Raw genomic sequence first — 288,358 nt, 5'->3', positions numbered from 1 at the left:
AGATAAATAAAGCATTTTGACATTGGAAGGAACACTAATGTTTCGGTTTCAATCCGTGATTGCAACACGTTAACGAACAGTGGTGATTAATGGATGGATATTTGCATGGGTGTTTGTATTCATGTATGTGGGTGCATCTTCTTCATAAAGGCAATTTGATGGATTAATACATTTTGTGCCACAGTCAGAAAAGCAATTACTTGCTTCACACTTTCTTCTGGTTAAAATACGATGACAATATTGAAAGTAAATTTATTATGACATAACTTTGTTTTTGGCATGAAAATGGTTTTATACTCAAAAGCGTCATTTTCTTTATATCCATTAAGAAAAAGTTTAACATTGTTTACTTACCAGTAGAGTTAGTCTGAAAATATATCCGCTTTTTGAAATTTCATTTAAAAATTGCAGAATTTGAAAATGATTTAAGTAGATTTTCTATAGTTCAGGGCCTTTGTTCATAAGGATAACAGCAGACACACTGCGTATTTATACAAAAAGAAACTTTTTTATCGCTTTGGGATTCTTAATTGTGATTCAAATAGAACATACAATGACGTCCCAAATCACAAATATTGCTCTTTATTAATGATAGTGACCTCCTTCCCCACCTACCTACCTTATAATCTGCTAAAATATCTGAAATCGCCAGACAAATTGAAGATTCTAATTCTGCACTTTGTGTTGCCATCTTCAAAAATACACTCTAAAAAAAGTTTACCCAATAGATGAGTAGCGGTTCCGCGCAAGCGCAATTATTTTCCCTTCTATAGCCACGTCATAAAAGTTAGTCGGAATACTTATACCGTGGTCACATTTGTTCTACGGCGGCCGTACGGCGAGTCGAAAACAGCCGTTTTAACATGTTTGTATCAGCTAGATATAGGTGGTTTGATTAAAAAAGAATAAAACGTCTGCTTTCGACTCGCCGTACGGCCGCCGTAGAGCAAATGTGACCTAGGTATAAAACTTGCTGTCATATTAAGACTATACAATGATGCATTCTGGGTAAATACAAAATTATTCTTGAACGGGAGCAGATGCTGGCAAAGATGGCAGTGCCAAATTGCTTTTAATAGTGTAGCGGAAATGTTTTTCCTGAGATATTATCTCTTCAAAGTGGCACTCTATAGGCTACTATTTCTGTTAAAAAGAGGTTATTTTCAATAAAGTAAGAGTGAATTCGGAGTGTGCCACTTCCTCTTCTTTTTATCCACAACTACGTTTTGAGCATCACCCGCTGGAGTAACATGATTCTACGATTACCTGATAACGGGAAAGGACCTGAAGTGTCGAAACGGACTTGAAATTTACAAATCCCGGTAAACAACGACGGCGGGAGACATCCGGGTCATTCATGCAGACTTGATAGAATGTGAGATTCTTGAAGATAAAATCTAATATGATATATTTCTCCTATAGACTCTCAGGTGTGAAAAACATCAGAAAAAAAGCGTGACATAATTGTGTCATCATGCTTAAAGGCAAAGTTCACAGGAGAAATCGGAAGCAGGAACCCGTTTCATAAGACGTTTAGTCGATTGCAAAATGCAGACGATTGTTGACTTGATACCGCGTGCATTTTTTGTTTGTTTTATAACATGTTTTATTGTCTTCTCTCAAATAAAATAAAAGTCTCATAAGCAAATTATACAATAACTGAAACAAGTATTATCACAGAATTATGCATTTGTACAAACGATCATTCAAAAAAGAAAGTATAAATGATAAAGATAATAAAAAACAATATCAGTATTCTGAACAAATTGCGCATAAAACTGCAAAATGAAATGGCAATCGATAGTTTGCGATCGGTCGGTGGTGTTACGGAAACGTCACCAGAGTCCTCTATTATTTTATATGGAGGTTCGGTAACTCCCGCGTGAAAGCATTGCAGCCGCAGTGTCGGGCAAACATTGGAAAAGGGAGATATATACCTTGTTTTAACTTTTAATTCTCTAAGATTACTATATTATGTTTTGTAGTTTTATATTATATGAATTCCCTAGTTACTTCGATAAATTGTATTTGTTATTTTCAATCTATTTGATGAATTTATATATATGTATTTTCAATTTTTTTAACCTGTTGTATCAGGACCATGATGTAAAACAGCTGTGCTGATCATGTTTTTATCCTGTATAAATAAATTCAAATAAATAAATGAATTCTAACACATACATGTACATTGATATTAGATTTGAGTTTACAAGACATAAAGCAAACAAGATTAGAACAAAACCAAAGAAAAAAGTCTAACAACATTTAGTTTCATGAAATGTTATTCTTGCCATGAAATATTCGGTCTACTCATAACATAGTCTGAAAAAATTAGATTTTTGAAGTAGAAATTTCACTTGTTTAACATGGTTTCATGATTGTGCCAACGCTCCTCAAGTACAATGTAAAAAAATATTGGGTAAAAATTTAACCAGCACGAGCCAATTTGGATCAGTATATTACCCAGTGCGGGAAGCATATTGTCCAGTAAGGTTTAAAAGAATAAGCAGCAATTACTTTAGAATGGGCAAAATTTCCATCACACTGGATAAATAAAAATGCCCCAAAAGAAATGCCCAATGTTGGTTGGACACATTATTACCCTCATGAAGCAGTTTTACCCAACATTCTTTAGAGTGTATCAAATCACAAACGAGAATGACAGCCGGCGATATTGGATAGCGAACACCCACGACATAGGGTGACATTAATGTGAAATACAGCGGGTTATCAATATCGAAAAGACCAGAATAAAAGTGATTTAGAAAGATATTGAAGAAGGCTGTCACGTCAGTTAAGTTAGAATGGTGGTATATGGATGATTATAATTATCACCCCGCCCGTGACCTAGTTCAGATATGATGAACGGGTGGTGAAATGTATCTTATTTAAGTAAGGGACAGATAATTAGAGAGGGGGAGTGAGAGAGATAGACAAGTAGAGGAAGAGAGAGGGGGGGGGCGAGATTGACAGACAAACATAATTTATTACCAGCTTTATTAAAGAAAAATAGAGAAAGAGGGACATTATATGATGTTAATAATAATCCGCTTTTATATAGCGCTTAATACATCGGAACGACGTGTCTAAGCGCTTTACAGATATATTATTACCCCGGTCATCGGATTCAATCAGTCATTCCTGCACACAATGTATGCACATCCTCCACTCCCTTGGGAGTATTCCAGTCAGTCGCCTGTGAGGCGCACACAGTACTGGACGAGCTACAATGACTTTCACATCCTACCGGGTACCCATTTAGCATCCGGGTCGAGAGTGGCAAAGTGTGGATTAGCGCTTTGCCAAAGGATGCTAGACCGCGGTGGGATTCGAACACACGACCCGCTGTTTACAAGGCGAGAGTCAGAACCACTACACCACGGCTCCTCCACGTTGTTGTCTGTTCCTTGCTATTGTCCATATAAATGTAGGCCTATACGGTCGTGCTTAAGGAGCTTGGGAGCGATTCCGCAATAAGTTATGTGAAAAAAATTAAATAAAAAAAAAAAGGAGGATAGGGAAATTTAAAGGGGAATGAAACCTTTGGAAGAAATAGGCATGTGTAGAAACAGAAAAATCAAAGAATAAGATCAAAGAAAGTTTGAGAAAAATCGGACAAATAATGAGAAAGTTACACTTTTGTAGTGTTATTTGAGATGAAATCAATTAAAATGACAGAAAATCAGCCTTATCAAGCAAATAAGTCAGCGGCTCAAATTATGCCTTGTCTATAATAGATTCTGGATCTAATCGTAACAGAAACCTGATTCGTTTCGAATCACGTGGTTTTGCATGGAAAAGTATTAATGGTGACGTCACTTAGTTATCTCGCTATACATAGGAGCTGTACATCGTATTTTTAGCGTCCGTATTATATGGCAAGCCGTTTAAACATTTATTCACATTTTCTGATATCAAGAATTAGATTTCTTGATATCAAGAATTTATTTCTTGATATCAAGAATTCATGTCTTGATATCAGGAATCCATTTCTGATTTCGAGCGGAAATGTATTGCAAGAAATCGTTCTGAGTTTCTGGCAATACATTTTCGTTCGAAACCACAATGAATTCTTTCAATACATTAATGCTCGGTACCAGAGAGGGATTTCGTGCATTACATTTGCGTTAAAAATCAAAATGATTTCTTGCAATACATTAACGCTCGAAATCAGAAATGAATCAAGAATTCAATTCTTGATATAAAGAAATCTAATTCTTGATATCAGAAAATGTGAATAAATGTTAAAACGGCTTGCCATACGTCCGGCTGTATACTCGTTAAAACGCGCTTAAGCACATAGAGTCTTGTAACCGATCGTTTTAGGAAATCGGAAAGTTCTTACGTTACTCCAAACGTTTAGGCAGCAATCAATTTGGAAGCACGCCCCTCATCCCATGACCGTGTTGGTGCAAATGAGAGGGTGCAGCCTATATAATAAGGAGCAGCGAAAATGGGTCATTACAGTTTAGAGGCCATACAACACTCATTTTGTTTAACTCTCTGTTAAGTATTGACAAAATTTATTGTATAATTATTGTGATCCCGAAGGAAACATAGGAAATATTTGGTTTACCAATTTAGGGTGAAAAACCAAAATCAATCCCTGTCTATATTTTTCACAGTTTGGACTGTGAGTGTCATTGTTATATACACTGCAAAAACTCTGGTGTTGATTCAACACCAGCCCGGAATCTATAATATAATGTCCACAGAGAGGTGTTTGGTATTGGTCTAACACCATATATGTGTTAATTAGTATAAAAAAGCATTGGTTTGATTCCAAACTGGTGTTATTTTAATACTTTTCTGGTGTAGACATATAAAGATTCTGGGCTGGTGTTAAATCAACACCAGAGTTTTTGAAGTGTACAAGTGAACTTATACCTCTCGCTCCAGACTACAAAGCTGTCATTATTTCAATGACATACCTTTGGTCAGTTGAGATCATGCCACTGGTGTGGCTATGACATTGAAGTCAGATGGTACAGATGGGGCAGGGGCTTGGAGAGCTCTTGCCCTCGATAATTTTTCACGACTCAGAAAAACTAGAAAAGGGAAGAAAATGAAAAAAGTGGATGAAATATGACATTATTTTCAAAATGTTATTTTAAAATCTATCTGAAAATTATATTTTTGTAATGAAAATATCAAAATATTTGCTCGCAATATTTCATAAATTTTACGCGATACGCCATATCTAACCGCCTTAAAATTTTTGGCTCATTACGGTACTCATTGAAGTTAGAGGCCTACGTGAACACGACTCTTTGTTTCCATAGGAAAATAGATATTTTAAATTTTCGAGAAAATTTTCCCAGCTAATTCATTTAATTGGTGAATATCGAGGTCTTAAATAAATTTTGAAATACTACTTCCAATGATTTATACACTAGCGGATCCAGAGGGGGGGGGCACACAGCTCGTGCCCTAGTTCCCCACTCCTCCCCCCTTTGAGAGTCATAATCATCAATTTTCATGTAAACATGCCATTTTCCCCCAAGTGCCCCCACCCCCTTTTGGAAACGGGAAAATATGACATCTCTTTTGGAAAATCTTGGATCCGCCCCTGTTTTTACACGTAGGCGCTCAAAATATTGAGTTTGCGCAGTAGAAGAAAGAAAAAAAAACAACAACGCTATACTCATTCCTCTACATTCTTGTTATTATTGTAAACACTGTTATCAGCTGTCAAAGAAAATACCCAACTACTTCGCATCCTTGCTTGATAGTTTGTATTCGATGACTGCCCTCAGCAATCTCTGGCTTGATCAAGAAGTTTTCTTTGTGATGTTCTGCAGCTCATGAACTGTGAGCACTGCAATAACACGAGAGACATCAATAAGACGGATTCTCGCCTCGAGAGAGTCTTAATTGCCCCATGTTGAGATCTAGATGTGTTGCATTTTTGTAAAGAAAATTGTAATGCGTGTTTTATCTCTTATTTGTACACATAGCTGAGCAAGTATATTTACAGTAATGTTTGAACGAGGCGATTGTGACTTAGAATAGATACGTAAGCGCCGGGGAAATAGAAAGTCGGAAAAGGGAGAAATAAGGAGAAAGGAAAAATAAAAACCCACGAAGGACATTTCTCACGTTTGTGCAATCCACATTTGACATAAACAAAATTAATGTTGACAATGGCTCAACAGTCGCCAACCACTAAAACGTTTGGAACGATATATCGAATAATCAACCATAAAAACATCCTTTAAAAAATCAACGAATCAATAAATCTTTATTTACATCGTAAGCTGTATGTATGAAAATAAAAATGCGTCTTAATTTCGTTTTTTTCTCTGTTATCTGTAGTCACAAATCCACTATACATGATTTCGTAGCTGTACCTTTAAAAGAAAAACATCCATCGTAACCCGTAGATAGAAATTTTTTTGTACGAATTACATGCCCTTTTTATTTTATACTCGGTTGAAATATGAAGATTTCTTGAGCATGAGTATCATCCCGTATAGTCGTCAAGTATAGTCCGGAACATTATTATGTTATTCCCTTAATTAATTCACTTTTTGTAATAATCATGATAATGCAAACAAGAAAAAATAATAATGATAACAATAATAATAATAATAGCAATAGCAACAAATATAATTATACTATATGAAGTTGGAAACAGGATAAAAAAATGTGTAACTTCTGAAGGTTTCCATGGCGCAAAAGAATCGTGTAGCAGGTTTCACGGTTCACCATGTATATTTCTTGGTCCTGAATAGGACCCCCCCCCCATTTCAAAGGGGGATCCCTAAAGTAAATTATTTATTTTGATTACCCCCCCCCCCCCCGACATAAATAAAGAAATACCCCCTCTAGGAAATCCTGGATCAACGGCTGAACGATGGACCGATGAAGGGGTAATATCAAACCGCTCTTTAACACTTGTTGAATTAAATGACAGGAGTTTATTTTATATTTTCTTAAAATGCTAAGCGAATCAAAATAAAAAATAGCATGCTTGATTATGCATAAATCAAAAAGATACTTCTGATAAAACCGTGCAAATCTATGCCCGTCTCGACGTTCTGCGTTCAATTTGACTTGATCATTTGTATATTATTTTCACCATAATATTCTATACCGCGAGGACCATCAACATGCTGAAAGACTTGAGAGTTGTTATGTAATCACCAGAGTAACAAGTGTTTTCTTACTAATTATATCACTAGTATTTATTTTCCTGTATTTTCTTGATGGTTTTCTCACTTATTATTACAGCCCTTATCAGCTGAAGTTGAATTTTAGGCGCAGTTTATACCATTGTCTTTATGCGTCAACAAAAAAAATAATAGGTATACCCGGTTTATTGTCTTGCTTTCGCCTATTTCAAAATAATTTTTTATTCAAAACTTTACATAATGTAAATATACTTTATATTTTAACTGCTTGAGGCATGGTTAGGTAGTTCACCAATGTTTTTCGGGTGGCCTTTAGTACAAAATGCATATTCTTTCTTGCACATCTAAAACTGCTTTAAAAAAAACCCCATAAGACCATGCAGTGTAGCGAATTTATAGCGATGACTCCATATTTCAACAATGAATTAATATGAAAAAATGTAGCAAAATAACGAGAAGAAGAACATAAACCTGAATAACCAAACAGAATGATCAAACAATCACAAAAGAGTGGATGGTTTCTTCAGTACCCTTTTTAAATCTATCAAGAATGTCAAAACTCAAATAACTGATTAACAATTAATTTTTGGCATGTCACACGCTATACATTACGAACGGGACCTTATTCTCACGTTTGCGTGTAAACAACACGAAATGAATTTGTTTTCATTAATGTTTTATTGAACATAAGAACCCCAAAAGATTAAACTCTAATTCTAATGAGAAAACGGCAACTTATCTTTCCTATGCAACAGAAAAACTATACCAGGGAAGAAAATGTATTTTTGTCATCCATTACCTAACGAGATGCAGTGCTTTTCAAGCAGACTGAAAAGAATACTAAGAAACCGAAAGGAAAAGAAAGAAATTCAAAAATCCAGACCTATATATTACCCGAGCTTCAGCTTAATTCGTTATTTCCCACAAGAATTTAGAGGAAGCACTAAAGCATAGAATGTCCAATCTTTTTTCTCTCAGTATGATCAAGAACATAAAATGACTAAACGGTTGATGTTTCTATATGGCTCATGGCAATTTTTCATTGTATGTTAAAACCATTTTCGTACGTCTAGTTTAATTTAGTTTTGTTACCATGGTGACGTTTCGTTCCATTTCCATTATTGTGGCCTATTTTCCGTCTCTCATCTGAAGACGTGTCGTGGATCAGTAGATCCAAAAGAGACCTAAATCATCGGGCCTATTGTAAGTCTGGGGTCCAAACTGCATCACTAGACTGATGTTCTTTAGCAAATCAATGTTTTTAATGATTTTGCCACTCTCCATCCTGGTAGGAAATGTATGGACATGATTAGTGTTATTAATTCTGGCAGCTCGCATCTCAGTTTATGATGACCAAGCGCCTTGAGCAGTAGAATATGAAGAAATAAGAAGTGCTGTAAATTATTGTCATTTGTAATCTGTTATGCAATAACAAGCCAATATAATGTATGTAAAGTGGTTTCTGTGTTTCATTTTGACTTTGCAGTTACAAATACAAATGGCGAAAAAAATCGCATTTTTAGGAAAAATATATATGATTATAAATTATTCAATGATTGGATAATAACCATATATGTAGTGATCACATAGCAATATATTGGAACCACAAATCAATTCAAATGGGGACAACGTCATAAAAGTGATCTTTACTTATCTATTCCATATACAGATATCAGTCAAAAATAAGGAAATTAGGGGGATTTTTTTTCTCGATCCACCGTTGAATACTCAGGGTCGAGCAGGTGAAATAGCAATCCTAGTAGCATGAAATCTTGCCAAAGTCTTTTAATTTTTAAACGAGCTTTCCGAAATTTTCTTTTTTACTCCTTATATCCGCCCCCACCTCTTGAGTTTCGTTTTTTTTTTTGGTAGCTGTTATGTATTGTATACAGGGATCGACCTTTGAAAGGTCTTGTGCCGAGGCCTAATGTCAATCCCACAACTTTCTGTTCTTGTATTTATAATGCTGTACCTTTTTGTATTCAATGTATTTCAGTAGTTCGAATGTATTTCTGAATGTTTTTATTTTATTTTTCAGATTGTGAAAAATAACTAAACTTGAAACTTCAACTTAGGAAATGAAGGTTTATTTGCTGTATGGCCAGGTAACAGAGATTACTAGTACCTTTCAGATGTCAATTTTATTACATCACCAGGGGCTCAGTAGAGGAAAAGGTTGTATAATCAATGCAACTCGAGAAATTAAACGCAACTTGGTTTGGGCGCCAATCATGTACGCTTATTTAAGACTTGTCTTTGATTCTTTTAAATGCGTTTAGGCAGTTATTCAAAAAAAACACCAGAAAAATTATTACTTGAAAAAAAAACTAATTTAGCCTAAAATTTTGTGGAGGAAGGGGAGAGGGGGTCAATGTTAATGACTTCTCCTACAACTTGACAATGCAAGCCAAATAAACTCTTTAACGCATTAAATTCTTCAGATTACTTTTATGGGACAGCTATTGCGTCCTAATCATCAACATGATGAATGTTTGAATAAGAAAATGTATAAAAAAAACCCTTACGAAAATTGCCCCCATTCCACCAACTCAGAAACATATCTGTATAACGCACTTATTCAGTTCATCGTTTTCACTCTTCTGTTGTAATTTTATTATCTTCTCACACAGAATTCTCTCGTCATTCAAATGCTCGAGTGGGAAGGGGTTGCTAAAAGAGTTGCAATCAAACGCAGCTCTAAAACCATTTGCAATTTGATTTTCAGCCAATCACAGTTGGGCACTCGATGCTTGCGCTTGATTTTGATGGTTGCGTTTAATTAAGCGCAATTCTTTATGCATGGTGGAGAACACGAGATCGAAGTGAATGAAAACGATAGCTAACCATTCATTTAATTCATATTTTTAACAGTTTCATCTGAATATTGTCAATTTTGATATTTGAGAACCTATATGATAATTTTCTTCTCCGCGAACGTCGTCGTTTTTGTTTCGAGGCACAATTAGATTCCATATCACATTTATCATGCAGGCAGTTGGGTCCCCATTAGTTCTTCCGGCATATGACAAGAGATACAGACATGCATTTGTCAGACTGGGATGGCTATAGGGTAAACATACTATCCCTTCCATATGTGACATTACCTCTTCATCCAAATATCTATTTATCTATCTATCGATCCATCGATTTTTTTGTCTCTTATTTTTTTTTATTTCTTTTTCTCTCTTATTATGGCATATGTTTTGTTAATATTTCATTTTGTAATTGCTGAAACGCATTAGTATTAATTTCTAGTATTTTTGAACTTTTGATGTATAATTTGTATAATTATATTGCAAGGGATTTATTGTATAATTTATAATTATGTTTCCAATAGTTTGTACAAATTGTTTATAGAATGTGATTGCGTATTTTGATTTGAGAGAATATAATAAAACATCCTTAAAAAAAATCTATCGATCGATCGATCGATCGATCTATCTATCTATCTATTCATCTATTATCAATATCGTTCTTTCTATCCCTCTATTCATCCATCTATCCATCCATCTTTATATCTATCTATCTATCTATCTATCTATCTGTAAAGCTTGATGTTTGGCTTAACAAGCAAAGCCATTTATTTTTCATTTCATTTCCACTCTCTACCTACAACTCCCCCTCTCATTTCTTTCATCGATCCCATCCTATCTTTTGCAGTATCTATCTCATTTCATTTCCCTTACTTACAACTTCTTTTACGTCCCTCGCCAACAGTTTATTTTCTCCTTTTTACTCTCAGTCTTTCCCGCGGCCATTGCAAGACAAACACACTTTTCGCCCACTCTGGAAGTTCATCCAAATAATGCACTGCAAACACACGTATGAAAATCATAAACCACAATCGCAAAAACACTTCTTCCAAGATACATACATACACATGCATGCACTCAAACTTCGACATGGATATCTATATGGTTTGATAAACAGGGGCAAACGATTGATTTCACGGGCAATTTGAAATCATTTCCATTCCCTCCCGGTATGATGAGAGAAACGTTGACGGCTTTCATAAGCGGTATTGGACCGCATCAATCGAATCGTATTCCCCCTTCTGGTGGAGTTCCAGTCCGAGTTTCGGGCGGTCCACGCATGTGCTCGTGTTTCTCAGTGTTCCGCTTATGATTTCGTTTGATGTTCGAGCATGGGCTGGTAAGCCAAGAATGCGGGGCCGTAAGGGTTGAGACAGAGTGGAGGATGTAGATTATAGAATTAAGGTCGTAATATAGACATAATCGGATCAGATTCAATATGCTAACAGGATTGTCTTTGTCTTAAGGGAAGTCGGGATCTACTTTTTAAAATAGCATTAGCCTAGGGGGGGGGGGAGAGAGAGAGAGAGAGATAGAGAGGGGGGTGGGGACAGATAAATATAGATAGACATTGGCGTATAGAGAGGAAGGGGAAAGGTTATATGGGGTCAGAGAGAGTTTGCAAGGAATTAAATTATCTTAATCATCTATGTAGACGTATTACTGGAGTTGAATTTCAGAAAATAGCAAACATGATAAATAAAAATATTTAGAATTGTGAAAAGAGCGTATCTATGTACGCTATATAAACAAAGTAACTGACGCACATACGCACTAAAGTTCTTGATGCTTTATTAACCTCAGAATCGGCAGTAGATATGAACTAAGCGCATGGGTGAGACACTTTGTAATTGAATCGAAGAATAGTTATTTACGAAGAAGAGGGGGGGGGGGGGGGGTGGTTTGATTTTGATTATGATATCGATCTGTATATGCGGAAACCAATTACAAAGCCAGCCCAGCACTTTTTTGTGAGGAACATTCTAACAAACAAAACAACAATTATAACCTGTTGTTAAATATCCAACCGATAACAGTACTTTTCGCATTTTTAAAGAATAAAAATGTTATCTCTTGTTTCAGGAATCACACCCTAAATACCCACCCATCCTCCCACCACCAATATTATTTCCTTATTTTTGGTCAAAGTCATCCGAGAGATCGGTAGAGACCGGTTCTCTATACAGCGTTTGCCCCCCCCCCCCCCCCCACTTCTCGGCCCGAAGCTGTTATCCCAGAATGAACCCCTTCCGTCAATAAGTCATTGACTGAAATTAATTTTGATATGTTAACAAGCGGCCAACTATCATTAGACCATGAGTAATGATTGATGGGGGATTCGAATCCCATTAGTCTTGAATAGGTGAGACCAAAGAAGGCCAAAATGACGTATGAACTTTTGGAAGGATACTGAAAGTAAAATGATTACGAGGAGCTTAATGCCCTTCATTCCAAGTATTCATATGTTGTGGCATTCGGCTCTGAAGCTGTCAAGATAACTTTTTCGTAACGCATGTCTAAATTTGCAACTGATATGATTTATCGAGGATTTGAGCCATGGAAAGCGTTTGAAAACATCTCACCGTCAGAGCTGTCAGCTTATTTAAAGGCAAGATCCCACTTCAATGTCAGAGAGCTTCAGCCATCCTCCTTAAAGGCCACCGCACACCTTACGACTGTTCGCGATCCGAATTTGGAACAAATCGCATTTTGCTCACTTTCTGAAAATGTGAATGGAACATATCATTTAATTTGAGGATACAATTAATTAAAAGAATACTGATATAACCATTATGAAAGATTGCAAGCCTTTATTTTGGAGTAAAGGCCAAATTAGTTTCAAATCGTAGCCAATCGTACGACTGCTATGACGTCATTACGAGTAGATATTATATTCGCTTTTAGTCTAAGAAAGATGATAGCATAGTCACAGATTTGAAGATAGGTATTCGTACGATGATTAAGAACATTACAGAGTGAGATATTCTAAGTCTCAATATTAGTATCAAATTCTACTACATTTTATTCTGAAATCGGGTCGCAGACCAATCGTAAGGTGTGCGGTCCTCCTTTACGCTTCAAATAGCTCCAGGATTATTACCCAGGATGCAACATTTTGATCGTGTAGTCTTATATTCCAGACCAAATGTAATGAAAGAAGATTTGGTCAGTTTTACTCTCATTCATGCCACATTATGTGTTCGTAAACCAAACAAAATGATAACTCTATGGTTTTCACGTATTTTCATTAATTCAAATTGATGAATATTTATCGGACATCACGATTTGTTCCAAAATACATAGTTATATATGTCAAGCAGTTTATACAGAGCATTATAGAGTCAAAATTGATTCCCCGCAGTATTGAATTTTATAAAAGAAAGTCATCATTCATCATCATCATAAGGGTAATTACAGTGTATGTATCCAATCAACATTGGGCATTTCTCTGGGGCATTTTTACTTATCCAGTGTGATGACAATTTTGCTCATTGTAAAGTAATTGCTGCTTATTTTCCAACCTTATTGGACAATATATGCTTGCCGCATTGGGTAAATACTGCCCCAAATTGGTTGGACACAATATAAGTACCCTCGTGATGGTTAAAATTTTGCCCAATATTTTTACAATATACTATTTTTACGCATGCTCTGCCAGGGGCCCGTTGCAGAAAGAGTTGCAATCGATCGCAACTATAAAAATCATGCGCAACTTGATTTTCAACCAATCAACAGCGCGCATTTGGGACTTGCGTTTGATTTTTTGACTTGCGTTTAAACGCAACTCTTTCTGCAACAGGCCCCAGAGCATGCATGGCCTAATAAAACAGGGTTAGTGGGTTATACAATCCCTTGAATTCAGAATTCTAGATTTACATAACAATCTGTCATACACAAAACGTATTCCAGTCGAGGAGAGAAATGTTCAAACCTACCTCATGAATTAAAGACCCATCATTCCAGATTCAAGCTGAGTGTTAAAGATGGAACTTTTCAATCATACAAAAATTAAGCCGAACCGCCCAAGAATTATGTCGAGCCCACATTTTTTTTCAATATTCGAGAACGATACTTAAAGGGGTGGTCCAGGCTGAACATATTTATAGCTCAATGCACAGAGTAGAGCTCACTGAGCAAAACGCTGAAAATTTCATCAAAATCGGATAAGAAATGATAAAGTTATTGAAGTTTAAAGTTTAGCAATATTTTGTGAAAACAGTCGTCATGAATATTCATTAGGCGAGCTGATGATGTCACATCTCCACTTTCGGTTTTCTTATGTTATTTCATAAAATCACATTTTTTTCATTATTTCATACTTGTGTGAATAAAATGTCTCCCTTACAATGAAATAAGTTGCAGCAATCAATATCTAATGCATTAAATCAGTTGTCAATCCAATTTTTCTAGTTCTTGGAGGAAAAAAATTGAATAAACCTTATTTCATATAATAAAATACAAAAGAAAAAGTGGAGACGTGACATCATCAGCCCACCTAATGAATATTCATGACGACTGTTTTTACAAAATATTACTAAAGCTTAAAATTCAATAACTTTGCTATTTGTTGTCCGATTTTGACGAAATTTTCGGCATTTTGCTCAGTGAATTCTATTCTATTTATTAAGTTATAAATATTTCAGCCTGGACCACTCCTTTAAAGATTTCAAACAGACCTAAGCCAATCACATAAATTAAAGAAATCTATTTTTATTTCATTTTTCAAAATTTCCAATTTCATCGGATCCCTTCAAATGAACCAAACAGTCTCGCGGTATTAACATTTTGAGTGGCTTATTTCACAGTTATTGTATTGTATACAGGATAGTTTTCCCATTTCATCAATTACAAAAAAAAAATGAATACAGTACCAGTCACCATTCTTTTGAATCACTATTGCCTGCTTCGGCCGGATTTTGGCTGAGGCAGGTAGTGGTAAGTCTGGGAATTGTGACTGGTAGTGTATGTTATCTTTGAACAATTTTGTACTTGTGATAATTCTGATTTTAAATGTAATTGAACTCAATCATTACAGAACCCAATATTGTTATTTTTATGTTAACAGGACCAGCTGAAAAACAGTTTATCTGAGCCTGCTATCCTGTATAAAGATATTTTATTAAATAATGAATAATTACGTATTCCTACACCCCCCCCCCTCCTAGAAATATATCTCTGTGAGATCATATATGTATAAGCATGTACCGATCAATTCAATACCTTTATTTCCCCCATCTTGAACAAACAAAATTTACAGTCCCATTAACATCTACAGGGAAAACTGAACAGAAATTGACCAGTTGCTGCACATAAAGATAAGAGCTCCAGGAAAATAAATAGACATTGATTTTGTCTTTAATTACAAATTGTTCGTGTAATTTGACGAGGGTAGGCAATTGCGTTCACTTGAGCGAATTGAATCGCAACACACGTTTCGGACACAGTTGGTTTCCGATTCTAAACGCCCTTGTAAACTGTTTTCATAACCAGCAAAGCATGATTTTTCTTATTAAAAGTTTCTCTCCCCATATTGGAAAAACAAATAACCCCCTTTTTTCATTGATTACTTCAATTATTGCCAAGCGCCCGATCATTGTCGAGTGTTATTGTACTATTAAATGCACGTGAATAAACACTGGCAAATGTCAAAGCTGTCTTAACATCAAAATTATGAAAACGTTTAATATTAAGCTCAGATTTCTTGCCAACCATTGCGGAAACAAAAGCAATTCTAACATGCGATCCTTTAAATTTCCAGTTTAAGTCGGCCTTTAAAGTCAACCTTGACCACTTGGCCTGTACAGTGATACATTAATAATGCTCCACAACCTTCTTCAATGTTATGATATTTAGAGAGAAAGTAAATAAACATATTATTAAATGAAAACTTCAATTTCGTCCTAGAAATGACTGCCATAAAATTATAAGATATTATTATAAAATGCACATCATTGTTCGTAAAGTGAGCAAGCCATCTAAAGGAGGAAAAAACCTCGAAGTGAATAAGGAGGCATAAAATGACTGCGTTCAAGATCTTCCTTATTACCCTCGGTGTGAAAGCTTTTTCATTTTGAAGACAGGGTGACAAATACATACATGAATTTAAATACTATAAATAACATATGGCACAAATAAAGTTTATACCAATATTGGAAATTATTGAATATATCTAATGTATAAAATCACAGGTTTTATTGATCATTGAAATCATTCATCATCAGTTCTTTAAAGATCAAACTCGAATCTTGAAAATTTGATTTCAAATTCATTTTCAACCATTTTTATACCCAAAGGTCAATATTCGGTCAAAATGTCACCCCGCTTAAGCTGTTGCAACTTATCGCAAATTATTCATACAGAAAAAAACATGAGAAACCTACACCCCAGAGCACGGTGTGGGATATTGGGGAGTTTCCATTTGCAATTTCCATCCGATTTAACTCGGATCACGTGACTTGGACCGCAGGAACGAGATCAAATTTTAAAAAGTGCCCTCAAGAGCTCTTTCGGCTTTCCCCATTTCCACGTAAATTCATCATCATACTCATGAGAAATCCTGGGTAACCTTCTATTTCCAGGGGTGTTGTCATGAAGGAAAGAACGAAATAAATGGATGGTTTCTTATTCCAGTAATATCATACATTCAATTCCCATCACCCTGTGCACATTCGCCCCGCAGCGTTCGAAAGCGTTCCGATCAAAATGTCGAAACCAGTCTTCTCTTGAAACATCAAATTTTTTTAACATTTAACCAACAATATCAAGGGTAAAATTACAGACATGTTTCAGTATTTCGCTTTGATATTCTGACACTGATAGGCCAAGTTGATATAAGATAAAAAATAAAAGTAATGTCGATAAATGCCTTGCTCAAAGCCTTGCGGGAAATCGAAATTTTGATTTCCATGATGGAGTCGGCCTCGCCACCTCGGCACCCTACCATTATAGATATCGATTGATTATAACTCTTGCGATATCTGTTTGATTCAACTACATTTTTGTTTTGTTTGACTTATTTTGATTCTCTCTAAAAGTGTTCTGCTTACCCTAGTTCTGTTTTTGAATCATTTCCCTTTTTTAATCAATTTTACCCCGTGTGGACAGGGCATACGTGCCAATGTACCATCGTAATTTGCTATTTGATATAAGACTATTGTGTATAGGAATCCAGTCATCGATATATTATTCTCGCCTTTGTATCGTCTGCATTCGTTGCACAGCGTCCCACGTTGCCTGCTGAATGTTTGCCATCAGATTCACACCACAGAATAGGAGCATCTCCTCGGAGAGTAACACAGTAGGTCGTTGGTTTGATGTTTGCTGTAAACCAGTTCTTCATGCATTTGGGGGCTGCTACAAACATTTCACGCAAGGTGACGGGGGAAAAAAAAGCAGGCTCGATATTTATTGGAAGTGCAAATGAGAAGTAAAACAAATAAGTACAACAAATAAGAACCATTTAGGCCGTGAGATCGATCTTCAACTGACAAGGGATGCTGGAATGTATGTTATGGGGGGAAATGATGAACGGGGATGGATAGGAGGTCGGGGAATCGAACTTGGAAGGTAGTTGACCGATCAAATGAATTCATGATCTGATGGCGGCAGCTCAGATGTCAAAATGTTGTCGTCCTGTTAAAGATAATCATAAGTGAGGATGCGTTTCTATATCTGTATTGGATGGGTGCGTCGTGGTCTAGTGGTTCTGACTCTCGCTTTTGAAACAGAGGGTCGTGGGTTCAAATCCTAGCCATTGCATGTTTTCCTTCAGCACGAAACTTATCCACACCGTGCTGCTCTCGACCCAGGTGAGGTGAATGGTAACCCGGCAGGGGTAATTCCTTGCATGCACTGAGCGTCGTTGATGGTAGCTCGAGCTAAAACCGGGGAAATAATAGCAGCGCTTTGCATCCTATTATTATTATTATATTAGAAATTAGACTGTCTGGATTCATTAAGCGGTGGTTGAAAACCAACCTTGACAATCAATAATGTTCTCCAAAGGATGTGTTTCTTCATGTGCAGCCAACAACCGAATTGAGGGGCTGATTTTGTTGTCATCGCGGAAATGAATGTTGCAATCGTGGCCTTAGACAAAATCTCTAATATATACCAAGGTTACTTTGCGTCACAAATTTAAGGGAGGTCATAATTCTAATGAAATGGTCCTTGAATCTATGTATCTGATCGCGTTAATTGTTGTACATTACAAATGCAGCATAGATGAATTAAACTATAATTGATGTAATGTAATTTGCATAGAGTTAATTAAAAATGATACAAATAGGCCTAATTTGATTGTAGATTAACAATTATCATTATTTCTAGAAACAAAATCACTCCAACATTGACCAACATTTCTCTCTCTCTCTACATACACCTTGAATCAACTGACAATGATTCATCACAGAATTATGCGAAATGTCAATTAATTTCTCGTCCTCACATCCCTCATTATTTTGGGCGGGAAAAATCGCCCGATCGCCAGTTCGATATCCTACCCAATGGCGGACCGTGACCCGAAGGAGACAAATGATTGGAGGGGCACTGTATTCTTCGTGAACAATGCTGTGCCCCTCCGTTGCTTTGTCTCCTCTGGGTCACGGTCCGCCGAAGCTCTGGGCCCCATTGCATAAAAGTACCATTATGGTAACTTTGCCATCGAATGGTAACTACCATGGTAACATTGATCAACAGCCAATCAGAATCAAGGATTCCATACAAGATACCATTGGATGGCAAAGTTACCATAAAAGTAACTTTTATGCAACGGGTCCCGGGTTTCAAACTTGGGCCCCGTAACATAAAACTTAACGTTGATCGTCGGACCGATTCTGCAATTGATCATACCCAACAATCGATGCTATTAACCAATCGCAGAAACCAGCCTTGCGATCAATTGCTAAAATTTACGCATACGGGCCAGCACCACCATGTCGAATTCCTATCATCCTGAGAGATGATTAAATGTCCGATTCCGATCGCCTCTTCCGGTTCATTTACCCGCCCATGTATCGATCTGCTGAGGGATGTTTCATTATAATGATCACTCTATCGTTTTTATTCCCGCCAAAATATATAGCGCGCAATCAGACTCCTCAATGTGGAGTCGCCCTGAGGAGCCTCAATTCGTCCAACCTTTATACGTGGAATCTCACCAGTCGCTACACGGGTAATAAAAGGAGGACGATATCTTTTATAGCGACCGTTAGAGGGAGGATGGCAAGTCTGTAGAGTAATTCTGGTCCGACCGAAACATGGCTGCATATCATTGACCAAGAATCGAATTATCAGAGCGAGGAAGGATTGCAATCGAGCGTGGTACCTGTAGGTCTCACCGAGTTTATGTTATTAAAATCTACCTTTAATGGTTCGTCGAACCTGCAAATTATCGATGATGGACGAGGTTGTTCTCATGTTTTTAGTGACAGGCCTCATCGAAGCAGACATGATGAGATAAGAGTGATGAAAGGGCTATTTTACGTATTGAAAAATTTTCTTTAAAATGGTTCTTATGAAAAGTTTTTTTTATGTTTCTGTAATAATTATTAATAATGACAATGACACACATTTTGAACACTTATAACAGCCCTTGATTCATTATTTTCGAAGGGCCACATAATGCAGAATTATCAAAAAGGACGGGAGCGACTTGGTGGGATTTGAACCCCTAAACTTTTGGTTCAAATTTCCAGACAATTTTCTACTTCTGCATAACATCTCTGCTTATTATTTTGCTGAACAAAGTATGAAATTTTGAAATAAGGCCGTCTCCTAGATATTTTCAGGAGGAAACTCTTTCTTAATAAGAAAATATTGATGTACATCCGACGTCTTTCTCGCCACAAAAAAACGTCACTAATCTAGATTTATACATATTTTCATCTTACATCAATGGTTCATATTCAGTGCAAGCGGTCAGCGTTAGGTCCTATCTGAGGGATGCGGTAACTATTAAAATGGATCGATTAGGCTTCAAAGCCGGGTAACCAAAGCATTGGCGAATTGCTCCTTTTGAAAGTTTTCAAAGTGAAGTGTTTATCGACCAGTTAGACTGGCCAAAAACACCACAGACGGACACCAATACAATATACTCAAACAAGCAAAGGAAAAAACAGGAAATGAATGACATGACCACCCGATCGTTCAAAAATGAAGAATAATTCAATATGAACAAATCAGTCGGTCTTTAGCCTCATGAAATATGGAATATCGTCTCCATAGAAACGGTCTAGAAAACGTGTCATAAAGGTATTCGGCCATGGATCCATGGATATATGTCATAAATCATTCATTTATTTTAGTAAGCCAGTCACGGAGATATTATGCTAATGCAATTAGATACATCAATCCGAATGGACATGATGGAAGTTTAGTATTCATAGATTTTATTCGGGTATCGATATGATGAGAAAACGGGTTCATTAATGGTCATAACATTTATCCATCATTTATCCATCATGTGCGTCTATCGTGAATCAATGCAAGCGAGGGTTGTGCCCGTTCAACGTAACGATGTGATATTTTGGGGGAGGGGGAATTCAGTTCGAAATTATACCCTCATTTTTTAAGGTTAAACCCTTGATATATTCCTATCGTCAGTATATCATTCCTTTTTCATATGCAGATAAACATTTATTTTGTTCTTGAATCTGACTCCTCATTTGGCAATGAGTGAAATCACTGCTTCAAGCATTCTTCAATAAAGACTTGACTGGCACAGTGGATTGGTTTCGAGACAATGCATTGCTAATAATATTGCGGAATAAATTAATGCCCCATTAAAGAAACTTGTACCAAAAGATGCAATATCGACTTTTAAAAATGGAACTGATATCTCTTGTTTTTGATTGGGCATGGACCTGTCTTTCAAAGTTTTAACCTTAATTCTAACACCCCATTATTTCACTTTCCAATTATATAGGTTTTTTGCCAAATTAAATTTTCGTTTTTCTCTGAACTCTTCGAGATGTTGTCACATATCTATGATCAACGTAAGAACTCACTGAATTTAAACGATACATGTTTTTTAGTCTGTCGTCGGCATGGTAAGTCTGCTCGCTGCCAGAAAGCAATTGTTATCGTCGTGATGTCCGAGACATGTTAGCAAGTGCCTTTTTTGCAGTAAAACTGACTAATGTTAGGTAGTTCCTTGGCTCTGAGTTCATCCCTTAGGGGCATGATTTCCATTATCAGCGGGAACATCGCTCATGTCACTAGTAGTGTGGGTGTATCTACGAGAGAGAATGATTTGATATAACGAACAGGTTGAAGTGGCAAGGCTTTGATATTCTAGGGTGTTAGACATGAAAGGTGCACAGCAAAAACTGTGGTGTTAACCGGTGTACATAGGAGGGCCACACCAGTTATTTTACACCGGTGTTAAATTGGTGGTGTTAGTTTTACACCTTTGTTGTTACATTTACACTCTTTGGTGTTATGTTTACCATCTCTAGGGTGTGATGTTAACACCTTAGGGTGTGGTCCTCTATTACCACCAATTAGTGTTAACACCGCAGTTTTTACAGTGCATTACAACACACTCATGTACCGTGGAGTGGTCGGAAACTGTGGTGTGATGTTTGGTATAATGGACATGAAAAACTTATCGGTTAAAGCTTTTGAGGCAATCTGTGGTTAGTTTGTTGCTTAACATCATGTGGTGTGAATGCGTAATAATTCCATCGGGTATATCATAAGGGGAACTTTTTAAATGTTGCATTGTGGGTACACTGTTAAAATACCCAATACTCGCCAATAAAACTAATGACCACGATGGCCAAAGCGCTGAGTAACGGTCCAGTGATCAAGGAGCAACGAGGTGACCACGGCATTCGCTTTGGTGTGGTGGTCAGTATCACATTCGTCGTCGGGGGATTAAGGAGAGGTCAGATTCCAATATATCGGTCGAAAAAGAACATCTATTTCACTGGAGACCAGTAGCACGCCTCCTTTGTTTGGTGACATCGTCACGTCCACCATACTCAAGAGATATTCGCTCGCCTTTTTTTCTTTCTTTTTTTGTAGAAGTATATAAGGTAATAATCAAAAAAGAAAAGGCTGTTCCTAGAGTTGTTCATGGCATTCCTAACGAAACTTTGTTAGGTCAAGATGTTTATACGAATTGCTGAAGGTTGGCTCAGTCGGTAGAGCGCATGCCTTTCGAACAAAAGATCGTGGGTTCGAGTCCAAACCGGGCGGATGACTGAAGCCAGTGCAGTCTCTTCCCTGTTCCATAGATGCAGGCTATGTTACAGCGGAAAGCACCCCGTCCTTTGGATAGGACGTTAAATGGAGGCCCCGTGTAGAGGAGTCATCACCTTTGCATGTTAAGAACCCACTGCACTATCGGGGGGAATACCGGTGTAGTGGTCTACCTGCACTCCCCGGGCCAATCAGTTATATCGGGAGAAAAGCGCAACGGGTCATAGTGATTCGATTCGCTTTTCGCCACTCAGACTAATTTTAATTTCATATGTTACATTAATCTATGAATTTTGTATCTACCGCAAATTTTTGCTATTTTGCAACTTAATTTTATGTACCAATATTACATTTATTCCTTGAGGAATACAGAAATAAAAAATGACCAAATATAAAAGTATTATCGGTGTTTTAGAGTTAATTTGGTAGTACGTCTGCCTGGCCTTGGGAAGCAAGGGTGCTGGTGGTGTTGCATGTATTATTATCCATAGGCAGCACCCCCTGGAATCCTGTTAGGTGCACTGTAAAAACTGCAGTGTTAAAACTGACACCAATTGGTGTTAATAGAGGACCACACCCTGAGGTGTTAAAATTAAACCCTAGAGATTAAACATAACACCAAAAAGTGTATAAGTAACAACAAAAGGTGTTGTAATAACATATAGGTGTAAAACTAACACCACCAATGTAACACCGGTGTAAAATAACTGGTGTGGTCCTCTATGTACACCGGTTAATACCACAGTTTTTGCTGTGTGTGTAAGGAATGTATGGAAAATGACCAACATCTGGCGCTGAAATCCCTGTTTTTATTGCTTTGTCAAATTTCACTTGTAAACTTTCGAATTTCTTGGGACCAAAACGGCCTTCAATTTGGAGTGAAACCTTTTTTTTTCAAATTTACTTTAGCGCCCTCACCAAAGAAGAAATCGTTCCCAGGGCCGTGTATGTCTGCGGTAGACCGCTTGACGCAGACGAAATGTTTGCAAACTCTTTTGATCGATAACTGTTTTAACAACCGATCACCTTTGATCACCAGAGAGATACTCTTTCTCGATCACGTCAACATCATCACGTGATCGCACATGCTTTGCATCACGTATTTAGTGCCAACAAGGCTAATTGGAATAGACAAGGGAAAAGAAGGCGTATGAAATCGATTATAGAGCCTAGATTTAGAATTTGCTCCACAAAAGTGTGGTAAACTCCCAAACACTTCTATTTTTTTTATGTTATCTTCAGCACCTTTTCATAGGTCTTTCAGCTTGTTAGAAACAATTCAACACTTTGAAAAAATGTTGAACGAAGACGACAGAAACAAGAAAATATGACATAATTTTTGACGAATCAGGAGCGTGTATTGAAATTTTATCTGTTTTTGTTTTGTGTCATTTTTTTGTTTTTCCTAACAAGCTCTAAAATGTTAAATTTTTGAGAAAGAAAAAGATTGTTAAATCTATTCAGGTGTCGAATTTACAAACAAAACGCATGATATTTTGCTGAGTGTATAAAGCCGTGCAGATAGCACAGACATTATTCTGCCTCTCAACCGTCTATGTTAGTTATATTAAAAGTAAGGTACGCGATTAGCATTTTAAATCAAATTTCATTATAACAAAACAATACAGGAGTGATAGAAACGAATATTTGATTAATGTACCTTAAACTCTCCCTCTATAATGAAACTGGAATATATTCCACGAGAGTTTATCCAAGATAGCGCTCATCCAAGGTTTTAATTTCGTAACGCAAGAAGTGACAGGGAAAAACAAATGGTTCGGATCGTAAATCAGGTGTTAATTGTAAACTGGTCCTAAATCATTTGGACGTTTTGTAAGCATGGCAAGTTGACTGGGCTTTCGGCGGGAGTGTTATTGGCCGGAGTGGATACTTGCAGAAAATATAGTTAATGCAATAGCTTTTCGTTATTAACGTTTCCCATTGCAGGAAAAGTGTCCTTATTGATAACGCATGGATATATTACAACCCTATAAATACGAGAAACTAAACCTCCCATGAAAAAAAAGAATATTTGTTATAATAAAAAAGCAACGAACCTAAGAAATAGTATTACCTTCATAAATACAAATGAAAGGTAAGCAAGACGTAAACATGAAATCTGTTATAAAGATGAACCAGTACATTCACTTTCTTCAAGTTGACGAAAATAAAGATTTTTTTCATTAAATCTAAATTGTAAATGATGCATAACACAGAGCAATCTGAGGAAGCAGCTCTTATCAACTTCCCCTTATGATTTCAATCTGTGATGGGTAATATGAGGGGTGGCATTTAAAATGCATTTCAATAATACATTTAATATGAATGTTACTTCATAGAACGAAATTTGATCAATAACGTAAATATTTTCTAAATTTGTCTTTCTTTGCAATATCGACCACGCTGGTGATTATGTAAGTTTAATTCTTTTCTTCAAATTCACACTCATAAATCTAAATCTTTTAACTTCTGACCTTTTCAGCTAGAGCAAAAACCTTCACTGTAAAAACTGTGGTGTTAAAACTGACACCGATTGGTGTTAATAGAGGACCACACCCTGAGGTGTTAAAATAACACCCTAGAGATTGAACATAACACCAAAGAGTGTAAATGTAACAACCATAGGTTTTGTAATAACACCTATAGGTGTAAAACTAACACCACAAATTTAACACCGGTGTAAAATAACTGGTGTGGTCCTCTATGTACACTGGTTAACACCAAAGTTTTTGCTGTGTATGATTTATATAGCGTCTTTTCCATTTTGATTAGATGCTCAAGGCGGTTAGAAGAGATAAAAACATAAAATAATAGAGAACTACGAGAAGTACAAAAAAGGGTAAATTAAAAATGAGGAAAAATGACTGTCTTCAAACCATGCTGGTGATAATGTAAGTTTACATTTTTTCTTCATATTCATATTCATAAATCTAAATCTTTTAACTTCAGACCTTCCTGCAAGAGCAAAAACATAACAGTTATCATCATTAAGATTGCTACGAGTATACCTTGATACATACCAGGCTCCCGTTTCATAAACAAATGTAATAATAACAAACGCGCCATGCAGTCTTTGACAAGTTTGCTATCGGCCAATCAAATTGAATCATTTCAGTAGCTTTTAACTGTTACTGCGAAATTGTTTTTATGACAAGTTTTATGAAACAGGCCCCTGAATGTTGTGTAATAAGAGTAAGTGCGGTGTTCATTATTGCCACTGTACACAAACCAAACTATAACGACACCCTATAATAAATACCTCTCCGTCATAAAATGAGGCTGACTTCTCTAAGCTCTTTTACTACCGTGTTTACATCGGGGTCGCTCTAGTTGATGGGAAACCATTTTTAGAAAATCAAATGCTTTGAACAGTCACAACAACGAAACCGACTCCAAACCAACAATTGTATGCATGTCGTGGTCTAGTGGTTAAGACCCTCGTCTTTGAATCTGAGGGACATGGGTTTGATTCCAAGCCATGGCGTGTTTTCCTACAGCAAGGAATTTACCCACATTGTGCTGCACTCGACCCAGGTGAGGGAAATGGCTGGCAGTAATTATTCTTAGAAACGCAGCGCGCGTAACAGGGTAATTATGCTGCATTACTGACAGCGCGTGGAGACTTCTGATAAAGTAAGTGTTCTGATATTTTCGTCCATCCAAAATAATGAAAAATTAATAAGCTTGATTGTTATACGCATGCTAACTATTCGTCCGGGAAGTCATTTAGAACTTGAAACCAAGTTGGAAAACTTGGGGAATTTCTTGAATGAGTTCGGAAATGATCTGGGGGCGACGCTTCTTATAGCTTCGAAAAGGGTCTTACAAAGTGCAACGAGAAAAGGGTTTCAAATTGATGAAAGAGGCCTTCTTTTTCAAGAAACCTTGAAATGTTGATGATGTTATACACCTAATATCATGATATTTTTAAGAGTGGTGTTTCTCTCATTCAACTTAAAGCCGGATTCAACCTCATTTTAAATGGCAAAGTACTAAATATCGCAGATGTTGCCGTGATGAAACCAATTTTAATGCTTCTTAAAAAGTGCAAGGATACCGCATGATACTCCCTGTAGTTTTTTCAGAGTTCCGTTCTAAGTATGGATAATGCACGGGTGATTAAAATATTTATCACAATATATTTCCATTCGTCGTTGTATTTCTTGTATTCCGATGCCTGTTATACAACGTTGCCATGGAAACGACAATAGGACAAGCAGTAAAGCCGTCTGGCAAAAAGCTTCTGGAAAGTACAGCTATACACAAAAGAACAATCACTGGGGTGCTGGTGACTTTTCAACTAATGAAATACAAAAAAAATGAAGAAACTATTCGAAATAAGATAAAAAGCAAGAAAAGAAAGTGGCAAATTTAATAACGGAAGAGGGGATGGGGTTGCGAGTGAGATTTTATTTTTTTAAGTACAGGAAAACAAAATGCTTGATTGTTCTCCCGAAGTAAAACGGATGCTTTCTACAGCGTCCCTGACTTACTTTTTATACTCCATTTGCAATATTCATGGAATGAAAGCCCATTGCAAATTCCGATACCTGAATATTCTATAAAACTTCTGAAAATTGACATTTAATCATACATCAGTGAATCATTGTACGTGTACGATAAAAAGCAAACAGGAAAATGTCCAAGTACCTTAATTGGGTTTCCCCTTCAAACTAGTCATTCAAACTAGTCATTCATCAATGATTTTAGCGTGCGGTTTAATCATTGCTTGCTTAAATGTCAAAACACTTCTTTTACATCTCAATGGTTTAATTTTTTTCATCTCTTTCATCTTTTATTTAAAAAAAGAATCACACCAATATGATTTTAAAATTAAAAAAAATAACATGAATAGTGTAAACATAAAATACTTCTAGAGTGGCATTATCGATATTTTTCAGGAACACGGGTATTTTTCGCACATTATGTAGGGGAAGGCGGGGTAAGTTGAGCATAGGGGCAAGTTGAGCCACCAGCCCCAGGCCAATAATGAATGAGTCAGACATTGTGGTGGTGTCATGTATTGATGACCCATAGCATAACCCCTAACCCCACCACATTGTTTTCAACTTTGAAACAAAAAGTAGTTTTTTAGAGGGAAAAATATGAATTTCAGCCAAAAAAGTAAAAAAGAGTGTGAAATAGATAAGTGCATTATAAACACACACGTCTTTAAATATAATAAAGACATAACAACATTATTAGTCCAGGTATGGATCTTCATTCTTGTCATAGTCTTTTATATAATGGATGCATAATAAATGTGTGGATACAAAATTATCGCACTAAGTTCGGACTGGGGTAAGTTGAGCCAAACAGCATGGGGCAAGTTGAGCCATGGTAATTCATATGGTAATGTATCTTAAAAACAAACAAACCATAAAAATCAATTGAAATGCAGGCTGAAAGGAGCAAATTTACATGACTGCTCTTTTCCTTTTACAGGATGTTAGTATTTATAGAGAATTAGCAAGTGAAAAGACTTTAAACAAAAAATTGACATGCTGGTTCTCCCCCATACATTTTGTACATAGTTTTTGTGGCTCAACTTACCCCAGAAGGTGGCTCAAACTTACCCCATATATGGGGCAAGTTGAGCCATTTGACATCGTTTTTTTCAATGGTCACGATGACTTTCAGTGTGGGGATAGAAAGTTATATATAGGTGGAAAATATTTCAGAAGAATTAAATTTCAAGGCAAGGTACTTATTTCGACAAGATTATTAATCATATCAATTCTAACATGCAAAAAGCAAAAACTGTCACAACTTACCCCGCCTTCCCCTACATAGTTTTTGTGGCTCAACTTACCCCAGAAGGTGGCTCAAACTTACCCCATATATGGGGCAAGTTGAGCCATTTGACATCGTTTTTTTCAAAGGTCACGATGACTTTCAGTGTGGGGATAGAAAGTTATATGTAGGTGGAAAATATTTCAGAAGAATTAAATTTCAAGGCAAGGTACTTATTTCGACAAGATTATTAATCATATCAATTCTAACATGCAAAAAGCAAAAACTGTCACAACTTACCCCGCCTTCCCCTATTGCTCCGTTGAATGACGAGGATTTCATGGTCCCCTTTGTCCAAGATAACCAATATAAATTATGTTAATTTATCAGGAACTGTAAAAAAGTGAAAATGGTCGGAAGTTTAGCCCATACGTCACAATTACCTGAAATAAATGTTTAAATTATATTTTTCTATCCGTAGAAATTAAATCAATTAAACACCACAAATATTTGTGAAATTCCTTTTTTATGACTTATGGTAAGGCCCTATTTGGAAAATATAATTCCAGACACGATAGAACACACGTATAGCTTTCAAAACAAGATAACATTTTTTTTTTGAATAACCGGAAGAGATTCCCCTACAGTTTTCAATTATTGTGTCAGTTCCTCATAATGCGACATGTCCGTTTTTGTATAATAGTCAAAACTTGCTTTACAAAACAAAAGAATAACTACTCCCAAACACGCACTAATTTGTTTGTAATTGAACAGCTGAAGCCAAGATGAAAGCTAGCCGGGAAGGAAATTTTCACCGACTCCACACTGTTAAAAAAAACCCTGATTTTACAGAAAAATAAAAGAAGATTTTGCAGAAAGCAATACCAGAATCATTCTTTAAATTCGTGAAACAGGAATTTTTCTGCAATTTAACAGAACAGGTCTGTTAGAAAAAGGGGAAAAGAGTGTTTTATTTAAGGAAATTTGGAAGATTACACACACCAAATACCAATTTCCTGTAAGATTACGCAATCTGGTAAGATTACAGGTGTTCTCGAGACTCTGCTGCAGGAACTTCTTTTAGTTTAAGGATAAATTTTCTAACAGTGCATGGCATAGAGAATAGAAGCTCTCACATGTCTTACATCATTTTATGATGAAATTATTGTGTCATCTGTTTTGAAAAGGTCAATCCTTTCATAATCCCTTTGTTGAGGTCTGCATTATTTACCTAGGCTTTATTTTATTATGCCGTTGGTAAGGTATAGGAGGAATAACGGTGGAGATAAAAGAGAAATAAAACTTAAAAGGACAAGTCCACCCCAACAAAAAGTTGATTTGAATAAAAAGAGAAAAATCCAACAAGCTCAATACTGAAAATTTCATTAAAATCGGATGTAGAATAAGAAAGTTATGACATTTTATAAAGTTTCGCTTAATTCCACAAAACAATTATATGCACATCCTGTTCGGTATGCAAATGAGGAGACTGATGACATCATCCACTCACTATTCTTTTATATTTTATTATATGAAATATGAAGTATTCTAATTTTCTCTTCATTGTCAAGTGAAACAGGGGCCGAGGAACGGTTTTCAAAATGGGGTTCTGAACCAAAAGTTGGGGGCTGACCATGCAAAAAAAATCACAATCATATGATCATTTTTTTTTCGTTTTTGTACACGGTTTTGGAAAAAATGCCCCCCCCCCCGCTTCCGCGGCCCCTGTAAAACAATGATTAATTCCCTCCCTGAACTTGTGGAAGTAACATTTTTTAATATTTTATTGTTCAGTCACGATGGTCCTTTGTGTCAAATCTGTAAAAAATGAAACATTTTATAATTCAAACAATAAAAATAAAAGAATTGGTGAGTGAGGGACATCATCGACTTTCTCATCTGCATGTCACTGAGTGTTACATATCACCGTTTTGTGAAAGATAAGCGAAACTTTAGAATGTCATAACTTCAGTTTTTCGGGGTGGACTTGACCTCTAAGACAGATTCAAAGAAACAATAAAAAGGAGGAGGGAGAAAGAGAATTCCCATTCCGATAGAAAGAGCTGATAGAAACAGTGGCGTTCATGAGCAACAAGAAAAATAACATGTGGGTAAAATGGCGTACAAGGATTTTTTGAAGTTTCGAGCGCATCCGAAGCGAGCTTTGATCTTTTTCAAATAAAACTCAGATTCTGTAATAGATTTTGACATAGTATTAAAAAAAAGTAATGTCGTATTTTACCCCCTCCCCCTCCCTTCATTTTCTCTGTTTCCCCCTTCTTATTCAAGTGACTATACACCAGAGGATAGAGCACAAACAAACACACTCATATCAGTAGAAAAAAAGGGGAGGGGGATCGCAGTATATTCATTTGTATCACACTCTAAAAACAAATCAGTAAAAAAATGACTAGTCAATAGGGTCAGCTGGGTGCAACTGCTATCCTAGTCATATTTGACTATTTTCTAGTCGTGTTTTACTAGGAAAGAGTTATTTCTAACTAGAATTTATGTCAGAAATGTGACAAGCATGTCAGTTGCACCCAGAAGACTACTTGTCTAGTCAATTTGACTGATTTGTTTTTAGAGTGTAGCATGTCAAATACTGTTATTACCTACATGTATGTATGCACCCCGATAGAGACTAAAATCAATTTGCACTTTCGTTTATTTCCTCTTTTGTCTTATTTTCTCCAGCATCACCAGTAAACACAGATATCGATCAAGGGTAACTCTATATTTCTCACAAATCCCCAATTTCTTGATTTTGCTTGACCACCGAAAACATCAAAATTCAGGCCTGTGGTATTCAATATGGTAACCTTTTATGTCCTTTTATCTCATCTTATATCGAAGTGAGGCCGAATTGCAGTAGAAAGCAAACTCCTGATATTTCTATGATTTTCGAGATTATGCTGAAAAGTATAGAAGAAAGGGAGAGATAGCTCCCTTTTGAGAGGAGGTGAAAAAGCACAGATTTTTTTTAATGAAGAAAAGAGTCAAAGTAAAAGCCCTAAAGATACCCCTTCCCTTTCCTTTGAAGTGGCTAGGGTAATCTTTTCGATCGATTTATTTGACCTTTTGTGACTTAGGCATGTTAGGAGAGTGTTTTAAGAGAGGTTGGGCATGTCGAATAGCACTTATGTGTGCAATGTTGTAAAATAACAGACATGCAATTCGAGATAAAAAGTTAAGTCTCTAAAATAAAGACTATATCCTGAATAATGAATTGCAAAGTTTTAAGATTTAAGGCAAATCACTAGTGATATATCATCTCAGTCAGTCTGGATATGAATTAGACTAGACATGCCATCGTCGGAATCTGTTATTGTATCATGGTGATCTGATTAAAGCTATATAGAGCTACATATATATCTGGGTCTGATATTACAGGTAATAGGATTTAGAAAATTGTGTCGCGCGGATTTTCGACGAATCCATCGAATCGTCATCTGCATATCATTGCTCCCCGGAAAAGGGTAATATTTTGCAGAAGTTGGTCAAATGAAATTGTATTTCATGAATGATGATACCTGGAATTATGAACCTTTACGCATGAAGTATATTACTTTAATACCAGATCACGATTAGATTCGAAAAAAAATGAACATACACACCCACACACGATTGGTGTACAAGAGGAACAGAACTAGTGCTTTCAAGGTCGCATTGGTATCAATCTGTGTATAGATGAAGCATTTGGAGTGTACGATGGTGAGGGAGTGTGTGTGCGTGGGTACGTGTGTGTGTGTGTGTGTGTGTGTGAGGGGGTGTTTGGGTGAGAGAGCGAGAGAGAGAGGGGGTTAAAATGATCTTTATGGGGGCATAAAGAACTATAATTGGTTCTGAGAGAACTAATTTCTGATTAGCGGAAAAGCGAGGAGCCCTAAATAAAACCCAAATATTTCATTGAAGGCCATCATGGTGATACTGAATTTGGATGTTTGAACTAGCACTTCCGTTCTTCATCGACAATGGCAACCTCGCACCCCCGCCCCCTCCGAAGTTTAGACACTCGTATCGGAAACAGTCAGTTATATTCCAGATCAATTCGTTTGAATAGATATCAAATTCAATTGATTAGTCTGTAATATACGTAAAGCCGTTTCCTCCATTGGATTTAGCATAAGAAATTGACATACATTTTGGTTTTGATTCGGCTAAACGACGTAATATCCGCGGCTCGACTTTGCAAATTTGAACCTAAGACCTGAAGGTGAAGCAAATTCCATATCTAGGCCAAATAATTGTATTAGGAAGAATGATAGATGATTGTAGTGCCACTTGTCTGATTTGGTAGAGGAAAATTAATTCACCATATCAATATCGTACAGTGATTATTGTATTCATCTAATCTGTGGCTGAAAGTAAAAAGGGCATTTGGTTTTTTAAATTTAATTTCGATCATTTCATTTCGTTTATTTCTATTTCCAACAATTACAAAATTCTGTCGTACATTTTGACATTTAGGGAATCAATAAACAAATCGGAAACAATTATTACATACGACATAGGCAAATTATTATGCAGTATGTAGGTAATGCAAAGAGGAAGCAGCTTATTATGAAGAAAAAAAAGGTCTTAACTTATAGCTCCTTCTGGAGTAAAACAGTGTATATTTTGAGACATATTTACTCCAAAAAGAGATAAATCCACTCTCCCCAAAATGTAAATGCCACTCAAAAACGACTGGTCCCTCGACTCACTCTAAGAATCAGTTGCTCTAATACCCATTTTCTTTTCATTCATTTTGCACAATTAACACGTTAGTTAATTAGACCCAATTGTATATGGACTAAATGGCTACTGTACCAACTGGCTATTAGATGGAATGACATTAGACTGAATGAAAGTAGACCATGTAGTGAGTAGACGAACTGATGGTAGACCAAATGGTAGTAGACGAGTTGGCAATTGGACTAATTGGCATTCGACGAATTGGAAATAAACCGGCTCGGCTCTTTGGCATTTATCGTGAAACGGTAATTTATGTCAGGAAAATAGTGATAAGCAAAAAAATAAATAAATAAAAAGTCCTCATTTTTGTATGCACGGCATTTCCCCTAACAAAATATTTCTTATGGCTCTCAATAGGATGGAGGGGGGGGGGGCGCATGTGCCCCGACCTGAATCCACCACTGTGTATCAGCATTTTATTTGTCAAAAAACATCGGCGCAACGTTTTCAATTGGATACATGCGTTCCCTCCTCGATTTCCTTTTGTTCTTGTTATTTGACATTTGTGTCTAAAAATTCCTTACTCATTTCTTTCATCAAAAACTGCATTCTCCGTTCTTATAATTATATTCTCGGCAACCCCATCATCCTCTAAACCAATCTGCTATATTTCTTATAGTTTTATTATGATCAATTTATCACATTCCACAAATATTTTATCATGTCATCGTAGGTTTTCTCTCTTTTTCTTTTTAAAATGTGTACAATTGAACCATTTTGTGGAAGTCTATAGCTCTTCCCAAACGTTGTATTTTGTCGTCTTTAGGAGGCGGATTAGAGACAGGTAAAGTTCGGATAATCTCTCTATGTTTAAATTAAAGGCTATAAGGATTAATCTTCAATATAATTCCGTGCGTCTGTTCTCCATACTAAATAAAATGCGTGAGGGAAAAAGCTAACTACAAAATTATGAATCTAAATATTCGCATGGCTAAAAAATAGTCATGTACATCTGCCATGTCTGCGGGTATCTATGACTGGATTTAGATTTAGATTTAATAGCATCTTTTAAATTGATATTTAAACTATGAAGTAAGTAAAATAATATAAGTACTGGTTGAAAGAGAGAGAGAGACATTTTCCGAACATCTATCAAACACACATAAGGCAGGAGTGACTAAAGTAAAAAAAAAAAAAAAAGATGTGTGTAGAAAATAAGTAAATGAAAGAAACAATATCAATCTTAACTTAAATAGTACAGTTTAAACACTGTATTTTAAAACAGGGACATTGAAATAAGCTTTCCTCGAACAAAGAAGCACATACATTCAACATGAATAAAAAAGGGGGGGTACTTCTAAGAACTTTTACACTCATCCTGAAATGAAAAATGGAATCTAATTTTGATAATGTTAAAAACGGCCGCTATCAATCAACAAATAATTAAATCATAATAATCAATAATTCAATAAATTCGAGGTGAAAATCATTATCTTTCATGGGTAAAAACCAGACCAATAACAATATATTCCATTAGACTTTCCTCTATATATCGAATGATCTAATAGAGCGTCATGAAGTCGATGAAACTGAGGTGTCGAGTTGACAGGTTCAAAAATGAAAGGTGTCCGGGAAATGCGAGACAAAAAACGTGATATCTACGCGGCAATCAGAATTAGTTGTCTATTAAAGTCTAAGTGGGCAGGCATCAAGGAAAAGATAAAATAATGGCGTGGGTGAACATTCGATCCAGATACACGAAGCCATCAAACAATATGACTTTTAATTTCTTTGCGCATATACATCGACGTTTCAAAGCGGTTACCAAAAGTGTCAAGCTGTCTCGATTTAGGTTTTTTTTTGCAATGCATGATCAGTGCTTTGTATCTATCATTGATATTTTGATATTGCGAGAAAAAATTTTTTGGATATTGTCTGACTCTGGTTAGTAACCGGTTTTTATCTTTTTGTTGTTCGTCTTCCTCCTCCTTCTCTTTTCCTACTACTTATCTATCTTTTCCTTTTCTTTTTATTTTGTATGATCGTTAAAATGAAATTACAATTGTTATCATTAATAATATCATCATTGTCATGATTATCTTTATCATCTCTGTTGTTATTTTATATTATTACTATTATTCATCATAATCATCATAATTATGAATACATGAATATATATTTATAGAATCATCATTCCTTATTGAAATTTGCCTATGAATAAAGTAGAAATGGGTATACCGGTTCCATATTGGTTTTGATTTCGCGATTAGGCGACCCCGGTAGGCGACAGGTTAGTAGAAAAAATGGCAAAATTTTGAACATCCATCGAAAAAATATTTTTGAAAACGAATTTTAAAACACCACAATGCATCTACTCCGCCCTTTCCAAACGGGATGAGGGGTAAGTGGGGGTACGAAAGGGACTTGTCTTTGTATGTTCTTTCACGATCCTTTATGCTACTGGCCTTCACTCTGTTTACCCTAAAAGTCGAAAACCTAAGATGACATTTTAAAGACTAACACGAGACAAACATTCGCGTTTCATGAGGGATTTTAGAATTGATCGTATTGCCTATCACATTTCCTTCCCTTTGCCAATCTTGATTTCTTTAGATATCTATATCGGCTTTCTCTTGCTTTTTTTTAAACTCTGGTCATAGCTCCCATATAGGCAGATGAATACAATTCACCTCTTTTCAACTGACCCAACTGAACAAGTCTTTCATTTTAAGGGAAACAAATTTGTAGAATTTTTTGATTAATTGTTTCATAAATGCGGATCACCTCTCAAATCTAAATAATTGATTTTTTAAAATAGATTTTGTTTTTCAAACAAGTTCAGTTGTTCAACGACTTCGTCTTCTCTCTCGCCCCCTTTCTCTCTCTCTGCATTTGACTTATTTCTGTCTCACTATACCCCCCTCACGTAACATGAAATGTTGGTATATACATTCAGTTTGTAGAAATCGAGTCCTCACTTAAAAATTAAATACCAAAAATCATCTCAAAAGCAAACAAATCAAACATACCACATACCAGTATGCCATTAAAAAAATGTTTCAGTTGTTTTTTTATATCACTTTTTTGAAGTCACAATAAAGGAAAGAAATTTACAAAGTAAATACAAAGATATAACAGAGATTAAGATAGGCCCAGGTCATGACGCATTACTGTCGATGCAGGGCAGTTATTGAATACAGCGCTACGGTTACCACAGGCATGACAGGGGGCGCGGAACGGTTTTAAAATTAGGGAGGGGGGCCGGAGCTGACCATGCAAAAAATCATAATCATATGGTCATTTTTACGTTTTTGTACACGTTTTTTTTCAAAAAAATGGGGGCTGAAGCACCCCCTCCCGCTGCCCCTGTACCAATAGTTATTTTCAACTAATTTGCCTCGGAATCACATCTTTTCATACCTTTTCAATGAAAATCATCAAAGCGATATTTTCAGGAAGAGTGAACACAGGAGAAAGAACGACCACATGAAAAAGAATTGTAATGGGAAAATAGATAAATTTTATGATGCATTAAAAGAGTTCATTACAGGTTTTTCACACGATTCGCTCCACTGAGACGTCGAGTAGAGGTGGATTACATCTTCCTCATTTTTTGTTTCATATTTCGTCTGTCTCTGGAATCCTTGGAGACGTCATCAGCCGAAAACCCGATAAAGATAAATGCAAGGAGGGGGGGGGGGGATGACAAAGAAAAGTGCACTAGAATTATCCTTAGAGCTTCGCAAATAGTATGGAGTGATGCTCTCTAGGGGGAGGAAAACACATAGAAGAGACAACAAGCAGGAGAAAGGAATGAAAAATGATCCCCACACGGTGAGCTCTAAAGACGAAGATACCAGTATTATGTAGGAGGTCGAGAAGAAAGAATTGTGGTCTAAAGGGGCTTATATTAATGTACTCTGCGTTTCACACAAAATGTCCATGTTTCAAGAAAAGGTTATAGGGTCAGGCGAGAAACAATTGAAGAAAGATTATTTCTCTCTTCATATTACAATGAAGGTTGATTTATTTAGAAGTATGATTATAATTACATGTTTAAATGTCTTTTACATTTTATGTTACTCTTTGTAGGCATCAACCAATGTGGAGAACCCTTGACGGAATTTTCAGTTCTTTTAGGTCATCCCAGGCACTGGCTGGTGCTAAATTTTGCATTTCTCTTGTAATGTTTCCATTTTATCTGGCATGTTTGTTATAATGTTACCTGGAAATGAAATTAAATTAATTAATAAATAGAAATATAAATGAATAGATAAATTAAATGAATAATTAATGGATGAATGAATGAATAAACGAATAAATGAATAGATACATAAAAAAATACATAAATAAATAAATAAATTCCCTTCATTTCTATTTTCTTACATTCCAATTCCCCTTTACTTGCTCCGATATACTCTCCTTTACTAATATATGGCTTCGACATTAATCAAGACATACACACTAACATTTGACATACAAACAAAAATCAATGGGAACACACCTCAATACAAACAAAGTTACAAAATCAATGAACCGCACATTACCTTTTACTTTCAGCCCCCGTCCTTGTGGGAGAAATATGAAATCGAAAATGCATTACATATTCCCCAAATTTCTTACCTTTGTTCACGAGGATGATGGTGACGAAAACTGTGAGCTGATTTGGTTTACTTAATTTAAAGCAACTTTTTTAATAGACCACATTCTTTAAAGCCACCTTATGCACCTTTCCCGCCTACATCAAACTTACTACCACTAAACCTCTACAAATACTGCAATTGGCACCACCACCATCATTACCATCATTATTCCCGTTTTAATCATTCTGTCTCTCTCTCTGTCTTTCTCTCTCCCTCTCAATTTTTAAGTTTCTTTCAGATGGGTATTCACTTTAAGACGCTCACATTTTAGCGACAAATTTTCACTGCATTTCGTATCAAGGAATTCCGATTTTCATCAGGAGAGTTATCGATCTCCATTAGATCGAGAAATTGCCGAATCGAAAGCAATTTTACTCGTCTCTTGCCATACCATACGGTTAAACGAATTTCAGAACTTTTCCTCTGCCATTCGCCCATGAATACTCACTTGAAACTTTTTTTCTCGTTAGATCTATTTGTTTTTATACGTCTTTATTTCATGTCTAGGCTGTAGCGTTGGAACTTTATTATTCAATTGTCTATCGTATTAAACCCTCTTCTTTTATTCTTCTCTATTTACCTTTGGCTCCAACAATTTTCCTGATTTGCTGTTTACTTATTCATCTTTTCATTCTCGTCCCTTATGAGGTTCAAACACACGACCCTCTGAGAAGACGGGAGACACACTGTAAAAACTGTGGTTTTAGAACTGACACCAATTGGTGTTAAAAGAGGACCACAACCTGAGGTGTTAAAATAACACGCTAGAGATTGAACATAACACCAAACAGTGTAAATGTTTGTTTGTTTTATTTCCGTAATCAGATAAAAAAATATACAATATACAGGAGAGATACATACAATAATATCGGAGGATCACCCAATTCAGCTGTTGCAATAACATCTATAGGTGTAAAACTAACACCACCAATTTAACACCGGTGTAAAATATCTGGTGTGGTCCTCTATGTACACCGGTTAATACCACAGTTTTTGCTGTGCATGATGGGTACAGAACGTGACGCGCCCACCATGCTCGCCTTGCATGGTACTGTAAGATGCATGGTACTGTAAGGGGAAGGGACATCACCCCAAATGATATGAAAGATATGTGGAGCGTTGTGGTCCAGTGGATTAGTCTCCGGATTTTGAAACAGAGGGTCGTGGGTTCGAATCCCAACCATGGCGTGATTTCCTCCAGCAAGAAATTGATCCACAATGTGCTGCACTCAACCCAGGTGAGGTAAATGGGTACCTGGCAGGAATTTATTCCTTGAAACGCAGCGCGCGTAACAGCTGCACTGCTAAAGCCATGCATGGTAATTATGCTGCATATACTGTAGAGCACTTAGAGACCTCTGACAAAGTAAATATTAAGCGCTATACAGTGCGTCCACAAAAAACGAAACCGAAATTTTTATCGTTGATTTATTATAACTGAATCACAAAAACAATAGACAAATGACCTACCATTTTAAAGCTTAGAAATTCTTCTTTTATCTGAAATTACTTAGATTATTTCTCATTCATGCACGAGTGAGCAAAAACTTGAAAAGGGGATACCAAAAAGTCACTTGGCGGGTCGTATCTGGGTTTCAAAAAGAAAACCACATTTGTAAAAAGTTCAATATCTGCTTTTTAATTTGATGCCTCAATTACAGAAAATGGTCAAGAAATAAAAAAAAATATGGTTATTTGAAATAAAGCTTGAAATTCAATAATTTCATAAAATGAAGAGGTTTTACAGGCTAGCGTCCAAACTCACTCGACACTCCGTTTTGTTGACGATCAGTCATGCATTAAGTCTTTTGTTACCGTGGGATAGCTTTTGTGGGAAACTGATGAAAACACGTTTATTTGATGAAATTATGGAAATACAGGCATTGTTTCGAAGGATCATAACTTCTCTACTTCTTGACCATTTTCTGTGTTCTGTGATTAAGGTATCAAACAAAATAGCAGATATTGAACTTTTTAGTCATGTGATTTTCTTTTTAAATTCAGATACCCCCCGCCAAATGAGTTTTTGGCATCCTGTCTTCGAATTATTTTGCTCACTCATGCATGAATGAGAAATAATCTAAGTAATATCAGAAGAAAGAGGAGATTCTCAGCTTTACAATGGTAGGTCATTTGACTATTGTATTTATGATAAATCATCGCTGAATCTCGGTTTCGTTTTTTCTGGGACGCAATGTATATCAAAGCAAGTATAATCATTAAAGAAAAACAGAAGCAGGAAGGAATAAAATGGGGATGGGAAGGAATTATGAAATAGTGATGGATTGAGAATTTACTTATGGAACACAAAGCTATACCCTAATTTTCATAGATCCAACCCCTTTTTTGGTATTCTGACATGTTATTAAAATACTATGGCTCTGCCCTCCCACAGGGCCTTACTTTTTTTATTTCCTTCTGACATATTTACATGGAAAATTTTACCAAAGGATTGTCCATTTCACAAAAATATGAGATATGTTTACAGGACAAGCATCTAAAACGGGGCATGATTACCTGTAAGCGACATCAAAAAGGGGGATGCAACTACACGCTTTATTTTATGTCATGGTGATAATATTCATAACAAGTTATTGTCGTTTTGCATTCTGGTTTGATTTGATCTACAATGCAGTTGAGGTAAATGCCCTTGGCATAGTTTACACTTGGGCTTTAAAAGCAATAATCTCAGCCATTTCTTGATTTTACGCAGTGGCGTAACAACAAACCTATCCATTGACTCGAGGTAACAAAAAAAAGCAACAGAAAAATACGAACCCCCCCCCCAAAAAAAAGGTCGTTATCACTTTCGTTAAGGCTCTAATTTTGTTTGCAGATTTAAAGTTCTGCCAAGTCATCCATTCTTCTTCCTCCTCAGACGCGAAAGTGATTGTAAGTCTTTAAAAGGTTAACAACCTCTTTACAAAAAATATGAAAAGACTTCCAATACATAAATTGCTGTTGAAATCATGGAGGGGTTCGAATATCAAAAGTGAGGTTTCGTCAATTTATATCCAAGATCATGACGAAAGTTGGTCTGATTTTCCTAAATATATACCATATTCTATTCAACTGACAGATTGGCAAAGTATCACAGATTAATTGCCAAAGGAATGCCCTAAAATATCATATCTACGCTTTAATTGCCGTGGTGTATTGGTTATAGACTGTTAACATAATATCCTCTCAGTACTGTGCAACGGTACCCACTGAAACTGGGGCAGGTTGATGCGGAATCCATCTATCGCATCTATCGAAATCCTTCAGAAAGAAATATTTTGACATTTTGAATCAATTTATTTGATTAAGCCTAGTATAAGCGCATATCGAGTTCATGAAAAATGATTCCTAGACCTTTTGTTGCGATACTAGCGACATGGAGACTGGGAGATGCACCATAATAGAGATGGAAGGGGCGGTTTGTCTCCAGAAATTAGATTTGAAGAGAGAAATGTTGATGGTAGATACTCTCTGTATCAGGGTTACGTGTATTGGTAATATTTAAGCAACACCCTTGATTGAATCCTATTTTCTTCCTTTTTTGTTAAAAAATGAAATAATTCGGATTAAAATGGAATCCAGGGAGGGTTTCATGGAAGGACAGGGCGGAAATCTTTCCCAAAAGGTAGGTGGGACAAGGGTCAGGAAAATTTGACAAGCAAAACAAAAGTAAGGTCATCTCGTCCCAAATTTCATGTATTATTTCCATTTTGAGTGATATATTCTTAATAATAATAATAATAATAATGGGTATTTAGAGGCGCTAAAAACAAAAAGTACCATAGCGCGTACAAAAGTATGAAACATTTAATATTTGCAATGATTACAATACAATATTCAAGATAAAAAGGAAAAATATTAATTATTGAGGAAAAAGGTATGTCTTAAGGGATGATTTGAAGCCAAGAACACTGGAAACATTTCTTATTGAAAGAGGGATAGCATTCCAAGTCTTGGCAGCTGCTACGGCAAACCGTTTTTCGGCAGAGGAGAGTTTTGACCATCATCACAGACCAAAAATAGTAGGGGGACATTTTATATTGTTTCCCCCTACTATTTTGAGTAGGGACACGTCCCCCTGTCCCCCCTGGGATTTCCGCCCATGTGGAAGGATTATATGTTTTATCCGACCGTTACCGTACTTCTAAGCCAATCAAAATTATAAGGAAAGTTATCGGATCTGGCAACTTTTCAGATAGCAAAAGTTAATGAAGTGCTTTCCAGATTTTTTTGACTGGTCCTTACCAACAGTCAACCTTGATTTATGTAAAATGCACGCAATTTAAAGTCTAGGTTGACCGCGTGACGACCAAAACGACCTGGCCGAAAATATTTTTGATCAGGCCTCGTTCGTCTCCTTCGCTTGTCAGATCGTCATTGAGAACGGTATAGGGTAGGAGTGGTAATGGTGTAACACATATTATACTTACTCTTATTTCATTACATACTGACTACATTTGAAAGGAATTAAAGATAACACACAGTTCTACGAGCTTTTACCCAAATTTTACTCTGTGCAGCATACTAATTTCACATCTAATGTAGATAAAAATAACTTCCGCCTTGACTAAAAAAAAAATCTGCCGGTAAGGAACAACTTACTCGTTGCCTTATTATTACATAATTATTCCACGTAGGCCACATATGTACTGAAAATTGTGCTATACAAGAAATCACGAGGTAAAACAAATGGGTGATTTCAAGTCCGGTGTTTGCATTGGTATTGGTGTTGGATATTGGATTGCTTCCCCTAGCTCCAAAATCTATTCCCAGTTTGTTAAACTGATCAAGATCACATTATTGACATCTCAAAAAGTAGTGAGTGACTTTTCAGGACCATCTTTTTTTCATGTTTAGTTTGATACTCGTGTACAAATTGACCTAACACTAAGAGGTCAACACTGTACTTGACACCACCCAGTATTGTTTTTTTTTCACCGACCAGACGCATGGTAATGTTCTACATTTCACTGATCTGCCACATTATTTTCTTTGATCTGACATTTAGAATTTAATTTGCATTCGGCCTCGTCATATTACATAACACTAAATTACTCGTTGTTTGTTTTCAAGGAGCTTGTTAATTGGTTTTCAAAGAGAGATCTAAAAATCTGGTCAATCCTCTACGATAAATCTTAATTAATTCTAAAACGCAATTCGTTCGAATTTGCACAGAAAAGGCAATTTCCGTTATCTAAAAGAAAAGAAAAGAAAAAATAGTTTTAAACTAATAGTAAATGCGGAATGGGGGAGGAAGTGTAAACAATCTCTTTGTTGACATCTATCATTCGCTGCTCCAGGCCAAAATTGGATGCGATGGGGAATAAATGTGTATACAATTACGTCAAGTTGAAACCCTACGCCTCAGCGAACATACCATCTGTCCTCTAGCGCATTACCCACCATGCATCACGCTTTGCGATTAGGGAGCGAGAAAAGAAATCAAGAAAGCTTAGGATATTGTTGCCGATCGGAGGTTAAGTAGCTAATTGATGGAGGGGTAGCGCATGTGGTAGTAGTTGTTCCCCCCTGATATAAGCGGGTAAAACGAGGAAGGGAATTATCCAGGTCGATTGATCGTGGCGATGATATATCAAACAATTCATTTACTCACCCAACCAAGTGGGTATTTCCAAGAACGTGAGAGGTTCGTGTATTTGTTTGCGCATCCGTTGTTGATCCAAGACTATTCCATCAGACTCAAAGCACAGATGGAAGCGAAAGCATAACATGTTTCAAATTCAGAAAGACTCAATATCGTATAGGATATTATAAGGATGCTTATGCGGGTGCAAATTAGCATCTTTATCGGTGCAAAGTTGCAAATGTAAAGATGCTCGTAAATCACAAAGTTTCATCTATAGAAATGTTTTAAGACCAAGCATGCGCAAAGTTACATAATATTATTAGGTGTTCTATAAGGTGCTATATAAGAAACCCACACCACACAGGTGCAAAGTTGCACCTACACAACTGCTGTAAGACCACACTGGTGCAAAGTTGCACCTTAAAAGCTGCTGTACATGTATAACCTCACACATGACACAGGTGCAAATGTACACATTTCAAAGGTGCGCTTACTGTGACATTGAATATCACCTATACTATATGCCTGAGCTGAACTGTTTTTCCTGGATTGTTTTATCACCCCTAAACGACTAATTTGTCAAATGCGTAGGATTATCCTCGTAAGAACACCTCTTTGGTGGAGATCGTAATGATACTCCAATTAGAGAGGCGTCTCTGACACGTTTCTATCAATTCTTAATTTAGGAAAACATAATACGAAACTTTGACCAAGGACTTAACCTGAGGACGCAATCTTAGTTTTCACCTATTAACGATGTTTTGCACAGTCACGAAAGACGACACATTTCCAGTACACGTAATGAAACCTAATGTAAGATAGTTGTCATCACATGGGTTTTTGATACTTAGGATCAACAGACAAGACGTTACAAACGAAGTGATTTAACAGGTGTCATTGAACCACAGTTAAAAAAAAATCAAGAAAGTCACTGTTATCTAGTCCATTATCCATAAAATTAATGTACACAATGACAGTAGGATATATATTTTATTAGAAAAAAAACCTATCGGAGATATCATTACACGGCTGTTTATCACTAATATAAACTGTAATGGGGGACAATGTGAATATGTTAAAAATAACGACAAAACGATTCAACAATTTCATGACGGAAATTCAAGCGGTTGTATTTTAGACTAATTAGCTTTACATAAAATTGACTGAAGACAACGACAATGTGAATTCAATATAAAAGCGAAAAATAAAACAATTGCCATGTTTGATAAGAACAAAAATATGGGTGGGGGTGGTGGTCATGCTCAAGCAGTCAAGGTTTAAGAGACCTTTCGAGCAGTTGCATTTAGATTAAAATTCAATCTGCCTTTCGGGTTTTTTTTTTTTTGCAATTACATAAAAGCTTTGAAAATCGATTAGAATGTACCTGTATCATTTTTAAGTTAAAAGGTAAATATGCGCCCCCTGGTGACACATTTGTTTCCTTTTTTTCACCCAGGCCCAGTAAAGGGTTTTCCAAGTCATTGACTTTTCAATATTATTCAAGCATTTGTCAGGAGCAAGGAATTACGTCGAGTGAATATAATACTTATGGCGACACGTGTAATTTAATATAGAAAACATGTAACCGAAAGGGAGAATGCAGCTGCATCGAAACGTAATCATTGTAATTACCAAACTTTATAGCGTTAAAGCTTAAAGCGGTTTCATTGTTTGTATACATAACCAAAAGCCCGAAAGTCCGAAACAGATGAATGTTTTTGCTCCGACCCAAATGATTTGATAGTACAGTTTGAAATGAATCAATAAAAAAGATTAAAGTATCCTAAAAAGATATTGGGTCAGTATGGCGGTAAAAAGGCCCGGATAGATGGAAGGTCAGTGTTCGGTACTCGGTCAAGTCCTACCAAAATCATTCTCCTTTGCATTTCTATGTTCAGGGAAATACCTTGTATGTGTGTTAGAATAGCCTTTGTGAAGTGCTTCGAAAACACTATGAGCACTGTTAGAAAAAATAAAAGAAGTTCCTGCAGCAGAGTCTCGAGAACACCTGTAATCTTACCGAATTGCGTAATAATCATTCTGTAAATTCATAAAACAAGAATTTTTCTGCAATTTAACAGAACAGGTCTGTTTAAAAAGGGGAAAAGGGTGTTTTATTCAAGGAAATTTGTAAGATTTCATACATCTAATACCAATTTCCTGTAAGATTACGCAATTCGGTAAGATTACAGGTGTTCTCGAGACTCTGCTGCAGGAACTTCTTTTATTTTTTCTAACAGTGAGCATTGACTATCCCGATGTTTTCTTTTTAGGGAGGTCATGATGTCGTTGTTCTTGTAAGTTTTAATGTTTTCATTACTATTGTTATTTTTATCAGTGCATTTTTCTTATCTTCTTATCATCATTATCATCATCACCATCATCACCACCACCACCACAATTGTCATTAAAGTGACGAATTTGGTGATCTGAGATTTTTTTTCACGAGGTACTGAAACATACTCCAAAAAGTACATGTATATTATACGTAGTCTAGATCTCTTCAATTTCTGAACGAACAACCTTTGATATGGCAATAGGATATGTTCCCAGCATTATTTTTTTTTAATAAAAAAAAGGGTATATAACGCTTCTGAGATCATTCCATTGAACAAGCCTATGGAATTCCTGCCATGCCAAAACATCCTACGACATCGTCATTGTAAGAGTTGGATAACACTTTATCGATATATATTGTCGACTGTCGCTTAGGGTATATTTCTAGAAAATCCCGCCTCGCGAAGTAACAATGTAATCTCATTTACAAATTAAGCTGTCAACAGACGACGGCGAATCAGCAAGAAGTTAACATGCCTTAAAGACACCCCTAACAAGACAGTTTAGAAGGTGAAAGCAACTTACATAGTTTATCATTTCAAACGTAACACCGAATATTGGCGTGTTTATATCCTGTTTATATATACGGGACTATAAGTTGGATGTTTCTGACGGTGAAGAAATAAAAAAGAAAACATTTTGAATGTCGATGATATACAAAAGAGTAATAGTCATATCCATTCTTTATTTCGAAATAGACCTATGAATACATATTAACCATTTTAATTCTGTAAACATAATCTCTCATTAATTTTTGTTCGTTTTTGTTGATCTATTTGTGTACATTTATTTTGCTTCGCTAGCTTATTTGATTATCGGTGCAGCAGGAGAATATGCATATTTGTATGATAAAAAACGAACTATTATGACTAACAATGCTAGGCGAGGGAAAGAAAATATATTAAGAAATGGAAAGCAAGGAAATATTAAATCATTGCAACCCACCTCGCCACCTGTCAAGGATTTCTGTTTTTATTGTTCATGACCCATTACGCAGCTAACGGCCAAATTTATTATTTTTTAAAAATAACAAATCTGAACTGACTTACTCGATTAAACATGAAAGATGCAATTGACTTTGGGCGCGGGAATGAACAAAGATGCAAAAAATGAAATGATCGAGAGAGAAGGAATGAATATTCCAAGGTAAATGTTTCCTAGGTACCAGCTTGGCGTTTACCAGCAAAACGCTGTCCTGCCGAGTTCCTGAGGGAATTACCATAAACAGAAACATAATATAAATTTCATTGATCGTTCATGTTTCATACATTTATTTTAAGGAGTCAGTCTGTATATTTAGACCATCAGGACTCTGATTTTAACCATAATGGCCCAAAGCATGTTAGATAGCAATAGGCGGCGGAAGCGGGGAGGGGGGCGTGCCCCCTCCTAATTTTGAGGTGGGGGATGATCCCCCCTAATTTTTTTGTTGATGACCTTTTTTTTCTTATTTTGCTTGTCAATTTTGTTTCATTCGTCCCCTAAAAGTTTTGGTTGATAACCTTTTTTTGCTTTTTTGCTTGTCAAAAAACCTTTGTGGTCCCCCCTAAAATTGTTGCTTCCGCCGCCAATGTAGATAGCTACAGTCACACACCAGACTAACAAAAGTTATTAACCTTATTAGGGAGCTTTGGCTCGGCAACTTACGGAGGATTCTAGAACAGAGTTAGTGTATTGAAAATTCCCGTTGAAATGATAAAGAACAACTATGAAGTCTTTGTCGAAAATTGGCGAACCGAAAGAGCAGTCGTTCTTATTTTCAGAGCTGATGAACATTGCAAAATATGTCGTTTAACCAGTATATAAGACGAAACTGCGGTTTTGATTCGTCAATTCTCGACAAAGACTTCTACGTTGTTCTTTGTCACGACACAGGAAAAATTTTCTTTGTTTGTTCATAAACTCTCAGTATGTTCATGAAAGAAAACTCCAATTACCAACGATAGACGATCGGTCGGTTTTAGAGTAGGTATGACTAGGGTACAAAGCTGCATGAAAGGTGAATTCTGTGACGTTAGGAACAGGACGCATACTCGTGAACATATCTTCTTTGTTACATTCATAATGGAGCAGTTAACGAGATCATTATCGCAGCACTGGAATTATGATCAAGTAATGCATATTGCGAGATTGTCATACCTGAGCAAATAAATAACTCTTTAATGGTGAGAGAAGAGGGAATGACCAATGAAACGATAGAGTGATATGAGTATCGTATGTGACGAGAAAAAAAATATTCATGAGAAAATGCGAAGGATGAAAGTTTGTGGTTCTGTCTTGCATGATTGATGATGCTAAAAACATTCACAAAGATAATACTTCTGATTTATTAAGGTTTTATTCAAATCCGGGTGTGTTTGTGGTTACCTGCATGCATAAGTCGTATACGCCATTTGAATAAGTATTTTACTATATATTTACACATTTGTTTATACTTAGCGATTCAAATAATGAACATAGTGCTTGACTCTAGTATTCTTTATTTTCGTTCTCTGTTTTATTCCCTCCCTTCCCAAGACAAAATCTATTTTTAGTGAATTATGTTCACCTTTCTTAGTTCATACACCGATTTGTCTTTATTTCTAGTGTCAAATGCTGAAATATTGTTGATTGACTCCGAAAAAATCCAGAAAGTGGCTAAAACAGACTCACATTTCAACCAATTCATATTCAATCAATTTGGGGAAAAGTATGTCTTTCTATCCCACCCCCTTTCTCTATCTCTCTCTTTATAAATATATATAGCATTCCTCCCTCTAATCACCCCTCCCTATTTCTTTGACCACCCCCCCCCCCTTCCCCACTCACTCGTTCCTTTTCACTTTTGATTAATCTATGACGTTATTCTGTTCACAAACTGAATATAGCTATATCTTTTTTTCAGCTGACATTAAGATTGTTCGTTTCCGTAAATTATTCTTAAACCGCATGTCGTTGACGTAAGGCACCTGCAAACTACATCGGCCTTTAATAATGTCAAATTGTGTTGATAGTTCCAACAACATGCTACAAGACAACAACAAACATATGTAACAATTGTCGAATCAAAGTCAGACCTTCCCCTTCTATGTTTTTTCGACATCTGCTTCGTTGATATATATGTATATGTTTATTTGGGGGGAAAGTATTTACGAATAGAATTAGTGCATATTTTTTGTATGAAAAGTCTGTTACCATAAGTTATCTTAAGACTTGGGAAATAAACTTACACAATCGACTGTGATTCTATTTGAAAATCATCATCAATGTAATACTGAGCGCAACCGCCATACAGATACAGGTTTTGGAATTATCTCTTGAGCCCCCACTTCCTGTCACAAAAAGGTAATGCTGCATTTTTGTAAATCCATAAGATTTATGATAATAATCTGATAGATCTAGCTTAATTTAGAATCACTTACAAAACAAAAAGAAACAGTAAACTTATTCGACAGAAACTAATTATTTCAATTTTCTCTCGGTAGAGCGGGCTGTTGGCCAATATGTGAAAACATCTGTTTTCACTCCCTTTGAATATGTTTTTTTTTTCATCTTAAGGAAAAGTAATTATTCTACTTATATATTATATAAACTTATAAAATAGCCAAAGCCCGTTCCCTGGCGTCAGGTAGGATTTAAATGATGATGTTTTATCCCTTAAAAAAAACAGACAGAGAAAAAATTAAAATGTGGTTACATTTGATCCCCTATATATATATATATATATATATTATAATATATATATATATATAGAGATTTATGGGGGGGGGGTTGCTTGTCAGAAATATTTGGAAGAAAATATGGGCTCCTAATTGTCCTAAAGCTGGATCGCCACTTTTTTTACAGTTTGAACACATTATCTCCTTGATATCCTGTGTGTGTAATTCTTTTTATTCTGTAAAGACTACTTCCATCCTTTTTTTTCCTTTTTAGAGGGGGGGGGGGGAGATGACGTGGTTGTTTAAGGGCTTTCTTTTCATGAGTAGAACAATAATTGGGACGCCCTCCGGCAGTTGCTGTCCGTGGATTTTCTTAATTCGATTGGAATGTTTATTGCGTACTTGCAGCGACGTAAAAACACCTACATTATTGTCATTTAGTAAAATGTATATTTTGAGAACTGATCTATAAGCGCCGCGTAGGGATAGCCTCAAGAACATTATTAGGTACGTTGTTCAAATTCGTTGGCAAACTAGAAATAATCGAACAAGATCATGATGCCCAACTGCTCAAAGTGACCTAATCAAATCAAACTAAGCTTGGAATTGAACTTAATTTCTATCTCAAAAATAACCTTTTCAGATCAATATCTTTTTTAATTTGATTGAATCTATCGTAACTCCTTGTCTGACAGTGTCGGGGAGGTAAGACGTAAAACTGAATGACGACAATACAAAAAAAACTTGTTCATTTTCAGTTTAAATTACCTACATTATCCTCAGTGGCGCAATGAGCAAATAATTTTGAGGGGGTCTAGACATTACATAATATAATGGGGACTGATCGAACTTTTGACATTTTACTTAAAACTTTAATTTTGTGGTATACTTTTACAGCAGATTCAGAAGTTAATATTACATTTCACAATGCTCCCTTTCATTCTATTTCTTTTTCTCCTTTTTGTTGCGTGGTCGGTGGGTCCATGGCCCCCACTCCCATCTGTACACCAGTTACTATCATGATAATTATCGCTTACAATGCAATAGGTCTACTAAACCACGCCACATTTTCCGACACACCTGCTTCGGAATGCTTTCGAAGTTGAGAGCATGCGCACTCTCATTTTGAATGACCATGTTACGATCATCGCCTCCATTTCAACAAGCTCACAAAACTATCGAACCAAACGTTTTGCTCCTGATTAAATAGGCCTACCAAACAAAATCGTAAGATATAATCCTCCCCCCTTATTTCTGTTTGGCATATAACTTTCTTCGAAAACTGATGACGTATAATCGATTCGATATTTTCAATCGATATTGTAAAAAAAATCGAAAATAATCCATGCATGATATGGGCAAATATGAATAAAGAGTAATGACCGAAAAGATTTTTTTTTTCAAAAGACATGTTTACACAGAGATTATAAACGAAATCACAGTAAAACATCTCCCTGTTATTACCCGGGAGATGAGAAAAGCATCCCGATAGACAGTCAGTGGTCTAAACATGTCGGAGTTCAGATCGATTTTATCGTGTCTATATACTGTTGTTACTCCCTGCGCCAACAAAAAACACGCTTTCCCCTCGAACATGTCGAATATCTTTCTTTCGTTGCCCCTTTTTCTTGCGAGGATTCGGATGTCAATGGCTACATTTTATTTCCGAGACAGAACAACTTCAATCAGTCTATTGATCCGTACGTCTCCGCTCTTGAATGTTCGATCTTTATTCTCTTGATTAAAAAAGAAAGTCGTATTTCCGACATGTCCGGCGATGTAGCTTTATCCCCCTTTATCTCTGTCTCCTAACCTGCTCTTTTTCTTGCCCCCCTCTCCCTTTCCGAACTTTTTCTTGCCTACCACTCCCTCTCCCTTCCCTAGTGCTGTTTACAATTGAAAACAAAATACAACTGGAAGCGTTGCGGTAGAATGTTGAAGGCAATTTTGTTATCAGCCAATTAGATGTAAGTAATTCAGTAGCTTGTAACGGTTTTAATCGGAAGCTCAGACAAATTACTCCGTGAACACTTCCTTGATGTACCCTCAATGCATTCATATCTACTGAAGATAGTGGAAATGATCCTAGTTGCAGAAGGATTAGCAATCAAAGGTAACTCTAAAAACCATACACAATTTGAATATCAACCAATCAGAAATAAGCGTTTGGGAAATTTTTGAGACATATAATAATGCCGTTGATTTTAAGGGACTTCGGGGCGATGGCGTTGGGTTCACGCATTAAGTTCATGGCGTCATATGCATGGATAGTGCGATACATGACTTGAAAAATATTGCAGTGCCAAAAAGTGAGGATTTGTATCTCTTAAGTTTTGTATTTCAAATAGCTCTATTTAGATTGAGGATAAATGTAATCATCAACCGTGGTTGATTATCAGATGGGAGTCTGGACACCATGAATGATTCGACAGAGCATGATCCAATATTTCGGTGTAAACTTTCGAGCCATTCTTGAATGCATGCATAACTGATTAGCTTTGGCGTAAACACACATACTGTTCACCGGACGTAATCTTTTCATAAGTATTACCTTCTCAGCCCCATCTTATTTTTATTTTGACCTATCTTTTCATGACCCGATCTTTCTTAGAAGCAAAGTAGAACAAAGACATCACTAATCATTATCAGTGAATAAATATCAGAAACCTGAAGTTTGATGGGTTCCAGTAAGTTGACTTGATGAAAATCGAACCTTGAATCTACTGCCTGGGTGTATACGCTAGCAAACCACTGTTGATAGAGTATACCCACTATCGTAAAGTTTCTCCAGAGGCGCACAGCCGCAAATGTCGCGTGCCAAACCCAAATCCCGTGAGCTGGCTCGCGGTTAGTGGAGAAGGTTTACGCAAGTGTGGGCGATTGCTTTCTGTTCAAGAACACCCACATTATGGAAAACAAACACTCTTATTGGTGCGATAATGCCCAAAACCCATATACCCGTTAAGCGTTTATTAATACTTGTCCCGGGTGTTAAAAGTCGTTATTTCACCGCAAAACCAATATGCAGATTAATTCCCACATACACAAAGCTGCGTTTGGATACGATCACCGTACCCTGATCATGGCGTCGAGAGCACTTTTGATATTCTTCTACTGTAAATCTCGGACCATTCAACAACCTCAATAACAACAACAGCAACAAACATTTCAAGACCTGAGTGATACTAAGTGCGATTGTGTAAAATAATTATAATAATAGATTGTAATAACATAAAAATGGGTAATAACGTAACTACACGACTATCATTTTGACAAGGTTGCCCAAGACTGCGGCTATCATCTACAACATCAACCACTTTTACTTTACCAACTACTTCTTTTTAATCGTAGACCTCCTGCTACTACTCAGGGATGTAGTTGAAATTTATCCTCTCTGGGCTTCTAAAAGATCTACAATATTTCAAGGAAGAATAAACAAGTTGAAGGGGAAGGTGGAAGAATAATATCAAGACTTAGTCTTATTCTAACTGAAGTAAAAAAAATGGCGTCATTATAGGTGATCTTGTCCACCAACTGCACCCCCCCCCCCTCCCGAAGTAGAAGAGAAGCAGCAGAAGCAGCAGAAGTAGAAGAAGAAGAAGACGAAGGGAGGAGGAGAAGGAGAAGAAGAAAAAATAAGACGAAGGAGAAGAAAGAGAAGAAGAAGAACAAAACGAAGAAGAAGAAGGAGGAGAAGCGGAGGAGAAGAAGAATTAGAAGAAGAATGTGATTATAGGAGGGAGGAGAAGAAAGAGAACAAGAACCATATCTTAACAGGTGAGCGCCCTTATACTACTTGCACCTTCGTGATCTTTTAATATAATTCTATTTTCTAGGTCATGTGCCCTCACGCCACCACATCTCCCCTTCTCAAGACCAAATGGCACGTAAAATCACACATTTCTCGTTTACCACCAAATCTAAGCACCAATCCACGACTTCTGTCCAATTTCTAATTCGGTAATCTCCGCCGATTAAATTGTATTTGTCTGGGTTGTTCCTGAAATGTTTTACCCCATTTAAAGCAGCAATTATCCCGACATAGACCAGGTTTAAATTAATCCCCTTCGGTTGTGCTGCCACCACGAACGCAAATACCAGATGTCATTGCCGAAATAGGTGGCTAGTCCTTGAGCAAATATCATTCAATCGAGCTTTCATTTTAAATTCATCTCACATGTCTAAACAACCCCATTTCCACGATTGGTAATTTTGGTCGTGTCTAGAAGATGTAATACAAAGTTCAAACGTTGTCGAACAATAATTTTGTTACGTCCGCAATGACGTTTATAATTTTGATGATCTTTGAAATTATAATTGTTATTTGATATATTAATCCGCCGTACGTGACTACACGCTGTGATAAATTGTTTTGGAACACGCAAAGCTATGGGACGAAGAAACATAACAACCATTTTGAAGGATCGAAAACCCTATGAATAGCTGAAGCTGCTGAATTATTGTTATCAAATTTATTCGTTTCATGTATATTTTGTTGTGAAATTTATTAAATCCCTCAAATGAGATAACAAACTCATAGGAAATTTATTTCGGATAGTAGATCATGATTATTTTTAACATGAATTTATTAATGCTAGTTTATAATTATGTATGTAATACGGAATTTGTGCTACATCCAGAAATAACAAGGGCTTTGTATTATATTCATGCCCTCAATAGAAAAAATGTACTTGCAGTACTACTTGCACACAAATAAGAAAGAAATATGAATTCCATTTTTTTAAATGAAAACAAAACAATCTGGCGTTCGAATAGTTCCGTTCAACCTTATAAGACGTAAAAGAATGTTCAACATTTCATATTTACACATTAATGAAAAAAAGCGATTGACTGCTTTCGCGGCAGAAAATTTAGGTCTTTGTTTCTGACAAAGGTGATTGATATTCACATTTTAACTTTTTTAAAATATGAGTTACATTTTAATTTCAACTTGCAAAATCAAGTCTCGCCTGGTAGAAAAAAGTAAAACGATTATTATTTATCACCCTTTTTCCGAATTTGAAATGGCTCTACCGACCGGGTGAAATTCATGCAAATGGCCATAGAACAAGATCATTAACATTAAGGTGGCGTAGTGACCTTCGAGACACATGGCAAACCCCCAAAAAAGTTTTTAATTGAAATATTTTACCATAATTAAAGAATTGAATGGATCAAAATATTACCCTAAACACAATTACTTTCTTCTACTTGACAGCAAAGATCCTCTATAATTATGATAAAACTTTTTCAGAATATGCCTGAATGGTAATAATCGCCACATCCGCAACCCCAACCATCTTTGGGGGCTAGCCACCCATGGTCCATGGTCTATAAATTATGTTCCCATTCGCATGACATGTAAGTAATTCTCCCGTGACAAATGGACAACAATCGCCCATGTTCTTCCTAAAAAGTCTAAAAGATCTGCCTAATCTAGGAAATTATTTAGAGGGTTATAATGTCGTCAGGTGTATGTTTATTACTCAAGCCGCCTGTGTTCGAATAATAAAAACGTAGTCATTGTCATGGTATAAATCCAACTTGTCTTGGGTTTATCTTGCGTTGCTTTTAGTATAATTACTCCTTGAGCTAATGCCCAAATGGCCGTGTCGGAAACGAACTTTATTGGCTTTGCGACGAATATAGTTAACAGAGGGAGGATGAATTATACGGATTGAAAGAGATAGCAAAGTCCCCGAATGGAAAATAAAACACATCTTACGTCTTTGTCTTAATCATGCTAATTCAATCGTCCGAATCTTACTTTCCTGTTTATATTTGTTTTGAAACAGCCCAACTTATCTATCTTTCTAAGGAAAAGCTTGAACACATAATCCTATCATTTTTCTCTTTCCTTGTATTTTTTCTTTCTTTCCTCTTTTGTCTTCTTCCTTCCTTCCTTCCCTCCTTCCCTCCCTCCCTCTCTCCTTCCTTCCTTCCTTTCTTCCTTCCTTCTTCTTTCATCCCTTCTTTCTTTCCTTCACTCCTTCCTTCCTTTCTTTCTGACTTTTTTTCTTTCCATCATATTTTTCCCCTTCACTCCCTCTCTGGGCCAATTTCTGTTCCCGCTTAATTGTCTCTATATCCTTCTTCCATTTGTGAATTTTGAGGGGGAGGGGAAGGGGGGAGGGGAGGGGAAGGGGGAGGGGGGAGGGGGAGGGGGGTGGGATCGGGACACTCAACATGCTCAATCATCTCAGCCCTTAAACTCGCAGCTCTGCACATCCTACACTGTTCTTGACAAATCTTCTGAGTACCACACAAGGCCTTTTCCTCTCACAAGCTACTCAAAAACCAATTACACCCATAACTATCTCAGTGAGTTAGTCGTAATGCATCCGAAAGACCCGTCGTCAATTTGGTCAGGGCCATCGTGTCTTCCGTAAAGGTCTTCGATGTCGGACCTGAGAGTAATTCGATTCCCCCTATGAAAAGCCGGGATGACAGCCGTGCCCTCCGGCGGAAATTCGCGAAAAGTTTGCTTTCACTGCGGCAATTCCCGCCTTCAAATGCCTTGTTTTCTCGCCATATTTGTCTAGGTTGCCTTTAATGTTCCTTACCGATGTCTCCTTGGCAAAAAACTTTGATCTTGTCATTATTTTTGAGAAGTTCAGTCCGAGTTTTTTTTTTGACTGGATAGATTTAATGCGATGGTCATTTCATGTCCAAACAAACAAGCAAGATTATCTTGACAAAACGACAAGCCAGTCTGAGCCAAAACATTCCGTGTTTCAATCACTTATGATTTAAAGATGTCTTATTTTACTTTCATCTTGTTTTTACGTTACCTTCTTATCCATTTATTACTTTATTTATCTCTTTATCTATTTTTTCATATTACCAATTCATAAATTTCATACTACTACTATTATGTATTCACTTTTTTAAATGTATCTATTTTTAATCACGTGGTTATTTTTTTCTTGATTCATTCCTCCATTACGTCTTATTTGTTTCTCTTTGTTTTTAATCTCTTTGTTGTTAATCATGTGTTTTTGCCTGGTGTGTCCTTCATTAAGTTTGATTCCCTTGTTTGCATATTTTCAAAATTCCGATGCATTTTCTTTTTTAAAAAAATATGTATCTTTAAAGCTAAATTGATTATTTTTACAATTGAAATCAGTCTGGAAACTTTACTGGTCAACGAATAGCCTTCATTTATAAAGCTTTTAGAAACCTTTCTGGTGTTTATTGGCGATTGGAGTGACTGATATGACCACTACCCCCCCCCCCCGCTTCCCCTTCCACGATCTGTCTGAGGCCTTTCTCTCCGCTTCTTTGTTTCCCTATTTTCCAACCAGGGTGACAAGGGAGTCCACCCCCCCCCCCCCATTTGCCTCTATATCAACATGTATTTCAATATCATGGCCTTTATTTCGCAGGGGATGAAGAATTGTCAAAAATTTACGATTCAGTTCCCACGATCTTTTCCCAACGAAATCTGGCCTCCCCTGTTTCCTAATTCCCATCATACCCACCCACTCATATCCCCCCACAGCCATCACCACCAACCCTGCCCCCTGCCTTTCATAATACATTATTCTAGCTTCATACTGACAATCCAATAGAGACATCTAAAACAAAACAAGAAAGATAAGAAAAGGTTTTGGCAAGGTGAAGGGGGAAACCTAAAAACAGGAAATTGTTCTGTCCGACAGGTTGACTGCTAGATAGAGTGGCCTGTTGTTTTAAGGAACATTACGTATTCCTGTCCCATCAAACTTAAACCGTCCACTTGTGGATGTCATCAGAGGGCACGTAAGATGCATATCAAAGTGCTGCATATTCAACATGTTCAAGGGCCGTAACCGGGTCCCCATCCGTCAGCATTAAATCTACCATCGATAACACTTTACAATCATTATGGTATGAGATATCAAATGTTAATAGGTCAGTCAATATTAAATGTTGGTAAAATTTTACTCAGTTTTTGAAATATAATTCAATGTGCTGATTTGCACTTCTGAATAAGGCCTAAGTCGTTTGAAGTAGGATGTTGCATCGATGTACCATGGACAGGATGTTCACAGGCACTTCTTTCATGTGCAAAGAAAAGGCGGTATGCTTTTAGCGTACACGCGGTATTGTTTAGAAGTATTTACCGTTTGAAATGTCAAGTTTGTCATCAAAACGTTCGTGCAATTTCTTGCGAGCATTTCATTATAACCAAACTGCTCTGGATGGCAACAAAGAGTGGTCGTGTTATCTCGAGAAAACGTTCCAAACATATTACATTACCTCAAAGCGAACATTGGCGTGGCCTGAATATTCATGTAATTTGCAAAACTGGCGAGAGCGTGCTTAAAAAATGCATTTGCTTGTAGTATTGCATTGGACACCATTCCTTCCTTTGCCTTTAAAGGTACGGTGTAGATAGCTATATTATAATAGTAATGCATTTTAATGAACGACGGTGGAACTGCCCCCAAAATTAATATGTGGAAAGAAAATAAAACTTTATTCATGGTGTCGCTCAGAAATCTGTTATAAATGCTCGAGCCCGCGCACAGTCAATTCCAATATACATTATGCGGCTGAGATGTCTTTTTATAAACCAATTTCTCGGAAGACAATACCTCGCTGCTTAGGATATTCCTGGATGATTATCATATAGGGATGCTTGAATCTAGATGAGCCCGTAAGCTCTGCCCGCGAGAGCATGATTAAATCAACGATTCCGCCAGGTTTAGATCAACGCACTCGATTGGAGTAGTCGGCAAACAAGATATGCACTTTGCGCACAGTCCCAGTCGTGATTGAATTTGTTGGCAATAACTACAACTGTAAAGTGCGTTCGCCGCCCTCAGTTTTTCATCTGTGACTTCCACGATTGAATCTTTGTCCAAGTCACACGAAACAATCCAAAAAAGATAAACATAAATTTTTAAAAAATGAGGCCCCCAAAATGACTGTAAATGTTTAAACTAAAGTATAATCAGAATAATTGAATTCCGGTTGCAACTAATCAGGAGGATAAAATAAATTCAAAAGAAGGACAATAAGGAGGAGGAGAAGAAGAAGAAGAAGAGGAATTAGTAGCAGCAGTAGTAGTAGTAGTAGTAGTAGTAGTAGTAGTAGTAGTAGTAGTAGTAGTAGTAGAAATACACTGTAAAAACTGAAGTGCTAATTTAGCACTTACAGTGCTTGTATATAGTGACTGAACTACGAGTGCTGATTTTCTAGTTCAAATTTAAACTAAATTGAAGTGTAGTAGTAGTAGTAGTAGTAGCAGCAGCAGTAGTAGCAGTAGTAGTAGCAGTAGCAGTAGCATGAGTAGTAGTAGTAGTAGTAGTAGTAGTAGTAGTAGCAGTAGTAGTAGTAGTAGTAGTAGTAGTAGTAGTAGTAGTATTAGTAGTAGTAGTAGAAAAAAGAGGAGGATATTAAATAAGGAGAAGGGGAGGAAGAAGAAGTGGAGGAAAAAGGATGAGGAAAAGAAGAAGAACATAAACCAACCCCAGTGTCTTATATCACATTTGACATTCTTGAAAAATGAAATAAGATGACAAGAGCATTGTCTCTCCTTTAAGATGCCGAACGCGATGTGCAACCTCCCACATGTCGCAAGTAAAAAGCGGTCATGTACGGATATTGCTGTTTGATTTCATTTCGAGTTGGGAGCTCATGTTGTAAAATGATAAAAAGTATGTGGCGATATGAGTAGGGGACCCATAATAAAAACCCGCAGGCCCGGAATAGCGCCCACTTTGGCGGTTTCCGCTAATATTTTCGTAATAATGGGCATGGGTGAAGGGGCATTTCCTTCCCGCTATCCATGAAAGGACATTCTAGTAGCAAACTCTAAAACAATAGAATGAAACGGACAAGGAATTACTGCATGAAGTGAAGCTGGATGACAGAAAATGGCTAAAAAGTGTGGGGGATGATGAGGTGATTGTCGATATCGGAAAGTGAAGCCACTATCCTAGATTAAAGTGAAGCCACTAGCCTAGATTTTTAGGGGTGTGAAGTTCCAGGTGCGCGAGATCACAAATTAATGTAGCTGAAATCGAAAAAGCTTCTTTATACATTTGTATGGCCAAGGTTAACCAAATGCTGAAAATAAGCTTATAATTACATACCAAAATATTTGAAATCTAGTATAAAGGTGAACTCGCAATATAAGTAGAGACAGGTTGTCGCTTTTTATTGTTTTGAATCATAAAATGTACGAAACCGTTTCGGACTCACACGTTAAAGTTTGAGAAAGTTAAACTAAAGATGATAGTGTTTCAAACTTGGTGATACAAAGTCTGTTTCAGGAAGAAACAGGCTTCAATGCATCACCTGTAGCGTACACATTGGGGCCTAAGGGAACTTAACCCCCCCGGAAAAAAAAACCATACCGAGAAAGAACAAAGAGAAAAAAAAAAGAAAAAGGTTAAAAGGATGTTATTTTTTCATATTATTTCAAAATCTATATAAAAAAATTGGACTTTTGTAATAATTTTTTGCCCACTCGCTCCCACTTTTTTTTGTCCTGATACGCCAAATGTGGCCCCTTCAGAACTTTTGGCTCATAACGCCACTGTACATCACTATACATTATTATTGCAATATACGATATTTCAAATGGTTCATGGCAGAACTTGTCGGATGATTTGTCTGACAAAGTATGCTTTATCTGACAGTTAACATAGAAACGTGCATCAAAGCCAATCATTACAAAAGGAAAAATGTCATTTCTGACCATGTGTCGAAAGACCAATGTTGGTGAAACCTTCCCCCGCTCGTGTATGTCTCTTCGGATATTTATGCAAAATATCACCTTATTAACAATTCCCGTGTCTTGTCACAGTTTCTTTTAATTTTTTTTATTTACCCCTTTGATCACCGAATGAAAAAAGCGCCGTTCCTCGTATTTTCGGGATATCGTTTTTAAAGTAATCAGAATTTTGTGATATGACATGTTTTGAAATATGTTGAAGCTTGATATAGAAGTGCATAAATTTGAAAAAAAAAAATGTATTCCGGAAGAGAAAATGTACTTAGATCGATTCCTTACTAGCTTATTGCAGATAAAGTTGCAATCAAATCTACATGATCTATTGCACCTCGATATCAAACCAAGTAGAAACATACATTTTTATCTTGCGTTTTTTTATCATCTTGATTTCGTTTTACCGATATCCATTGGCACACAGTATTCTTTTTAAATTGATCATGGGGGAAAACATGAAATATTGATTCGAAATTGATGTCTCATTTGAACATTGCTCTCCAAGTTTTATGGCTATGGTTTCCATGTTCACAGTGATTGAAATTGTTTCTATTTAAGGACTCTTGTTTTGGCGTCATCCTGAAAATGCCCTAAGGCATCCATCAGACAGAATCTGAAAGCAATAAAATAGTAAGAGCGAAAAGGAAATATTTATGTGTCCTTGCAAGATATATATTTCCCCTCACATGCAGGTAAAACATTTTCCGTGCATTTATATTTTCCTCTTTTGGTATTTACTTTAGATGCGCTGAGAGTTTTCTCAGTTAATTAAATATGATCAAATGCTAGATCATATGTTTGGAAAGTAGTACAAAATGGAAAGAATTGTAACTGCAAAGAAACCCCTGAAATATTGGACTTGTGGGAGGGAGCGAACAAGGTCACCCGAAAACGTTTATGAATTAAATTTTCAGAAATCTTACTCTATTAGATTGTCGTTTATTCTAGAACTTGGGAAGTGCGAATCTCTGGACATTATGACGCCATGATGAGTGATCAATCTATTCCTGAAATGAAATAGAGCATCCAACTCTTGAACTGAATTTTATTTACATGAATGTTTGAGAGTTCTCGACAGTGCACTGAGTTTGAACGAAAGTGACGTCGTTTTATTTCCGAGTGTTGATGAAAGGGGGAATGACACGTGGACCATTTTTTATCGAGGAAAAAACAGAAACACAATAGATGCGGCAAAACACCCACAGTTTTGTCGTCACTTTGAAAGTATTGGGATATTCACACCATTGTTTGTAAAGTAAACACGTAATATCTAATAACTGAAACCTCACCCCCAATCCGAGAACACTCCAAATCAAACCAATATTTGCTGGTAGAGAGACCAAGAAGTTATTGCTAAAAATAATATTTACATCTTGTTACAGATAGTTCGCATTCTAATAAACGAAATACGTTTGGAAAGTCCTTTCCATATTCTCGCAAGTTTTGTTTACAAACTTATCAACTGACATGAACAAGAACAAGCATAACCTCCAATCAATCGAGCATTGTATGGAAAACCTTAATTCTTCTTCTTCTTGACTATACTCGAGGTCTGAGGAATGATAAGGAAGAAAATATTAAAGCGGCAATAGGTCAACAGCAATATTAATGTATTGCAGCAACCTGTCCGGTTTTGATAGTTTTGCTAGGGGTTGACATAACCGTACTTGACGTAACAAATTTAGCATTTGGGAGAGTCAGAGATAATTTTGACATTTTTTTTCCATGTTGAAAGAAAAAAAAATCCGAAAACGCCGTTGACAATGGATATCTTTTGACACCCCCCCCCCCTCCATGAGGTTTTCTAGGTACGCCACTTGTCTGAACAACTGTTGAACTCTACTACCACGGCCACAACCCCCAACCCACTCTAGGCTTGCCTGAAAGAGGACATGAGAAAGATTCGATAGTTCAGCAGTACTCAAATTAAACTTGACCTTTTCGTCACACAGGCCTTAAGTACTGTGATCCACTTTAGCTAAGAGAAAAAGCCCGTCCCAGCCACACCCAGCAAAAAACTGACTCTAAACCCGATGTAATTAGACGGGGTGTTTAGAATAACGTAATAAGCTTTCATTGATACGGAATTTGTAATGTTGGTGTGCATGCGACGTTGTATGACAGAAATAATTTATCATTTACAAATGAGTCCCATGTCGACTGTACCCAACAGTGACTCACTCGGAATGAACTTTTGATCACGGCCCGATGTTGACAGTGGACGGTTACCGCTTCCGTAATTAGTTCTTCTTCGTGTGACTAGAGAAGATCACGTAATTCCGTGGCAAAGTGGCCCTTCTTTACCACTCTTATATCCAGGACCCAACGTACAAGTTACCGAAGTAATTTTTACTGAGACACAAAATGTAATTTACTTTAGTAAAGATAGTGATCATCACTTACAAAAACCTTAACAAACCAACAAAAAAGAATAATATTCATAGTAAAAATTTCAATAAATTGGTGAAAGGAGGGGGGGGGGGAGACAAGATAGAGAAAGAAGATAGAGAGAGGGGGAGGGGCAAGAAAGAGAGGGTAGAAAGAAAGTTAGATGAAATTACTTGGGGTGTGGTATGGATACTATTCATGATAAAACTGTATATCAATCCATAGTGTTCGTGATAATCTTGATTTAATTTTGCAATAGGTGAAAAGGACAGATTTCCTGCGGCACACATTTCGTTCGATAGTTTGTATGAATTAATGTACCTGACTTGAAAGAGACAATTTCTTTATGGGATGAATAGATTTATTAGTTGGACAGATCTAAAGTTTTCTATATTTGAGTAGATGCTATTTCTTTTGTTTATTCAAAAAGTTCAAAAATGGGCTTCGCGAGCATGGCTGCGCGATGTCACCTTTACGGTGTGTCATTACGTTGGGGGCGGGCGGCGTTGGGGTCGCGATGAGATCGTGCCAGCGATTAACAGGTCACGTGACCGAAAGCCTTATCTTACATGAGCGTATTAGAAAGGGATTAAGTTGGATTTAAAACCCACTTACCTTACCAATAACCCCAGACATGTCAAACGACAACCTGTTAAAAGAATCACGGGTGAATTGCAATCATCTCTTTCGCAATTATCCCTTTTTCACCCATCAGACTCGAAGCCCTCTGATACACTCAGAATTGATTTTATTGTAATTACCAGTAACATGCGCTCTACTTGACGGGGAGATTCTGTCTCTGTTTAAGTTGTCTGATGCAGAGCTGGCGGCGGGGTTCATATATTGATCCCGTGTTGTTTGTTTAGAAGTGCTCATGAAGAAATAAACGTCATGTAGGCCCTAACATCAAGTATAATAATGGAGGGAAAAGGCCGAGAGTGACACCACGGCGAGTGAAAGTTGGAAGGAAATGTAGAGATGGAGATGAAGATGGAGAGCACAGACAAAGAAAGGGAGGGCATGGAGAGACAGGTAGAGTGAGAAAGAAAGAGAGAGAATAGAAGTCAGAGAATTAGAAAATTTATCCTTAAAATAAGTTCCTGCAGCAGAGTCTCGAGAGAACACCTGTAATCTTACCAGATTGCGTAATCTTACAGGAAATTGGTATTTGGTGTATGGAACCTTACACATTTCCTTAAATAAAACACCCTCCCCTTTTTAAACGTCCTGTCTGTTAAATTACAGAAAAAAAAATCCTGTTTTATAAATTTACAGAATGATTCTGTTATTGCTTTCTGCAAAATCTTCCCTTTTTCTAAAAAATCAGGGGTTTTTAACAGTGTGTGGGAGAAAGAGAAAGAGGGAGAGGGAGGGATAATAAAGAAAACAGTAGACAATTATACACGAGGTGAGGAGAAAAGGAAGTTGCATAAAAAGCAGACAGTGACGGTGTGGGGGGGGGGGGGGTTGAAGAGACTCACCTATAATAAGATCTACTGGAAAATAGCCAGCTTTTGAACACCATTGCAAGTTTATCTGAATAATGCAATAGAAATTACATTCGGAGAGAGAGAGATAGTCAGAGCGATCAAAAGATAAAGAGCTAAATAAGCAATAATAAAAAAAAAGGTTAATGGCAGGGAGTATAACAAACAGAAGAAATTTAAATGGAAAATAAATCTGATGTAAAATACTATAATTTTCATGATCTGAATATATATGAACATTAGCTGTTAATCAAGATCTGGAAATTGGATATATTAGCTGTAGATCAATTGTGATGAAGAGCCTTTGTAATTCGAAACGTGTATCCTTTTTTGCAAACTTGCCTCTGAGTGAGAAAAGCGGAGTAATACATTACATTTCTATCAGTCTCACGTAGAGCTCGTGGTTAGGACTCTCGTTTCTTTGGTAAATAGAGGGTATTGGGTTCAAATTCTATTCAAGTCGGGGATTTTTTTCAACAAGGGTTCAACCCAGACGAGGTTAATCGGGACCTGGCAGGATTTTTGTTCGATTGACTTGCAAAGCGTTGAACCTGTTTCAGCCGCTCTGCCAGTAAAGCCAGTGATATTATATGCTACATTGTTGTCATGATTTTAAGGACTTTTAGCGAATTTTGATGGAGTTGGTATGAAGCACTATTGAGACAAGACACGTTTTATTATAACGTTTACATTTATTGAACGTGTTGAAGTATTTTTCGCAAGTCAAAGTCATTAGGAAATCCTGCCTTTTAAAGTGTAACGAATGGAACGAAAATAAAGAATAGATTATTTGAAATACAAAGTCTGTAATTTCATTCTAAATTCTTCGTAATAGTGAACAGTGCGCATTGACTTTAAAGAACTTCTTATATTTCCCAATTTTACAAATCCCATATCAGATACAGGATATTGGAAGTAAAAGATTGGACGAAACAGATGTGATGAAAACAGGAAATGACTTCACTGGTCGTCGTACTTAGAATATTAGTCCTTATGGTCAGCAAGTCCTTGGCAGTAGCGTCCAGTTATAGCATCTGTCTATTCCACTCCTAATCTAACCAATTTCATCTTGACCGTTAAGGGTCATAGAGCTAACTTGGTTTGGCGAGTATATACTTGGCAACCTTAAAAACCAGCTATTATGATCCCTGCGCAACTAGGGTGCACGGATCAAAAGAAACTTTTTTCGCAAGTGTGACCTGTGAGGTCCCATAACAGGAATTTATTTAAAAAAACAAGACTTGTTTATCTTTGATTTTGTTAAAAGAAGTGTCGTGTTTGTTTTTATCAAAAGTCTCTGTTACTCATCACTGGTTTAACTAATTATGACATTGCTATTTAAAAAATGAGTTTGATAATGACTAAAGTAACTATAATGATCGTATGTAAAACATGAGTGGGAAAAGAGCTTCGCCTGCCGTATTCCCACTCAAGTTGCATAAATAACAGGTTTAAAAAGATTCTAGGTTTAAGAAAATGACAAAATAAAGGATTGTTTGAGACTGGTGATTAAGCAATACATGAAGCTGTAGTTGTATGATTTCCCTTGCGATATTGTGCTTCCATTATTCAATACACGAAAGCCAATTTTGAGTTCTGGAACAATCCGTCTAAATCGAGTCATTGTGCAATTAGACCTATTTGACGGGATTTCCCTATATACAATATTCGATACAGGCACCCACGTGTGTTTAACTGAGGTGGTTCTTTTTGGTACAATCATGCATTTCCAGCATATCCATCTAATATTAGTGCATGTTTTGTCTGCAATATTTTTCATAACTATGTCGATAGTTCGTGTTCTTTCCAATCATTTGAATTGTAGTACACCGCGGCTTAAATGCGGTATAAGCTTTAATATCCCGTTGTCTTTCGTCATACATCACGCCTGCTGCAGGCCGACCCCAAGTAATGAACTAGGGTTAAGTGATGAAGATGCTGTATAACATCGCGTCTAACTGAAGGTCAACTTACTGGGTTTTGTACACGCTGGTTCATGAAAAAAGATGAGGAAAATGGACATCTGAGCCCTGTCTTACAAAGAGTTATGATTGATCCGATCAATTGTAACTCTATGGAAATCCATCAGTGTCATAATTTTTTCTTCAAGAAATCTGAACAATGTCCTTTGTAAACAAAGGAAAATACACCAAATTGTCAAGAAATCAATGACTTTATGGATATACATTCATATCCAAACACGCACTTCATTTGTTGACTTTGCTGGCTTTGCATAGTTGCGATTGATCGAGTCAATTATACTCTTTGTAAGATGGGGCCCTGATGCAGTAGTACCATATACATATATCATCACAGTGCATGAATTGCGGAATTTATATTTTGTAATCTTTATTACATCCTCAAATTTATCATTCTTTTTTGTTGATTTGCAAAGAAGGGCGCTCTTATCATGCTTCTACTGTAGTCGTTTCTTATTTTGTAAAGTGTAAGCGATCTCGATAATAATTATGTAGGACTTACACATTAAGAAAATAATCTTTATCTGGTCTTAATGATTGTTTTTCATTAGATTTCATTACAATAATATTACGTACCCACCCGGTTTGAACGAAAGCTCTTGCCTTAGATAGCAATTATTTTTTGCAATAATTATTCTACTATCAACTAGATTTGTATGGCCCGTCATTTCTTATTGTAATTCAACTGTTTTTCATTCCTTAAGTTAAAAATAAGTTAAGTACTATTAGAATATTCGCTGATAAATGCACAATGTGGATGGACTCTGATAATCAAGGTATACTAAATGAGGTTTGAATGAAGGAAACGTGGATGATGTTTTATCAAAATAGGATTTTGTAATCTTATGATTTGGTCTTTTAATTTTTTTATTTCTCTCTCCCTTTCATGTTCTTGGGAGGAAAAAGGGTTGGGGTGTAAAGGCCTAGTCTAACAATGGTGCATGAGGTCTGGGTATTTGATTATTATTTATCTGGGTATTATTATTTGAGGATGGTCGAAGCTCGTTAAGTAGCCATGCAAGACCTGGGGCTATTTCCTTTGAAGAGAAGATGATCGGACTTAGAAGCACCTTGAAAAGGATTATCAGTGTTTATTAGGTCAAAAAGCATAATTTGAAACAGCGGAAATTGAATTTCTCCCAGAAAGCCTTTTCTGGTGATGGACCCTGTAAATTAGCAAGTTTACAGAATAAGAGAGAAAGGGGAGAAGTAGATAGAGAGGAGGAGAAAGATAGAGAGGGTGAGGGGCATAGAGGAGAGAAAGAGCATGAGAAAGAGGAAGAGAGAAAGGGAAAAGAGGGGATGAGAGGGGTGCTGGGGAAAGAGAGAAAAGACAAAGCAAGAATGACAAGCTACAAGATGAGAAATAAAATAGAAACCGATGTGACGATGAAACAGGAAAGCATGAAATAAAACAGTGTAAATAAATAGGGGGGGGTAGATGGAGAGATAGAAGGGGTGGGGTTGGACTCGAGAAAGAAATGGAGCTAGTTAGGAAGGGACAATTGTTAATTGTCAGTTCGACGTGGTCAGTTTCTTACGATTCTTTAAGGAAACGGCGCGCCGACCATCCCATCATGCAATATTGAAGTGGTAGGGGGAGCGATCCTCGAATCACGCTAAAAACAAGAAATGTTAACCTAACATTTGAAAGGTTGGAGGAGTAACAACATTTTCTAAATGTTGCATTTACCAATTTAAATGGTTCAACCTAACACTTAAAATGTTGGATTCAGCTTTATACAAGGTTGGATGTAACATTTGGAAAAGGTTGTCACCTCTCCAACCTTTCAAATGTTGAATTACCATTCCAATTTTTAGAGTTATGGTTTTTTTTAGTATGAATTGGAGCATTACTTGGTAAGGTATTACGGACACATCAGTAATACCAAACAATATCGCATGACATGCTACTTCTGAACTAGCGTGGGGATCCATTTTGCTAAAAACTGTTTTTAAATGCCATTAAATTGTGTTTTTGTTCGTGGTTCTTATAACGAATGGCTAATTTCTTGTGGATGTTCCTATTTAAGGAGACACGGGGATGGGACTTGTATAAGTATAATTTTTCACATTTCAAATGGATCTTGAAACATATTCAGTCTACACTCAGAAAACAGTCTCCCAAAACACTTAATATTGACTTTCTACTAAAATGAAAAGTTTGTTGTCGAACAGACAGAACAGTATCTCAATTTCGATAAGATTCTCCTTCTTTTTGTAAAGAAAATACAAAATGCCCAGCCGATAAGGTCATATTGTTCGAATAGAGTATTTTGGGGTGTACCTTTCCTTCTTTCCTTGTCTCCTATACTCCTCTCTTTATCCATCAACCTCTCTCCCACACATTAATACACGTCTTACTTCCTTTAATGGACAATATTCACGTCAATATAAATTCGTTTCTTGTGTCTCGATAAGATTTTCGAACTGATAAATTAGTTTTTAAATTGCAGGTAATTCATTACTGTGTTCATATCTTAAGAAGATGACAATATTAACAACCGACTTTGATTTTAAAAATTTCGAACTCATTCTTTTCTCCATATCGCATTCTCTCTTCAATCCTTTTGCATTTTTGCATAAATTCTGTCAGTCTTTTTAACCTTTCCTTTCTGTTATGCTTGTGCCCCTCCCCTTTTCCTTCACTCTAAAAAATGAAGTGCTAATTTAGCTCTTAAAGAGCGTGTATAGTGACTGCACTTCGGAGTGCCGATTTGTCTAGTTCAAATTTGAACTAGATAAATCAGTTTAATTCAATATATGTTAAAAGAAAATAATTTTCCATATTTGTATCGATTTTGATATATTAAAAGCAATGCCATTGAAATGAACTGTATCATCCGTATGTAAGCGATTCAGCAAGTTTGTGAAATACTACATTTATATTTTTTCATTGCTTTTATTCTTTATAAATGTACGTGTACGTATCAACTAAATAGCTTTTTGACCATTTAAAACACCATCATCATCCATCATCATCACTCGCCATTCATTCGTTATGCATCCAGTTTCTTCGAAAAAACACCTTTTGAAATGATTGAAGATACCGGGATTTCATTGTGATCCAAACAAGGTCCCGGGGTACTCGTGTTGCCTTGGACTCGGATCGGGTTTCAGTGTTTTCGGTTTTGCCAGGTCCTTGCCTTTATTCGTTTCATCACCCTATTTTGCCGTCCCGCCCATTATGCCCTGATCGCAGACCGGTCGTTTCCTCCTGGGATTCATTCAACAGGATTAAAGGTATGAAGGAGGTAGGATAGATTTGTATTTATTATACCACTACTTTCTAGCGAAAGGTTAAAAATGTAAAAAGCAACAAACAACTCAATACAACCAGACATTGTTCGTGTAATATAACCTATGCGAAAGCTTGATCATAGGTATTTATTTTAGAAAATACACAGGAAACAACTTCAAAGAGAATCACAATGCGACTACTAACTAAAGCAAAATAAAATACCTGAAAAGGGGAGAAATTAGAGAACATTGGTGGCCGAATCGTTTTGAGCTAAAATACAGGTCCAATATTCTTATAAGAAGAGAGAAGGCGAGTTTTTGACATTGTCATCTTCAGTAGATATGAACATAGGGACAAATTATTTTTAATTTGAAAAGTGATTAGTCAGTTCGTAATCAGCTTACGATTCCCCATGCGAGTCTTTAGCACGATGATTGTCTTTATGCAACAAATGCAGTGAAGGATAGTGGAGTGCTTGGGTATTTTTGGAGAAAGATGGAGGGAGGGGATGGGAGTAGGAGAGAGAGGGGTAGTGGGTGAAATAAAATAAAGTACCAAGAAAAAATAAGAACATTGAATTGATCAGAACTACCAAGAAATATAAGGAAAGTCGGAATGAAATATGAGAAAGAGAGAGAGAGATAGTGGAGAGAGTGAGTGGAAAAAACGGGGTAGAGGGAGGGAGAGATCAGGGTGAGAAAGTAAAATTTAAAAAAAAGAAAGAAAAAGGGTGAGGAGGAGAGAGAGGGGAGGACACTTCGTTGTACTTTGAAGAAAGAGAGAAAGAATGAATGAATGAAAGAAAAGAAAGAAAGAGAGAAAGAAAGAAAGAAAAGAAAGAAAGAATAAGCGAAAGTGAGAGAGAGAGAGAGAAAGGGAAAGACTAAGATTGATCGAGTAAAGTCTATCAATGGACTGCGGTCACCGGGTGTGAATGATAAAAAAACATTGGCTTAACGAGACGGTGAAACATGATCAGGATTGATACTATACAGGAAGAATCAGATTCAACAATGCCCAGAGGACTTCCGCCTTTGATATGGGAGGCATCCACTTTACATAAACATGTAAAGGATCCCGCCTAATTTCTTACGAGATTATAGAGTGTAACACAAAGAGAGGGTGTGATATAGGGATGACCAAACATCAAGAAATAGAATAGAGTGGGAAAAATAGAAGAAGAAGAATAAGAAGAAGAGAAAGCAAAAGGAAAAAGGTGATAAAGAAAAATAAAACGTTGTGTCCGAAAAAAAAGTAAATAAGAAGATAAAGAAAAGGGGTGTACAAGCACGAAATAATCAAGAACAAACAAGAAAGTAGAAGGAAAAGGCAAATATCATGAAGAAACAGAAGATGATGAAGAAGTACAAGGAGATAAAGACAATAAAGAAAAAAAGAGAATTAAATTACACAGAGCGAGAAAATAGTGTAAACAAAAATATTAAGCTGAATCTTGAGGACGAAATGGGTATGAAAATAGAAATAAAACCATGCAATATACAAGCGGTAACGACTGCAAGAGGCTTTGTTTTAGGTGAAATGACGTGAATTAAACTAGGGTAGACTGATCAGTGTAATATGTATGTAATGTATCCATTACTGAGAGAAATCAACAAATGCTGACGTGCCTTATGCACACAAAACGCCATCGTTAATGCAAGACATTTCTTTCGAATGGGGTCAAAGAACGTATAACGACAAAGAATGCGAGTTGTTCAACAAAATCTGATCTGCAATCCAGAAAAATGAAAAATGGTTCGATTTAGAAATATTCTATTATTTTTAAACTCTGAGGTACTGTAGTCTTTAAGAAGTATGATAAGGCTTGTCATACACTACGCGTTTATTAGAACTCGTTTAACATAAAAAGCAAATGACCACTTCATCACGTAAGCCCTTTGGTGCTGCACGTGAAGGGTCAGATCTGATCCTGGCTACCAAGGCAAGGCAAATCCCCAAAGCATTAACCAATGACGTATCTGGTGTCACTTGGCGTTGTTGAGTACCATGCTACGTCAGATGTCCGAGTGGGTCATCGTCATATTTAGATCCTTTACGAGATGCAGGGGTGGATTAGTGGACAAAATGGTGATTGCAAAGATCAAAGACCTTATAATATAAAGATCAATGACACTAGTGGAGGATGCACAGTACGGTGTAGAAAGCAACAACGACGGTATAGTCGGTGAAGTGAGAGGAGGCAATCTTCCACGGTTCAGCCATTTAATTAAATGTAATTAAATGTTATGTATTTTTGGAAAACTTATATTGGAACCCCCCCCCCCCAAAAAAAAAAAAAAAAATCATGAAATATCCCCGCCGATTTCGGACGGAGTCCCCCCACGAACCAGAAAATAGTCCTGTTTATAATCAATACGCAGGCGTTCATGTTTGTTTTATATCTGGCACCTTGCATTATACGTAACGAAGCGAGCGTAGATTTCATTGAGGCTGATCATGTTAAGTTCGACGTGTCAATGAAACGTAGCCTTTTTTGCCCACGAATATAGCCACGTGAACCGCAAAATAAATGAATTCTCTTCACACTTATTTTCCTATAATTCTTCCATAAAACCAACGTTGGGCAGCTCGCGTCGACTGGCCCAGGAAGATGACCATGCACGTGACCTCAGGCACGTGACAGAGGCAGATTTACCAGTTCGGGGCAAGATTTGGGTTCCCTCTATGTAAAAACGGTTATAATCACCTTTGGAAATTTCTAAATATTTAAATTATTTGATTCCATCGTAATAAATGACGATACGGTATGGATATATAAAAAAAAATCGAGTAAATGAATACAAGTCGTGTTAGCTAGAAATGAATGGTACTATGGAATATTCAACAACCACCATTTATTTAACATAATAAACTTCTTTCAAGTGGGCATAAAAATGATGGTACACTGGGATTAACGTGGGCATATTAATTTTTCTTTGAATACATAACGCCATCAATGGAAGCGCTGTAATTGATGGACGATGGCAAAGAGTACCAATTGAAACCAGACGAGGAATGCTCGTTAGTTTATTAAAAGTTTATATTTATTTGCACTTTACCCGTAAACTTGTACTGTATACACTCTAAATTACAGGGATTTAAAATAAGTCCACATGGACTGTAGTTAGGGACCGATCGAATTCCGGATTTAGTTTGAATCCTTAAGATTCATTTTTAAATCTCGAAAGATTTAAATTTAAATCATTTGAGATTTAAATTTAAGTCTTTAGGATTAAAACTAAATCCATAAATCGATTGGTCCCTAACTACAGTCCATCTGGACTTATTTTAAATCCCTGTAAACTTGTAGTGTGTACCAGTGTTGTGGTTCTCGAGGCCGGCCTCGGCATCAAGGCCAGCCTCGAGGCCGTAAAATCGTACTCGGCCTCGTCCTTGAGGACGGAGGTCAATCTTCGTCTTCGAAGACGGAGGTCAATCCTCGGCCTCGGACGCAATTGTCGGGTCAAGGGTGTACAGACGATTGTTGTCAGTTTCTACAGTCTGACAGTATAAGATGAAATTAATAGAGAGATGGGGGTCGACTGTCGAGTACGCACATCCGCCCTCCTTTATTTCTTTCTTTTGTCTTTCTATTTTGTTCTTGATGTCAAAGCCAATTCATGTAGCACAGCTGCACTGCATGCATGCTGCACTGACAATGACGTGACGGAGACTCGACTTTGCAATGCCGGTGCACAACAATCTCTTGGTATTCTTATTTTAAAAATTACCTTCAGCATTTTTTCGTAACGAGTGTCTTCAAAATAAATTCAATCAAAATTTAGTTTTTTTTGCAGGATTTTCTGCATTTTTGAAATAATATACAAAACAAATTAACAATGCTTGAGACATATTCATGATATAGCATAAAGTACATAACCAAGTGACAATCTTGTATGTAGTGACTGAAGACATGAATACATTAAAAAATGTATATATACATGTAAATAATGAGTAAAATGCACAGGCAAACTATATAAGCAAATATATGCTTGAAGCATAGCAACCAATTTTATTTTGTTCTCATGTATATTTGATTTATTGATTGTGAAAATAAAAATAAAACTATCCCCTTGCAGTTGTTGATAAATTGTACTATAATTTGGCAACACTACACAATCAACAACAAATAATAACGCACACAGCACGCAATTTAATTTATGCCCGTTTTCTTTGCCTTGGCTAGGGCAATCCGGCTTTGGCCTTGTCCTTGGGTAATCCGGCCTTGGTCTTGGCCTCGGACATACCTACACATTCTTTGACCCAAATCATTTCATAAAAGTTTTATGTATCTATGTTCTAAAGTACTTTTTTACCTTCTTTTTTATTGAACTGTTTTAAATTAAATTATAATATTCATGAATACCCTACTAGAAATGCTGCAAACTTCCACTTTCCTAAAATAAGAACTTGCCTTTATCATAAATCTATTTTCATTCGTGGCCCACTACTGTGGAATTCTTTGCCGGTTAATTTGACAACATCTTGTTCTTTTAATATTTTCAAACGTAACTTCAGAAACTTTATATTTGATAATTAAACCTGTTTGTAAATATTTTTTATATATATAATCTAAATCTTATCATTTGTGTATCTATGCCTTTGAATTGTCTCCTATTTGTCTTTTTTACTTTTGATATTGTCAATAATTATTATTCTTTTCAAAGTAAGTTGGGTCGGCCTTTTTATAAGGATATTCTTTTCCTTTTTGATTGCTTCCCTCTCAATGCTTTTTTATGTCTCTGATGTTATGTAAACTTTGTTCCTATGTATTTCACCACATTTGTGCTCACTTTTATGCAGAGAGCAAAATAAACTTGAATTGAATTGAATTGAATAAGTAGTAGGGAAAGGCGGGGTAAGTTGTGACAGTTTTTGCTTTTTGCATGTTAGAATTGATATGATTAATAATCTTGTCGAAATAAGTACCTTGCCTTGAAATTTAATTCTTCTGAAATATTTTCCACCTATATATAACTTTCTATCCCCACACTGAAAGTCATTGTGACCTTTGAAAAAACCGATGTCAAATGGCTCAACTTGCCCCATATATGGGGTAAGTTTGAGCCACCTTCTGGGGTAAGTTGAGCCACAAAAACTATGTACAAAATGTATGGGGGAGAACCAGCATGTCAATTTTTTGTTTAAAGTCTTTTCACTTGCTGATTCTCTATAAATACTAACATCCTGTAAAAGGAAAAGAGCAGTCATGTAAATTTGCTCCTTTCAGCCTGCATTTCAATCGATTTTTATGGTTTGTTTGTTTTTTAAGATACATTACCATGGGAATTACCATGGCTCAACTTACCCCAGTCCGAACTTAGTGCGATAATTTTGTATCCACACATTTACTATGCATCCATCAAATAAAAGACTATGACAAGAATGAAGATCCATAGCTGGACTAATAATGTTGTTATCATGTCTTTATTATATTTAAAGACGTGTGTGTTTACAAAGCACTTATCTATTTCACACTCTTTTTTACTTTTTTGGCTAAAATTCATATTTTTCCCTCTAAAAAACTACTTTTTGTTTCAAAGTTGAAACAGTGCGGTGGGGTTAGGGATTATGCTATGGGTCATCAATACATGACACCACCACATTGTCAAACTCATTCATTATTGGCCTGGGGCTGGTGGCTCAACTTGCCCCTATGCTCAACTTACCCCGCCTTCCCCTATTATAAGACCAAAAGTTAGGAACAAACTTCATTAGGTTTAACCGGTAGTTAACAGGTAAAAAAAGGTATTTTCGTCCTTCACCTCTCTCTCTATTTCAACTTGTGTCAGGAACACTTTCTTTCATTGTTCAATTTCCTACTATCACGTTTCGTTTACATGGACGCCTTGAGCTGTATGACATCTATTTCGAATAAGTAAATACTTTTGCAAATCTGATCCAAGTATGAATCGAAATCGCGATTGTCTTTCATTTGGGCTAAGTGAATTGGAGGGTGATCCGATAAAGTTTCCTTAAACTCTGCAACGCGATATGATGGATTTAGGTACGTAATAATATTGCAATTTCTGTCAATATACCCCCATCCACAGAAGGAGGGCATAATCAATAGAAGTATCATTTCACGTGGAGTCTTCGAATTAACCTGTATTGCTACGGTATACTCGGTCATTCGATATGGAGATGGTGAAAAATCAAACTTATCTTTGCTACTTGATCCACGACGGGCCCTACTAGACAGTTATCGCCTGTGACACCGTTCAGATATCAGGGGGGGGGGGTCGTTTTGTATTTTTACATAAAATGGGAAGACCATCAGTTTGTAGTAGTTTATCACCCTTAAGCGAGATGATACAATTTGACTCCAACGGCATGACCGGAACAGACAACAAAAGTTATCAAGATTAGGAAGACCTTCTTTGACTGAACCCGTCCCAGGTTAGGGCATGTTTGATTGATTTGCCTGGTTGGGCCGTGATAGGGTAACGAATTTCAATCGAGTTACAGCAAATCTCTCATATCTGGGGGCAACAGTCGGTCACCGTTGAACGACTTTATCGCAAGGTGAAGGTTATGTGACGCACGTATCATGTTAAAATAGACGAATACAGCCATTTTTCTTTAAATTTTTCAAAGACTGAGGCAAGGCGGGAGGAGGCTGGGATCGATATCCATGGACCTCACGGTAACATCATTCATCAACCGATTGAATTCTACTAAAGTATCGGTTCTGTGTGTCGTCGTTTACTCGGGCTGTACCTTAAATCGTTTGATCATCTGATCATGAACCTACGGAAGAGATGGACGATTAACGGGTGCATTTCTTTGATCCAATGATAGTCACCGTCGCCTGGTTATGCGCAACAATAAATTACCCTGACTACTAAGGCGTATCTGAGCACCCAAAGACGGAACAGTTTCCCGGTCTTGATTTTCGTTGGCTGATACCCTGTTTCAGCATGTTCCTTTCAGTCAACATGCTTCATATTTGGAGCAGCAAATTTTGAGAAGCAGACGATTTTTGTGATATAAAATAGGATATTATTCGATCCGCTCGCTACAGCTCACACATAAAGACCTCAATATCATTGAGAGATACACGATCTATACATGTTATGAACCACGTATTTCTGGAATATTATGGAGAAACTTGGGAAAACTAAATTTTAAATGGTAAACAATCACAATATTGCTACTATATTAAAATATGCAGACATTTCCCCAAATAAAGCACATGGAACTAAGATTACGAAAGGTAAACAAGAACTGCACATCGAATTTCCATGATGTAAGTGATTTGATATCAACTGCGCATACAGTCTGTGAAATATATCTAAGCAGTTCCACTTGTATTAATGAACTGTTTCAGGTACTTCTCGCAGTAACGATCATATAACCAAAGTAGACAAGTATGAATAGAATGTTATTCAGATGACAATAACAATCACCGTCCTGTTAGTGAATTCATTATCTAACCGATGATCTCTTCATAGTTCCTTGGTCTGATGTATGTTTCTCAAAGCAACAGTCACACAGACGCAGCCGACCACTTACAGATAATAGATGTGATGCTGTAAATTCGAAAGGCATGTAATATGTCAATGTAGAGCCAATTCCGTTTGTGTTACTGCAGCTTATATGTTCTGTCACATTGGCTACCGATTAATGCTGAAGTCACATTCCGCCTACGATGTCCTAACGGTGAGTCGAAAACAGCCATTTGACGGATTTCTTTACGAAACCACATACAGGAAGCTGGTACAAAAAATTATAAGATAATGACTGTTCTCGACTTGCAGTACGGAAATCGTATGGAAATGTTACAGCTCAATTATAGAAATTAGCACGTCTTCGTACCAAAAATTAAGAAAAATACAAAAAGTAAATAATCCATATTAAGAGCAAATTGCCTGCACTTTGAATAAAAGAAAACCGTTCGACATTTTGGTGTGCGTTGCGCTGTAACCTCTTGAATTGGTAACTAAATCTGATGTTGCTTATGATTTGAATTTTCATGGAAAACAAGTGCAAGATATAAAAGACGAAAGATATACTTCAGGCGTTGGGTTCCTGCACTTGCTGCCTCCAACGTACAGCGACAGAATTATCGGTTATTGATTTTGGCTACTCCAATACGTAAGGGTTAGCCGATTTTGTGTTTAAATATCCCTGATATATTCAGGGAAATGTATCCATCTATAGTTTCTTATCTATCAGTCCCAGCTCTTCATCAAATCCCATTCTGCAAAAATAGATTATTCCTTTGTTATCAAGGACTCGAGGATATCCTCGTAGAAATAAAAAGTGAACTATAAAGTATTTTGGAGTTGACGAGTGAAGAAAAATCGTAAAGCTCGACAGGTCAGGAGATGTCACTTTCTGAACAGACAATAAGTAGTCGTCAGGGAACTGCTTCCGAGCTTAAGAATGGCTCGAGACGAAGAATTTGTTTTCAAAGCGCAGCTGTCCTGGATTCAGTAAACACCTTGCATACCTCAGGGATGTTGTAAATGGGACAAATTGAAAGGACCTTTGAGTAACGTTCTCCCGATTGACCCGCGAAAAAAGGGAGTTTCTAACTTTTCGAGAGAAATCGTTGGGATTAAATTGCTCTGCAATATGGCTTTGAAGTTGTCCGTATCGATCAATAATGCACGTTCTCCGTTTAAGGGCTGGTAGCGCAATGCCACTGTTTGCCGTCTGTTGGGCACAGGTTCTCACCTGCGGAGTATACTCTTCGATTGACTATGGCAGGTTTAGTCGTTTGATGAATGTTTTTAAAACTTGAAAGAGTGAACAAATAAAATTTGTTTAAGAAGATGCGATAGGAGAGAAAAAACAGGCGGAGCGTATAAGTCAGATATACAGCGAGCAATGAGTCAATAATTCATGAGAAAAATGGATCTGTCCGAGAGCTTGTAACTCCTTGGCACTTTTCCAGCATGCTTCTTTCTTTCACATACTGAATGACTGATTACTCGTTGGAAATGAGCAGGTTCATTTAGAATGTTTGAGGTTCAATGCTAAAAATTGTCTTCTATAGCATTTGAGAGTCTATTTTTTAATTTTCTTTAAGGTTTGCATAATTTGATTTGTATTTTTAAATACATACACCAGTGTCAGATTCGTGTTTGCATATTCTTTCTTAAAGTTAAAATTTCATCGAGCCTCTGCAAATACCTATTCTTTTATCAATCGTCTTTCTTTTTATTTTCAATAAAGACCTCTGAAATATCGACTGTATACTATAACAAACCAGTACTATTCTCATGTCAGAAATGGTTGCAGTGTCAGTGTTGCCATTGGCCAACGTGGTGTTTCTGAATAAATCTAGTCTCTGACGGCTGCATTAATTTAGTATACCCTCTAACCGCACACCATTTATTGGATTAGTTTATAGGGGGCTGTTATAAATAGAAATTAATAATTCATCCACTACAAGCCACAATCTTCTTCAAGACCATCTCTGCCTCCCATTTCCTCAATAGAGCCACGGCATAACAAATTCCTTAATGTTTTATAGAGAAAAGTGTGATAACGGCATTGAAAGCAAGGTAAGGGTGTTATTTGGACAGTCTGGCGCCACAAACGGAAGTTTGGTAAGAACCGTTCATCTACTAAAGATCGCGATTCTCTATGAAGATAAATCTTAAGATCTGTTTCCTCAATCGCACACTGCCGTGGCGAATCAAGTGGAAACGGGATGTGGGCGATGGACAGAGTAGTCGTCCGACACCTTGTACTATTATGTTGCATAATTGATCTCGGTCTCTATACCCATTGTAATAACCACCCATTTGCTTTAAATGTCAGTTCGTAACCACAGTCCCAAGATAGTATTCTTGGTCCATTGGATCCTCCATATTTTCTTCAATGGCTGCTTCCCAGGTTTATAAACTCTTATGAAAAAAGACACCATTGGCAAAATTCCAAATTAAAGCAGATTCTACATTGAACACGCTGTACAAGTATATGTAATTGATACCATCTGTCTTGTTTTTTTTTATATTCGGGCCTTGGATATTATGAATAATATTCATGTACAAAATAAGCAAGATGGGTGTTTAGAAGCAATCATTTGTTACCAGAATGACTGGACTTTGGACTGGTCATGCTGATGTTGAAATAAACGTAAGGGTACACTGGTAAAAAAAATCCCAATCCCGGTACACCCAGCGTAGGCCTGCTTATGAAGGTAATCCATTTTTTCTGGCTGGGGTGGGGCTGGTGTACTAACGCATAAAGATGGAACAATGATTTACCTTCGAAAGATGTATTTATGTCCTTATTTACATTTGAAGACATGACATTATTGCTTATGCCTAACTAATCAGTAGCATTTCGGCGAGAAGACAACTAACGAGTGAATCACGCACCCTGCAGCCTTTGTAGACCATCCATCTCTCCCTGTTATTTCCTGCTCGTTATTCATCTTTCTCCCACCCCCTATTTCGTCTCTTCTATGTTATTATTCTTCATTTCTTTTATTCTCCTTATCTTTCTCCTGCACTGCAAATCCATTATCAGTCACCCTAAATAACAATCACTCATAATTTATGCAGTCTCAAATCCTTTTAAGATTTCCAAAAAAGTGGGAGGAAAACGATCGATAACACATCATTTTTGTAGGGCTGTAAGTTTGGAATTACTGGGTAAAAGCAAGTTTTATCAAACACCACTTCGCCGGTGGTTAATGGGTGATCTGATTTCTAATCGTGTTGATCACTTGAGGTAGACGTAGTTAGAAAATGCCCCAAGAATAGTTAAGTCAGCAAAACGTTCTCAGAAAGGTGTAAACATCCACTTCTCATTCTCTTTCGTTTTTTCTCTCCTTTTCTCTCACAAACATACTCTCTCTAAATGACACACACTCACACCTACACCCACAAACTCACCCAAAACATACAGACCCTTATGATTTCTCTCTCCCCACACACTCAGACACACTCCCCACACATGAACTAAACACTCAGACGCACGCACATCGACAATGTCTCCTTTTTCTTCCTCTCTCTTAGTATTACGGCATTCCTTTCATTCTCAGTTACAAAATATCAACAGCACAAGTCGACACATCAAAACTTCCATGTACACCCATGTCAAACATCCCCACCTGAACATCCATTATCCTCCAGCCCTCTCTCTCTCTCACACACACACACACACACACACAATCCCTCTCTCTTCCATCATTCTGCCTCTCCTTTTTAAGATCAAAGTTCTGAACTTCCTTTCTTTACACTCTAATTTGAGACATTCATATTTGAGACATCTACTTCCGTATTTTTCGTGGTGGAGAAAAACATCCATTACCTTGTTCAAAATCGCAATTATGTGCTTAAACAATGATTTCATCCCGATACAGGATATCACCCTTCTGCAGAATATATTGATAATTATACATCACGTGTGCTTTCGTGAAATGAAAAATCATCTGAAAATAAGTAATATAAAAAAAATGTTTTCCTGTTTGTGCTGAAAAGACCAAATTACTCCTGATAATAGATAGGCATTTATGAACATTCTGTGGACTGAGAACACCGATTCTTGACCAAGCCATTGAAGGACAAATGAAAGCAATACACTATTATCCCCTGGATTTATAGGAAATTCATCCAATAGCTCGAAGAGAATAGGCCTAATGATTTCATTGCTAAGGGTTATGTAATTTGATCGTACGCTTGAAACAAAAAATAATTTGTTCTCTCTGAAAATGGTGGTATCACTTAAATAATGGACGCGATGCCACCTATTCTTCGCAACGTCTCTCAAAAATCATCAAAGCAGAATGCCAGTGGCCTATTCCTCCGAACAAACAAATCTGACAACGAATTCGTTTCATGAAAGGAATTGTCGGATGATTTCTCTGTTGAAGTTTGCTATGTCTGACAGAAACCGTAGAATCTGACAGACACATGACTTTCAGCCAGTCAAAATCAAGGAAAGCTGTCATTATTATCAGACAACCTTTCAAACGACAAATGTTGATGAAACGTTCTCTGCGTACGCACTTTGCCGCATACGTTCGGATATTCTGAAGGTTCTTTATTCCGAAGGGTCGTATTTCCGAAGGTTCGTAATTCCGAAGGTTCGTTAGTCCGAAATCGAAATGAGGTTCGTCATTCCGAAAGTTCGTTAGTCCGAAAACGAAGTGAGGTTCGTAATTCCGAAGGTTCGTTAGTCCGAAAACGAAATGATTAACGAACCTTATTTCGTTTTTGGATTAACGAACCTTCGGAATAACGCCACAAATGTTCATTAACGAACCCTTTTACGTTTTCGGATTAACGAACATCGAGGTATAGGCATTTACGTGTTTCGGAATTACGAACCTTCGGAATAAAAAAAACCTTTGGAATTACAAAGTGTAACCCACTTTGCAGCCATGCACTGCTCACCAATACCGCACACACGCCTAGTTATTTTAGCCGCAGGCTTCTATTGACAGAACAAGAGGAAACACCAATACCCTTTCTGTGGAATAATGTCATGAAAAACCTCAAGGCCGACTGCCATAGCATTTCCACGTTTACAAAGGGGCTATTCCCCTCCTGTGATTATTTTGTTCATTGGTTTTAGGCCCCTGTGGTAGTAGGGAAGGTTTGGTCAACTTTTCCAAGTCTCTATCGATTATCCAGTGAAAGTGCTAAATGCGATCATATCGCGAAAAATTAGTGCACGGTCCGTCCGGGATTAACATTTGGTTATAAACTGCACCCGTTAGTTGACGCCCATGATTTGACCGCAATAGAAAGTAATACGGAACTGTGCCTTGAGTACTGAGAATCAACGTTTTTTGTTTCAAATATTGTCCAACGTGAAACCATAATTACATTTTTACCAACACGAGGTGGTTGTATTGGACCTTCTTAAAACATAAAAGGTGTTTGGTTTCTATAGTTGGGAGAAAACTTCAACAATTAGCCCGCCTTGGGAATTGATTAAAGTGTTTATCTCTGAAAGAATAGTAAAACGGAATATCATCTGAAACATGATTATCGTTGTTTAATGGTTTAAGGGAATTCTGAAGAATAGTTAAAAGGGATTTTCAAAAGGTAAAAGGGGAAATTTCTTACACAAACAATCGGTGGTTAAGTTACATGTTAAATATTAGGAGATTGCAGCATTGCAGTGTTGATATGTTTCTACTCCATATCTTCATTTTAATGATTGTTACCTAGCGAAATTAAATCCTCTGAAATAATTTATTAAAACCTTATGACTTTATGAGGGGTATTAATATTTCAAAGAGCCCTTTTTTCATAGTTTATAACTTTTGATATGGTTCTCGGTCATTTTTTTCTATTAATCAGTCAAACTAATATTCTGTAATCCGAGGGGATTATAGTGACTTTGACTGTGAGCCAAATCTATATTGATTTGTTTTTAAGATTCGCCTTTTTTAAAGGAAATACCGTTTTGCCCTACAAACGGAATTGCTTTGACTATACAACTACAAAACTACATCTGTTTAAAGGTCAAGGACACCTGAACCGTATGTTAAGTTCAATAGATACATTTTTTTTAAATATAGTTTTCAGGAGACGCTTAAAGACATAGAAAAAGGTAAGGTGCACGGATGGTATTTTAAATTCCTATCACATCAAATATGCCATATTGTAAATTTAAAAAAAAAAATGTTTTTTAGGAGAGGAGATGATTCCTTCATTTGCAGTTCAACCCGAAACTTCGATGACAGAAATAAGCTTCAGAATACCCCAACACTCCCTCTCTTTGTCCTGTCATAGTTCCAAGGATTGGTTTCTTTAGCTTCCAAGCTTACAAAATAATTTGCATTCATAATGTCTTTATGCGGGATATCAGAAGTTGGAATATACATGTAGCGGTACATCTGAAAGGATTCTGGCCTACAAAATGGTAATATATGGAAAGGACCCATAGGAAATCACGAAAAGAAGGATACATTTAATGCATGGGACAATCAAGTAATTAAACCCCTAAGCTATGGAAATATAGAGGAGTGGCATATTCTCATTTCGATCATTTCGATCAAATACAAAGTCTGATAAGTACAAATATATTATGGAGATTACTCCAGCGAAACAATATCGGATGACAAAATGACATTCATCTACGAATATATACGGTTGTAATATTGAGAGTGTGCCGATGATCCAGCTAAAGTTTTCCTTTAAAAAAAGCACAAAAAAATGCTAATTTAGTAAAAGGGTTACTTCCTAAAGAGTATATTTCATGCTTTCCAACGAATTTTAATTGTTTTGATGTAGTATAATTCACTGTCTTCTTGCGTACGTTTCCTGCATTTATCAAACCTGTTCATTATGTTGGCGACACTTCCCACTCATTTGGAAAATCTTAACAAATTATCAAGTAAAATTTAGAGCTTTGTACTTGACCATTTTGACAATTCACGTCTCACATTTAAAAATGTTGCAAATTTGCTTCAGACGATTATAGCTCCAGCTTCGCATACATAATCTTGTGGGATAATCTTCCTTTATACCATGTGCAAGTATTGTAAGAATTTAAGGAGCTCTAATTACCTGGGAAAATGACAAAAGTTTAATGGCATTGTCGAGTAAGCACAATCTGCATCTTAGAATTTAATAATTATTGATCAACCTTTCCACTTTTATTTTCTTTGTCTCACAGTCTATGGTTCCAGTTTGGTTTCAACGAGACGCTATTCTCCAAATCGGGGATGATGATATTCCAAAGCGCGGCACACTTCATGGTCTACTTTAACTGCAGCGCCAACCCAATTGCACTCTGTTTCCTAAGCCGGACCTACCGTCAATACTTCATGAAGTACCTATGCTGCAGAAACGGTCGTGATTTTCGTCGCCCGATCAGATTCCACAAGAAGTCGACCTTCCCACTCAATCCAAGCACGACAAAGAACACAGCTCTGGACGAATCGTTGCGAACGTCTTCGGCCGAGACGAAAACGTGCACGGTTTGATGCCGAAGGGATGCCGATGGCTACATACGTACATCTTCGGCATGTTTCGACGCGCCCACCACCGAGAATTAAGAACACTGAACGACCAGTGGTTTCTACAGTGCAGTCGCCAACAGGACAAAGGAGTTCACACAGTACTGCCAAAGCGAAAGTAGCAAGGTTACAGAGAAAATGTGTAAGATTCGATGAAGTAAGTATTCATGCGCACGATGTTTCACGAAGGAAGCCGAGAGAAAGTGATCCATTTGGGAAAAGGCCGAATACCCCACACACCCAAAAATTTCGACACGGTCGGCAACGTATTCGATTCGCCTCCAAAAACTGATGGAAGATTGAACGATGAGTTTGGTATCAGAAAACAACAGATTATATTTATTTTCAAAACTAATTTAAAATTGTACATATTGATTGTATAGTAGAACACACTTATCATGATAGATATTTATCTTTATTTCTTGAAATACATGTAGGTGAGAAAGGTGTATCATTTATGTAGTAGGAAATTACATCCCGAGGTATTTTATCTTTGAATGTTTGCACTCTCTCCACATTTACATATACTTTACGTCACATAACTTTTGTATTAATGTCTTCGATATCCACTCCTGTGTATAATCTCTTTGATGGTTTTCAATCGAATACAATTGATCTAGTTATTAATTATTTCAATCTTTGAAACTTATGAGAAACTGAAAGTGAAATGGTCTGAGAGAATAATGGCTTTGATTTGTGCGCTAGCTTTACTTTGGCTTATTATATTTATTTACTGATTTCGATCACATTCCCAATAACTTTTATAACACCAATCTTGCTGAAAAAAGATCACTATTGTGTCATAAGATGTGAGTAGCATCAAAGAAGCTTGTTTACAAATCAGGAAGTTATGTGCGACTAGAAGTCACTTGTTTGTTCCTGGTTATCAACCAACCAATATGGTCAGTGCTTGGAGAAGAATAAAAAATAATTGAGTTGATGCATGATACAGCAACAGTATAATTTTTGTTAATAATTTAATCGATACAACCTACCATCTTGCGGAAAACATTCACAGATATTTCTCCCTCCGTTCCCAATTATCATTGCAAGTGTTCTTGTCATGTACATGGATTGATTGAAAAGGGGTTGGATTTCAAGACACGTCCTCACAACGCGCGATGGCAAAAGTACCCAGCACGTCCAAGCGAAAAGCCATTATTTCCCTCGGGAAGATCCATGCCGTATGTCCACTCAAATTACTCTGCCGCCCGACATATTATCCTGAAATTAAGTACCATGTAGCAATGGGATGGAAAATTAAACCAATAATGGGGAGATAAAGTAGAAAATACAGGCCTTTCTTGGTAATGCGCAACAGATGGGGGCAGGCATAGATGGTGAAACTCATAGTGGTCCTTGAAGCTTTCTTAAGGTAGGTAGACATCGTCTTTATTTTCCCGCTAAGTGATAAACCCACTTCAACAGCTAATTTGCCTCTGCGAGGATAGAGGAATCAGACTCCCAAATAAACCTCGGTCTATTGAACAAACTTGGATGACTAAGTGGCAAGGGTAAGGAGAAATTGGAGGTAATGAACTCCCTGCACGCTTCCTTCTTAAAGGTAATACAGTAGCAAGGTTAAAAGAAATTGACACCAACAATTAGGCCTAATCTTGGAAAAGAAAGCTACTGTTATAGTGACCTTGCAAACGCCTTTTTTGTTTATTTCAGCGCAGATACCATTTTCTTGGGATAGGATCTTATTTCAAATAGCTCAAAAATTCTTCCTGCCTCCTGAACATTTCAGTTCGCTGTGTACGCCCCTGACTTAAAAATATAAAAATTTTATTTCGCTTCCTCTGACAATTTTCACATTGGAGAGATTCTCCTCGCAAATAATCATCCTCCGGCGAGTTTTTCTTTCATTTGAAATCAAGTGTTATATATCCCAGCTCTCCAGTAGACCTGACAATGCTTGCTTCGAATCTGAGTATCTGCGCAAAATCTCTTTGAGTTGTGAGGAGAGCAACGGGATCTATAACACCCCGGGCGTGTCTCCCTATCAAAACCATCAAGCTGACGGGTTGTCTGCGCAGACAAGAAAAAATGACGAGGGCACAAAAGAAGGACGGAATATATAAGGGAAACTTCAACTGTCATTGTATTATAAAATTGATGAAATATGTGTAATACATTAGCCTAAGATTTTCAAAAATCTCTATTTGTCTGTGAGGTCGTGCTCTTAATCAGGAATGTCATGCACACAACAGTAACAACTGTATACAAACTGGACGTGTTATTAAATTTGGATGTTTTTTATGTTCCCTTGTAATTTTCATTTAAAAAACCCTTGCCCCAAAATGTAAAGTACACCCTTTTATTATCAAACGCTGGTCTGACTGGCTTCCTATGGGGGCTGGTGCCCTTATTTGCTAGAGCTCCTATGAGTACTGAGCCGACCGGGCTTGCTCCTTGTCGGTGAACGGAACAGCAAGTACAGGGGCACCAGGTCCCGCCAGCACGTAGCTGGGAATTTCAGTGGCGATGATTGAAGACTGTACTTGTAATGATTTAAGATTTTTGGTCGACTTTATTTTCATCTTTATTTTGTAGTTGTTTATATGTTCAAAATATTTATATTCAAAGGAACTCTTGAGCGCCTCTGGATGGTGTGTGCGCTCAGTAAGATATCAATATTTTTATTATTAAAACAAAAATTACAAGTATACCATGTTTACTTTTACATCAAAATTAAACGTTCTTATTGTTGTTGCCGGTGTGAGATCTACATTATTCTTCTACTACTACCGCAAAAATCACGACTGATACTTCTATACTACTACTACCGCTACCTCTACCACTACCACTACTACTACTACTACTACTACTACTACTACTACTACTACTACTACTACTACTACTACTACTACTACTACTGCTGCTGCTACTACTACTACTATTACTGCTGCTGCTGCTGCTGATACTTCTACCACCACTGTCATCTACTACTACATGTACAACTATCTCTTACAACTACCTCCACCGCTTCTAACACTACCTGACTACAGCTGCTGCTACTATAACTACTAGTAGTCTACTATCACCATCACCATACTATCTCTCTCCTCTCTCTCTCTCTGTAGCCCTACCACAATATTTATCTATCATTGATAGTACTTCTACAGGTGCTATACCACTTCCACTATTATGACTGCAACTATGACGATAAAAACTACTATTTGCTGCTGCTGCTACTACTACAAGTACTAGTACTACTACTACTACTACTACTACTACTATTACTACTACACCACTACTACTACTTGTGTTGCTGCTACTGCCATTACCACGACAATTACTACTGATACGACGACGACACCGACGACGACTACTACTTCTACTACCTCTGTGTCCACTACCACTGCTACTTTTATTTCTACGTCTACTTGTATTACTGTTACAAATAACCTACTACTATACTACATTTAAAACAACAACAACTACTACGACGACGACCACCAACACTTCTACTACTACTACTACCTACCTACCTTCTTTTACTACAACTACTACTACTACCACTCCTACTACTACTACTACTGCTGCTGCTGCTGTTTGTGATGATGGTGGTGGTGCTACTGCTATTACTACTACCACCACCACTACCATTACTTTTACTATTATGATGACCGTTGCTTCTTTCACGGTTCCTGATGATACTATTATAATTATTTCTTCTGCTACTACTTTTACCATATACACTCCTCTTCCTAGTACTGAAACATCTTACTTTACTTTGAATATCGCAAACATTACCACCGCAGTCGTCTTTTATACTACAACGAAAACAACAACTACTACTACCACCACCACCACTACTACTACTACTACTACTACTACTACTACTACTACTACTACTACTACTACTACTACTACTACTACTACAACTACTGCTACTACTAATACTACTGTTATTATTACTATAATTATTATTACTACTACTACTACTACTACTACTACTACTACTACTACTACTACTACTGTTATTATTACTATAATTACTATTACTACTACTATTACAACAACTACTACAACTTCTACTACTACCACTACCAGCACCACCACTACTACTACTACTACTATTTCTATTACTACTTCTACTGCTCCTGCTGTTACCGATTCCGCTACCATTATTCAGCATTAGACAGCACCCACTTCTACATGTTTTATTTTATTACTCTTGTTATTATTATTTCCAATCCATGATAATAATTGTTAATTACAGCGTATTACCATTACTAATTTTGAATTACCTGAGGAAATAATCATGTTCGCATTTGCAATAACGAGAGAAAAAACACTGCCTCCGCGTTGCTGTTGTTGCTGCTAATAACTACTGTTTCTCTGACGACTACAACTGCGACTACTAATGAATATACTACCCCACCATTCTCACAACCTCTTATCACTTTACTAATACAATAACATAAAAATTACTATTACTATTTTTTCTATTGCTTCTCTATTACTATATCTAGTACTCTTTCAACTATTACTACGACTACCACTACAACTATTTCTACTATTTCTATTACTTCTACTACTATTACTATTACTACTACTACTACTACTACTACTACTACTACTTCTTCTTCTACTACTACTACTACTACTACTACTACTACTGCTACTGCTACTGCTACTACTACTACTACTACGACTACTTTATACTACTACATATATTTATTTTGCTACTGCTGCTACGACTATACTTCCACAACTACTATTTTCATCACCACTACCTTCACTATATGTGACAACACCAATATTTACTTCATTAATTTTACTAATAATATACACCTACGTCTAACTTGACAAGTGCTGCTGTTACTAGCTTTCCAAATGATACTATAATTACTATTATCATTACTACTACGACGGCCACCTGATTAACTATTATTGCTACTACTAACCATACACCTCCTACTACTACATGTACTTTTATTAATAATGCTTCTATATACTCTTTCATATTTCTCTATTACAATGTCTAATTCTGCTGATACTTTTGCTCTAAATCTTATTGTCCTTATATACTTTTAATCTCCTATATTTTCATTACTTATGGCATCCTATGTTACTGCTTGTGGCTCGTCTTCATGGAATAAACACTTGTGACAACCTACCACCTGTGGCAATCACTGGGGAACGCAAAACTCATGATGTCCAACAATATATCTACCAGGACTAATCTAGTATGCTACTACCAGGGGCGGATCCATGATTTTCCAAAAGCGGGGGCACATTTTTCCGAGGAAAAATTTGACAAGCAAAAGAAAGAAAATGAAGGCCCTCACTTTCAAAACGGAAGGGGGGCACACTTCTGTTTTAAAGGCATTTTACACTACAAATCTAAATTTTGCCTATCAAGGGGGGGGGCACGGGTCGGCTTTGCCCCCCCCCCCGGATCCGCCAGTGACTACTTCTACTACTACCAGGACCATTACTGACACCACTACCACTGCCATCGGTTATTATTGTGTTCATCACCCCCCCCCCCCTCCCCGATATTTGATATCTCTGAAACAACCAATAATAAACAAATGAAATGTAATAGAAACAAATAAATTAACACTTCCACGTTTAAAAATAAAACTTTCAACATATAAACTTATCATTTCATCTTCCTTTCCTGCGTGGTTTAGTCGTTAGCAGTGTATAAAAAATACAGATGATAATTGCTATTTATGTCTCATTGTACAGCTCGTTTAAACCAAAGCTCATTGTTACCAGTATAATCTGTGAAAAATGTAACACCTAAAATATGTACAGACGGGGTGGGGTGATTTGTTGTATTTCTTATCGAGTAAATTATAGATATATAACGTGTATGATTTTGAAATGAAACATTCAATGTAATTTAGGTGTTGTAGATATATATGTACTGTTGCCATGGTAAAGTATTCGAATGCTTTGAATGCCTTTATTTTTATAAGTCTTTCAGAGTCATAAATTACAATTGTATTATCTGATATTGTAATTGTTTTAGCTTTGAGCTCATTAAATAACTTAATTATTCATACCACTTGTAAATTATATATGTGATTTTTGTAGAGGTTTTTATTTAAAGATGGAAATCAAAATTGAATGAGCTGGATTTAGTGCTTTACATAAAGCATTAGTAAATAGACTACTGTCTGTGGCAGTTTGAAATATTACAAGTATTGAGACGTTAAAATCACAAACCTGTCTCTTAAAGCATGGTGGGCCTTTGGTATGAATACTTTTGTTGTGATCATTATAACCATTGGGTTTCGGGGGTAAGTTTAGATCGTATAGAGTCATAAATTATATATACATATGTGTAATCGTATTCATTGTTGCTGAATTACAGATTGAAATATTCATCATTGATTTTTTTTTAGTTGATTTTATTTCTAAGAATTCCATCTCATGTTTCCATTTCCGAGGCATGAAATTCCAAATTTTGGCAATTTCAAAGAGAATTATTATTAAATCAGACATTTGCCTTTGATTCTTAAAAATCTGAAGCTTCAATAAATTTCCCGCCTATCTTTACATCTTTACATCGTTACAACATGTTGCCAGTAGTGTCTGATATTTTTCAAATAGTCATTTAAAGAAAATAAAGAATAAAAAGATCGTAATGAACCTCATTAACAGAATTTAAAAAAATCAATTTCTCACCATTTTTATACCATCACCACCATATACAATTGATTAAAGGACAAATTCTTATTTGACCATTACGCCATGTACATTTTAAATTATAGGGATGAAAAAAAATGTGATTAAGTAAGGTCGGCGATGAGTTCTACAATGGATTGAGAATTTATTCATGAGAAATTTAATTCAAAGGATTACAAAAAAGAGTCTCCACGATTCGAATCTAAATCCATAGTTCGAATGGTCCAAAATCACAGGCGAGCAGGATTTTTTTTCTTGAATGCCAGGAATTATTATTGTATCAGGGGGAGTTTTATGGCAGTTTCTAGTTTAATCACTTGTTGTCATATTAGCGGGTTTTCGCAGCATAACGCAGACTGACTTTAAGAACACAGTAAATGTATAGAAAATGCCCGTCATATGACAATGGACAGCTTGGAGGTCTTTGTCGAAAATTGGTGAAACGGAACAGCAGTTCATCCGAAGTTTCAGAGCTGACGAAAAATTGCAAATACATTATTTTGTTTGGCCAGAGTCCAGGATGGAACTGCTGTTTTTAATTCAAAACTTTTCGACAAAGACTTCTCGGTTTCTCATTGTCATGAAGGACATATGACAACATCTTTTCTATGCTCTTGAAAACATTCTGCGTTGGGTGTGAGAACTCCCTCTTTGCAATGTTTTTATCATTAATAATTTCATCAAATCCATTGCTTTTATTCCTTCTATGTTAACCATGATGAGCAGATTTAGCATACCGTATACGAATACGTTTTTGACCCATATCTACATTCGAACAAAAAAACCCTGGTGTACTCTAATTTCATAATTTTCCTTTTTCTTAAAACGACCTGTACCTAAGCTGCACACAGAGGTAAGAAGCACACTAACGTCCCGTACAAAATGTTCGATATTTTAGCATCAATCAAAAAGAAATCTTATTTTGTATTGTGCACTTAAATTTTGTGAAGGTTATAAAAATAACCTTTTAATGAATTTCTATGTGTAAGAATTTGTTGAACTTGTATGTTTAAGCCATGCCATTATGGTATATTTAAATGTTGAATTGTGAATGAAGTTGTGAAGAATAAATGTGTCGATCACTTGAACAAATCTACGGAATCGAGTATAAGAGTACGTTTTTTTTCTTCGATTAATTGAATTACGTGAACTAATTAAAAAAAAACACAATATGAATATAAAACAGGCACCTCTGTAAAGAAATAAGGAAGTTACTTTATCCCAAAATGTAAGAAGACCCCCTCCACCCCCTCTACCACCACTGCCATCATTTTGTCATTTAAATCGAGCATCTGTAAATATCTATTTATTTCACGGAATGTATCATGACACTACAATACTGATCTAATGTGGGTAAAGATAATCATTCGTCATACACATTTACAAAAAACATCTTTTATGGTTTTTTTTAATTAAGAAAACCCTGCAGAAAACAAGAAAAACTTCCACAATGATAAACAAAGCCATAAAGATATGCTTCACTCTAGAACCTAAGTGGAAAGGATTATTTTGTACAGGAAATTGGATTCAATTAAATACATGAATTAAAGTCGCATTTAACGAGATTTTTAAAGGTGCCAACGTATCCGGGATTTCTAAATAAATATGAAAAGACGTTTCCTTCCCCCTTTTTCTTCGTCATGGGGTATCCCTAAGTCATTTTTTTCTCATATCTAATATTGTGTTTTCGTTATAAAGGGAAATGAAATTATCTGCGTAGTGTCTCACATGGCTTCTTTAAATGGGATTATGTTGTAAAAGAAAATTTATATTTAAATAAATAAACATTCTGGCTTTTATCCCCCTTTTCTTGGATTAAAGAAAAAGAACACTAAAAATAAATCGATGATACTTCCTTTCCTTCCGACTTTGATTCGATCTGAATGGATTTTGTATGATCATTTATTCAGTAAAAACAATTAATGACATAATATTCTGCACCAGACACGATATTGCACAGAAACAATGCTATGCTGAAAGAGGCAAGTAATGTTCCATATGCTATGACTAATCAAGTAACCAGTCTTAAACAAAAATGGAAACATTTTCTTCTCCTACTTATCTTGGATTTGGAAAACTCAATATTTTTTAACATGTTTTTATGAAGGATTTTATTCAAATGAATTACATAAACTCCATATAAATACGAAACAAAATTACAAATCTTCATTTCATATCAACAAGGATATGCAAAAAAAAACCTATATGTTTACCAAAAACTGAAGCAAAATGGGACGGAATGAAATTCTTTAAAATTATATTTTATATCTGAAAAAAAATTACTTAACTGAGCCGCCAACCCTCTATGTATTTTAATAATAATTACTATTAAATGAATAAATAATTTGCAAGAAAACAGAAGTCAACCTATATGTATTATCATTGCATCCCATTTTAAATCAAGCTTCAACATAACTTTACATAATTATACACACATACACACACCCACCTTAACACCCATGCACATACCATGCATACGTAAACAAATATATACGAATCTGCATATGAACGGTTAAAATTTTGGCGCAATAGGACACAGAAAGAAAAGAACCTGCAAATCATATTGATACAAGTGAAGGGGAAATTGAAAGGAACTAGTAAAAAGAAAAAAAAAAGAAAATCATCAACATTCACACCAGGATTCACACTCACACCATACTAGACACATCCCCCCTGTTCACAATCAAATCTTTTTTCACTTTCAGTTCATCCCATTTCTGTAAATGTAAACTTAACTTGCCTGACTTCGTTGCCAGGCGATTAGTAACACACCATCTCTGCACACGCACACACTCACCCGCGCGCACCCTCACAAAACGATGCATACTATACTTACACCATAGAGTTATATTTAACTCTATGACTTACACCAAAACACACTCACCCGCGCGCACCCTCAGAAAACAATGCATTAATACACCAAAACACACGCACACACTCACCCGTGCGCACCCTCAGAAAACGATGCATGCATACACGAAAACACTCGCACACACCATTACAATTTTCAAAGTGACATCTTCATACGAGGAGTACGTTTTGAAAAAGCACTAATCTGAGGGCAGAGACAGGTATAGGGCTAATACACACAAACTCAAGTTCATGAGCTTAAAGCTGCTTAGTATTATCTCGGGAAGCAAAAGTACATGGTTAAAATAAAGGTGTAGGTTTTTTGAGAAAATTTTACACAGGTACCTTTTATGTTGAAAAATAGCTTGTTTTCCCCTTGGGATTCGGTTCTCCGTATTTCAGACATATTTTCGCGTGTTATATCAATGGCGCGGTGCACGCAGACGGCAAAGGGAGGCCCTTTCAGAAGGGCCGACTTCAGGACACAAAAGAACCATTATTACCTTCGTAGAAACAAAGAGTACATCCCTAAAATGAATATTAATATACTAATGAACATTCATGTGAAAAGTTTGGAAAAACTTGCCCATAGGTACCTAGGCAATATTCATAAACCATGTTCCCTGACAAAATCTTCCTCTCGTACTCTCTTTTCAACACGTGCTGCTATTCAGTATAGCGCTTTCTGATTGGCTAATAATTTTCGGACGAAAGGCCAGCGCGCTATCATTAATAAATATTCATCAAGACTGATGCCGCTGGATCGCGCAGTGTGATTGACCGCGGAGCTAGACGTACATATGCGTCTGGCTGGGGCGGCCACGCTCGGCCGGCGCCGGGCGCAGGCTAGCGCGCGGTGGTGACCGGTGCTGCATATCGGATTATCCATGTAAACAATTGAGGATCTAGCTGTGTTTGTAAGCAAATGAGGTCAGCGCGTGATAGGTGAAGTCACTGTAAGTAACGGGATTTTATTGGCTGTATGTTTATGAAGATATGACGTCATACCTCATTAAGTGTTTGTCCGCTGATGCATGTAAACTTTTTGTAATGCTCTCCCGCGCGCAACCTCAGAAAATAATGCATGCATACACGAAAACACACGCGCACACCCTCACAAAACGATGCACATTTACACGAAAACACACGCATACATGTCACCCGTGCGCCCTGTTACAACCGATAATGTCGCACCAACGCATAATGTCGCAATCTGCGACATTATGCCAAGAGCGTCCGACGCATAATGTCGCAGTCAACGCATAATGTCGTAGTTTTTCTAACGCATAATGTCACATGTCGCAACGCATAATGTCGCAGCAAATCGTTAACGCATAATGTCACATGTCGCAACGCATAATGTCACAGCGGTATTTTCTTCAGGACTCGAGCTACAGATAAGATATAAAACATGCTTTTACTTAGTATTTTGAGACACGAAAACGAGAATGAAATTATTTTGAAATCAGGATTACTCTTTGTATGGATATTTGTCGCTTTATTACCATTTCGTCTACTGCCTTTTCCCCACTATCGCATGGTCTGATATCATTTCGTCTACCATTAGTTAGTCAACTATCAACATAGTCCAATAACCAATACCCATAGCCAGTTGGTCTAATAGCCGTTGTGTTTATTATCATTTAGTCTAATTGTATTTTTTTCAGTTGGTCCAATATCCATTTTGTCCAATGTCATTACGTCTATTACCTTTTTGTCTAAAAGCCAATTGGTCTAATAACCACTTGGTGTACTCTCATTTTCGTCCATGTTCCATTTGGTCTAACTTCAGATGGTTCGCTATCACTTTGTCTAAATCCATTTCGGCTAATACTCATTTGGTATCGTTGCCACGGGTCCAATCACCAATAGGTCCAATCATTGGTTCTAGGACAATTACCCCACGGACAATCACCCTTCCGGACAACTAATCCCTGACAATTTACCCACCCGAGGACAATTACCCCCTGGACAATTAACTCCTGAGGACAATTACCCCCCGAGGACAATTACCCCCTGAGGACAATTACACCCCGGACAATTACCCCCCTAGACAATAACTCCCGGACAACTACCCCCTGTAAAACTACCCCCGAGGACGATTACCCCCTGAGGACAATTACCCCCCCGGACAACTACCCCCTAGGGCAATTTCCCCCCGGACAATTACCCCCTGGACAATTACCCCCTGAACAACTACCCCCCGATGACAATTACTCCCGGACAACTACCCCCCGAGGACAATTACCCCCGGATAATTACCCCAGAGGACAATTACCAACGGGAACAATTACCCTGCCCCGGGGACAATAACCCCCTAGACAAAGGGAGTGCACAGAGTTAGGGCCTAAATAGTAAAATTACAAGGCGTTCTTGTGTATATTATCTTTGCATATTTTTTGCTTACTGTATTAAAACTTAAGCCACATCTTAATCTGGAATGTGCACCAATTGTTTCATAATTCTTAGCTTCTTGTTAGATGAATTGTTTTAAAATAACAGGTTTATAGGTTCTTCTTGTCAATAGTAGTGTTGATGGTTTGCGTTACCGACTTTCAATATTTCTACCTGTGAAGGTGTCTTTTTAATGTTTTATCTATTTTCCTGAAATTAAAGCCCAAATGAATCAAGAAAAAATCAGATCAACTGGAATCAGAGATATTAGGCATTTGTGATTATTATGTCTAATCGTGTCTTTTCATGAATGTTCAATTGTTCTATGAAAACTTAGTATGTGGGCCAGTTTACACAGTTTTCCGATGTGCATATGCGTAGCTATATAGCGCAAGCCCCCACCCCCATTTTTCATGATGCCGAAGGCATTGCTAAACAAAAAAAAAGAAAAAAGGCGGAAAAGGAAGAAAAATGAAAAAGAAGAAAATGAGAGAGAGGGAGAGAGAAAAAGGGAGAAAGAGCGATATAAGAGAGAAAGTTATTAACATAAGATAAAGTAGAAAATATATTGAAAACCTGTGCCACCGACCCAGACCATTATAATGGTTCACGCCCGGGGGGGGGGGCACTAAGTATATAATAATGTGCAGCGGAGGGGACCCCCATTTTTACACTCAAATTTCCGTTACAAGGCATAGCATCTTTGTCTCATTGAGAAAAAGAACAAATAAAGCCGCTCCAAGGCAAAACATTTTCTTCTTATCGAGAAAAAAGAAGAAAGAAATCCGCTCCAAAGCTTGTCATATATTTCGTTACGCCGTTCCGGTCACATTGATCCGCTACAATGAGCTGCAATTTTGGTGAAATGCGGCCGCAGAGCGCTGTCCGACCATCACCTCTGCGCGAGCGCACCCGGCGGACGTGCCGCCGGGCGAGCTACATCATGCACGCATGTCCGTTCCACAGGGATGCATCAGCACTCACGCTAGCGATCCGTTCCAAGGACCCCGTTTTTTGTCTCGCCCGCGGCACACCCCTACCACTTTTTTGGTCGAGTGCCCCCTTCCCCCTGGGGTCACGCTTGATTCGATGCCAGAGAGAAGGTGGGGGGGGGGGGATTTTCCGGGGGTAATTGTTTGGCGGTAACTGTCTGGGGAATCATTGTCCTCGGGGGCATTTGCTGGGGGGGGGGTAATTGTCTGTGAAATAATTGTCCAGTGGATGATTGTACGGGGGTAATTGTCCTCGGGGGTAATTGTCCGGGAGGGGGGTAATTTACCTCGGAGGCTAAATGTCAAGAATTGGTTGTCCGGAAGGTGATTTTCTGGGGGGAGGTAATTGTCCTAGAACCGGTGATAGGACCTAATGGTGATTGGACCCATTGTAACGATACCAAATGATTGTTAGCCGAAATGGGTTTAGACAAAGTGATAGCGAACCAACTGAAGTTAGACCAAATGGAACATGGACGAAAATGAGAGTACACCAAGTGGTTATTAGACCAATTGGCTTTTAGACAAAAAGGTAATAGACGTAATGATATTGGACAAAATGGATATTGGACCAACTGAAAAAAATACAATTAGACTAAATATTAATAAACACAGCGGCTATTAGACCAACTGGCTATTAGACGAGATGGTAATTAGACGAAATGGTTATTGGACTATGTTGATAGTTGACTAACTAATGGTAGACGAAATGATATCAGACCATGCGATAGTGGGGAAAAGGCAGTAGACGAAATGGTAATAAAGCGACAAATATCCATACAAAGAGTAATCCTGATTTCAAAATAATTTCATTCTCGTTTTCGTGTCTCAAAATACTAAGTAAAAGCATGTTTTATATCTTATCTGTAGCTCGAGTCCTGAAGAAAATACCGCTGTGACATTATGCGTTGCGACATGTGACATTATGCGTTAACGATTTGCTGCGACATTATGCGTTGCGACATGTGACATTATGCGTTAGAAAAACTACGACATTATGCGTTGACTGCGACATTATGCGTCGGACGCTCTTGGCATAATGTCGCAGATTGCGACATTATGCGTTGCTGCGACATTATGCGTTGGTGCGACATTATCGGTTGTAACACGCCCCCTCACAAAACAATGCACGCATGCACGAAAACACACGCATATATTGCCTTTTAGACCGTGTTTCCTTTAATATACGCCCCTTTTCATTGAAAAAATAATATATGGCAATGTTTTCGCGAGATATCTTCCAGGTAACGATAAATAAGATTAGACAAAATCCTACTTAGACACCCTTTGCATGCCGGGTTCGGGGAAAGGTCAGGATGAGGATTGGGAGATGATTGGAATATTATAGTGTAGTAAGCAAAGCAAATAAAAAGATTGAAAGAAAGTATAATGCTGCAATGTAGGGAAGTAGTATCGGGAGTTATTGCAGAAACAAAATAATTCATTGCTGATAATAATGACCCGTTTTCTTTTGTTTTGTCTCTGCTGTTCTAAATTTGAATTTTTTTTTGCATAATTATGAGGAAATAAAATTGTTTTGCTGTGTAATTTCAAAGACGATCATTAATGCAATTGCATAGCACAAGTGATTGTCTTTGGGCATTTGGGAACAAGGGAAAGCATCATTTTAATAAAATATGTGACCTCGATATAGCATCTTGCTATTATGTTAGCTATAATTACCAAATGTTTTTTTTTATATGTGATGTACTATTCCTTGTAATTGTACGTGATATTTGTTAATCAATAAAATAAATAAATTTGAAAAAAATAATTATTGTCGGAATTAAAATAAATAAACATTAAGCGGTACTTATAGGAGAGTAATATAACCAGTAACATTATACACTCACTTTGGCAAAAATAATTGGCGTTTGAAACGACGAGCATCTCCCGATTACGCGGAGTTATTATGCCTGTACAATAAGATTTAGGCTGGCACTAATGTGTCACGCGTGAATTACGAATAACAAAATAATGTAGAAAACATTGCGTTCAACTCCAGCCACAACTTTCAAACGATTGTTTTGCTTGCGGCGGCTTCGCTAGCGAATGTACTTGGTGTAAGTATACGTAATTAAAATACGTCATGTCGACAAACGGGCCAGCAATCGGGAATTGTATAAGGGGAATATCGAGGTAAATATTATGGCCCTCGCGTGTCATATTCGTCCTGCCTAGCTAATCTCACACTCTGCATTCGAGACACTCCTTTATTATTCAAGACTCCCACCGGTTGGGCTTGAAATATTGATGGGAAGAAATGGAGGAGTTTCACAAGTAATTGGTATCCATACCCAGCTAATAAGACCCAACAGACCAATGCTCCTCGCCTTTGACAGGTCACTGCCAATGAATACAATCCGCCATATTCAGAAGTTAAAGAGTGATCTGGTAGCAAGCAGGCGCGGATCCAGAGCCTGGCTTTTACGGGTTGCGATTTTGTTTGAAAAGTTTGACAAGCAAAAAAAAAAAAAAACAATCGCTTCATTTTACGGGACGTGCAATTGTGGTTGCATGGGTCCACCATGTCCATGGCGCAATGAAGGCCAATAGGTACTTGAAAAATGATCAGCACATACAGGGTATAATGCAGATCAAGACCGAAGGGGCAACTTAACCATTATACAGATGCGCAACCATGAAAAAATGAGGAAAAATTGTATTGTCTGGTAATTACGCGTTTTGGATGGCAACGATTACACGAGGAATGCGATTTTTTTAATGAAACGAGGAAAAGAAAAGAACAAAAAAATATTTATCCGAATAACGGTGTTTTTTTTGCTTCTCCTCACCCTCCTCTCTAAATTCTTACATTTAATTTCGTAGGAGGAACAATGACCAGGGATTTTTTTTAGGGGGCATACGAGTATTTTCTTAGGAAGAGGGTGCAAAGATAGCAAATGGGTTAACACGGCAAGGGGTGTGATTTTACTCGTAAACTTCCCAAGTCTTAATACGAATCGCAAAAAAAATGAATTCAATGCAGAAGAGGCGGAAATCTCTCCCAAAAGGTAGGGGGGACAAGGGGCTGGAAAATTTGACAAGCAAAAAAAAAAGAAAAAAAATATCATCCAAAAAGTAAGGTCATCTCGTCCTAAAATACATGTTTTATTTCGATTTTGAATGATGTATTTCTTACCATCATAAAGACTACAAATAGTAGGGGGGACATTTTATATTGTGCCCCCCTACTATTTTGAGTAGGGGGACACGTTCCCCTGTCCCCCTGGGATTTCCGCCCATGGGATGCAGTCATATGCAGGTACATGTTTTGTTGAATATCATACTTGATGGAACCAATGTAACCTCGATAAGGATGATGGGTTAAAGTATACTTCCAGAAGAAGAGAGAGTGGAATGGACAGAGGGAGATGATTTGCGGTTTTTATCATGGAATACTATCTTCCAATCGCCTGCGAGTTATCGACACGATTTTAGACGAGGGTTTCGGATGCCAAACGGGTGTAAAACCAATACTTCCCGCCTTTTTTCCCTAACCCGTCTCGCCAACGATGTAATTATGGGTAATGAAACACGATCACGTGTTGTCTTATCCTCAAGCGTCCCTAAAGGGCCTGATCACGTGACTAAATAATGATGTAAGACGCCCACGCCAATGATAACATGCTTTTCTGAAGTTATCCATGAAAGCAATGTGTTTTTTTCAGAGGTATGAGTCTAAAAAATCCAAGCTGTTTTCTTGCTAAAGATATGTACTTTTAATATTCAGATTGCATTTACATTCCAAAATCTGCCTCGTGTCTACTTATCCAAAACTAATTTCAAAATTCCTAGACACTCTTCTTTGATTGTAATTCACACCGCAAGCTATCATCTGACAAGTTGATGATGAAAAAAATATCAGAATTCTTTCAAAAATACTCTTTACTTGCTAAGAGCACGTTTCCCCCTTTACTCTTGCTGCACACTTACAATTTTGGGCAACATACTGTCCACTGTGTAGGGTAATGTATGTTGGTGAAAAATATATATATTCTGGGAAATTATGTTCCGATTGAGCAAATGTATTACCCAATTATTAATCTTTGATACCCAACTTGGTAAGATTTTAACCAATAGTTATGTGGACAGTATGATGTCCGGTGATGGTTATAATTGGGCCTTTTTGCCTGGCCTTTTTGCCTGACCTTTTTAACAGTGTATACTTGAAGAAGAGAGATTATGAATGAAAGAGAAAGTGCATGAACGACGGGTGTCACAGCGGAGTAGTATACACTAATTCAAATAAACATGTTTAACCTTAAAATCAGATTTTGAAAACCTATCTGGGCGTTGTGGCGTGCGCCTGTAATCCAAGCTGTGGGGAAGTTACAAATTGATGCAAAGGTTCGAGGTTCGAGCCCCGGTCACGTCTTTCGGATGGTGACGTTAAAGGTCGGTCCCAGACGTGAATAATCATATCTGATTGATAAACGTCTGACAAATCTCAAATACACACACTATCAAATGTCCCGTCAGATATGTTAGTCAATTTTTTTTTTCTTCATTCTACTTTTTCCTACGACACGCAAAATAACGTCCCCAAAACTACATTTATGGAGAGCCATTTTATTTGCGCCACAATTATCCTCTTATCTGTCGCTCAGCAAATTTTAAGGAATTGGCATAGGTAATCTGAGCCACGTCATGTGAATACCTTTTGAGAGCAAGAAAAGAGATTCCTGATAACTGACAAATTCATAACAGAGAGCAAAAGAAGATGAAAGAATTCTTAGTTAACATGTTAAAGGTAGCGTGATGCGCGTTTATACAGTACGGGTGTGCGGATGTGTGTGAGTGCTCAAGCAAACGTGATAAGCAAGAAAAGCAGAACAAAATGAGCCTAAATGTACTTTAGCGAATGTCGTACAAGCTACATGATATCGTAAACAGGAACAGAGGGGCACGTGAACCGAAAGCTACCATAACATCATCTCAAGCAAGCCCCCGAGGTAGAGGAGTGCAGGACTTCCGATCTAAAAAGGAAAATCGACGAGTCTCGCCATTCGTCTCTTAAAGTTCGCATCTAACTTAAGACAACAGTATACTTCAAATGTTATAAATATAACATGGGCTAGGAAAAGAAAGCAATGAGACAGATAAGACTGAAAGCGATAAAATGCAAAAATGCTATCGATCAAGAGCACAATTACTCCTTGTTATGGAACACGTAATGTCATGTTTTATCGACAACTGATCAGGTGAATTGTTATGTGACTATTGTCACAGGGGTCACGGATTGTGCATGCAGGCGCAGCACTACTAATCCAGCTTGAAAGTTCAGTGTCACATATTGTGTTCACAGTGTTCTCAAATTTATATATGAGTGTAACAATGTGAAGATGATATAACACTATGGTCACCAGTCCTCTACAGAGTGTGTACATAGTCATCATTTAGGTAATCTGAACATTTTCACAATCTCAGTATGATTTCACACTGCATTTGATACTGTGGATGCACTTTGGACCCACTGTGAGACACGACGTAGGAGGGTGCGTTCTTTCCAGTGGGAGATAGCTGGGTGTGGCAGTTTTCCTAATTAAAATCGAAAATTCTTAAATCCACTCGTCCCTTTCCACATTTCCTCGGATCATAATAACTTCAAACCTTAATGAAATGTTTAAAGTGACAAAGGTTACTTAAGAGCAACATGTCTGAACTAGAGTCTAGGTTTCAATGGCAGATTCTATCGGAAGTGTTCATGTCAAATCTTGTTTTAAAAAGAAACTTCAAGAGTAGGTTCCATGTGAAAAATAAATCGGACTACTAGAAGAGTTCACATATCTAGCATAATCCTCCTGTTCTTTAAGTAGATATAGGATATTGGAATGCTAAAAGAAGAAGTCGAACACGGGGTATCACTGGAGATAGAAATCAGACTGGTCCTGTCAGTGGTGACTTGCTTATTTCCCTTTCTGATGAAGATCATCACTGCAGCATGGCACGTAAAGCACGTCAAAAAGTAGAAATGTTTACGGAAAAAATGAAAAGCATAATGATGAATTGACCTTTTATATAAAAATTGGACATTTCGGAGGTCTCTTATTTTACAATCTCCTTGGTCATAAACAGTTTATATAATAGATTATATTACCTTTCAAAACAAACTGTTTCAGAGTTGATTTATACACTACCGAAAATTCCTAATATATTATGCTGAAAGTTAAATAGATTTACAAATTTGATAAAAACCTTTTGGGTAAAGTCAATCAATTATGTGCGTATGGCCATCATCAAATCCGATTGGGACATGCATTTGATCCATGATGTGTATTGCCTATCATAAACTCGCACTTGACAACTGAATGCATCATTCATTATTTCACTCCAATGAGTCGACTGGTGGATCTGCAATTACCCACCGAAAAGAAATATCTGCCGTGAATGAGAACTATCTCCTTCTGTTTCCACTTACCTCATCTCTTGTAAATTATTATCCAATTACTTCTGGAATATCACTGCATCCAGATTGCCATTAGTCAACTTATCTATGGAACTTAAAAGCAATAAAATGAGTTCGCGACAAGTTTCCAACTCTAGATTGATCAATAATAAGACGTTCCTTCTACTAAATAAAACGTCAGAGACTTCAACATAAATTGATTGGCACCTATTCTGGAGTCTCCTACAATTTTCTTTTGATCTTGCAGACGTCTTTCAGACATATCTGCAACAATGTTCTTTTTTATCTTAAAGGAATAAAGGAGCTCATGTTGCAACAGTATAGTAGGATATCGCAGACAAGGTCTAGTAAACCTTTATTCAACTTTGCCATAATAATCAACACTTTGATTGTGGGCATCAACGGAAATACAAGACAAGAAGACAAGACAAGACAAATGGAAAGTCGCGGAGACGTCTCCGTTATTAGGGATTGTTCGCTCCACGGCGCACGACGGATTCAAGAACATAGAATACATAATATCAGATGCCCATCACGACTAAAAACAACCGAGAATTCTTTGTCGAAAATTGGTGAATCAAAACAGAAGTTTCAACAAACGACACATTTGCACTTTTTCGTCATCTCTGAAATTTAGGATGAAACTGCTGCTCCGGTTTACTACTTTACTACTTGTCGACAAATACCTCCCAGCTGCTCTTTGTCGTTTGACAGGCATTTCGATACATTTACTGTGTTCTCGAATTCGTCCCCACTGTTGTTGTGAAAGGTTCCTCTGAGATAAGCCCACGCCCTTTCCATACACGTGATTTTGAAAGACGACTTACCGACTTCTTCGTTGAGTACGTCATACGCGATAGATCCAAGGCTATCTTGGGTCAGTCGATCCAACAGTAATTTGATGTCACTTTTGAATCCTCAGAGTCACGAATACAGAATCTGGTTACCTCCTTCTCATAAAAATTCATAAACATCCTAGGAAGATTATCACGGTGGTCTTGAATATCATGAATTTGTAAATGTATACTAGTTAATTCGTTGTAGTTGTAAGTAATTGATAATCGGCATGGTCGAGTATGAAGAATAGATTTTGAAGATCCTTCTTGGAACAGGCGTTAGTGCACAAGACCATGAAAGACAAGCGTAATCTCGGCTCTTCCAACAGCTGTTGTTGGAACAATGAATAGGAAATAAGCTTAAGTATTTACATTTATTGTGTTTTAAACTCTTCTGTTCGTCGTAAATCATGAAAGACATTCCATTAAGAAGTTACTAACGACTATGTTTTTCCAGTCATCCGTAGAGAGTATCCGTTGTTGTATCCGGCAAAAAGATACACAGCTTACCAAGCTATTCAAACTTGTCATTTTAAGGGGGGGGGGGGCGCTTTCTTTTGTTTTTTGTATAGTTCGGTCATCAAAGGATGACACTGGATGACCCTCAACTAGTCGTTCTACCTTTAAAAGTGTAGAGGATCTTCATTATTATTCTGGAATGCAACATTCTCAATATTTATAACATCACCAATTCCATTAGAGATAATAATCAATACAGGGTCTGCACCAGTGTATTTTGAAAAGAGAGGGTTCATTTTTTGTCATGACCAAGATCAAAGGTCATTTGAGGTCAATAAACTTTGGGCGTGTTGGGGTATTTGTTTAATTGGCATCCAAACTTAGAAAGTTTATGGATCTACACATGTAGTCCATGAAACATTAACATAAGGGTAATCAAGTATGAATGATTGTTTTTCACACGTCTAAGGTCACATGATCATGCTCTAAGGTCATGTTGGGTGAATGGACATAGTATTTCATTATCATATGAGTGGTTTCTTTTGTGAGTAATTATTCAATAGCTGTTTTCAAAGTCAGCACTGCTGATATTGAATTGCGTAATGCAGGCGAGACAGCCAGAGGCGTTCCACTCGTTTAATTATTGGATGACATGAATGTATAAAAGTAGCAAGACCTAGAACCTTTGTTTGGATAATCTTCCTCTAAATTCTAATTTCTTCCTTTCACTCCCTTTGCAATAAGCCAGTTCGTAGTTCCTTTCTGCGCATGATCAAAAGATTCTACGCATGATCAGAAGAAGGTCATTTGTACAAAAGTGACATGGTGGTTTAAAATCTAATGAGATAGGCACCAACTTTGATGTCTTGATTATTCATATATTCTTTTGAATTGTCGTTTCCATTTACATCCACAAAAACAACAATGCTTCCACGAACGACTGGTATTTCACAGTTTGTCAAGTACATTGTGCAACATGCTAAGATATGCATTCAAAGTAGGAATGCAACAAATACCTTCATTAAGTGTTCATTGGTGTGCTATTCTAGTCACCTGGTCTATTCAATTTCTTCATCCTGCTATGTAAGGCAAGCTTACGTAATATCGTGCTTTGAAATCTGCCTATCATGATGAAAGAAATGAAAGGTCATTTGACCAAAATTGCCCATGAAGTAACTACGAACTGGTCTATACTTCAAAATTCACTGGTGAGGGGGGGGGAGGGGTCGACCCTTCCTTGGCACCGCCATGCATCTACCCGTTTATCATGTCACAATTATCATTGCATGTATATATTATTAAAGGACCAAGAATAGCCAATTTGCAAGTTGATGTCGAAACCCATCGACCGGTGATCAATTTATAATATCCAATTCAAAATCAATCCTCACCGCGATCCCACCTTTTTGCTTTATTGACTGCAACATATAAAAGTTATATCTGATTACTTATGAATGCGTAATACAGATGGGTGAATGGATAAATGGCCACTTGAATGGAATACTGAAACGAAACGTGATAGATGGAAATCGAGGCACTAAGAAAAAAATAAGGGCAGGATTGAGATGTTGAAGAAAGGTGGTGAAGAAATGAAGAGAGAGAAGAGGAAGGGAGGGATGGGTGGAGAGGGAGAAGGAACTTTTCAGTTAGAGAGAGGGAGAGAGAGAGAGATTAATGGAGAGAACTATATAAATGGAGAAAGGGGGTATACAGGAGAAAGACAGATACAATAAACATGTATCACAGACAGAGGGTATAAGCCAGTTCGTAGTTCCTTTCTGCGCATGATCAAAAGATTCTACGCATGATCAGAAGAAGGTCATTTGCACTAAAGTGACATGGTGCTTTAAAATCTAATGAGATAAGCATCAACTTTGATGTCTTGATTATTCATATATTCTTTTGAATTGTCGCTTTATTTACATCCACAAAAAACAACAATGCTTCCACGAACGACTAGTATTTCACAGTTTGTCAAGTACATTGTGCAACATGCTAAGATATGCATTCAAAGTAGGAATGCAACAAATACCTTCATTAAGCTTTCATTGGTGTGCTATTCTGGTCACCTGGTCTGTTCAATTCCTTCATCCTGCTATGTAAGGCAAGCTTACGTAATATCTTGCTTTGAAATCTGCATATCATGATGAAAGAAATGAAAGGTCATTTGACCAAAATTGCCCATGAAGTAATTACGAACTGGTCTATTAAAGATCGAGCTGAAGTGGATAGATAATGGACGAAAATCCAGAGATAATGCAGGAGCAACGAGTAAATCGTATAAAGAAGATGAGTGGCGATATCTTCATTGCACTCGTTTTATAGCCATTCTTAGGGACAGAGTTTACCTGCCGACATGCAAGGCCGTAATTAAACTCTATGCTCCAAATAGGCCGAGACCCAGTTTTCTCCTCCCCCTGGTCGTAAATGCGACACCCGATCGGGCGTTACGACTTCGAATCCGTGGTCACGTCAGCTCGCTCGAGATCGCGTGTCGGGGGACGTCGTCGTCCCGTCGATCATTTTGATCGATGACGGGAACGTGACGTGGGAATCGAGGCATGAACAATAATTTTTCACCAGTTATGAAAAAATGAAAGATTTAGTCATGATCATGAACATGTGACGTTGTTTGATGCAGCTGTTTTACGAACATTGGATTGCGTGCATCGTTTTATTTTGCGTCTCTTCATTTTGTGAGTACTTGCGATATTAATGAAAGACAAATTGAAGTAATTTAAACTCGTCTGATGTCTCACCATAGTAAAGTCTTAAACTTTCCAGAAACTTTACATTGATCCATTACAAGTAAGTAATTTGGAGCGAAGAAGAAATAATAAGTAAAAAGACAAGAACGTGCACGCAGCTTTCTTCATTACAAGAACATAATACGCCTTGATAAAGACTCCCACCATCCATTCAGACCCGATTTCCGATGATATTCATACCTTAATGAATATTAGTGATATCGCCTAGAACTGCTAGTGATACATTTGAGTGATGTTTGCAATGAAACATGAGGCAGACAGCCTAATATAATGGGCTCTTAAAACCATGAACGGGATATAGTGGTCGACAGATTCTAAAGAGGTTGCTAATTGAACGACAAAATGGTTTTAAAACAATGAAATGATATGAAGACAGATGGAAAAGAAAGAGAGGACGGGAGAAAGAAAGAAAGAGATGATGAGAGCTGCGCAGGCATACCGCATCAATGGCGTCGCTGGTAGAGGGTGAATTTCACTCCCTTGTTGTTGACTCTGCTATGTTGTTATTCTATGTTGTCATTGGTTAAAATCTATACTCTTTAAAATAATACATTGCTCTTTGTACAGCTGTATGGATAAAGGCACGTTGACACTGTCATTCGCTCATGTGTAAGCTGTATCACCACTATTCAATAATTAGCATGTTTAGGCCTACTTAACATTCCACCTTTTTGTTTCTATTTTTAATATTTATTCTTTATATGATTTGGACTTTTTTGTTATCCTGCCAATCTCCTGTAAATAAAACGATTATTGATGATTTATAATGAAAACGGTAATATAAAAAAGTATTGATTTATACACGTATATCCACTATAGCGTAAGCATACATACACTCAGATGCGAAGAATAGCAAATAGTTGACTTTTATCTGTCAGCCAAATGAATGACATGTGCTTATTGAACATTTTGCTCTTATATAGTAGAACGAAAAAGAAGTGAAAAATAGTTTTGAATATGTAATATATCAAGATATTCGAACAACAATGAGTAAATTGCATATGCCAGCGCACTAAAGCTAGGGTAGGGATCTCCTATTAGCATGATTATAGGTAGGCACTCTTTTTAATAACCTTTTCAGCGAATGTTTGTTTGCAAAATAAAGTAGGGTGTTATTTTCTAGACAGCTGCGAGGCACTCGTACTTCTTGTTTCGAAAAAAAGAGGGAGCTTTAATTTGCTTTTGCTAATTGCCTGATGGAAGTCTGCTAAATTTGCTGAAAGTTTCGACTAACTTGGGTTTGGAAAAGTCATGTGACCTAACAAGAGGATGCTAAATCGATGTTACGCGAAAAAGGCTATGACCTTTTGCTTGTTTTCTTAGTTATTTATGCATGGTTAGGAATGCGATGCCAGTGGGGAAAGCCGAGGGATGTGGTGAATTAAGAAGAAGGGGGATGGGGATGAGGAGAGAGGGAGGGGGAAGGAAGATAGTGAAATTAGGGATGACAGACAGAATGAGTTGCTTGAAAGTAGTACGTTTATTATTTCACAGATTTATGTTTTCGGTATTTTGGCTTGTTGTTGACAATGCTTGAATTTCGTTTTCTTTTAAAAAATCTATCGATTTCCTTCCCCTCTAGTCACCTCTTCATCGCTCTAGCACAATCTTAAAAATAATTGTTTCTCAGAAAGAGGCCAACGTCGAACAAAATACTCATCATCTCTACCTAATGACGTTAATGTTCAATCCAATTTAGGTATGGCTTAATTCATTACAGGGTAAACATATTTCACAATAAAATCATAATCATAGATTTAGCATTCCCAATGATTATTTAACCAAGGTAGTAAGAATTCCCAATCAGAGACTGAGTAATTATAAACAATGGCCTTAATGAATATTGACAATGCTCCCACTCAAGTAGGGTCATTTACACTACGGGACTTCGGGCTCGTTTTTTGTCGTGTTTTAAAAAATATTGAGCTAGCAGGCATAGAGTATCTATTGATTTGATCACATTTATGACAGACTGGAGCCCGGTTATTTTCCCCACAACAAATTTAGAAATTATTGTTGTGACTTGACAAATAGCGGTACAATGAGCACTAGAAAAAAAATTTCTTTTATTTTTTTAATAGGTGGCTGTTTTACAATAGGTTCATAGTATGTACAAATCAACAAATGATAGGGTATAACTACGGATCTGTTACAAGAATAAAACAAAATGCATATAAATACAAAAAAGTAAACCTTAATCATTTACAATTCTATAGCGTCCACTTAGAATTTAATGTATATTTTTGCACAAAATGTAATCGTGCTTTCTGATTAAGCCAAATCACCACTCATCATATCGTAGAATAATGAAGTTCGTATTTTTTTCTAACTTAGGTTAAACATTTTCACTACAAGTAATATTCACACCTATATTATATCTTCACAGAAAAATTATATATATTAAATGAAAATATATTACAAACCGATGAGACCAGTAAAAATATTACAAAATGATACATATCAGAAAAAAAGATGTCTCTCAGCCGGTAATCGGGAACCAAATTCCAGTACGAAAATGCATAGACCTTCCAATGACATTTTAAATTTGAATCTTTGAAGGAAAATAATAAATTTTGATATCCGACATGCAGAGGGAAATTCATGAATAAGTTGCATTAGCAAATTTGTCTCCCTTTCTTTTCATCCTTCATCTTCTTCTATTTCTCCCTCTTTATATTTCTTCCTTCCTTCCCTTCTTTCTTTCTTTCTTTCTTTCTTTCTCTCTCTCTTTCTTTCTTTCTTCTTCATTTTCTTCTTCTTTTTCTTCTCCCTTTTCCTCTTTCTTCTTCTTCGGACAGATTTCCCCCTCGTTTATTTTTCATTATGATCATTATTGTTATTACTGTTTTTTTACTATTTTACTTATTTTTATTTATTTTACTCTTTTCCATTTCATTCCATTTTACATAATTATCATACATTTATTTTCAGTAATTGTTTTACAATTTTTTTCATTCCCAATAAATCTATTTCTTTACATTCTGAAAACGTAAGGTGTAGGTGTACATCGAGTTTCCAAACAGATCCAGAATCTCAAAGACAGTTAAGATGCTCCCACCAAGCCATAGGCCAAGAGAACCACCGATGTCACCTGAAATGATAAAACAGGACCAGCGAAATACATTCCTTTCTAACTGTATCTGAAATGTACATTTCGAAATAAGAGAAATTAGTATAAAGTTTATTGCAATGGTCTTTCTGAAATTCATGTAAAAAGTATTTTTCTCATAAATTTGATTTGATAATGCAATGTCTTCGTCCAATATACATTTAGTCTGCGGGAAAATAGCCACATTCTAATGACTCCATTGAAATATATAACAACGATGTTAATGATGATTACGTCGCCTTGCAATTGCTATTCTATCAGATATCATTGGCGCTCTACAATAATCAAAGAAGCGTAATTATCTCTGCTTATGCGCGGAGATTATTTTTCTATTCATTTATTTTTTACTGAAATTTTCTTTCGTTACTTGGCAGGGGGAGGATGACCCGACCCTCTCGAATTTGCTGCTGTACATTGGAAATTCGAGGGGATTCGAGAGGGATAACCATCCTTACCTCGGATCTGTGCTTATAAGCGAAAGGCAGTTATCAATGAAGACATTGGAATAACACGTGATAGGTATGTTATAAAGAATTTTTTTCAGAATGGCCAAGATAATTTTAAAAAAGTTAAAGCTAATTGTAGACAAAGCACATCTCAAAGCGACTTCTGCGAACGATCTGCGAAGCTTCTAAACTTTCTAGAGCATATATTTCGGCGACGCTTGGCGCACTTTTACCAGCATAAAATGCGAATTTTGGACTTGACATTACATCAGTGATTCGTACTGTTTTGTGAAAAATTTGCATAACTTTAAAATGTCAAAACTTTCATATTCTACATGCTATTTCAATGAAATTTTCAGCGTTTTGCTTTTTGATTTTTCTATTTTGATTATAACATTTTTGGCGTAGACTTGACCTTTATCAAAGCCTACAGATAGGCGCGATAGCTCATTCGGCATGGGTTTCGGATTCCGGTGACCCGGGTTTGATTCGCACTTGGAGCGCTAGTGCCCTTTGGTAACGCATTCATCCTCATTATCTGGTCCCTCATTGAAGGCCTAAAGCCGTCTGTACTCTGGTTGCTTGCTTACAAGCATTCATGTTTTTTTTTTATAGCAATCAGGTTAAAAAACAACAACAACACCAAGGCTATTCAAAATAATCATATCAATTGGCAAGAGATCTCTCAGCTGAGGGCATCAGTGAAAAAAATCCGTCTTAATCCTACCTGCTAGAACATAAAAAACGGAAAAGCTACTGATCTTATTATCAATAAGTTGAATTATAAATAGTTTACGGGCTATAATTAGCTGAACAGTCACTCATTGAATGTAGATTGTGGATTTATGCAATATCTTGTAATATTTGAGCATTAGCTCTCTAAATTTTGATTACTTTTTCATATACACATATATAGGCGTATCCCACAACAAGCCTCAGCTTTTAGGGTATACGCCTTCTTTTTTAAACCCAACATGTACATATTTATATTTTTCATAACGAATTGATTTGTGTATGAATTAATGTTTACGAAAAATGTAATGAAATGGAAGAAAATAAATGTTTATTTGAATAAGAAATTATAAACTTACAGAGAAAGCTGAAGTAGTTGTAATCGATATTCTGAGTGATTTGTTTGATGCTGATTTCCTTGAAGTAAATAGAGACATAACAAATGTTCTCCCTGAAAAATAAATATAAAATGTGAAAGAATTGGATAAGAACGATTTGCATATACAGTGCTTTCCAGAAGAAGAAACAAATAAAACCCGTAATTAAGAAAAATCATTGATGATTTATCATGAGTTATTCACATTAACTATAAGTGATTGTTATATCTGTAAATCGTAGATCTCTCTTTTCATTCAATGCAAGGATGCTTCATGCATGAATGAGTAATAATTTGAAGAAAGGGCACCAAGAGACATTTGGCAGATGGTATCTGAATTTCGAAGAAAAAAAATCACACTTCCTGAAAGTTCGTCTCAATCAATAAAGAATGACTCGGAATGATTAACCTTCATAACCAAAGTATAGGTTATACTTTGGTATTTCATATAACTTGAGCATCGTTATCGAAAACACATTTTCGATGTAACCCTTGGCCTGGAAATAATGACTGGTCTGTATTCACGATTTGAATCATTCATGCATTCCCCCCCCCCTTTTTTGGGGGGGGTGTTGTTTTGGAAGTATTTAATGTGGATATATGTGCCAACAGTAGGGACTTGATAATTAGGATGGCATCTTCGAAAAATAATCATATATGAAATGATCAGCCAGAAGGTATTAAGGTATTGTCCTTCTGTAGTCCTTCATGCGGGACCGCACCTCACCCCTTGTTTTTTTTTAATGACATTATTCAGATAAAAATGGACCGGTTCTGCATGGAAGCAGAATGTGGATATATGCAATGATCTGGCTACAGTGAGTACTCAGAGACATGTCGTTGTTATACTTGAGTAAGTCACGACGTTCTATGGTTCATTAAGGTACGACACCCGTCTTCTTTCGTAAACTCTCCATGACCTTGGGAAGCGGGGTGCACCCCCCAAAGATTCACTTGGGGGTGCTAAGTGTGTTACCCAACATAGGCAGCATAACCTGGATATGTGGTAGGTACAACAACGTCAACAAGTAGAAATTTAACTACAATCACCTTAAAGGACAAGTCCACCCCAACAAACACCTGATTTGAATAAAAAGAGAAAAATTCAACAAGCATAATACTGAAAATCTCATCAAATTCGGATGTAAAATAAGAAAGTTATGGCATTTTGAAGTTTCGTTTATTTTCAACAAAATAGTTATATGAACGAGCCAGTTGCATCCAAATGAGAGAGTTGATGGCATCACTCACTCACTTTTTCTTTTGTATTTTATTATATGAAATATGATATATTTCTATTTTCTTAGTAAATTAAGAGGCTTTTATAGGAGGAGATTATAATTTGTTTAACAAATTTTCGGCATTACTCCTATTTGTTTAAGATCAGTATGCTCGATCTGTAATGAAAATCATAAGATCAGTATGCTCGATCTGTATGAAAATCATAAATTATAAGTCAGAAAAAATTGGAACCAGTGGGATTCGAACCTGCCATCTACTGCTTTCCGGGCAGCGACTCAACCACCAGGCTATTCTGGTTCACGGTTAAGCCACGATGAACTGGAATTCAAATACCCTCGATCCTCTTCTTTCTGACTCATTACTATTCAAATGCCGTCCGCCGTGGACAATAGATAGTAAATTAAGAGGCTTTTATAGGAGGAGATTATAATTTGTTTAACAAATTTTCGGCATTACTCCTATTTGTTTAAGATCAGTATGCTCGATCTGTAATGAAAATCATAAGATCAGTATGCTCGATCTGTATGAAAATCATAAATCATAAGTCAGAAAAAATTGGAACCAGTGGGATTCGAACCTGCCATCTACTGCTTTCCGGGCAGCGACTCAACCACCAGGCTATTCTGGTTCACGGTTAAGCCACGATGAACTGGAATTCAAATACCCTCGATCCTCTTCTTTCTGACTCATTACTATTCAAATGCCGTCCGCCGTGGACAATAGATAGTAAATTAAGAGGCTTTTATAGGAGGAGATTATAATTTGTTTAACAAATTTTCGGCATTACTCCTATTTGTTTAAGATCAGTATGCTCGATCTGTAATGAAAATCATAAGATCAGTATGCTCGATCTGTATGAAAATCATAAATCATAAGTCAGAAAAAATTGGAACCAGTGGGATTCGAACCTGCCATCTACTGCTTTCCGGGCAGCGACTCAACCACCAGGCTATTCTGGTTCACGGTTAAGCCACGATGAACTGGAATTCAAATACCCTCGATCCTCTTCTTTCTGACTCATTACTATTCAAATGCCGTCCGCCGTGGACAATAGATAGTAAATTAAGAGGCTTTTATAGGAGGAGATTATAATTTGTTTAACAAATTTTCGGCATTACTCCTATTTGTTTAAGATCAGTATGCTCGATCTGTAATGAAAATCATAAGATCAGTATGCTCGATCTGTATGAAAATCATAAATTATAAGTCAGAAAAAATTGGAACCAGTGGGATTCGAACCTGCCATCTACTGCTTTCCGGGCAGCGACTCAACCACCAGGCTATTCTGGTTCACGGTTAAGCCACGATGAACTGGAATTCAAATACCCTCGATCCTCTTCTTTCTGACTCATTACTATTCAAATGCCGTCCGCCGTGGACAATAGATAGTAAATTAAGAGGCTTTTATAGGAGGAGATTATAATTTGTTTAACAAATTTTCGGCATTACTCCTATTTGTTTAAGATCAGTATGCTCGATCTGTAATGAAAATCATAAGATCAGTATGCTCGATCTGTATGAAAATCATAAATCATAAGTCAGAAAAAATTGGAACCAGTGGGATTCGAACCTGCCATCTACTGCTTTCCGGGCAGCGACTCAACCACCAGGCTATTCTGGTTCACGGTTAAGCCACGATGAACTGGAATTCAAATACCCTCGATCCTCTTCTTTCTGACTCATTACTATTCAAATGCCGTCCGCCGTGGACAATAGATAGTAAATTAAGAGGCTTTTATAGGAGGAGATTATAATTTGTTTAACAAATTTTCGGCATTACTCCTATTTGTTTAAGATCAGTATGCTCGATCTGTAATGAAAATCATAAGATCAGTATGCTCGATCTGTATGAAAATCATAAATCATAAGTCAGAAAAAATTGGAACCAGTGGGATTCGAACCTGCCATCTACTGCTTTCCGGGCAGCGACTCAACCACCAGGCTATTCTGGTTCACGGTTAAGCCACGATGAACTGGAATTCAAATACCCTCGATCCTCTTCTTTCTGACTCATTACTATTCAAATGCCGTCCGCCGTGGACAATAGATAGTAAATTAAGAGGCTTTTATAGGAGGAGATTATAATTTGTTTAACAAATTTTCGGCATTACTCCTATTTGTTTAAGATCAGTATGCTCGATCTGTAATGAAAATCATAAGATCAGTATGCTCGATCTGTATGAAAATCATAAATTATAAGTCAGAAAAAATTTGGAACCAGTGGGATTCGAACCTGCCATCTACTGCTTTCCGGGCAGCGACTCAACCACCAGGCTATTCTGGTTCACGGTTAAGCCACAATGAACTGGAATTCAAATACCCTCGATCCTCTTCTTTCTGACTCATTACTATTCAAATGCCGTCCGCCGTGGACAATAGATAGTAAATTAAGAGGCTTTTATAGGAGGAGATTATAATTTGTTTAACAAATTTTCGGCATTACTCCTATTTGTTTAAGATCAGTATGCTCGATCTGTAATGAAAATCATAAGATCAGTATGCTCGATCTGTATGAAAATCATAAATTATAAGTCAGAAAAAATTGGAACCAGTGGGATTCGAACCTGCCATCTACTGCTTTCCGGGCAGCGACTCAACCACCAGGCTATTCTGGTTCACGGTTAAGCCACGATGAACTGGAATTCAAATACCCTCGATCCTCTTCTTTCTGACTCATTACTATTCAAATGCCGTCCGCCGTGGACAATAGATAGTAAATTAAGAGGCTTTTATAGGAGGAGATTATAATTTGTTTAACAAATTTTCGGCATTACTCCTATTTGTTTAAGATCAGTATGCTCGATCTGTAATGAAAATCATAAGATCAGTATGCTCGATCTGTATGAAAATCATAAATCATAAGTCAGAAAAAATTGGAACCAGCGGGATTCGAACCTGCCATCTACTGCTTTCGGGCAGCGACTCAACCACCAGGCTATTCTGGTTCACGGTTAAGCCACGATGAACTGGAATTCAAATACCCTCGATCCTCTTCTTTCTGACTCATTACTATTCAAATGCCGTCCGCCGTGGACAATAGATAGTAAATTAAGAGGCTTTTATAGGAGGAGATTATAATTTGTTTAACAAATTTTCGGCATTACTCCTATTTGTTTAAGATCAGTATGCTCGATCTGTAATGAAAATCATAAGATCAGTATGCTCGATCTGTATGAAAATCATAAATTATAAGTCAGAAAAAATTGGAACCAGTGGGATTCGAACCTGCCATCTACTGCTTTCCGGGCAGCGACTCAACCACCAGGCTATTCTGGTTCACGGTTAAGCCACGATGAACTGGAATTCAAATACCCTCGATCCTCTTCTTTCTGACTCATTACTATTCAAATGCCGTCCGCCGTGGACAATAGATAGTAAATTAAGAGGCTTTTATAGGAGGAGATTATAATTTGTTTAACAAATTTTCGGCATTACTCCTATTTGTTTAAGATCAGTATGCTCGATCTGTAATGAAAATCATAAGATCAGTATGCTCGATCTGTATGAAAATCATAAATCATAAGTCAGAAAAAATTGGAACCAGTGGGATTCGAACCTGCCATCTACTGCTTTCCGGGCAGCGACTCAACCACCAGGCTATTCTGGTTCACGGTTAAGCCACGATGAACTGGAATTCAAATACCCTCGATCCTCTTCTTTCTGACTCATTACTATTCAAATGCCGTCCGCCGTGGACAATAGATAGTAAATTAAGAGGCTTTTATAGGAGGAGATTATAATTTGTTTAACAAATTTTCGGCATTACTCCTATTTGTTTAAGATCAGTATGCTCGATCTGTAATGAAAATCATAAGATCAGTATGCTCGATCTGTATGAAAATCATAAATTATAAGTCAGAAAAAATTGGAACCAGTGGGATTCGAACCTGCCATCTACTGCTTTCCGGGCAGCGACTCAACCACCAGGCTATTCTGGTTCACGGTTAAGCCACGATGAACTGGAATTCAAATACCCTCGATCCTCTTCTTTCTGACTCATTACTATTCAAATGCCGTCCGCCGTGGACAATAGATAGTAAATTAAGAGGCTTTTATAGGAGGAGATTATAATTTGTTTAACAAATTTTCGGCATTACTCCTATTTGTTTAAGATCAGTATGCTCGATCTGTAATGAAAATCATAAGATCAGTATGCTCGATCTGTATGAAAATCATAAATCATAAGTCAGAAAAAATTGGAACCAGTGGGATTCGAACCTGCCATCTACTGCTTTCCGGGCAGCGACTCAACCACCAGGCTATTCTGGTTCACGGTTAAGCCACGATGAACTGGAATTCAAATACCCTCGATCCTCTTCTTTCTGACTCATTACTATTCAAATGCCGTCCGCCGTGGACAATAGATAGTAAATTAAGAGGCTTTTATAGGAGGAGATTATAATTTGTTTAACAAATTTTCGGCATTACTCCTATTTGTTTAAGATCAGTATGCTCGATCTGTAATGAAAATCATAAGATCAGTATGCTCGATCTGTATGAAAATCATAAATCATAAGTCAGAAAAATTGGAACCAGTGGGATTCGAACCTGCCATCTACTGCTTTCCGGGCAGCGACTCAACCACCAGGCTATTCTGGTTCACGGTTAAGCCACGATGAACTGGAATTCAAATACCCTCGATCCTCTTCTTTCTGACTCATTACTATTCAAATGCCGTCCGCCGTGGACAATAGATAGTAAATTAAGAGGCTTTTATAGGAGGAGATTATAATTTGTTTAACAAATTTTCGGCATTACTCCTATTTGTTTAAGATCAGTATGCTCGATCTGTAATGAAAATCATAAGATCAGTATGCTCGATCTGTATGAAAATCATAAATCATAAGTCAGAAAAAATTGGAACCAGTGGGATTCGAACCTGCCATCTACTGCTTTCCGGGCAGCGACTCAACCACCAGGCTATTCTGGTTCACGGTTAAGCCACGATGAACTGGAATTCAAATACCCTCGATCCTCTTCTTTCTGACTTATTACTATTCAAATGCCGTCCGCCGTGGACAATAGATAGTAAATTAAGAGGCTTTTATAGGAGGAGATTATAATTTGTTTAACAAATTTTCGGCATTACTCCTATTTGTTTAAGATCAGTATGCTCGATCTGTAATGAAAATCATAAGATCAGTATGCTCGATCTGTATGAAAATCATAAATCATAAGTCAGAAAAAATTGGAACCAGTGGGATTCGAACCTGCCATCTACTGCTTTCCGGGCAGCGACTCAACCACCAGGCTATTCTGGTTCACGGTTAAGCCACGATGAACTGGAATTCAAATACCCTCGATCCTCTTCTTTCTGACTCATTACTATTCAAATGCCGTCCGCCGTGGACAATAGATAGTAAATTAAGAGGCTTTTATAGGAGGAGATTATAATTTGTTTAACAAATTTTCGGCATTACTCCTATTTGTTTAAGATCAGTATGCTCGATCTGTAATGAAAATCATAAGATCAGTATGCTCGATCTGTATGAAAATCATAAATTATAAGTCAGAAAAAATTGGAACCAGTGGGATTCGAACCTGCCATCTACTGCTTTCCGGCAGCGACTCAACCACCAGGCTATTCTGGTTCACGGTTAAGCCACGATGAACTGGAATTCAAATACCCTCGATCCTCTTCTTTCTGACTCATTACTATTCAAATGCCGTCCGCCGTGGACAATAGATAGTAAATTAAGAGGCTTTTATAGGAGGAGATTATAATTTGTTTAACAAATTTTCGGCATTACTCCTATTTGTTTAAGATCAGTATGCTCGATCTGTAATGAAAATCATAAGATCAGTATGCTCGATCTGTATGAAAATCATAAATCATAAGTCAGAAAAAATTGGAACCAGTGGGATTCGAACCTGCCATCTACTGCTTTCCGGGCAGCGACTCAACCACCAGGCTATTCTGGTTCACGGTTAAGCCACGATGAACTGGAATTCAAATACCCTCGATCCTCTTCTTTCTGACTCATTACTATTCAAATGCCGTCCGCCGTGGACAATAGATAGTAAATTAAGAGGCTTTTATAGGAGGAGATTATAATTTGTTTAACAAATTTTCGGCATTACTCCTATTTGTTTAAGATCAGTATGCTCGATCTGTAATGAAAATCATAAGATCAGTATGCTCGATCTGTATGAAAATCATAAATTATAAGTCAGAAAAAATTGGAACCAGTGGGATTCGAACCTGCCATCTACTGCTTTCGGGCAGCGACTCAACCACCAGGCTATTCTGGTTCACGGTTAAGCCACGATGAACTGGAATTCAAATACCCTCGATCCTCTTCTTTCTGACTCATTACTATTCAAATGCCGTCCGCCGTGGACAATAGATAGTAAATTAAGAGGCTTTTATAGGAGGAGATTATAATTTGTTTAACAAATTTTCGGCATTACTCCTATTTGTTTAAGATCAGTATGCTCGATCTGTAATGAAAATCATAAGATCAGTATGCTCGATCTGTATGAAAATCATAAATCATAAGTCAGAAAAAATTGGAACCAGTGGGATTCGAACCTGCCATCTACTGCTTTCCGGGCAGCGACTCAACCACCAGGCTATTCTGGTTCACGGTTAAGCCACGATGAACTGGAATTCAAATACCCTCGATCCTCTTCTTTCTGACTCATTACTATTCAAATGCCGTCCGCCGTGGACAATAGATAGTAAATTAAGAGGCTTTTATAGGAGGAGATTATAATTTGTTTAACAAATTTTCGGCATTACTCCTATTTGTTTAAGATCAGTATGCTCGATCTGTAATGAAAATCATAAGATCAGTATGCTCGATCTGTCAATAGTAATGAGTCAGAAATAGTAAATGAGTCAGAAATGAGTCAGTAATGAGTCAGTAATGAGTCAGAAAGAAGAGGATCGAGGGTATTTGAATTCCAGTTCATCGTGGCTTAACCGTGAACCAGAATAGCCTGGTGGTTGAGTCGCTGCCCGGAAAGCAGTAGATGGCAGGTTCGAATCCCACTGGTTCCAATTTTTTCTGACTTATAATTTATGATTTTCATACAGATCGAGCATACTGATCTTATGATTTTCATTACAGATCGAGCATACTGATCTTAAACAAATAGGAGTAATGCCGAAAATTTGTTAAACAAATTATAATCTCCTCCTATAAAAGCCTCTTAATTTACTATCTATTGTCCACGGCGGACGGCATTTGAATAGTAATGAGTCAGAAAGAAGAGGATCGAGGGTATTTGAATTCCAGTTCATCGTGGCTTAACCGTGAACCAGAATAGCCTGGTGGTTGAGTCGCTGCCCGGAAAGCAGTAGATGGCAGGTTCGAATCCCACTGGTTCCAATTTTTTCTGACTTATAATTTATGATTTTCATACAGATCGAGCATACTGATCTTATGATTTTCATTACAGATCGAGCATACTGATCTTAAACAAATAGGAGTAATGCCGAAAATTTGTTAAACAAATTATAATCTCCTCCTATAAAAGCCTCTTAATTTACTATCTATTGTCCACGGCGGACGGCATTTGAATAGTAATGAGTCAGAAAGAAGAGGATCGAGGGTATTTGAATTCCAGTTCATCGTGGCTTAACCGTGAACCAGAATAGCCTGGTGGTTGAGTCGCTGCCGGAAAGCAGTAGATGGCAGGTTCGAATCCCACTGGTTCCAATTTTTTCTGACTTATAATTTATGATTTTCATACAGATCGAGCATACTGATCTTATGATTTTCATTACAGATCGAGCATACTGATCTTAAACAAATAGGAGTAATGCCGAAAATTTGTTAAACAAATTATAATCTCCTCCTATAAAAGCCTCTTAATTTACTATCTATTGTCCACGGCGGACGGCATTTGAATAGTAATGAGTCAGAAAGAAGAGGATCGAGGGTATTTGAATTCCAGTTCATCGTGGCTTAACCGTGAACCAGAATAGCCTGGTGGTTGAGTCGCTGCCCGGAAAGCAGTAGATGGCAGGTTCGAATCCCACTGGTTCCAATTTTTTCTGACTTATAATTTATGATTTTCATACAGATCGAGCATACTGATCTTATGATTTTCATTACAGATCGAGCATACTGATCTTAAACAAATAGGAGTAATGCCGAAAATTTGTTAAACAAATTATAATCTCCTCCTATAAAAGCCTCTTAATTTACTATCTATTGTCCACGGCGGACGGCATTTGAATAGTAATGAGTCAGAAAGAAGAGGATCGAGGGTATTTGAATTCCAGTTCATCGTGGCTTAACCGTGAACCAGAATAGCCTGGTGGTTGAGTCGCTGCCCGGAAAGCAGTAGATGGCAGGTTCGAATCCCACTGGTTCCAATTTTTCTGACTTATGATTTATGATTTTCATACAGATCGAGCATACTGATCTTATGATTTTCATTACAGATCGAGCATACTGATCTTAAACAAATAGGAGTAATGCCGAAAATTTGTTAAACAAATTCTATTTTCTTGTCACTGTCGTGTCAAATGGAGTTTCATTCCTCCCTGAACATGTGGAATTCATTATTTTAACATGTTGTGCTTCAGGCAAGGAGGTCCTAATCGTCAAACTCGTAAAAATTGAAATATTGTAAAATTCAAACGATAAAAAACAAAAGAAATAGTGAGTGAGTGACATCATCGACTCTCTCATTTGGATGTAACCGGCTCGTTCATGTAACTATTTTGTTGAAAATAAGCGAAACTTTGAAATGTCATAACTTTCTTATTTTACATCCGATTTTGATGAAATTTTCAGCATTGTGTTTGTCTGATTTTTCTCTATTCATTCAAATGAAAAATTTTCTGAGGTGGACTTGACCTTTAAATTTTGTCGTGTAAAACCCGTTTTTTTTTATAAACAATGATGATATTCAATTTGAAGTATTTTTTTGTCCAGGGCCCTGAAAATCTGTATCAGGTTACAACGTGAATCCCATCTACTCACTTCATATAGTCTCCAAGCTTCAATTCAGGCTGATGGATTGGTAATATTCGGCCCACGTTGTGGTTGGGTATTTGGTGGTTGAGATGGATGGTTGATAGGTTAGGACACGGCAAGCCACGGGACAATCACACGTCTCGTTCTCAACAAAGTCAGCTAAAAAATGAAGTGATTAAATTAGAGTAAATATTAGGATGCTTTATACTGATGCAATGTTTTATTAAAAGCAAGACGAAAATGAGCAAGGCAGTAATTCTTCTGAGGATTGTTTTTTTCACATTTATTTATTTATTTGTATATTTATTTGTGTATACATATATTTACATATTACATAATTCTTGATTCATTTATTCGTACATTCACTTATTTATTCATTCACTTATTCATATATTATTTACTTACTTATTCATTTATTCATTCATTTCTGTAACAAATTATTCATATAGTTGTTCATTTTTAAATATATTTTTTGTCTGTTCATATATTTCGTATCAAATTTATTTACAATCTTATCTATTCATTTATTGGGGTGGGGATTATCAACCCCAACACTGAACTGCCCCAACGTCAACTCATCAATCTACTTGAATGTTTGTATCATAAGGAGCCTTTGACTTTTATCATGTTACAAATATTCTTATAATGATATAATAATAATATTCCGCATTTATATAGCGATATAGCGCTTAATACATCGGAACGACGCGTCGCGACGTCTCTAAGCGCTTTACAGACATACCCCGGTCATCGGATCCTTGCATGCCCGCATACAATGTATGCACCTTCTCCACTCCCTGGGGAGCATTCCAACAAGAGTTCCAAGACTCAATTGCTAGGCATATTACATATAGGCTTTCACATCCTACCGGGTACCCATTTAACACCTGGGTGGAGAGTGGCAAAGTGTGGATTAACGCCTTGCCAAAGGACGCTAGGCTATGGTGGGATTCGAACACACGACCCTCTGATTACAAGGCGAGAGTCAGAACCGCTATAGCACGACGCTTCCACAATATGGGAATGGGAGGGGTATGGAATTATGCTGCAGTTAATGTAAAGTAATGTGAAAAGGATTAAGTAAAATTTACTTACCGAACGATCCAGACGTACACGTGAAGGTTTCCCAAAGAGTGCATTCTTGCGCATCACTTACATCTACAACATAAAAGACGGGGGAATAAAATACCCCCAAAATATGATTAAATTGAATAGAACGAAAAAAAATTTCAAACAGCTATATCGGCTAGATGTGAGATTTTGCTATGATATTTCTATTCGATCGTTTCACCTGAACATACAATGTTTATAAATCTCTCTAGACATGAAGGAAAATAGGTTCAACTTTGCATCTTTAAAGGTGCAGACTGGATACCACACTAGGCGCACCTATAGGGTGCAACATTGTACCCTTGGGGAAGGTGCAACTTTGCACCCCCTTGGTAGGTGCAAATTAGGCAAAGAGATCCACATGTACCCCCACAAAAATAACAATAGATTATCGAGATTACGGTTTGTTCACTTTAGATTCTTCTATAGATTTTTAAGTGTTGCTTAAGCCCTGGTCACAAGCCGCGCCGTACCTTTTTTTGGGGGGGGGGGTCGTACGTTCTTAGGGGGAGGCTACGGTCGCTACGTTTTTCTGAAAACGTAGGGAGAAGTGGCGAACACGGAGAGCAAGTGCGTGAACGCACGTCACTCGTACGACTACCCAGGATGTAAGTTCGTGGCGCGTGCCCGTCACGCCTGGCAGTGGGCGATTGCGTGCAACGTACGTCGCGCACGTGTCAAGTGAGCTGTAGCTGTTCACAACGTACGATCTCCTTGCGTTTGGCACATTATGGTACGGGGGCCCATAGAGATGTATATTATTGACACTAGAGGGCGGACTTCATCAAATTGCTGTGATTCCATGTTCGGGGCTGCCGCCATCTTAAAGAGGGCAAGAGCGCGGATTTATAACACACGGCTCTATGGGAGAATATCACATATTTCACTTTTTTACATTATATTTTCAATTTAATGCTGTATGCAACGTTAAAATCACAAGGCAAAACATTTTTATGTTAAAATATATGATAACCATGCATATTTTATAAAGGAGATGGACTGAACATCCAGAAAACGGGGGAAAAATAGGTTGCTGTACGTGCATTACCTATATGATGTAGATCAGGGCTTGGTCTGAAGTTTCCCCTCCTTTTAGTTAATTTTGAGGAAATCAAAGTAGAAATCATATGGTGAATCACTGATAATCCCATTAAATATAATATTGGAGACTATGCGACGTTATAGCTATATTTAACACCACGGGTGTTAAATCTAGCAGCCCAATCAATAAAGGACCTCACCATCTGGTGTTGGAGTTACACTGCCACTGGTGTTAAGATTACCAACATTAAGGATGTTAAAATATATCAACACCAGTCTTGGTGTTCGATTTGAACACGAGTCGGAGAATGTTATGAAGTTGACAACATTTGGTGTTCATTTGACACCCTCGAACACCTGCAGAAACGAACATTTAAACGAAAGTTTAAATCACCCATTGGTGTAAAAAAATACCAACACCACTTACACCAGCTTTGGTGTTGTTTCACGGTTCGGATTCACACCATTTGGTGTCCGATTTCAAGTTCTTCAACACCTGCAGCCTGACGGTGTAACTTAACACTAGGGTATTTTTTTTTAAATACCCCAACAACAGACAGTGTTGAGTTACTCCAGTGAAGTGTAACTTCAACAATAATTTTTGTTAAAATATTTCTATCCAACACCTGTCACGGTGTTGTTTCAACACTTCTGAGTATTTGGTGTTTATTTTACACTCTAAGTGTTGTTTCAATACAGTATATTGCTTGAACACTGAGTGTCAAATGAGCACCAAATCAAGAGAACATATGAACACTCTAAAGTGTTAAGTTGACCTTATCTGACACCCTTGTCACGGTATATGCTATATGATGGCTAATATATTGAATCAGTCGACCTCGTCGTTTTTCCCCCGTTTTCTGGATGTTCAGTCCATCTCCTTTATAAAATATGCATGGTTATCATATATTTTAACATAAAAATGTTTTGCCTTGTGATTTTAACGTTGCATACAGCATTAAATTGAAAATATAATGTAAAAAAGTGAAATATGTGATATTCTCCCATAGAGCCGTGTGTTATAAATCCGCGCTCTTGCCCTCTTTAAGATGGCGGCTGCGCAATACATGGAATCACAGCCGCATTACGCGAGCGTCAACGCGAGCGATTACTCTAGTGTCAATATACATCTCTATGCGGGGGCCGTACTCACACGTGCTGCTCACGTACACCGTCCTTACTTACTCGCAAGTTGTAACTGCGTGCACCTGCGATGAATGTGAGTTTTTTTTTGCCCGATGTGGTGGGGTGTATTTGATCTTCCGAAGTTCTTCAAGATGCCGCCTCTCCTATCCCCGAGACTCCTGAGACTTATAATGCTGCAAGAGCAGCTTCAAGTGGCAGGACATGGGGAAATCGTGGCATTACTTGCCTTAATATGGGAAAAAGAGGGGTAAAATGGACGTATGGTCGAGATGGTGCTGGGTTCTCCCATGGATAGAGAGGAGAAGGCTTTCGGCGCAATGCAACAAGTTATTTCAGGAATTGGAAACCAAACGTTGCAATTATAGATTTGTGTTTTGAGGCTGTTAGTACCCCATACATACGATCCACCATTTCCTTCTTGCTTGTGCCAATTTGCAGAATTAAAGGTAGAGTAAGAAATCACTGACTCTGATTATGTGCATCGCACAAGAATTCTGTAACCACTTGAAAATTTGTCCAGACGAAGCGGACGCCCGGGAACGGTGGCTACCTGATATAATTTGAGTTCCATATGTACCCCTACTAAAATAAACTATATGGAGAAGGGTTTTTTTTGCAATAAATCGCATTTTACAATGTGAAATTTCCAAAAAAGAGATATTTTATTTGTTCGGAATAATAAAAGCATAATTTTGCTTTGCGGCAAGCCCTGTGGTCGGATTAAAGTCAAATTGGCGTGAAGTCCCAGCCGATGATGACATCATTACGACTTGGATTTGAATTTGCTATTATTCTTACAGGGAGCCTCGATCTCGACTGAATTTCGATTTTAGTAGTCCTACCACCAAACTCTGAACGCTAAGATTTTTATTGGTTGTAATGTTAATATCAAACGTTATTATTATTTCTTTGAAATTCGGAAATCGCATTATGTGTACCGGGCTGTTAAACTCACTAAATACTCCGCAGCCTGAGCATCCACAAGCATTGACAGAAAAATTGCCCATGCACTCGAGATAACACTCGGCGTATCCGTAGCGATCAAAATACTTCAGTTGTTTGTCGTGGCACAATCCGTACGGGGGTTCCTGGTTCAAAGCCTATTAAAACATAATATACATACATGTATATATGAGTACAAAAAATAACGCATCAAGATAACAAAAAAAAATCGCATTATTCAATATGCCTAGCCTTATGTACATGTTACGACTGGAAACTTAATACTGTTTTAACCTTATTTAAGTAGTATTATATCACTACATGTATCTTACTCACTTTCTTTAGTACTATTCGATCAAAATGCGACATTGTCAATTGGAACGGACAATATATTGGCAATGACCATTCAAGTACCCACTGCCAATGGGGGCAGAAAGAGTTACATTTTGAAATATGTAAGTGCAACACAATAAATCATAATTCTAACTCCAAGCCCCCAGCTGCGTAGTATATATATCGAGCAACATGAATCTAATTTTGGCAATATAAGCTGGATCTCCATTTTAAGGGAGGTAATGTACATTTGTTATGCTATGTACATGTCACATTTATTACTAAAAATAGTTTTAATCATGCATGTACAGCAGAAGCTGCCTAGGGTGTAGAATGGTTGCACTACATTTAATGTCACAGGGCAGCATTGTGAATTATAACACGGTGTTACCTCTATCACTTCAACCCCAATATGGCTATGGGTGCCGGGTGCTATCCCAAAGCCTTGGTCTTCTATGAGTGGTTGTGAACCGTATTCATATATAACAATCTGGAACCCTGATGACGGTCGGAAAGAAGGACTCCAAAAGTATTCCGCTGCCTCGACATTTAACCGAAGCTGCAAGCCACTGAGAGCACCTGAAATAAGAAGGGGGCACTATTGTTACATATATATATATATATATATATATATATATATATATATATATATATATATATATATTGTAAAGAAATGGATGAAGAGAACAATGGTAGGCGTAGCTTAAATCAAGGTTCCCCAGAGCTATCTACCCTTTGGAAAAATTGGTGATGCCGAAAAAATGTCTCCGCCGGGAATCGAACCCGGGCCCCCAGCTTTGAACGCCGGTGCCTTAACCACTAGACCACAGAGACGGGTTAATGGCTAAGGCAACCCTGATTCAATTGACCGTCAGAAAGACAGATTTTCGACACCATATCAATTATAATTTCCTTTGTCGGGTGAAGGTGAGTTTCGAACAATGACAAGCCGCCATGCCTCAGCTGGATCAAAGCTATTGCTTTGATACAGTACACGTATGGGAGAAGAAATACAAATGTGTAAAGCTTTACATGTACAACAGCTTTTTGGCAACTTTTTTATTTAAATATTGTAAAGAAATGGATGAAGAGAACAATGGTAGGCGTAGCTTAAATCAAGGTTCCCCAGAGCTATCTACCCTTTGGAAAAATGGTGATGCCGAAAAAATGTCTCTGCCGGGAATCGAACCCGGGCCCCCAGCTTTGAACGCCGGTGCCTTAACCACTAGACCACAGAGACGGGTTAATGGCTAAGGCAACCCTGATTCAATTGACCGTCAGAAAGACAGATTTTCGACCCATTGTTCTAAACCCGACAAAGGAAATTATAATTGGTATAGTGTCGAAAATCTGTCTATCTGACGGTCAATCGATCGGATTGGGTTCGCCCTAACCATTAACCCGTCTCTGTGGTCTAGTGGTTAAGGCACCGGCGTTCAAAGCTGGGGGCTCGGGTTCGATTCCCGGCAGAGACACTTTTCGGCATCACCAATTTTGCCAAAAGGGTAGATAGCTCTGGGGAACCTTGATTTAAGCTACGCCTACCACTGTTCTGTTCATCCATTTCTTTACAATATATATATAGTATATATATATATACATGTTTATTATATTATATATATATATGTATATATATATATATAAACATGTATATAAGTATATGTGTGTGTACCAGGGCGTTTGATAAGTAAAGGTGGATTTCCACTCTCCGCGTCGTTGAAGACAGTGCAAAGGCCGAAGTCGGTAATCTTTGTCGAGAAGTAAGTGTCACGATCAAGAGCTCTTGTCTTCCCGAAGATAGCACTAGACAAGCAATGACCAAAACAAAAATGTAGAATTAAGTTTTGTAATATGTACAAAAATTACATAAGTCTAATGTGTATGGAATAAGAAGGCATTGTGGGGCAAATATTAACTCTCTAAGAACAAACAACTTTGACAATTAAATCGCAAAGTGTTGTTGATGTCAATCTGTCTGCAGATCGAATGGGAACAAGACAAAGGAGGGTGTTGTCGAAAATTAAACAAATGGAACGCCTCTGGCAGTCTCGCCTGCATTACGCGGTTCGATATAGCAGCAATGGTAATTTGGATAACAGCTATTGAATAATTATTATTCACAAAAGAAAACATTCATATAAAGAAAATAAAGTACTATGTCCATTGACCCAAAATGACATTTTACCTTGATCAAGGGACATGAAAACAAAGCATGCATGATCTTTATTAATACTTGGTTACCTTTATGTTCAAGTTTCATGAACTAGGTCCTATACTTTCTAAGTTATGATGTCCTTTGAAAAACTTAACCTTGGGTTAATATTTGACGTGGACGCCGCCGTCTGAGTAGCGGCGCCTGTAGTCTAGCTCTGCTATGTTGGTGTGACAACAAATATATATATATATATGTAATTTACGGGGCCAATTGCTCTGCCTAGGACATAAACTCATGGTTTCGGGAGGGGGAGGGGTGGCCAATGAAAGGTCTAATACTCTCCAATAAATAATAAAATCCTCCCAATAATTATTCTATACTTACAATTCAACTGTTTGCTCAAGCTGATGTCCGTAAGTGGTGAAAATATCGGTCATTGTGTGATTGCTTAATAGGGGGAAAAATGGACTCGAAGTATCCATAGTCTTGATAGAATGATAATCGAATGTGTATGTTTGCAGGAAATCTCCCAGTTCGGTACCCTCTACCATGGAACGTCTATGTGAATTATTATGAAAGAAATTGGAGACTGATCAAAAGTATGAAAAGGAGAATAAAATTTCAATGTGGTGAAAAACAACTACGTCTATATTGATGTTACTAATCACAGGAATGAGGGAAGTTTTTGCAAATCACTCAGTAGACACTTTCTGGAACATTGAGAATCGATTTTCAAGCGCCCATTATAGATAAGCAGCCTTTGTCGAAAATCGGTTAATCAAAATGTTGTCCGGGCCCCGTAACACAAAGCTTATAGCAATGATCGTAGAACATTTTCTATGATTTATTCCATTAAGTATAATGTACAATCAGTCGTAAAAGTCAAGTGTATATATGATCAATTGCTAACCTTTGTGTTACGGGACTCAGGACTGTAGACAAAAAACATACATGTATATGCATTATTTCCTCTGGTTCGAATATCTGATACGATATACTGACATGGTTAACCTATCTCTCATCTGTTCATTGTGATTCGACGCGCATTTTCAGTAGATTTCAACGTCCCAGAAAGCGTTTGCAAAGTTTTTGCGACACTCTCTAGTATCAGAAGACGAAGATGTTGAAAGGAAGACGGGGCAAAAAAGATGATGGAAAAGGGATAGAAGCAGAGGGAGAAGAAGAAGAAAAAGAAGACTAGATCTGCAATCGTATCCGAACAATGTGCATGCATTGATGCCTGTGATTTCTCACGTTTTGCAATCAATAAGCAATAAGTAATAACAATCCCTGAAAATATGAGATGCAAATGAATAGAAACAAGAAAGTTATGGCCATTGTATTTCAAATTGTTAATTTTGGCCCTTTTCGCTACCTATCTGCCTATCTGCCAAGTTGGAAAGAATTGGCTTTAATAATAAGTAAGGTTTATAAAATGTATATCTATAATGGCTTGAAAGGGCATATCTTCAAGTACTTAAATACATACATAACGCAATGACGACTAATCAAAGATAATCATTTTTCAAATATTTGAGGGAGCTATCTCGAGAACGGAACAAATATTGATGCATAAAAAATAAATTAGCATGTTTAATATAATGCAATGAACAATTCCAATAAATACGAGATCGAAAGGAATAAGCACAAGAAAGTTATGGCCATTAACGATTTTCTGACTTTACATTTCAATAAATATGAAGTTTTAAAGGGAGACTATTTTGGATTTGAATTCAGGCAGGTTATGGTCGCAAGTGATAAAGAAACTCTTTGCCTATATATAGCAATATTATTTTGTAAGAAGTCTGTAGCATGCAGGATAACGGAAATATGAAAGAATAAAGAATGGTATGCAAATGACTTGAAATTGACAAAATGGCGTCTGCCCGGTCATGCATGAGTTATTTTAGAAAATGAAACAAAAGATGCACAAGAATGGGTAATGGACAACATGTCTACCAAATTTGGGAGAATTTAGATAAGGAACGGAGCCTGGGCAGGGCTTGTTACAACCGATAATGTCGCAGCAACGCATAATGTCGCAGATTGCGACATTCCCGACCTTTCGTTTGAGGACGCGTACGCTTACTTAGAACGGTAGTTCATTTTGGGAGAGACTTTTGGGCCCGTCGTCATGGTCGTAAAACTCCGTCCTGTAGTGCAAATTGTGTGACATGAGATTTTTTTTTCGTTTCGCATCTGGAACGGAAACATTCAATTTGCGTTTCGTGTGCAAAATTCTGGTTGCTACTATGGTAACAGCGATATATCTGATTTAGGACGACTTTCCAAATCCAAATTTGGTTCCTCCCAGAGCTCGAGAGGCCGCCCGGGGGACCCACTTCCATTGAATGGTGGATACCAGGCGCGACCACACGTAAAAGGGAAAGATTGGGTATACGTATAGGCCTATGTAGCGTTATGAGGGTGTAAGAAACAATGAATAAAATACTGAAAAGGGATATATTTCCACTACTAGTAGGGTGTCACAACCCAAATACTTGTTTAGGGTGGTTTTTGAAACCCCGTGGTCGCGCCTGGTATCCACTCATCAATGGAAGTGTACCCCCGGCAAACCCCCCATTTCTGCGGAAAAGTAAAACATACTGCCCATTACATTGTGTGCTAGAAGCATATCGTTTATGTAGAAGGTGCTGGCAAAAGAAAAAAACTCCGCAAATTAGACGGTTTATGGCCTGTTGCATGCTGTGTACATGTCAACGCATGGGAAATGATTCGGCTTGGGAGGTGATCTGACCCATGGAATCATTTGCCAGTGATCCACAAATAATGCACATTAAATGCAATATCGATTCGATAGACTGTGATGATCTATATCTAAGCCTTAAGTCGGTAAGTTTTTCCTTACTCAATATGTACTCGATTTGTTTGAAAAACCACTTTCTTATCCATGTCATAATCTACATTTCGCATGTCTCAAGCCAGCTGGAGTCATAGCCATGATACAGGTACAATCCCGCCGCGAGCATAGGCAGGCAAATGGCATGGCATGGCATGCTGGTATCGTATGAAAGAGCTTTGCACACGAAAAGCAAGATCTATAGGGCCTGTAACACAAAACTTGGCAATGATTGTAAAACAGATTTCTACGTTTGATTGTATTGACTGTAATGTATAATCAATCTAGAAATTCGAGTCTATGATTAATCGTTAACTTTTGAGTTACCCGACTCTAATCTCGCGTTGTAGAGATTTGCGAAAGGTGCCTAATGCCAAAAGCGTACGACGTATAATGTAGCAGGGCTCACATGAATCACGTGTTGAACGATCGGGATTTTGTGGAAGAAGAAGCAGAATACGACGGAATAGAAATACGGAACAACAAGGCATTTTCGCGTGGAGGCGTCAATGCAAAGACGAAGAAGGAGGAGGCGGACGGGTAAGAGGAGGAGGAGAGAGATGAAGGAAATGATGATGAAGAAAGAGAGAAAGAACGGAAAAAGACAAGAAACAGAAAAAGGAACAAGATAACTTTTATTTAAGATATTAATGAAAGTCTGTAATTTTTGTTTTGATGAAACCTACCTTAACTGATTGTAGTTGCAAATTGCCACTGTTGGGAAGGGAAGGCTCTCTGTATAGTTTTGATATACATCCACACTTGTAGGATTTCTTGACAGGTGTTTTGCTCTATCGCTGATTTGTACGAGCAGAAGGGCGAAAAGCTGCCATGATCAAGAAAAGCCAAAATAACCTGAAAAGACAGATATCCATGATGAGACTTGGTTAATCATAGTCAAAAGAAGAGGGTAAACCGAATTCAGAAAAAATAGCTGAATATCTAAATTAAGATCTATTCAACTGGAATTTCGTGAACGAGTTCGGGAAAGGACACTTTCACGGACTCTCTTTAAAACTACACATATTATTACTATTTAATAGGCCTACTTAAAGCGGCCGATCGGCCAATACTACTACTACTACTACTACTACTGCTACTACTACTACTACTACTACTACTACTACTTCTACTACTACGATTACCACTTCTACCACTACTACCACTACTGCTACTACTACTACTATACCGCTTCTACCACTACTACCAAAACTACTACTGCTATACCACTTCTACCACCACCACCACTACTACTACTACTACTACTACTACTACTACTACTACTACTACTACTACTACTACTACTACTACTACTACTACTATACTACTACTACTACTATACTACTATTACTAATAATAATAATAATACACTGGACAATACTTGTGTAATGACACAAGAAGAAGACTACTACTACTTTTTGTTAATATAAGGCCTACTAATACCACTAAAACTTGTCAGAACTAGGACCCATCCGCAGGCTGATCAATGTAATGCGAAAACATTGGGATCTTGATAATGTTAATGGTGATGTTATAGTCATATTTGCTTAGGTAATACCAGGCACTCTCTATCGAAAACACAAGCTACAAACGCCCACAAAATGTGCATAGGCTCTCTTGAACACCGGGAGTCCGGGATACACATGCACCCTCATATACACCCCACATGCCAGCACATGAATAAACCAATATGGTTCAGTGATGTTGAATAAAACGGCCACTAGATCTTACCGTCTAAGTTTCATTTCGGCGGGATTGAAGACGTATTTTAATCCCCCGATCCCAATCGCTTCGGGAACTGACTTGTAGAGACGGCCAACCATGAAACCCGGTCCCTGTATTTCACGCTCACAGGGATGTCTACATGAAAATCCTCTATTCCAGGCTTAGTTAAGCCACTAATCGTTTTAAGTCCAGGTCCATCTAAGAAGGTCCTGGGCCACCTGCAAAAGGTGATACCTGGACTTGCTGTAACGGCATGATATAGACCTACTGCAGGCCGACGCATCTAACTCGATCGGTTTTGAAATGTATTAAAAAGGTTTTCTTCTTGATCCGCTGATGGTTATGATAGCAATATTTTCAAGAAGAATCTAAATAATTCTGGTTAGATCGAACCAGTATTGAGGATACTAAACCAAGTCGCGACTGCATGTAATATTGTAATTATTGAAAACACCGATCTCAAGGCATGTCAGCGCTAGCCTTCCAACCTTAAAAGAGTACATTGTTCGGATGAATAACGCGTTCTTTACAAGAGTACCATTAAAATGAGATCTGAAAGCTATTACAAAATGGACTAAATTACTTAAAAGATATATTTGTCATCCTCTAATTGGTATTGCGCACATTTATATATTTTTTCATTTGAACGAAAAGACGATGATTCTAATTCATGTTCTGTCTTGGCGGGGCTAGTATTGCATAACATTATATTATGGGAAGCACTTAAATTGTTTACTCTTTAATTTGAAGCAACATTTAAAAAGGTAAACGTCCATTGTATCATTTACTCGCGGTGTTTACATTGAATACGGTTTCAACTTGCAATTAGGGGTGGCAATATGAATTAGCAACTGTATGCGAATGATGGAGATCAGATCTGATAGAATAGGTTTTTTAAAAGGGCTAATGGAAATTCAGACAAGAATCCAAATTATAATGGTTTAACATGGAAGCATAAAAGTGTCATCGGGAGGAGGTAATGATACTCTCTCGTCATGTCAATATCTTGTAGAAAAAATGAACAGATGAGCATTTCATCAACATTTTGTTGTCAGATATGTCAACTTTCTTTGAATTTCATTGCCTGACAAGCACTGTTACTGATAAAACAGGGCTTGTAGACGAAAAAAAAAACGCTCGGCAAGACCTTTCATGAAATGTTCCCCCGGGGGGGGGGGCACTTCCATTCACGAGTGGATACCATGCGCGACCATGGGGTCTCGAAAAGCACCCTAAATACGTAATTTCCATGTTCTGAAAATGCACCCCTTAACAAGTATTGGCGTGTGAAACCCTACCCTTAACAAGTATTGGAAACAAAACGATACTCTTGGCAAATATTCCCTGAAATGAACCCCTAAACAAGTAGAGGAATGATTTATTGTTACGGGTCCTTCGGTCGTCCGCTGTACCTTATTTGGTTTAGTACGACCCCACTTCTACACCTCGCGCAAATCGGACTCTAAACACGAAGTGTTGGGGCAAAAAGGACATCCTTTATAAAACATTTTCATTTTGTTTTATCATCCCCGCAAATTCGACCCTAAACACGTAATTTTCCGAGCGAAATAGATACCCTTTTTTCATTATTTTTGTGTTTTTGACACCCTTATCACGTTACGTACGTAACGTGCCCTATCGTGAAAAAGACATCCTTTTTACGTTTTTTTTGTCGCGCATGGTATCCACTCGTCAATGTAAGTGGCCCCCCGGGATGTTCCCCTAACGTCTCAGTCATAGATCTTGTTCATGTCAACATCCTGTAAATGATATTTTTGCATTACAAGATCTGACAAGATCTGCGTCATGTCAACATTCGCAAGACGAGATGATAGGCTGATCGGACCTCGTCATCCTGTAGAAGGGTGATCAGTACATAGAATCTTAGATTTTATCGTGTCTATTTCCTTTTGTAGAGATGACCAGATGACGAGAATTTGGATCTCATTGCCATGATCATCTTGACTTTTTTAAAGAAATTATAGGATGACAAAAATCGTGGTAAATCTCTCCGACACGATATAGACATGACGAAATGCGAAATCTTGCCATCTGGTTGTCTTCAACACAATGCAGACATGACGAGATCTAAGATCAATCATGTCATATAATCATTGTCCCACGTAATGTAGACATAACGAGATCCAAGATCATGTCACCTGACCATCTGTTCTGCAACATATAGATTACATCCCTTAGAAGATCCGTGATCTTGTCATTTCATTTTTTTTTCTAAGGGATGTAGTTGGGATGATAATCTGAACATCTAGATTCTAGATGGCCCTTACAAGCTTCCATGGTCATGTCTACATAAGAGATGATGAACGGACTATAGTTGTTTCATAAAGCTGTCCATAAGTTTAGAGCGACTTTAAGAACGACTGGTGATCCTTTCTTGTGGTATATTCACCATGAAATGCTCATTGGTGATTAATTAGCGCGTAAGAAAGTTGCACCAGTCGATCTTAAAGTCGCTCTTAACTTTCGAAGAGCTTTATGAAACGGCCTCTTGGCATTCATGTCTCCAGTACAGAAATGATGATCAGATGACAAGAACTGAAAATTCGTCATGTCTGCAGAAGGTAATGATGATCAGATCACTAGATCTGTTTACGGTAAAGATGATGAGCAGATAATTGGAACTGGGATCTAGTCATGTCTACAGACGAGTTAACGATCAGATGACAAGATCTCAGATCTGGTCATTTCTACATAAAAGAAGGTGATCATATGACTAGATCTCTGATCTTGTCATGTTTTCAAAAGAGACGATGATCAATAGTAATTGAACGTGATTGGCTTATTTTTGTCACTTATTGCGCATTTTGATGTGAAACTTAATTTCGCCTGCCTTTTCTTGCTATTAACTAGCAACAATAAAGCTGGTTTATTGGGTTTTGAGTTCTCACTAAAACCGGTAAGAGTTCATACTAATAGGTTACGTTTTCAGATTTAAATATAAGATACATTATCATCCCAAATAAGATACATCAAAGTGCACAGAAATCAAAATACAAGACACAGAAATTGGACACAAACACAAAAAATGGAAAGTACATTGAATTCTGAGCAAATATAAGTCTTTAGTTCAAACCAGTACCCGAGTAACCCGAATCCCAAATCAATATTTGTTGTCATACGTCACAACAAATGGGGATAATTTAAACGGCCAGGGGAAATCTAGGTGAAATAGTTCAAAAACACCGTGCAATGTGAATCCTCGTGGATGCTTTACAATGGGGTTCCTGTTTGCTGGTTTATTACAAAGAAGCAATATCCAAACTCAAATTTGCAAGGGACACTGCGCCTTTCCACCCAATTTGACCGTCTGTGTACGGAGCGTGAGGCAATGGGAAGTGCGTTTCCGACTCTGTTAGGAGGCGGCTATTGCAGCTTTCTAACTACCCGGGTTAACGTTTCGTAAGTTACGGTGTCCCAAAGCGAATTTTAGGGCCAAAACGCCTATTGTGTCGGTAAACATAGGCACTGGAAACAATTTTCTATTCAATTTATGTTTAAGCTAATATTGCGTGATTTTTTTCGACAGAAAAAAACAATAGGATATCATAAAAAAGTAACATAAGTTCAAACAGTGTAGCTATAATAGTGGGGTATAAAGTTCAGAACGATAAAATTCTGACTCATCGGTATTAAGGGTTTGTCTAAATTTGGAAAAGGGCCGAACCCTTAATACTAGACATAAGAGGTCTATTTTGAGAATACTAATTCTAATAAGAACAATACTACAAATGTAAATAATGATGACGATAATGATGAATATAATTATTAACAATGATCCCCATCACCTTTAATAGACAAAGACATTATTATTGCAAAAGATAAAGTTACTGATATAACTCAAATATGCACATAAGTCACAAATATATCGAAACATTACTATGCACGTGAAGAAGCATATACATGGACAATACCTCTTCAGAAGTAGGCCTCGAGTAATTATGATAAAGATCTACGGACAATTATAATACGTTCTTTCAAGCAAGTGCATGATGTAGTCGTGATTTAAAAACCATATCAAGAGCAATTATTGTCACAGTCAAAATGATTTGAACTCCAGGTTGCAGGTGTTTTAAGATTTGTAAACATGCTTCAGTTACTATAACAGTTTGATGAATTTTGCTTGTTTTGTCGCTGCCATGACCGATTTATAGGTTTTCGTATGAAATCTAGTAAGGAGGGTTGGGGGGGGGGGGGGGGTGTTGATAGTTACTGTAGATAGTATGACCTGAATTCATAAAAGATGTTTAAACCCAGGGGAGGGGGGGGGGGGTAAACTTCTTTTGTGAATACGGGCCTATGAGTGGATGAAGTTGATGATGGACAAAATAAGATGCTTTTGTCTGGGGAGTCAGAAAGAGTTTGTGTGGGAGGAAGATTGGTCGGTAGAGGGGAGAGAGTGGATGTCAGTAACTAAGAGAAAGATTTGGGGAGGAGCACAGATTTTGTTTTGTGACTGAATAGGAGACAAAAGGGACGAAAGTCTCTGTGTAAGAGAGAGAGAGAGAGAAAAAAAACGCATGTGTGGGAGTGGGAGATACTATGTGGCGGAGTATGTGTAACTAACAGAAAAAGTTGATGAGAAATAAATTTTGTGTGTGAGAGAATATGAGAGTGTGGAGAAGGTATTTGGGGAGTGTGTTTGCGTGGAGGATTACTAAGGGGAGAGAGTGTGTGGGGTGGGAAAATAGAGAGGGAGAGAGAGTGTGTGTGTAGGGAAAGAGTTGACGGTGAGAGAGAGGGAGAGCGGAACGGAGGGGCTGGGGAGAGTGGTGATATAGAGCGAATGGGCATATTAAGTACATGTAGTTATAATATGGGCATTGTAAAAAACAAAAAAAAAACTTGTCCCCATGAAATCATCCGCCCTGCTAACCAATCACACATAATCCATATAGATTTACCGACCGTAATTTATTTCATAATAACCTAGTCCTGAATCATTCTTTCGAATTTCACAAACATCTGCAGGAGGTGAAACAAATACATCTACTGATTTTAATAACCTATCTATTTTTTCCCTGAAAAGTACTAAAATATAAAGAATTAATACAGTGCAAACTAAAAAAATCATAAAAACCTGTAAAAAATATTTTTCAAAATATTAAATCGATTTTTAGTGCATAGATGGCATATTATACAGATATTGACTAATGGGGTGTGTAATATAAACATTCTTTGGACCGCCGGATTTGTATTTTCCCGAAGCGCGCAGCGCTGAGGGAAAATATGATCACGAGGGAAAATATTAATCCTTTTTTACACATCCCATCAGTCAATATCTGTTATATTAAATAGCCTCTAATGCCTTAGGCCTAACGATGCATGCGTGCAGCATGTTTATGATATTCAAAGTGATTGATTGAACTGGTATAGATCTAACATTAGATATTGATCTATATATATCTAAGTAACGTTAGTCTAACGCAGTGAATGACCCTTTTCTATTCAAATCAACTTTGTTTAGGCCTAGCCCTAGATCTAAATCTAAGTTCGAGCCCAGTCCAGGTCCAAGGCAGGCTGATAATGCATGGTAACATGTAATCCACAAGAGGGCGCCATACACGTAAAATATATTCATGGACCGGTTAGTCAATATATTCATCGAAGGTGGACCGGCTGGGAAAATACATGGATTTCGATCATATCACGTGACGCGCAATTGATCAATCGCGCTTGGCTGTCTTGGCTATCTAATATAGTCTCCTATATCAGATAACACCACCAACAACCCACTTTTTCCATGTCTGTTTCTTTGCGCCAAATGAAGGTAATGGTCACATAGAAATCAGAAATGTAAAAAACACCCGTTGCATTCGTTACTGATGCTATTGGAATTATTTGTCAGAATTGCAATATCATACTGTTTTACACAACGGAAATATTGTTGACGCGTGATTACCTGCAAGATCTCAATTTTGTTTCGCGAGGTTTGTGTGAAGTGAAACCATAATATGAGTAAAACATTGAAAAAGTCGCAAAAAAGTAGCAGGTCTCGCTCATTCATAAAAGATACAGAATTAAATTATACTTTATAAAATTATACATTTGTAATATCCTGAAGATTTTTCCACATTTTAACATTGGTACAGCTCCATTTCAGCAAATGACGATATAATTGTCGAAAAATATTTCCTCTTGAGTGAGCACCACTTACTTATAAAAAGTTAGTGAAAAATTATTTGCGCAGAACTTTGAAATAGTTATGCGAATAAATGTAGACCTTAATCACGAAGAACACGTGGAATTTAGCGAGTAAAATTTATTTGAAGATATCTTTTACCTTTTTAAACTTGTTTCCTTGCCCAAAACACTTCGAAAAGTGCATTGCGCCCCACCCTACTCCCCAACACACCGAGGCCATCGTGACGATATTTGCTTTACACTGAGCTGTGATTTACATGAAATGGCTTGGGCCTGATTTTAATTTTGTTAATCATTGTCAAGTTAGGGAAAAGTGTGGAGATACAAGTATCAAATGAAAAATGAAATGTAAACCTAATTTAAATGATAAAAACTTAGTGAAAAATTGCTGGAAATGTCTGATATAAACTTTTGTTCAGATACAGTTATGTCCTAATATCCAGCTGGCACAAAAAAGGTAAAGGATGTGTTTACTAAGCGTTGAAATTTCAATTTGGGTGGCAAACTTGTTACAGAATGCTTGAATGTATCCGTTTTATTTCAACTGACTAAAAGTGCAAGGGAAATGTATGAGAAATGTTTCGAAGGGTAAGTTTGATTTCGCCCTTTCCCCTTGACACAGTGTGAAAACGAGCATTTCTGCGCAAACAGATTTCTGTGAGCTTTACAAAAATGGACAGTACTCACTCAAATGTAACATTCTGTCAAAACTTTTACTTCCATTGGATAGATGAGACCCAAACCCAATATTATATGTGAAAAAATTACCCACATGTATATATTTTCATTCCAGGGCTTTTTCAAAGTGTAAACTTTTTTTTGATACGCACTGTATAGCGGATAATGAGTGAGTTTTGTCAATTTTCTGTGAATGGCGACCATTTTGGATGTCATCTTGGATTATGGAAAACCCTCAAGGAGGATATGAGGACTGTTAATATGTTGTTCTAGACATTTTCCCGGATCTATCCTGAAGGTGGGAAGAAAAGGAAAACATCCCAATTGGAAGATAGCAATAACTACATAAAAACAACAAGAACGACCCCATTTACTTTAATAAGGTGGTGTTTCCGGCATTAATACGCCATTACAAATAAATCTAACAGGTAAGGGAATGCCAGTTGTATTCATACAAACGTCAACCACCTAAGGAACTGAGCATAAATTTGTTGCTGTTGTCAAATTAAAAGAAATCCTATCTTTTGAGCAGTTCGACTTCCTTTTTTCACATTTTTTTGTTAAATCATATTTTTCTTTCATGAGGACATCTTGGAAAAGACTGTCAACCAAGCTGCAAACTTTCAAACTGTCTATAACCGGTCTGCAAACGCTGGTTTTGTACTCCCTTCTTGAGAACATCTTACAAAATGGTCTAGAATTCATTCGTACAGCATTGATAGCAGTTCTTAATGGTATTTGTGACTGACCTAAAACAGCAAAAATCATACTAAATTAAAGAACCGGGAAAAAGAAGAAAGAGATCATTTTGTGAGAGATAAAGAGGCATGGGTGCACAAACCGAGCTAAACAAAGAACACAAGCAGAGAAAAAGGTGTTTTAGATGTGTGTGTGTGTGTGTGTGTGTGAGAGAGAGAGAGAGAGAGAGAGAGAGAGGGAGGGAAATGGAGAAGAAGAGGGGGTGACAAACAGACAGAGTGAGCCATAACACAAACATGATAAAAGAACATAACTGGAGTCAAAATTCAATTTTAAAGTGAAACACTGTTTAATTATTTTCCATCGTAAAGGCCAGCAACTTGTGGCTTCCTCGAAAATCAGTAGCAGTTCACGTGGCATTGAAACATCAATGATTGAAACAAACACATCTCTGTATATTCTGAAACAATGTCTGTATAAAATACAAAAATAAATAATAAAATCCATATCTTTGGATCTTACAGTTTTAACAAAAAAAAGCACTTGCTTTAAGAACAATAAGTTTCATCCTTCTCATCATCTTGGACAACAAATACTATCATGATGATTGAGACACATGAAGTTCCTTCTTTGGAAAACATTCAGCAAATACTTATGTACACTTAACATAATTATATGACGGTAAAGCTGCCGTTGGCTTAATGTAATACAAATAAAAGTAGGCACGTCTTGGCAAAGAAATGAACACACACATCTTTTGACCTTTGCATTTGGCACTTTCAGATAATTACTGCCCCTAAAATTCAATAGGTTGATTCTTCAACAATAATGCCATCAATCAATTGCAACAAACCTTATGTTTTCCTTATGTTTTCATCAATCAATTGCAACAAACTGTTATGTTTTCTTGGAGAGCATGACCATAACATAAAGATAAGATTGATAGTAAGATTAGATCCATATTTTTGATGTTAGAACAGATACATTGAAATCAATAACATGTTTATTGTATGTGACTTCAGCTACAGTCATACCAACAAAATCAACTAATATCCTACAGATCACATGTCACTGGTAAAGACATTATTTTTTTTCAATTTGGGGCCCGTTTCATAAAGGATTTACAACTGTTGTAACTGTACCATTATGGCAACTACCATGGTAAACTCGATTGTGATTGGCTGCTGAGCCCTGATACCATGGTAGTTGCCATAATTGCAACAGTTGCAAGTCCTTTATGAAACAGGCCCCTAAAGTATTCATTCTGCACTGAAAGACATGAAATGACACCATTCTAGCCATACAGAGATATATGCAACACTCACTCGAACAGCAGTGGGCAGCATTTACAACATGATACTCAAGTCATAATGGGAATCAATTAATGCATGTCTATCATCAATAATTATATTTGCCGATTGCCATCATCACTTATGGAAATAATTTCTTTTTAGCAAAAAATGCTGCAGCAGAAAAAAAGCTCATATTCAAAATTAAGAATAATCCTTCCTATACCATGACATTAACAATTACTTATGGACTTGTGTATAACATAGCTTATCATTTCATAATTATTAAACAAATTTCAAATAGGATGTTGATTTTTTTCTACTGTTTCTCTTCATATTCTAAACTATCCAGTTTCTCTTCCAAAATGTATAATGCTTGTGTAGTATTATTCTTCTTTGAAAACGATTATTGTGACATTAATTACCAGAAAGAATGCTCCATATTGGAGAGAAATCAATTATGTCACACTTTCTATTACCATTATCATGAAAATTTACGAGATTTTTGTAATGTTTACAAGCTAAAGATACACAAAACAACTTACTTGTTGATAGTCAGGATTTAAAGGAAAAGAATGAAAGAGATGTTTCTTTTTCAGATAATGTTTTCATGTTGGCAATGTTGTTCACTAACAAGGAAAAACTTCAGATATACCCATATGAATTTTCAAGCCTCAACTAAGGTACATGTAGCTTTATGAACATTCAAGTAAAGCATGAAATAAGTAGGGAAAATATGATGCATCATTATTGCATTATGATTTTAGGTCATTATCTTGACACAGACAAATACTGCATTTAATATGAATCTTGAAGAGTTGTACAGGCTACCAGTGGGTTATCCACTTGTTTTTCAATAGTCAGTTCACATCTGAAAAGATAAATGAAGACAGAAAAGTTGTGAAAACATATTTCATCATCAAACCATCTAATCATTATAATTTAAATGAAGCCATATAGATAATGCATTCAGAAAAAAATATACTGGCTAACAGAAAATTATGTCAAAAACCCTGACTAGTGAGGAGACCTTCATAACAGAAAGAAGTTTTTCTTTTAGTCACCCTCAGGCACTAGTCTGTGGTAATTTATTCCTCTTGTACAGTGCGTCCCAGAATAAACGAAACCGAGATTTAGCGATCATTTATCATAACTTAATCATAAATAGAATACCCCAGTAGACAAATGACCTACCAACTTAAAACTTAGAATCTCCTCTTTCATCTGATATTACTTAGGTTATTTCTTATTCACACATGAGTGAGCAAAAACAATTTGAAGAAAGGATACCAAAAACTCATTTGGCGGGAGTATCTGGGTTTCAAAAAGAAAACCACGTTTCTGAAAAGTTCAATATCTGCTCTTTGATTTGGTACTGCAATTCCAGAAAATGGTCAAGAAATAAAAAGTTCTGGTCATTTGAAATAAGGCTTGTATTTCCATAATTTCATGAGATAAACATGTTTTCACCGGTTTCCCACAGAAGCTTTCGCATGGTGAACAAAATGCATGGCTGATCGTCAACAAAACGGTGTGTCAAGTGAGTTTGAAAGCCAGCCTGGAGAACCTCTTCATTTTATGAAATTATTGAAATTCAAGTCTTATTCAAATGACCAGAACTTTGTTATTTCTTGACCATTTTCTGTAATTTAGGTATCAAATTAAAGAGGAGATATTGAACTTTTCAAAAATGTGGTTTTCTTTTTGAAACCCAGATACCCCCCGCCAAATGAGTTTTTGATATCCTTTCTTCAAATTGTATTTGGTCACTCATGCGTGAATGAAAAATAATCTAAGTAATACTAGTATCAGATGAAAGAGGAGATTCTAAGCTATAAATTGGTAGGTCATTTGTCTATTTTCCTTATGATTAAGCTATGATAAATGATCGCTAAATCTCGGTTTCAGTTTTTTCTGGGACGCACTGTATATATTCTTGTTGTCTCTTGCCTGGAAATAAAATTAATAAATAAATAAGACGATAAGACAAAAAGAGGCCCAAAACGTATATATATATTTATTACATGTTATATAATATATATTTATTCCATATATATATTTTTCTCTATCTCCACTATCTCTCTTCCTTCAAGTTGCCCATTTTCAATGTTTTTTTAAGAAAATTCTAATATCAGTCTTCTACTAATGGATATACATGCCTTCAGTTTAGATACTGGTACAATATTATACCATTCCCCACAAATACAACTTCAACTGAAATACCTATCACAGATTAGGATATAAAAGAAAAAAATCCAAATACTTTATATTTCAAATGCACAAATTTCAATTGGAGCTATGCACCTACATATCCATTTTGTTTAATATGAGTTGACACCCTCAACCAAATCTAAAAATACATGCATTCACCGAAATATCCCTAAATGTTTAACACTTTCCATTAATACATCTTCTTTCAATAGATTTACTTGTCAAAGGGTTAGCTCAGTGCAACTACCATTTCAGCCCTGTAATTTTCTAGTCATGATTCGTTTCTAACTAGAATGTAGTACGATGTATACATGGGCAAATCACTCACACAAAATGACTATCACTCTAGTCAGATAGATTAGGAAATTACACAAGGAATTGAATTCAATTAAATGGATTAACAATCTATGGAGATGTGTTAATGGGTTCAAATCAAAGGGAGCACAGTGATAAAGTTCAACTATTATGCTTTTCACACTGCATTTCCTTAACCCCACACTATCCTTAACCCTGGACTATCCTTAAACCAATACTATCATTTTTTCGATTCACACCGTCTTTCTTAACACCAGACTATCTGCTTAACCTTGGTTAATGCCTTAATCCCGTACTATCCGTCAGCTCATGAATATTGATGATTTTACCACACAGAGTGTGATTAACGTGCAATTCGACTTCTGTGATTGGCTAATGCTTAGCCCCACTTTCCTTAGCCCTGTTTCATTTTTACACTGCATCTCATAGCACCGCAATTGTGGTGCTAGCACCATAATAAGCCGGCTAACCCTGCTTTTTTGCAGGGCCAGATAGTACCATACTATTTACCGTGCTAGCCCACTCTGCTAAAACGTAGTGTGAAAATGAAGTGTGCTAAGCTTGACGCCAGGAAATTGGTGGGGCTAAGACCCTCCTTAGCCCCACCAATTTCCCGTTTTTAAGGACAAAAAGTTCAGTGTGAAAAGCATATTTCAGTAGGCATTCCAATTGCAATTTCCCCCAGGCAACATTACCCACTCCGAGAAAGCAATCGCTGAACCTGCATAGGGTACCCCAAAGAATCAAATGATGCATTCATACAAACACTCTCTATTAGATTAGATAATTCTCAAAAGATTACAAATTGATAATTGAAAATAATATAATGACGTTTATCACTTCATCTATGTTTTTATGATTTACAAAACTATACCCTACAGAGAATGCCAATTTTAATGTAGAAAAATAATTCCACAGTTTTTTTTATGAATAGCTTCAGGCACATAATACACTAGAGGTTTCCCCAAAAATCTGCAGAAATATAACTTTAGTTTCAATGGAAATATAATGAATTACTAATGATTATTTTCTGCCGTTTGATGTGTAATGAATAGTTTGTACATGTAATAAATATAGAAACTGGAAGGAAAGAATACCTTTCTTTTACCTGGAGAAGGCTACAAATGTTTGAGGAAATAAAGTAGTTTATAACAGCCATTGGATTATGCAAGAAATCACTATCTGGTTTATGATTCCGAGGTCATTCTTAAAGGGGAATGAAAGCTTTGGAACAAATAGACTTGTTTCGAAACAGAAAATTCAAAGAATAAGAACAAAGAAAATTTGAAAAAAATTGGACAAATAATGAGAAAGTTATTTAAAGAGCACTTGAATATTGCAATCACTAATGCCATGGAGATCCTCCTATTGGCAATGCGACAAGGATGTGTGGTGTCACATGTGAACAACTTTCCCTTTGATGGAGTCTAAAATACCCCCAAAATGTCTCTTTTTGCTCTTTCTTATGGTGATACAATCACTTTATCCATGATGTATTCTTTAAACATCTGTATTACAGAAAGAACACATGATCTACTGATAGATGTGATAAAAGAGGCAGTTTAAGTGAAATATATGCTAAAGTAATGGGGAGAGTTGTTCACAAGTGTCATCACACATCTTTGTCGCATTGCCAATATGATGATCTCCATAGCATTAGTGATCGCAAAATTCAAATGCTCATAACTTTCTCATTATTTGTCTGATTTTTCTCAAAATTTCCTTGATCTGTTATTTGATTTTTCAGTTTTCACACAAGCTATCTTGTTCCAAAGGTATCATTCTCCTTTAATTAGATACAGTATATCTCTAAAAGGGTGGACCCCCCTGCCTCAAAAGAAAAGATAATTAAAATAAAGGTCAAGCTTTACACAGAATAGAAATAGACTAGGATTGTACTTTATGTTCATACAGGGAATCCCAATTCAAGCTCATTCTGGTGGATTCAAAAGAACAAATATTTGTTCTGTATAGGTATGCAAATCCCATAGGAGTAATGCCGGAAAATTTGTTTACTAATTATAATTTCTCCTATTAAAGCATCTTCATTTACTTTATTATCTATTTTCCACTGCATTTGCATAATGAGTCAGAAAGAAGAGGATCGAGGGTATTTGAATTCCAGTTCATCGTGACTTGGCCGTGAACAAGAATAGCATGGTGATTAAGTCGCTGCCCGGCAAGCAGTAGATGACAGGTTCGAATCCCACTGGTTCCAATTTTTTTCTGACTTGTAATTTTCATTACAGATCGAGCATGCGATCATAAACACATCGGAGTAATGCCGGAAAATTTGTCTACAAATCATATCCCATCCCTTTCGTAGTTTGCAGTTTTATAGTTTTATATATAACAGCATTATATAATTTCTTTAATTTTTTTTCATTGCAAGTGTTTTGGGCTTTGTGAGGAAAACGCTGCATAAGTCAGCAAGGCTGTCTGCTACCTTTCAAGGTAGTCACTTACAGGGGAAAAATTACACAGGGGCTGGGGCAATTTAGCACCCCCCCCCCCTCCCCGATGCTCAAAAGACCCATGTAAACTAAGAAAGGAGCCCTTGAAATCCCTATTAATTGCAATACTAAAGCTTATCTAATGTAAGCCAGTAACACAGTAACTTGTGCAAAGTAGCCCCCGAAAACCAAAAATATTTTTTTTGCCTGGTCACTGGTCATTATATGAACCTTTTGGACTAGCCAGCACATAGTGAAATTTAGATTCTCCTCCTTATAGACACAAGCAAAATCCATACTCATGCTGTCTAAATGGAAAGGTTCTTTTACATGTACAGTACAAACAAGCTCTGAGAACACACCTCAATCTGGTCGACCGTGAAGCTCATCTGACATTACACCCCTCTTATGAAAGACAAAAACCACCATGGAAGTTCAACATTTAAGGCCGTGGAGCCAGGGGCGACAAGGACGTGCTCACCATCACGGAAACCCCATCTCTTCCTTTGTCCACGGAGTCAGAGGAACACTTCCCTGAATGCCCTGGCCACGCTGCCAAGGCGACCCCATGATATCAATCAGCCTAAGTAATACCCTCATTAGGAGCTTAGCACACAGAATGTTAGCCTCTTTATCCCATTATGGGGAATTCGCTCTCTTATCTCGTGTGCAAGGAGATGATCCATTTCTGCGGGAAATCGTGGATCGGATGAAATGATTATCATCACGTGGCTGGAGGAAGCCAACACGTAAGTATAATTCTTGGTGTATGCATGTACAGTTGAGGCCAAAATTTTATACACCCATGAAATTAATTTGTTCGCTTTAATTAAACATCGTAAAATTAAAATATCTTCAAAACATGAATAATTCCATGATAAATTTAGTATCAAATGAAAGAGCTTATTAATTATATTTCGGGGACATGATTGGATTCCAGAAAAATTATCTCTCGTGAATATTCTTTAAAGATATAATATATTACGTGCCAAAATGTATTATATTGTCTGTTATTACATTTCAAACATTGTTACATAGAAATGTCAAATATATGATCTATGTCATTTCTATCGTGATATGTCAACAAAAAAAGAGTTATCTGAACTGAATGTTTGTGTTGAGAAGTAACTAGCAAAAATATGAAATGTTTTTGTCAAGTTTTTATTTTTTTTACTTTTCTGAAATATGAAGAATTTTGGGAAAAAAAATAATGCCTAAATATTTTTCAGCTCCTGATGACAAAGCAATGTGATGAAGTGGCATGACATACTCGTTTATTTGATATCAAATTTGTCGTGATAGCATAAACATTTTATACGATACAGTAAATTTTATGATGTTTCGCAAGTGTCATTTTTTCTTTAATTTTCTTGGGTGTACGTAAACTTCTGGCCTCAACTGTATGTGCATTCAATTTAGATAGAGGGTCTTTGGCCTTGTCATCACCTGATATTGGAACATGAATAAACTTCCAATCAAGAACAATCACACTAAAAAATCACCAATTAACAACAAATTTACGTTGCTAATTCAATTCAGAGAGACATACATGTACATCCATCAATCCGAACATTTGCAGACAAATTAATACATGAAGCCAAATTTGAGGGAAAGCGGCTGAAATGCAGATACCCAATCTCATTTTGAAAATATGATTTTGAGAAAAGAAACCACACAAAATATGGTAATTTCAAAAAGAATAATTCATCATGTTATCAGGGTATTTAAGAATATGAATGAATTTGAGAAGGAATTTTAACTTTTCTGTAAATGACATGGAGGTACAAGTATCCCCCTACCAGTAGGCCCCTATATCTTGCAGCAGAATAAGGTGCAAGTAGATCTACATGTACTCCAAAAATAGAGAAGAGACAAAATTTTTTAAGTGATGCAACTTGCTTGGAAGGAATGACGACTATTCTGTGCCATTTATTTCATTGCAACCCAGGATACAGGGTGCTACATTTATAAGCACTTGCCCAATTTCCCAGGGCAAGTAAAGTTCAGGCAGGGCAAGTAAAGTCCAGCAAGTGTTTTGAAGTAAAGACCAATTCTCACAGTAGAATGAACAAAATTAGGGTCGATACATCGTATCGACCCTAAATTTGGTCATGGCAGGCAGGATAAAGTCACTTTGGAAAAAGAAATGCAATAACAAGATACATCAGTTCATGTCAAAACAGAAAAAAGGTCAATGGTTTATAAAACCATAATACTTTCTTTTGAAGAGGTAAAACTTTTTTTTCAAGGATTTTTATGTACAGTCCTTGTATGACAAGGATTCTCTGTAGAGCAATGTTTACATTACAGCGCAAATGGGGGAAATAAAAAGGACACCATAAAATAAGAGTTAATGAGAAGGGCATCAAAGTCATGACATTGATTACCTTGGATCAATTTAAGCCATGAAGATATTTACAAACCCAAACAGACCACACCCTGAACGTTTTTGCTGATAACAGATGAAATGACATTTCGATTTTATCTGAACACAATGGAACCCTTGACATGTAATCTTAAACAAATTTGATATTCCAGGGTATATGGATTAAGCTGATATATAGGCTAGACACCATCAGAGGAATATTTAAAATGAGGTTAGTTTCCTAAGGGTAATTGGCACACTCGGAAATATTATTCATGAAAAGACAGATTTTGATAAATTAGTTCTGTATTTCGTTGAAGGCATGAATTCACTGCAGTTTCATATATATATCTCAGAAGTTAAAGATGACTTTATTTGATGTTTATCTTTATAATGTCTTTCTCACTACCCTCATCTCATTCTTCACCTCAAATAAAGTATTAAAAAAAATTGTCCTATTTCTTAATTTCTTCAATTTCCTTTGCCCTTTGTTTGCCCTGTTTTCATGTTGTGAGTGTGTCTAGTGGATTCATTTTACTAACAAAAATAAGAACATGACACACAAACTCATTTCTCTCTAATAAACTTCCTTCGCTTTTCTGTCATATTCATTATTTACCCCCCCCCCCTCTGTTTCCCCATATTTTGCATTACTTCTTCAATCTTCAAACAAGTTAATCAGTATTATTCTTCAGCTTGTTGTTGCCACTGCATTGTACCATATGTTGTCAAGTCAGTTAGTTTCTATTCTCATATTGTTAGAATCATTTATATAAAAAAGAGAAATGAGTGTACACATAGATCACTGTACCCCTACCTCTCCACCTTCCCCACTCTCTACCCATATACCATATTCTGTAATTTGACCAACAATATTTCACGCATGCAAGTGATGCTTTACATTTGCTTATGACATTTTACCCTTTCCAACTATGGTGAAATTCCCTTTCCTCCACTGTGTTGTCAATTACATGATTAACATATGGAAAAAGAAAAACCCTATACTGGGCAGAGTCTCAAGAAATGATAGATCTTAACCCATTGGTGACTGAATAATGTTGCTATCACACACATTTTCCATTGACTTCAGCCTACATATATGTGGGCCCAGTCTTGAATGGGTTAAAATGCTACAGACTGGGTTATTGATCCCGAAAAAAAAGGAGGGGTATTAACACACCTTCATTCTTCCATTCCCGAGGGTGTAACCTTGGACACGCCTGGTAGCACATCACCCTTGCTGACATCACCTGATGCAACCCCTGTAGCTCCGGTAACCTCTGTGACTGTATTCTCTCTAGCAGAGAGTATGAGTCCAACCTCCTTGAAGGCTGCGTTGACTAGCAGTTCTTCCGAGTTTGCCAGGCCATCGGCCAAGCCTTCTTGGATCAGTGAGTAGTAGATAGGAAGTGTTTGGGTGGTGCTCTCGTAGAGGCTGATCATTGGTATCGGGCCATCCTCCTGCAAAAGACAATGAAGAATGAAGGTGAGGACTTCTAAGAAGAAATAAATACCTGAGTGGATTCTTAGAAATGGTTAGCAAAATGCCACGTCTCAGCCTCGGGGCCGTTTCATAAAGTTGTTCGGAAGTTAAGAGCCATTTTAAGAACGACTTGTGAACCTTTCTTACCCGCTAAATCAAACGCTATTGGTGTACACCTTTTACCACAATAAAGAATCACCGGTCGTTCATAAAGTCGCTCTTAACTTACAAACAGCTTTATGAAATACCCATCTGTTCTCACTATGGGGGTCTGCATTGATAAGAATCTTCCACTATTAAAAATCTGGCACTCATTGCAATATCAGATGTGCTGAATTAGCACTCGTGTCCACACTGATAAAAACAGTGACATGTAAATGAGAGTTTGAAGATTTAAAGCCATAGGGAGTTTTTCATGAAACATATACTTATAAATGTATCTACTGTTATTAGCTACCAAAATACATGCATCTGATTGTATCAGAGCATATTAGTAAGTAAAAAAATAACTTTACATCTGTTTCATGTAACACTCCCACGAAAACCATCTACTTTTCAAACCATGTAGTCACATGACAAGGTGTCAAGATGAAATGTCAATCTCTAAAAAGGTCCCTAGTGATAACACGGACTCTTAAATGATAAGAGACAATGCTCATGTATAAAAAAAAAACACTGAGCAAGTTCACATGGGATAGTCTAACCATTTAGCTAAAGAGGAATATACATTGTACACTATGTGAAAACCCCTGGCAGAGTTGACTCCATTGGGGTCTCTTCCCACACATTGGAGTTAACAGAAACGGCAAACATGAACAATGCAAAATGATATTCTTTCGGTCAGGTTTGGTAATACCTAAGAGATGCTACACAGGATGTCTGAGATGAAAAGGCAAATGAGACACAGCTGGAGATGAACACATAAAAAGGGGAAAAGAGAAAAGATGCGTTCAGGGACAAGGAGGAAAAAACTAAACAATAAAATTTGAAGAAATATAATAGACCATAGGAGAGAAGTTGGGGGAAAAGAATGAGGTAATCAAACAGAAAAAACTGAAGATTAGAAAGAAAACAGGAAAGAGGAAGAAAGATAAAGATGACAAAGTAGTTGACAATATTGTCAAAAATTAAAGAAACAAGAATAAGATAATAAGCTGAAGATGACAAAATAATTGTCAAAAATGAAGAAAAAAGATGATGAAGATGACAATGTAGTTGATGATTGTGTCAAAACTGTCAATGTTGATGAATCAGAATAAAATTTAAGAAAGGAGGAGGGGAGAGGGAACATATTAATGGAAAATAGCAGATAATTGAGAAACACATGGGCAAGATGATATATAAAAAGGAAGAAATGAAGAAAGAAAGAGTGAGGCTGAAGAGAAGAAAGGAAAGCAATGAAGGAATGACTGGTTGGGATACAAGTTTAAAAAGATAAAGAGAAGGACTGCAGGACAAAAATGTGGGCATGACGAATGAAGGAAGGAATGATAAAGGAGTAAGAAAAAGAAACAGAGAGGGTGGAAAAGAACAAAGACAAGTCCAAATATCCCTTTGAAAACAAAGTCAGACAGAAATCTAAAAAAACTACAAGGTTCAAGAAAGAACAAGAACACGGTTCTGATAAAATGACTGGCTTAGAGCTTTGCATTTTAAGAGGCTTCAGTTTCAATAAATCAAATTCTCAATGGATCTCTGAAACATGCCTGCATAGGGGGAATTATTTCTAAATGACAAACCATGAGTGGCTCCTGTCGATACTTTACCCAGTCAATAGGCCCTACAGAAATCAATGAATGTGCAGAGACAATCATGTGGGAAAAGAAACTGGAGATGTGTTTCTCATATCTCAATTAAAGTCACTCTGAAAAATGGAACGGACAATAAGGAATGAATTAACAGATGCAGGGAATGCACAAGAACTTCACGAAAGGGACATATTTTTTATGGTTTGTTTGTGCTAAAAAATGTAATCAAGTGGAAAATTAATACTGCAGTTAAAGCCCTAAGGATATATTTTGACTTAGATTTATCTGAGAGCCCCTCCCGAGTTCTCAATGCTGAAAGAGTCCTCTAGGCTAATTGACTAATGAAAGCTCTAAGCAATACTTACATTCTTTTTTTTTTTGGGGGGGGGTAAAAATATAGTTACTGTTCAACTTAGTATACTCTTCATATTGCAGAAATTGATATTTAATAATAAATATTCGCTTTTTTTTTGGGGGGGGGGAGTTTAGATATACCATGTCAGACAGTGGTGACAAAACATTATGATCTGACAATGGTTTCAAACTTCAGAGGTTCACACCTTTGTTCGATCGAAACGTCCAGTACCACAGTTGCGATTTTAAACAGACTCCAACATCTATTTCTTTTTCACCCCTTTTAATCAACTCCCATTCGCGATTATAAAAGCACAAACCACAACTTATCCACCATCCACCTTTCTTGCTACAGTTTTAAACATCAACGTCTGGTGAGAAGTTGATGGCATCGACCATCAGCGACAGATGATATCATATTAGTAAGGAGATCTTTGATGAGCAAGTTGGCTAATGACAGTGGAGCTCCCTGTTGATTTTCAATGTCCCTGTGAAAATAAGCAATCAATTCATTGTATTTCAGGGAGGAAATGCTTTGCTTCCAATCTCCTTTTCTATCCATCTCCCTTACTCCCAAAGAAAATCAACTCTCAAACATTTTCTCTCTCACTAGATCGACTTCCGCTTCTTTTTTCTAATGTTGTCTAAATCTCTAAAAAGTCACCAACCAATTAATTGCATCTCAAACCCACAATAAATTTCTTCAACGTGCTCCTGGTCCCCTCTATTTCCTTTGTACTCGCAACATCTTAAAATACATGAAAATATCCAGGCTGTTCTGCAATTGCCCAACATTTGTCCATTCCCAAAGGAATGTTTTTTTAATGCTTTTTTTAACAAGGGGGAGGGGACATCCATATAACCCAGGGTTGGCCATTTTTTTTATTTTTTTTTTAAAATAAAAAAAATCGGATTTTTTTTTTTATAAATCAGATTTTTTTGATTTTCTAAAAGTTCCTTCGAAAAAAGGGTAATTATCCCCCCCCCCCTTACTCTTACAATGACATCAATATTGATGTTATACATTTCACCCCTAATATTGTTCTTAACCACATATTTTGTAATTAAAATCCAGTAAAAATGGACAATTAAAAATAAATTTGAGGAATCATGTATCTGAACTTAATTCTATCATACATAGGCCTATGAAGGAATATTCCATAGGGAATTCCCAGTGAGTAGAGAAAATTCCCCTCTGGGATTTTTCATTCAAATATTTAAAAATCCAAGAGAAAAAATCCCTTATCAAAACTGCCAACAAACCCTTTGCCAATTACTAGTATTCATGTATATTGTAAGAGAAATAATTCAAATCAATGATTTTTTTTCAATTAGTCACAGCTTTACAATAGTCAAAGAGAGACTACAACTGTATATGTTTAGGATCTTTTTAGTTTGATAAAAAGCTCTTCTCTTGCTACAGATATAGATGCAAAACTCTCAGTTTTGGAGAACAATATAAGAGATAGCTTAGTCAAAGGGTGACTATACTACATTATGTTACTGTGATTTTTTACATTAATCTACAATTTTTATTCCCATATTCTCTAAAAAAAAATCTGTTTGATCCATGAAGTATGAAAAAAAATCTACTTACTTTTAACTTAAAGGATAAAAACTGCAAAACTGCTTAAATTACATGTACAACATATGTATTACAAAAAGAAGTAACAGCTTACAACTGCCAATGATTGTAACTGAAGTACCTGCATCTTAACATTTAAATGCAGTGTTAAATGTTTATTCTGAGTTTTGCAAATTGTTGTTATAGAGCTCTTTCCATTATTACATGCAGATACAAAACTTCCATTATTTGTAGCACTGAACATAAAATGGGCTGCAGTGACTTAAAAGGTTTATAAGAGAAAGCTTTTCTCAACAGTCAAATTATGACTGTACTACATTATGTTAATGTGATTTTTATAATTATGTTATTTAAAACATCAAATGTATGATAAATGTAACAATACGAAATAAGAGGCATGTTAAATATGTTGATTACATGCAGGTATCATTTTTTATTTTACATGACAGAAGTAGTTATGTGTAGGCGAAGGATCAAAACTGGAAAACTGCCAACAAACCTTTTCTCATTGAATTTTAAATATTATATAATTCAATATTATATATTTTTTTTACAAACTGCTCTCTGAAAAGTCTTTGAATTATGTGAAAACTTTATGTTAAGAAAGAAATTGACTAATAATAACTGACAAAGAATGTAAAATTTTAGAAGAAAAACTCGACATAATCACAAAAAATGAGTACCAATTGACAACATACATCTGTAGTTTTTAAGGAATTACCTGATTTTATTAATTTGATTTTAATTTGTTTTAAGTAGATATGAAGACTTTGTTGATCTTTTTTTGATATAGAATTAATTCTCAGTTTTTCAGTTGACTTGAAGAATTAAAACTGCATTGAACAAATACTTTGTCCATGATTTGTACATTTTCAATGGAAGTTGATTTAAATCAATGATTTTTTATAAAAATCATGGTGATTTAAATCATGATTTAAATCACGATTTAAATCAACGTGATTTACATCCGCCAACCCTGATATAACCGCTTTAAAGAAAAAAAAAATATTTTGAATTATAACAAAAAAAATCCAATAAATGACTGGAATATGTTTGGGCAAATAATTTCATCACACTCACCATTAAAAAGCGGAGACCTATACATATCTTATCAAAACCTGCGGACATTTGCTACTGAAGGAATGATAGCTAAAGCTCAGAATGGCACTTTCTCCACACAAACACCACATTCAATGTATTAACTATTCCCATTTTTGTGCTACATGTATGAAAAAAAGCAAAAGAAGTTAAATTGAATTTCTAGAATTTAATTTTAAAAAAATTAATAGAAAATGTGAGGCAAGAAAGGAGTTATTGTTCAAATCAAATTGATCATCGTTATCATATTTTTAATGACTAACACTAAAATATTTTTTTTCTTTTCTAGTTTATTAGACAAAATGAAATAATGATGATTGAGTTGAGAATGGAAATGATTTTTTCAGGTAAAAAAAGGATTTCCTGCTTCGAAATGCAAAATCAGCTAAGAAATGTACTCTTAATTTTCACCGAACAGTTGTGAAATCTGAACAACATGACAAATGACTGGATTATGGAGGATTGTCAGGAAGGCTTAGTTGCTCAGTAATAATTGGAAAAGAGGGGAATGTACAGATTTTCAAGAAAACTAAAGTGGTTTTAAATCTAACCAATGGAGGCGATCAGAAGGTATTCACAGAAAGTGTAATGGCCAGCATAAAACTTGCGAGTGCATATTCCCTGGTGAGAACTGCTACTTCAAAGCTATGGGGCCCATTTCATGTTATGACAAACCCATTTTGAAAAAAAAAATTGTTCTTCAAATCTTTACTGAAACAAGTTTGATTTAGATTATCAGCTGATGCATGAATGTATTTTATTTTGCCCCATTCATGTTTATGACTAATGGTTTGTTTTTTATGAAATTTAGTAAATAGTACATTAGATGTTCTCTCTGAATTTCATGAAACTTTTCCCTTTACAGTACTAGCATGAATACTCGTGAATCTAGTTTCACCAATTTTTAAAATACAAATTGACTGCCAAACGCAATTATCATGAAGTATATGCCCCAAGCTAAATGACTTTTTTCATTTCCGAATGTAACTCTTCAAAAGCCCATGATGGAGTAAGAATCTTCAGACTTCAGCAAGGATACCTAAAAGTAATTTGGCGGGGGTATCTGAATTTCAAAAAGAATATCACATACCTATAAAAGAAGTTCAATATCTGCTCTTTTATTCAATGCCTCAGTCACAGAAATGGTCAAGAAATAACAAAATTCTCTTCTTTCAAAACAATGCATGGACTTCAAAAATTCCATGAAACAAAATTTCCACTGGTTGTAAAACATGGCTGCCATATGAAATTTTCTTCCCTTAAATGTAGATTTCGCTCTGTATATTATGAATATAGAAGGGTATTGCAGGGTAGAAAATATCTTTTATTCTATAGGGACTATTTTCACATTGGGGAAATTGCTCGATTTGGGGGATATCTCATTAATTTCAAATCCTACATTTTAAAGACCAATGAGCAATTATGCATTTAATCAACAAACCATTCTGTGTTATTTTAAATATATTGAAAATTTCCAAACATTCTTGGTTTTTGATTGTGGAAGATCTTGAGGAAACTCCAAAAACAATGGCTGCCCCAGAAAGGATACATGTACAAAGTTTCAGGAGAAAATTGTCTGTAATAAGGGTGTTTCCCTCAAGTATTTCTTAGGCTGAAATCTAATCAAAACCACGGCTTCCCTAGATAAATTTCTGAATTTGAAATGCAGGTTGTGATCAAACAAGTGACAAAACAGGCAAGCAGCACCATCTTAACTGAAATACTCTGAACAACAAATTGACAAAAACAAGGGTGGAGTGGCAGGGAGAAGTGTGAATTGCGATTCTCGTAGCAGAAATACCAAAACGTTGCTCAACAAGTCTGTCAACAACAAACTCTTCCTTATGTCAACCTATAGGTTTATATCACACTCGAGATATAAAAGTGATACATTCCAATGTGAGCAAAAGGGAAAATGAAGAGGTCCATGTGAGACTGTTTTGCCACAAGACCAAATAACAATGAGGCATAATTATTGGATAATGTTGTTTTACTCCGAGTCCAAGTTTTACTTAGTTCGGAAAAATTGAGTCAAAGAATCAAAGATCCTTATGCAAATAGCTTAAAATCAAAGGCCTGTGGAATATAGATGACCCATTAAACATTTCTGCTAGGGGGGCGCTATATCCTGAGATTTTTCATGTATAATCAAGTTTGATTTGCCCTTTTGCAATCTAGGCCAACTTTTTGAGACATCCATCTCTCATCAAATCAGCAAATTGCCTGGATGACACCTTCATGAATGCCGCTCCGGTTGATCTGTCACTCCCTCCGAGGGGATTATTCAAAGGAAAGTGGTATGCTGGATCTTCAATGTATAGATTAACAAAGTTGCACTTGACCAATCAGTATAGGTAATCCATGCAGACAATGTTAGAAAACTATACAGCAAGTTTTGAAATATCAATACTATTAAATGTGATTACTACTTATCGGAATGGTAGAACTGAAAATATCTTATCACAAATCAACATGTATACCGTTAGCCACAGATGTAAATAACTTTGTTTAATTGCGTACTTGTACCCCAATACACTGAGGAGCTTTGTTCTACAGATTCATAATAACAAAATGTGAATTCTGAAGATTTCACAATCAATATTATTTTTAAAAAGGGATCTCATCTGAGGTTACAATTTAACAATGTCCATTTTTCTTAGAAGTATGACAGATGACACCATATTCCTGAACTAAATGTATTTTTCGAAGGAATCTCACACAACTTATTTAAGAATACAGCTAAAGATACAGCTTTAATAAACCAGTGTCTGTACTTTCAGGGAGTACTGAAACTTTAGAAGAACAATACTACCCTTCCCTATTTGAATGACACAACATACTCACTTTTCCACATAAGGCTAGTCAAGAGATATTGATGAATCAAATGCCTATCCACTACATGTGGAAATAATAATTGAAGTCAATATTGATACCAAAATATAAAGTCATTTTGTTTTCATTCTTTAACCTGTCGCCAACTGGACCCAGATGATACTTGTACACAGCCTATGGGAATTACATAATTTAATATTCTGTAGATTATCTGATGTGCAATACTCACCTTTTCACAGAATAATAAATGATAGCAAATTAAACCATCAATTTCTGAATGCTTACATTTCCAACCAAAAGACTTGATACAAATTTCCATCCAATTTCCTAAGGCAGCAAATGCAATCATTGCTAAACAGCAATGTAAAGTAGATAAATACATTCATATCTACATCTGATGAATGCATCTCTGATATTCATCTCTATCTCACGTGAATGTGTTCATACCAGTACCACAATAGAAAATGCAATCATTGTTTTTGCATTTAAACTATATAATGGTGGTTAAAATTTAGTGTACCCCACAAGAAAATTGACATATTTAAAGTGTTCATATTTGGCAACATTTAAGATATTAAGTTGTGAAGTCAGGGAAATAAGTCTGCATCAAAAAGTGCAATTTGTGGAGGGATCACTAAATTTTGAGCACAACTGAATTTGGCACTGAGTTCATATCTACTGATGATGAATGCATTTGTAATATGTAGCTGCTTCAACATTATACACTCTTAAAACAAGCTCCAATTAATATACAATTGAAAATGCAATCATTGCTCTTGCAGTCATGTAATGATTATTACTGTGTTCATATCTACTGATGATGAATGTCCATGTACATGTATGATGTGCTATCGAATCTGTAGCTGCTTCATGTTCAGTTATAGATACAGATACATTATATGCTCTCAAACACTCAAAGTAATCTCCAATAAATATGTTCTTACCACAATCGAGAATGCAACCATTGTCCTTGCAGTCAGACTATAATTAGCATTGAGTTCATATCTACTGATGTTATAGATAATACATTATACACTCTCAAAATGATATCTTATGAACATGTTCATACCACAATAAAAATGCAATCCTGTTCTTGCAGTCATGTATTATGATATGAACTGAATTCATATCTACTGATGATGAATGCATTTGTGCTATCAAATCTGTAGCTACTTCATGTTTAGTGTACAAATAAATACTTTCTCAAAAACTCTCAAAGGAATCTCCAATCATTATATTCATACCACAATTGAAAAGGCAACCATTGTTCTTGCAGTCAGACTATAAATAGCACTGAGTTCATATCTACTGATGTTATAAATACAGATACATTCTACACTCTCAAAATGATATCCAATAAACATGTTAATACCACAATCGAAAATGCAAGCATTGTTCTTGCAGGCATTTAATGATTTAATAGTACCGAGTTCATATCTAATGTGCTACCAAATATGTCGCTGCTTCATGTTTTGTTACAGATACAGCATACACTCTCAAACTCTAATAGTAATCTCAATTAAATATGTTCATACCATTCGAAAATGCAATCAATGTTCTTGCAGTCATGTAATGATTTGCAATGAGTTCATATCTACTGATGATGAATGTATTTGTGCTATCAAATCTGTAGCAGGTTCATGTGTTGTATCTATACAATATACACTCTCAAAATTATCTACAATAATCATGTTCACACCACAATCGAGAATGTAAACATTGTTCTTGCAGTCATTTAATGATTTGCACTGAGTTCATATCTACTGATGATGAATGCATAGTTTGTGCTATTAAATCTGTAGCTAATTCACGTTTTGTTACAGATATAATGCCTCATACACTGTCAAATAATCAAGAGTTATCTCCAATAATCATGTTCATAACACAATAAAAAATACAATCATTGTTCTTGCAGTCATGTAATAATTAGCAATGATTTCATATTTACTTATGATAAATGTATGATGTGGTATCAAATCAGTGGCTGCTTCGTGCTTAGTTATACATGTAGATACTGACATATCATACACTCTCAAACTCTCAACGTAATCTCCCATAAATATGTTCATTGCACAATCGAAAATGCAATCATCGTCTCGCAGTCACGTAAAAATTAGCACTGAGTTCATATCTACTGAAGATGAATGCATTTGTGCCATCTAAATTGAAGCTACTTTGTGTGTCGTTACAATATACTCTCAAGTCCTCCTCAGTAAGTTACTTGAAGTGATGCAGTCACCTCTAATTAGCAATCATTTCTCCAGTACGCACGGTCAAGGATACTACTGTGTTCACATCTACTGAAGATGAATGTATCAAGTATGATTCTGATTCATGTTTTGTTACAATACTCTCATACATATTGATGAATTAATATTATACAGCCACCTGTAATATTTGCCCAATATGCATAGCCACGGATACTACTGTATTTGTATCTACAGATGAGTGCATTTTATCTTTTCAGCATTCAAACACAGAAATAGCTACTAAACATTTTGTTAAAATATACTCTCATCCTATTAAGTAGTTGACTTGAAACAAGACAATCACCTATCTCTTCATTACAAATGCTATCATTTCTTATAAAGTATGCAAGGTCAAAAATAGTATTACCGAGTTCATATCTACTGATGATGAATATATTTGCACATTCAAACAAGTATCCAGATATAGCTGGTGTTTTCTTAAGGTATTCTCTCGTCCATCTAAAGTATCTTACAATAACAGTTACCCCCGTCTTTATAACAGATGAAATCATTTCCTCAGTACGCAAGGTCAAACCTTTTACTGTGTTCAAAGCTACTGATGAATACATTCATGCCAAAAAAAAAAATCTGTAGCTACTTCACGTTTGATGTCCTCGGTAGCTGGCTTTAAATGATATAATCGTATCAATTACATTCATTTCATCATGAATCTGTATGTAGACTTTTTTGACAGCCCTTGAAGGACAAACTACCTGATGTATTCATACCAGTGGTCTGAACAGTATAACATCAAGATCCAGATCAAGAATATCAATTTTTTTGTTAAAGCTCACGAAAGAGGAAAATGCTGCAGACAATAACCTCATGGGGGTGGTCTACCCCCTGACATAATCTCTTTGCCACAGTCATATCGGCAAAACCACCTCTAGACTGACCAAAGATATCAAATCATTACCAATAAATAAATGTACCATCGGTCAACATGTAGTTGATTTTGCTGGCGTGACTGTATCTTTACAGTAAATCTTACCTCTATGGCTGCTACAAGGACTCCATTGGACATCATATCAACAACCCTCTTCATGGCACCTGCTGGCCACTAGGTACCTGACTGAATTTGCTTAATATCCAGTGTACCTTTACAGTTAAATCTTACCTCTACAGCTACTACAAGGACTCGGTTGGACACCATATCAATAACCCTCTTGATCGCAGCTGCTGGCCACTGGGTACCCGACTTAACTCATTGAGTGCTTCGTGCACGCTACGTATCCTACTATAACATGCCACACTCATGCTCGCACGCCTACTATTGATTGCTTTGTGCTTGCATTGTTTCCTACCCTTGCCTGCTTCGTGCATGACTGCGCACATTCGGAATTACAATCATTGTTACGCCGTTTTGCATTATATTGCGCATCGCATGCACACCGTAATTAGCACTTTTGTGTGCAGTGTGAACTCTGCTTTTTGACAGATCAACTTACGCGTAATTAGCACTTTTGTGTGCAGTGTGAACTCTGCTTTTTGACAGATCAACTTACGCGGTTTACATTCGACTTTTTCGAGTATTTCTACATTTTTTACAAGATATGGCTCCGCCTCTGAAGGGGAAGAGACCTAGGTTTTTTGATCCATACAAAACACTCCACTAAATGGAACTACTTGATACAACTTATATTTTAGGGGTAAATATAATAACCAATCTATATAATGAGGACACCATTATAAGGGGTATGAAATTTCCTACAACTTTACTACACGATATTTTGTGGATAAACTAATCGTTAGAGAGTTATAAGCAATTGTAATCATGACTATTGAAAGGAGTGAATGCGACTCGCGATCCCAAAATCAATGTGGCACAGGGGGGTTTTGTGGCTGGCACAGGGGATTAGCATCAGATTAGCACTGTGGCATTGGGTTAGTAGTGTGCGTGGCATGTTAAGAGTTAACATATTTGCTTGATATCCAGTGTACCTTTACAGTTAAATCTTACCTCTTTAGCTGCTACAAGGACTCGGTTGGACACCATATCAACAACCTTCTTGATTGCAGCTGCTGGCCACTAGATACCTGACTGAACATATTTGCTTGATATCCAGTGTATCTTTACAGTTACAGTTAAATCTTACCTCTACAGCTGCTACAAGGATTCGGTTGGACACCATGTCAACCACCCTCTTGATGGCAGCTGCGGGCCAATGGGTACCTGACTGTAGAGGTGTTTTTGGTGGAAGCTTGGCGGGCACTTGGATACCAGTCAGACGACAACGGCGGCACTGCAGCGGTAGGTCAAGGAACTGTGCTGGGAGCTGCCGAATGCTGGAATGATACAGAGAGATTTGTAAGAAGTATGGGATCCAAGAAGATGGTGAAGAGAGTTTAATGGAAGGATGGGTAATGGTGAAACAACACCAACAAAATGTGCACTTGGATACAGTTTATTACATATCAATGACAATGACGTCACTGCAATAGGTCAGAAATTGGTGTGCACAAGATCCCAGGTGAAGATAGTTATTAAAGAGTTAGATAATTTATGTAAGACAAAACAACACATTTTGCAGTTTTTCTTCCATAGAATTCCAAGACACTAATTGATTGCAATATTACTACCAATCTCAAATGCAAGTCAAGCCAGGAAAGTTGAGAATGAAATCGACACTGATAATAAGTACAATTTTTTTTCAAATTGTACTTAAAATCATTAAAATTAAGAAAGGAAGCTCAAGAAAAGTTTTGTGATTTCATATCATAGAACCACTCCATTCGTTTCATGTTTGTTGCTGTGACTTTTAATATCAATATTGAAATATTCAGAAAATTGGGGGCAGTCAAAATGAAAATATTAGGTCTGCATTTGCATTTTAAGCCAAAGGGATAACATTGTGGGGTAGTGAGCTAATCCCCTTCTCCTGGCGGTAATCAGACTATATTATTGGCATTAGTCTGGGTAAGCTTAGATAATCACTAATGATATCAACCAAATAATGAGCACTGTCATTTGCATATGTAATATACATTGCCATTAAACCACTGATCCTTCGATCAGAAATAAATCTAGAAAACATTTTCTGATGGGCAAACATACTTTATACTTTGTATATTTGAATATTTTTTGTAAACTCCTAGACTATTACAAGATCACAAAATAATACTCTGGAAATAGCTTTGATGAAGTCTTGAGAATAATACATTATTTGGTTTCTAAAAAAGCAATACATAAAATCACATTACGAAGTTTCATACATGTTTGGGAAAAGAGAATGAAGAACCATGTATAAAATATATTATAAATAATCATTTCATCTTTATCAAAACAGAAATATGTAAGAATCAAAATACAAACTGAGATCACTGAACATGGGTATAGAACGGTAATAATTTGGTGATCACAAACACAAATTATCACACCAAAATACATGTAAGGGCAGGATAACAACAAATGAACAATGCTTTAGGGAGTCTAAAAATAATCATATAATCACTTCGCAATCAGGAAAACATGAAGGGGCTGGGAGAGGAAGGACCGATGGTGAAGAAGGTTAAACAAAACTTAAAGATTGAATACAATCACCCTTTCCTATGGCACATCATCGATGCCACAATTTGGGTCGCTCTAAAAAAATGGCACAGTTTATTGTCTTAACACCTTTTTTGCAATCTAGCACTCCAGATTTCCCTTTACTTATTTTTTCTAATGGATAGATTGCCATTGCACCCCATATGTATTTGCTTGGTGGCCAGCGATGCTTAAAGTTTGAAAATGTATCTGAAAAATTATTAAAAATCTGTAGCAGTAACATCCATAAACAAAATCATTGAAATTGCATTTTCAGTAAATCTTGCAATGTTTCTATTACATAATATTTAAACAATAAAATGGAAGGATGGCAAATGCACCACAAATGTGTTTGGTGACCTATGATGCTGTGCATGTACCTTGAAATGCAACTGCATTTCAAACACCCTTTATAATATTTACATCCATTCCACAATAATTCACCATCTGAATTAAAGTTTCCATATCTTTCAGCATTTCTATAGATATTGTTCAAGCAATGACAGGGTCAAATGGCCATTAATATACATACAGCATGTGCTTGGAGGCAATTTATGCCTTGGCTTGAAAAGTAGACAAGTTGATAAGATTAACTTCCGTAATAAAATCATTTGTAATCCCCATACAATTTATGTTTGGATCTTGGAGTTGTTAGGAACAAGAAACAAAGGAAATAAAGAAAATAAGTATAAAGAAAGTGATGAAAAAAGTAAAAAAGAGAACAAAGACACCGTGAAATAAAGCATGCAAATCAGGAGAGATAATTACTGAAGGAAAGTTAAGAAGTGGGGGAGATCACAATAAAGAATAATGAGATAAAAAAAAAAGAGAACAATCACTTTTACTTGATATATCTTGGGTCATCTTTCATGATATAAACCACTCAATTCACTAGACGATTCTTGGTAAACATACCTACAGGGTAGGCAAAGGATGCCTGGGATTTGAGTATCTAAGCTTCAGAGGGTGGAAATTATTCATTTGATGAGAAATAATGCATCTTTGGATAAATACTGGGCATGGGGTCAATTAGGATGATGCTTGATCTTCGTGTCCTTCTAGTCTACAGGCAAAGACCTTTCATTGGTTTTCACAGTCTGCATAGTGCATAATGCAGAGCCTGAAGTAGTTAGACTAGATTCACTATGTACTGCGGCATCTAGTCTTCACTCCAGACACATAATAGTTTATACATGTAGTGTCAAATTTGAGTCTGCGCTTGCAGACTAATGCACTGAGCAACATATCGTCAGTGATTTCATGAACTGGCTCAAACCTCGGCTGGTCTCTAAAACATAATTTACAGATAATCATATTCAAAGTTTGAACGTTTTTCAGACCCTCATAACTTCACCCTTTGAAAGAAACCAGAATAATTATTTATACCAATTCAAAGCATACATTCTATTCTTTTCGTAATATGCACAATTTGTCCGCAATTCGTATTCATTTTTCTCAATATTTGAAAAGATGCGCATGTATAGCTGCCAATTTTTCCACAAAACAGGGGGTTTGGGCCAGATCGTAAAATCACACGTACCATGCGCACTGATTTTTAGCATCACAAATCACAGTTTGAGCCAGTTCTTTAAATCATTCATGCCATGCAATATGCAAAAAAATAAATTAAAAAAATTTGACCAAAAATTAGGTTTGAGCTGGTTCGTAAATTCACTGATGATTTATAGGGTTCATGGAAAAGAAGAGGGGCTGACTGATGAGGAAAACTGCGGTTCGAAAGAAAGGCATTCCCAAGCGGGTATTTGAATATCCTTGAATTTTACTTTTACAAGGAAGGAAAGTGGAGGAAAATATGGCACAGGGTTATATGAGATACCCAAATAAGCTCTCTTCAGTGAAGTATGTAAATATGGGATGGTCTTCATAATATTGCCACTTCAAACAGAATTGAGAGCAAGGAAAACCTAATGTGGTCTTAAAGAGTAGAAGTTAAATATATGATTTTTAATAAGGAAAAATGGACAGCTTTATGCCAGATGGTATAGATTTAGACAAGACACAGGAGAGAGAGAGAGGTGATTGCAAGAATTGTGTAGGAAAACAGGTCTGTATAGTTACAAACAGAAAAAAAAACTAGAAATGGAGAAAAGATAAACAAAAAAGAGACAGAAAAAAAGACAAAAAAGGTGGCAATAAAAATGAAGAAAAAGAAGTAGTACAATGTGTGTTTAATCAACCGGCACACCACAAAAGTAAGTGAAAAGGTGAATCAAATCTTCCTCTGCCCCTAAGGAATGCTTTATTTGTCACTCAGCACAAAGTTAAAGAAATGAAATAGAGCTAAAACTACATGTAGGAGTCTTAAAAACAAAGCCATAACAGAGACAAATGGAAACAAGTTGGATGATTGAGCAAAAGCTCCTTATCGGACAAACAAAGCTAATTGTTTACATCAATGGCGGAGGACTACAGATACCTCTACAAACAAACACTCTCCTCATACCATGCATCTTCATTTGGTTCTGACACCACAAAACGCTTGGGGATCGGACGCAGATGTATCCAGGCTTGGGATACCGATGGATGGTGCACCAACGTTTGTCAGAGGGTAATAAGGGTCATTTATCACGCTGGAAAGATGGATGAGGGGGGTTGGGCAGACCCCATTAAAAACCGGCAACTCTCCAAATAAGCAATTTCTAATAACCCAATCCAAACCTGTCGTCTCTCTGGTTTATACCATGACGGGAATGTGAAGCCTTCTTGAAATACTCTTTGATTCCCTGTAATCTGGTAATAGTGTCTGCTGAGAGCCAGAGAGCAGTGTCCTGACAAAGTGGTTCATTCACTCTTGACCATCAATCCTAGACTTGAAATTGTAAGCTAATTCATAAAGCTTGTTTAGATTACAGCTAAAAAACAGCATTTAACTACTGACTTGAATGAAAATAAATTGCAATTAGCAATCGAGCACACTATGTAGAGGTAATTAATGAAGCTTATCATTAATAATAATGAACTTCATAAACTACCTATGCATATTAAAAATTGTAAGCCAATTCATAAAGCTTGTTCTGACTGCAGCTAAAAAACAGCATTTAACAGCATTGATTTGAATGAAAAAATTGCAATTAGCAATCGAGCCCACAATGTAGAGGTAATTAGTGAAGCTAATCATTAATAAAATAATGAGCTTCATAAACTACCTCTATCAATATGCAGATAAAAAATAGATGAAATTTTAATTTTTAACCAAAAAATGATCTCAAGTGTTCTAATTTGAGACTAGCATTATTTCATCCCTATTTTATACAACCTGTTAAAAAATGGCACAGTACATATTTTTTTCAGCTAGACATAGATATAAACATATTTTTTGAGAAAAAAAATGATTGGCCAAGATGGAATTTGTCAAAAAAGCTAAACAGAAATCTACATAGATCTCAAGCTTTCATCATTTCAGAATCTGACGCAAACTTATTATCAACCAATCAAAACCTACCATTATGGACTTGCAAATCCTGCAACAAGTCCAGGATGGTTCTAGAAGTCATCAGTGAATGATTGAGAATAAATTTGCAAATTGTAAGATTTGTTTCTTGAAATGGCCTTGCATGTGCCATGGAACGGGGGGGGGGGGGGGGGGGGGGACGGGGTTCCAAAACCATGTACAAGAGACTTGCTAAGGTGAGCACATAATACGCCCGCCTGAAACGCGGAAAATGAAGTTATTGGTCAAGCAAGAAAAGTGGAATGGTGGCGACTTCACCTTTGACCTTCTGACCTCAAAATCAATAAAATTGCTGAGATTTATTCAATTATATCACACACCAAATTATATGAGCCTAGGTTCCATTAAACTATAAAAGTTATCACGTTTACAAGGACTTCAGAAAGGTAAGATGAAAACATGTAAGAGTGAGCTTGACCTTTGACCTTTTGACATCAAAATCAATAGGATTCTTGGGATCCATTCTAATATCATACAGACCAAATTATATGAGCCTAGGTTAAATCAAACTGAAGTTATTACGTTTACAAGGACTTAAGAAGGATAAGATGAAAATATGTCACTGTGACCTTGACCTTTGACCTAAAAATAGGCTTCCTGGGATTGGCAAAAGCATTTACAAATGGTATAACATGATTACAAAGTTCTGTTTTATTTGCAAAAAAAGAAAGTGAATGACCACATGTCTCCTGTATAAAATTGACACACTGAGAAAAATGTGCTTTGAACGTTTGTGAACATATTTTTTTTTTTCCATTTTGAAGCAGTTCGCAAATACCTTATATCACAAACGAACATTTGTAAGAGTTTGCAACACTTGTCAGAGAAATTGATAATGTGATATCTCGCTTACATTTTGCTGCTCCTTTGAAATACCCCTTTGGTTTATCAACCTACTGTCCCCTTTTTCACAGATAGCTGCCCTGCCCCATCCAAGCACCATCAAAATAAGATACAGGAAACAAATTCTGACACTCAAGACTGACAGATTCATCCTGTTCCTAAAAGGTTTTCAAAATATATTTATTGAACTCATCCTATTGTCTCTTTAAAGTACTTTCAAATAGAGGTTAACCATCAATCTAGGCAATAGATCGGAAGCAGAGTCATCATTTATGATTTCTCTCAAAGTCTCCTGAATATATTGTTACATAAATATTTGAACAAAGACTCTGATAAGACACTAAATGGAACAAAGCTCACCAATTTATAGATACTGCATTTTAAAGTTAAATAAAAATGCACAAACCCAATTCCGTAGCCCAAATCATAAAGAATCATAGATCTATACAACATGCAAGGACCAGTTAAAACTCATTCATTGGTTACTAAATGAGTTTTTTTTTTACTGTAAGTTTTTTAAGGTAGCAAAAAGAGATCCAAAAAAGTACACATTTTACATGCAACATGTTCAGAGCATAAATTGACCAATTTATAATGCTCCAATTCAGCCTGACGACTAACTTTTGTACAAGTGGATTGATTGAAATTACAAATAAGCTTTGAAGAAAGAGAGTTGTTGTTGTTGAATATGATATGATGATATGATGACCAATTTATAATGCTCCAATTCAGCCTGACGACTAACTTTTGTACAAGTGGATTGATTGAAATTACAAATAAGCTTTGAAGAAAGAGAGTTGTTGTTGTTGAATATGATGGCGCTCTTGAATCTCTCCAGATTATACGTGCCAGTCGCTTCGCACGTAGGACGTCGTTGGCAAAGGAGAGAGAGAAAGGGAGAGCAAGAAAGAGAAAAGAGAAAGGGGTGTATAACATTACAAATCTCTAGAAGTAAAAAGATACAAGAGAAACAAAAATTCTTGAAAAATGTTCAGAAGTATTACAAAAGAACAAAGCGGAGAATAAACACGTAGTCATCGTCTGTCCCCTAAATCCTGGAGATTGTCGTAACAAGTTTGGCCATTTTGATATCACAGCATAGACATAAATTCTCAAAGCCTTTTCGAAAATAAATTGTGAAAATTTATGTTCCGGATAGCTTCGCAATAACATCAATTTTGTAATTGAGCCTGTACAAATGTTTATAAGTGCAGGCAGTGTAAGTGGGACAGCACAAGCAATTGGGCAAACATATCTCAAGATACTGGAAATTTATGGAAATGAGCAGACTGAAACGAAGCCATGTTATAATTACTTAAGAGTGCATAAATCTAACCAAACCAGTCTGTATCTTTTAGTGAGTGCGTCAGAGGGATGGGTTTAAAGCCAAACTCAATCAACTATTGCTATGGGCAATATTTCTTAGGGTAACGAATAAAATCAAGGGTATTTGTTACCGCAGGGAATAATTTTGCTTTACAAATTTGAATAGCATTTTCGATCATAAGAGAAAAGCTCTCAACTAAGAAATGTACAGTGTTATGTAAAGAATATGCTATACATGTACGAAAGACTTAATGCATAGCTCACTCTTTAAAAAATGTGGAGCAAATTGCGATGCGATACCAGGAAAATTATTCCCTGTACTGTACTACAATGTACATGTATCATAAATAGTTTATTAAATCAATTGCTGTGAAAAAAAATGAAAAAAGATTACGCTAAAAATCAGCAACACAGAAAGACGCAAAACTTTCACGATTGGTTTGAAGAAGACCAATTTTTTTTGTTTTTCCGTCGATGCCCGCAATAAAAATGTTGATATATTATCTGAGCACCCTAATAAAATATAAAATATTAAAGTCAATATTAGAAAGGTTACAGAGGAGTGACAACTTTTTGTAAATGCTGCATTTACCACTTTAAATGGTCTGTTCAAACGCTTAAAATCATGGAGCTTTACATGTATGCAAGGATTGATATAACACTTGGAAAAGGCTGTCCCTCCTCCAACCTTTCAAATGTTGATCTACATGTAATATTTCATTTTTAGAATGACAATGCCATGCATATTTTGCATGTTAACTTTAATTTACTCATTTTCTATCAGCATTGTTTTGACACTTTTTAAATGGCAGTTTGATGGTCATTTCATTATTCTGTTCAGATCAAGATTTCAGCCAACACCATCAATTGAATTTATGTTTAAAGCAAATCAATCCGGACTCTAACCCCAAGTAATAATTTTAGTCCTTATTAAGAGCTCTGTAGCTTTCTTAAGAACAGTATTCATCTTCATGTAACTTTAATAATAAAAGAAATATTGACCGAACAAAAACTGAAGAGAACTGCGGCAGTCACGGAATCCATTAGTCAACGCATGATCATTATATGATCATCACAGGATCTCATTAAACATAAATTGATAAGGTTATTCCTGGATAACAAAATTGCAGTCATCAGTCAAATTATGACTATGGAAAAGTCTAATCAAAATTTTTGATATGAAGTGGCATGTAAGTACCTTTTGAAGTTCATTGCCCTTTGAAGGATAATGTACTGCAAGCTCGAATAGTTGATTCAGGCATTTACATAGAGATTCAAGCTCTCTGCAGTTTTGGGGTACATAATTCATGTAAATAAAATCACTTATGATCTTTTATTATTTTTGCTATTATTACTATTGCCATCATCACATTCTAAATTAATATTAACATTACTATTATCATCATCATTTACTAATTACATATCTATGAAAGTACAGGGAAAACATAAAAAAAAATCCATCTTGACCCTTGTCAAGTCATGCAAACTCATACAATTTCAAAATCTAATTCTTAATAAAAAGAATCTCTGATCTTGTGAACCTGTTTAAATATGTGTGAATAAATAATTAAATAAATGAATACACAAACTAATAAATACATAAACAAATGAATACATGAATGAATGAATGAATGAATGAATAAATAAATAAATGAATGAATGAATGAATAAATGAATGAATGAATAAATAAATAAATAAACAAATAAATAAATAAATAAATAAGTAAAATTGACTTCCATATTCCGATGTATCTCCTGGGTGAGGGAGATATGGCATAGGCAGACTAATGCTTTGCAAAGTTCTTAATGTGAGACTGAGCTTTTGCATTTAAATCCTAACTCCACATGAATAATGCAGCTCTAACTAAAAAGCAATGAATGCTACGTTTGATGGTGGTGTAAGTTACAAATGAGCCTTTATGAAACTAAAGGAGGCAGTGTAAAAAAAAATCTCGACATTCTTGCGTGGGACAGCCGCCTACGGCCAAAGTGCATTTCATTACATACATCAATAAGAAGAAAGGAAATACAGATAACCTTTTGGGGGATGGATTGCTCCGGACTTCCTGGCACAATCATCTAATGATAAGAAAATCTTTCAATATCAGATTTAAATCTGAGTATTCAAGGTCAGCAGTAAAATATAAAAAAGGGATATAACCAGCGAGCTGGCAGTTTCCAGGTACAAAAGTGCAGAGCAAAAATAATTATAATCATACAGATGAATAGAGGAAATTGCATATATCTCAAAATCAGAAGGGTAATGGTGATTCAATAACAAGGACTACATTTCATTTTTATACAGGAATAAATCTCAGAAAAAGATGATCTTCTGCCTTTAATCATTTAGATATTCATCTCCTATTAAAATTAATTTGTGGTTGGGGGGGAGCCTCCAATCTTTTTCCTTCTTTTCTGTTGTTATAACAATAGATATTGTATGAAACAAATATACAAAATATCTGATATAAACAGTATATTTCATATTTCATGAAAACCTATGTTGTCTGAATGATGCAACTTATAATCAGGAATTTATGGTAAAAAATAGATACATTAAATCTATATCAAGAACAATATATCTGTATTAAATAAATAAAAAGGTTCCCAACAAACTAAAAACAGGATTTTAATTGTCTATTATTTATAAAAAAAACACCTACAAACACCACAAAATTTGGAAAAACGGTATTTGAGGGATCTGGATGAAAGGAACCACTTAAATAATCCATGATTATGATTTCATTACAAATCAATTCAAGCTAGAACTGAGAGTATTGGAGATGGGTTGGAGAGAATTTTTTTTCACCTTTTTTTATTTCCTCTATTTATCTCTTATCCTTCATTTTCTTCCTCTCCTTATCCTCACCATCATCATTTCGATAGATCTAGGAGTCCCCAAAATGTAGGAGTACGCTCATAAAAGGACCTTATCCTGACAATGCAAAGAAATCGAGAGGTGAAATAGTATGTAAAAGTCAGAAGTATCTGGGAGAAAATACACCTATACCTCCTTCATGCACACCTGGGAGTGTTATAATGCAATATTAAACTAAAATAAAATGGACTGTGGAAAAGATCATCAATTAACAATGGAAAGGTAGATGTAAAGCATGCAAACACTGCCAGTGGAAGTCATCTCCAACAGCATTCAAGAGGTTTTAATTCGTTAAAGTTTTCTCGGACAAAGAGACTGCCATTAGGGAAAGTCCCTGGCAAGAGTCGGGCCAAACTCTCCAGGGAGCAGTCTGGCTTTCAACTAATCAAAGACAAATCTTTTGAAAATCAAGAGCTCTGAAAAGATAAGGAAATGATCCTTACAATGCCTCCAGAGTGATCACACATACGTGTATATGCATCAAAACTCACACCCACACAAACAATATCAATTTCTACTTCTCCATTTCTATTCTCTATTACATGGTTCTCTCTCTCTCCTTTAGTCCTTTTGTCCAATATTCATCACTTGTATTCATCATACTCTGATATTCTTTACTTCTTTATTTTCCTTTATCTAGTTGCTCTGTCTTCTCCATGATTGCATCCACCCCCCCCCATTTGCATCTAAAAAGTCATGTAACTTCACAGCAAAAACTGTGGTGTTAACCGGTCTACACAGAGGACCACACCAGTTATTTTACACCGGTGTTAAATTGGTGGTGAAGTTTTACACCTAGAGGTGTTATTACAACACCTTTTGTTGTTACATTTACACTCTTTAGTGTTATGTTTAATCTCTAGGGTGTAATTTAACACCTCAGGGTGTGGTCCTCTATTAACACCAATTGGTGTCAGTTTTAACACCGCAGTTTTTACAGTGTTGTTATAACTTTTGTTATTTTCCCTAACTTTCATGGTGACATACAACACAAATAGTGAACATTCTATTCAACTTGACAATGCGTCATTGCATAAATATCTTTCTTTGTCAAATCTTGTACCATCGCAGTCATGCCTACTTGCTAATTGTACTCTGGCACAGTGAGTCAACTAGATACACTGTATACATGGATGTGCATCTATCTTTAGGCCTTAAAACAATTATGTTGCCCTCACAAGCCCAAAATCCGACATTTAGTTCTGTTAGCCAATTTTTTTCATTCCTTCGCTGCACAAAGATAATCACACATGACATGATGATTTATTAATGCAGTCAACATGCAAATTTAAGTGCTTTTTTAAACCACTGAATACAAATTTGGGCAATGTGTTTGCCCAAATCTGACATTTTCTCTAAAAAATACATTTGCACAAATATTTTGGGTGTGCAAGAAATATGACAAGAACAATGATAATAATATATTAATAGTGATACTGATTTCCACATTTTTCAGTCAGTCGGATAAGGCAGGGTGCTACATAAGCACTTGCCCGATTGCCCAGGGCAAGTTAAAGTTAGAGTTGGGCAAGTGTTTTGAAGTTAAGACCAAAACTACTTGCCTGAATTTGGCAAGCACAATTCTCACAGTAGAATGACCAAAATTAGGGTCAATTTGATATGATATTGACCCTAATTTTGGTCATGGCAGGTAGATCAGTTCATGTCATAAGATAGAAAAAGGTCAATGGTTTTAAAAACTGCAAAACTTTCTTTGAAGAGGTAAAACTTTTTTTCAAGGATTTTTCGGGCAAGTGAAATATATTTTGGCAAGTATATTCCAACTATTTGAAAATGTATTTGCCCAACTGGGCAAGTGCTTCTAAAAAGTTATGTAGCACCCTGGATGAGGACAATATCAAAATTTTATTAGGCCTTAATATATTTTGTGGATTCTTGTCTTGCATAATGCCTTGCGCAATATTGACATTGCATGCTGTTACACATATATGCATGTGCCCTGTGCCACATGAGCATTGCCTTTGGTACACTCAAAGAGTAACTTTATAAATTCTTATGTGCTAACAACATTATTTTGACTTCAGTTAGAGAGCATTTCTACTGGAGTAGTGAGAGCATGACTATTACTTAATACCTTTCAATCAAACAGATAATGTTCATAACCGATGACAAAGGGTACAGAGAATAACAAATGAAATCTTCAAGCATGGTTTACTTGAAAAGTCATGAAGGGAACCAGCAGCTGTCCATGCCACTTTTCGAAACAAACCTCTATCTTTTACAGTTTTACTGAATTTACAGAACATCCTTTATTATCACATATTAGTTAACTGCATAAATATTTATCAATGGAGGAGTGTATTAATACTAGGATTAAATACTGGCAGTTAGCTCTGCAATGCTACCTACATAGTAGACGTGGGCTCCGTAACACAAAAGTTTGCAATCAATCGCTAAATACCAATGACCAATCAATATCAACGTGGTATGCGCTCTGTTTGTAATACTGACCGGGAACCAATAACAGCGGTTCTTTCATATTTGCAATTCATCGCAAACCTTTGTGTTACGGAGCCCAGAAAGGGTTGGCCAAATATCAAATGCTAGGTAATTTTTATAGACTGCCGGCTCTATCAGTCATTAACAATTTAATGAAATTTTGAAGGGGAAAAAAAAGAAAAATCACGATTTTGTTTCCAACTGAACAGAACCTGCAATGCTAGGAGGATATTGCTGCTGCAATGCAACGTACAGTAAGAATGATAGCAATGACCACACAGAAATGGTAAATCTTTGAAAGAATTGAGCATCATTGTACATTCCTGACAGAATAGCCTAAAAAGGATGTACATGTATACCCATGGGAGCAGTATAGGGACCCAGGGACGACTTGATGGCATGGAACAAAACAACATATATCATGAGAAAATGCGGACGTGTGGCCTTCCGAAGAGAGAAAAAAATCAGCCTTGTCCTTTCAAAAGATTCGTTGCTGAAAAAGGGTGTTGGCTTATGAAGTATGACAAGAACGGATGCCAAACCGTCCACTCATTATGTTGCAATGCAACGTAAGATTGATAGCAATGACCACACGGAAATGGTAAATCTTTGAACATTCCTGAAAAAAATAGCCTAAAGGATGAATGCCCACGGGGACACTATGGACCCAGGGACAACTTGATGGCATTGTTATAAAACTACAAATATCATGAGAAAAGGCGAACATGTGGCTTTCGGAAGAGAAAAAAAATCAGCCTTGTCCTTTCAAAAAAAGGGTGTTGGCTTACGAAGTGTGACAAGAACAGAGGCCAAACCGTCCACTCATAATTGATTGATGCAAGTATGAAGCAGAAAATCTCAAAGAAGAATCCCTCCCGCCGGCATAACATGAATGATTTCAAAAGCGAAAGAGAAAAAATCTTTACCATCAGATTTGTTCACTTCTGTACTAGAAATAAACCCTTCTTGTCAAGGAAGGAAGTTGGTTGGATAGGGATGGCCTTACCGACTCCCTGCATTTATCTGCTTAATTTCTTTTTATTTGTTTGACCTTGCTGTCATTAGGTTTAACCTTTGCAAAAAAGACGCATGTGTCAGAGGATATATTTGCGTGGAGCGTTGTGGCCCAGTGGATTAGCCTTTGGACTTTGAAACAGAGGGTCGTGGGTTCAAATCCCAGCCATGGCGTAATTTCCTTCAGCAAGAAACTGATCCACAATGTGCTGCACTCAACCTAGGTGAGGTAAATGGGTACCGGTAAGAAGTAATTCCTTAAAAAGCTGTGTGCGCTATGGACACCTAGCTTAGCCGGGTAATATAGGAGCGCCTTGAGCACCTAACAAGGTATATACGTGCGCAATATAAATACCCTATATTATCATCATTATTATATATATTACTAAATCAAACCATAAATTTGAAATGCAAACAAAAAGGAGAAAGGACCTACCATACTTCAAAGAATGTTAGTTCTTCGAAACAATTTCTTTAAAAAAAGTTTTAAAAAATGTTCTTATTTTAAAAAAAAACGATCAAATAAAAAATAGAAGAAAGAGAGGCCATGTCATTCCATTTCTATTTACATGGTAATTTCTTGTGTGGGCTGAGTAATCTGCTGTTATAAGGTCGTGTATAAGCTTTATATGGTTTAAAGAGGATTATTCACTTTTCTGCAGAAATTGGGGTAAGTCCATATCCTAATAAATACCAGATCAGATGGCAGAAGATAAATGATCCAAGTGACCTGCATTTCCAACTTTCCTACATTATTATACTATGATGTTCAATAGTTGCATAATTCTATTTCTGAAGTTGTCCTTTTCACCTACACCGAAGGGAATATACCAAAGATTAGTTTTAAAAGTTCAAAAGCTGAGATTAATTAACTCTTGGATGCTGCTTGAATGTCACTGAATAAAAACTTGTATTTTTAATGAAAATAACAAATAATCTGATATACCATAATTTTATAATTTCATCATCAGATAGCAAGTTGGCATTTACAAATCAGTTGGAAAACAATCATTTCGATGACAGGATATCTAGCAAATGAAAAAAAAAAATATTAGTTCTAATTTCAATCTTGTCAGTCATCAGAATAACTCCCTAGAATTTGGAGTCGATGAAGAACAGAAAAAAATAGTGTAATATGTCCTTAATACAGAGAGGTTGATAAAGCCCAGTGGATTAGTTTCAGGCTTTGAACCACAAAGTCAGGGGTTCAAATCCCACTGCATCATTTGCATTCTTTGGCATGGTGTTTGTCTCCATGTATATTTGCTACTCTTCACCCATTGCACTATACCTGGTAGAAAGGAACTCCTTGAATAGTAGAGCATACAATCAGGAGAGTGTTTCGTAAAGCTGTTTTCTAAGTTGAGAGTGACTTTAAGAATGACTGGTGAACTTTTCTTACGCGCTAAACAATTGCAAACAAACATTTTGATCACCTGTCGTTCTTAAAGTCCCTCTTAACTGACAAACAGCTTTATGATACACCCATGCTAAAGCTGGGTATGCATTTATTGCATTTTATCATCATCATTGTGGTATTACTCATGAAAAATATTGACTTATAACAAATAGGTCCCCTTTCATGTAGAATTCTATTCAGAAAGATAAATATACAAAGACATCAAACATGAAGAATTTGGAGAACTTGTGAAAAGTTGAGACCAAATAGCTAAAAAACAACAACACAAAGCTGCTACAAAAGATTATCTGCAATGAACCAACGTATTAATTTTGCTCCAAAAATCAAAATAAAATTGTCTTTAATATCATAAAAGACAAATGCTAGTCCTACCAGTACTGTCTATCAATATACAGGCATACAATTCCCTACATAAAGCATTTTGGAGAAACTTTTTTGTGTATTTTCATTGGTCTTGCAGTCGGCTTGCTTCAAGATTGCGTAAACATCAAACTCAAGCTCAATTTTTCATCATTATTTGCATCTCATTCTGAATTTCTTCCTCAATAAATATATTCCAATAAATTACTTTATCATTATCAAAAGTAGGAACTGTTCTTTCACACTATGAGAAACTACAATTTGTTTCTGGTGAACTAAGTGTGGATTTTGAGTACAGGGTAGTCACATCAATGAAACCGGTTACACTTTGTAATTCCGAAGGTTCCTTACTCCCAAGGTTCGTAATTCCGAACCACGTAAATTGCCTATACCTTGATGTTCGTTAATCCGAAAACGTAAAAGGGTTCCTTAATCCGAATATTTGTGGCGTTGTTCCGAAGGTTAGTCCGAAAACGAAATAAGATTCGTTAATCATTTCGTTTTCAGACTAACGAACCTTCGGAATTATGAACCTCATTTTGTTTTCGGATTAACGAACCTTTGGAATTATGAACCTCATTTTGTTTTCGGACTAACGAACCTTTGGAATTACGAACCTTCAGAAATACATGTGCGAACCTTCAGAATAACGAAGCTTCGGGATATCCGAACCTTCGGAATTACGAATGTATGCGAATGAAACCAAACACATTGTACTAACCAAGACAACACAGAATGAAATAAAAACACATGAATCTATAATAAATGTTGCCTTACCTGTTTAAGGATAGCCACTCCACCGTGCCATAGTCAACGAACCTAACATGACACATGATAATGTCTTTCCTGACTACTTCAATGATTTCTGCCCTGTACCATCTCTCGTCTACACTGTACTGGGCACAGCATGGCATATCTGTAGGAGACAAAACATTTTGTAAATTATCACTTTTGACCCTGGAAAGGATAGGTTTCCTACATTTCGGAAAGCATGCACATACACAGAAAACTTGTCACTTGTCCTTACAGTTAAAAGATTAGCCCCAAAATGAGTCAAAGTGACACATTTTGAGCCATATTGCTTTGATTTACAATTTGACTCACTTATCTTTTCTGATTTTTTTTGCATACATGTGAAGCAGAGCTGCCAACCACACTTGACCAAAAATCCTATTATTTCCCCAAAAAAATCCTATTTTTAGTAAAAAAAACTCATATTAATACCCGTTGTGTACATCTCAATATTTTGTTGTGCTTACTGTAATTTTTACATCCGACAGGCAAGGTTCCACATTAACTTTTTTGGTGGTAGCCCATTCGGGCCACCAAAACCTTCGAATAATTTTTTTTGGTGGCCCAATATCAAAGTTTGGTGGCCCCAAAAATATTAAGAAAAACATTAATTAAAAATGGATATAACGAACTTCTGAAATATTAATTCTACAGTCACTACCACTAAGTCACTTTGAACATCTTGTATGTAAATCTTGTTTGCTGTTATTTTACTTTGCTAGTTGATTTGTGGTAAAATATAAATTTTTCTATCATTGTAAATATGGAATGATTGAAAGAGTATAAAATTATTGTTCCCAGGGTGAAGTCTGTATCACTTCCAAAAAGTCAAATGACCATTTTCATGTACAGTCAAATAATTTATCATGCCAGAGAGTTGTACGGTAATCAAATGTAACTCCACATAATCGAAGTGTCATTTAAATGCAAACAGAGTGTACTTTCTATGATAATATTTGGGGTTAACTGGCCAAGATTTAAATTGTTTCTCATAAAGACCTGCATCTTTAAACATCATTTCTCTTTGATATACAAAATAGCAGATCTTAATAATAATGTGAAGTTAAACGATTTAAGGTTATTCAATAGCAAATCTGTAAAAAGGATTTTTTTTACAAAATGCTCAACATCATCCCAAATCCTTGCCCTCTTTCTGGTCTGTTCTTTCATAAAGTAATCAATCTTAGATGTACACATAAAATTTTCTGGTCTGTTCTTTCATAAAGTAATCAATCTTACATGTAGATGTACACATACATGTATGTCTGTCTTGCGTTTAATATATACCATGAAATGAAAAAGGTCATCGCTTTGATTAATGATATCGAAAGGATAAGATGGATTACTTTCAGTTGTTAAACACTATCAATTTACAAGAAATGTAAGCCTACGGGAAGGAAAAATCTACACCATAATCTTATAATGTATCTTAACATATTTTTTTTCCCGAGTAGTTTACTGATGGGAGAAAAAAGAGAGAAAAGAACAGGTGATTATTCTCTCCTGCTAATTTTCATCCCTTGATACCTCCCCATTCATCATTTTAATATCACAAATTGATAGGAGCTTCGGACAGGATAAAACTAAAAGAGAATGAACATATGACTTGAGTGCCAAGTATTGATGCAGTACCCGGAGAAACATGAAAAATACACTAGCTGCATTTTGAATGCATTATACACAAGATAGTATAATCTGTCTTAGACTAGTGTTGAAATGTTTAAATTTCTAAGAAAATGATTTATTTCTCTTTCCAACACTCTGTAATTTGCTTTCAATGGGGCATAAGATAGCTAACTTTTTCTGAATAGGAAGCATCTATGGATGTTTTGATATGGTATTCAGGGGGCTGAGCTGAAAGTGTGTGTGTGGGGGGGGGGCTGACCATGCAAAAAAATCATAGTTTTGGTTAACATGATGATAATTATGATCATCAACTATCACTATCAATCTATGAACAAACATTGGACAAATGGAAAAGAGAAAATAAAATACAGATAGAAAACAGACAATGAAAAAAATAGGCTTGAAAAAAAAAAGGTTAGATGAATAATAGATGAGATTGAAGTATGGGAAACTGAAAGAATGAAAGAAAGAGCACATTAGAAGTTAAGAATAAATTAAGAAGTAAATATTAAGAAAGATGAGAAAGAAATTCAAGAGATGAAAAGAGGCAAAAATTAGCATTATTACCAAAGAAAGACATACCAGAAAAAAGGAAATAGTGAAAAAGGGTGAAAAAGTAATAAAAAGAGAGAAAAATAAAGTTCATAGGAGGAAATCTAAAGCAGAGTCTAGCATATTGAAAGATACCAACAAATTACCCCCACCCACTATATTATAGATATATCTTCCAGCTGGTTAAAATACATTTACTTGTCAATTTGTGGTCAACTCTATCTACAGGTACAAAGCATGCGCACGACACATGATTGTGAAAGCTGGATCAATGTGTCTTAGAGACTGGGAACACCTTGCATCTAATAGTCCCATTGTTCCCATTACACTGTCCAGTCACATGCTCACTCCCAGAGAGCATTTCAAGAAACAAATGTAGGTGACTTTCACCAATAACTAATATAAACTACTGAATCCTATCACCTGATTGGCTCAGAACAGATAAAACTGGCTTATTTGCTTCATGAAGCACTCCCCACCTCTCTCCAACTGAGAAAAAGCTGGTCACAGGCTCAGCATTTGGATGCATGCACCGACCATACAATCGCTACCATTTTTACCATTTTGGAGGGGGACCATATCAGCTCTACCTGGGTGCGTTTCGAAAAGAGTTCAGTGTGACTTTAAGCCTTAAGGGAATTCTTAAGTGCTAACATGCACATGATGTTCAATGCACCACCTCAAAGATTGCTATGCAATTGCAACATGTTCCCGGGGCATCACCAATGTGGTGATGTTGCACAACTGCGGAAAATAATTGTGACCCTTAGTTCAACTTCAATATTTGTGAAGCAACCCCCCCCCCTCTTGGTTATGTAGCCTACAGATGTACATGTATACTGAACAGGTTAAATACAGCAGTGATGCTGATCCTAAGCCATGCCATAAAACTCACTGCTTAAAACCTCTGGAGACATGGAATAGGATCATAGGAAGTTCATGAACTGCTTTAGATGGTTTAATACTAGTAAATCTTTTTTGAGATGCACATGTACGTCACTGGCGGATCCAGGGGTGGGAGCAAAGCGGCCCCATGCCCCCCTTTTGAGAGTCACAATTAAAATTTGTAATGTTAAAATAGCCTTAATCCAGAAGTCTACCCCCACCCGTTTCTGAAAGTGAAGACCTTTTTTTTGCTTGTCAAATTTTTCCTTTGGAAAATCCTGGATCTGCCCCTGCTGTACATGTAAGTGTAAGGCAAAACAGACTATTTACCCTGATGGCTACTGAACTCACTCAGATTTTAGTAAAGAAACTGACTTTTCTTCCCTTGGCAATGGGATTAATAGCCATAAACAACATACACAAAAGAAAATGAAGTTTATCGTACAAATAAAGAAACAGCAAGGCTGCATTCTTCTAGAATTGCACATGCTTTATCAAACCGATGTGTTGGCTCAGTTGATTTACAAGAGTCCGTCTCACAACCGAGAGATCAGGAGTTCAAGCCCCGGCCGCGTCATACCAGAAGACGGTAAAAGATGGGACGGGACAGGAGTTGCTTCTCCCGTGTTTGGCATTGAATGATTTAAATGGGCAATGCCGTTCTGGTGCTCCATAGGTGCTGCATAGTAGCTAATGGACCCACGATCAATTGGGAAAAATGGATTTTCATTTACAACAGTTATGCTCAGCCCGAGACATTGATTGATGTGTACAGGTCAAGTCAAATTAAAGTAATTATGCAAAAATGTGCATTGCTCAAAATTGAGGAGAAAATAATGCCTGAAGCAATCACCTACCATAGTTAGAGGCATTCAGCCTTTTGTGAGCCATCATCTGTTTAAACTGAAGCTACATTAAGTCACAATGGAACAGAACTAATAGAATTAATTGTGTTTTCCCCTTTTATGTTCAATGTTTATATCTGGTATTCAGTATTTATTACATCTTGCATTTTACAATATCATATATATATTCATTTTCCAGATTTTGTTAAGGTGGCAGCGCTAATAAGGCTTTCCCTTCCTACATGTAGTTGCCTCCTCATTCATTTATAAATCATGTACACTCTTTTCTTTTTATTCAACTGTTTTCCAGATTTTATCATTGTGATATCTGAAATTTTCTCATGTAATTCATGTAAACTTTGTATGTTCCTTGTATTTGTTTTTTATGATGAATGGAATAAATGCTATCAATATCATATTAAACACTCTTCTTACTGCGATAGGTGGATAGATTCGCATGTACCTGTATGGTAGTACCAACTGCTTCCATAACCCTTATTAAACTGGGGGGGGGGTCAATTTGACCCCCCTCGACAAATTTCATCACTACGCCGTCGCCCAAAGTTTTTTGATCGCGCCGCTCACTGACTTTTTACTTTCAAGCCTTGCGCATCTTTTGAGACCAAAATTGCGACGCCCGGGGACGCAGTTCTGAAATTACTCAACATTTTGTAAGTGCATATCAGACCCGAAATTGCTCAAAAACGTGATTCTGTGTACAAAGTCAATGCAATTTGTGTTTTTCAACCAAAAATCATAGATGTATGATTATTTTTACTTTTGATGGTTTAAAAGGATTTATTTTATGCTATTTATGATCGCAGAAGGGTCCCTGACAAAGTTCATTGGAAAATAAACAATAAAAAACAAAGGTTTGAAAAAAAAAGAAAAACATAAGAATTTAAAAAACAATAAAATACATAAGAAAGTAATTATATTTTTGCAATTTTTTGGTAGATATTTGTTAGAAATGTAATAATTGATACTCCAACCAAAAATTAGCATTCTACTTTCTATAGAAAATTGAGTTAAAGGCAAAAACATACACAAAAAAAACAAAATTTAGGGCAAATTTCATATGCTTATTTGCATAGTTAATTAATTAAAAATATAAAGAATTAATTTTTAAAAAATTTTACCATACAGTCCTGTAGTTTACATACAGCTCCACACGCGTGCAAATTTTCACAACGATAGCGGGATCAGCGGCCGAGATCTGAGGGGGGTCAAATTGCCCCCCCCCCCGTATATACATGTACAGTCTGAAATAGCCCAGATAAGATAGGGTTAAAGGACAAGTCCATCCCAACAAAAAGTTTATTTGAATAAAAAGAGAAAAATGTAACAAGAACAACACTGAAAATTTCATCAAAATCAGATGTAAAATAAGAAAGTTATGACATTTTAAAGTTTTGCTTAATTTCACAAAACAGTTATATGCACATCCCAGTGGGTACGCAAATGAGGAGACATCATCCACTCACTATTTCTTTCGTATTTTATTATAAGAAATATGGAATATTCTATTTTTCTCCTCATTGTCAAGTGAAACGACGATTAATTCCTCCCTGAACATGCATTTTTTAATACTACATGTATATGATTCAGTCAAGTTGGTCCTTATTGTAAAATCTATACAAACTGAATTATTGTATAATTCAAACAATAAAAAAAAACAAAAGAAATAGTGAGGGACATCATCGACTGTCTCATTTGAGTTGTGCATATCACTGTTTTGTGAAAAATAAGCAAAACTTTAAAATGTCTTAACTTTATTTTACATCTGATTTTGTTGAAATTTTCAGCGTTATGCTAGTTTGATTTTTTCTCTATTTATTCAAATAAACATTTTTTTCTGGGGTGGACTTGACCTTTAAAGGGAAACTATTACTACTTTCAGAAGCATCTTGTTGAAGCAACATTCAATTTGTATGAAATAGCTTGGTACTATAAAAAGAAAATAGGTAGAATGCATCCCCATACATGTATATTTCACAAAGATGTTCTTCCCTCTAGGTCATACAGTATCTAGTGGATGTCTAAATATGGATACATATATATATATACATATATATATATATATATACATATATGACTTTACATGTGCATTCTAGATAAGGATTTCATTGGTGCAATACAACAGAATATATTTGCCAGTCTCCCCAAGCGCCTTTTAAGATATAATCTATGCCCGAAGCATTTGCTTTCTGCCGATAAAACAGATTTAAGCCAGAAAATAGGGTTGAATGCTTGCATGCATGTGGCACGTGATGGCAACATGCATGCAAAATGAACAAGAGATTGTGATTGATAGTTCCTTCCTCAAGAAGGAAGTGGAGAAACAAAGAAGAAAGTTTGCTTCAACTATCTGTTGACTACTTTCAAAGTATCATGTTTTCACTAAATAGCTTTTATTGAATAATTAAAGATTTTGCAGCTTTATTAGGGGTGCATCTTCTGATGTCAATACGAATAAATGCCTTGAATTTTACTACGGTAAGAACAACTAAATGCCCTCAGTTTTGTGTGATATCATGAGTCTGATACAACAACACTCCAAAGGATATTTTCAGTATAGCTCATCCATTTTGCTCCTGTCTTTTATCATGCTTTTTCTGTGTTGTTTAATGACAACATTATATATAATATGCATACACATTACAGATGAAGGTACATGCAGTGCACACAGACAAATAGAAAAACTCTTACATTTGACACAATAAGTTTCTATTTAAAATTAAATCATGTCACATATTCAAACAATTTATGAAAACAATATTTACCTGGTTGCGGATTGAGAAGAAAGGGCAGGTGAGGGGCCATACTGGCGAGTTCAGCGACAAGTTCCTCTGACTCTAAGGCATGCTGGGCAGCTTGTGCTATGATTGGATCGGGATCATCTTCATTGGTTTGAGTGTATTGGATATAAAGCTGGATAGGACAAGATGTAAAAAAGAAAGACAAAGGTAAAAAAAAAATGAAAACAATTATAATCTCTATAGAAGGGATGGCTATTCAGGATGTATAGATTCTGTTAGATTAATAATGATTATTATGTGTCTTTAGGGTCAGGGGAAAAAATTAATAATTTTTTTTCCGGGGTTACTTTTGAGCTCCCCAGCCCAATTTTGCTACATTACAATGTTTACATTGGGTCCTTAGGGAATTTAGGAGTTCTTTTTTTTATTTTTACAAGGCTCTTTGTGACACTATGGAAGCGAATTCGCCCCAAGGCCCTTCAATTTTGCCTGTTTTGGATATGCATATTTGCACACTTTCAAATTACTGCCAAATAGTCAAACATTAATACTTTTTTTCTTCTTATTCTATATGTTCCTTTTGATGATTTCTTTTGTAAAATCATGGCATTTTTTTTTAAATAAAGAAGACCACCACTTTTGGTGAAAGGAGCAACCTTGAATAAATATAGATATATGAATGAATAAAAAAAAATATTAATGAACTTACTAAGTCTGGCTCATCCAGATGGCTAACGGTGACCCAGAAGTATACCCCGACATCAGGGAGCATTGTGGGACGGAATGCCTGACCCGGTGCAGCCATCATCGCCCCGCCCTCTTCCATCTCAACGGCTTCGGTCACGCCCTTGAGGACGTTGACGACGGAACGGGGGATTTCAGGATTGTAGTGAGCCCCATCTTCGCCATCCTGTTATTAATTAATGAGAGTTGAGAAAGAGAGAAAGGAATTGATCCACACTCTGGTCAAAGAGAAAAAACAACTACAAATTGATATTTTCCTTGTTTCTGATACAAATTAATTGCTACTGCCACTGTATTGTAACTTTTAGAATGTAAATGGATGTTGAATTCAACTTTGAACTTTGAATGGGGGCAATGTCCCACAATGTCTACACACTGAAACATGCTGCTTCTAAATCTTTTCTTGCATCATTCTGAACGAGACTTTATATATTCCTACTGATGTTATATAAAACAAACAACTATAAAACATTTCTTTATTTCAAGCAGGATTAGCGGATAACAAGAAATGTTTGGTTTTGCAAAAGACGTTTACAAGATTGGCTATCACAAACTCTCACAAAATGTCTGAGCTGGACAAAGAATATAGGTGAAGTTTGATTGCATAGTTTTATTCTTCAAGAAACAATGTGGTTTTACATCATTACACTTTTGACGGAAGTCCAGCTGCAAAATGAGACCTTCCCCATCCCCTGTCTAGAGTTTCCATCGCCTCGGCTAATGGATGGACCTCACATGATGAGATCATGAAGAGAGGGTTGGGGCAGCGTTAATCCCTTCAGGAGGTTTCTTATGATGGACTGGGGGCCGGTAGTTGAACAACAGCCACCACAAGAGAGTTAATTGCACAATGGCATTTTCAGATGATAGATTCATCAAGGAAAATACATTTAAAAACGTTCATCCACGAGATTGATTTTCTTTGAAACAAACACATTCTGGGGGAGGGGTCCCTCGTAGCAATATTTCAGGGCCATTTTAATCAGAAAATTCTAGCAAGAGAGACAAACATGTTTGTACATCCAGGTTGGTTAATAATACTAAGATGAAAAAAAGTATTCATCGAAAATAAGGAGTGCTTAAGAGCTAGAAACAATCAATGTTATTGTCGGAACTTTATAAAGTTAGTGTCTCAAAAAAAAAATCTTACTTCACTCATAGCTCGGCTAAACGCCGGTGTAGACGTCCCGTCAGTGATGGTGCTCGCATCATCCAAAGTCCCATCATCCAGATCTTCGCAGTCTGCAAGCAGCTCTGCAAAACCCTTATTCAGCATCAATCTCACGACACTCTCGCCAGTGGGTAGGGTCAACTCGACGGTTAATGGCTCATCTTTCACGCAAATTGCCTGCAAGTAAGAAAACAGGATTCAGATATAATTCTCAACATCATAGGTCCATGAAAGAAATGAATTATGACAGCCTAACCACAGGGTAAAGTATCAAATGATTAAAAAACAATTATCCATCATGGTGGTGGATTAGAAATTTGACTTCGATTTTTTTCCTGAAAATAACACATCAATAATGCATCATCCTCCCCTTGTGCATCTTCTCCTTCCTGAAAATGCCTATGGGTGCATTGACTACATGTGCATTCTCTTGAGGATACATTCTTGATAGACACAATAACTAATAATAACCACAAAGAGTTATGATTGATCCAATCAATCGTAACTCTACGGAAATCCATCAGTGTCACAATTTTTTTTCTACATAAAATTTTCAAAATATCCTTTGTAAACAAAGTCTACAGGTAACACACCGAATTGTCAAGAAAACAATGAATTTATTTAATTTACGTCATATCTAGAATACATTTTGAACATTCATTCATTTTGGATGTTGACGTTGCCGGCCGTCCATAGTTGTGATTGATCAGGTCAATCGCAACTCTTTGTAAGACGGGCCTCAGGACTAGCCCAGGGGATTAGCCCACAGTGATGGTTAAACGGGGAATGAAACCTTTGGAACAAATAGGCTTGTGTAGAAACAGAAAAATCAAAGAATAAGAATAAAGAAAGTTTGAGAAAAATCGGACAAATAATGAGAAAGTTATGAGCATTTGAATATTGCAATCACTAATGCTATGGAGATCCTCCCATTGGCAATGCGACAAGGATGTGTGATGTCACTGATGAACAACTTTCCCTTTGGTGGACTATAAAATACCCTCAAAATGTCTCTTTTTGCTTTTTCTGATGATACAAACTCTTTATCCATGATGTATTCTTAAAAAATATGTAATACATGCCCTCATGTAGAAAGAACACATGATCTATGGATAGATGTGATAAAAGAGGCAATTCAAGTGAAAAATATACTAAAGTAATGGGGAGAGTTGTTCACAAGTGACATCACACATCTTTGTCGCATTGCCAATTTGCTATATCCATAGCATTAGTGATCGCAATATTCAAATGCTCCTAACTTTCTCATTATTTGTCCGATTTTTCTCTAACTTTTGTTGATCTGTTTCTTTGATTTTTCTGTTTTCACACAAGCTATCTTGTTCCAATGGTTTCATTCTCCTTTACTAATTCTTATTGTTGATTTTTTTTACCTGATTGCTAAGAAAGCATGAATGCTTGTCAGCAAGCAACCAGAGGACCGACGGCTTAAAGTCCCCTCCGAAGGACCTGGTACTGAGAATTAATGCCTTACCAAAGGGCACTAGCGCACCAAGTGGGAATCGAACCCGGGTCACCGGAACACGAATCCCCGCTCTACCGACTGAGCTTTCGCGCCTCCCTCTGAGCTATCGCACCTCCCTTTTTTCTTAATCTTGATTTAATTCTTAATCAAGTGCTGGTCATTGGCAAAGCTCAAGTACAGTATTAACCCCATTAAAGACTGAGCCCTCATCTGTGTAGGCTGGAATCTATGAAAAACACAGACTTTACATCTAAAAAAATCATCCAGTCTCTAACGCATTTAATGGCACATCCCTGCTGGGTTGTCAGTTCTATAAGACATCTATCAAATAATAGGGAAAAGTACATCTTTCAATGAAACAACATATATTTCACAGTACTGGAAAGTCATATGCTTAATACAGCTGTATATGTGTCAATTGGAGTTACAAGTGTTCCCAAGATCAAAAAGAAAACTCAGTAAATCAAATTTTGACTTGAAAATAAAAGAAAGCCCTCTAAACAAATATTTTTTTCTTGGAATTCTATACATGAGTATCAACTGACAAGAACAGGTAAATTTACCACAAAGTCTAATGGGGAAAATAGTCTGGTTTTGGTAGATCTTTTTTTCCAAAGCAAAATGCTATACACTGTATAATCTAGGCATTCCGATTAAAGCAAGCATGTAGTCTGATACTTTCTATCTAATATATCCTAAGGGTATGATGCAATTTCATTCATAATATCCTTCTAAGTAATCCATATTCTAATTCCAATTCTGTCTGGTGTGGTTAGATTCTGAAAATGCTAATTGAAAATCAAACCATCTTAATTCCACTCTAAGAAATAATAATAATAATGTGAACATTTGCAATGCACTGGTATCCCTCAAAAAGATGTTCATGCCGCACTAAAGAAAAGAAAAGAAAAAGAAAGAAAGAAGAGAGTGGAAACCTACTAAAAAGGGGGAGAATGATAAGAACTAGCGTCCAGTTAATCTTTTCTGAGAAAAATGTCTGTAAAAAAAATCCTGCCTAATTCCCTCTTATTTGGTTTCCTTGTGGTCTAATGTTACTAAAAACGAAGAAAGAAACCACAAATCTGAATCTAATTTCTGCTTTTTAAAATCAATTTAGATCTAATTTCTGTTTTCTTGCAATTACAATCACAGTGACATTTAATTCTATTTTCCTTCACTCCCGAGTATTTTGGTAAAAACAAGGAGAGAAAAACAAATCACACATACTATAAGGGACAAGTCCACCCCAGAAAAAGTTAATTTGAAGAGAAAGAGAAAAAGCAAAGAAGCATAACACTAAAAATTTCATTAAAAATTGTATCTAAAAAAGAAAGTTCTGGCATTTTAAAATTTTGCTTATTTTTCACAAAACAGTTATATGCACAACTCAATGATGTGCAAATGATGAAGTTGATGATGCGCCTCACTCATTATTTTTGTTTTTGTTTGTATTGCTTCAATTGTACAATATTTCAATTTTACAGAGTTTACAATAAGGACCCTCTTGTTTGAACAAAAAAAAACAATATGAAACATGATAATTCCACATTTTCAGTGAGGAATAAATCTTTGTTTCACATGACACAAAGTCTTTTATTTCAATATACAAATAGCGAATAGGCATGAGTGCGATGGTGAGAGATTTCGCATGAGGTGAAAGAAAGATGCTCTATTCAAAGAGGCGTTAGCAGAGTTGAATAGAGCGTTTCTTTCTTTCACCGAATGCGAAATCTCGCACCATTGCACAAATAAGAATATTTGCTATTTGTGTTGTACAACGCCTCGGAATCTACAATAATATGGAAAAAACAAGAGTTTTTTTTCTCCAGTAATCTATGAAAAGGAAGCAGAAATATTGAAAGCGAATAGCAAAATCACACAAGCGCACATGATCTTGGACAGCATTGCGCATTTAGCCAGCGGGCTGTACGTGCATTGTCACCTTATTCAATGAAATCGCATTGTGACGTCACCTCCTAAAGCCGTGCAACGGTATGAATGTGTCACATTCAGCCTCCCATTTGATCGCGTACAACAAGCTAAGTAGGCTTTGTACAATTTTAGTTAACTAGCAGTGATGATTGATTGTACACTGGAATGGAAACTCAAAGTAGTATTAATATAAAAGAGTGCAATTTTTCTAAGAATATCCCTTGATAGTCATCAGCATTGCCATCATGTTCACACACCTGCCAACCTTTTATTAAAAAAAGGATTCTTAGAAGGAAAACAAGTATTTTTTGACAAAATTGAGTATTTTTTAAAATTTGTTTCAACGTAAAAATCACTAGCCTGTTGTAGTGAGATCGGTGAAAAACATGGAAAATTACTCTACTTGAAAACTTGATAATTCCCCATTTTTTTAAACATGTGCTCGAAGGCAAGAATTTACTTGTTTTTTTCGTGCAACAAGTTATTGGCCCGACAGTGATTTTTACTGGTCTGGGACCGTCGGACTGTATACATAATCCATGATCATAAATTTAAAAAAAAGTAGTGTATTTGCATATTCATATCAAGAGAGGAACAATACTCTAAAAAGGGAATGGTTGGCATTTCTGTGTTCATGAATGTATCAAAAGGTCTATATATATGAATTATAAAAATACATACATGTGTTCTTGTGATACTGAACATGACTGTTGAATGTTTAAACCTCTCACTATTAAAATCCTTTCATGATTTCACTCCTTACAAAAATATTGTACGTAACTATCATGGTATCATATGTATCATCACATTTGCTCAGCCCTCCAAAAGCACCAAAAAGCTTGATTTTAAAATTGTTCATTCTAAAACACCTTTCTTTGTCTCTTGTGATAGTTTGTAAAAACATTGACAACATATTCAGAGATCCATTTTGTGTTTAACAAACACGTTAAAACAATTACAACAATGCTATTGTAATATATTTATGATATTATCACGCATCTTACACAAATCTATAAACATATACATAAAAAACAAAATAATTGTTTTCAATGTTGATTGGGCAATTTTCTCATACTGTACATGCAAGATTGCTGCAAGGAAAATATGAAATAAAGAATGTACAGATGTTTATGCCAGTGAGTTCTAATTAGCCTTATTTAGTTCTTAGAAAAGTATACCTTCAGCTTCATATATACAAATTTACTATTGATGACAGTATAATTAGATATTACGAAGAGTTAGTCACATAAATATTATCCGTAATTACCTGTCATTTGTCACTATTGTAACACTGCTTTATAAAGAAGTAATGAGATAATGTTGTTTGTAAGAGAAAAATTACAAGTAAACCCCGTCTTTGTAATTAGAAGACTAACAAGGACCACAAAACAAAACTAAAAGGTAATGGTAAAATAACAAGGAGAAACAATGAAATAATGAAGAAGAAAACAAAACAAATACAAACGGCAAAATGAAAGAAAGAAGAGGAAGAGGGAAAAGAGGAAAGCAACTATATGGGAAGGGGGGTACTTCTTCTCTTTGACCTTTATCTGTCTGCATGTGTGTAATGTTTATTTTCACTAAATATTTAAAGGTGTGGATACATATCACTACTTGAAGAATTTGTATTCTTTCTTGATGCCAACAGCACTGATATGAGATAAGTTCTCACTAGACACTCATTTCCATTTTAGTTGATGAACAAACTCACTTTCTGCCGTGCCAGTCCAGATTCAGCGGACTGCTAGGTGTCCATGTCTTGATTCATAATGCAAAGAAAATTATCAGAAAACGATGACAAAATGATTTCCAAGATAGTTCCAGAAGACGCGAACTGGACATAGTCCAGTCCTGAACACTAATTTCCAAAAATGCAGTAAAAATAAAGAAATAAAAGCGCAAAATGGCGTTGAGTGATGGTAAGTACATGCTTATGAAAGTGATGGTGCACATTCACAAGAGCGAGATCTACTGTAATTTTGTTCGGAGAATTACAAAAATAACATACAAGTTTCTACTTACCCTTATATGAGCCAAACAAGTCTTCTCTACTAACGACTCCAAGAGAAATGAAATAGCATCGGCTGACCAACTTTTACTTGGTGACTTCTGCAGAAATACACATAAAAACGATATTAGAATAGAAAGATACTCGGACCATATTACGCAAGAGTGCCACAAATTTTGTAGATTACCCCTGGGTGTAATATCCATTTATCTACATACCACCATGACAATAACTACTACTTTTGCATCAATTACATACATGCATACATGTATTAAGAGATGTTATATGCAGGGGGGTTCAACTTATAAACAAGTGGAATACCTCTGGCCGTCTCACCTGCATCACGCGGTTCAATATAGCAGCAGTGCTGACTTTGAATACAATTCTAACTCGCACAAGATGTTCAGTGATACATAGTTACTCTTATGTCCACTTTTTATGAACTAGACCAATAAACTTACAGAGATATGATGGTTATTCAACAAAAAACCCCAACATGGCCAAAGTTCATTGACCTTACATGACCTTTGACCTTAATCATGTGACCTGAAACTTGAACAGGATGTTCAGTGATACTTGATTACTCTTATGTACAAGTTTCATGAATCAGATCCATAAACTTTCAAAGTTATGATGGTAATTCAACAGATACACCCAATTCGGCCAAAGTTCATTGACCTTTGACCTTGGTCATGTCACCTGAAACGTGCACAGGATGTTCAGTGATACTTGATTACTCTAATGTCCAAGTTTAATTAACTAGACCAATAAACTTTCAAAGTTATGATGGTAATTCAACAGATACCCCCGATTCGGCCAAAGTTCATTGACCCTAAATGACCTTTGACCTTAATCATGAGACCTGAAACTTGCACAAAATTTTCAATGATGCTTGATTACTATTATGTCCAAGTTTCATGAATCAGATCCATAAACTTTCAAAGTTATGATGGGAATTCGACAGATATCCCCAATTCGGCCAAAGTTCATTGACCCTAAATGACCTTTGACCTTAGTCATGTGACGTGAAACTCATGCAGGATGTTCAGTGATACTTGATTAACCTTATGTCCAAGTTTCATGAACTAGGTCCATATATTTTCTAAGTTATGATGACATTTCAAAAACTTAACCTCAGGTTACGATTTCGATGTTGAATCCTCCAACATGGTCTAAGTTCATTGACCCTAAATGACCTTTGACCTTGGTCATGTGACATGAAACTCTAATAGGATGTTCAGTAATACTTGATTAACCTTATGGCCAAGTTTTATTAACTAGGTCCATATACTTTCTAAGTTATGACGTCATTTCAAAAACTTAACCTCAGGTTAAGATTTGATGTTGACGCCGCCGCCGTCGGAAAAGCGGCGCCTATAGTCTCACTTTGCTTCGCAGGTGAGACAAAAATGTCAGCCGGTCAAATGGTTAAATGACATTATCAATTGCAAAAAACTACATTTTATACCTTATCAAAAATTGTTAACAAGTTGAATGTCTCTGGCCGTCTCACCTGCATCACGCGATTCAACATAGCAGCAGTGCTGACTTTGAAAACTACTATAACTCGCACAAGATGTTCAGTGATACTTGGTTACTCTTATTTCCATGTTTTATGAACTAGACCAATACACTTACAGAGATAGGATGGTAATTCAACAAATACCCCCAATGTGGCCAAAATTCATTGACCTCACATGACCTTTGACCTTGATCATGTGACCTGAAACTTGCACAGGATATTCAGTGATACTTGATTACTCTTATGTCCAAGTTTCAAAAGTCAGATCAATAAACTTGCACAGTTATGATGGTAATTCAACAGATACCCCCATTATGGCCAAAGTTCATTGACCTTTGACCTTGGTCATGTGACCTAAAATGCGCACAGGATGTTCAGTGATACTTGATTAACCTTATGTCCAAGTTTAATGAACTAGGTCCATATATTTTCTAAGTTATGATGACATTTCAAAAACTTAACCTCAGGTTAAGATTTTGATGTTGATTCCCCCAACATGGTCTAAGTTCATTGACCCTAAATGACCTTTGACCTTGGTCATGTGACATGAAACTCTAATAGGATGTTCAGTAATACTTGATTAACCTTATGGCCAAGTTTCATGAACTAGGTCCATATACTTTCTAAGTTATGATGTCATTTCAAAAACTTAACCTTAGGTTAAGATTTGATGTTGACGCCGCCGGAAAAGCGGCGCCTCTAGTCTCACTCTGCTATGCATGTGAGACAAAAACGGAAAACAATACTTGTCTATAATACAGCCATATTGCCCTGTTACTTGCCAAATTACAGCACATCATTACATCATTGTCTCTCTTACCTTCATGACCATTTTCAACATCATCATCAATGTCCCCATCATCATTATTATCAACATCTTCATCATCATCCTCATCATCATCATCATTATCATCATCATCAACATCTACTTCTCTACTTTATTTATTTATTTATCTATGTATGTATGTACATGTATGTACTTATTTATTTATTTATCTATTTATTTTTTCATTAAAAATTTGTGCATTTATTTATTCATTTATCTATTTATTCATTTTTTTTATTTATCTATTTTCCTACTTATGATGGGGGTGGGGATTGGTAGGCTAAATGACAGAAGCAGAAAATACATTCTATTACAGTATGCATGTACCTGCTCCCAATTATACATTCATATCTACTTCAGATCTTGACAATAGTATAGAGAAATAAAAGGTTTCCTTATAAGAACCCAGACGAGAAACAGCACAGACCCCCCCCCCCCCCCGATGAAAACAAATTTGACAATGTTGACAAACTCTTAGGAAAAATAAGGAAAAAGATAACGAAATAAGTTAATGTTTTTCCAACATACAACAGCAATGAATGTCAAGAAAACAGGGACATACATCAACCTCATTGTAGTTTAAACCTTATTGGCAGCAGACTAATCTAATTGAGTACAGGTGTTCTTTATTGTGTTCACCATTATAAGAAGCTCATGTGGCTTGTTCTTTTATGATTTCTTAAGGGGGTTTGTCACTGAGCGGCAAATGCTAGCTTGCGAATGTAGCAAATTTCAGATTTCGCCGGGGTTAGTAAAAGGTGGCAAATGGTTCATAAAGGGTTGCCAGAAAGTTTGTTAACTATGATTTTCGGTGTTGCAAACAATTTTTCTTGCTGCGCATTAATTTTGAACATGTTCAAAACTTCTTTGCAAATCTATTTCTAGCAAACTGTTGTACTGCTTGCAAAGCACTTGTTAGTATTTGCAAATGCTTTCGCTGAAGGTTTTGTTTTATTCACAAATATGCTAGTGACCACATGGCATACATGATAGAAAATGTGCGTCTATCATTTGCAAACATATTTTTCATTTTGAAGCTGCAGTTTGCAAATGATTTGTAAACATTTGTAAGAATTTTCAACACTCCTCAGAGAAGTTAGCGAATCTCAAAGAGGTAGTAAGGCCGACAGCATGCAATAGGTATAAAAACTAATAGATCAGGTAGGGGAGATTAGAAGAGTAAACAGAGTTCAATTGCTGGTTTGTCAGAAGAAAATGATAGAATGACATGCAGTAGTCTGTATAAAAAAAGAGTAGAGAAATTACAAACTCTGTGACTTCAAGTGTATATGTGTTCAATATACAAATTTGTTTTAAAAATTGGACAAGATAAAATGCAAAACATTAAAGTCTGCACCTTCACAAAGCTGCCCTCATGATGAGATACTACTTATCTTACTCTAGTTTCTTTCACTCATTTTCATAAGTATTCAATTCCCGTTTTCTTTCACGCATTTTCATAAGTATTCAATTCCCAATTTCTTTTTCTTTCATTCATTTCTATTATAATTCCTCACATTCCTATTTGTGTAAAGATTGAATACATAGTCTCAAATGTCTGAATAAAAAGAATCGACAACAAATCTTTGAATAAACAAAACATACTGCTCATGCAGTATCAAGAGGAATATATCACCCTCTTGATTACAAAAACCAGAGTGGTGTTTCATTAAAATTGTCAGCACATACTAAATTGTCCGATTGGTGCTGAAAATTTCAGGGAAATCATTGGATTTGATTGGCTGTGAGGCACTTGCCTCTGACTGTTACTATGGTGACTGTCGGAGAAAGCCAACTTGTCAGTGCTGACAACTTTCATGAAACGGTCCCCAAGGTCCCTTGATACAAAGGTTAGCGATTAATCGTATGCTTGATTTTCATGTTTGATTGCACACTGTAGTCAATGCAATCAATCGTAGAAAAATGTTCTACAATGATTGCTAAACTTTAGGTTCCGGGCACCGGGTGATGACTGTGCACGAAATGTCGTCTACTGGTTCTAACAATATCAATATTATCAATCTGTGGAGCATTTACCACAAGAAAAACAAACAAGAACGTTTCCCAAATTTACATGAACCTGAAATTGTACTTCTTCAATCAAAATTGGCAATGTGTCGACCAAAATGAAGTTTAACCTCCCCCTCCTCTCCGTCTAATCTAATTGACGGCTGGGTGGCGAATGTTTACCGGGTTAATCGCTCATGTGGGGCAATTAAAGATAGCCGTGGGGTGGTTTAGCTAAGGTGTCCCACATGTTTACATAGAAGAGTACCAATGACTTTGTGGTGCCCTTGAGGCCTGCCGTCATCACTCTAGTTGACTGGCTGGGGGGAGGGGGACATCTAGAATAATTACGCAGCAGCGAAATTGAGGTGGGAAAATACGGGAAAAAGGTTAGATTAAAATGTTCCGCGATGAGATGGTGACATTTAATAGGAGTCTGGTGGAAAAACTGAGTCTTTCAATCAGGATTCATATTCTGGAAGATTAACTATTCCTTGGTGCATGTAATTGTGCGTCTTTTGCTAACATATTCATTTACAGAGATTTAATAACAAGTAGGCAGCAAAAATTTAGTTTCCAAATCTCATCATCATCAAATCTTATCCTCAAGGAAGTTTCTACACTTCTGTCTTTGATGTATTTTTAAAAATAATGGATTTGTTTGTTTTGCTTCATTTCTCAAAGAAGACAGTTATTAGCTACATGTAGACTTGGATCCAACTACCCTTCCCCCAAACAAACAAAAACGAAAAATGCAATATTAAATAATTCATGTTTATCAAATGTAATGAAATCTTCTTATCTCCTACAAGATTGAAACAAACAAACAAAACAAATACACACAAATTTTAAAAGAATCATGTTTTAAATCTTGGAATCCTACCTACATTGTTGGACGTACTAGCTACAATGCAGGCAATTTGATCTTTTATGTATGTGCCGGTTTTTTTCCTTCATTTTTTTTTTTGATGGGGAACAATTCCACACATACAAGTAGCAGCTTTGCTTCCCCCCCCACTCTATTCATAATCTACAAAGAATTCTACACATAACCGGAAAGAAAAAATATGTCTGAAATCCAAAATCCCTGGGCAGCAAGTCTTCATAAATTCCATGCAATTGTCGTTGGCAGAATGTAGCCTCATTCATACAAAGGCAAGTTCGGTTGAAGTCAGGTCGAAAAATGGGTCTGAGGCTGAGCCTCTGAGGATGCTTGGTTTAAGGAAATGTTTGACTTGTGCCCATCGGAACAAGGTCATGGTAACTTCCTCTGGTCGGGGGAACTTACCACAACCTCTTTAGTCCTACCAAGATACTCCTGAATATTTCCAGGAGTGTCTTGCTACACGATTATCCAGTTGGAGGAAAAAACTTCCTGCATGGACAAGCTCTCGGAGCATCCATGGCCTTACGTCCAAGGTGAAATTTCTGGGGTAAAATGCAATGTTGACATTTTGAGAGTACACATGGGCGTGCATAACAGTTCTAACCTAGTCAATCTCAAAAAAAGAAACTAGCACTAAGAATCTAATCGACAAGAATGGAAAAGAAAAATGCCAGTGGTAAAAAAAAGTGCAAGGCGCTACTGAACTTCCGGAATTTACACAAACCCCTCCGCAGGGAACCTGTGAAGGCTGTGAAATATTGGCTGGAGTTTCTTCCCACGACCCTCGTGATATACAGTATTCATTGGAATTTTAATTGCTGTGCTTTACTCGAACTACGACTGATCATGGTTTACGAATGCAAGTCAGCATAAAATGAGATAGCTCAGGTTTCATCATGAATGTTCCATGGATTAATCACGGCCAGGGCCCTGTAACACAAAGCTTAGCAATGATCATAGAACATTTTTCTACGATTGATTGCATTGACTACAGTGTACAATTAATCATCAAAATCAAGAGTACGATCAATCGCTAACCTTGTGTTATGGGATCCTGGTGGTAGAAGCCACGAGCAACTGGCTCCAATTCAGGAGACTTTGAGCAGAAGGTGAAAGGTTCAAATCGTACTGACTTTGACATAAAATCAGAATGAACGGGATCTAATTCACTGAGAGGGTAAAATCATTCTAGAAATGAATTAGGACTACAAGCCATTAAACAAATTGCAAAAAATCTCTCAAAACATAGAATCTTTCCATTTTTCAAAATAAAATCCATCTACATGTACATGTGATACAGATTTAGTGACTGCCTGTCAAATATGGTATCATTCCAAATTTGAGTATTAAAAGAGAGTGTAATAAATGTACACATAGATTTGAATAAGGCAAGAGTACAACACTACTGTACATGTACATTGGTAATCTACAAATTGAATATTCTCGGCATGCTCATGTTACATCCCAACTATCATCGACTTTCCAGGAATTTCAGAAACACAGAGCCAAACTGCTTTCAAGTCATACTATACAGGTGTATGATTTACTGATTGCCATTTGTCCAAATTGAATTTAATTCCCAAAAGATGCATCTATCATAATTCCAGATGGAGTAATTTTATCAGAAATGTGGTGTCCAGGGCCCAGGTCCTGAAACACAATGGTTTGCGATCACTCACAGCAATTTCCATAATTATTATTATTTTGTTTGCCATCACCTGTGGCTAGGAGGCGAAAGGTGAACTGAATCACCATGACCATGATCATGACCTGAAGGTCACTCCCCAGTCCTCCCTATAACTTATCGGGGGGGGGGGGGGAGTGCAGGTGGACTGCTACACCGGGTTTTTTAAAGGACAAGTCCACCCCAACAAAAAGTTGATTTGAATAAAAAAAGAAAAATCCAACAAGCATAACACTGAAAATTTCATCAAAATAAGATGCAAAATAAGAAAGATATGACATTTTAAAGTTTCGCTTAATTTCACATAACAGTTATATGCACATCCTGGCTGGTATGCAAATGAGGAGACTATGAGGTCATCCACTCACTATTTCTTTTGTATTTTATAATGTGAAATATGAAATATTCTATTTTCTCCTCATTGTCAAGTGATACGATTAATTCCTCCCTGAACATGTGAAATTAGCATTGTTTAATACTATATGGTTCTGTCAAGTTGGTCCTTATGGTCAAATCTATAAAAAATTAAATATTGTATAATTCAAACAATAAAATACAAAAGAAATAGTAAGTGATGGACATCATCGACTGACTCACAAAGTTGTGCATAGACTGTTTTGTGAAAAATAAGCGAAACTTTAAAATGTCATAACTTTCTTATTTTACATCCGATTTTGATGAAATTTTCAGCACTATGCTAGTTTGATTTTTCTCTATTTATTCAAGTCAGCATTTTTCCGGGTTGGACTTGACCTTTAATGTACAAAGGCGGTGACTCCCCTCAACACTGTGCCTCCATTTAAAGTCTTATCAAAGGAAGAAAGTGTTTTACACCGTTACATAGCCTGCAACTACATGTATGGAACAGGGTATGGAACAGGGGAGGGACGTTACCACACAACGCAGGCTTCAGTCATCTGCCCATGGAGGGCTCGAACCCATGACCTTTGGTTCGACAGGCAGACGCTTTACGGACTGCGCCGACTTCGCTCTCTTGACGAGTTAAAACTATTAATTACGGCACTACCACTGTAACAGAACTCACCATCCAATCAGAATCAAAGTTTCCATGACACATGTTTACAAAAATGACAAATTTAGAATATTTGTATTTAAGTCTTCATGATTCAACAGGCCTGTGGCCATTGTCTGCATTTCACTGCTCAACACACCCACAATCAAATATTGAGCATTATCAATGTTTGAAGATCATAATTGGTCGCAAATCAATGTGTTACTTGTTTCTGGGTCACGTTTATTAAACTTCATGTAATAACAAATTTGTAATTACAGTTAAAAGCTACTGAAATCATTTGATTTGATTGGCTGATAGACAGTAAATTTGTTAGAGAAATTCTTCAATATAAGAAGTAGTGAAACGGCATACATGTACATGTCAAAGCTAAAATAACTCAAGGGATGGGGAATTGAGTGGTCTAGTGTTCAATTTGATGGATACATGATGACATTGCAAGTGATTCACAACCTTGCCAATAAGAAATTGAAATTGTTGCTCTCTCTGCTTGTTCTTAATATCAACATGTTGAGCAAGGTTATTGATCCTTGCTTGTCAAAAGAGCTGTGTATGACAGCTTCGCTCGTCAGAACGCAGTCATGTGCAGAATATTTTTACGATCAATCACACTGCTGCTTTATTTTTAGTGTGTATGAATTAGCCGTTCTTGGAATGGAACAATGTACAAGTTGGTTGTCAAATTTCAAAGAAAGAATGAAATGTGCGGGGGTGGGGGCCATTCTTCTAATAAAAAAATGACCAAGGACAAATTTTGGTGTGTATGAATTAGCCGTACTTGGAATGGAACAATGTACAAGTTGGTTGTCAAATTTCAAAGAAAGAAGGAAATGTGCGGGGGTGGGGGCCATTCTTCTAATAAAAAAATGACCAAGGACAAACGTTGACATGCGACAAAGCCATCCAAGAACAGAGTTCTCTACGGAAAGGATGTCCAACAGTTTTCTTGATTGCACTCACATCGGTCATGAATAAGAACATTCCCCGGTGGTCCTACGGCGATCCAAAAGCGTTGGAGGGATTAAACAAAAAGAAATAAAGACAAAAAATGGCCGACCATCAGAAATTGACAATCGTCAATTTGATGATGGCATGATGGGCCTCGGGCATGCATCGGAATGGCTGTATCGACTCACGGGATAGCAAAACAATTCCTAGGAAGTGGGACGGAGGTGATGGATTACAACAATAACAACAACGGAATTTAAAATGGCAGGTTTGGTGTAGTCTACAAGTGCAGACCCTGATCAGCAATGGTCATTACTGGAGTGTCTGAATAGAGAGACTAATTACACTATGGAAACAATGTGTACTAACTGACCAAGGATCTGGAGGTATAATTTTTTTGCCATTTGACAGAGCCAAAGCTTTTCATCAGGAATACATAAACTAATGATCTCAGGTATATAACTTGTTTCTGCGCTGACCGGTAATGCACAATCTGATTTTCGTTTCAATCCCCAAGTTAAGAAAGGAAAAAAAAGTTACCTTATTATTATTATCATTGGGTACATGGAAATACATGGAAACAGCAATCACAAAAATAAAAAGCATTACTTGGGGGAAAAAAAAGTAAATCAAGATGAAAACTGATCCATCTATTTTGAGGTTGCAGACAACCTTTCATACAAATACAAAATTATGCTACCATTTCTTTCTTTTTTTCAGGGGGAGGGAAGGGTGGCTCTGGGGACCACATCAGGTTGTTGCATTTGTTTTCACATTATTTTTTGAGAATGACCTCATTTCACCAACTATATAAAAGCAACTGATATCGTTATTGCACTTTGGAAAATTGCACATAGTATTAAACACTTTCACTACATTTATCTGTTTTGTTATTTCAGAGTACCAAGGCAGTCATTTTCTCTTTCATATCCGGGCAAAGTTCCAGTACACCTTTCAAGATAAAGGAAGTATTTTTTTGTTTCTACACTTTTTATTTTTATTTTTTTAGATCATGTTTTCTCATTCTATTTTATAACTGGAATATTGTGCAATTTGCTAACAAAGCTTTAAGATGTCCATGGACATGTATGATATAAATTCCATGAATTGTAACAAATTCTGGTGAATTCTTACATTTATTTTTAACATCAGCATTATAAATAGCCTAAACCTCATTCAAAGCATAACATTGCATCTTGACCAAAAATAAAATATATATTTAGCACCACGAAACAAAAATTCCAAGGCTTTTTTCAGAGAAGGTAAAATCAGTCTTCCAATAAATCAGATGAACAATACTCTTGAGTTGACCACATGACGTATGGTGGGAAATGTAATTTTCAAACTCAATAATTAAATTATTAATAAAAAAAATTCAGCCCCGGAGGCCCACATCAATCATTTCTCTAAAACGACTTTCAACAATTGACGCTAAATGGGCAAATCGGATATACAGTGTATTATTGAACCTTACATGTTTGTGGTCGAAACATATTCCTGAGGGCATGATATTTTGCTTCCTATACTTCCTGTGACACAGAGTGCGTAGAAAGAATATGTACAGTACCTAGCTTTAGATTGTAGTATAAATTCGATTGCGAAGAACTGCCAATTTTTTTGGAGGAGGAAAAAAGGATGATTTTAATAGAAAAAAGAAAGAAAAAAAGGATATCATTTTGCTTTATTATTTCTTTCATCCTTCTTTTATTCTGTTTTTCTTTTTACCTTTTTCCCCTTCATTTTTTTGCTTTCATCTTTTCTTTCTTCTCCAGTCATTTCTTTTCTTTTAATCTCTTTCTTTCTCCCTTCATTCTTTCTTTCACCCATTCATTCACACTCCCTTTCTTTTCTCTTTCTATTTTTCCCCTTTCTTGTATCTTTCCTTCTTTCCTTCCTTCCTTGTATCTTTCTTTCTATTTTATTATGTGCCATGGTCACAAAAGTACATGAAAATATATTTGAGAAAGGGAATCATTCAAGTGGCATATCAACACACTAATTTTGGTCATGACAGGCAAGATAAAATCATTTTGAGAAAAAATACAGTTTTACAAATACAAGGTACACCAGTTCATGTTAACGAGAGAGGAAAAAGGCAATGGTACATGTACATAGAACATCACTTCTTACTTTTCAAGCAGTAATATCTTATTTTGAAAGATTTTTTTTTGTTGGGGGGGGGGGAAGTGAAATATATATTTGGGCAAGTATTTCCAACTATTTTGATATTCACTTGCCCAACTGGACAAGTTCTTCAAAAAAGTTATGAAGCACCCTGTAGAAGATAAATTGATAATGTGATATTTTCATGTGCAATTTACGTTGCTGGTTTCATCATGTACATCAGCTGACCACAATCAAATTCACAATTCACAGTCTAATTTCAAACCTTAGGAGCTTATTTCTCTGACACTATAGATTATCATATGTCATGGTGGTCAATGCATGGATATATGTACATGTAGTGCAGTATGTACAGTAAAGGTACATTGTAAACTGTATTGCCCATATGGATAATTAACATTTTTTTAATTGAATAAGATATATTTCACAAATATCCGTAAAACCCATAGTAGAGGAATAAAAGCAATATAGCTCTATGAAGCTGCTTGCTACTGTTGACCTCGTACCATCTAATATCCAAGAACCCCAGGACGATAAAACCTACTTTTTGGCTGAAAAAAGGCTATAAAAATTGGAAAATTTAGGTATAATTACCTTTAAACTCTACAAATAATGGTTTAAAAGTGCTTATTATAGGAAAAACGAATTGCCTGCCCCTAAACACATATGAATAGACATCAAAACCAAAGAAAAAGACCACCAAATAAAGAAGTTGTGGCCAAAACTGTGATTTTGGAGGGTTTTGGCGGCCATTTTGGATTTTGGCCCGGCACACTTTTTTCTCGGACCCGAGACAAAAAAAATATTGTCATTTCATGTTGAGATAAGGTAAAAGGAACACCAAAAAAAACCTGTTCCTACAGTAAAACCAAAAATCACCAATTTATAGCCCACTCCTATTGATATCTAAAAATAAGGATACCTAAAAAGATTGGCCTTTGACACCATTCTTGAAAAAAGATTTTGGCCTTGGTGTCCTCTGTAGTGGCCTTGATGCCCTCCAAAATATGGGGTATTTCAAGGCCAAACTGGCCTTGCCCTAAAAATGAAGAAATTTAAGGCCTGAGCTGATCATTATCAAAATAGTGTGTGTACTCTTTTTTCTTATCCACTCTGTAGGAGCAACACAGAATGAATGGGAAAGTGTAATTTAAAGGGGAAGGCTGCAATAAGAAAACATACAAGCTCTGAATCATGAACAGGCTGAAGCAAAATACAGACTGGATTACATGAACCTTTTTCAAGGCCAAATCCATTTTAACAACATTAAACTAGAATAACTAGAGAGGAGAGGAGAATAACTAGAGAGGAGAGGAGAATAACAAGTTTGACATTTAAAAACATGGCAAATAAACTTGGATGAAAAAAAAGTGTTCAGAAAGCAATGGCAATTTCAAATGGGTCTGTTAACAAGACGAGTGAATGAGCCCTACACTCAGTATGGCTTTACTGAAGGTTGAAAATTGGACCATAATTCACTTAATCTATGATAGTTGCTCAGAGCTGCTTTTTCATAAAGCTGTTCATAAGTTAAAATCAATTTAACTAACAACTGGTTATCCTTTCTTATTTTACAGTATATTGTTCACCACAAATAATGCAAATGTACAAGGGAAACATGAAGTCTTAGCATGATTCATGGATTCAAAAATAGTCGTCACCACATCTTTGATGTGAAAGAGATAATCTCAGGGGGCATGGATAGCAAATATACAATCATTCAATCAGAAAACAAAACAAATGTAAAACTACCAATGTATGGCTTCTTGAATGTGCGCATTCAAATTTATGCCTCTTTCTGCAATTGCCATTGAAATTTTCACAAACTTTCAGAATCTTTAATATCAGATTGTTAATCCCATGCATTTGTGGCCTAAGTATAATCATAAAAATTATCTATTGATCTTAAAGTCATTGTGACAATGAATCAATCCCTAGGACAAGTGCTTTTGGCATTGTACCTGACAAATAAGTACAAATACAGTCAGTCGGCAAGCCCCTGTGTCAATGAGCAAATGGGCAAGATTTATCCAAGTCCTCTCGTGGCTGAATTCATGTTCCTGCAAAATCTCGTGAATTGTGAGACTTTCTTTCTCAAAGAATTTAACCACTTTCTCCTTGAGTAAAATTGATTATTTTTGTACCATGGGGAAGAGTAAATGTTACTCTTTTATATTGGTCATTTCTTTTGAATAAAATATTTTTACCTGAAAAGATGCATCAAACAGAATTTTCTTCCTCTGTTTTCACTTGCAAATTGTGCAACATTTTGTGTTTTAGGCACAAACATTATTTATATCATCAGAAAACTCAAACTCTATACTTTCTTACAATATCACTCTTGATATGTGGCATCTTTTAGATGGGTCAGCAGCCATTTTTTTTCCATCAAGATGCAAGACAAGATTTCCAAAATTTCTGAGTAACATAAAATCCAGAGTTCTAATTGGCTGAATAATGTTTTCACAACAGGCGCGGGTAATTTGAAGAGATTACCAGATGGTGAGTGCGACCTTGCAGAGGCCCAGTGTGGGGAACATTGGAATATGCGTGGGTGTGTGGTCTCTATGACCAATCAGAGTGCAGTATTCTTGTTTTTGAGCTGCTAGATGTACTTGGCCTATGAAAAGCTGGCTGCTGACCCATCTAAAATACATCTTCTTATACAAATTATATCATATTATAGCTTATAGATCTTCAGCTTTATCATGATCTAAAAATCATTTATGCTCAAACAGAAATTGAGTGAAATGAAAAAATTATTTAGTTTCATGTTTTATATCAAAAGTTTTCCCTTTATTACAACATTCTTTTAAAAATTCAAAGACATGACCTGAAAGCATAATTCTTCTTTACAAAGATACCTAATACATGAAATTTGGTCAATATGTAGAGCAGCAATGGCCAATAAAAAGAGGTGTTTTGGTTCGCACCAAGCTCATTAACAATGCAAAAACCCTCGAGTCATGAATATCACTTGGATAAAGGAAGCTACTTTTTCAGGGCTTGCCTACTGACTGTATACCCCTAAATCCTAAAGGCATACATGTACATGAACCAAGTTTGAATCCGATCTATCAAACAGTCCTTTAGTAATTCCAGGAATGGGCCATTTGCATATAATGACCCCTGTGACATTAACCTTTTGACCTGATGATCCACTCAGATCATTGACGCCATTTTATGTATACATGACCAAGATCAAGATCTGAAGGTGATCCTTTGAAGAGCAGTTGTGACTATGAAAAGAAGATAATGCATCAGGCCTCCCAAACTTCACTTACTGTATTCCCACATGGTTACAAATGTCCAAGGCTACAAATAGATTCTTTATTTTGGTAATTTTACAAATATGAATTTTAATTTGTATATATTTCGTGTTTTACTTTGTAAAATATTTTGCAATTCACCACTTGGCTGTGAAGAAGTTTTCTTAATAAACCATTTCAATTCAATTCAATGCAATTAAATTCAAAGCTATTTTGGACAGAGGCATTCATCCAATCACACAAATACACACACAATCTCCAACAGTGATTAGCTCATGTTGGAAAATTCCATCACGACTTCCCTCTCCAACTTAATCATTTGGCTGGCAATAAACTGTGAGAAAACAAAATAGAATGATTGAATTGATCTATTTACAGACAACTCACATCAGTAAAAAAGACTGATCTTCAGCAAGTCTGTATTGCAAACATAAAAAAAAATTGTGTATGAAATTAACACCAATATTAAATGAAAACATAAAGCACTAAAAACCAAAGATAAATTTAAGTGGAAAATCAAAACAATGAAATGACTCCATGGACATATATTGAAATACTGTAAAGTAAGATTTTCAAATGAAACAGGTTTCATCTCGACCACAAAAATTAGTAATGAAACACATTTAAACAAATTCCTTTTTTTCCAAAGCATAACCTTACCGGTTGTATTCCATAGAGTACACATTCTCTGCTGTACTGGGGAACATCCAGCTGGAAAGGTTTGGGGTTGATGCGGTCAAATGGCAGTGATTCCCAATTTCCAAAGTCAACATATCTCACCTGTTGAAACAAATTCATGCAAGTTATGATTTCTGATAATAATTATAATAACTACATACAGTTCTTGTGTAGTGCATATCACATTATGAATAATGTCTGATGGAAGCAAGCTCATGTCACATTCTTGAGCAATCATGATATTGAAAATGTTATTTTTCTATTTGAATGTGAGTAAAATCAATAAGAACCATAGCAACATTTCCTAGTAACATTGTTACTATTGCATCTGTGATGCTTATGATCCGTGCAATATACCACTGTTCATTTAGCATACACCTTGACACACAGGCACTTTAAGGGAGTTACCAACACTAAACCCCATTTTAACTGAGCTATTTTAGACCAGGATATATGGTGGGGTCAAATTGATCTTGACCGCTGATTGCGCGATCACCACAAAAAAAAAAATTGCCCTAAATTTGTTTTTTTCATTCCATATAACTATTAGAATGCTAAATTTTGGTGAGAGTACAAACATTTAGATTTCTACCAAATTTTGACCAAAAAAATGCCATAATGAAATTAATTTCTTATGTAATTTTTTTTATTCTTATATATTTCTTTGTGTTTTATTGTTTTTTCCAATGAACTTTGTCAAGGATCTTTTTTGAGATAATGAATTGCATAAAATAAATCCATTTAAACCAACGAAGTGAAAATAATCATACATTTATAATTTTGGGTAGAAAACACAATTTGCATTGACTTTGTACAAGGAATCATGTTTTTGAGCAATTTTGGATCTGTCATGCGCTTACAAAATGTTGTGTAATTTTGGAACTGCATCTCATAAGATGCACAAGACTTGAAAGGAAAAAATCCAGCGAGCGGCGCGAGTGAAAAGATTTGTCAAGGGGGGGTCAAATTGAACCCCCCCCAGTTAGATCAGGTTAAAGGGGTCTTAATAAGTAGGTTTTCAAATGAAACAATTACTACGATTTGGCAGTCACTAACAAGCACCTACCCGCACAGTATCCTCTGTGATACCAATGATCTGTGCCCTGTACCACTGTTCATCTTGGGTGAATCTTGCACATACACACTGGCATAGGGAGAGAGAGCTGGGGTCTGGTGGGGTGAGCTTCTGACTGTTACAGGCAACTTGCTGGGCAGCCATCATCTGCTGAAAGTCTTCAACTGCAATGGGCAAAGTCAGAGAATTGCCAATCGTCAAACTTCAAGGTACAAGCAGAGTACTGGAGGCCTTGTAAAAAATTGCTCTAGATTGTTTTTCCTTCTTTTAATTCATGAGAAACTTCCCTTCAATAAAGATTTTTTTTTCCTCACCCTAAATGCATTTTTTCATAGATTTTACATCATAAATTCATGTTGAATATTTGTTTTCATCTCACCACAAGGATTTAGTCTGTTGATAATATGCAAAGCAGTGTATTCAACAATGAGGCATTTGCCTTAAACTATGTTACCACATAATTAACTGCCTACTGGAACATCCTTGTGCAAACCTATGAGAATTGCAGTCTACGGATTAACACTAAAAAGACTTACATTTATCCACATCCAATCCATGGATGACTCCCTTGTCACTGACATAGGTGACGATGAGATGGATCTGTGAGAGCATCGGCAAGGGCGGAGCTGGATACCGGGGGAGCACCTCCTGAATTCCGCTACCTTCAAAGTTCTCAAAGTCGTCCAGGAGCATCGCCGGGCACCCTTCATCGGGCGTGGTGGGTGCTTCCACGGAGGTGGGAGAGGCGGTGGTATTGAGGGAGCTGACGCCACTGCTTTGGGGCGTGGCAGGGGTGGAGACCATCTTCGGACTCACAGTCGTGGTGGCGGTCACGGCTGTAGTTGGCCGTTGAGATGGCGGTGTTTTGGCAGTATCTTGTGGCATTGTGACTTTCTTTCTATGGGTTGGACTTGATACCTTTCGCCTGTAGCAATTATAAATAAATCTACATTAGAAATTCTTTGCAACATGACAAAATCACACGTTCCTTTAAAATAATGATGCTGCTAGACTCTCGGCCAACAACAAATAAAAAAAGAAAAGAAATTGTGCATTGATGATGATTCAAATGAATTGCATTCAAAACAGTATTGCTCTACATTTTGAGCTAGAAATATGCGTGAAATATATTATTACATAAATATGCAAGATGACTCAATTTCTCATTCTTGTGTGCATCTATCCAAGAACATTTTGGGGTTTCGAATTCATGTATGTTGAGAATAAGATTCAAATGAAATATTAATGCACTAGTCTTCATAAAATTAACTCAAAATTGACCAATAGATCCCAAGAGTCTGTTTTTGTTGATTTTTTTTTATAATCTTTTTTCTATTACGTTTGCTGGCAAGTGCCAGGGTCTTTGAAATCTAAAACTACAAATTAAAAGTTCATATTACAAGGTTTTGATATTGTATAATTTGAATGACTCAGCAAAAATTTGCCATAAAAGTATAATGCTTTAGTGCAGCTTTTACAAAATATAGCCATGACCAAGAACTAGAATAAGTTAATATCAATGTCTGATTATAAGCTTTTATCTCAACCTCATGAAATTTGGGCATTCAATTCTCTCAGAGCAAATGTTATATAGAAATCAAGCGATCATTACTGATTATGAGTTACAGAAACAAGTTTTTGATGGTTCAATATACCTCTTTCTCAAAGCTAAACCTTTCTCAACCAGGAGCTCGGCAATGCTAGCCAGGTCTTCAGCGGATTCTCTTGCAACCTTCTCCTTGGTTGTCAGCTCGTAGAGGAGGTCTATTGGGAGGGAGCCATCCTCCGCATCACCCTGAATATCAGAAGAAAAATCCATAACAGTGGGGGATTTCAAGTTAAGTGCTGGCGTTGGCATTAAAAAGCACAAATCAGACTGACGTTCCCAGGTCCAAGACTTTACAGAAATGATCCAATTCACACTAATAACAGCTCAACATCTCCTGGGATTTTCTTCAGCATCAGCTTCAGTTTTATTAAAGTCTACTATTGATGAGTTGTAGCAAAAACTTAATTTATATTGACAGCAAAAGGTCATCAATCTTAATATATCATACCAGTCCACGGGATTATGACACCCATCCCGACTCTCACTCTTTTTATTTTTCTTTTGCACCTCAGAATAAAATAAAACTAGATAGACAGTCTTCTACAAATTCATATCATCCTTATCTCATACATCCCTATCCTATATCACAAATGCTATAATAATCTATCACATGTCAAACAAATATTAGCTTATCACAAACTATCGCCAAACTTTCAAACCATGAATGGTCACAATATCAACATAATGTAGTATGCAGGCACAGACCCTGATTTTTACTTTGAGCAACAAGTGTGTCTTCACACAAGACTAGCACAAATACAACTTGCAAGAAGAACCTTCTTTACACACCTTATTGGCAAGGACTGTGGGCTGCATGTTCAGACTTCTTTCCCTGAGTGAAGGTAAAGGTAGCCGTGCTAAAGCGGGGTAATAATAGAAGGGCTCGCTAGGAGAACAGTTTTCGCAACTGAAATGGCTAACCTGGGTAAATATGCCGTTATTTTTATTATTAAGGTTTTGCACAGCAAACTAATTTCAACATACCTTTTTATAGATGTAACACTCAAGATCATTCAGCCTTTCTTCCAAGAAGTCACAAGATGTCTTGGTCCATTCCGGAGTGCCTCCGGCAGGTAGGATGTCCACAAGGTGACATCGGATGGCGAAGGGAGCTTCCTTCTGGAAGCGCTCTTCAAGTGGACGAATGTTGGCGATGGAAACCACTTCTTCGTTACCGTAGTCGGTGAATAGGACCTTGATAAAACGAGGGAAATGACAAAAATCAAAATCAATGAATAAGTTATCAGATTATCCAATCCATGACAAAAAACCCCACATTTTTTTCGATTTCAGCATTTCTGAAACCCCATGTGTGCAGAGCATAATCAAAATCATTCAAAACTAAAATTGGGTGGCAATTGGTCCATGGGGGCAATGTGGCCGTATGGATACTTACTTAGCCCCATTGGAAATCAATGTAAATTGACATGGACAGTTCCAAACAGTTACATGTATGATCCAGGCCAATTTACACTCATTTCAATGTAATGAAGCCTAATAGGTATTCCTTGGGCCATACCCTTGGATACATAGGACAAAATTCATGCAAATTTGTTGTACGGAGGTTTTTCATACAGTATCATGCTCTACCAAAATATGGTCATGAAAATGCTGAAAAGTAAAAATATGAAGTTGATGTCATAATATGGTACAATATTAAGCATAATTTTTTGTCAGTAAGTTCTTGACATTGGTTTTGGATTTCGCTGTTTCTCTCTTGGCAGTAGAATAACGATGGGTTGATTCCATAATCTTTATCAGTATCAGAACTAAATGTCCACCAAATGGCTAGGCTAATAAAGGATTTGAAAGCACCTTTGCAAAGTCTCAAAAACATATTTTAGGAGGAATCCTGTAAGTGTCTTTTCATCACTTATCCTCCTATTTCAGCACGTGCAAACAATAAGGAATACAATGCAAAAGCAATTTTGTGTCTCGCTCACTTATGAAAATAACCAGAAATATTGTGATTTGCGAGGGCATGCAAGTTAATTATATCGAAACTTTATTGTGAAATGACTGGGATGGAATAACACTTGTCATAAGAGCCTTGCACGTAAACTTTAATGTTGACCTAAAAATGTCCTTTGACCTTACCATGTGACCTCCGACTGCAGCATAACACGCAGGTTGCCTAAATACATCTAACATCCAAGTTTGGTTGAAAAGTGACTTAAATAGTTGCGGAATTAGGTGTCATAAGATAGTCTTGCATGTAAACTTTAACGTTGACCTCAAAATGACCTTTGACCTTACCATGTGACCTCTGACTGCAGCATACCATGCACATCCCCCAAGTCTATCTAACATCCAAGTTTGGTTGAAAAGTAACTTACGGTTGCAGAGTTAGGTGTCATAAGAGAGTCTTGCATGTAAACTTTAACGTTGACCTGAAAATGACCTTTGACCGTACCATGTGACCTCAGACTGCAGCATAACATGCAGGTCCCCCAAGTCCATCTACCACCCAAGTTTGGTTGAAAAGTGACTTTCGGTTGTGGAGTAATGTGTCATTACAGGTTTGTGACGGACGGACGACATTTGGATCCCTAAGTCTCGCCTTCACCTCTGGTGGGCGAGACAACGAGAGCAGCTAAGAAATACACTTCATGGAATTACTGCCAAGAGTGAAATTAAGGGGTTTCATTGGCTTAGAAGTTATGGTCTCTGACTCTTACTATAGATATGAAACTGCAATCTACATGCAAATTCCCTCTCAATATTTATTTTAGTAACTTAGAACTGAACCGTATTGTGACATCACCTATTGAGCCATGAAATGGTATATTTTGAAAAATATATTCTGCATGTCAATTAAATTTGATCTTAGCTCTTACTGAATCATCCCCAAGGTTCATTAGGTGAGTGTTTCATTATCAAGCATTTTGTGATTTTTCACTGACAAATTTGCTCTCAGCCAATCAGATGCAAGGATTTCAATAGCTTATAACATTTTTTTTCATGAAATGCTCACCAGGCCCCTAAGGGACTTACCACAGCATTCTCATCAGGGAGAATACACTGTATCTGCCCTCGGCACCAGACACCTTCCCTGACCAACAGAGCACCGCAGATCTCCCCTTCCTTCCATTTGGTCTTCTCACATTTCGTTTGCTCCTTGTAGAACAGTGTCATTGCTTCCAGTAAACTGTCAACAAACAAAATGAAATATAGTCAAATCATCAGCATTGGCATTAGCTGTAGAATGACTACATAGCTTTCACTCAATTTAATTTGACTATTAATTTCTGAAGGTTTCCGTGGGGAAGAAGAAAGAGTATGGTGAATGCAAGGTACACCAAGTATTCTTTGGTGGACATGTGTTGGTCTTGGAAAGGACCAACCAAACTTGATGTTTTGATAAGTGTGTTCTTGGGCCCGTTGCAGAAAGAGTTGCAATCAAACGCAACTCTAAAAATCATGCGCAACTTGATTCGCAACTTTAAAAATCATGCGCAACTTGATTTTCAACCAATCAACAGCGCGTATTTGGGACTTGCCAGTGATATTTTGACTTGCATTTAAACGCAAATCTTTCTGCAACGGGCCCCTTGTCATCTTCCAGACGTCACTTCGAGTTTAGGTGGTCCTTTTCAGGACAAACATATGAACATGAAATAAAACATGGTGTACCATGAAACCACTAAACTCTTCAATTTGACTTGAATGCATGAAATGTTTTCAATTTGGGGTTACCATAGTTAAAAAAAGTAATTCATCACTGTGCTTTCACACTTAACCATGTACATATATTCACGACATGTACATCTGCAGAACAGATTTTTTAATCTATAAGTGTTTTGTCTATTCCAAACTGAAGGATTAAAAGGCCATACACACTAAGAATACCAGATACTAACCCAAGCTAAATTTGGTTCAGGATTTTGCTCAGGGACCTAATCATATCACATCCCATGGAAGAGATTTTAAAAGGGTTCAAATAATATAAAGTCACCTGTCTAAACCATCTTTGCCAGCTGTAGAGAGTTGAACATAAATGCAAGAGGGTGCTTCAGCATGGCTGACATGAACAGCAGTGTAGGCACTGTATTTCCCAGAGAGCTGTGATGAGTGACCTGGGGTTCCACTGCATCCTACAGTCAACGAAGAGCCTCTGGACGACCTCCCTGCAGATCTGGCTGGCTTCTTCTCTGGCACCTTAACCGTCTCTGGCACCAGAACTGTCTCTGGTGACTTCGCCTCCTGTGTCGTCTCTGGTGACGGCACCTCCTGTTTGGGCTCTGGTGCCTTTTGAGATGTTTCATCGGTTTCAGCGGGTACCGATTCAGCAGTGACCTTGTCCCCACTGGAATCAACATTATGGGTGTTTTCTGATGGCTTGGTGGTATCAGTGGTGCTGGGCAAGACTGGCGTTGGCTTTGGAGAAGTTCCCCTGAGGATCTCTGCACTGACAGAGCTGTAAAGAAAGAGTGGAGTTAGACAACTGGTCAACTGGTGAGACAACTGGTCAATTCTACTACTCGACTACTGAATTACTGTGTGCACCCCCCAAAAAAAAAAAAATCTGACTTTCGCTCTGCGTTCTTGCTCTAGCTTGTAATTATCATTCCAATGCATTCAACACCAACACTTAACTTTTCACCATTGATTTTATCCTTGATCTAGCACCTTTTTAACACCACCAATGCTAAATCTCCTATCATTATTAGTGTTAGATCTAGCATTTAAATATTAACACCAAATATCTGGCATTGACTGTCAGTGCTTGATCTAGCATCATTTCAATGCTTCCAATACCAACGCCAAATTTTTAACCGTTGCTGTTGGTGCTTGATGTAGCACCCACTCATTGCTCTAAACACTAAAACCATGAGGAACACATATACACGAACTGTAGTCACAAACACCACAATACATACCCAGGACCTGTTGTTTCTGCAAGACCTTTCTTGACAAGGAGTGCGTTTACACTGACCCGTTGTTCTTCGACCTCATCATATGCTATCACATGAATCACTCCATCCCTCAAATCTAGACAAGCAATGAGAATATTTTCAAAAAGATGACTACACACTTTCAAACAGTATATATAGATGGGGATTTTTTTATACATGTAGATGCTAGTTACATTTTCTTTAAAAAAATGTACATGAGTACAGTATAGGGAACTGACAGCCTTAGATCTTAAACTAAGTCCAGAGACAGTTATGACACATGTGCACAAAGAAAATTTCTTACTTTAGTGATGTACAATACATTATCATCATTTACATCAAATAATGTAATGTAATAATGTAATGCACTTAGAAACAAAGAGTAATAAGCACTATATAAATGTATATCATTAAAATCAAAGTTTTGTATAATTATTTATCAATTTTAATTGTGATCAAGTTATATCACAAAGACTCATGCTTCATTTCTTCTGGGACACACTAATATATTTTTCAATTGTTCTATTCAAAATATGGGTTTGATTTGATTTCTTGGCAATGATTTTAAAAAGTGGAGTTGTGATTTTGGATCCGCAAACTTTGTGATTTCTTTCATGAATGGAACCAAAGGAAAGTTTTTCAGCTGAAAGAGTATTTGAAATATTCAAAATTCAGAATAAGGAAAAAGCTTGCATTAAAATTCTGTGGCGGCTTGTTATCATTAGTTCCCCAAAGTCACGTCAGAGGTTTATTCTAATCCTGCCCCCCCCCTTACAGAAAGTTGCGATTGATCCAATCAACCACAACCATGGAAAGCAAACAACATTAACAACTAAAATATAGGTGTGTTCAAAATATTTTTCAACTATGATGTATATTCATACATTTATTGTTTTCCTGAAAATTCAGTGTGCTTCTCTTTGTTTACAAAGGACATTGTGCAAATTTCCTGTAGAAAAAATTATGACATTGATGGATTTCCATATAGTTGAGGGTGATTGGATCAATCATGACTCTGTTAAGATGGGGCACTGGAGTCAAATTTATGATATGCAACATAAAATGATGCAACTCTCTTTGATGAATACAACTAATAACAATCCGACAACAGCACGGTATTTAGGCTGAATATCCAGTTGTTTTCAGTGATATTGCTCTGTACATGAATCTTACCCATAACAGAGACATCTAATGGCTTGAAGCTCACACACTGAGAGAAGACTAACTTAGCCTCATCTGTCCAGCCTTTATCTTCATCTTTAGGTGCAACATCCACCAAACCACATGGCAAGGACTGCACATTGGAAAAGAGAAATGAAGAAGAGACTCATTACAAGGCTTACCACTGGGAAGGGTCTATTTTCACCAGCAAAGATACCTAATTCAATACTACAGTGAATTAAAGGAGCATGTATGCCGTAAATAAAAAGGAAAAAGAAAAGAGACTTTCTATTGGTATTCTTTCTTGGGGGAGGGGGAATCATTTAATTATACATGGAGAATATTGTGGTCAATGACAATGAACACTACATACTTTTAATTTGTGTCCGAGTGAAAATTAGATGGGAATTTTTGAGACAGCAAGAGTACCAGTGAGAGTTATGTGTGGTGTGAACATGATAGATAGAAACAAGACTAAACACTCGATGCAGATGTAGAATTTGGAAGAAGCACTGGACCAGTCGGCAAAGACAATCGGGTATGTTGGTATGGGCATGTCATTAGGGATGACAAGCATGTTTTAAGAAGGGCTTTTGAGTTCAAAGTAGGCGGTTGGAGAAGGGAGGGAAGGCCAAAGAAGATGATGGACAAAGGAAGTGGAGGATAGTAGAAGGGTTGCCTCAAGATGGAAGATACACTGAATCAAAGAAAGTGGAGAGTGGAAGGAAAGGTAGTTGCGGGCATGAGGTTAATCCAGGACAAAACCGGATATACATAAAAAAAACTTCTAACTGACTGTAATACTTCAAATTGGTAAATAGTATATGTCTTACCAGTCGATATAACTTGAGGAAGTCATCAGTCATCTTCTTCAGGTGTGTATAGTGTATGATAGCAGTGTTACCATAGTCAACATACAGGACTTCCACTTGCTGCTTACCAGCTGCTCCTGAACGAACAAAGAAATCGCCAAACATGCCAAGGTCAAAATGGTGAGAGGGAAGTCTGATCTTATTTCAAAGCTACAATGATAATTTTGGGTAATCTCATAGACTCAGTTATCGGCCTGGATCCTCAAAAGTTGAAAATGAGTGATTTATACAAAGAAAAGTCTAATAATAAATGCACATATTTGTGTATACTCAGTGATGACATTTTCAAAGACAAGAGAGTTTGGGCAGGGAATCGTGACTCAGTGTGAGATCACCAGACATTGTGTACATTGTGTATGAGGATATTGTGATACAGGCGTGAGAAAGAGATTTGAGGGAAGAATAAGACTCGCAAGTCGCACGAGTCTCATTCCTGAGGCATAATAATAATGATAACAATAATAATGTCATATTTTACCCAGGGTAGACGCTTCAGTTCCAAAAACTATTCTCCAGCGGGCCCTGCTTAACATGATAATGGTATTATTACCCCGGCTTTAGCATGGCTACCTTGATCGGGCGCTCGAGCATTCGAGAAATTTCTTCCTAAAGGGTGCCCATTCACCTCACCTGGGTTGAGTGCAGCAGAACTGTGGGTAAAGTTCTTGCTCAAGGAAAACATACCATGGCTTGGATAAAAACCCACGTCCCTCAGATTGAAAGACAACAGTCATAACCACGAGACCATGACGCCCCCACATGGCATGAGACTTGGCAAGCCTGCATAATAAATTCTTCTAAAAGGATTCTTTATCACTTTGAATATTATCTTTTGAATGAATTGGGGCAACATCGTAGATGGCTACTGTCTACGATGTGTGTTTCCAAGTTTTGCTCTTCTTCCCGGATAGGCGGACATATTGACAATGTGCACGAGGGCAACTCCTGAATCAATAGGGAGTTGTTCTCTTACTGTTAAAGTACTTACTGAGGACCTCTCCCCTGTACCACCTCTTGTCTTCTTGGAAGAATGCCATGCAGACCAGACCAGGATGGGGGCATAGAACCTGCCACTCATGACCAATCCTTTTGGCATACGCCTCTTGGATGTTTTCCATCATCTCATCGAGGTATGGCACGATCTCCATCTAAAATTGAATTTGGGTAGTATTTGATTACAATTATGGGACTTGGATTGATACAATGTATATAAAAGAAATATGCCAGCCAAAAACAATGCCAGCATACATCAATGAGAAGTGCAAGCACTCAGTGGGTTATTTCAAGTTCTGTGATTGGTATTGGTGTTGACAGCTTGAAAGCAAAGGCTGCTGAAGCTAGCACCAACACTGAGTGGATTAAGCATTATGATAGTGACCACATTATTGACAAGCCTCTCCATTGCAAATCATCGCATCCTGACACAAGAAGTCTTTACGACAAAAGTGAAATCAGGTAGGAATTGTGTTGTGGCTGGTGACATCAACACCAGATTTCAACACTGTTCTTGAAATCACTCTCCTGCTCCTACCCTGCCTGTGATAGGAACCCCAAAGTCATTTTGATGCACCAGTAATGTTTATTCAATGGCAAAATTTTATGGATGAAAATAATCATCATACTCTCTCGATTGCTAGATTGCCAATGCAATTGTAACCTGAAATCCCCCATATTCTCATATGCAAACTCATAGATCAATCTTGCAAAAACATTCTCTATCCCTTATTCCTTTATAATGCATATAATATGCCAGGTAAATGAAGCAATGAAAGAAAATATGAATGCTGCCAATTTGAAGAAGAAACTAGACAAAATCACTAAGATGATTAATACCCCATCCTTTGTCATTATCATGGCAACAGTTTCAAATTTGGAAAAATCTTATTGCATGTCATTATGAAGACTAAAAAATTATCAAATAGATGACAAATAGATAACAAATTAGTCACTGTCCTGAATGGGTTAATATGGCTTACCTCTTGCACTGAGAAGCATTGTGGATCTGTGATATGACTGACTTGTACAATCAGATCATCCCCACTGCTGGGTATTGTAGGTGGCAAGTACTTCTTGGGAGGGACAATAAGATGAGCTGTGGACATGAGAGAAGAACAAGATAGATGAACTCAGTTTACCAGGCAGTGTGATCCTGATTAAAACCCAACTGTCTATCTAGAAAATTGAGACACACTGCTACAAGCGAGACTAACCCACTGGATGCAGTGGTATCACAGAAAGGTTTATTTTTATCCTCTGATGTTTCATCAAGCCATTCATAAACTTAAATGTAACTGCAACTTTACAAATGATTAGAAATAGTTTTGGGATACTAAATCAGAATATCTCTTATCTTAAGACTGATTTGGTGTGGCTATGGTTCAAATAAACAGAGAAGGGAGAACTCCTTGTATAAGAAAGTTGCTCCTGCCTTTACTTTTTTGAAGTGTGAGGGTTGTGATAGGACTTGTCATTCCAAATATGAAATTTATGATTCAGGGGCGGTATTCTGAACATTGTCTTTTCTCCATATTTTATCTTATCTCAGAGATATGACAAAATCGGTATTCTGGGGGATGTCATAAGTTTTGTCACAAAAATTGTCATAAATTTTGTCTCTTATCTTTAGCGCGTAGCAAAAATAGCGGCTTTAAATGCGCGTAATCCTTTTATACAAGCAAAAGATATGACAAAAGTTATGACAGAGGGGTAGCAGTCATAAATTTTGTCATATCGTTTAGTACCAAATATCCCGATACCATGCCGACTGAATGTCAAACATATAATGATATCCTTTAGATTAGATTGCGGTATTAGTTTCACTCATCATCCATGAACATTTTTACAATTATTTTTTCATGCTACAAGTAGTTAGGCCCTACATATTAATTCCTCCTTTTTTTCTCTGTTTTCCTTCTTTTTCTACTTCTCTAAAATCCTTCGCAGCTCCCCCTGTCTCTCGTTGTAATTAAGCGCATCAATATTCGCGTAGTTGCGCGATGCCAGCAACAGAATTGGGGATACCCCCTACCTGTCACGGGGCATTCCTATTGGCTAGAAGGGCTCCCACTGGGAACTAACGATGATTTTGATTGGATTGCTTCCGAAAAGATGGGCGGGAACTTTGAGAGATATGACAGGAAAGACAATGTTCAGAATACCGATTTGTGACAATCATAGCGGTGTCACATCTAGGAGAGAAATGACAAAATTTATGACAAAAGTTATGACAGTGTTCCAGAATACCACCCCAGGTCAAGATTAGGTTTGAGTTTGAGTTGTGATACATTCAAAATGTGATTGATCTAAATGAGAAGAAATTATAAAGATCAATCTCAATTTGGGCAGAATCTGAATCTATAAGAATCTGGAAGACAGGATCACAGAGTTGCAAATAATTCAATCATTCTTAAAATGAGATCGCCTCATTTGTTTCTTTAACAGGGAGAGGAATTAAGATCAATCTCAATTAGAGTTTGATGTAATTATCTCTTTGTAAAACATGGCTAAGGATTTGCTTCTGAATGTACAAATTTCCTATCAGAGTATTTGCGGCCAAGCCATATGTCATAAAAAATAATAAAACTTACATTTTGGCACAGATTCTGGTGAGATGAAGCAAGCAAGCTCCAGGAAGACCAGAGCATCCCTGAGTGAGATGGGCATATCATCTTTGATATCATTGTTAGGTTGTTGATGGAGGTCTACATATAGCACATTACCAACCTGGCCTCTTTGCTGTAATGAAAAATATTGGGGAAAATGGAAAATTAGTCCAATATGATGTTATAAAACACTTAAAGGGGAATGAAACCTTTAGAACAAGTAGGCTTCTGTCGAAACAGAAAAATCAAAGAACATGAACAAAGATAGTTTGAGAAAAATCGGACAAATAAAGAGAAAGTTATGAGCATTTGAATATTGCAATCTCTAATGTCATGTAGATCATCCCATTGGCAATGCGACAAGGATGTGTGATGTCACATGTGAATAACTTTCCCTTTGATGGACTATAAAATATCCCCCAAATGTATCTTTTTGCTTTTTCTTATGGTGATACAAACTCTTTATCCATGATGTATTCCTTAAAAATCTGTATTACATGCCCTCCTTTAGAAAAAACACATGATCTACTCATAGACGTGATAAAAGAGGCAGTTTAAGTGAAATATATACTAAAGTAATGAGTAGAGTTGTTCACAAGTGACATCACACATATTTGTTGCATTGCCAATGTGAGGATCTCCATAGCATTAGTGATTGCAATATTCAAATGCTCATAACTCTCTCATTATTTGTCCGATTTTTCTCAAACTTTCGTTGATCTGTTTCTTTGATTTTTCTGCTTTCACATGTATCTTGTTCCAAAGGTTTCATTCTCCTTTAGGAATAAAATCTAAAATGGGCGTAAAGTTTTATGTTAGAAATCATGGATTGATTGTTGATAAAGATTACCACATATTTTTTTTGTAGCACAATGCCAAACATGGCCTCTTTGATGTACATTGTAATTATTAATATTTGGAATTGTTGAAAGATTAAAACAACTCTGTTAAGTTGATACATCCCTTCAAAAAAAATCAGTAATAGGGCAATTCCATATGTGTCATACGGGACATTTTGACCACAATTTCTAGTCTCTTAGCTGATTGCTTGTGCAATAAAAATATATTTCTTGTCAGTGATAAAGTTATAGTAGGTAGTCATGTGAAAAACTGATTACCAACAAAATGTTTGATTATGGGTGAATTAAAAGTGAAAATGTTGTGTGTCATACGGCACTCAGAAATGTCCCGTACGACACGCAACATTTTCACCTCTAAGTCACCCATGGACAACATATATTTATTGGTTGTCATTTTTTTATATGTCTACCCAGTAGTGCTTTACATGTATTATTACCACAAAACAAATTGAAGTTCCTTGTTTATTTAAACAGCAGGTTGAAAAATGTTGCAAAATGGCTTATTTTTCGACCATGGAGTCGCCCAATAGTCTAATATATTACTTTTTGATAATTGGAGAAGCAAGAAAAGCATATAATTTACCTTTCCTGATGGAGTGATATTAAATAACCTGTTTTAAAGTAATGTTGACACAAATTGTAATGAACAATTTTTAAAAATTTTTATCACTTAATTCCATCTTATCCGATTTATTTTCTATTGCATGTTCAACAGTTAGACAATCGATAGGCAGTGTTAGAATAGTGAATAGAAATACATGAGAAAAGTGACAGCTGTCTCACAAAATTCACAACTGTAAACCTGTCATTTCATATTGACATTATTAGCTGCATAGTACTAATGGACAGACGTACAGTACACATATTGCGATTTTTATGCAATTCAATGTGAAGTTTTGAATCAACTTGTTTCGCTAGTACGGTATTCTATACTTGACAGGATCTTTAATAGGTCTGATGGTAAAACCTTTTTTGACCTTTTCAATTAATGTAAGTATATCAATTATTTTAATTTCAAATTATGTAGAGATGTTTCTTAATTACATGCACACATATTTTCAAAAGACCAACTCTTGCCCCCCCCCATTTCTCTCTTTCTCTCTCTCGTTTCTCCCTCCATCCCGTCTCTCTTTTTCCATTGCTTTTTAAAATTTTACATGATGAACGGAATGGATTATGAGAGTAAGCACACGTAGCAATGTAAGACTAAATTAATGTGAAACTGAATTTGAATAGTTATATATCTATTTGCATGTTGTTGTTCATGTTCCAACATGACCTGATACATTATCAACAGTATTTTGCTATTTTCTATTTTGCAGATCTATCCTAACTCCAAATGAAGGCCAACGATGCAGGGATATCAAAGCATGAAAAATAGTGGGAAGAATTCATCGATGAAGCAAGTGCTTTTAGTCAACTTTAAATGTGTTTTGAAGGAGAGATAAAGAGGTTTTGGTGCTGATATACATTGCTTATGCCAAGAACATTATTACACATATGTCTTCAAGAAGAACTGAATCAGACTTTGGTTCAAGAAATTACACAGTAAAGGAACAACACCTAGCTAGCTACAGTGTACTCCCCTACATAGTATCAAAGGAAATACCATTTCTTTCAAAGATTTCTGGGAAGAGTGACTAACGAAATATGGAAGTATCATTTTTAACTCAGAAATTATTTCACCAGCATGCTTTTTCCAGCTAAATATTCAGCAGATGACTGGGTAGTACATTTGTCTTTGGTCTGGTAAATCATTTTGAAGTGACTGATTTTGTTAAAGGGATAACCGAACAGCAGTTCCTGTTCAGAAATTATTAAAGAATGCCAAGCAGCTTTTGTCTTGTATCTCACATCTACTAACATAGAGGATGGCATTGCTGAAAATTCCAGTAGATTTCCTTTTGAATATCAACACTCTTATCTTGGTTATGACTGCTGTATCACCTGCACAAGGTGATTCTAAGACACTAAAATTATTAGAAGGGGACAAGGCAGAGATGGACTTCCCTTATCCATGTTCCAACTCGAAGGTGACTCTTAGGATGGGGAACCAGACCCCGTATTACAACTCAAATCTTGGAACGGCATCACTTCCCCAGAGATACAGTGTCCAGGAACAGAATGCCACAGGAAATGGAAGTTGTTCCCTCTATGTCCTGATAGATCCTGTTAGCAGGAATGATGAGGGCGCTTGCATCCTTAATGTCTATCAAGGAGATGATGTTCTACAGGAATACACCAAGAGCATCGACCTGCAGGTGGACTTTCCTCCAGGAAAGGCATCCTGCAAGTTGAGCCAGGAGTATAAGGTTGGAGACTGGGTGTCGCTGCACTGCACAGCTCCCATTGGGACACTGCCTGGTGAGATCAAATGCTTCCAACGCGGGATGAGGATCCCGCCTGTGGGTACCCCTTTTCAAACTAACCAGGTTCTGGAGCAGACATTCTGGGTGGTCAAGAGATCGCATGTGACATTCTGCTGCACTTCCACGCAAGAGGAGCCTGTGGATATGTGTGAGTGTAAGGACTCGGTATGGGAGCCATCAAATGCGGAGCAGTCAAACAATACTAAAGACCCATGCCCAAAGTCATTCCCAGATCCATCAAGTTCTCCAATTTCAGATAACTCTACAAAAATTGAAGCACTCACAAAAACACAAGCTACACATTCTTCAAAGAAAAGCTATCTCCTGACTATCTTATGCATGTTTCTACCAGTAATCGCTATTGTGCTGGTATTTGTTGTGATCAGTGGAGTCATTGTATACAAGAGCAAATGTCAAAATTGGAAAATTAATCAACTCAAGAAGAAAAAAAGTTCTGTTAGCCAAGATAAAGTGGTTTACATGAAGGTTCCAACTGCATAAGACAAACAAGTCATATGCTGTGTATACATGTCTATACATCATTTTCAATAACTTCAGCAATCACAACAGGTGTATCTAAGCTTGAGCAGCAAAGGAATTTTAGTACAAATGCAATTACAAAATGAGTAAGACAAAGATCAAAATGAGCAGTAAAGGTTAACTTCAGTTATGGTTATGAATTTGGATAATGGAGTCAATTGTCTATAAAGATTGTCATTTGTGAAAGGATGTTTAATGCAGCTAAGAACTGGTGTTTGTTGTAAAGTGTTGATAATTAATACCAGAATGATATCAAACAAATTAATAATATGGGGTAACCTGCACACATGTTAATGTCTATGGGACTATCCAAAAACTGTTGAATTTATTGAATTTCAACTGTGAGAACATCTGAACAGCGGTCTTTTTTCGGTGGGTAAAACCTGTCATGATCTTATTCCTGAATATTACTGAATTAATTTTGCAAGTAACAGATTATTTCAACTTAACCATTAATTTGAAAGCTGATAGAGTTTTATTTTACTAATTACAATAAACTGCCAATAAACTAATCAGCATACAGTGTTCTGAAAAATGGATATCAAGAACTGGAAAACATATCTTAACCCTAAATAGACTGGGCTATTTTGACGCCGAAGAAGACGGGCTGATTCAGCCCCCCCCCCTATGATCTCGGCCGTCGATCAAGTGATCACGACGAAAATTGGCACACGCATTACCCATTGCATTACCTACAAAACTATAACATCAAATTCTGCAAAAAATCTCATGTCCCATTAATTATGCTAATTTATGCGTAAAAATCATAGGTTTGCTCTAATTAACAAAATAATGCCCCTGAAATGCTAATTTTTGTTTCACATACTCTAGATAGGCATCTGATCAAATTTATTTTTAAAAAATTTCAAAATCACATTTATTTTCTTATGTATTCTATTGTTTTTTAAATTTATTATGTATTTCTTTTTTTTCGACTTTTTGTTTTTTGTTTTTTCAATGGAAATTGTCGGGGACTTTATTTTGACCATAAAAGAGATAAAATTAATTGATTTTAAGCAGTAACAGGAAAAATAATGATACATTTCTGAATTTTGGCTAAAAACACTATTTGCATTGGATTTGTACACAAATTCACGTTTTTGAGTAATTTTGGGTCTGCATGCACTTACGAAATGTTGCGTAATTTCGGAACCGCGTACCCGGGGTTCACAATTTTGGTCTCAAAAGTTGCGCGAGACTTGAAAGTAAAAAGTCAGCGAGCGACGCGGTGAAAAAATTTTGCGCAGCGAATTTATCGCGAAAAATGTCAAGGGGGGCTGAATCAGCCCCCCCAGTCTTTTTAGGGTTAAACAATTGAACATTTAATTACGGATGTTCAAGTCAAATGATCTTGATACAATGTACCAAATGTATTTTAAAGATAGTTTTCCATGTCATTCAGACAGTTATACAGGCATGAAAAGATCACTTCTTCAAACGTTTTTAGATTTTATTTTTAGTTCTGAATAAAAGCTAGACCGCTCAAAGGGGTTGTCTCCAATGTGAAATCCCCCACATATGACAATATTTTTATGTGGGAAAGCTAAGTCTTTTCATATCCTGCGATTTGCTCTATTGCTATCATATACTTTGAAAAATTCACTCTGCTCATTAAAGTAAAGCAACATACATGTTGCACTTCACAAGATGATTGAATAAATGTCTCAGCATATTCATGAGTTTTCTGTATTGTTACAGTGAGTATAAATATACATCTAAGTGTATGAAAAGAGAAAACAATAAGCAGGAGATCTCGACCAGTCAACTCGCATGAACCAAAACGTTAATGATTACCAGCATATAAGAAAAAATGATAAGCAGGAGATCTCGACCACTCAAGTCGCATTCAAAATGTTAATAATTACCACCTCATCCTGCTCATTGGAAAGAGCTACTGTTACAGGGTTGACCTAGCAAATGTGTGTACGTGCCTGCTTGTCATCACATCAATGGAGAAAACTTTCTTTTGCAGATATCACCAATATGTTTAAGTCAACCTTAAGTTCATAGAAAACACCTGCTGAGAGGTAATCATAAGTAAACAGAGGAACATAAACTCAAATATACTTACATGTAACAGCTGCTACATGTGCATGAATTCTAGTGTGTACAAATCTAAGATAAAATTGTGAACTCTGCTACTCATACAGGGCATTTATTGGAAAGGTATACACATGGTCAAGTTCAATCTGAGTTAAATGTACTCTGCATGTAAACCACTGAACTTTGTTCCACCTTTGGACTGCATCGTATCTGATAAACCGCTTTGTAATGGTCATGGTACAGGTATAACTGTGGTATGCATCATTTAATGATGACTGTCTCTTTCATTATGTCTCTGTGTTCATCCTTTCTCCATCTCTTCCATCCCCTCCCTCCCGTGATCCATCTAGATCCATCCATTGTGTTTACAAAGATGAAAGCATGTCACTGTGACCTTGACCTTTGACATTTTGACCTAAAAAGCAATAGGCTTCCTGGGATCCATGCTAGTATAACACAAACCAAATTATAAAAGCCTAGGTTAAGTTAAAGTTATCACATTTACAAGGACTTCAGAAGGGTAAGATGAAAACAAGTCAGTGTGACCTTGACCTTTTGACCTAAAAATCAATAGGCTTTCTGGAATCCATGCTAGTATTGTACACACAAACTAAAGTTATCGCATTTCAAAAGACTTCAGAAGGGTAAGATGAAAACATGTCAGTGTGACCTTGACCTTTGACCTTTTGACCTCAAAATCAATAGGCATCCTGGTATCTAAGATAGCATCATATACATCAAATTACAATGTATATGAGCTTAGGTTAATTTAAACTAAAGTTATCGCCTTTACAAGGAAAAGTTACCGGACAGACACCGAGCGTGATACCATAATACGTCTCGTAGGACGGGCATATAAAAATCAGATTTAAATTTTTGAAATCTGATTTAAAAAAATCTTTTTAAATAAAAGAAAACTGCCAACACTGTCAATACTTCAGACTCTGCATTATGCACTTTGTGAAAACAAAGGGTCTGTGCCTGACGACTATTAAAGCAGATGCTGCTTATCATTGCTCTGCTCCACGTTAAAGAACCCTGCAAAGCAACAACTGCGCATCAAACCAGCTGCGCAGGTGATGACCAAACAAAGCGGGTAGTTCAAATCTTCAAACGCTTCTATCAACGGGAAGAGCCCTCAGGAATAAACATCAAGCATCAGGAACAAAAAAAAACACCTGCTGGAAGATAAATATTGTTTTTAATTGCTTTAAATTGAATATAGCATCATGCGACTGACATCTTAGGTTGTTCACATTCACTGAATAGTTCAACTGATATATTATCAGGAACAGCCATTTGTATAATTGACATCGATAAAGAAAGGCAAACACTTTAAGCTTTAATACTGATGTACAGTAGTTGTTAAGAGCATTTTTGCTTTGTTCCGAGAATATTTGTTTAATTTCAAAGCAAAATTAGGGGGAAAAAACAGGTGCATGATGTTAATCCAGCGAGAATCTAATGACAAAGACACTTCTATGGTCAAATATTAATAAAATTCAATCATATTGGAGGTTTAGAACTATATTACACTACACCTTTATAGACCATAATGTGCAGACAGCAGGACATAGACTCCTATGGTGAAGGGGTGTTTAAAGGGATGGATTTGTCAAGTGTTTCTGTTTCTGTTTGTAACTCCCGTAGAAACTCGACAGGACAGCATTTTTTGCTGGTAAACGCCAAGCTGGTATATTACCTTGGAAACATTTTACGTCTAGGTTAATCAGTCATAGTGGCTGACGTAATAGAAGACAGATATCACTCTTGGGCATTTTTATCAAAGTGGAGACAATGGCAGAGTTGGGATTCGAGTGTATAAATATTTGCTTCTGATCTTTACATACAAAATGGAAGTCCTTATTTATCTTAATAATTGAGGTTCTCTATATACCATGGGAGAGAGCACTCAGCCAGCAGGCTGCCATAGAAAGCTAATTCAGTGCAATGGAATGTGACACAAAAACCATGACTGCTATTAAAAGAATTCCCAAAGTAATAGTGCCCTTACATGTATAACATCATTTTGATAAATATCTTGATGAATACACTGTAACCACTTTTATGACCAGTTTTATTAATAATGTTCTTTGCTATTAATATAACTATGAAGATCTGTAATGACCGCACAAAATCATTGTTAGCGCTAACAAAGGCTGTTACAACCGGTAATGTGGCAGCAACGCCTAATGTTACAAAAATGCATTAATTACAAATTTAAATAAATGCTTTGACTTCAAAATTTGAAAAATGCCACTGCTCTTTCTGTTAAGGCATGGTCACACCGCCCGAGCGTTGTTGGAGCGGTTGTGGAGCAGAGAGAAAAAAATCATCGCTCGCTACCGTTCACCATTTTCTATTTCGATTGTTTTTTTGTTTTTTTTCGATTTATGTTTTCTATTTTTCCCCCAATTTTGTAAGCAAAATTCGGCCCTCTTTCCCTACCACTCCACGACTGCTCCAACAACGCTCGGGCGGTGTGACCATGCCTTTAGTGCTCTGTTAGGCTAACAACATTAAGTGCGGCTGGCACAGTTTGGGATTGTTACAAGGGATGGTACATGTATGTCGCAGTCAACGCATTATGTCATAGCTTTTGTACTAAAGCATAATGTTGCAGTGGTATTCACTTCAGGACTCTAGTTAAATATAAGGAATGAAATTTGTTTTCACTCAGTAACTTGTTCAAACTCTGTCATCTGAACTTTTTAAAAGTGTGTTTGAAGGGGCACGCACAACAAAAATTGCTCATAAGACCCTATTGCTGCCACAAAGTCTTTTTTTTCCAGTATTGTGTATCAAAATACCCAAGAAATTTTTTAGACGACTGAATACAATCTTGTTTAAATTCATGTGGCAGTGACAAGGTCAAAAGACAATTCATATATAATGATGTCGGTGAAAGTGGCTTAAAAATGATTGATCCGTATGCTTTTTCTGTGGCCCAGAAAATGTCATGGGTCAAAAAGCTCCTGGATGATATTTATGAAAGTTTATGGAAATCAACTAAAATCTCTATTTTATGTGATATTTAATGGAAATCCTATGATCCTCTCAGTATTTTGAATAAATCAACATCCTGTCAGTTGGCTGAGTCACTCCATACATGTTATATATTTAGAGAGTATTTCGTTAAACTGAATTCAACATAACGTTTTCCTCAATAGGTTTTTGCCAGTGCAATTGGTTCAATAAGATTATCTGTTTAAAATTAAAGCATTATTTTTTGTACCAAGACTGGCTTAAAGAAGCAATAGTGTATATTAGTAATTTGCTCAACCCTCCCCATCCTGGCCATAAACTCTTTGAAGAATAGATTATGACATCAGTAAACAGGACAGGAGAAAACACATTTTTTTATTGAGAAATATACCATCTGATTGGTTGGTCACATCCGACCTGACTATAGATATGATATTTGACAAAATAAAGAAACCAACAATTGAAAATACACAAGGTCCCATTGTACTATATCTACTTTAAATGTATTAATATAACATTCAATTTATTTGCATTTTGTAATTTGGCTCTAGGATAAGTCATAAATTTCCATTATGACAAAGTAACTTCAATCAATCACATGCATATACATTTAAGATTATGTTTATTGCAATCTAATTCTTGTACTACATGTATATCTACTTAATATATCAATCTTAAACAGCTCATTTCACTAACTGATCGATGCATTGTTTAGTAGCTAATAGCAGTTATTGACAAATTTGCAATAGTTTCTCAACTTCTCATTAAAGTCATTCCCAGTTAATATTTCATTATTGCCGCTATTTCACATTTTGTTATATTAGGAGTGAGCTATACATGGGTCAAAAATACTTTTTACTTGTCAATTTAATATGCCAACAGTTTTCATCTATTCCTTGTAATGTATCTCAACATGAAATGACAATATTTTTTGTCTTGGGTCCGAGAAAAGTGTGCTGGGCCAAAATCCAAATTGGCCGCCAAAATCACAGTTTGGGCCACAATTGCTTAATTTGGCAGTTTTTTTCTCTGGTTTTGGTGTCTATTCATATGTTTTTTGGAGCAGGCAATCTGTTTTACCTGAAATTATTACTTAAAAAACATTATTTGTAGAGTTATGGGGTTATTTTACCTAAATCGACACATTTTTAGACCCATTTTTCAGCCAAAAAATTAGGTTTCATCGTCTTGTGGTTCTTGGATATTTGATGATACGACTTCCACAATAGCGAGTTGTTTAATAAAGCTATATAGCTCATATTCCTCTACTCTAGGTTCTACGGATATTTTCGAAATATATCTCATTAAATAAAAAAAATGTTATTTATCAATAGGGGGCATACATTATACTATGTATTGTACATACACTGTACTGTACTGCACTGCATACATTTATGTCCATGCTTTGACCCCCAGGGGGGGGCACTCAGTATATAAGGCATAGTTGGTATGTGCCGCGGAGGGGACCCCCATTTTTATACTCAAATTTCTATTCCAAGGCATAGCATTTTTGTCTTATTGAGAAAAAGAACGAAGAAAGTCGCTCCAAAGCATAGCATTTTCTTCTTATCGAGAAAATAGAAGAAAGAAATAGACCTGCTAAGAGGCTTCGTATATTTCTCGTTATTGATCTGCTACAATGAGCTGCAAATTTGGTGAAAAGCGGCCGCAGAGTGCTGTCCTACCATCGCCTCAGCTCTGCACGAGCACACTCAGCAGAGGCCGCGCTAGCTGCATCATGCACGCGTGACCGTTCCATAGGGATGCATACGCACTCACACGCTGGCGATTCTTTCCAATGACCCCAGTTTTCACAAACATTTGTAGTTCCGAAGCCCATTCCGAGGACCTTCCTTTTTACAATAAGCTCGCTCCAAGGCCCCTTTTTTTGTCTCACCCGTGGCACACCCCCACCATTTCTTTGGTCGAGTTCCCCCCCCTCCCGGGGCATTGACCACCATGGCAAGGTTTACTGGTAGATCTATATTAACTATAGTATCATAAAAAAGACCTCTTGAATTAGATGCCTCAGAAATTAAAGATTGTCAAATATGCTCATTCAGGGGGCGGAGAGGGAAAAATATCATTAACAGTAGATTATAGTCAACCCCACATTATGGCATTTACACTGTTGCTATTCTGCTACCATCATGGTAACTTTGCCATTCAATTGTAACTTGCATGGAATCCTTAATTCTGAGTGGTAACTGACCACATAAACATAGGGTAAGACACAACTACGTAAAAACAAGTCTCCAACAGATGAAGATACCGTAAGTAACGGTGTATTAACCGCACCTTTTTCTCGGCGGGATAGTAGCAAAAGTCGGGGGTGCGGTTTATACACGGTGACGGGTCTGAGCCAGCCCGCCGTAACCCCTCCCGTACATGTACGTTGTCTGCCAGTTCACAACACATCGAGTGGCCGGGCGTAGCCGCCCAGGCAATGTCGTTTTGAGGGGTATGAGCCGCGGGTAATGGGAATCGATTAATTAAATATTGTCCATAACAAACGCACCCACCTTCATGACACTAATTTTGACTTTATTCTCGATTCAAAGAAGTGAAGTTCCCTGGCTAAGTTAAAAGGGACGCCAAGCATTCTCGGTAATATTTTGTCACCGCTGCGCTGAGCGAGAGTTGAGTGAGCTTAGAGATTGCGTTGTGATATGGTTACAGTGCGACTTAAGCTGGCGCTATTCAAAGTCCCGTTTCGCGCCAGCTTGTTTTTTTTCCTTCCTGTTTGCTTTTCATAAGATACCATGTAAGCCACGCACGAGAGAGACGGCACAAAGCCGTAAAAAACAACTGGAAAAAATGTCAATTTCTTTGTTTCTTGAACCTTCCTGTAATCCCGTATCCAAAATTCATGCTAAGACATCAAATTTCTGAAATTGATTGTGAGATTTTGATGCAAGAAATGTGAATGTTTCTTCCTCCTACGCTGGGAAAGACACAGATCATGATTTGATAAAATATACTGGCATGACTGGTACTGTATCGTAGTTTGCAATGTAATGGCAGTGCTGTGTGTGTGTACACTGTGACTGTGAGGTGAGTGTATAAGTTACCAATATTGTCGGGATTGTTCTTTCTAATATTTGTAGATGAATTGATCAAGAACAGCAGATTTCCGCATACCGGTAATCTCTTTGGATACTTTGAAATCTTAAACTTAGTTTTGTTTCTTCGTACCTCAAATAAGCATGTAAATATGAGAATTTTTTTTTTTTTTTTTTTTTTTTTTTAGTCCAAAGTTGGGGGTGCGGTTTATACACGGGTGCGGTTAATACACCATTACTTACGGTACATGTACGGCTATTATGTGCGTACATGTACATAATGTTAACACTGTATGTGCAATTTGTGTTTATCATCGGGTTACATTATGCGGTCAGACTTTTGACCGTTATGCGTTAGCAGAGAAACATTATGTTAACACATTATGTGTTAACAATCAATGCATGTCATTTCCTGCAAAATTATACATAGGTGTGACACTATCCATCCCTGCAACGTTATGATTATTGGTTCTAACAGGGCTTAATGTATGCCAATAATTAGAAATGGATAAGTAACTGTCCTTCCTAGAAATAGAAAGACCCATATAGAAGGTTATTTTTACAACCACCTGGCTCATAAAGTAGTGAGTAGATGATAGAGCCAATGTCAACACAAAATAAAACAAATTTCCAATTTAAAATTGATATGAAGAGGAGATTTTTTGGAGCTGGCTTCATCCATTTCATCCTCTCCAGAAATGGACAAAATTGGCAAAAATTTGTGAAAACAGAATGGAAAAGAACGGACATATTTTTACATTTTGCAAACTCTTTGCATCCGTGTAAGTGTAGTGGGACAGAGCCTTCAAAAACATTTGTGGTGCGAAGCTTAACTACAGATTCTATACAAATATCAATAAATTACTAGTATTCTTTTCTCTCTCCATTTTTAGGCTTGAATCCAGAAGCATCTGATACCTACATGTATGTGCAACGATTCCAATGAATTTCTGCTGACAGAGAAGTACAAGTACCTGCAGCTCAAATAGATTCTGCTTCGTAGTCACATCCACACAGTACTAGCAGATACACATGTACCTCCTGTTCAGTCTAACATTGGAAACTAAACAAACCTCGAAAAAAAACTTGAATATCTCATATCAGCTTATACTGTATGTCCTTAAGAGGAATATCAACTGAAAACATACATCAATGAAATTCCTTATTGAGAAAAGTGTTTCATACAAAAGCGGTAAACATTTCTTCATCTGCAATATTTCAGCTTTCATCACATACATGTAATTTTAAAGTACAAAATATTAATACAGTATTGCATCCTACCCAGACTTAATAATGAATATAAATACATGTATACTCAAACTTCTTGCAGAAATCATCATGGTTATTTTTATGATCCAATGTGAAGCCAAGATATTGAGTTTGATTGAAGGTGAAGAGGCCATTCTGGATTTCAACTATCCATGTTCCAGCACAAAAGTAACCCTACAGATGGGAAACAGCGTCCCATTTTACAGCTCAAATGCAGAGACAAGATCCTTGCTCCAGCGGTACAGTGTTAAGATTCTGAATGCGAACGAAAGCGGAATGTGCGGGATACGGCTGGTGATAAATCCTATCACGCGAGAAGAAGAGGGTACTTGTATCCTTTTAGTGTATGAAGGGGACATGATACTTGGTGACTACAGCGAAAGAATTGGTTTACATATACGCTTCCCTCCAGGTAAAGCATCATGCGTATTAAATAAAGAATACACAGTGGGTGACTGGAGACAATTGTATTGTTCTGCTTCCTCAGGAACTGTGGCAGGTAAGATTGTATGCTATCAGCGAGGTACAAGATCACCACCTGTAGCCGAAGGCATTGAAGATTACAAGATTCTGGAGCAGGAATTTTGGGTCATTGGACACTCTTATCCCATATCTTGTTGCACTGCTGTGTTCGAACATTCAAAAGGCATGTGTGATTGTAATGATTTTGAACTAGATCTGTCAACAAAATTGCCTAATATTACTACAAAAACCTGTCCAAAGACATGGTCAGATCCTGATGGAATTCAAATGAAAAACACCGACAACTTTCTAAACGAGTCTATTGCCCCTAATTCCACTATTGCAACAACTCCATCAGTGTGTCCTAAAAATAATTGCAATCTGGGGAGTGCAGTATTCTTTATTATCATGTGTATTGAAAATATGTTACATTTTATTCTTGCACTGGTAGTTGCTATTTATTTCAAGTATCGGCACAAGAAGAAGAGGGTCATTCAGGATATCTCACAAGAACAGAATCCACCAGAGCAAGAAGAATCAAATCAAATACCATTGACAATGCAGGAAAGCCCATAGAAATTCTGCAAAATTTGTTCTGCCATTGGTGTAGGCTTAAATTGAATGGGTGAAATGAAGGATGGAATAAGGTGGGGATAGATGAGACCAAAATCATTCTTGTTGTGCATAATTGGAAAAAAATCTAACCAATAAATTGGTTGATTTTTTACCATCTCTGTGGGTTAGACACATTGATTACTTCGAGAAGTGTAAATCCAGATATTTGTATACATTGTATAAAGCACTAACTTCTTCGTGTGAATTGTGAATATACATGTATGTGTGTGCAATATCCAGTTTTATTATTTTCAATCCTCCCTCTCCCCTCCCCATCTCTTCACCTTATTACCCCCCCCCCTCCCCCTCCCCCTTTCTCTTTTTTCTTCTTTTGTTTATCAAATTTTAATGTACATTGAGAACTCCTGGTTACTCAAGGAATTTTTCTAAGTCTTTCAGCTTTAAAAAGAGAAAAATTCATTTTTACATGTACATTTTGAATATCTTGGTTTATCTAGACCTCTTTATTGCATTCATTTACATACCACTCAATTTCTGCCAATTTCCACTTGTTTTTAAGTGCAATGAAATCAATATACCCAAATATTTCTGTATTGTACTTTCACATGTCAATGCACATCATAACTTGCTTTTCGGGGACTTTACTCAAAATTCATCCCCCTCCCTTAACATTATGTCCAAGTGTTAATTTTTTTTATGTACATGTACAAATACAGATACAGATACTTTAGGTAATATTTTGTCTACAGTTCATAATGAGAAAAAAGAATGTATATTTCTTGGAGACTTTAATATTGATTTAATGAAATTAGATGTACAGAGTTCTTGTAATGAGTTGCTTGAATTATTTTACTCATATTGTTTTTTTCCTTGTATTACAAAACCAACAAGAATAACTAACACCACAGCTTCATTGATTGACAATTTATTTACAAATAGTATGTGCAATATTTCCACAGGAATACTAACCTGTGACATATCTGATCATTTGCCAATATTTGCCATGTTTGATTTTAAAGGTATATATGAAGATGAACCTGTTACATATAAACATCAAATTAATGATATCAATATTTACTGTTTTCTGAATGTATTATCTTCAACTGATTTTGATAATCTGCTTTGCAGATATCAGGAAGAGTCAAATTATATGTATAAACAATTTATGGAGTTTTTTTTCTGAGACTTATAATAAATGTGTTCCTCTCAGAAGACTAAAAATAAAGAAAAATCATAAACCATGGTTTAACAAAAACTTAAACTGATGTGTTCTAAAAAAAATAATTTATATAAAAGGTATATTAAAAATCCTACATCACACAGAAAAGAATGTTATACTAAATTTCGAAATTCTTATACAAAACAAATACGTGATGCAAAAAGAGATTACTACTTTTCTAAGTTTCATATGTTTAAAGGAAACATTAATAAAACATGGAAAACAATTAATGATCTGTTACAAAGAAAAAGACTCCATAAAAACACCTCTGTATTCCAATGTAACGGTTCACTTATTAGTGAATCTAAGAATATTGCTGAAGGTTTCAATGATTATTTCAAGAACATTGGTCATGAAATAGCTGGAATGAATAATAATAACGCAACAACTTTGAATCATTCTTGGGTAAAAAATGTCCCTATACAGCTTATTTTTACCTATTACAGAAAAAGAAATAGTTAATATTGTTTTATCTTTCAAAAATGGAAAAGCTCCTGGTTTTGACTCTATTGATTGCACTGTTGTCAAAAGAGTTATACATATTATTTCTAAACCACTTTGCAGTATTTTAAAGATAAATTCCTGTTTTGGTAACGATCTCAAAATGACTTTTTACAGAATCTAATATAATGACCACCCAAGTGTCTGTTTGTATGAATAAAAAATATGTGCCAAAGGATTCTGGAAGAAATTGTGTAATTGCTGAGAAATCAGCAAAATAAGCGCGGATTTGGTCACTTCCGTCGGGTCTTTATTCCAGCAATAATAATACACTGTCCCACGTGTGCCTATCTGTGTTGGTAATCTTCAATGTGAACATTTTTTAGCGTAGATTTCAAGATTTCACAAAGTTCAGTTTATGTAACTGTACCAAATCTAGATCCTCGATGATATACTGACATTTAAGCCTGGTTTTACAGACTTTCTCATGAAATCAGTGTTTACTGCAACTACTGGCATTTCTCTTTAAAGTTATGTATTGAAAAGGGTATTGTACCTCAAGGTCTGAAAGTTGCTAAAGTTATTTCTATACATAAAAAAGGACCAAAATATTTATTTAAAAATTATAGACCTATTTCCTTACTACCACTATTTTCGAAAATTTTTGAAAGATGCATCTATACACGACTTCAAAAATTTCTTGATAAAAACAAAATTCTTTGTAATAAACAGTTTGGTTTCAGAGCTGGACATTTCACTCATCATGCTTTCTTAGATTTTTTAATGAGTGTGTCTAAAGCAATTGAAAACAAAGATATTATTATTGGACTGTTCTTAGACTTTAAAAAAGCATTTGACTCCATTAATCACAAAATACTTTTAAAAAAACTTTCTCATTATGGAATCTGTGGTGTTACTTTAAATTTATTTCACAGTTATTTGAGTAACCGTAAAAAATTTAGTGTTCAATTCTATAAACTCTAATTATCAAACTGTTTCTTGCGGTATTCCGCAAGGATCAATCCTCGGTCCCATACTTTTTTTGATTTACATTAATGATTTAAATTCAGTATCTCCACTATTAAAATGTTTGTTATTTGCAGACGACACCAATATATTTTATAAACATAGTGACGTGGAATGTCTTACTCAAAACTTTAACTCTGAACTTTCAAAGGTTAGCAAATGGGTTGAAGCAAATAAATTACAACTTAATTATGAAAAGACCCATGTAATACTGTTCAATGCTCCAAAAAATAGTGCAAAAGAAATAAAATATATATATTAATGGCAACTTAATTCAACATGTAAATACTACACAATTTTTAGGAATTAGTATAGATAAGGATTTAAAATGGAAGACACATGTTTATGAGGTTTTAAGGAAAGTTTCCAAAACAATAGGAATAATGAGTAAACTTAAAGACATTTTACCACAAAATATTCTTCTTACATTGTATAATTCATTGATTTTACCTTACATATCTTATTGCAATATTGTTTGGGGATCCTGCAAGCAATACTTACTGAACCGCATCTTTCTTCTTCAAAAGAGAGCAGTTCGTATAATATGCCATAAACCCTTTCTAAGTCATAGCAGACCTCTTTTCTTGAAATTAAATATACTCCCAATTTCTTTACTACATGATTTTCAATTATCTGTTTTTATGTATTCCTATTATAATAACCTTTTGCCTAATAATTTTGACAACATTTTTCAAACCAATAGAGATATACATACATATAATACTAGAAACTCAGCTGATACTCGTGCAATATATGGCCATTATTCTTTCTCAAACAACATATTTTTATGTAGGGGTCCCATTATTTGGAATAAGATCCCTCAAAATATCAAGCAGTGCAAAACTCTTCAAAGCTTTAAAAGACATTTAAAAATACATTTCATGCAGAAAGTCTAATAGTAATACTGATATTGATACAATTGTATACTTTTGTTATGTTTGTTGTTCTGTATTTCCTGATTGCATTTTTTTATTGTATTGTTTTGTGTTAATTTCAGGATCACTAACTTATAAGTTCCTTGTAACTTCTCAGTGATCCTTCCACTATTCTTAAATATACTCACTTTTGTTATAATGTATTTTATTGAAATATTTATACTTCTTGATTTGTATGTTTTTATGAAGATTGTGGTAAATAAAGTTTCAATTTCAATGTACATGTACAAGTACATAAACTTGAAGTGCAATATGATATTTTATCATAAGTTTATACTATTTCTATTCATATAGTTATATATCTATTTATCCAAGTTATACTATTTATACTGCCCCCTATATTTTTTATAGTTGTTAATGTTATAGGAATGTATATTAATTCACAAGCATTTATTTATTTAGTTCATGTATTTTTCAATATATTGTAAGCTACGTATGTATCAGTATCCAGACTGCTTTAAAATGTCTTTTACACAATAAACAGATTGACTTGAATGACAAATTTGATAGAAAATACCTGTAAGTAATAACTCTGCAATTCCTCCAGACTCAGGTCATCGAAAATAAAATCAAATGACATGCCAGATGAGAACAATAGACAATTAATCCAATGGGGCAATAAAATCAAAGTTGCTTTTACAAAGCAGGAGGAGCCAACATACTTAGAAGCATACCAGTTGGATGTGAATAAACAGTCAAAGATGGCTTCATATCTACTTTTAATGGATGCTTTTGTATCATGGTATCAATGTCACTTGTATGTCAATGTAGTGCCAATGTAAACAAGCAAACACTTTCTAACCAGTTGCCAGCTCTTTATCCATTATGTAAATATAGTCTCTGTGTAAGCAAATGTAATGTTGCACCTGCCTGTAATCACTTGCAATGAAAATAAACCCCTCAAAAAACTTGGAAATCTGAGTTTGGCCATTAATTTCTCCCAACTCCCAGTTTTACACAATGCATAGTTTACATCATTCCAAAGATCATTTAATTCTCTTTAAGATGATACCATGCCTGTAATGATCATGCCATCACCAAAAGAGCAGGATTCAAAAGTGTTGAGGTCTGAATTGAAAAGCTGCAAAACAAGCAGAACTAGTCATGAAGGGTCAATACAACATGATTCTTCTGTCTGTGTCAATAGAGATGAAAATCCACTCAAATCAAGCCCCTGCTTCTTGATGGTTCTGTGAGATAACATGGTTTTAGTCCTGGTTGAGATACCCATGCATGTTTGTTTGTTTGTTTGTTATGTTTTTGCTTGTGCAGAGGTGTGTTTGATCCCATGTTAATGTTGATGTTAAGGTGCATGAAAACAAAAGAAACCGCTGAGAAACTCACTCATCACCACTGAAAGAAGAACAGTGACTATCAATACTGTGTCATTTTTCAACTTTTGAATTTTGACCTTGCCCCACATTTCAAGGCACTGCACCTTCATGTGAACCATAATGACATCATGTTGGGTATCATTTTAAAGAGAATTAAATGCTCTATTCATTGATATTAATTACATATTGATATTTACTCAGCTTTGCAAAATCAGCCATTGTTATAATGACTGTAGGCTCAAACATGATAGATGGTGCTTTCTGTGTTGAGGCCTAGCACTAGCTAGTGAGATATGTGTTGTTGTTTTCACGGAAAAAAAACAGTGTTATGAAATGGTTGTGCTGCGCCCTGATTTACTAGAAAATTATCCTGTCTAAGTTCTTTCTCTGATTTGGGTGAGATATTTTCCTAACAAGTGGAATGCCTCTGGCCGTCTCACCTGCATCACGCGGTTCAAAATAGCAGCAGTGCTGACTTTAAATACTCCTCTAAGTCGCACAAGATGTTCAGTGATACATGGTTACTCTTATGTCCACTTTTTATGAACTAGACCAATAAACTTACAGAGATATGATGGTTATTCAACAAAAAAACCCAACATGGCCAAAGTTCATTGACCCTAAATGACCTTTGACCTTGATCATGTGACCTGAAACTTGCACAGGATGTTAAGTGATATAGTCCGGCAGCCAAGGGGGGTAAGGTTGCATTGGAATGTCATAGTTTTTTTTTAACTGATTTTGACTGGTGAGACCTTCTATTTGAAGAATCTACATGCTGGAGCTCTGTCAGCATTGAGCAATTTGAGATATACGCGAAAATCCAAAATGGCCGCCGGCAGCCATCTTGGATTTTCTGTTTACTGACTTTAGCATACCTAGAAGTTTAGAAACTTGGGAATTACAGGTTTTAGGGGGCGGAGAATCCAAATCTGAAGTTATTTTGAGGAAAAAACAATGCATTGATGTCAAAATATACAGATAGCGGCCATTTTCCAAGATGGCCGCCATATAACATGTATTATATTGTTTATTTCCTGTATAGGGTACTTAGAATTTTCAAAACATGTAATATACTGGTTTTAGGGGATGGAGAGTCCAAATCTGAGGTTTATTTGAGGATATAACCATGCTTCGATGTCGAAATATACAAGTAGCGGCCATTTTCCAAGATGGCCGCCATATAACATGTATTATATTGTTTATTTCCTGTATAGGGTACTTAGAATTTTCAAAACATGTAATATACTGGTTTTAGGGGATGGAGAGTCCAAATCTGAGGTTTATTTGAGGATATAACCATGCTTTGATGTCGAAATATACAAGTAGCGGCCATTTTCCAAGATGGCCGCCATATAACATGCATTATATTGTTTATTTCCTGTATAGGGTACCTAGAATTCTCAAAACATGGAATATACTGGTTTTAGGGGATGGAATACTGGTTTTAGGGGATGGAGAGTCCAAATCTGAGGTTTGTTTGGGGATATGACCATGCTTTGGTGTCGAAACATATGATAGCGGCCATTTTCCAAGATGGCTGCCATAGAACATGCATTATATTGTTCACTTACTTTAGCATACGTGCAATTTTCAAGCCTTGGAATATGAAGATTTCGGGGGATGGAAAATCCAAACCTGATGGTGTTTAAGGAATGTGATCATGTTTTGCTCTCAAAATATAAATAGCGGCCATTTTCCAAGATTTCCGCCTTTGAATATGCACTATTTCGTTTACATACGAACCTATAATTTTCAAAACATGGAATATAATGGTTTTAGGGGCCAGAGAGTAAAAATCTGTGGTTATTTTGAGGATAGGACCATGCGTTGATGTCAAAATGTACAAATATATGAAGAAGATGGCCACCATAGAACAAGTATTACAGTAGGCCTACCGTAATTATATACAAGCAGATTCCTTATTTATCAGTCATTTTCTTTTTTCTTTTTGGACTAGGTTGAAGGGTTAGGATAATGAACAATATTTAGACTTCAATTGAATGAGGCAGTAATTGAAATATCAAGATTAAGTGCAAAAAGTAGGATATCTTAGTTGTTATCGCTACATGTATGATGAGGCATATTAATCATCTGAATCATTTCTAAATTATATCTCTTGAATGACTATTTTGATGGTTGTATGGTTTTTACATATATCACTGTGATGATGCAATATAATATAATTACTCCTCAAGATAACTTAGAGTAACCTAAAGTATATGGGAAGGGGTGGGCTGTTTATCCTCTTCTGAAGTAATGGCTTGACCTTGACAAAACAATCTTTTAATCCTCCTGAAGTGATTACCACATTGCCAAATTTGCTGTAAAATAAATTTAGTTTCAAATGCTTGATTATTTTGCATATCACTGCAACTATACAGTTAAATATTACATATGCATTGCACAGACACTGTTGTCGAAACAGGATTAGACTTGTATGCTGAAAGAAAATGCTTGAAACAACTGACTGTCTTCATTTGAGAATATAAAAAAGGAAAAATCATGTTTCAATATTAATCTCCATTTACGGGACCACTGAAAACATCTCTGATTTGGCCACTAGCAATGAGCCAATTGAAAGCTCTAGTTTACTCAGTTCACGTATGGCATCATCACGTCAGCAACACTGATTCCTATCGACTGCAGCCCTGAATTTCTTAGGACTTTCAACACCAATAATGAAAAACGCCCAAACTGTTTATCTAGTCAATTACTTGGTACCATCAGGCTGTATTGCACTATGAAGAGCATGAAGCCTTCTCCTGTAGCTCTTTTCCAGACAGTAGCCTAAACACAACGGCTTACCATATCTAGCACTCAACTGATTCCTTTATGTAGGCAAGATATCTTTACCTCTCGAAGTTCTTTGTTAATTGAGGAACTATGTAATGAGCACAGACAGAGCAAGCAATCACCACACAGCCCCTAACATGATGTCTCTCAGCCGGTGGAAAATCTGAAGTCCTGGGATATTGACCCCGCTGCTGAATGGCCAGCAAAGACAGACAACTTAAGGTGACACCTGCATCAAGATGAGACCTACAGAGTGTTATCCAGGACAAGGAAGTATGAGGTTGGCATGCCATGGAAAAGAGTGGTGCAATGTCAAAAGGCTGATGGTCAACAGATCGCAAAGTGGGGCCTCCTGACAGAACCTTAGCGCTTCTTTAGCTGAATTGGATATTAAAGTGGGAAAAGGAGAATGTTGAGCCAAGTTTCCACCAGGGCCTGCAAAGGTCGGGACCCTGCTAGTAATTTTGTGGCTTAATCATAATTACACATTGGGAGCAGTTAAGTAAAAAAATCTCCTTGCCCAGAATGGCGATGAGGAATATTTACAAGTATGTTTCGATATCAAAGCATGGTCATATCCCCAAACAAACCTTAGATTTGGACTCTCCATCCCCTAAAATCAGTATATTCCATGTTTTGAAAATTCTAGGTACCCTATGCAGGAAATAAACAATATAATGCATGTACGTATATGGCGGCCATCTTAAAAAATGGCCGCTACTTGTATATTTTGATATCGAAGCATGGTTAAATCCCCAAATAAACCTCAGATTTGGACTTTCCATCCCCTAAGACCAGTATATTCCATGGTTTGAAAATTCTAGGTACCCTATACAAGAAATAAACAATATAATTCATGTAATATGGCGGCCATCTTGGAAAATGGCCACTATTTGTATATTTCGACATCGAAGCATGGTTATATCCCAAAATTAACCTCAGATATGGACTCTCCATCCCCTTTAACCAGTATATTCCATGTTTTGAAAATTCTAGGTATCCTATACAGGAAATAAACAATATAATGCATGTTATATGGCGGCCATCTTGAAAAATGGCCGCTATCTCTATATTTTGACATCAATGCATGGTTTTTTCCTCAAAATAACTTCAGATTTGAATTCTCCTCCCCCTAAAACCTTTAACTCCCAAGTTTTTAAACATCTTGGTATGCTAAAGTGAGTAAACAGAAAATCCAAGATGGCTGCCGGCGGCCATTTTGGATTTTCGCGTATATCTCAAATTGCTCAATGCTGACAGAGCTCCAGCGTGTAGATTCTTCAAATAGAAGGTCTCACCAGTCAAAATCAGTCAAAAAAAAAACTATGACATTCCAATGCAACCTTACCCCCAATATCAGGGTTTGGCTGCCGGACTAATACTTGATTACTCTGATGTCCAAGTTTAATGAACTAGACCAATAAACTTTCAAAGTTATGATGGTAATTCAACAGATACCCCCGATTCGGCCAAAGTTCATTGACCCTAAATGACCTTTGACCTTAATCATGAGACCTGAAACTTGCACAAAATGTTCAGTGATGCTTGATTACTATTATGTCCAAGTTTCATGAATCAGATCCATAAACTTTCAAAGTTATGATGGGAATTCAACAGATATCCCCAATTCGGCCAAAGTTCATTGACCCTAAATGACCTTTGACCTTGGTCATGTGACGTAAAACTCGTGCAGGATGTTCAGTGATACTTGATTAACCTTATGTCCAAGTTTCATGAACTAGGTCCATATATTTTCTAAGTTATGATGTCATTTCAAAAACTTAACCTCAGGTTAAGATTTGATGTTGACGCCGCCGCCGCCGTCGGAAAAGCGGCGCCTATAGTCTCACTCTGCTTCGCAGGTGAGACAAAAAATAATGTGGTTGTAGGTAGACTATGTTGGAAAATATATGTAATCGAAGTGAGTTTGCGTATGATTGAGTTAGATTGAGAAAAAAAATCGGCAAGTGTGCGTCCAGATAATAGAGAGATCCGGATAAGGGGAGGCCAGATATTTAAGAGGTTGGACTGTATGTGACTTTTGACTCGTGAAATGAATTCTGAATGAACTCGTCATTTCATTTTCTCTGCATTGGAATGCTCTAGTCTTGGTGGTTTTATGATGTATACTTTGCCTGGAACTATTGTCTTTCATATATTTCTCTTAATTCATCACAATAACTGCAGTTATATCAGTTTTTCTTTTTGGAAATAAGGCTATTCTGTGACCAAGGTTACGTCTCATTTGCTCTTTCTGCTGACAGTATTGATGTCAAGGGATTCTTCGAAGGAAGCCTTATAGTCGATTTGACATTTTCCGAACCTAGAAATGTTCTTTCCGATGAAGTTTTTTTCTTGATTCGTGTTCCTATGGGGTCCTAGAACAAATTCAGCTTGGTTGCCAAAAGTTGCCGTTTGGGCAATTTTGCTAATTAGCATAAATCCAAAATGGCCGCCAGATGCCATCTTGAAAACCTAACTTTTGAACCCCTGTCCACAAAATGATGAGTAATGACTCGTTTTAGGGGTTTAGAGATGTGTAGAACCGATTTCTGTAATCATTTTTGCAATATAAGGTCATCTTCAGGTCAAATCCAAGATGGCCGCCATATGCCATCTTGAAAATTGACTTTTGTTCCCCTTGCTCCAGAATGACGAGTAATACCTCTATTTAGGGGTTTTGGGGTGTGCAGAATCCATTTCTGCTGTCTATTTTGCAATATAATCTCATCTTCAGGTCAAATCCAAGATGGCCGCCATATGACGCCATCTTGAAATATCAATTGTTGAACCTTTGCCCCAGAATTATGAATAATAACTCTATTCATGAGTCATTTGTTATGTTGATTCAATTCATGCAGTTATTTTGCACAAAGGATAATCTTCAGATCAAATCCAAGATGGCCGCCAACCGCCATCTTGAAAAATTACTGTCCGAGGCTTATACGTGTTAGAACTAATGTAAAGGGATTTCAGTAAGAATACTTATTTCTTTTATCAATTCTCAAGTTCAAAGTCAAGGTGAAGTTACATCTTAGATGTCAGATTTCAACATTAATTGCTCAACTTAGAATGAATCCTCTTCAGGTTTGGGCCATGATCCATTCCGAGTGTATTTTTATTTTTTAAGGTCCATCCATACCTTTATACTGAAGAGGCTTTTAGGGTCTTATTTGAATTTGAAAGTGTTTTATCAATATTTTTTTCTAAATCAATGTGTCCAATGATTGGTAGGCATCAGTTCGCCTTAAAAGACGATGGTGTAGCGCTCGGCCTTACATTTTCGAGAGTGACTATAGAGCTCCACTCTAGAGTGGCAGTCTCTAGAGCAAATTTTTACAGATGAAGGAGGATGGCGCTGAGACACGTTTATATAGAGATGCTGCCCTAGCCTTCCTCCTAGGCCTTTGGCCTGCCAATTTAGCATTCCGATTATTTTCTGACATCTTGACCCCTGTACTTAGTAGCTCTCCATAGAATGGCGACTATCATCTACACCTTCATAAGTGTTAGTGTCTATGCCGGCAAGTTTTATGTCACGTTTGCAGGTGTCTTTATAACGGAGGTGTGATCTACCGATGGGGTGAGACCAATCACATAGCTCACCTTACCTTGGCGAATCCCTTCTTGGATTCGCCAAGGTTTCATGCGGCAAACATGCCCCAACCACCTGAGGTGCCTTTGACTAAGGAGCGAGAATAAGCTTTTGATGCCAGCACGTACGCTAAAGGGCCTCTGCATTTTTCACTTTGTCCTGCCATTTGACGTGCATGATACGTCCGAGGCAGCTGACATGGAAGGTGTTTCGCCATTTTTCTTGGTCTGCGTACGTTTTCCAGGACTTATTTCCGTGCAGGAGCTTGGCCATGACTGTGACAGATTTTACAATCCCTATGCTTGTCCTGTGAAAGGGGGCAAGAGACATATAGTCGGTCCAAGGTAGGTGAGGGGTCCACCACAACCAGACGAGTGTGTATTTGGAGGACAGTCGGTGTCTTGAGTCTATCAGGATATCTGACTGTCTCAAAGGCTGATGGATGATCCAAACCCTTAACATGCACAGGACAGGCAGCTGTTATGTATGACTAGGTCTTGTACTCCCACTTCTTGAGAGGCAGGGCGACATCGTTTCCGTAAAACATTTCACGAATGAGAACAATCCTGACCGTGGAACAGTTTTTGGGGAGCCTATCTTCTGCAGGAGGCTAAAGAGTGCACTCCTGCTGACCAAGTCAATGGCTCTTGTCAGGAGGAAAAGTCCAATAATAATTATAAAGGAAGTTAATAAGTTAACTATTTTTTTTAATATTACCGAGAAATCACTTTTTTATTAAAATAATACTTTAAAGTCATTTCACTGGAAAAGTATGATTGCACAGAAATAAAAAAAGGATCAAAACTCCCGAAATCATAGCCCAAACCTTGAATGGTTTCATTCTAAAGTAAGCGGTTTATGACGAAATCTATCAACCATCTGACCATATTAGACATGACTTGACCTCGAACTAAAAATGGAGTGATTAAAAGAAATGAATCATTCTCACTGAAATCTCCTTACATGAGCTCCAATACATATAACAACAACCTTATTAGGGAGAGCACTTCTTCAATGTTCAATAATCTCGGAAGTAGTTTTTTTTTCTTAATATGGCGTTTAGTGGTCCTGTTGGATTATTTTGACCTGGAGATGATCCTATATTGCAAAATTATTAACAGAAATGGAATCAGCATACCAAATAACTCACGAAAAGAGGGATTATTCATCATTCTTTGACAAAAACTTAGTATTAATGAAAGAAATGAGTATTCTTACTGAAATTAGATCTAACACGTATAAGCCTCGGAAAGTAATTTTCAAGATGGCGGTTGGCGGCCATCTTGGATTTGATCTGAAGATTATCCTTTATGCAAAATTACAGCATGAATTGTATCAACATACCAAATGACTCACGAATAGAGTTATTATTCTTGATTCTGGGGCAAAAGGGTTCAAAAGTTGATATTTCAAGATGGCTTCATATGGCGGCCATCTTGGATTTGACCTGAAGATAACATTATATTGCAAAATAGAAAGCAGAAAGAGATTCTGCACACGCCAAAACCCCTAAACAGAGGTATTACTCGTCATTCTGGGGCAAGGGGATCAAAAGTCAATTTTTCAAGATGGCATCTGGCGGCCATCTTGGATTTGACCTGAAGATGACCTTATATTGCAAAAATGATTACAGAAATCGGTTCTACACATCTCTAAACCCCTAAAACGAGTCATTACTCATCATTTTGTGGACAGGGGTTCAAAAGTTAGGTTTTCAAGATGGCATCTGGCGGCCATTTTGGATTTATGCTAATTAGCAAAATTGCCCAAACGGCAACTTTTGGCAACCAAGCTGAATTTGTTCTAGGACCCCATAGGAACACGAATCAAGGAAAAAACTTCATCGGAAAGAACATTTCTAGGTTGGTGTATTGAGCCTATGAGACTGTCAAATCGACTATTAAGAAAGTTATATTTCACAGTTTTGCTTCATTTCACAAAATAGCTATATGCACATCCTAGCCGATATGCCAATGAGTAGACTGATAGCACCATCCACTCACTATTTCTTTTGTATTTTATAATATGAAATATTCTAAATTTCTCCTCATTGTCAAGTGAAACATCGAATGATTCTTCCCTGAACATTTATTCAATTATTTATTTATTTCATTTTGTTTACCCAGGGTAACACCATCAGTGGACTAAGCACTGTTTTTCTTGGGGGCCCTGCATACACATGACAAATACATACATGTAATAAATTATACAAACTATGAAAAAGTATTAAACCAGGAAGAAAATTTGTTCAAAGAGACTAGCAACCTACAGGACATACACACAGACATACTGAAATACATGTGTGTACAGTTGTCCTCAAAATTATTCATACCCCTTGTGGAAAAACATTCTTCGGTAGATTCTTTACTTGTAAAAGCTATTATGATGTAACTTTCTTTGTATCTTTTGTCTGCTTGTTGCTATGCATGATTTGACATATGAGCTGGCAAGTCTTCATTAGCATAATAATAGATAGGGTCGAAAGTTATTTTTTGCACTTGTTCAGAATTATTCATACCCTTGCCAATACCTCAACAAAAATGTCCTTTTATGACAATGCGCATTATTTTCACTGTCTGGGAATGTGCTATTCTTTGTTCTATAGTTATTTCAAGATGTTCCAATGAATTAAATACCCTCTTTGTTAAACAAGCCATTGAACAATGATGGAAAATAGCATCTTTCTAAGCAAGGGTATGAATAGAGGAAAGCATTCTGGTTATTCTCAGTCTCTGATAATCATGGCCAAGTAGAAGGAGCTCAGTGAGGACCTACGGCAACGTCTTGTGAATGCCCACATTGAGGGAAAAGGTTACAAGGCCATTTCAAAGCAGTATGACATCCCTGTGGCAACAGTCCAGAGCGTAATCAAGAAGCACAAGAGGTACAGCACTGTGAAGAACCTTAGTGGGCGTGGCAGGAAGTGCAAGGTGTCCCCTAAACTTGCCAGGAAAATCTGCAGAGAGGTCAACAACAACCCCCGGACCACAACCAAGGCCCTACTTGAAACGCTTGACCGGTCAGGGACGAAGGTGTCCCGGTCCACCATCGAGCGAGTCTTGCACAAAGGAGGTCTCCATGGACGCAGGCCTCGGAAGACACCGTTGCTCAGGAAGAAACACCTGAAGGCTCGACTGGCCTTTGCTAGAGGTCATCTGAAGCAAAATCCAAGCTTTTGGTCAACCATCCTGTGGTCTGATGAGACAAAGTTGGAGTTATTTGGCCATATGGATGTTGAATATGTCTGGAAGAAGAAAGGGGAAGCATACAATCCAAAGAACACTGTGCCAACTGTCAAGCATGGTGGTGGGCACATAATGCTATGGGGATGTTTCTCTTCCAGTGGCAAAGGGAACCTCGTTAGAGTCAAAGGAATCATGAAAAAGGAGGATTACATCCAGATCCTTGATGAGAACTTGAAGGAATCTGCCGAAAAACTCCAGCTTGGCCCCAACTGGAAGTACCAACAAGACAATGACCCAAAGCATACCGCCAAGCTGGTGAAGAAATGGTTCAAGGACAATGATGTCAACGTCCTAAAATGGCCAAGTCAGAGTCCTGACCTGAATCCGATAGAGAACTTGTGACGAGACCTGAAAGTCAGAGTGATGGCTAGGAACCCGACCAACCTGACCAGCTTGAGGCCTACGCCAAGGAAGAATGGGCCAACATCCCGCAGGAGACGTGCAGGAAGCTTGTGGACACTTACAGGAATCGTCTAGAAGCAGTCGTAAAGAACAAAGGCTATGCTATTGACTATTAATGAAAGACATTGGACTCAGAAAACCTAGGGTATGAATAATTTTGAACATGACATTGTTTGAATATCTATGAATAAAATACCCCTGAAAAGAGAAATTTCTTGAATTGTGCATTGTTGTTATTCTTTCACTAGTAGGTCACACATAAATCATAGAGAAACTTGATAAAATGCATTTATTTCATCACAAACATGAAAAATCACAAATATCAACAAGGGTATGAATAATTTTGAGGACGACTGTATGTAGAACAAAAGTCAACATATTGTGCATATGCAAATCCATATGAGCATATACATACAGCCTGTATGTTTATTGATTAATCTTGTGTTACTTGATTGCTCGTCCCTGGAATCAGTCAGATAGGGGAAATCATTTTCAATTTAGTAGTTTCTTGCTCTCCAATAAGATGTAGAGAAGGATTGCCTAAAAATTGCACTACAGGTACCACTATCCAGCTGATTCAAAATAATGGTAGCGCTATGAGAAAAGGCCCTTTTTTCCAGCCTGTGTGCATACAAGCGGTACCACTACATGTATGTACCATTGTGGAATTAGCATTAATTCTGTATGGTTCAGTCAAGTTGGTCCATCTTGTCAAATTTGTAAAATATGAAATATTGCATTATTCAAACAATAAAAAACAAAAGAAATAGTGAGTGAGAGACATCAACAACTCTCTCATTTGCATGTTGCTGACTTGTTCATATAACTATTTTGTGAAAAATAACCGAAACTTTAAAAGGTAATAATTTTCTTATTTTGCATCCAATTTTAATGAAATTCTTGAGCATTATGATAGTTTAATTTTTCTCTATTAATTCAAATCAACATTTTTCTGCGGTGGACTTGACCTTTAAATCACTTTGATTTTTTTAAATCACTGATTCAAATTACTTCCATTGAAACTTGTATAAATGATTGATATTTTATATTTGCTAGGGGCAGTTTTAATTTTTTTATCAAAATAGAAAGATTTTATCAAGTTTATATCATCAAAAAATAAATAAATCCTTCATACACGTATCTACTCAAAACATTTTAAATCGTGTCAATAAAATGAGGTCAATCCTGCAAAACCAATGATATATGTACATGTAGTCTATAAGCGGTTAACACTTAAATGTAGACCCCTACACCACTTTTATAACAAGTTTTTTACACATGATTTTCAGTCCTTGGCTTGAAAATAAAAAATGTTTCTCTTTGAAGAATGTGAGTCTCTGAGTCATGGAATTCTTCCAAGAAACTGATCCTTAGTTCATGTTAAGAATCTGAAAAGGAACACTAGCTTTGCAGTATACCAAAACAATTCCTCAACTTGGACTAAACCATCAATAGGAACTCAATACCCTACACCAGATAATACAGACATGGATTCTTCATGACTATTTAAATTGATTGGATTTGATTATGAAATAGAGTTAAAAATAATTTTAGTACTTAAATGTAAGAATTTCAAAATGATGTCAGTGTAACGGTTATATTTTTTGTGTTTGTACTTTGCTCTAAGAATTTTTGTTTGATTTTTTTTTTGAAAAAAAAAAACAGATTTACATTTTGGAAATCCGATTTAAATCAAATAAATCTGACTTTTAAAATCTTTTTAAATAAAAAAACACTGTCCCTACTTCAGACTCTGCATTATGCATTTTGCGAAAACAAAGGGTCTGTGCATGACAACAAAGCAGATGCTCTTATCCACTGCAAACCAACTGCACAGATGCAAAAGCTGATAATTATATCATTTGGGAGGTGAAGAATGGTACGCTTCTATCGATGGGAACAAGTTCTCAGGAATAAATATCAAGCATCAGGAACAAAAAAACACCTGCTGGAAAGTAAGTAAATATTGTTTTAGATTGCTTTAAATTGAATATTGTATCATGCGACTGACATCTTTAAGGTTGTTCACATTCACTGAATAGTTAAACTGATGTATAGGAACAGCCGTTTGTATTGACAATGATAAAGTAAGCAAACAAATTATTATATGTCCTCCTAGCTTACTACTAAACCAGAGGTAAAGAATTTGTTGAGAGCATTTTGGCTTTGTTCTGAGAATATTTATTGAATTTTAATGTCAAAATAGACTTTGTTTAAAATATTTATACAATTCAATCATATCAGCAGTTTAGAACTACATGTACAATGTATTTATACCCCTGATCTCAATTTACAGAAAGCAGAACGTACAGAATGTAGACTCAAATGGTGGAGGGGTTTGAAAGGGATGGATTTTTTCAAGTGCACAAAAATTTGCTCCTGACTGAATATGTGATCTTTACATACAAAATGGAAGTCCTAATTTATCTTATGTGGGCGCATCTTGGTCTAGTGGTTCTGGCTCCCACCTTTCAAACAGAGAGTCGTGTGTTCGAATCAAAGCCATGGCGTTTTTCCATCAGCAAGAAATTTATCCAGACTTTGCTGCACTCGACCCAGGTGAGGTAAATACATGTATCAGCAGGAAGTAATTCGTCAAAAAGCTGTGTGCACCAGAATCGGTAGACTAGCTTAGCCGGGGTAATATAGGAGTGCCTTGAGCAGGGGCCTTGAGCACCTAGCAAGGTCGGTACATGCATGTGTGTGTGTGTGAAAGAATTCCTAAAAGTAAGATGATGCCCTTATAACATCATTTTGATAAATATATTTTTATGAATAACTTACTACCTGGCTTATGAAGCTGCGAGTAAATGATAGAGCCAATGTCACTACAAAATGAAATAAATTCAAACTTTATATTTAGAGGAGATTCTTGGCTTTACATTCTTATCAAATCTACTTGTTTTATCTCAACTAAAATAGTTTTTGAAATAGCATAGCAAACTCTTTCTTTAAAATCATTTGTGATGTGAAGCTTATCACTGCACATTCTAGAAAAATGTCAAACTACAATTTTCAAAAAGTGTAAAATTTTACTACTAGTATCCTTTTCTCTTTTCATTTTTAGGCTTGAATCCAGAAGTACCAGACACCAATGTGCAACAATTTCAATTTCTGCTGACAGAGAAGTGAACCAAATTTCAAACATTGTTTTCTCCTTCTTTTTCAGCTCTTGCTGAATTTCCTCTGCATTCAATCAAGTACTTGTAATGGTTATTGTTGGTCAATTTCAACATGCTATATATCACTTTAAAGCTTAGTAAGTGAATCTTCAAGCTCAATAAATCTCAAAATTCATTTTGATTGACTTATTGTTGGCTTTGGGGGCGGCAGGTCACATATTCATCTGAAAATATTTCAGCTTTCACCGCATAATTTTTGAGGTACAAAATATTAAGTCAGTAACAGCCCATCCAGAATCAAGAATGAATATGAAAATACTCAAACTTCTTGCAGCAACTGCCATGATCACATTGATCCAATGTGAAGATAAGATACTGAGATTGATTGAAGGTCAGAAAGCACATCTGGATTTCCAGTATCCATGTTTCAGCACAAAAATAACCTTACAGATGGGAAATGGAGTCCCATTTTACAGCTCAAATGCAGAGACAAGGTCCCTGCCCAAGCGGTACAGTGTTGAGATTCTGAATGGCAACGAAAACGGAACGTGCGAACTACGGCTGGTGATAAATCCTATTACGAGGGAAGAACGAGGTACTTGCATCCTACTGGTGTACGAGGGGGACAAGATACTTGGTGACTACACCCAAAGAATTGGTTTACGTATAAGCTTTCCCCCAGGCAGAGCATCATGCGTATTGAGAGAAGAAAACAAGGTGGGCAACTGGAGACAACTGTATTGTTCTGCTTCCTCAGGAACTGTGGCAGGTAAAATTGAATGCTACCAACAAGGTTCAAGATCACCACCTGTGTCCGAAGGCATCGAAGGTGACAAGACTTTGAAGCAAGTGTTCTGGGTTGTTGGACACTCTTATTCCATATCCTGTTGCTCTATTGTAGTTGATCGTCCAACAGATATGTGTGATTGTAATGATTATGAACTAGATCTGTCAAAAAAGTTGCTTAACATTACTAAAAAAACTTGCCCTCAAAAATGGTCAGAACCTGCTGGAATTCAAATAAATACTACTGACAACTTTCTAAATGAGTCCATTGCTCCTAATTCCACTAGTGCAACAACTCCATCAGTGCATCCTAAAGATAATTGCAATTCGATGAGTCAGGTATTCCTTATCACTACAATTTGTGTAGAAAGTGTAATACTTCTGGTTATCATTCTTGGATTTGTAATTTATTTCATATATAAAAGGGTAATGCAGAAGACCCAAAAAGAACAGAATCCACCAGAGCAAGAACAATCAAATCAAATGCCACTGACAGGGCATGATATCTCATAGACATTCTGCAAAATTTGCTCTGCCATTGGTGTAGGCTATTTAAAAGTGAATGGGTGCAATAGAGTAAGAATAGAATAAGGTGGTGCTAAATGAGACAAAAATCAACATTGTTGTGCATTATTTCAAGAAACCTAACCATTAATTTGACCATCTTTGTGGGTCAGACGCATGCTATCCAGGGCATGGGTTGTTTTGACCAATACTTTTCAGAAGAGTACATTCAGACATTTCAATACTTGATTATTTGTATAAAGCTCTAACTGCTTTGTGTGAATTGTAATAATACATTATGTATTCTGTTAACTTCTAGAGCAATATACAATTTTAATATAATTTTCCCTCTCTCCCCTCCCGTCTCTTAACCTATATACCCCTTTCTTCTTTTTTTCTCTAGTTTAATTCCAATGTATATTGCTAACTCATGGTTCCTAAAAGAATTTATTTCTTTCAGATTCAATATTTTTTCAATTGATATTTATATTTTTTACAACTAAATGTATTCAAAAACTTTGGTTTCATCTCGACCTGTTTTATGCCATTCCTCTTATTCAACATACCACTCAATTTCTGCCAGCCATCTTATGTCAATGCAAACCACAAAATGCTTTTGTGCCACTCTATTTTTTAACTCAAATTTACCCCCCCCCCCCTTGATTTTATGTTCTAGTGTGAGTTTTTTACATAATCAAGTCGTAAATTTGAAGTGAAATAAGATATTGTACCACTATTCCCCCTACAACGTTGATACTTATTTCAATACTTGTTAATTAACAAATACTTATTTAATTCATGTATTGTTTAATATTCTGTAAACTTTGTATGCATCAATCTCCAGACTGATTTACAATAAATCAGATAGAATTGAATGTCAAATTTGATGGAAAATACCTGTAGTATAAACTCTGCAATTCCTACAAACTCAGATCACCGAAAATAAAATCAATTGACATGCCAGATGATTCAAATAGATCAATTAATTCAGTGGAGCAATAATATCAGATTTAAAGTCTTCACTGGGTCATCCATTACAAAGCTTAAGCAAAACACATACATGTACACAGACCTGCCAACCTCTGGGAATTTAAAAAATATTATTCTGTGATAAAACAAGGCAAAAGCGATTTTGTGTCTTGCCCACTTATGAAAATAACGAGAAATATTGTGATTTGCGGGGGCATGCAACAGAATTGAATCGAAACTTCATTGTGAAATAACTGGGATGGAATAAAGCTTGTTATAAGAGCCTTGCACATAAAATTTAATGTTGACCTGAAAATGACCTTTGACCTTACCATGTGACCTCCGACTGCAGCATAACATGCAGGTCCCCCAAGTCCATCTACCATCCAAGTTTGGTTGAAAAGCGACTTACGGTTGCGGAGTTAAGTGTCATAAGAGTCTTGCATGTAAACTTTAACGTTGACCTGAAAATGACCTTTGACCTTACCATGTGACCTCCGACTGCAGCATAACATGCAGGTCCCCCAGTCCATCTAAATCCAAGTTTGGTTGAAAAGCGACTTACGGTGGTGGAGTTATGTGTCATTAGGTTTGTAACGGACGGACGACATTTGGATCCTAAGTCTCGCCTTCACCTCTGGTAGTGGAGACATGAAAGTGTATTTTTCCCAAAAAGTGTTTTTCATAATAAAATGCATGGCGCACTCGCTCAAGTTGCATGCAAGCTAAAAAAAATGTGCACTGCTCTTGCAGATGAAAAAATAAATAAACATGTGTATATCTCATCCTGGGTTTAACAAAGTTATTGAAAAAAAAAACAAGTTACCTGAAACCATATTTGTGTAAGTTTTATGAAATAGTGTCATATAGAGATGATTCTCCTCAATAAATTACGATTTTGTAAAAAAAAATCTTTTTTTTTACAAAAACATATATCAAAAAAGAAAAACGTACTGCCATATTTTGATTGCAAAAACGTACTAAATACGGCAAAATGTACTGGTTGGCAGGTCTGCATACATAGCAGCATACAAGTTGGATGTGAATGGAAAGTCAAATCTGGCCTAATTTCTCCTTTTAAAGGGTGCTTTGTATCATATCAGGTTTAACAAACTTTTTTATTTATCAGTTGTCAGCTCTATATCCTTCATGTAAATAATTCTTTGTCTAAAGCATACACGTTAATATTGCAGCTGCTCGTTAATATTGCAGCTGCTCATAATCACTTTGTAAATATCACCATTATCACTGATAGGGTGATCTTTTGTTTCCATAATATTGCACCTGCACATCATTTCGTTAGGCATATAAAAGGTTCTCTAGCGCAGTGCAGTTATCTCTGTAATGTAAATATTGTTTTACTGTAAATGTAATATTTTTTAGATTAAACTATAAATCAAACAAAAATTGTAGGTGTTAAAAAGGTTGAATAAAAGACAAGATTCTAGATTTTCTATGACATGATTTTTTTTCTTGGAAGTTTTACTGAGATTGCACAGTGAGCAATCTTATGATTGAGTGAACCCAAACTTCACACATTATTTTCTCTCTACTTTGGAAGCTTTGGTTAAATTTCTTCTCTGCTTTCAATCAACTACTTGTGAGGGTTATTGCTGATCATTTTTTGCAAGGTATATATCATTTTAAGAGTTAGAATGCACTTTTTCAATCTCAATGAAAACTTCAAAATTCACTTTTGGCAACTTGTGGACATCCATTTATGGTCACTTTGACAATTACAATCAATTAAGTTAGAGAATAACATTTAGAATATTGGTGCATGGTAAAAATTAAAACTTACGCTCATGAGTACAGCTTCTTGGCCCTCTACCATCGCTTGGAAAGCTTCAGAGGCCTCTCTTGGCCACCTACCATCCTAAATCAAAAAGGTTGAAACAAAGATTTGGTATTGAAAAAAGATGACTGAAATCTTTGAATAATCATAATAAAAATTTTAAAAACTTGGGATTTACAGGTTTGATAAAACTTTTTATCCAATGTTTATTAATTACTCATACCTGTTGGTTACACTATTCAATTCATGTACATTTACATATCAACTGAATAATATGTAATAATTTTGTTTAATATCTGAAACTGAAAGTACTTACAGTTTGACAAATGTTGGAATCAAGTATACTGATGTTTTTGTGCTAGCTGTATTCTGAACTTTGATCTTGCTTGATGTAATAATTTTTGTTTAATATCTTAAACTGAAAGCACTTAAAGTTTGATAAATGTTGGAATCATGTCTTTGTGCTAGCTGTATTCTGAACTTTGATCTCACTTGATGTAATCATTTTTGTTTGATATCTGAGACTGAAAGTACTTAAAGTTTGATAAATGTTAGAATCAAGTATACTGATGTTTTTGTGCTAGCTATATTCTGAACTTTGATCTCGCTTGTTGTTACGTGCTGTAAATGTTATGTATACTTGTCTTTCTTGGTGATACATGTACATGCTTGTTTTGTGCAAATGCATTAGAATAAATCACATCTCTACCTGTGGGTGGAGGAAGAAAACACAAACTTATGTTGAATGTGTATACTTCTTAATGAATCCAGAATATACTCAGATAAACCTGGGGGCCGTTTCATAAAGCTGTTCATAAGTTAACAGCGACTTTAAGAACAACTAGTGATCCTTTTTAGTCATAAATTATATTCACCATTAAATGTTCATTGGTGATTATTTTGCGAGTAAGAAAGGTTCACCAGTCGTTCTTAAAGTTGCTCTTAACTTACGAACAGCTTTATCAAACACCCACCAGGAAAAAAATTACCTTCTGTGTTGAAACAATGTCAACCAATGAACAACATAAAGCCATGTCTGGTTCCCGCTCATACTTGGCACGGATCTTACATAAGCTGCAATGAGAAAGAAAAGAAAAGATATGATAAGAGAATTGTGAAAACATAAATCTGTACCCAATTTCTTTGGCACCTTGTCAACAATCAGAGCAGCGTCTTTCCCACATGAATCCTGCAAGCGGCTTTTCAGTACTAATCTTCATATTTCATCATAGACAATACAATTGGAACTGCACAACAGCTGGTACGAAAAAACAAAACTTTCCTTTATCGCGTGATTTCTACTACCATTCTTTTGGCACATACTTTTGAAAAGCTGTCTTAGAACTCATTTTTAATATTATTGAAAAGGCACCAAAATCCTGTTTTTTAATATGATGAGAGTAGGAAATAGGTAAATTACCTGATTGCTGGATTACACTTGGATTCTCTTCTTTCTGTTTCATATCACTCTACAACACATTTGTCTACTCATCATTTGATCAATTTGCAATTTAGCCCATTTACCATTTTGTCTTATTTCAAGTTACCCTATACCCACTTCATACGATAGTCACTGGGTCTAACACCGCTTGGTTTACATGATTACATCAATTGTTTATGAAACAAAATTTTCATCTGACAAAGTGAGCCTATAGAATGAAAACCATTGTAGTGGAAATTAGACCATCTGATCAGTAGACTAACATTTAGACCCAGTGGCCCGTATTATGAAGTCGAGTTTAACTTAGACTCAGGTTTAAAGTTGTGGTTTAAGTATGGGAAGCCAAAGTATTAATATTTTTATTAAGTTATATGTTTCTTATGTTTACTGTGCCCTTCCATGATTCATGGATGGTGAAGACAATCATCTTCATACTTCCTAGACAATTATGAATGTTTTGATAGCCAAATGAGCTGAAGTATGATATCTCCACTGTAAGTGAAAAATGTAACAATTGGCTATCCATACTTAAACCACAACTCTAAACCCGAGTTCAGGTTAAACCCGACTTCAGGATACGGGCTAGTAAGTATTGTGGTCAAAGTGAAGGTTGGACCAAAGGGTAATAAGACTAAATTAACAGTAGACCAGCAAGTAAGTTTAGTCATGGTGTAAGAAAATCTAAGAACAAGACCCTCTGCTCGTCGAAAAAAAGGAATAAACTCACAACTACTGAAAAGACGCAAGACATTGAAAGCTACATGTATATACAAAGTCAACAACATTTATAGTTCAAGAATCCTGCCTGAATGTGAATGGACCCCTTACCTCGAAACAGGCACCCATTCTGTATTGCCATAATCGATGTAGGTGACCTCGACCTTGGGCTCTTTCTCCTCGTCACCCATATCATCAGGGTCAAGGGTGCTCTGTCCCCCACACTGTAGATGGTCGGGGAGGGTCTTGATGATTGCACGGTACCATTGTTTGTCCACTGAGAACTTACAGCAGCAACGAAGACCTGGAAGCAACAAAGTGATTAATTTCATTTAGCTGTTGACTATTGGAACTCGGTGATCATTCTACAAAGCATATAGCGGAGTTTAGTATTTAACCAGTAAAACACAAATCAAATTTTGTCAACTAGATTTGCAATTCCAAAGGGAATCGGGGAGGGTCTTCATGGATGCACTGCGCCATTGCTTGTCAACGGAAAAGCTGCAGCGAAGCCCTAGAGGGGAAGAAGCGAGTATTGGTGTCTGTTTTGATTCATCCATATAGGGAGTGGAGGATGTGCACACATCGTGTGCGGGAATGACTGATTGAATCCTATGACCTGGTAATAATATATCTGTAAAGCGCTTTTTAGACACGTTGTTCCTATGTTTTGAGCGCTATATGAAAGCGGATCATTATTCATATAGTTTAATAATCGTTGGAAAGAGGAATTAATACATGTAAGGTGTACCTACCAATCGGGGTCAACAGGAATGAGAGAATGGAGTAGAAAACCTGTTAAACTCAAAACTAAATTTCATCAACGTTGACAAACAATATTATTTGATAATGGTGACAGAGTTTGATTAATGAGGCAGCTCGATAGGAATGGGAATATTATGTATAAAAACCTGTTCAGAAAAAAATACATTTCATCTTCTGCACATTTTTAAAATGGTTGGAGAGTAGGATCTCTGTGGCCATCTGAAGTCAATATATTCAGAATCACTCTCAATAGAGGGTGGCGGAAGCCATATAACCTCTTCCATACAAACGATTCCACAGACATCAAAATAACAGTGACATTTTCTGCCACCTTTCGTTACAAAGGCACATTATCCAAGGCACCTTAACAAAACTCATGCTATTTTCATCTACTACCTCCCAATCTCTATTTCAAAGCTTATTCAAATGACTTACCAACTACAAGTGGGTCTGGGATCCTCTTCTTCTTGTCCTCACTCTCACACACCTTGTACAAGGTCTTCATCATCCTCGCCAAGCGAGGGCGGTCTGATTTCCGCTGGATGTAGAAGCGGGCCGGTGATCGGATGTGGACCACATAAACTAGGTTTTGAGCAGCTAGTGGGAAGGGTGCGAAAATATTTTAATACATAAATACTTTGAGCATGAGTCATCGCTAAATTACGGCATTAAGCCTCCCCTCCCCCGCCCCCTCAAAGTAAAGGGAGAGAGGACTTGTTGGAATTTCAACCATTAACCAACCTGAAAAACATTTAGATGCATATTGAGAGTGAATTACTGTGGTCCTATGCTTTCACATTCCATTGTCATAAATGGATCTGCAATAAAGAATTTGTCATGAAAGGTTTTTTCAAATCCCTCTATGATTTCTAGGATCGCACAGATGGAGGTCTCGGGAATATGCGGTATAAGTGCCCCAATATGCGCATAAAAATCCTTTCCACAGCTTTTTCTTTGGAACAACACATATTTCACCTGGCTTTTATGCACTAGGGGTAAAATCATGCAGCCAAAATGCACAATTCTGCACCCTAAATGAAGAGCTGATTGTTTTATATCACACTGTCAGGAAAGAAATTTAATACAATTGGAATGTTTTAATTGAGTTCAAACATGTGTTTGAAATATTCACTTGGTCCAAGTTAGGGTAGACCAATAGCAATTGTATGTACATATGTTTTGAATGTTTTAAAAGCAAGCGTTGGAAACGTTTGATCCCCTCTTCAGAGTATATAAAGTGTACCAGGTTTATGTCATATTTTATACAGGTGTTAGAAATATTTTTATGAGTAGAAGCATTTTAATACAGGCGTCATAAATAGCCAATACAGTGCTCTAGCATTGATGAATGTAGTTGTACAGATACACAGGAAGTGTCTTTATTAATAAGAATGTCTTGCTTTATGCACTCATCTGGTATTAAAATTCTTTGGATTACTTTATAGAAATTGTACAGTTATTCCTAGTAACGGTAGGGTATATTAGGAGGTCAATTTCAGTAATTCAGGGAGAACCACCTAAGCCAGAATAGACTACAGATGTTCGTGTAGGCAGTCTAAGTTATAACTGAGGGACTACGTCGGTGACGAGATAACGACCCCAGCTGCCGCCGGTTCTCCACCGACATGACTGGTCAAAATTCATGTCATCATTGGGGGCTCGATCTCGTCCACTAATTCGTTGAAGCCACATCTCTCTTATCTGGGGGCTACTCATCGAGGGGTAACACAGTCTGCGGAGGCCGAGGCCGAGTGGAAGAGACATCGCAACCTGCGGAGGCCAGGAACTGGACCGACCACCAGGGCCGAGTGGGGCATGTCAGACCAGATAGGATGATGGGGGCTCACATCAACGATTACCGTTAAGTTAAGTTATATTTTGTTATCCATAATCCACATCTATGTATATTTTCTTGTACAATCATTGTCAAAGAAATCAAAAGAAATATTGAAAAGGTTTGATTAAATCTTTCATAACTATAATCCTATAATCCTCAGCTTTTACGTATTCCTTATTTGGTGTCAAGCAGCAGTAGATAAATAATTTAAAAAGTCACTTCCCACGTGACACACACCAAGATAGATCCTTGTCATTTGATTGGTTGTTTAATTCGATCATTCAGCCTATTTTACAATGTCATCATCCGTGCCATTTTCGATCCATACAATTTTTACATTGCACGCACGGACCCAGACCCAAGGTACCACAATAAAATCGCTTGTTTGCAGCGCGCATGTTGTATGTACATGTATGCAACAATTAACATACTGTGCTCGCACTGCATGAGCATAGTTTCCATCAAAATTCATAAATTTCAAATGACAAGGATCCATATTTTATAGGTATTTAGGTGTCATATAATCCAAATAATGAATGTTTTTCATTCGTGCAATGGACAGAATACTTCATTCAATGAAAAATTACATGAATAATCCATTCAACTCGGCTACAGCTCGTTGAATGGATCATTCATTTAACCTTTCACCTCATGAAGTATTCTGTCCATTGCACTCCATTATTCATTATCAAGCCTACCAACCAGTAAACAAAAAAATAGGAGTTATTCATGGAAGAAATAGGAGTCACACCATATTTTCCATAGATGACTGTACAAAATATCTGGACAAAAAACACTTTTCTTTCCCTATATGATAAACACTGTAATGTATGTTAAAATTTATATACAATTGGAAGGAGAGACCTCAGTGCGGGTCACAGTTCTGTGTGCCCGCCTTCTTGGCGACCCAAATAATAATAATAAACAGTTCTTGTATAACGAATATCACAATTATGAATAATGTCCCTATGCGCTTCCAAAGGACTTTGATATTATTACCCCAGCTGGGATTCGAACCCACGACCCTCTGTTTCAAAGTCCGGAGACTTATCCACTGGGCCACAATGCTCCACCAAATTAGCTGGCTCCTCCAAATTGGCTGGCTCCTCCCGAAATGCGCCTTTGAATATCTTTGACAGATATATGGCGCTATACAAATGCTGTGCATCATCATCAAAATTTCCCCAAAAGCGTAACTCACTTTAAGGAGTAGTTGGAAGGCCTGAATTATTTAGAATGTAAAATTAAAACATGATGATCATACAACTTGCATACACACTGGCTATTGGCTACATCCTTCAACCTCCTATTTTAGAACTTTAAAGATGATTTAGATACATAATGACCCGTTCCCTGCAACCAACCTGCTGAACAAGAAGCCATGATCTTTGATGCAGCCTGTGACGGTGTCCTCCTGGTTGCTGTTGTACTGGTCTGAAGCTGTGATGGAGATGTGGTCCCATTCTGAGATGCTACATGGTTCTTGGTTTTGGGTACTTTCTTCTGCTCTCCCTTACCCTTGGCACTGGTAGCTTCAACATCAAACAGAGATAAAGAGAGAGGGGGGGGTAGAAAGAGTTTAACTGTTGATCCCCTATTACAATATACATGTACATGTATCTGTGTGTATAAAAATTGAGGGATATTTCCCCATTTAAACATTCAATATGCTTCTTTCATTGCCCTATTAAAAAAATACTTGCGTATGAAAAACGATGGATTTTTTTCTCTCAATAAACCTTTAATGCAATTCTTTCAATATCTTATTTTTGTTGAAACTGATTTTACATCAAGATGGAACTACCCTTGCAAAGGCTCCTTGAACCGTGGTCGGAGTCTAGAATAAAATCGTGGGAATCTACAAGCAAATGTTAGTTTTCACCATGTTATGATTGTGCTTACTGAGCAATATTCCCATGATTCAATGAAAATGTCATATTTATCATTTTTAAGTAGCTTGTAATTGATCATAAAATATGGCTACCAATCCTAGAACTGCACCTAAGTAGAAGAGCTGTGGTGTAGAAGTTCTGACTCTCGCCTTGTAAACAGAGGGTTGTGTGTTCGAATCCCACCACGGTCTAGTGTCCTTTGGCAAGGTGTTAATCCACACTTTGCCACTCTCGACCCAGGTGCTAAATGGACACCCGGTAAGATGCGAAAGTTATTGTATGTTTGAATTTGCCAGGGCCATTATAAGGCTTCGATGAATGCAAGGAATGCTTCCCAGGGAGTGGAAAGTGTGCACTTTTCGTGTGGGATTGAAATGAATCCAATGACATAATATGCTGTAAAGCACTTTGGGCCATTATGGGAAAAGCGCTATATAAAAATTAGCTATTGTTATTATTAAGTAAAGCTAAGCCAGAGTTCAGAATAAATTCAAAGAACATTATCAATTGCTAACTTGAACAATGAAAGGTGTACATCACTAAAATAAATCAAATACTTACTTTTTAATTCACTTTTTCCAGCAGAGGAGATGGAGAAAAGCTTTGAGTTGTTAAGGATTGCATCTGCAATCTTTGGTTGCACGTAATCAGCAGGTAGCTCATCTTGTGTCTTCAGATCCCAGCTAAAGATTACAAGAGAATCAAGTTAGTATTACAGATCGAGCTAAGGAACAGTATCTTCAATTCAAAATAGATTTTAAAAAGAAAATCAAGGTATTTCAGAAATGGTAAGCCAGAGCCAAACTGTCAATGCTGCAGGCTGTAAGCTAATAATTGAGAGTTCATAGAGCAATCATTTTTAAAGCCATGTATACATTCCTGAACAGGTTTATCATCCAGTTTAATGACATTTTCTCCAATGACGATGATTGCTCAGGGCTTTATTTGATCCAAGATATATTTTATGTTAGGTTTAAGGTTGGGTTTAGGATACATATAGGGTATAGCGTTAAATCCAGGGTTGAATAAATTTACAGCAGAGCAATTCTCGCTGTAGAAAATGTCAGAGAAACCTTTTCATTGCAGCTTTCCCTCACTACCGATTACTCTATAAGAGAAACATGATGATTGTTAATGCAAAGCCGCTAGTAGGTTTCCTGCATGAAAGATGCGGCTCTGACAATATACCTTAACGGGTAACGTCTTAAAAAAGATATTGTAAGAGATACCAACTAACATACCTTGTTCTGCCTGTAGTATCAATTGAACCATGTGTCATGACGTGCTGGACAATCTCATTACCGGACTTGAATCCGATCGGTTCGTCCTGGCCGCCATCTTGAATCACATGACAAGGCAGCTCCGAGGCCGAGTTGAGGATACTGATCATCTCTGTCAGGTTTGGGGATGTATCCGATGAATCTTGCAGTGAATTGGCTACATCTAATCACAAAGAAAAATTAATTATCATTTCAAATTCATAATTATGACAGTGATGGCGTTTGACAATAGAGTCCATCAAATAATAAGCTTATTCAAATCACATACAATATTGAATTTGAACAAAATTTCAGATCAAAAGAATGATATTTATGATGAGGATGATGTTTAGCCCCCCACTCCGACCAACAGCCCCAAAAAGTCCAGCGTGGTTAGGGTTAGGATTTTTTTTTTTTACATCTTTTGTGACTAAGAAAAATGTGATAACACAAGAGTTCATAATTAAAGGGAAATAAAGTAACTAAGGCAATGAACATACAAGATTACAGAAGGACAATAATAATATATCATGGAAGCCCACTGCAGGTACATGTATGTAAAACAGTTCCTTTAATGATGCGGCAATCCTGGGTAAATAAAAGAAAGCTATATCATTGTCTTTTAAAGATGTAATGATCAAAGTTATCATCATCATAATCATCACAATCATCGTCACCATCACAATCATCATCATCACCATAATCGTCATCCATATAACCTTTATCATCAGTGCCATCATCACCATCACCATCATCATCATCACCAAAAATTATCTTCATCATCATTACAATCATCATCATAATTATCATCACCACCATCATCATCACCATAAATTATCTTCATCATCATCACAATCATCATCATTATTATCATCCCCACCACTATCATCATCATCATCATCATCACCATCATCATCATCATCATCATCATCAACATCACCATCATCATCATCATCACCACCACCATCATCATCATCATCATCACCATCATCATCACCACCACCACCATCATCATCATCATCATCATCACCACCACCACCACAATCATCATCATCATCATCACCATCATATTACCTGACATGACTGTTTCCAGTCTGCTGATGTTGTTTTTCAGACTTCGTTCCATCTGACCAAGATGGTGAAGTCTATCAGCCTCGCTGTCACTCAGTTCTTGAAGAAGCATGGTTTCTCTGCAGATTGGTAAAGAAACACAACGTAAATTATGGACTGCAGTGAATGGTAAAGTTACCAGTTACTGTATGCTTGAACACACACAAATCAACTATGGACTAAGAGGAGCAAACTGGCCAATGCTGTGTATGGCCCCTCAATGATGGTGTGTTATTATTAGCGAGTCTTAAAAACTACCTTTTCAGAAAACTTTTATTGGTCAACAATTTCATTTCCATGGAAAAACTAAAATGTTTTCGAGAGAAATTTGCTTATTTTGCTACTAACATAATTATTACAGCATATGACTGTATTGCATAGTGAATTAGTATGTTATAATTAAAGCACGCCTATATTACAAGACTACACTGGTCTTAATGATGCATTATGGGTCAGAAACCTGGCTATATTTGAGTAGTTGAAGACATGAGATGGTGCCATTAAGGCCAATTATACATACATGTATTTGCTTTAAAACATCAGCTTGCCAATGTTATCAAGCTTAGTTTTTTCACTACACCAATCCCAGGTTTATTACTGTCCAACAAGTCTGGATTTTAGTGACCATCAAATAGGAATTTATTTACTTCTTTTTTTCCAACAACATACGCTTTTTATGGACCCCAAAAACAATTTGTCAATGATATCATTGTAAATGGTGATTAAAGTCTCCCAAAATACTGAGGCAATATTTTGGTCTTGTGAATGTATTAAGCAGCTTCTTATAAACATTAAGGCACAGAGAAAGGAAAGGTGTTATTAAGGAGATGGATGTCTTTATTGTAATGACTTCCTGTTTCAACAATCAAGCACACAGGGCTATAAACTGTCCCATTGTCTTTGCTTCATGGAACTTTTCATTGACTAGACCTTGATTAAAATTATGAAGTGGCAAGTTGTTTAGAATGTTAAACTACACCCAAATAGTAGCATGAAAACTACGTTAGGGGCAAAATTTGCATTAAAGTATTCTTTGTAGATCTAAATGTATGGAGATGGCTATTTCATTCCAAAGCCAACATGAGGGCTTCTTTCTCAAGAAAAGCTTTGTGAAACACCATCATTCAGCATGGAGCAAACCTTCATTAAGAAATTACACAACACAACTGCAGTGGGCTTGTATATGCAAAATATGTTCCAAGACTCATGTGATGCTAACACATTATTCTTCTTTTTTTTTGGAGATATGGCTTTTTCTGATGGACATCTCTATGCTTCCAACATTATAGCTGACAGGGACTTGGACCTGACAGTATTTAAAATCAATCTTGACTATGGAAAGCAATCAATGCCAAAAATGTTTCCTCTTGAGTGTCTAAGTCCAATTATCTGATTCATGTATGCATATGTCCTTATCTTATCTATACCAGATAGCACAGTACATATGCCATAAAGATGATAAATTGTGATATCTATGGCTTTCCATAGTCAAGACTCGCTTGAATTTATGCAACATTTTTAAGCGTGGGCCTAAAAGTCAAATGGAGTACTTGTGGCCCCTTCCAAATTCTAATGGAATGGAAAGGTTTTGTCTATGCCTTGGAGTTTCTCATGCCAAAGCCAATTCTAGTCACAGAGAAGCCTGTCCATACACCACACAGTAAGCCAAAGCCGATTCAAACTCTGGTTTAACATTATGGTTTAACTTTGGATAGCCACAGGTGCAATTCATCAGCTCAACTGACACTCAAATAATTCAAAACAATCTGGAAGCAGTAACTAAAAAGCTTTCTTCATTATTAAAGTATGACGGATGACCACAATAAACATTGGGAACATACAATGTAAACCAATTTTTGATATTTTTGGTTTCCAATTATCTTAGCACAGTGCTACCCTAACACAAAAGTTAGCGATTAATCGTATGCTTGTTTTTCACGATTGATTGATTGCATTGACTACAATGCACAATTGTAGAAAAATCTTCTACGATCATTGCTAAGCTTTGTGTTATGGGCCCTAGATCTTAGAACATGGCCTTAGTGATTAAGCCAAATGATCAATGCTCTTACTAACAGTATCACATTGCAATTTTACCTTCTTTGGAGCAGGGCATGGAGGTTTAAGAACCTTGATCTTATTTCCTCGGATGCAGGACTGGATTCCCTCTTCACTTTGGTAATTGCCTTGTCAATGGACTGTTTAAAAAAAGGGGGAAATATCTCAATTACAAGTAAGTTACAAAATACATGAACATCCATAAAGCAGACTTCTATTTCAATTTTCTCAATCTTTGATAGATCCAGGGGAGTTGTATAACAACTCAACCAATTTTAATAGCATCGTTTTCAAATAAAGATGCACAAGTAAAAGTCAATCAACTAATAGTGAGCTCAAAACACACCAACCAATATACAACAATGTGATGTAAGAATACAAAAAGACAACAGTCAGTTAGATTCATAGAGCTGTGTAAAAAGGTTATAAAGTGTCTTGCTACTGATATAAAATGAGAAATGTAATAAGCTACCTAAATCCTTACATCTGATTGGCTAAGACAAAATTTGTGACTGAAAATCACAAACTGCTTCATGAAAAGCTTCCTAGGAGTAAATTATCCAAGAATGTCTACTCACCGCATTAGAGTAATACAATTTCTTGAGGACATCCTTTGCTATATCAAATGCAGGCTTCAAAAGGTCTTGCACATTGGCATTCTGTGTTGGAAAAAAAATTGATACCATTCAAGTAACTTGAAGGATAAGCCTTATAACTTTTCTGCAATAATGTATACACAATGACAAATTCCTATTTTTCTGTACAAGAACACATTTCTTTCACACAAGGCTTACTGTACAACTGATTTTCAGAATGCAGGAAGTTTGTGAAGTATCAGTTCCAAAGATAAGAGCTGTAAATGTGGTCTGGATGATTACCTCAATCTGCTATATGATGGATCAGTTAAAACGAACCAATTTATAGTCGGGATTCTTGAAAGGAAATATACTTACTGATGAATATCCATTTCACTTGGTTTAGAGAAATAAGCTGGTATTTCATTCACTTGAATCATAACCATTATTCAACATCTTGTTCGGCATGTCTAAAAGAATCAATTTCTGCTACTTACTCAGGATCCTTCAAAGGAAATGTTGCATCCTGGGTCCCATAACACAACGGTTAGCAAATTGATCGCACACTTGATTTTCATGATTGATTGTACATTATAGTCTATGCAATCCTTCGTAGAAAATGTTCCATGATCATTGCTAATCTTTGTGTTACAGGCCCCTGACAACACTAGTATTTTGATTCACCGATTTTCGATAAAAGCCATAACCGTGAATATTTATATTTTCCTCAAACCAGAGACTTCATCACACTCCACACAGGGTTAAAGTAGGAAGGTTGGTAAACGCAGGAGTTGACAAATCTCTGGTACCATTTTAATCCTACCTGGTCTCCTATTGATATGATTTGATGTCCTTTATGTTCTCCCGTCAAGCCACAGTATGCACAGATTGGCTTGTCGTCATCTTTACAATAGAACTCTCTGGGCATGTTGTCATGCTCTTCACATCCATACACTCCTCTGTTAATAAGAGAGGAGAGGAATTTATCATTTTTACTCATAAAATGCGTATTTAACCACATAATGTCAGTGCACTGTTAATGTAAATTGCATGAATACAAAGGCTTACAGTAATCCTTTCATATTTTGTGAGCGAATTAAAATGGGTCAATTTATCATGGATGTAGCTCGATATATTGGCATTCTGTTAGTATCCATCAAGTACATACATGATTATAAATGTCAACTTAAGAGGAAACATTTCTTTAAATGACCAAAGTGGGCATCACATAAGTAAACAAATGAATATATGAATATACAAATATAACACTGAAATAAACCATAAATACACACAATAAATATATAAGCTAGGGTTTACATAAAAATGAATAAATTACTAATCAAATATACAAAAATATGCACATCTAAATTCATAATCAATTACTTAATCAATTTTCTGATCAAATAAATGAATGTATGTACCAATGGAAAGGACAGAAGTCAAGATTATAATACTAGTTTGGCTCCAGGCTGGTAAGGCTCCCTTTTGGGATGACAACCCTAGTTAGCATTCATACAGGCTGTGAAGGGGTAGTCCTGTTTAAGATCCAGGAGCAAAAGGCTCTGGTCCCTGGTTATAATTGGTCTGGGCTGACTACCCATTCAATCTTTTTCTTATTGTCTTGGTAAATATAAGTCACTTTTCATCAAATTATGATAAAAACATCAGGCCAAATTACTAAATGTGACCTGCCATCCCCAAATCATGTATATATGATAAAAATGAATTTTGATATCTTTATTGAGCTTGAATAGGGCACATTCTAAGCTTTAAAATGGTATATAACTTGACAAAATTGAATGTAAAATGAATTCAGTGAGAGATTTAAAGACTAAGGCCCGTATTCTGAAGTCGGGTTTAACTTAAACTCAGGTTTAAAGTTGTGGTTTACGTATGGATAGCCAATTGTTACATAAATCACTAACAGTAGAGATATCATATTTCAGCTAATTTGACTCTCAAATCATTCATAATCATGATTATTGTCTAGGAAGTATAAATAGATGATTGTCTTCACCATCGTTGAATCAGGAAAGAGCACAGTAAACATAAACATACAACTCAATATAAAAAATTTGACACTTATGGCTTCCCATAATTTTAGCACAGAGTTAGACCTTGGTCTAAGTTAAACCTGACTTCAGAATACGGGCCTTAGAAGAAAACAAGGTTTGAAGTTTGAGGTTCACTCAAGGACCAGAGGTGCACTCTGTGCAATCTCAGTGAAACTTTTGAACAGTCAAGAACAATTGGTGCCAAAGAAACTCTTGTATCTTGTCTTCTATTTCATTACTCTTTAAAGATAAGCTCATTTTCTAATGTTCACTTTTAGAGTACCATATTACTATTTTGTATATCTACAGAGACCCTTCCATGGTGACTTATTTTTGTTTTATTCAGTAGCAGGTCAAAGATACAAAAAATAGAAAATTAAAAAAAAATTACATCTGTATTTGGATTCTGTGATGAGGGTTCTTGCTCTTTGAGTTGTTTTTGTGTAGCTTGCTCCAGCATTTATCACAGAGCTCCTCGTCACACTGCTCACATTGACAGGAAGCAGATTCCTGGCTGCATTCTTCACATAGGGCTCGGCCTCCTGAAGAGAAACAGATAGAGGAGAGGGAGACATTATTTTGTACTGAAAGAAATTTTGAAAGTTTTCTTGTGTCTGTGGTATCACTAACTGGGTCTCGTTACTGAAAAAAAATAAATAACCTAAATCCATTTTCTCCTCCTCTCCCTCCTCTTTCATCGACAAAAACTGCTCATTCCCTCTTTCCCTTTTCCTTTGTCTTTTTCATTCTTGTCTTACTCTCCCCCACCCTTATCCTCCCAAACCTCTATCCCTCCCTCCCTCTCCCTGTCTTTCTTCTTCTTTCTCTCCCTCTTCCTCATCCCCTCCTTGAAATAAATCCGCCGTACTTTGGCAAAAGGAAGCAAGTTACAAAAGAATCATTTGTTCTAAATGAGCAATGTGTGTTCGTCATTTAGGCATCAATGCAATTTAACAGCATATTTTCTTCAATATCTTTCCACAGAATAATAATTTCTTCCCCAAATTTTGCCTGAACGTGCAACACACAAAGGATTTTCAGGAACAATAACTCAAATTTGACTGTGTCACTTGCTTCCTTATTCCAAAATTGGGTGGAAATGCACAGAAGAATGAAGTGTACAAAGAAGAAATACCTTTGAGTGCCTTTCCCTTAAACTTTGTTTTCTCTTGTCTGGTCTGAAACTCAACCTTGTGTGCACTAGAAAAGAAAGTATAAAATAAGATGTACACGGTAGCTGGTAAAAATCATGAAATAATGAGCGAGGCAAGGCATAACATACTTTAGCAAACAAGGTACACATATTCTATGCATTACACTTCCAATGGAACCATGGTATTGATTTACCTCTTGCCCACTGATATTTGGAGAAGAGTTTGACTACTAATCTTCTACTACCATCCACTGAATGACTGGGAAATGCTTGCTTAAAGATACCTAGTAGGCCCGGTTTGAAAGTCCATTTTTGATGCACGTGTACACGGCGTGTTTTTCGGTCGTGTACATGTGTACACGTTGTAAACACTGAGTGAGAGTGAGTTACAGTATGTTTTCAGTGTTTCCTACATGTAGCCTAAGTCACGGTTTTAAAGCTTACCTGAGAAGTTAGAAGTATCAATCCACAAAAATTGGTGCAATTAAAAAGTTTTCTCAGCTTAGCAGCGCATTAAATTAATAAAGAATGCAAAAGTAAATCAGTGCAGGGCCCTAGTTAGCGCCGACGTTCGTTGGATGCGCATTTTGCATCCAACGAACGTCGGCGTTAACTAGGGCCCTGCACTGACCGGAGCATACCCATTTCGTGTGGTACAAAAACTTGAGTCTCCAGAATAAATGTGGATTAAATCGGCGATTTTGGAAGTAAACTCACTCTAGGTTAAATGAAATATATTGACATATTAGTGATTAAAACATGTGCAGTGTCTTAGAACTAAGAATTAATGTGAGGCTGTGAGCTTGTTCACTGACTTTACAGTCCCACGCAAGCGTTATGCAGATGCTACCGTGTACACGGTGATGGAATTTAGTACACGTGCACTGACTTGACCGTACGTGTACACGTGTACCCGAAACGGGCCTAATACCTAGTTGAATATTCATCATGGTTTGCAAAAATAGCACACAAAACTGAACACACAATAAAGCCCAGACCAATGTACATCCCCATTAAAATCAAAATTTCTTCCTACATTTTGTTGAGTAAAAACAAATACAGCAAGTAACACTGGTAATTCCTGTAATTCACTCAAAATATATTTATGATGGACTTCGCATCATAATTCTTAAAGAATACCCAAACTAGAAAACTCACAAGAAATCTGGCGTCTTGTTGTTGTACGTCCAAGCTGCTTGTCCCAAAGCATAGAAATCAGGTGGTAGCTCCTTGAAGCTGACCTCACCCGCTGGTAAAGGAGTGGATACCTGGAGAGGTATGGAATAATCATTATTTACCCAAGATGGCCACTTAAACTATTCGCTCATTTTCAAGCTGCCAAGCATAACATAAAATGTTTTATCAACATTCTAAAATACTGTCCAAATCTCCGGAAGTTAATAGTCAATTCATTATTTGCTCTATGCAATATGAAATATTGGGCTGCTGCATTATATTCATAGTTGATGCGACCAACCATAGAGCAATATTTTACTACATGAATCCAATGTAAATCAGAATTAAAAATCAATGAAGCAAATATGTTTTCTATGAGGATCAAAGTGTGTTATTGCTTCATGCAATGGAATCTATAGACATTATTTTGTCTACTCATTTTTAATAATGACCTTGATTAATAGAAGCAAGCAAGTGCTGGTGACGGTGAGTCACCTTTACAATGGAAAGCGATACTAACCTTACACTGTGGACAGACCAGTTCATGCTTTAGGTATTTGTAGATCCTGGCAAGGCAAGCCTGACAAAATGTATGTCCACACTTCAGAATCAGGGGCTGAAAGCTCCCACCTGAAAGGACAATCCAACAACATCAAACCAAAAACTCAACAAACAAAAAAATCATGGTAAAAATTAAAATAACTTGAATTTATTATTTTTTGGGGGGCAGCAACATTAAAAATCAACATAAAAAAAAATTCACAATTGCAGAGATACAACATAAGAATAATGAGCCACCTCCTGTAAAAAAAAAAGGCAACATAAGTGAATGCTTGAGGGTGAGGCCTAACAGAAAAACGCTCTGGCTGATTTATTCATCAACATAATTTTTCTGATAAAACTTGGAATTTACAAAAAAAAAATGTTTAAAAACTCCTAGAAACAGACAGCTGCCAGCCGTCTATATGCTGTAAAGACAATGTAATATGTTACAAGTGAAGCACCTGGCAGTCTCGCCTGCATTACGCTATTCAATATAGCAGCAATCCTGACTTTGAAAACTAAGTACTATAAAATATTTATTCACAAAAACACCATTCATATAATGATACAAACCTACGTTCATTGACCCTAAATGGCATTTGACCATGATAATTGTCAGTGATACTTGATTACCCCTATTTCCGCAATTCATATCTATATCCATAAACTTTGAAAGTTATGACAGCAATTTACTAACTATATGTACCTCCAACATGGCCCAAGTTTGTTGACCTTAATGACCTGACCTTGGTCATGTGACCTGAAACTCGCACAGGATGTTCACTGATACTTGATTGACTCTTATGACCAAGTTTTATGAACTAGACCAATGCAATTTAATATTTATGACGGTAATTCAACAAATACCCCCCAAAATGGCTAAAGTTCATTGACCTTTGTCATGTGACCTGAAACTCGCACAGGATGTTCAGTGATACTTCATTACTCTTATGTCCAAGCTTTATGAATCAGATCCATAAACTTTCAAAGTTATCATGGTAATTCAACAAATACCCCTAACTTTGACAAAGTTCATTGACCTTAAATGACCTTTGATCTTGGTCATGTGACTTGAAACTCAGGCAGGATGTTCAGTAATACTTAATTAACCGTATGGCCAAGTTTCATGAAATAGGTCCATATACTTTCTAAGTTATGTCATTTTAAAAACTTAACCTCAGGTTAAGATTTGATGTTAATGCCGCCGCCGCTGCCGGAAAAGCGGCGCCTATAGTCTCACTCTGCTATGCAGGTGAGATTGTAATTCAACAGATATCCCCGATTCGGCCAAAGTTCATTGACCTTAATCATGAGACCTGAAACTTGCACAAAATGTTCAGTGATGCTTGATTACTATTATGTCTAAGTTTCATGAATCAGATCCATAAACTTTCAAAGTTATGATGGGAATTCAACAGATATCCCCAATTCGGCCAAAGTTCATTGACCCTAAATGACCTTTGACCTTGGTCATGTGACGTGAAACTCATGCAGGATGTTCAGTGATACTTGATTAAGCTTATGTCCAAGTTTCATGAACTAGGTCCATATATTTTTTAAGTTATGATGACATTTCAAAAACTTAACCTCAGGTTAAGATTTCGATGTTGATTCCTCCAACATGGTCTAAGTTCATTGACCCTAAATGACCTTTGACCTTGGTCATGTGACATGAAACTCTGATAGGATGTTCAGTAATACTTGATTAACCTTATGGCCAAGTTTTATTAACTAGGTATTTCAAAAACATTTTAAAAAACCTCAGGTTAAGATTTGATGTTGACGCCGCCGCCACCGCCGGAAAAGCGGCGCCTATAGTCTCACTCTGCTTCGCAGGTGAGACAAAAACTGGTGAGAAGCGGAATGGGTTTCGGCTAACATCATTCACGTTATGAAGCGATGTTAACGACAACTCTAAAATCCATTGCGTAAACACGTTGGTTGTGCGAGGTTCGTACAGCATATACTATAAACCTCGCAATAGTGTGAGTGCGAAAGGGTCTTTCCTAGCCTGGAGGCGTCTTGGGAGTGAAAGTCATATACTGTACGTATGGTCACTCCCCACTGACGCCTGGGAGCCCTACCTATATTCCTCCACGTATGGGTACAAAACCAGAAACTTCATTTCCAACATTTCTGCAATATTGATTTCATTTTTAAAGAAGAATTCATTAAAAAACGAGAGATTTGTTATAAAAAGATGTCTTTGTCTTCCGCTTGGCGACAGCACGCAAATCGCGCGATTTGCGTGCTGTCGCCAAGCGGAAGACAAAGAAATCAAGATGGCGACGTAAACACGGCCATAAGCTCTTCCCATCTTTTCATAACAAATCTCTCGTTTTTTTTAATGAATTCTTCTTTAAAAATGAAATCAATATCGCAGAAATGTTGGAAATGAAGTTGGACCCCATGTACATGTTTAAGGGCTAGATCTTTTAGAGGGACAGTAGAATTCTCGGGGGCGAAAGTTTCTGGTTTTGTACCCGTACGTGGGGGAATATAGGTAGGGCTCCCAGGCGTCAGTGGGGAGCACTTGTTCACTGCTACCACCCTGCCTGTGGGGGAATCTACAGGTAGGACTATGGTATGCCAATGTTGTCCAGAGCACACACTTTAAAAATCAATAAAATATCAATTTTGTGACCAAAATTACTAATTTCCGTACAGTTGCAATTTATTTTTCATTAGTAACTTGGGAATAATTTTTGTATTCACCAGAGCGCTCAAAAACTTGAATTTTGGGCATATATTTGTGTACGCCCTCTATTGGTGGAAATATGGCAAGAAAATTTTCATTTAATCTCTATTTTTAATTAAGAAAAAAATGATTTAAAGTATCAAATTGAAATAAGAGCCAAGTTGTATGAATAATACGTGTAATGGAAACTGTCAGTGTAAAAACATCAAGCATTTGCCCCAAACAAAAAGAGAAAATTAGCCAAACATTGCCACCCTTATTTTGCCACACATGGAGATATAACTGAGAACAAGGTTATATCACCTTGTTCATTGAACGAGTGGTGGGGAGTGACCTTACGTACAGTATATGACTTTCACTCCCCAGACGCCTCCAGGCCAGTCTTTCCAAAGACCATCTTTCATGTGGTAAGCGATGAATTCCAATTACCGGAGTTAGAAATGAATATTCATTATGAATGATGTATTCTGTTGAATTTCGGGAATTGAAGAGTCATAGCAGTGTCATAGCGCGCGTAATTTGATAGCGTTGTAGAGCGTTGTAGAGACGTACAAACTATTATGTGGTGCCAAAGAGAACTCGTTTGGGCGATTCCACACTAGAACTTCAAAAATATCATAAATTTCAACATGCTTTCAATAAGTCATAAGTAGTGTAATATTTTACTATGATACCTAAATTTTATGAAAATTATGAGTTTTAACCAAAAGTGAAGACAGATATAGTTTTTTGGGGGAGAACAATGGAATTTTAAATTTTCAATAATTTTGCTCATTAAATAGTCAAGTACAAATTCCAGCTGAAACAATTATTTGCAAAGCAAGAGAAGATTGAAAATATTGCAGGTCAATAGAATAATATATCATTGATGGTTCCAAATAATATCTACAACATTTTCATGATCCATAATAGGGGCAGCCCTGATTTTTCCGAACCTATTTTTGGCAATGTCCCGTACGACACATGACAATGCAAAAGTTTTTCCTACAATTTTATTTTTGATGATGCAATTTCATAAAATGAGTTTCTCTTTGTTTGACCCATGGGTGATCGATTTATCCCATAAGGATCTAATTACTGCCCTTCATTTTTCAATTATTGTCCTATTAAAAAATGTCCCGTACGACACACGCTGTGTCGTACGGGACATGTCCCGTACGACACACAATATAATAATGCATCTAATTGCAGGATTTGGATTCAGAAACCATAAATAGTAGGCATATTTAAATTCATTTAATTGATTTAACATAAAGTGAACTGAAAAAGTACTTTGTTTATCTCCATAGAACATGAAATAGGTGATTCTAAACATTTTAATTGATTTCATGTAGGCTTATTCTTTTGTGAATCCCTTCAGCTAAACTGGTGATTTTCACTGATCAGAGCAGGTTAATTTCTTTTCATTGAGCATGAAAAGAAAACCTTTATAATTATTTCAACCTAGCCTGGAAGATAACTTCCTCTTGCATGCTAATGTGGAATTATTATAAGATGTAAAAAAAATCATATCAATCATCATGATCATCTATTTGGACTTCCCTTGATGATTACTATTTTTTATATACAATATTGAAACTCCTTACTTTTTTCAAGTTGTAAAAAAAATCTTGAAAATAAGACAAACCATATGGTTTCATGAAATGCAGATGGGTTTGAAAAAGTAGAACCGCATTTCTTTAGACAAAAAAATTGTGACCAAAAAAGGGAAAAAAGTGACAGTTGTGACATATATCATGTAGATATACATTTTATATAAAAAATCATAACATCATGATCATTTTAGCCCCATAATTTACACAAAGTTTCATTCATTTATTGATTAAATAGTGTTTGGAAATCATCAATTAGTTCCCTAAAATATAACTTCACACAAAACCTGAAGTTTTTCAGCTCGTAAAAATGCTGTGAACACTTGTACATTTCCCATCATGAAAAAAATCATAGCATATTGCTCCCAATTGTATACATGTATATTGAGGTTACTTAATTGTATTGTCCTGAATGACTGTTTATTAAAAGATTATTCATAAATAAGCAAGAATTTAGGGGCAATGCTCCTTCTGATTGATAAAAAGTTCATGTTTATTTATTCAGGCTGCCCAGTACAACACGCAGTGCCTGTACAACACACAAGTGTCCTGTACAACACACAAGTGTCCCGTACGACACACAAGTGTCCCGTACGACACACAATTGTCCCGTACGACACATTATTTTGTTTATGATATATTGACAGAAATATTCACCTAATAGCGGTTTCTAACCTAATGAATGTCTTAGTTTGATGGGATTATCATTATCATCAGCCAAATAATGTGATTGAAGAAGTCAAAGTGACATAAAGTAAGAAAGTTTGGCTTCAATTTAGAGATGTCCCGTACGACACATTTTGAATGTCCCGTACGCCACAATGTTCTCGAAAATTATAATTTGCTTTATTTATTCATGAATGTTTATTTTGCTTTCTTTTGTAAATGTGTTTGTTCTTGGGTAATTGAGTGTCAATTTGAGTTCAGTTTCTATGAAATTTATCTGCCCAACTCACAGACTTTTGAGTACAAACTTGAGGTTTCTAAAAAAAGCCACTTTTTCTGCGTCCGTACGACACATTACTATTTTTAATCTGTAATATACAGGATGTGAATTCAAGTCATGTTAAGTCTTGGTTTTTCTTACACTCTGGTAGTAGTTGATGACCACCTATAGTTACTGGAATATTTTTTTGTTTTTTCTTGTCAAAAACTGTTAAATGTTCTCTAAATGTCCTGTACGACACGTATGGAATCACCCGTTTGGAGAACGGTGTAGAGAACTTATGTTAGTTACCAGACTTATTTTAATTTGTCTTCTCGATCTCGGTAGGTAGGTAAAATATTTTAATCTGGGTATACCCTTGAGCTGAGGGTCAAGTTTGAGAGATAGGCCTAAATAGCAGCTAGACTTAGCTGGCTAGCTAGACCTACTTAGTAGGCTAATGAGCCAGATCTAGTCTTAGCCTTAGGTATCAGAGCCTGAGCTGAGGTATACCTAGACGGTATTCTAGTGAGCTACCTCAGCTCAGGCTCTGCTAAGGCTAAGACTAGTTCTGGCTCAGTAGCCTACTAAGTAGGTCTAGCTAGCCAACTAAGTCTAGCTGCTAGTGCTATTTAGGCCTATCTCTCAAACTTGACCCTCAGCTCAAGGGTATACCCAGATTAAAATATTTTACCTACCTACCGAGATCGAGAAGACAAATTAAAATAAGTCTGGTAACCAACATAAGTTCTCTACACCGTTCTCCAAACGAGTTCTCTTTGGCACCACATAATAGTTTGTACGTCTCTACAACGCTATCAAATTACGCGCGCTATGACACTGCTATGACTCTTCAATTCCCGAAATTCAACACCCCCGGGATTCAACAGAATACGTCATTCATAATGAACATTCATTTCTAACTCCGGTAATTGGAATTCATCGCTTACACTTTCGTGTCACCCATTTATGATATGCAATGACATGTGGAACGCATTTTAAATCAATTGTCCACTAAAAAAAAGTGAACAAAATCGTTGTTTTTATATAGGCCTAGATCTAATGGTGTCATGAAATTGCATGAAAATTGATTTTAATAAAAGCTTGCTAACAAATTTATTTGTTTATCATAAATTTCAGAAACATCCCACATACAGCGCATCATAGAAGATGGGCGACACGAAAAAAGGTCCTGGGTCGGAGACACTCCTAGTACCAATGAGGTCCAACATTACATATATGGACCTCATAGGCGACATCAGTGCTAAAATTGGGTTAGAGATTTATGTGGATCTAAATTTATTGTAATTTCAACAAAAGTACTAGCTAAATTTGACGCTTTTGTTGAAATTTTGCTTTAATGAGACATTTATTTAGTAATAAGTAACAAAAAATTGAAAGAAATGAAGGGGAACTTACATTTTGACGACTTTTTCCTGATTTTCTTGGCAGTTGCCCTTCACTTCTGACTCGCGATCGGACCTGATATGCAGATCACGTGATACGCGTTCTCGTCAAGTGATCGGTCAGTTATTCTTTTCGCCAGATGTTGATAATTATATATTTCATAACGCAGCGTTCATCGCAAATTTAGCTGAAAGAGATTGAAGTTGAACAGCGCAAGCTTTAATTTATTTCAGAAATAACGTTTGATTGTACAAGTTTCGCCTCGGACATGTAGGATCATTTGGTCCCATATTGGCGTAACTACGGGGGGGGGGGGGTGTCCCTACCACGTACCGTCCACACCGGGCGTCGACAAGCCAGCAATTATCTTTTTTCTCTCTTTTTTTTAACCAAAATGCTTCCCCCCAGAAAAAAAACAACCAGGGTTAAAGAGAAAGACAATTATGATAGAGGAACACAAAATACTTTATTTTTTCAGCTTTTACTGCATCGACTTATATAATCAAATATTAAATGGGGCTTAGAACATTTTTTTAAAAAGTCAATTAATAAAAATATTCCTCCTCGGGATTTGAGCTTTCATGAAATATCAATCTTTTTCATGATTACCGAAAATACTTCAAATGTCAAAAAAAAATTATCGGTGTATTAGCTGATACCTTGCGCCCGCCTTAATTATTTTAATGTTGAGATACTTTGCTTTAATTTAATGAATTCCTAAAAACATTAATTCTCAGATCATTTGTCTCAATCGAATGATTCCATTGGTAAGCTAATTGTATAATTATTATGATTCATGAATTGTTTAAAATGTGTCTCTCTATCAGTTTTGAATATTTAAAAAAATGTCAGCTCGTGCTTTTTGCTCGCAATATTTTGATTAGTAAGAAATTCTTGTGTATGCGAGTTTGATACATAACTAGAGAGAGGGGGGGGGGGTCCCTCAGCTACTTGTCCTTGCTTATTCCATATTTTTTTATTATGCTCGTGTTGTGAGTATTTCAAAGTCTTTTCTTTTTCTCACCCTTTTTATTGTCTCGGAGCTTCCCTCTATTTCTTTGCTACGATGTATAGCCCATCTTACTTGTTTCAATTTTTTTATGTTCTCATTTCATTGAAAACATAATTATTAAACTGACGTAGAAGACTTTACAACAAAATTTTGATATTGTTTTTTCTTGTTTGTTTGGCTTTCTTTTTTCTTCTCCTCAGTCCTTCTTTTTCTAATTAGTTTCCCTTTCCTTATTTTATCTTATTTCATTTCATGAGGCATCCGCCAACTTATATACAACAACAAACGTTAGAGGCGGATATCCAGTGAGGGGGCGTGGTGGTGTGCCCCTCTAAAAAGAGGAAAATAGGAAGGAAAAAAAGCAGGAAGGAGAAAAAATAAAAAAAAGACGATGACAATGATGATAATGATGATGAAAATTATCTTGGTGAAGATGATAGTGGTGGTGATGGTGGCGGTGATGATGATGATGATGATAATGATGGTGGTAGTGGTGATAAAGATGAGAATGAAGTTGGTGACGATGATATGATGATGATGACTAGATGTAATTTTGTTATTTTGTCTTTAAAATAATAATAGTGCAAAGGCGAAATCATTTAAAGTTTATTATGAAAATAGCAGAAAAAAATAATTTGAAAAATCGTACGTATGCGTATGGTAAATCCATCCCCCACCAAAAAAGAAAAAAAGTGAGATTTTGTTTTGTTATTTGTGACGGCGTAGGCCTATGCGAGCAGCTATGTGATATAATTATGGTAAAAAAAAGTAAATGAAATGCCAAGAAATACATGATAATGACTTTTATTGTACATTCAGTATATCAGTAGATAAATTCATACTCGTTCCAAAAAAGAAAAAAGTGGGTATATTATGGACCATTAAAAATGGGCAGTTGCTCTATATATTATATTACATAGAATATATAGAGCAACTGCTCGTGTGTAGCGGTAAGTTATTCACTGATCTACATAATTCATGCGGCGCACGGCGCGTGATGCGCAATGTTTAATAATTATTGCTGTGAATACAATGAATGTCATCAAAAACATAATCTCACAGATCAAATAATGCCAGCTCGACGCGCAAAATCAGAAAAAAAAATATTTTCTGCCCTGATAATTTGATAACCCTAACCTAACCCAATTTCTAAGTATTTTTATCATAAACAGGATAACTATAGACAATGATTGAAATTAACTTTATATTCTTTTGCGAACAAAATGAATATGAAAGACAGCTTTTTGATAAAGAACACAGTTTTAGAGCGTTAGAGCGCGATTTATACCTACAACCGCTAACATAGGCGGATCCAGGGGGGCCGAGGGGCCCGGGCTCCCCTATTGGCGGAGCAAAAAAAGAAAAAAAAAGGAAAAAAGAAAAGGAAGGAAAAGAGAGGAAAAAAGAAGAAAGGCAAACATAAGAGGAGGACCATGATTAAATTAAATAACATTAGGGGAAGACTTTGAAAATAATTTTTTTTTTAATCTATTTGTTAGGATACAAAATTTTCGCTCGCGCTTCGCGCCTTATTGTCTTTTAGGGTATTTGCATATCTTGCTCAATATGGAGCTTGAAATATCAAACTTTGAAGTCAATATACAAAACATATTTCAGCTGGGAAATTGAACTTTCATTATTTTGTTTCATTTACAAATTGATTTTAAAAAAGTGCTCTGTAAAAATGTCTGTGTTATGGTCTGAACATTATCATTTTCTGCTTGCGCTGCGCGCTCGCAAAATTTGAATTTTCAGGTACCTATTATTTTCCTGTATTCCATAAAGTTCTCAAAAAGATCCCTATTCAAGTCAGATTGTTAAAACGTATCAGCTAGCGCCGCACGCTAGCATTTTGATTAGTCGGTTATGTATATCCCAATATTAATTCTAAATCAAACTAATTTGATGACAGTTTATCAAAAAATTCGACTCGCGATTTCTGCTCGCATTGATAGATATAATGCCTCTTATGCATAATTACAAAGTGCTTTAAATGTCCAGTTTTCAGGCCATAATATTAACACATTTCGCGCTCCCATGCTTAGAAAGAGAAATAGGAAGATGGTCATCATTTTCATATGATGACATAATGCCCTCATAGAATGTTCCGGTCCTATGTAAAAACTCAAAGTAATAAAAATAAAATACATCAGCTCTTTTTTAACTGTGATCCATCACAATTCACAATTTTCCCACAAAGTGTTTGCATTACAGAGCTTAAATTCACCCTTTGTTATATCATATATTTTTAGCTCGCGCTTTGCGCTCTCTTTATTGATTTTCATGATAAGAAAGTTACTTAGAATACCCAAATTCTAGGTCAAAATCTAAAACACACGTTAATTCAGATACGCAGATTGTTCTCTATTTAAATCATTATCCAGTTTCAGATCACAATATCAAAAAGTGTCTGCTCGCGGATAAATAACTTATCCTTTTCATGATAAAACATGAATAGTGTGTCCAAAAATACTTAGAATCATTCCAAGATTACAAAAGTGCTTAGCATTTCATTATTCAGGTAAAAAAGGTCAAAATTTTTCAGCTCGCGCTTCGCGCTCGCAATATTTGAATGTTGAAATATGTAAAGTCTTCATGGCTAAATGCAAGCAGTCCATAACAGGTACAATTTTGAGCAGTTCAAAACGTATACACAAAATTTCTGCTCACGCTCTGCGCTCGCATTATTAATGTAAGGAAGATCCCCACTTACTCATCCTTTTCATGATTTACAATACTAATTGAATAGAGTGTCTTGTTCAGCAGGTCTAAATCTCGATTTTTTTGCTTACGCTTCGTGCTCGCATGTTTAATTATATACCTACTGTATTCAGTTAAGTTACAAAACGTCTAAGAATTTCCATTCCTTAGGTAAAAATGTCAAAAAATTTCGGCTCGCGCTTCGCGCTCGCATTATTTGATTTTTTAAAATGTGTAACGTCTTCATGGCTAACTGCAAGCAAGTATCTAACAATACTTTTTCCATCACTTCATTTCTGCTCACTCTTTACGTTCGTAGTAATTATTAACTTGCATACACATTTTTTTTTCAGGAAAACAAACATTCCCAGAATGTTCAAAATTTTAGGAAAAAGTACATAAAATTTCCAAAAAAATTTAGCTCTCGCTTTCCGCTCGCATTATACAAATAAGGGTTATGGTATTATACATTTATGTTTCATAAGAATAAATCTAAAAAGTGACCATTTAGGACTACCCCTTCAAAGAAACAAAAAAATCCCGGCAAAAATCATATTCGAGCGGCCGATCGGGAAAATATGGCTGAAAAAATTTCCGCCCCCCCCCCCCCTATTGGCGAAGGCTGGATCCGCCCCTGGCTAAATCCTGTCACTGTCGGTATACATGAAGCAGTGATTCCATCAGCTTACGGTAATAATTTTTGCAACACGAGCGCCAGTCCGAGAAATAGACAGGCATTTGCCCAAACGGACAACATGTCAACCTCTGCTCATTTCTTTTTGCACGGGCACATGAAATCTCGACATAACCCATCACATTTCTCCCTATTTTCTCCCTTTTATTTTCCATTAATTTTTCTTTCGTTCACTTTTTTTCTGTCCTCTTTTCCATAATTTTGTTTACTCATCACATTTCTCCCTATTTTCTCCTCCCTTTTATTTTCCATTAATTTTTCTTTCGTTCACTTTTTTTCTGTCCTCTTTTCCCATAATTTATTTTACCCATCACATTTCTCCCTATTTTCTCTTCCCTTTTATTTTCCATTAATTTTTCTTTCGTTCACTTTTTTTCCCTTCTATTTTTTTTTCTCGTCTCACCGCTTTTCCTCATCCCCAGCCCTCGACGCCCGTGCAGATTCGCAAACAATATCAAGAGTATGTCTACTTGCAAGAGCGGAAATCTCTCCCCAAAGGTAGGGGGACCAGTAGACAGGAATAACCGACGTTTTGGGGATTTATTCAACAATTTCTGACATTTTACTGTAATCCCCATTTACCGACGGTAAAGTGTCCGTGTGGGCTCCCATTCGTTATAACACCAGCACCTTTGTCCGACCAGAGTCCAAACTTTGGTGTAATATTTCACATCGAAGTTACAATCTAAGGATGTGAAAACTAATTATGCGAAATATTTGATTCTTATATTTTCAGATTATTTAAACGATATAGATGAAAATGCATGAAAATGATACTTTACCGATGTTTAGTTGAGTACGACCCAGGAAAACAGGTCGAAATGGCAGCCAAACTATGAAATATTTACAAACGAACGGAGAGGGCGTCAACAATGTACGAATGTGATATCGATATTGCATTCCACCAGCAAGGCAATAATACGATATGATACACTCACGAAGACAAACGATAATAGTTATAATCGCGATATATCGAGACATTAGCGATAATGACGTCATTCAAGATGGCAACTTGTAAGATAAACCGTCAGGTCAGGAGAAAATGGCTTAGATGACAGATTTCTCAATCATCCAGTGGATTTTTTTTTATATCTCCGGTCCAAGGTATGCAATTACTTAAATTGTTTGTATTTCCTTGATAATGTACGTCATAATTTTCACTCAAAAAACAGTTTTAAATCACGATCTATAAAACGCTAGTTCACTATACGTTGTCTGTAGCCACGGACCCCGCAGCTTTTCAGTCTATGTATGGTGAGTGAGCCAACGCAGTTCAGCGGAACAACCAAAATACAGAGACTGAAGCTTTTGGTCTAGGGGACCAGGGGCTGGAAAATTTGACAAGCAAAAAAAAAACAAAAAAAAAAGGTTTATCACCCTCTAAAGAAGGTCATCTTGACCAAAAGAAATTTGACAAGCAAAGAAGCAAAAAAAAGGGGGCATCCCAAAAGTAAGATCGTCTCTTCCAAAATACATTTCGATTTTGAACAAAATGACCAAAAATAGTAGGGGGACATTTCATAATGTGCCCCCTACTATTTTGGGTGAGGGGACATGTCCCCCGGCCCTGGGGTTTGCGCCCATGTGGGTGGGGGTGTTGCGCCTCCCTATCGGGATCATATCACAGCGAGTATACACTCTTCCATATGGAAGAGTGTTTACTCGCTGAGATTTCGATCTCACACATAATTTTATAAAAAAATAGAACAGCTATGCCTTGAACACAGGCCAAAATGCCTAACGATTTCTCCGCGGCATTAACAACTCTCATAAAGGGCGCTCCATTTATAAATAAAGTTGCATGAACAGCTGTCTATGACGACAAAATTTAACGCGGAATTGTAGCCAGAAGCGTGGGAAATTGGCAGAAAATTCAAGAAAAGAACCGGTGAGTGGTACTGATTTAACAGTAATCATCTATTAACTAACATTTATTGAATTTTTCATAAGAATAATTTTTTTTTACGGAAAGAAAGCTTAGTTCTAAGCTAGGGCGGCCCAAATGCGCGTAAGTGGAGTCCCAGTTTCTTAACACGGGTAAATATTGCGGTGTCGCCTAGTGGTCGGAGATACCCTTTCGACTCGTGCATGCAATCGATCGGCCCCTGGAAATGGCCCTGGACGCGTATCTACATACCAACACAGCACTCAGCAGAGCGAGCCGAGTCTGAGCTCGGGGGAGCTCCTCGCTCCCCGTACCTCCCGGCGCGGCGATGGGACGAAAGCGGTGAAGTCCATACATTACCTTGCACATGGGGTCCGGCATAATTTCGACGGCAATTCGGGCATTTTGGAGCTCGATACATTGTGTCAAAATGTAAGGGTCGGGTAATCCTCTGTTTTAGGGGTCCAAATTATTTTAGGTTGCTAACTTCAGGCAAAAGTCACAAATGCACTTAGGGCCTACAATGAGAAAAAGTCGTCCGCAAGCTACAAGGCCGGCCGGCCGTGAACGTACGAGCGCGCTCGATCGCCTATCGGCGATTGGCTGGTCAATTGACTGCTCTCCCGGGGAGTCAAGTGTGTGTGTGTGTGTATTTGAGTTTTGTCAGACGTGTATCAATCAGATATGATTATTTACGTCTGGGACCGACCTTTAACGTCACCATCCGAAAGACGTGACCAGGGCTCGAACCTCGAACCTCTGCATCAATTTGTAACTTCCCCACAGCTTGGATTACAGGCGCACGCCACAACGCCCAGTCAAGGGAGTCAAGGCGAAAGGTGGGGGGGGGGGGTCCAATAGATACATATATATATAATATTGCTATATATCACCTGTGTTTGAGGGGATTTTATTAATTGTGGCATTGGGGGTACATTTATTTTTAGGGCATAATGATGACATTGGTAGCAAGGAGAAGGGGTGGTGGCAAGAGGGGATGCTGCTCCATTATTAAGGGGCGCAGGCACAAGGGGGGGGGGTCCAATAGATACATATATATTGCTATATAACACCTCTGTTTGAGGGGATTTTATTAATTGTGGCATTGCGGGGTACATTTTAGGGCATAATGATGACATTGGTAGCAAGGAGAAGGGGTGGTGGCAAGAGGGGATGAACCTGTCTGATATTAAGGGGGTGCAAGGGGGGCACAAGGGGTTTGAGTGATAGATACATGTATTGCTATGTGTATAAAGCACCCCTTCGGTATAGGCCTACTATGAGATTATTTTATTTATGGCATGGTGTTTAATAACAGCGTATTGTATGTAAAGAGGAAGTGCGTGATCGAGTAAAATTGTGAGTGAATGAGTGATTGCGATCGCATGCGTGTCTGTGTGTGTAGTTGTTTGTATGTGTGCGTGAGTATGTGGTTGTGTATGTATGTGTATCTGTTTGCATGTAATTATGGCATTGTAGCCTAATCACCCTATCTCCTCCTCGCAGACTAACAAACATCCCTTACACTAACACACCAATCATACACATGCACACATATAGACCAATTTCACGGCCGGTTTATGTATTTGGCCCTCTATCGGCGACGCCATTGCTGCGGTGGGCAAGTGCGCTGACCGCGATTGGCTCTGTGTACAAATTCAATGAAAGATTACAGATAAGCTCTGATATTGTGTC

The 288,358-nt window shown here is 36.6% G+C and overlaps 3 protein-coding genes and 1 long non-coding RNA gene across 4 annotated transcripts; all 4 read right to left on the bottom strand.

Annotated features, from left to right (window-relative positions):
- Positions 1 to 109,777: 109,777 nt before the first annotated feature.
- Positions 109,778 to 121,750, bottom strand: LOC121412619. The gene is made up of 3 exons (XR_005969643.1): positions 121,722 to 121,750; positions 111,524 to 111,615; positions 109,778 to 109,968 (listed from the first exon to the last, which is right to left on the bottom strand). It is a non-coding gene; the product is annotated as an uncharacterized LOC121412619 (long non-coding RNA).
- On the bottom strand, positions 121,741 to 132,118 carry LOC121412912 (acid-sensing ion channel 1-like). Its single transcript, XM_041605673.1, has 7 exons — positions 131,989 to 132,118; positions 128,827 to 129,000; positions 127,960 to 128,090; positions 126,679 to 126,866; positions 125,968 to 126,112; positions 122,811 to 122,873; positions 121,741 to 121,874 (listed from the first exon to the last, which is right to left on the bottom strand). Exons 2-7 carry the CDS (start codon positions 128,991 to 128,993, stop codon positions 121,741 to 121,743), a joined length of 828 nt encoding a protein of 275 aa, XP_041461607.1. The 5' UTR covers positions 128,994 to 129,000; positions 131,989 to 132,118.
- Positions 132,119 to 142,400: 10,282 nt separating this feature from the next.
- LOC121412911 (RING finger protein 17-like) lies at positions 142,401 to 223,453 on the bottom strand. Its single transcript, XM_041605672.1, has 22 exons — positions 223,382 to 223,453; positions 220,821 to 220,968; positions 219,210 to 219,325; positions 218,222 to 218,381; positions 217,195 to 217,310; positions 216,374 to 216,494; positions 215,186 to 215,297; positions 214,261 to 214,722; positions 213,300 to 213,453; positions 211,290 to 211,499; positions 210,352 to 210,491; positions 209,233 to 209,621; positions 208,688 to 208,860; positions 207,604 to 207,723; positions 192,659 to 192,745; positions 187,201 to 187,398; positions 186,016 to 186,216; positions 185,331 to 185,478; positions 178,625 to 178,763; positions 162,645 to 162,834; positions 150,380 to 150,660; positions 142,401 to 142,726 (listed from the first exon to the last, which is right to left on the bottom strand). The coding sequence occupies exons 1-21, from the start codon at positions 223,451 to 223,453 to the stop codon at positions 150,382 to 150,384; spliced, it is 3,735 nt and encodes a 1,244-aa protein (XP_041461606.1). The 3' UTR covers positions 142,401 to 142,726; positions 150,380 to 150,381.
- Positions 223,454 to 257,112: 33,659 nt separating this feature from the next.
- Positions 257,113 to 287,179, bottom strand: LOC121413688 (RING finger protein 17-like). Its single transcript, XM_041606608.1, has 16 exons — positions 287,024 to 287,179; positions 273,728 to 273,837; positions 273,190 to 273,299; positions 272,014 to 272,078; positions 271,270 to 271,420; positions 269,648 to 269,783; positions 268,828 to 268,908; positions 268,289 to 268,389; positions 266,156 to 266,271; positions 265,064 to 265,265; positions 264,384 to 264,505; positions 263,295 to 263,462; positions 260,529 to 260,690; positions 259,440 to 259,632; positions 258,160 to 258,244; positions 257,113 to 257,251 (listed from the first exon to the last, which is right to left on the bottom strand). Exons 1-16 carry the CDS (start codon positions 287,082 to 287,084, stop codon positions 257,141 to 257,143), a joined length of 1,974 nt encoding a protein of 657 aa, XP_041462542.1. The 5' UTR covers positions 287,085 to 287,179; the 3' UTR covers positions 257,113 to 257,140.
- Positions 287,180 to 288,358: the final 1,179 nt, after the last annotated feature.

This window comes from Lytechinus variegatus, chromosome 4 (genome assembly GCF_018143015.1).
Source record: "Lytechinus variegatus isolate NC3 chromosome 4, Lvar_3.0, whole genome shotgun sequence".
Lineage (NCBI taxonomy): Eukaryota > Metazoa > Echinodermata > Echinoidea > Temnopleuroida > Toxopneustidae > Lytechinus > Lytechinus variegatus.
Note: the sequence above shows the minus strand (reverse complement) of the source record. Positions and strands in the feature narration are given on the sequence as shown.

Coding starts and splice junctions, on each gene's coding strand:
- LOC121413688 (XM_041606608.1), bottom strand. CDS start 287,084: ATGTATCGAGCTCCAAAATGCCCGAATTGCCGTCGAAATTATGCCGGA. Junction 273,300..273,727: donor TGGTCTGTCCACAGTGTAAG/GTTAGTATCGCT, acceptor ATACCTCTCCAG/GTATCCACTCCTTTACCAGC. Junction 269,784..271,269: donor CACAGAATCCAAATACAGAT/GTAATTTTTTTT, acceptor TCTTATTAACAG/AGGAGTGTATGGATGTGAAG.
- LOC121412911 (XM_041605672.1), bottom strand. CDS start 223,453: ATGATTTACCAGACCAAAGACAAATGTACTACCCAGTCATCTGCTGAA. Junction 217,311..218,221: donor GTACAGGGGAGAGGTCCTCA/GTAAGTACTTTA, acceptor TTGTTCGTTCAG/GAGCAGCTGGTAAGCAGCAA. Junction 207,724..208,687: donor TCACAGAGGATACTGTGCGG/GTAGGTGCTTGT, acceptor TTGTTTCAACAG/GTGAGATATGTTGACTTTGG.
- LOC121412912 (XM_041605673.1), bottom strand. CDS start 128,993: ATGGTAGAGGGTACCGAACTGGGAGATTTCCTGCAAACATACACATTC. Junction 122,874..125,967: donor CTCAGGCTGCGGAGTATTTA/GTGAGTTTAACA, acceptor TTTATGTTGTAG/ATGTAAGTGATGCGCAAGAA. Junction 121,875..122,810: donor GTGTACGTCTGGATCGTTCG/GTAAGTAAATTT, acceptor TTCATTTTTTAG/CTGACTTTGTTGAGAACGAG.